This window comes from Bufo bufo, chromosome 8 (genome assembly GCF_905171765.1).
Source record: "Bufo bufo chromosome 8, aBufBuf1.1, whole genome shotgun sequence".
In the NCBI taxonomy this organism is placed as follows: domain Eukaryota; kingdom Metazoa; phylum Chordata; class Amphibia; order Anura; family Bufonidae; genus Bufo; species Bufo bufo.
This window is the reverse complement of record NC_053396.1, coordinates 70,544,009-70,816,577: the sequence shown is the minus strand read 5'-3', so window position 1 is coordinate 70,816,577 and position 272,569 is coordinate 70,544,009. Positions and strand designations below refer to the sequence as shown.

The 272,569-nt window shown below is 45.1% G+C and overlaps 1 protein-coding gene across 1 annotated transcript; it reads left to right on the top strand.

Moving 5' to 3' along the window:
* Window positions 1-33,624: 33,624 nt before the first annotated feature.
* On the top strand, window positions 33,625-268,955 carry EDA2R (ectodysplasin A2 receptor). Its single transcript, XM_040405782.1, has 10 exons — window positions 33,625-33,713; window positions 166,864-166,985; window positions 169,976-170,086; window positions 171,276-171,448; window positions 190,586-190,671; window positions 190,759-190,920; window positions 207,323-207,463; window positions 230,670-231,100; window positions 246,336-246,378; window positions 267,786-268,955. Exons 2-10 carry the CDS (start codon window positions 166,920-166,922, stop codon window positions 268,052-268,054), a joined length of 1,482 nt encoding a protein of 493 aa, XP_040261716.1. The 5' UTR covers window positions 33,625-33,713; window positions 166,864-166,919; the 3' UTR covers window positions 268,055-268,955.
* The last annotated feature ends 3,614 nt before the right edge of the window (window positions 268,956-272,569 follow it).

The following is a 272,569-nucleotide window of genomic DNA, read 5'->3' as shown; positions in this document are numbered from 1 at the left end:
GTTCTGCCTACATATTTGAGTTGGCAGGGACACTCCAATAGGTAAATAACATCTTTTGTGCTGCAATTCAAATGGTGTTTAAAAATAAAGGGTTCCTGTGTGTCAGGGATATTTATTTATTTCCTCCCATGTACAATCATCCTACAACATGTGCACCTAATTCTATTGCATTTGAAGACGCCTAGGGGGTCATCCTTAGCTACCGTGAGTCCCGCCAGGTCTCTATAGATGTTTGTTTGAGCGTGTTTTCCTTTCAATTTAGGGCAAGAAGGAGCTAATATTTTTTTAAAGGTAGGGGCTCGTCTGAATGTTAGAGAAGGAGTAGAAGGAAGGATTTTCCCTAATATAGGGTTTTTCTGTAGGATAGGCCAGTGTTTGGCTAATATCTCCCTAATCTTTTTATGTTCTATATTATATCTGGTAACAAGATTAGATTGAGTATCCATTCTTTTGTTAGTATGCTTTCTCTTTTTACCATTCTTGGGTTTGAGAGACTCTACTTGGTCTAACTGCAATATCCTTTTCTCAGATCCTACTATAAGGGATTTAGGATAGCCTTTCTCTTTAAAACGATTTTTTAGGATTGTTAGTTGTGTCTTAAGAGTCTGATCCTCTGAACAATTCCTTCTCAAGCGTTTCATCTGGCTGAAAGGAATGTTCTTCTTCCATTTCAGGTAATGACAGCTAGTAAAATCTAAAAAAACTATTGGCATCCACTTTTTAAAAAAAAGTTTTTGTCATGATTTTATTTTCAGTGGAATTAAGATTGATGTCTAAAAATATTGCTTCTGTTGGATGATGTTCCAAACTGAAGGTTAGACCCCAGTCGTTAAGTACATTAAAAAGGCTATAAGTTCAATATCAGTGCCCTCCCAGATAAAAATAATGTCGTCAATATAACGACGATAAAATTTAATCTTAGGGTTATGCAGAAGATTATGTGATTCTTTGAAAAGACCCATGAGGAGATTGGCGTACGAAGGCGCAAATTTTGTCCCCATCGCGGTCCCTTTCTGTTGGATATAAAATTTCTCATTAAAAGTGAAATAGTGAAGTATAAAATCGATCCCCTTACAAATAAATTATTTTTGTGTATTATTGGTAATGTCAAGTCTCCTTCCAAAAAATGTTTGATTGCCATTAAGCCTAAGTCATGTTTGATATTGCTGTAGAGGGAGGTTACGTCAAGGGTAACCCAGATGTAATTCTCTTTCCACTGTATATTCTTTAAGAGATTAATCAGATGAGCGGATAAAAAGTAGATTTCATGGAGAGTTTTGATTGTACAGGAGTAGGACTGGTGGAGGGCTGGGTACCTTGTATATCTACTGGTTGGCTGAGAGGGTTAAAAATAGGCAGTAAAACTTCTTCCGTAGTATTAGCAGTCGCCATATTAATAAGTTCTTTGATTCTAAAATGGCGCTTAAGGGTAAGATTACGCATAAATTTGTTGAGATCCACAAAGAGTTCAAAGGGATTGGGTTGATTTGATGGACAAAAGGACAACCCTTTACTCAATAGTTTTATTTCATCTGTTGACAGAGTGTATTTAGAAAGGTTGAAAATACCTTTAGCAATAATAGCTTCATCAGAAAGGGAAGCATCTCCTAGCGTGTCTATCTCAGAGGGGGTGGGGACCTTTAAAGGATGAGATATCCCTATTGTAATGGTGGACTCTTTATTTTTTTTTATTTTTTTTTTCAGGTATTCTTAAGTTTTCCTCCCCGGCATCCTCTAAAACGTTTTGCCTTTTTCTTGATTGGGATAGGGGAGTGAAGAATTGAGTGATCTTGTGGTTCTGTAGATCGGGTGTCACCCTGTATGGTAATGGACCTGTTGGTGTAAGGAATGGGGTAAGATGTTGGACACTGCACAGTGTGGGTCTGGCAGGTGGTGTGGGAAGTAGAGGAGTGGTGTTTGGAGTGATCTTCCCTAAAAAAGGGCTCTCGGACAGGTTTATTGGAAGAGCTAAAAAAAGGTCGTCGTGAATGCTAGATGTGGAATAAGTAGAAAGGTTGAGTTGGGATTCCGCTGGACGTTCCTCTGATGATACTTTAGAGGACTCCCCAATCATAATAGTATGTGGGGATGTAGCAGCTGGCTCGCTACCAATGGGTGATATTAGAATGGGAGTGGGCATGATATGAGTGGACAGTTCATGGGTGTTTTCTAGCGTAGTATTAACATTAGATGTCTGGGGTACCTCATCCTGTATATGATAAGTTAATTGGTTAGCTTTTATTCTACCAGTAAAGGACTTATCTTTATTAAGTTAGGGGCTCTCTTAGTTGTAACTGACCTAATTGGATCTGTTGTGGGATAAAACTGATGAGAATCTATCTTATGGTATTCTCTAGGGGAAACTGTTTTATGATGCCTATGATAGTTCATATTGTAAAAAGTTATTCTCTGATAGGAATATCTAGTAGGACGAATTTGCTCATACTCTAAAGAAGTATGTGGAGGGAGTTTCATATGGTCCATTTCTGTTAGTGTTTTGGGACTGTAAATTCTGTTTATGAGACAATTTACGTTCCCAGTTTCAGATTTTGTCATGTTGATAATCATTGAGGTCCCTCAGGAGTTTACTACATTTCTTGCGCACTTCATTATATTCAAAGGTCCTCCAATTTTTTGGGTTTAACAGACATATTGGGAGGGAAACTAACAAGGGTTCTTATTGATATAGATAACCCTAGATTATCCATAATGTCCCTAAGATCTTGACAGATCCTTTTTCTTTTTTGTACTAATATATTAAGGAATTGGACGTAGCAAAAGTCACTAATTTCCAACCATTTTTTAGAAAACAACACATTATTATCAAAGGTTGGTTTTAACGGAAGTCTGAGACCTCGTGGTATAAAGCCCAAATCGATATAGCAAGAGAGGAAAAAACAGTCAATCTCACTGTGTACAAAGTTTTTGGTGATGTCAATCAAGTGTTGAGCTTCTCTATCCTTCTGAATTGGCCGTTGATGGTCATCGGAAGAAGGTTGAGTTCCCAAGATATTGGCATCCAGTTTATGAAAATCTTCTTTGGATAATGTAGAGCTAAGTTCCCTTTGAATTCTTTTGAAAGGATCAGGTAGATATTTTTCCACATAGGCCCAACCTGAGTCAGCCTCCGCTCCTCTAGTCGGCCTATGGTCTCCCATCGGCCGAATAACGAATCGAGGTTAGGAAATTAAAGGAGAGGGTTAATCCTGTACTCCTGAGAAAGGAGATATAGGATACACACGCAGGGCGCCAGGGGTAAAGGCCAAGGTAGAGGGAAGTGTATGACAGATAGAAAAATATCCTGGGTACAGATAAAAATGACAGGTAGGAAGCTAAGAAAGAGCAGGGCAGCCGTAGGTGATAAACTATAAGCAGAAGTGCTATATAGTGACAATACAGTGTAGGAAAAATAAAAAAAATAAAAAATAAATCACCAAGTGGCGCCTAGCTGCTACCAAAATATGTATATAAGAGATAAGCACTTAGTATAAAATATATATATATATATAAGGGAATATAAAATACGTAAAAGATGCATACAATAAGGTAGGGGGCTTTGTGCACTTATTAATAAGGACTGGGAGTAAATGAGTACCCCTTACCAATAAAAGGAGAACCGTTAGTAATCAATAACCATATGATTAGACCATCTGACATCTGGTAGATAGTATCATATGCGGAAACGCTAAAAAGTATTCAAAAATACGTATAAAAAGGTGATATACACCACACTCACTTCACCAGGGAGGGGTGTGATGGGATAAAGCTCAAGACACCCAAAACAACCACCTCCCTCGCCTGGCTCTCTTGTAGAATTGCTGGAAGATACGGCAGTCAAACACTTTGTACTTCTGGTATATTCCTTTAATAAATCAGTCAGGTAAGCTCAACGCGTTTCGGGGAATAACAGACCCCTTCCTCAGGAGCAGTGAAGGTATTAAACATATAAAGAGTATTTTATGAAACACACATCTAAATATAGCATATGGCACTCATTCAAACAAGAGGCGTTTTTGGCGCCAGAAAAATCGTCACTGTCACTTCCGGGCCCGGAAGTGACGTCGGTAACAGAGTAAAAGAGATAACAAAACCAACAAATGATTGTATGCACAGAATGTATAATACATAATGGATGGTACAAATGTCGGCCCTGTTAGAAAATATTGGGGGAACAGGAAAATGTTACCTATCGGGCCGTGGGCAGGCGGAGACTGTAGTACCGGTATGAGGAACGCATAAGCCGGAGGTGCGTTCCACCTCGGGCTATGTCCGGGTTTCCGGCATATGAGCCGCAGATACCAGGAGGGGCGGAGTAAGCTATAAGTTCCTGTCAATGGACCGCAAATGAAAAAGAGGCTTGGATGCTTCTATACTTCGGAAAGCCGTACAGAGCCGAAGTATCAATATTGGATGGAAAGAAATGATAATAAAGTGCATGAGAACTAAAAATAACTGTCCAACTATTTTTAAACATGTAACTAAAATAGAGTATATACGTCAGTATGAGAAGAATAAGACTAATAAGACTAATGGGTTATAAAACATAATGGAAAAAAACTTATAATAATAAAAATATTTTAAAAAAAATCATACAAGTGCACTTTAACAAATAAATAGTACACTTTAGATAAAAAATGGATGTCAAAGCACTCTAAAAGATATTTAACCCCTTAAGGACCGGGCTCATTTTCACCTTAAGGACCAAGCCATTTTTTGCAAATTTGACCAGTGTCACTTTATGTGGTGATAACTTTAAAACGCTTTGACATATCCAGGCCATTCTGAGAATGTTTTTTCATCACATATTGTACTGCATGACACTGGTAAAATGGAGTTAAAAAAAAATCATTTTTATTTATAAAAGAATACCAAATTTATCAAAAATTAGCAAATTTTTAAGTTTCAATTTCTATACTTCTTTAATACATAGTAATAGCTCCAAAAATAGTTATTACTTTACATTCCCCATAGGTCTACTTTATGTTTGGATCATTTTGGGAATGATATTTTATTTTTTGCGGATGTTACAAGGCTTAGAAGTTTAGAAGTAAATCTTGAAATTTCTCAGAAATTTTCAAAAACCAACTTTTTAAGGACCAGTTCAGGTCTGAAGTCACTTTGTGAAGCTTACATGATAGAAACCACCCAAAAATGACCCCATTCTAGAAACTACACCCCTCAAGGTATTCAAAACAGATTTTACAAACGTTTTTAACCTTATAGGTGTTCCACAAGAATTAATGGAAAATAGAGATACAATTTCAAAATTTAACTTTTTTGGCAGATTTTCCATTTTAATATTTTTTTTTACAGTTAAAAAGCAAGGGTTAAAAGCCAAACAAAACTCAATATTTATGGCCCTGATTCTGTAGTCTACAGAAACACCCCATATGTGGTCGTAAACTGCTGTAAGGGCACACGGCAGGGCGCAGAAGGAAAGGAATGCCATACGGTTTTTGGAAGGCAGATTTTGCTAGACAGTTTTTTTTTTACACCATATCCCATTTGAAGCCCCCCTGATGCACCCCTAGAGTAGAAACTCCATAAAAGTGACCCAATCTAAGAAACTACACCCCTCAAGGTATTCAAAATTGATTTTACAAATGTCCTTAACCCTTTAGGTGTTACACAAGAGTTATTGGCAAATAGAGATGAAATTTCTGAATTTAAATTTTTGGGCAAATTTTCCATTTTAATCCATTTTTTCCAGTAACAAAGCAAGGGTTAACGTTCAAACAAAACTCAATATTTATGGCCCTGATTCTGTAGTTTACAGAAACACCCCATATGTGGTCGTAAACTGCTATACGGGCACACGGCAGGGCGCAGAAGGAAAGAAATGCCATACGGTTTTTGGAAGGCAGATTTTGCTAGACAGTTTTTTTTTACACCATGTCCCATTTGAAGCCCCCCTGATGCACCCCTAGAGTAGAAACTCAAAAAAGTGACCCCATTTTAGAAACTATGGGATAGGGTGGAAGTTTTGTTTGTACTAGTTTAGGGTACATATGATTTTTGGTTGCTCTATATTACACATTTTGTGAGGCAAGGTAACAAGAAATAGCTTTTTTGGCACCGTTTTTTTTTTTGTTATTTACAACATTCATCTGACAGGTTAGATCATGTGGTATTTTTATAGAGCAGGTTGTCACGGATGCGGCGATACCTAATATGTATACAATATTTTTATTTATGTAAGTTTTACACAATGATTTCATTTTTGAAACCAAAAAATCATGTTTTAGTGTCTCCATAGTCTGAGAGCCATAGTTTTTTCAGTTTTTGGGCGATTATCTTAGGTAGGTCTCATTTTTTGTGGGATGAGATGACGGTTTGATGGGCACTATTTTGGGGTGCATATAACTTTTTGATCGCTTGCTATTACACTTTTTGTGATGTAAGATGACAAAAAATAATATCATTTTTGAAACAAAAAAAATCATGTTTTAGTGTTTCCATAGTCTAAGAGCCATAGTTTTTTCAGTTTTTGAGCGATTATCTTCGGTAGGGTATGATTTTTGCGGGATGAGATGACGGGTTTTTTGACACTATTTTGGGGTGCATATGACTTTTTGATCGCTTGATATTACACTTTTTGTGATGTAAGGTGACCAAAAATGGTTTATTTAGCACAGTTTTTGATTTTGATTTTTTACGGTGTTCATCTGAGGGGTTAGGTCATGTGATATTTTTATAGAGCCGGTCGATACAGACGCGGCGATACCTAATATGTATACTTTTTTAAATTTATGTAAGTTTTACACAATAATATCATTTTTGAAACAAAAAAAAAAATCATGTTTTAGTGTCTCCATATTCTGAGAGCCATATTTTTTTCAGTTTTTGAGCGATTATCTTCGGTAGGGTATGATTTTTGTGGGATGAGATGACGGTTTGATTGGCACTATTTTGGGGTGATATGACTTTTTGATCGCTTGCTATTACACTTTTTGTGATGTAAGGTGACAAAAAATTGTTTATTTAGCACAGTTTTTATTTTTTATTTTTTACGGTGTTCACCTGAGGGGTTAGGTCATGTGATATTTTTATAGAGCCGGTCGATACGGACGCGGAGATACCTAATAGGTATACTTTTTTTTATTTATGTAAGTTTTACACAATAACAGCTTTTTTAAAACAAAAAAAATGATGTTTTAGTGTCTCCATATTCTGAGCCATAGTTTTTTAAATTTTTTAGGCGATTGTCTCAAGTAGGGGCTCATTTTTTGTGGGATGAGGTGACGGTTAGATTGGTACTATTTTGGTGGGTGTACGCCTTTTTGATCGCTTGCTGTTGTACTTTTTGTGATGTAGGGTGCCAAAAAAATTGTTTATTTAGCACACTTTTAAAAATAAAAAATTACGGTGTTCATCTAAGGGGTTAGGTCATGTGATATGTTTATAGAGCTTGTCGATACGGATGCAACGATACCTAATATGTCTATATATCTTTTCCCAATTTATTTTTACAATTTTTTTTACTTTATTTTTGGAAAATGACGCTTTATTTTTTTTTTACTTGAAACTTTAAATTTTTTTGTAAAACTTTAATTTTATTAACTTTTTTTTTTCACTTTATTTTTTGTCCCACTATGGGACAGGGTCTGATCCTTGTTTCAATACAGCACAATACATCTGTATTGTGCTGTCTTGAACTGTTAGTGTCTTACACTGTAAGACGCTAACAGTTGCCTAGGAGACCCAGCCTGGGGGCTGGGCCTCTTAGGCTTCCGTAGATAACAGGCCCCAAGCCTCGGAATGGCTTGGGGCTGCCATGGCAACAATCGAGTCCCCGCCACAGCACAGCGGGGACCCGATGCATCAGGTGAGGGAGCGCAATCCTCCCATATGCCGCGGTCAGCGCTGACCACGGCATATGAGGGGTTAATCCACTGGCAATGGCGTTATCGCCGATGCTGGTGATGCAGCAGGGATCCGGCGGTCAGTAACCGCCGGATCTCTGCTGCTGACTGGGGGACCGCACGCAGGGGGAGGAACGACTGCAGGACGAGAGCGCTCGTCCTCGAGCGCTAAGTGCCGGCGTTTGAGGACGAGTATTCTCGTCCTGGGTCGTTAAGGTAACATATATACAGTACAGACCAAAAGTTTAGACACACCTTCTCATTCAAAGAGTTTTCTTTATTTTCATGACTATGAAAATTGTAGATTCACACTGAAGGCATCAAAACGATGAATTAACACATGTGGAATTCTATACATTACAAACAAGTGTGAAACAACTGAAAATATGTCATATTCTAGGTTCTTCAAAGTAGCCACCTTTTGCTTTGATTACTGCTTTGCACACTCTTGGCATTCTCTTGATGAGCTTCAAAAGGTAGTCCCCTGAAATGGTTTTCACTTCACAGGTGTGCCCTGTCAGATTGAATAAGTGGGATTTCTTGCCTTATAAATGGGGTTGGGACCATCAGTTGCATTGAGGAGAAGTCAGGTGGATACACAGCTGATAGTCCTACTGAATAGACTGTTAGAATTTGTATTATGGCAAGAAAAAAGCAGCTAAGTAAAGAAAAACGAGTGGCCATCATTACTTTAAGAAATGAAGGTCAGTCAGTCAGCCGAAAAATTGGGAAAACTTTGAAAGTAAGGGCTATTTGACCATAAAGGAGAGTGATGGGGTGCTGCGCCAGATGACCTGGCCTCCACAGTCACCGGACCTGAACCCAATCGACATGGTTTGGGGTGAGCTGGACCGCAGAGTGAAGGAAAAAGGGCCAACAAGTGCTAAGCATCTCTGGGAACTCCTTCAAGACTGTTGGAAGACCATTTCAGGGGACTACCTCTTGAAGCTCATCAAGAGAATGCCAAGAGTGTGCAAAGCAGTAATCAAAGCAAAAGGTGGCTACTTTGAAGAACCTAGAATATGACATATTTTCAGTTGTTTCACACTTGTTTGTTATGTATATAATTCCACATGTGTTAATTCATAGTTTTGATGCCTTCACAGTCATGAAAATAAAGAAAACTCTTTGAATGAGAAGGTGTGTCCAAACTTTTGGTCTGTATATAAAAAATATAAAAAATATATGTTCAGTAGTATAAATATTGATAGTAATAGGAATACATATATATAAAAAAATAAAAATGTCTTTATATATATATATATATATATATATATATATATATATATACAGTACAGACCAAAAGTTTGGACATACCTTCTCATTCAAAGAGTTCTCTTTATTTTCATGACTATAAAGGCATCAAAACTATGAATTAACACATGTGGAATTATATACATAACAAACAAGTGTGAAACAACTGAATATATGTCATATTCTAGGTTCTTCAAAGTAGCCACCTTTTGCTTTGATTACTGCTTTGCACACTCTTGGCATTCTCTTGATGAGCTTCAAGAGGTAGTCCCCTGAAATGCTCTTCCAACAGTCTTGAAGGAGTTCCCAGAGATGCTTAGCACTTGTTGGCCCTTTTGCCTTCACTCTGTGGTCCAGCTCACCCCAAACCATCTCGATTGGGTTCAGGTCCGGTGACTGTGGAGGCCAGGTCATCTGGCGCAGCACCCCATCACTCTCCTTCATGGTCAAATAGCCCTTACTTTCAAAGTTTTCCCAATTTTTCGGCTGACTGACTGACCTTCATTTCTTAAAGTAATGATGGCCACTCGTTTTTCTTTACTTAGCTGCTTTTTTCTTGCCATAATACAAATTCTAACAGTCTATTCAGTAGGACTATCAGCTGTGTATCCACCTGACTTCTCCTCAACACAACTGATGGTCCCAACCCCATTTATAAGGCAAGAAATCCCACTTATTAAACCTGACAGGGCACACCTGTGAAGTGAAAACCATTTCAGGGGACTACCTCTTGAAGCTCATCAAGAGAATGCCAAGAGCGTGCAAAGCAGTAATCAAAGCAAAAGGTGGCTACTTTGAAGAACCTAGAATATGACATATTTCCAGTTGTTTCACACTTGTTTGTTATGTATATAATTCCACATGTGTTAATTCATAGTTTTGATGCCTTCAGTGTGAATCTACAATTTTCATAGTCATGAAAATAAAGAAAACTCTTTGAATGAGAAGGTGTGTCCAAACTTTTGGTCTGTACTGTATATATATATATATATATATCGATAAATAAAGGGGGCAAAAAACCTACAACAGGGGACATCGTAGAAAGTAGTAGTTTAATATTTCATGTACTCTAAACTTTCATTTAAACCAAAAGGTGTCAGCGTGTTCATGCGGTAAATCCAGAACATTTCTTTTCTGACCAGATTCTGAAACGAGGATGGGACCCATTCAAGTGGGGTGACCTTTAGGAAATGTGGGTTACCTTCATGTATTTCCAAAAAATGTCTAGATACACTGTGGGTCAATACTTTCCTTTTTATATTAGACCGGTGTTCGTTCATGCGTTCTCTGACCATCTGAGTCGTTCTGCCTACATATTTGAGTTGGCAGGGACACTCCTATAGGTAAACAACATCTTTTGTGCTAAAACTCAAATGGTGTTTAAAAATAAAGGGTTCCTGTGTGTCAGGGATATTTATTTCTTTCCTCCCGTGTACAATTATCCTACAACATATGCACCTAATTCTATTGCATTTGAAGACGCCCAGGGGGTCATCCTTAGCTACCCTGAGTCCCGCCAGGTCTCTATAGATGTTTGTTTGAGCGTGTTTTCCTTTCAATTTAGGGCAAGAAGGAGCTAATATATTTTTTAAGCTAGGGGCTCGTCTGAATGTTAGAGAAGGAGTAGAAGGAAGGACGACTCAGACGGTCAGAGAACACATGAACGAACACCGGTCTAATATAAAAAGGAAAGTATTGACCCATAGTGTATCTAGACATTTTTTGGAAATACATGAAGGTAACCCACATTTCCTGAAGGACACTCCACTTGAATGGGTCCCATCCTCGTTTCAGAATCTGGCCCGAAAAGAAATGTTCTGGATTTACCGCATGAACACGCTGACACCTTTTGGTTTAAATGAAAGTTTAGAGTACATGAAATATTAAACTACTACTTTCTACGATGTCCCCTGTTGTGGGTTTCCCCCCCCCCCCTTTATTTATCTATATATATATAAAGAATTATTTTTTTTTTTTTTATATATGTATTCCTATTACTATCAATATTTATAGTACTGAATATATATTTTTTATATTTTATATATATTTTTTTTATATATATATATAGATTTGTTTTTATTATATTATATATGTTTCCTTAAATATCTATTAGAGTGCTTTGACATCTTTTTTTATCTAAAGTGTACTATTTTTTAGTTAAAGTGCACTTGTATGATTTTTTAATTTAATATTTTTTTAAATATTTTTTAATATTTTTATTATTATATATTTTTCCCATTATGTTTATTAACCCATTAGTCTTATTAGTCTTATTCCTCTCATACTGACGTATATACTCTATTTTAGTTACATGTTTAAAAATAGTTGGACAGTTATTTTTAGTTCTCATGCACTTTATTATCATTTCTTTCCATCCAATATTGATACTTCGGCTCTGTACGGCTTTCCGAAGTATAGAAGCATCCAAGCCTCTCTTTCATTTGCGTTCCATTGACAGGAACTTATAGCTTACTCCGCCCCTCCTGGTATCTGCGGCTCATATGCCGGACACCCAGACATAGCCCGAGGTGGAACGCACCTCCGGCTTATGCGTTCCACATACCAGTACTACAGTCTCCGCCTGCCCGCGGCCCGATTGGTAACATTTTCCTTTTCCCCCAATATTTTCTAACAGGGCCGACATATGTACCATCCATTATGTATTATACATTCTGTGCATACAATCATTTGTTGGTTTTGTTATCTCTTTTACTCTGTTACCGACGTCACTTCCGGGACCGAAAGTGACAGTGACGATTTTTCTGGCGCCAAAAACGCCTCTTGTTTAAATGAGTGCCATATGCTATATTTAAATGTGTGTTTCATAAAATACTCTGTATATATTTAATACCTTCACTGCTCCTGAGGAAGGGGTCTGTTATTCCCCGAAACGCGTTGAGCTTACCTGACTGATTTATTAAAGGAATATACCAGAAGTACAAACTGTTGGACTGCCGTATCTTCCAGCAATTCTACAAGAGAGCCAGGCGAGGGAGGTCGTTGTTTTGGGTTTCTTGAGCTTTATCCCATCACACCCCTCCCTGGTTAAGTGAGTGTGGTGTATATCACCTTTTTATACGTATTTTTGAATACTTTTTAGCGTTTCCCCATATGATACTATCTACCAGATGTCAGATGGTCTAATCATATGGTTATTGATTACTAACAGTTCTCCTTTTATTGGTAAGGGGTACTCACTTACTCCCAGTCCTTATTAATAAGTGCACAAAGCCCCCTACCTTATTGTATGCATCTTTTACGTATTTTATATTCCCTTATTTATATATTTTATACTAAGTGCATATCTCTTATATACATATTTTGGTAGCAGCTAGGCGCCACTTGGTGATTTTTTTCTTCTTTTTCCTACACAGAACGGGAGCATTTTTGAACTAGTGCACATTATTATTATTAATATTAAAGGGAACCTGTCACCTGGATTTTAGGTATAGATCTGAGGACATGGGTTGCTAGATGGCCGCTAGCACATCCGCAATACCCAGTCCCCATAGCTCTGTGTGCTTTTATTGTGTATAAAAACCGATTTGATACATATGCAAATTTGAAAATATGACTCTTCTCTGGTCACACAAGTAAGATATGACTCTTTTATGTCAATTTGCATATGTATCAAATAGTTTTTTATACACAATAAAAGCACACAGAGCTATGGGGATTGGGTATTGCAGATGTGCTAGTGGCCAACTAGCAACCCATGTCCTCAGCTCTATACCCAAAATCATAGTGACGGGTTCCCTTTAAAGGTGGCAGGTGAGTTGTTAAAGAAGGTAGAAGGAGGATGAAAAAGTAGGAACCTAAGATGTCTTTTGTCAAACTGCAGAGATGAGCGATGGGTGAAAAATCATCATGGTGGTCTGCTCTCAAAGGAGAAGATGAAGAAAGAGAAGGTCTGCATCACAGGAGAAGTCACTGGATATAAGAGGTATGTGGTGCTATATTCTGGATAGCACAGAATATAATATGTATGCAAATATGTCTTTAGTACTAGGTACAAATATATGTATAAAATAATGTATAAAATGTATATGGTGTAGGTAAATCTACTGTAAGTGTAGCCTATGTGTAATATATATACTGTATGGTGTATATTGTATATGTGATTATGTGAGTGTAGTGTCTATACAGTCTGTTTATGTATGCAACCTCCCAACCATCCCAGATCTGGCATAACTACTGTGTGGGGGGCACAATGGAGACTAAGCAGTGTTGGGACATGTACAGATAGACTTTGGTAGGAGTCAGAGGTGTGGGCCAGCACTGGAAATAAACCTTCACGCAACACTGATAGTTTTACTCCTTAGGCTTTTTAAAAGTTCTGTGGTATGTGTGTGCAGTGTATACATGGTGTATTTATGTATGTGTACCATGTATATGGTGTATTTATGTGTATGTGTGTTGCAAATATATATTGTATGTATATGTAAACATGTGTTGTGACGCCGCATATTTGCCGTTGAGTAGGGAAAATGTTCTTAAAAATTTGAATCCCACCCCTGTATATATATATATATATATATATATATAGTACAGGCCAAAAGTTTGGACACACCTTCTCATTCAAAGAGTTTTCTTTATTTTCATGACTATGAAAATTGTAGATTCACACTGAAGGCATCAAAACTATGAATTAACACATGTGGAATTATATACATAACAAACAAGTGTGAAACAACTGAAAATATGTCATATTCTAGGTTCTTCAAAGTAGCCACCTTTTGCTTTGATTACTGCCTTGCACGCTCTTGGCATTCTCTTGATAAGCTTCAAGAGGTAGTCCCCTGAAATGGTTTTCACTTCACAAGTGTGCCCTGTCAGGTTTAATAAGTGGGATTTCTTGCCTTATAAATGGGGTTGGGACCATCAGTTGTGTTGAGGAGAAGTCAGGTGGATACACAGCTGATAGTCCTACTGAATAGACTGTTAGAATTTGTATTATGGCAAGAAAAAAGCAGCTAAGTAAAGAAAAACGAATGGCCATCATTACTTTAAGAAATGAAGGTCAGTCAGTCAGCCGAAAAATTGGGAAAACTTTGAAAGTAAGTGCTATTGTAACGGGGTTCCGAAGGTGCACTCGGTCCCCCACTATAAATACAGGCAGCCTGCTAGCCACAGGTTGCCTGATAATTTCTAGGTTCCTGGCAATTTGTTGGACTACTGAATACTCACCTGATTCCGTTCCCTGATGATCCTTTGCCTGCTCCTCCTGTACTGCGCCTCCGTCCTGGTATTGTGACCTCGGCTCCCATCTGACTACTCTCTTTGGACTCCTCTTGTACTTCTCTACTCTCCTGGTATTTGACCCCGGCTTCTCCTGACCATTCTTTGCTTAACCCTTTGTACTGCGTAGCTCTCTTGGTTCTGACCCGGTCAGTATTTTGTCTTGTCTGTCTTCCCTGCACGTATCCTAAGTTAGGGACTGTTGTCCAGTTATCCCCTGTCATCAGGACAACTGGACGACAGGGGTGAGGGAGGGCCAGGGGTGAGGGTGGAGCGCAGTGGTCACTATCCTTCCCCTTGTGTGTGTGTGGGAGTGACCGTTACAGATTAACAGGCCCACTAACCACTGTATCATGAATCCTCTTACTACCCTGACTGGCCATTTCTTAATTTGAAACATTAAAAAAGGCATTTAGTAGCGCTCCCATTCTGATCCAGCCTGATCAGGAGAGACCCTTTATTGTGGAGGTGGATGCGTCCGAGGACGGCGCAGGAGCAGTCCTTTCACAAGGTCCTGCTAGCCTCACTAACCTGAGACCGTGTGCCTTCTTCTCTAGGAAATTCTCTCCCACGGAGAGAAACTACGACATAGGGAATAGGGAGCTGCTGGCTATTAAATGGGCATTTGAGGAGTGGAGGCATTTTTTGGAGGGGGCAAGGCATCGAGTAACTGTTGTCACTGATCATAAAAAACTGATGTTTCTCGAGTCTGCTAAGAGGTTGAATCCCCGACAAGCCCGATGGGCTCTGTTTTTTACCCGTTTTGATTTCTCCATTACGTTCAGGCCGGGAAGTAAAAATTTGAAGGCAGACGCATTATCTCGGAGCTTCCATGCTTTTCAACCCACTGAGACGCCGCCTGAATGCATCCTACCAGCAAACATCTTCTTAGCGGCTCTAACCCAGGATATCTCGGCTCGCATTAAGGCTGAACAACATCTGGCACCGGCATCCACCCCAACAGATAAGTTGTTTGTTGACGTACAGTTTCGTCTCCAGCTGTTGGGTGAGTGTCACGATTCTGCCTTTTGTTGACATCCGGGTGTTGAGGGCACTAAGGATCTGGTTTCTAGATCTTATTGGTGCCCCACTCTGACCAGGGATGTCAAGTCCTACGTGTCAGCCTGTGAGGTTTGTGCCAGGTTTAAGACACCTAGGACTCGCCCTGCTGGTAACCTACGACCCCTACCCATTCCCAGTAGACCCTGGTCCCATATCTCGATGGACTTTATAACTGACCTACCGCTGGCGGAGGGTAAGACTGTGGTTTGGGTAGTGGTCGATAGGTTTAGCAAGATGGTTCATTTCATTTTCCTGTCTAAAGTTCCGAATGCTAAAACCCTGGCGTCTATTTTTGTGAGAGAGATTGTTCGTTTACATGGCATCCCGGAAAATATTGTTTCTGACAGGGGTGTGCAGTTTGTGTCCAAATTCTGGAGGGCCTTCTGTCAAAGATGTAAAATTTTGTTGTCTTTTTCTTCCGCCTACCATCCTGAGAGTAATGGGCAGACTGAACGCCTTAATCACTCTGTGGAACAATTCCTGAGGTTGTATGTTGCTGATGACCAGCAATTATGGGTCAAATTCCTTCCGTTGGCTGAATTTGCTTTGAATAACCATGTCAATTCTTCTGCTGGGGTCTCCCCTTTCTTTTGTAACCATGCTTTTCATCCCCGTTTTCATTCTGGGTCGTCCGTCTCCTCCTCTAACCCTGAAGCTGATAAACTCTCCTCCGAACTGTGCACAGTTTTGGCCCGTGTTCAATCGAACCTAGAAAAGGCTCAAAAGTTCTCAAAAACTCAAGGCCGATAGGAGACGTTCAAGGGGGTGAACTTTCAGGTTGGGGATAAAGTATGGTTGTCCTCCAAGAATCTATCTCTCAAGGTATCTTCTAGAAAATTTGCCCGAGTCATTCCACATTCATAATGTGTTCCATAAATCTCTACTTAAAAAATATTTTGAACCGGTAGTACCATCGAAAGCCTCGCCTCCGCCGTTTCTTGTTAATGATGCTGTCGAGTATGTTGTGTCTAAAATAGTGGATGTCAGGAAGGTGCGTAATTCCTTGCAGTACCTGATTCACTGGAAGGGGTATGGACTTGAAGAGAGATTTTGGGTACCTGCCAGGGAGGTTCATGCTCCTAGACTGGTTCGTAAATTTCATTTAGAACACCCTGAAAAGCCATCGCCTGAAGTCTTGGGTCCGGTGAACAGGGTTCCGAAGGTGCACTCGGTCCCCCATTACCCGCAGACCTGTTGCTTAGCTTTAGGAATGAGAATCAGTGTTTGACCTCATTCCCAGGGCGGCTTTACTGCTGGGTGGCTCCCTGCTCCTAAGTCTGCCTTGAGCGCCGAGCTGATCACTCGGTGCTCAACTGGTTGGTCTGTCGGTCATGTGACACTGGCCACGTCACATGACCCTCACTCCCCAATATAAATACAGGCAGCCTGCTAGCCACAGGTTGCCTGTTAATTTCTAGGTTCCTGGCTATTTGTTGGACTACTGAATACTCACCTGATTCCGTTCCCTGATGATCCTTTGCCTGCTCCTCCTGTACTGCGCCTCCGTCCTGGTATTGTGACCTCGGCTCCCACCTGACTACTCTCTTTGGACTCCTCTTGTACTTCTCTACTCTCCTGGTATTTGACCCCGGCTTCTTCTGACCATTCTTTGCTTAACCCTTTGTACTGCGTAGCTCTCTTGGTTCTGACCCGGTTCGTTCATGTTCCGTATTTTGTCTTGTCTGTCTTCCCTGCACGTATCCTAAGTTAGGGACTGTCGTCCAGTTGTCCCCTGTCATCAGTACTTGTGAGGGAAGTAGGCAGGGCCAGGGGTGAGGGTGGAGCGCAGTGGTCACTATCCTTCCCCCGGTGTGTGTGGATGTGACCGTTACAGCTATTTGACCATGAAGGAGAGTGATGGGGTGCTGCGCCAGATGACCTGGCCTCCACAGTCACCGGACCTGAACCCAATCAAGATGGTTTGGAATGAGCTGGACCGCAGAGTATAGGCAAAAGGGCCAACAAGTGCTAAGCATCTCTTGGAACTCCTTCAAGACTGTTGGAAGACCATTTCAGGTGACTACCTCTTGAAGCTCATCAAGAGAATGCTAAGAGTGTGCAAAGCAGTAATCAAAGCAAAAGGTGGCTACTTTGAAGAACCTAGAATATGACATATTTTCAGTTGTTTCACACTTGTTTGTTATGTATATAATTCCACATGTGTTAATTCATAGTTTTGATGCCTTCATAGTCATGAAAATAAAGAAAATTCTTTGAATGAGAAGGTCTGTCCAAACTTTTGGTCTCTACTGTATATATATATATACTTTCCAAATAACGAGGCAGCACTTTGTCATAGCTTGACAAAGACCTCATTGAGTAGGCCGAAACGTTGCTGGGAATAAAGTTTTGGGGTCTTCACCCTGTCACCGAAAGCAGGAAGTGCTGCCTCGTTATTTGGAAAGTACGTATCGTGGAGGAGAAGCCTACCTCTTTGAGGAATTGCACCCAGTGCACCTGGTCTGACTGTGCTGCTGCGGTATTTGTTTATATATGTAGCTTGATAAAGGCCTCATTGAGCAGGCCGAAATGTCGCTTGGAATAAAGTTTGGGGTCCTCACCCGTTCACTCAAAGCTGGAAGTGCTGCCTCATCATTTGCTTGATATATATATAGTATGAAGGAGCAAGGGGCCGTCATCGATGGAAGGTATGTGTCACCGAGATTCCTGGTAAGAGCCGGTAGTTTTAAGTGTCAGCGGCAGCGAGTGCTAAATGACACATTTTTTTGTTAGTATGGCTGTAAAGCCGATCCGGGCCGGCTCTTATTGGGAGTAGCCAAAATGCTGGGTGGGTGGCTTCTCCCCACACTCCAGGCCGGGTCTTTTTGGCCTATATAAAAAACCCAGCCAGCAATCGCAACAGGGTGTGGTTTTTCCTCCATCTGACAGAGAAGCTGGGGAATCTCTTTGTTTTGGGACCTGTGAAGTTGTGCTATGCTAAAGGGCTGAGAGCCACATGCCGGGAAACAGGCACCTAAAGCCTGCTGTGGACTGCGGGTGAAAAACTGCTAACCAGGTGACGATTTTGTTCTATGGACATTGCATGGTGTGAACAAACACTACGACTGTGATCGGTCATTTTTGTTTTTCCTTATGTGTGAATAAACACTGAACTGTGTAAGTTAAAGACTTTGTGATTGCTTCTACACTGAGTCCGCTAGCCTGTTTACCAGAGAAAAACCCCACAATTGGTGGATAATGCGTGTAAACGCAGTGAGGCAGGCCTGAAGGCCGACAAGTTTTTTTTGTTTTTTCTGGGCTCAAGTGCATGTCCTATGTTAAGCCGGCAAGGTTACGACCTGTGTCCCCGGATAAAATGTAGGCGGTCGTTAAAGCCCTCGTGGAGGCTAACTTGCAGCAGTGGGAGACTAACAAGCAGCAGCAGGAAACTAACCAGCTGCTTTTATAACATGTAATTTGCAAGCGGCCGGAGCGTCCCAGAACATCCATGATGCCCGGAAAGCTGTCAGTGCGGCGATCCCTAAGATGTCCCCCTTGGATGACATCAAGACCTATCTGGCGGTATTCTAAAAGGTGGCCGTGAGGGAGAAATTATGCTGAGACCAAGGGGGTGAGGTCGTCGCTCCGTTCTTGGCGTCTGGACCCCAGCAGGTGTTTTTCGACTTACCAGATGGTCAAGCGGGCCCGACTACCCGATCGTAAAGGGTGAGATTCTGGCCAGACTGGGAGTGAATGTATTGGTCCGAGCCCAGTGGGTGCATCAGTGGGAATTTAACCCGGCTGAACCCGCCAGACTGTAGTATTATGATCTGCTACACTAGTTGCAAAAATGGCTGCAGCCTGACGTACTGAGTCCCACAGCTATGCTGGACCGTCTGTTGGTGGATGTGTTTTGGAGGGCTTTGCCATACCCTCTCCAGCACTGGATCGGTCAGGTGTCTCCTGGTAATGCCTTCGAGATGGTTGACCTGGTGGAGCGCTACAAGGCCACCAGAAATCTACAGGGGGGTTCTTTTGGGAGGAGGCCAATCAAACCCCGGAAATCTCCACCCCAGACCCGACGGCCGGTGCCAGCCAAACCCGTTTGGGACGTATCCCCTGCAGACCCAGCCGTGATTGTTTGCTGGCGGTGTCACGAGCCTGGATACATAAGGGCCCCCAACGGGGTGAACTCATGGATACCAACTATGGCTACCAACACTCATTGCATGCCAGGAAGCTGTGTGCCACAGGTACCTTCAAGACTGTAAATAATAGCCACCTGTGCCAGGTGGAAGTGGGGGACACTCTGGCCGTGGCACTGCTGGATTCAGGGAGCCTGGTGTCCCTGGTAAGAGCTACCCTGGTGCGGCCTATTCTGACTCAGATTGTTGTAATAGCTATTTATCCCTAGTGAGACCTCTATGCCTGGCCTGTATAAGCAGATATAATCACTGCGGACAATCCTTATCAGATAGCTTGAACTCACCAACACCTAGTTTATCCGTGTAAGTTGCTTTATTCTGTAAGCCAGATAACATAGTACAGCAGAAACAGATGGATTCTGGTATTGTGCGGTCAAAAGATGATGCTTTTGCAAGCTTACATGAGAATACATGTGTACCTGTTCAATGCCTGGATCAGTATGGAGAAACAGGAAGTGAGGTACACAGAATAAGGGGTGGAGCAATGAAAAGAAATGAGTCACCAATATAACAGAAAAACTAGTGCAATACCAAAAACGACCACTAGATGGGAGCATATGACCAAATATAGAATATATGAATGGTTCAAAGAATTAAACTATATAGATTTTAACTGCGTAGCAGCACACTCCCCGTCGAGTATACTTGCCAAAAGGTCGGCGTTGTGTGCATTCATGGGGACTTAAAGGAATATCCTACCGCCCTGGTCTCTATATGAACAGTGGCCAGCAGGTGGACTCATGAGGTGGCCGTTGCCACAAAATTACCGAATGAACTAATAATTGGGAGAGACTACCCCGGTTTTCCGGCACTATGGCCGGACACGAAAGTTACCGATACCCGTGAGACAGATGTGACCCTAGCAGAGTGGCTCGGCTCAGGGGGGAGACCAGAACCCTGGGAACCTGAGTCCGAAGGGCCAGCGGTAAGGGTGACCGCCACTTCGGTGGAAGAGGGGGAGACAACCCCGCTAAGTGTGATGGTAGGAGACGGTAGGACTTGCCGTCAGGTCCGGAGCTAGCCAACCTCAATGTATCCGGGGATAATTTTGGTACTGCACAACATCGGGACCCAAGCCTATCCCGAGCCTGGGAAAATGTATTATTAATAGATGGGGAACCACAACAACCGGGGGCAGAGTCGGTGTTTCCCTGTTTTGTGGTTCGTCAAGAAATGTATCGAGTAAACGAGCTGCGAGGTGAATCCGTTGAACAGTTGGCGGTGCCCCAGGCTTATCGCAAACTCGTGTTACAGTTAGCCCACCAGCATGTTCTCGGGGGTCATCTGGGAATGCAAAATACGCAGGACCGGATTCTACAGCGGTTTTACTGGACCAGTGTGTTCAGAGAGGTAGAATAATTTTGTAAGTCTTGCCCAACCTGCCAGATAACGAGCCCCCAGACACATTTCCGTAGTCCCCCCTGGTACTTCTCCCAATTATTAAGGTCCTGTTCGAGTGAATCGCTATGGATCTCGTAGGCCCGGTACCAAAGTCTGCTATAGGACACCAACACATCTTGGTTGTTCTCGACTACGCCACTTGGTACCCGGAGGCAGTTCCACTGCATCATACATCAGCCAAACTCATAGCTAAGGAGTTAATGGAGATGTTTTCTCGAGTGGGTCTGCTTAAGGAGGTTCTGACTGACCAAGGGACCCCATTTATGTCCAAGGTCATGAGGGAACTCTGTAAGTTGCTCCACATAAAACAGCTACGGATGTCCGTGTATCATCTGCAAACAGATGGCCTGGTTTAATCAAACATTAAAAAATATGCTAAAACGAGTGGTCTCTAAGGATGGGAGGGACTGGGACCTTCTTCTGCCCTATATCATGTTCGCAGTGCAAGAGGTGCCCCAGGCTTCTACCGGGTTCTCGGCTTCGAACTGCTATACGGCAGACACCCTCGTGGTCTGTTGGACGTGGCCAAAGAGGCGTGGGAACAACAACCCACACTGCACAGAAATGTTGTTGAGTACATCACCCAGATGCAAGGACGGATGGAAACAGTTTTACCTTTGGTTAGGGAGCATATGGAGGCAGCGTAGCGAGCCCAGAGTAGGATCTATAATCAACAGGCTCGGGACCGGACTTTTAACCCAGGTGATCGGGTATTGGTTTTGGTACCAACCGTAGACAGTAAGTTCCTAGCTAGGTGGCAGGGGCCCTATGAGGTGCCTGAAAAAATTGGAGATGTAGATTACAAGGTACACCAGCCAGGGAGGAGAAAGCCAGAGCAGGTGTACCATGTGAATCTGCTCAAACCCTGGAAAGACAGGGAAGCCTATACTGAAGACAGCCCATGACCAGGGTACCTAGGGGAAGTGGTTTTGGCCCCTCGGTCTGAAGAAAAGGAAGCGGCTGCCACAGTGAAAATTGCTGAGAACCTCTCCTCTAAACAGGCTCAGGAAGCCACGGAGTTCATTAGTCAGAACACGGATGTGTTCTCGGACCTCCCTGGACGCACTCCCATAGTCCGACATGACATTATCACTGAGCATCAGGCAAAAGTCCGGCAAAAACCATACCGGGTACCCGAGGGTCGGCGATAGTGTTGATCCCGAATATTCAAATTTTGAATTTTTATCGCGAATATAGGTACTTCGAAAATTTGCGAATATTTCGAATATGGTGATATATATTCAAAATTTCGAATATTCCAATTTTTTTTTTAATCAGTACACATGATCCCTCCCTGCTTCTAGCTTGTGAGCCAATGAGAAGGCTGCAGTATATTTGACTTTAGGAGTAGTGTTGTTTGCGAATTTTCGTAATGCTAATTTTTATTGCGATTTGTTCAACTATTAGACAAAGAAGATTATAGCACTATATTAGCTAAATTGCTCTTTATTCGTTTATTTTTCGAATATTTGCTATATTGCTATAACTTCGTTTTTTCGAATATTCAAAATATTCTAAAACAAGAATATATAGCAATATAGCGAATATTCGAAAAAAAAAAAGAATATAGAGCAATTTAGCTAATATAGTGCTATAATCTTCTTTGTCTAATAGTTGTAAGTTGAAAAAATCGCAATAAAAATTTGCATGACGAAAATTCGCATGACGAAAATTCGCATATTACACGATCATTACCTTGCTGATTTTTCGAGTAAAAAAAAACATTGAATATTCGAATTTGCGAATATTCGACGAATATTCTACAAAATATTCGCGAAATATCGCAAATTCGAATATGACCCCTGCCGCTCATCACTAGTCGGCGACAAGCCATCGCGGGGGAAGTGCAGCTAATGCTCCAGCTAGGTGTCATCGAGAAGTCAAAAAGTGAATGGGCCAGTCTGATAGTCTTAATACCCAAGCCGGACGGGACATTGCGGTTCTGTAACGACTTCTGCAAACTGAATGAGGTGTCCAAGTTTGACGCATATCCCATGCCCCTAGTGGATGAGCTTATTGAGAAGTTGGGCCAGTATTTTTCTATTTTGGACCTCACCAAAGGGTACTGGCAGGTACCCTTGACAGAGGCTACCAAGGAAAAAACGGCTTTCATCACGCCAGAGGGGCTGTATCAGTACAAGGTATTACCCTTTGGTCTACATGGCGCTCCCGCCACGTTTCAAAGGCTAATGGACATTGTACTCCGTCCACATCGTCAGTACGCTTCGGTGTACCTGGATGATATCGCTATCCACAGCACCGACTGGGAAAATCACCAACCTAAAGTACAGGCTGTAGTGGAATCCCTTAGGAAGGCTGGCTTAACCACTAACCCAAAAAATGCACGATAGAGTTAAAAGAGACCAAGTACCTAGGGTATGTAATTGGACGCGGAACTATCAAACCTCAGGTGAACAAAATTGAGGCAATTAGGAATTGGTCCCGACCTGTCACTACTCGGCAAGTAAAGTTGTTCCTGAGTATGGTGGAGTACTATATGAGGTTTGTCCCCAATTTTACTACAGTCGCCGCACCATTGACAGGCTTTTTGAAGGGACGCAAGTCAGTGACGGTTCAGTGAATGAGCAGGCTGAAAAGGCTTTCTCCACTTTGAAGTCTGCCCTGTGTGGGTCTCCGGTATTGGTGACGCCTGACTACAAGTGGGAGTTTGTAATATAGACCGATGCCTCTGAAGTAGGCCTTGGAGCTGTAATCTCTCAGGAGATCAATGGGGAGGAACATCCTGTTGTTTTCCTGAGCTGGAAGCTTACCCCAGCCGAGACTAGGTACAGTATAGTGGAGAGAGAGTGCCTGGCAATCAAGTGGGCACTCAAGTCTCTCCTCTATTATCTGTTAGGGAGAAAGTTCAGTCTGGTGACCGACCACTCCCCTCTCAAGTGGATGAGCTAAAGAGAGGAATGCTCGGGTCAACAGATGGTTCTTATCTTTACAAAACTTCAAGTTTTCCATGGAATATAGGGCAGGCAGGTTACAGGGAAACGCTGATGCGCTGTCCTGGGTACACTGTCTGGCGGGTGTTCACCCCCTCAGGGTTGAACAAAGACAGGAGGTATGTAGGAAGGCGCAAGGGGCCGTCATTGATGGAAGGTATGTGTCACCGAGATTCCTGGCCTGGTGAGGTAAGAGCCGGTAGTTTTAAGTGTCAGGGGTAGCGAGTGCTGACTGACACAGTTTTTTGTTAGTATGGCTCTTACTGGGAGAAGCCAAAGTGCTGGGTGGGTGGCTTCTCCCCACGCTCCAGGCCGGGTCTTTTTGGTCTATATAAAAACCCAGCCAGCAATCGCAACTGGGTGTGGTTTTTCCTCCATCTGACAGAGAAGCTGGGGAATCTCTTTGTTTTGGGACCTGTGAAGTTGTGCCGTGCTAAAGGGCTGAGAGCCGCATGTCGGGAAACAGGCCCCTAAAGCCTGCTGTGGACTGCGGGTGGAAAACTGCTAACCAGGTGACGATTTTGTTCTATGGACATTGCATGGTGTGATCAAACACTTTGAATGTGATCGGTCATTTTTGTTTTTCCTTATGTGTAAATAAACACCGAACTGTGTAGGTTAAGGACTTTGTGATTGCCTCTATACTGCTTCCGCTAGCCTATCTACCAGAGCAAAACCCCACTATATATATATATATATATATATATATATACATACAGTCATACCGTATTTTTCACCCTATAAGAGTTTTAGCTTGTGGGCGAATATTTAGAAGATAATATAATTTTACGTATTCGCCCAGTGGGCATCGGCATCCGAGCGTTTATTGCGCATACGCCGGCCCCAACATCCCGATCTAGCCGGCGGAAGTAGCCGCCGGCTAGATCGGGATGTTGCGGCCGGCGCATGGATGCCGATGCCCATAATGGGTAATGCTGTGCGCAGGCGCTGGGATTCGGATGCACGGCGCAGGCGCGGCATTTCACACTGAAGGGAGGAGGTTATCAGAAGAACCTAGGCGGGCCAAACTGGTGAAAGGGGAGGGGTTTCAGATCAATAGCGACGAGGGGTCTGGGCACCGGCCGCTTGAACGCCGCCCCTGGGTACCTTCAGACCTAATTTGTATAATGGATAAAAGTGTTTTTTTAAGAAAATAAGCGACGGCCATCTAAACAGTAAGTAGCATTCACATATGGGGACTATAATGCTGATAATGGTGTTAGTGTTTTATAACGGTCAGTATAGGTGAGGTGAAAGACTCCCTTTAATGTGTTTTTCAAGCTTCTTCGGGGTGTGTGATATTCCATTTTTCAGGGTAGAAACGTACGTAAATGACTGATTTTATTGTTTTAGGGTACCTGCACACATTGCACATTATGTGCCGTTTTTCCCTGAGGATTCTCTTGCAGAAAAAACACAGCACAATACATTATTAGCAACGTGAACGACAAATCACATGTACACTTTTTTATGCATGGAAATTGACCTGTCATGAGGAATTTAAAATGTTTAAAATCCGCAGCATGTCGATTGTTTGTGCGACTCTGTCCTTAGGGCTCATGTTTTGGGGTCCGCAAATTGTAGATCCACAATACATACTGCCCGTGTGCGTTCCACATTTTGCTGGGCTATAATAGAACAGTCTTATCGTTGTCCCAGGGGTGTAGCTAAAGGCTGATGGGCTCTGGTGCAAGAGTTCAGCTTGGGCCCCCTTCACTTAGTGTTCTGTGGCCAGGGCAGGGAAGCACATAGCCTTAATGCTGTCTGAGGTATTCCCCCTCGCCCCACCATGCCAAATTCTTGACCTAACCCCTTCCCTCCAGCCAGAGGTGTAACTTGACCAGCATGCACTTTCTATAATACTGGTGTCTTCTTATGTGGCACAAGGGTCTTTGGGCCCCCTCAGGCTCCTGGGCCCGGTAGCGACTGCTACCTCTGCACCCCTTATAGCTACGCCCCTGCGTTGTCCGTAAGACAAACTATAATAGGAAATTTTTTTGCTTAATGGACATGAGGACACAGAACACACACTGAGTAGTTTCCATTTTTTGTGGCCATATTGAAGTGAATGGTTCCGTATACGGACCACAAAAAGAACAGATCATACACATACTAAAAATATGTTTGTGTACATGAGCCCATATCTGTATTGCTCTCCCCACAGACTTCAATGGGGTTGGCAATAAAAACATAAAAACTGAACAAAAACCACAATTAAGGGCTCATGCACACAAACGTATTTTCTTTTCTTGTCCGCTCCGTTTTTTTTGCTGATGGTATGCAGAACCATTCATTTCAATAGGTCCTCAAAAAACACGGAAGTTACTCCATTTGCATTCCGTTTCCGTATTTCCGTTCCACAAAAAAATAGAACATATCCTATTATAGTCCCTATTACGGAAAAGGATAAGACTGTTCTATTAAAGGCCAGCTGTTCTTTTCTGCTAAATACGAAATGCACAAGGACATCATCTGTATTTTTTGAGGATCCGTTTTTTGCGGACTGCAAAATACATACTATCGTGTGCATGAGCCCAAATAGTGAGGATTTATGTGCAGTTTTTATTGCGTTTTTTACGCAGATTTTCTGCTTACAAAGCCAGGTTGAGTTTAGCTTTTTATTTTGATACAGTAATTTATGTGAAGAAATGTGTGGCGAAACCAACCTCGCCACTGGGTTTTGGAGAGGCCTGTTTATCAGCCTCTTGCCTCAGGATTATGGCCCATACTAACTTTAAAGGAGCAGACAGACTGGCCGCACAGCTTAAATCTGTCTTTGCAATTGTATTTTGTTATGTGAGGGTACCCAGATAGCTAATTATATTGTATTTGTGTATTCTGAGTGCCATTCACCTAATGATATGCACTCAGACTTGAGCTATCTGGGAATATGTTAAATGTCTGTGTTTGCTGTGGGGGTGTGACATTGTGTGTTTGGGTGGTGATTTCTGTCCGGTTGTCCCCACATGTGTATTGGCGATTTCCCTTTGTCTTGAGAGATAATTGGATTACTCATCGGGTGTCTCCAGGGCAGAGAGGAGGAAACCATGATGCATTGTGGGGATGTGTTGTGTCTGTGTATCCTGAGTTGCTGCATATCTGTCCTGTGTCGCAGTCTTCCTTCTGGTCCACTAGGGGCGTGTCCACCAGATGGGGACCTGCATAAATACGGGCGGGTAGCCCTCAATAAAGGTGTTCCTGTTTTATACCTTCATGAAGTCTTGGCTCATGTTTGGGGGATGGAATAACTACACTCTTGCGGATTGCTATATCACAATACTCCCCTGAGTATAAGCTCTTGTAAGAGCTTGCTCCTGGTTCCTGTCTCTGGATTTAGGAGAGGTTCACCCACTAGAGCCTGGAGCCTTGTCGTAGGTCCAGGGTGGGTAGGAGACGGCGAGACCTCCACCAAGCTTCGGTGGTTCGTGGGGTCTGCAGTGCTGACGGTGTCAAGTGGAGTGCTTGGAGTCCTCTGGAAGCACTAGGAGCATCTATCGACGGAGGTACCCGGTCGGGGTGCGAGGCGTTCCGTTACAAGTCCCTGTTACGGAAAAGGATAGGACTGTTCTATTAAGGGCCAGCTGTTCTTTTCTGCTAAATACGAAATGCACAAGGACATCATCTGTATTTTTTGAGGATCCGTTTTTTGTAGACTGCAAAATACATACTATCGTGTGCATGAGCCCAACTAGTGAGGATTTATGTGCAGTTTTTATTGCGTTTTTTACGCAGATTTTCTGCTTACAAAGCCAGGTTGAGTTTAGCTTTTTATTTTGATACAGTAATTTATGTGAATAAATGAAGTGACACGTGATAGAGGCAAGATGAATTAAAGAGGACCTTTCACCTATTATGACACTGTGAACTACAGTACAGACCAAAAGTTTGGACACACCTTCTCATTCAAAGAGTTTTCTTTATTTTCATGACTATGAAGGCATCAAAACTATGAATTAACACATGTGGAATTATATACATAACAAACAAGTGTGAAACAACTGAAAATATGTCATATTCTAGGTTCTTCAAAGTAGCCACCTTTTGCTTTGATTACTGCTTTGCACACTCTTGGCATTCTCTTGATGAGCTTCAAGAGGTAGTCCCCTGAAATGGTCTTCCAACAGTCTTGAAAGAGTTCCCAGAGATGCGTAGCACTTGTTGGCCCTTTTGCCTTCACTCTGCGGTCCAGCTCACCCCAAACCATCTCGATTGAGTTTAGGTCCGGTGACTGTGGAGGCCAGGTCATCTGGCGCAGCACCCCATCACTCTCCTTCATGGTCAAATAGCCCTTACTTTCAAAGTTTTCCCAATTTTTCGGCTGACTGACTGACCATCATTTCTTAAAGTAATGATGGCCACTCGTTTTTCTTTACTTAGCTGCTTTTTTCTTGCCATAATACCAATTCTAACAGTCTATTCAGTAGGACTATCAGCTGTGTATCCACCTGACTTCTCCTCAACGCAACTGATGGTCCCAACCCCATTTATAAGGCAAGAAATCCCACTTATTAAACCTGACAGGGCACACCTGTGAAGTGAAAACCATTTCAGGGGACTACCTCTTGAAGCTCATCAAGAGAACGCCAAGAGTGTGCAAAACAGTAATCAAAGCAAAAGGTGGCTACTTTGAAGAACCTAGAATAGTTCTTCAAAGTTGTTCACACTTGTTTGTTATGTATATAATTCCACATGTGTTAATTCATAGTTTTGATGCCTTCAGTGTGAATCTACAATTTTCAGTCATAGTCATGAAAATAAAGAAAACTCTTTGAATGAGAAGGTGTGTCCAAACTTTTGGTCTGTACTGTAAGTATACAGACATGGAGAGCGGCGCAGAGCTCACAGCCTCTGAGGTTATTTTCTCCCAGGCTGTGAGCTCTGCAATGCGATTGGCCAGCGCTAGAGCAGAACAAGGGCAGACTCTGCCTACTATAACTTAGTGAGCGGAGATACCGGAGGGCATAGGGGGAGAACGGAGCGGCGCCCAGGGATAATAGTAAGTGCAGTGAGATCCCCGGTTATAAGGGAAAATAATAGCTTTCTGTCACGGAAGGTGTACAGGAAACAAGACAATGCAAAAGAATCTATGACTCACTGGATCCAAAACTAAGGAACAAAAGGGAGACCCCTGCATGAGACCTGGCACTCTCCCTGACTGCTCAGCCTATGCGAACACCCCAAAGGTGGATGATCGCATATCCCCGTACCTCGACTATATAATACCTGAACACCCTACAATAGTGAGGGGACACGACCACCGGCTCCCTACACTAGACACGGAGGGAGTCAGGGTCATCTGGGATCCAGCAAACAGAAAATCACAAATGAATGTACAGCACTTATCTAGTAGAAGACTGGGAAATAGGAACAGCATGCACACACACACTCCAGGAAGTTGTATAAGCCGCACACTAATGCATTATGGGGAGGAATATAAAGGGATGCAATCAGTCCAACTACATGACAGCTGAGAGAGACTAACGAGATGAGGAACTGAAAACCAAAACAAAGAAAACTCAAGGAGGAGGTTCTGAAAGGCTTCTGTCAGAGCTTCTCAGCTGTCTGGTTGTGACACATTCTGAATACAGAATGCATAGTAAAATAGCGCTGGAGGGGTTAAAAAAAAATAAAAATAAATTTAACTCACCTTAGTCCGCTTGATCGCGCAGCCCGGCATCTCCTTCTGTCTCCTTTGCTGAACAGGACCTGTGGTGAGCATTCATTGCAGGAACAGGACCTGTGGTGACGTCACTCCGGTCATCACATGATCCATCACATGATCCATCACCATGGTAAAAGATCATGTGATGGATCATGTGATGACCGGAGTGACGTCACCACAGGTCCTGTTCCTGCAATGAATGCTCACCACATGTCCTGTTCAGCAAAGAAGGAGACAGATGAGATGCCGGCAGCGCGAGCAAGTGGATTAAGGCGAGTTAAATTATTTTTTAACCCCTCCAGCGCTATTTTACTATGCATTCTGTATTCAGAATGCTATTATTTTCCCTTATAACCATGTTATAAGGGGAAATAATAATGAATGGGTCTCCATCCCGATCGTCTCCTAGCAACCGTGCGTGAAAATCGCACCGCATCCACACTTGCTTGCGGATGCTTGCGATTTTCACGCAACACCATTCACTTCTATGGAGCCTGCGTTGCGTGAAAAACGCAGAATATAGAGCATGCTGCAATTTTCACGCAACGCACAAGTGATGCGTGAAAATCACCGCTCATGTGAACAGCCCCATAGAAATGAATGGGTCGGTATTCAGTGCGGGTGCAATGTGTTCAACTCACGCATCGCATCCGCACGGAATACTCACCCGTGTGAAAGGGGCCTTACTCTGATAGGCTGCAGACACTAGGGCAGCAGCCTATCAGAGGCCGGCGCAGGCGGCGTGATGACGTCATCGCGCAGCTTGAGCCGTACAGCGTGGGACACAGGCCGTAAGAGGCCGGTATCGCATTGCTGACATGGAGGTAAGTATAATTTTTTTAATATTTTTTTTTATATGTACAATAGTTTTACAGGCACATTAGGGGGGGCTCTTGTTACTGGCACATTGGGGGGGCTCTAAGCTCTTGTTACTAGGCTGGCACATGATGGGGGGGCTCTTACTGGCACATGGGGGGCTCTTGTTACTGGCACATGGGGGGGCTCTTGTTACTGGCACATTGGGGGGGCTCTTGTTACTGGCACATTGGGGGGCTCTTGTTACTGGCACATGATGGGGGGGCTCTTGTTACTGGGACATGATGGGGTGGCTCTTATTACTGGCACATGATGGGGGGGTGCTTATTACTGGCACATGATGGGGGGGGCTCCTGTTACTGGCACGTGATGGAGGGACTGGGCTCTTGTTACTGGCACATTGGGGAGGCTCTTGTTACTGGCACATGATGGGGGGCTCTTATTACTGGCACATAAGGGGCTCTTATTACTGGCACATGATGGGGGGACTTATTACTGGCACATGATGGGGGGGTGCTTATTACTGGCACATGATGGGGGGCTCCTGTTACTGGCACGTGATGGAGGGGCTGGGCTGTTATTACTGGCACATTGGGGGGCTCTTATTACTGGCACGTGATGGGGGCTCTTGTTACTGGCCCACAATGGGTGGCTCTTATTACTGGCACGTGATGGGGGGCTGGGCTCTTATTACTGGCACATTGGGGGGCTCTTATTACTGGCTCGTGATGAGGGCTCTTTTTACTGGTACGTGATGGGGGGCTTTTGTTACTGGCACATTGGGGGGGCTCTTGGTACTGGCACGTGATGGGGGGCTCTTATTACTGGCACATTGGGGGGCTCTTGTTACTGGCACATTGGGGGGCTCTTGTTACTGGCACTTTGGGGGGCTCTTATTACTGGCACATGATGGGGGGCTTATTACTGGCACGTGATGGGGGATCACATTATAAGGAGAATTATTTCTACTGGGGGGGCATTATGGTGAGCTTTATTACTCCCCCATGGTATGACCCCCTAGTAGCAGCACCAGCCTCTCCCTGCTCTGCTATCCCTATGCCCCTTCTCCAAATCCTTATTATGAAATCTTTCTCATTAGGATAAAACACAACATCAGCTCCACCGAGCCCCCGGCCAAGTGTTGAAGTGGTGTCCGAGATCCCCAAGGGCCAACCCAAGTAATTGTAAGTTTTCATGTGAAATATGTTTATGTTATACACATATAGCCTACACTGTGCCACACAATATACAGTATACCTCTACACTGTGTAGTCTGTTCTATAAGCACCATTGTTTTCTGGCGGCAGACAGAAAATAATCTGGAAAAGTCCCTCCCCAAGACCCGGGTCTGGATCCACCACTGGTCTGGACCGCTCACAGGAGTGTACATTTCTTCTAAACTGTAATCCGTATCCTCTGACATGCAGAATTCAGCGCTCGCTCGGTAACAACTAACAGGCAGTGCCTGTAGGCTGTAGCCTGGCCCTGTTACCGAAGCTAGCTGAGTGGTGTAAGGTTAAGGTACTAGTAGAGATGAGCGGCCGCTTAATCCTGATTTAAAGTTAAAGTTACTGCAGGATATGGATTACAGTTTAGAAATGTCAAATGTACACTCCTGTGAGCGGCGGGGAGGGAGATATGTGGATGACACTGTTATAGGGAGGGGGATCTGTGGATGACACTGGTATGGAGGGGAATCTGTGGATGACACTGTCATGGGGTGGATCTGTGGATGACACATATAGCATAAGATGCTATATACGGTATGTGTCATCCACAGATCTCCCTCCATAACAGTGTCATCCACAGACCCCCCTCCAAAACAGTATCATCCACAGATCCCCCCCATAGCAGTGTCATCCACAGATCCCCCTTCCCTATAACTGTATCATCCAAGGGCAACTAGGACATGTTGAAATCTGAGTGATTGTTTTTCTTTTTTAAACCACAGACAGCAGGACTTTTCTTCCCTGTTGCGGTTTTAGGTATTGGGTAAAGTATCGCAGCATTTCTAAGCATACTTGTGTAAATGTATCGTTGTTATAACTGCCCCCCCTACTTTTGTCCTGGCCCCCAGCGTGCCCCCCAAAATTTGAAAGCTAGAGACGCCACTGTCACCAGGTGGTGAGCGAGATTACGTCATCAAATATCCTTTTGCAGGTCCTGAAAGATGACGATGCCAGTTGCGCGAACAAGAGGATGAGGTGAGTTAATTTATTATTATTTTTTTACCCCTCAAGCCACATTTTAGTAAGCATTCTGCATTAAGAATGCTATTATTTTCCCTTATAACCATGCTATAAGGGAAAATAATAAAATCTACAGAACACCTAACCCAAACCCGAACTTCAGTGAAGAAGTCCGGGTTCAGAAGTCTGACTGAAATTGCGTGCACACTTGCACGGGTTTCCCGCAATGCACACGTGACGCATCTGGAGCAAATCCGGGACGCCCGTGTGAAAGAGGCCTTAGGAAAAATACTCCCATCATCCATTTGCTCGCGGTGAGGCTGTGTCAGCCATCTTGATTGAAGAAACCTCACAAAATCTTGTGCGCAAGATTTTGTGCGGTTTCTTTAATCAAGGTGCTCTCTCTGTGAGCAAATGGATGAGGTATGTTTTTTTTTTTTTACCCTGATTAACCCCTGAAAGGCCTCAATTTTAATGTCAGATGCCGCAATCAGCAATGAATGCTGCATCTGAGGGGTTCAATCTGATGGGGGGATGGGGGGAGTGCGATTGCCGTTCCCCGTCATTTTCTTATGAACTTCGCTGAAGCAGCCCAATCGACTTATAACTTTGCTCATCACTAGCCACATTATGTCTACATTGCTGGCACGGTGCAGTTGAGCCACTTTTCTGAAAATGTGGTGAAACACTGTCATTTTGTTGCAATTGCAGAAAAGCATAGCAAAAAACGCATTGTGGCAAAAAAAATCATCACCACCATAGAAATGAGCGACTGAGGAGGATTACTGTATCTGTTATCTGTGCCTTCACTGTGGGGAGGGAGGCTTGTATGTCTGCCACTAACAAAGCCAGTTTTTAGCTGCCCCTTCATGATATGTATAAAAAAAATGACAATTTGTGGTAATTCTTTCCTGAAAGTTCCGCCGTGAGCCCCTCAGCTGTCACCGTCACCTCTCACTGCACCACGCTTCATTGTTTACACTTCTGCACACCGCATTTACATAACCCCGCCCAACCCCAGGAGAAGGGGCGGGGCTTGTGTCTGTCCAAGCGGGGACGATACGTGCAGATTTCTTGGGATTTCATCAACCTCCTGTGTCCTGTGTCCCCGGAGCCGCAGCGACTTATCCGAAGTAAGTGGCAGCATGGTGTGCCTAGGGCAGTGACGGGGCAGAGCAGTGTGTGCTGCTGGGTATGTGTGGTGTTGTCAGTGCTATGTAGTGTACATGTATGGCACACATTGTGGGGTCTCTGTATGTGCCAGGCTGGGCAGTGTAATGGGCACACGGGTCCATCCTGCAGGCGGTGCTGGTATTTTTAGGATGAGGAGGCGGTGGCGCCGGGACATGTGCTCCTGGACAAGTCAGGGCTTGTAGGCGCGGGTGATGTGTGCCCCATAGGATGGAAGCTCAGCTATGTGCCTGCCCGGTATGCCAGGAGGTGGGCGGTGGGAGATGGGCAGACTGCTGCTAGGAGCTGCTTTCTCTCTCTATACATCTATCTTCGGTCTATAGAAATCTATCATCTCATATCTATCTATATATATATCTATATATATATACCCATGTGTCACCCTGGGGCCAGGTCCACACCTCAGCTACATATATGTGTATATGTCACCCTGGGGCCGGGTCCACACCTCAGCTACCTATATGTATATATGTGTATATGTCACCCTGGGGCCAGGTCCACACCTCAGCTACCTATATGTATATATGTGTATATGTCACCCTGGGGCCGGGTCCACACCTCAGCTACCTATATGTATATATGTGTATATGTCACCCTGGGGCCGGGTCCACACCTCAGCTACCTATATGTATATATGTGTATATGTCACCCTGGGGCCGGGTCCACACCTCAGCTACATATATGTGTATATGTCACCCTGGAGCCGGGTCCACACCTCAGCTACCTATATGTATATATGTGTATATGTCACCCTGGGGCCGGGTCCACACCTCAGCTACATATATGTATATATGTGTATATGTCACCCTGGGGCCGGGTCCACACCTCAGCTACCTATATGTATATATGTGTATATGTCTCCCTGGGGCCGGGTCCACACCTCAGCTACATATATGTATATATGTGTATATGTGTATATGTCACCCTGGGGCCGGGTCCACACCTCAGCTACATATATGTATATATGTGTATATGTCACCCTGGCGCCGGGTCCACACCTCAGCTACCTATATGTATATATGTGTATATGTCACCCTGGGGCCAGGTCCACACCTCAGCTACATATATGTATATATGTGTATATGTCACCCTGGGGCCGGGTCCACACCTCAGCTACATATATGTATATATGTGTATATGTCACCCTGGGGCCGGGTCCACACCTCAGCTACCTATATGTATATATGTGTATATGTCACCCTGGGGCCGGGTCCACACCTCAGCTACATATATGTATATATGTGTATATGTCACCCTGGGGCCGGGTCCACACCTCAGCTACATATATGTATATATGTGTATATGTCACCCTGGGGCCGGGTCCACACCTCAGCTACATATATGTATATATGTGTATATGTCACCCTGGGGCCGGGTCCACACCTCAGCTACATATATGTATATATGTGTATATGTCACCCTGGGGCCGGGTCCACACCTCAGCTACATATATGTGTATATGTCACCCTGGGGCCGGGTCCACACCTCAGCTACATATATGTATATATGTGTATATGTCACCCTGGGGCCGGGTCCACACCTCAGCTACATATATGTATATATGTGTATATGTCACCCTGGGGCCGGGTCCACACCTCAGCTACCTATATGTATATATGTGTATATGTCACCCTGGGGCCGGGTCCACACCTCAGCTACATATATGTGTATATGTCACCCTGGAGCCGGGTCCACACCTCAGCTACCTATATGTATATATGTGTATATGTCACCCTGGGGCCGGGTCCACACCTCAGCTACATATATGTATATATGTGTATATGTCACCCTGGGGCCGGGTCCACACCTCAGCTACCTATATGTATATATGTGTATATGTCTCCCTGGGGCCGGGTCCACACCTCAGCTACATATATGTATATATGTGTATATGTGTATATGTCACCCTGGGGCCGGGTCCACACCTCAGCTACATATATGTATATATGTGTATATGTCACCCTGGGGCCGGGTCCACACCTCAGCTACCTATATGTATATATGTGTATATGTCACCCTGGGGCCAGGTCCACACCTCAGCTACATATATGTATATATGTGTATATGTCACCCTGGGGCCGGGTCCACACCTCAGCTACATATATGTATATATGTGTATATGTCACCCTGGGGCCGGGTCCACACCTCAGCTACCTATATGTATATATGTGTATATGTCACCCTGGGGCCGGGTCCACACCTCAGCTACATATATGTATATATGTGTATATGTCACCCTGGGGCCGGGTCCACACCTCAGCTACATATATGTATATATGTGTATATGTCACCCTGGGGCCGGGTCCACACCTCAGCTACATATATGTATATATGTGTATATGTCACCCTGGGGCCGGGTCCACACCTCAGCTACATATATGTATATATGTGTATATGTCACCCTGGGGCCGGGTCCACACCTCAGCTACATATATGTGTATATGTCACCCTGGGGCCGGGTCCACACCTCAGCTACATATATGTATATATGTGTATATGTCACCCTGGGGCCGGGTCCACACCTCAGCTACATATATGTATATATGTGTATATGTCACCCTGGGGCCGGGTCCACACCTCAGCTACCTATATGTATATATGTGTATATGTCACCCTGGGGCCGGGTCCACACCTCAGCTACATATATGTGTATATGTCACCCTGGAGCCGGGTCCACACCTCAGCTACCTATATGTATATATGTGTATATGTCACCCTGGGGCCGGGTCCACACCTCAGCTACATATATGTATATATGTGTATATGTCACCCTGGGGCCGGGTCCACACCTCAGCTACCTATATGTATATATGTGTATATGTCTCCCTGGGGCCGGGTCCACACCTCAGCTACATATATGTATATATGTGTATATGTGTATATGTCACCCTGGGGCCGGGTCCACACCTCAGCTACATATATGTATATATGTGTATATGTCACCCTGGGGCCGGGTCCACACCTCAGCTACCTATATGTATATATGTGTATATGTCACCCTGGGGCCGGGTCCACACCTCAGCTACCTATATGTATATATGTGTATATGTCACCCTGGGGCCGGGTCCACACCTCAGCTACATATATGTGTATATGTCACCCTGGGGCCGGGTCCACACCTCAGCTACATATATGTATATATGTGTATATGTCACCCTGGGGCCGGGTCCACACCTCAGCTACCTATATGTATATATGTGTATATGTCACCCTGGGGCCAGGTCCACACCTCAGCTACCTATATGTATATATGTGTATATGTCACCCTGGGGCCAGGTCCACACCTCAGCTACCTATATGTATATATGTGTATATGTCACCCTGGGGCCGGGTCCACACCTCAGCTACCTATATGTATATATGTGTATATGTCACCCTGGGGCCGGGTCCACACCTCAGCTACATATATGTATATATGTGTATATGTCACCCTGGGGCCAGGTCCACACCTCAGCTACATATATGTGTATATGTCACCCTGGGGCCGGGTCCACACCTCAGCTACCTATATGTATATATGTGTATATGTCACCCTGGGGCCGGGTCCACACCTCAGCTACCTATATGTATATATGTGTATATGTCACCCTGGGGCCAGGTCCACACCTCAGCTACATATATGTATATATGTGTATATGTCACCCTGGGGCCGGGTCCACACCTCAGCTACATATATGTATATATGTATATATGTCACCCTGGGGCCGGGTCCACACCTCAGCTACCTATATGTATATATGTGTATATGTCACCCTGGGGCCGGGTCCACACCTCAGCTACCTATATGTATATATGTGTATATGTCACCCTGGGGCCAGGTCCACACCTCAGCTACATATATGTATATATGTGTATATGTCACCCTGGGGCCAGGTCCACACCTCAGCTACAAAACTGGGGTCATGATGTAGTTGGAGAAGGGAGAGTAACAGGTCAACGTTGACCCCGCCTAGTCATGAGCGTTTAGCCGTGCGTTGGGAACAGGAGGACTGAGGATGGGCCCTGAAACAGATGGTGCAGATGTGCAAAGCCTTGCATTTATCATAACTGCAAGAACCCAAGTTGAAGTTGTTGCATAGCTGATTCTTCCCTAAGAAGGTGATGGGACGGCCGAGTTTGTCCGTGGTGGGGTTGGGTTTCTGCGCCCCTGAGCTGGACGTTGGCCTGGCAGGAGATGGGTTGGTGACATGGGGGCACCAATCAGAAGAATGGAGGACTGATTGGCAACCGGCACAGGCTGGGGATTTTTGCCCGGCGAAGTGCCTGCAAAAAATCTCCATGTCCAACACTGCCCAGTTGGTGACATGCTGGTGCTGGAGGAAAGCCGCTGCCGCTTTGGCAGAGAAAGACCGGTGGTACTCGTAGAAGGCGGTACCGCCATATCTGTAACCCAGCTCGGTGACCTTGTACATGTATGTGTCCAATTCTACCCTGCGGTGGGGATGAATGGAGCACACTATGTCCCGGTACAGGCTGAAGGTCAGCATAAACTCGGGGATGGACAGCTTCTTGTTGAGGCGGACGTCTCTAGACCTCAGCACCACCGAGACATCACCGCAGGCGATTGTCCGGTTTTCGACCGTATCATGGGTGGAGATTAGGATGGCGGCCAAATTGATATCCTTTCCTGCCAGGATATCCCGCCTGATGTTCTCTGAAACGAAGAACGCTGGGGCGATGTCGGGAGATGCCAGACCTGTACCTGGGACGTTGGCCTGGGAAGTAGAAGGCACGGCTTCGGCCTCTGGCGGAGGAGGAGGCGTAGCCATCTTGCTCTCGACGGCCTGGAGCCTGGAGTCGATGTGTGACATCGAAGATGCCATGTTGTTGATGGTCGCATGGAGTTGGGTCAGGGAGAGCTGGATGGTCGACATGGAGACCAGATCTTCGGAGGCTCCGGGTGGTTCAGAAGCCCTGGGAGATTCAGGGAAGAGCAGATGATACAGTTCTGCCTTCCGTGCCGATGCCGAATGGCGGATCCCTTTTTTCTTCAGTTCCGCGAGCATCCTGGGGATGGTCCAATGCCTGTAAGATGCGCGGCTGGCTGCTTCCGAGACCGCTGACTCAGGGATGGACAGTGAGTCCTCAATATCCGAGACATGCGACATGTTGCCCGAAGAAGACCGGACCCTGTGGAAGGATCTGACGTGAATTGACAACCCCTCGTGCAACCCCAAAACTAAATATTTTTTTTTTTTTTCTCTTACCTGGAGCCTTAGAAAGTTTAGGATGGAAAAAAGTTAGGAAACCTGGAATCGAACAAAAATTCGGAAGCCCGCGGAGAGAGTGAACTTCCCACCCTGCGAATCTGGGATTGGTAAGTGAGGGAAAAATCCAACATCTGCTGACAAGACGAAACTTACGTGATGATGAAACAGGAAAAACGAACCCTGGAGGTGGCAGGCCGAAAACGCAAGAAATCCTGAACGAAATCAGGCGATGGGAGGACAACCTGAAAGAAAACACGAAAAACCGAGCGGCCTGAGCGTGTCAGGTAGTGAGGAAAAGGACCTGACGTGAACAAGTGAACGAATACGCCGGGCCCTGAACAAACCGAGAGCCGAGACGCGACTGGAAACGAGGCCCCAACTGGCTGCCAGCATGGGGTTGACCAGTGTGGCAGGCAGTGAGGAGACATGACCCGTGCGTGCTGGCAAATGGCGAGCAACGGGCCCCAAGCGTGACAGATAAAGAAACCTGAACTGACCGTGATAGGTACACCTGGGGAAGAAGAAGGATGCGACAGGACAGTGAGAGGGAAAGAAAGACGTGGAGTGAGGAGGCGAGCCCAAGAAATGACCCTGAAAAAGATAAAAAAACACCAACAGGACCGACCGGACGGGACATGAACCAAACGTAACAGGAGGGAGGACATGATGAAGGCTTGACCAGCAAGAGGACATGACGAGGGCCTGAACGTAACAGGCAGAAACCAGAAGCAGAAAACCCGAACGTATCAGGCAGACAGACATGAAAAAACGGAAAACCTGAACGTATCAGGCAGACAGTGACGAAGATGGAAACCTGAACGTATCAGGTAGATGGACATGAAAACGGAAACCTGGACGTACTAGGCAAAACAGACACAAGAAAAGAGACCTGAACGTATCAGGTAGACGGACATGAAAACGGAAACCTGGACGTACCAGGCAACCAGACACGAAAAAAGAAGCTTGAACGTATCAGGCAGACAGTGCCGAAGATGGAAACCTGAACGTATCAGGTAGACGGACATGAAAACGGAAACCTGGACGTATCAGGCAAACAGACACGCAAGAAAGAAACCTGAACGTATCAGGCCGAAGACACAGAGAACCTCCAGAACGTATCAGGCAGGAAGACGTGGAGCCAATCTTGGACATATCGGAAAAAAACACTAGAACGGATCAGGAGGGAGTACATGATGAAAGCAAAACCCCGGACGTATGAGGCAACCGGACCTGAAAGTATCAGGTGATTGGACAGGCAGTGAGCCTGGACGTGTCGGGCGAGACCCCGAAAAGGAACCTGACGGTATCAGGCTACAGGATACGGAGAGAACCATATTAGAACAAGACAGGAAGAGAAGACCACCTGGACATCCTTGGAGGAAAACCATGGCGACCAGGTACAATAGAAAACAGGTGAGAGAAAACTGAACATATCTGCACAACCCTTTTTTTTTTTTTTTCTTTTTTTTTTTTTCTCTCCCAGGGGCGAAACCGCTGCGTGCCTAGCAACCGGCCCATGCGGCTGCTCCCGGAACGCCCGGCCGCACCGCAAGACCGAGCCGCCCGGCCATGGCATCCCCGCAACATGTCCGCTCAAGCGTATTCTGGGCTTTTCATGTAACACTTCATTGAAAAAACACATGTGGGGAAAAAAGTGGTCAGGGCACCAGGAGTGGGCGTGGTATGCCTTCCATATTGGAGCCCAGGATTAGGGGTTCCCCCTGGGTGCCCCACGGTGGAGCGCAGGGAGGTTGGGAATATGGGGGGCTTCCTTATGACTGAAGCGACGTGTGGAATGCCGATGCGTTCCACCGTGGAACGCACCGGGGAAGTGGTGGAGCTCCGGGAGATGGGCAGAATGCCGATGCGTTCCACCGTGGAACGCATCGGGGAAGTCGTGGAGTGGCGTCCCCGCGTCCCCGTCTGCCGCCCCCCCAAGGCCTGGACAAGGAGGAGGAATCAGCCCGGGAGGGGGGGGGAGACGCGCGGGACCCCCCGCGATGCGACGGTTGGAGCAATGGCTTGTTGTGGAGGAGACTGGACGCGGGGAACCTGAAGCAGCCAGTTCCGGTGTGCCCCAGCTGAATCTTGCCCCAGCGCTGCCTGAGCGGACCGCACCAAGTGTCCCGTCTCCTGCTGCACCCCTCCCCCGCCGGCCACGCCAGAGATGCGCGCTCCCAACAGACCGGGCGCGATGGCCGCGGCCGCACGGAGTTTTAGATGGCGCGGTCAGAGGAGCGCAGCAGAGGAGACGCGTCGGTGGGGGAAGCGGAGGTGGGCGGCCGGAGATGGAGTGCGGCGGCGAGCCCGGAGTAACTTACCCAGAAGGAGCGCCGCCCGGGAGGAACGTACCGCCGCAGCGTCTGCCTCTTCAGTCTAGCCGGAACCGGAAGTCGCACTCGTATGACGTCGCCGTAACACGAGATGCACTGAGTGATGCCGACACCAGAGGGAGGGCGTGAGCCGGCTAAATACCCTATGCCCCTCCCACAAATGCAGGCTGGAAATCCAGCCTGCTATACATATACATATATACACATGTGTCACCCTGGGGCCAGGTTCACACCTCAGCTACATATATACACATATATACCCATGTGTCACCCTGGGGCCAGGTCCACACCTCAGCTACCTATATATACACATATTATTATTATTTATTATTAAAGCGCCATTCATTCCATAGTGCTGTACATATGATGAGCGGTGCACATAATACAGACAATTGCACTAATCATAAACAAGACAAGTTACAAACTGGTACAGAAGGAGAGAGGGCCCTACCCGTGAGGGCTTACAATCTACATGGTATGGGTGAAGGACACAGTAGGTGCAAGTTAAGTTGGTCATGGCGGTATAGAGGCAGCGGGGTCACTGGTTGTAGTCTTGTCTGAAGAGGTGGGTTTTCAGGTTTCTTTTGAAGGATTCCAATGTAGGTGAGAGTCTGATATGTTGGGGTAGCGAGTTCCAGAGTATGGGGGATGCACGGGAGAAATCTTGGAGTCGATTGTGGGAAGAGGCAATAAGAGGAGAGGAGAGAAGGAGGTCTTGTGAGGATCGAAGAGTGCGTGTGGGGATGTATCTGGAAAGTAGCTCAGAGATGTAGGGAGGGGACAGGTTATGGACGGCCTTGTATGTATTTGTTAGTACTTTGAAGTGAATTCGCTGGGCAATGGGGAGCCAGTGAAGGGATTGGCAGAGGGGAGAGGCAGAGGAGTAATAGGGGGAGAGGTGGATTAGTCGGGCAGCAGAGTTGAGGATAGATTGGAGGGGTGCGAGAGTGCTAGATGGAAGGCCACAGAGGAGAATGTTGCAGTAGTCTAGGCGAGAGATAATGAGGGCATGTACAAGAATTTTCACAGATTCAAAGTTAAGGAAAGCACGAATGCGGGAGATGTTTTTGAGTTGGAGGCGGCAGGTGGTGGAAAGAGCTTGGATTTGCGGTCGGAAGGAAAGTGCAGAATCCAAGGTCACTCCAAGGCAGCGGACTTTGTTGACCGGGGAGAGTGTGCAGCCATTGATCATGATAGATAGGTCTGTTGAGGGGGTTGAACAAGATGGGGGAAAGATTATGAATTCTGTCTTATCCATGTTAAGTTTTAGAAAGCGAGAGGCGAAGAAGGATGATATAGAAGATAGACATTGTGGGATTCTTGATAGTAAGGTGGTGATTTCTGGACCAGAGAGGTAGATTTGTGTGTCGTCAGCGTAGGAGTGATACTGAAAGCCATGGGACTCTATGAGCTGTCCCAGGCCAAAGGTGTAGATAGAGAAGAGCAGGGGTCCTAGGACAGAGCCTTGCGGGACACCAACAGAGAGGGAATGAGACGAGGAGGTGGTGCGAGAGTGGTAGACGCTAAACGTCCGGTCTGTGAGGTATGATGTGATCCAGAAGAGGGCCAGGTCGGTGATGCCGAGAGATGAGAGAGTTTGCAACAGAAGGGAGTGGTCAACAGTGTCGAAGGCAGAGGACAGGTCAAGGAGAAGGAGGACAGAGTATTGTTTCTTGGTTTTGGCTGTCAGTAGGTCATTGGTGACTTTGGTAAGGGCAGTCTCGGTTGAGTGGTGGGGTCGGAAGACAGATTGTAGGCGGTCAAAGGGGGAGCAGGAGGAGAGGTGGGAGGACAGTTCTGAATGGACATGTTGTTCAAGTAGCTTTGAGGCATACGGAAGAAGTGATATGGGGCGATAACTGGACAAGGAAGATGGGTCAAGTGAAGGCTTTTTGAGGATGGGTGTAATCGTAGCATGTTTAAAAGCAGAGGGGAAGACACCAGAGTTTAGTGATAGGTTGAAGAGATGAGTTAGGGCTGGGATAAACACTGTGGTGAGGTTAGGGATGAGGTGGGATGGGATTGGGTCAAGTGCACAGGTGGTCAGATGAGATATGGAGAGTAGAGTGGAGAGTTTTTCTTCTGTAATGGTGGAGAAGCGGGTTTTGGGAGAAGGGGACCGAGCCGTTGTGTAGAGAGTCTGTGGGGACTGTGTGGTGAAGCTTTCTCTGATGTTGACTATCTTTTGTTTGAAATATTTGGCAAAGTCCTCAGCTGAGAAGAGAGGAGAGGGTGGGGGCGCTGGGGGGCGGAGAAGGGAGTTAAAAGTGCTAAAAAGTTGTTTAGGGCTGTGTGACAGGGAAGATATGAGAGATGAGAAGTAGGCCTGTTTTGCATCAGCGAGTGAGGATTTAAATATGAGGAGGGATTGCTTGTATGCGGTGAAATGATCATTTGAATGGGATTTCTTCCATTGCCGCTCAGCAGCCCTGGAAGCTTGTCTGAGTTTTTTGGTCAGGTTGGTGTGCCAGGGTTGTCTGTTGATTTTTCGGGTTTTGTTGTGTGTGAGGGGGGCAACAGTGTCCAGAGCTGTACTTATTGTGGTGTTATATAGGGTGGTAGCAGCTTCTGGGTCTAGGAGGGAACAGATGGTAGAGAGTGGGAGAAGAGAGTCGGAAAGCAAGTGAAAGTCAAGATGTTTAAGGTTCCTGCGGGGGTGTGTTAGTGTGTGGACCGGGGGAGCAGCAGAAGAGACCAGTGAAGAGAAGGTGAGTAGGTTGTGGTCGGATAGGGGGAGAGGCGAATTAGAAAGGTTAGATAGGGAGCAGAGGCGGGTAAAGATCAGATCCAGAGTGTGACCATCTCTGTGGGTGGGAACTGAAGACCACTGTGATAGGCCGAAGGAGGAAGAGAGTGACAGGAGTTTAGAGACGGCCGAGTGGCATGTGTCAATAGGGATGTTGAAGTCACCCATGATGATAGTGGGGATGTCGGCAGAGAGAAAGTGTAGTAGCCAGGTGTTAAAGTGGTCAAGAAAGATGGTGGCTGGGCCTGGAGGGCGGTAAATGACGGCTACTTGAAGGTTGGAGGGAGAGTAGATGCGAACAGAGTGTACTTCAAATGAGGTGAGCGTAATGGAGGGTGGCAGTGGAATTGGGCTGTAGGAGCAGGTGTCTGATAGGAGGAGACCAACTCCTCCACCATGTTTGCAGCCGGGGCGGGGGGTGTGAGTGAATTGAAATCCACTATAAGAGAGTGCAGCAGCGGAGGAGGTGTCTGAGGGTGTCAGCCATGTTTCAGTGAGACCCAGAAAGGAAAGGTTTTGAGAGATGAACAGTTCATGAATGTATGACAGTTTGTTACAGACAGAGCGCGTGTTCCATAATGCTCCTGCAAGAGGAACCAAAGGAGCAGGGGTCAGAGGAATGGTTATTAGGTTTAAGGGGTTGGAGAAATTTGTAGAATGAGATTTGTGGTGGGACATATATGGGACATATATACACATGTGTTACCCTGGGGCCGGGTCCACACCTCAGCTACCTATATACACATATATACATATATACACATGTGTCACCCTGGGGCCAGGTCCACACCTCAGCTACCTATATACACATATATACATATATACCCATGTGTCACCCTTGGGCCAGGTCCACACCTCAGCTACATATGTGTATATATGTGTATTAGGGCTGCACGATATATCGCAAAAGTAATCGAATCGCGATAATCGGCAAATGCGGTTTGGCGATTCGGCCGAGCCGAAAATGCCGCGATTATTATATATGAAGGGGCCCCTATTGATAAAGTCCTCTTTCCTATTGATAACAGGTCGGCCCAGCCTCTGTACTTACTTTCACAATGAATGCACTGCAGCGACGAGCGGGAGCGAGCGAGGCAGCCGGCCGGCGCGTGACTGACGTCACTTAGTCACGCTCCTGCTTCCTGAATTAAGTGGGAGGAGCGTGACAGTGACGTCAGTCACGCGCCGGCCGGCTCGCTCTCTGCCGCTCTCTGCAGTGTGAGTGCATTCATAGTGAAACTGTGAAAGTACAGAGGCTGGCCATTTTATGAATAGGAGAGTTAACACATGAAGGGACACATGGGGCCATGAGGGGGACCAGCATAAGATGCTATATGTGTGTCTTATGCTGGCCCCCCTCGTGGCCCCATGTGTCATAGCACACATCCCCCATAACAGTGCCCTCCGCAGGTCCCCCATAACAGTGCCCTCCGCAGGTCCCCCATAACAGTGCCCTCCGCAGGTCCCCCATAACAGTGCCCTCCGCAGGTCCCCCATAACAGTGCCCTCCGCAGGTCCCCCATAACAGTGCCCTCCGCAGGTCCCCCATAACAGTGCCCTCCGCAGGTCCCCCATAACAGTGCCCTCCACAGGTCCCCCATAACAGTGCCCTCCGCAGGTCCCCCATAACAGTGCCCTCCGCAGGTCCCCCATAACAGTGCCCTCCGCAGGTCCCCCATAACAGTGCCCTCCGCAGGTCCCCCATAACAGTGTCCTCCGCAGGTCCCCCATAACAGTGTCCTCCGCAGATCTCCCACATAACAGCGTCCTCCACAGATATACACCTCCACAGATCCCCCACATAACAGCGCCATCCACAGATCCCCCACATAACAGCGCCATCCACAGATCCCCCACATAACAGCGCCATCCACAGATCCCCCACATAACAGCGCCATCCACAGATCCCCCACATAACGGCGCCATCCACAGATCCCCCACATAACGGCGCCATCCACAGATCCCCCACATAACGGCGCCATCCACAGATCCCCCACATAACGGCGCCATCCACAGATCCCCCACATAACGGCGCCATCCACAGATCCCCCACATAACGGCGCCATCCACAGATCCCCCACATAACGGCGCCATCCACATATCCCCCACATAACGGCGCCATCCACAGATCCCCCACATAACGGCGCCATCCACAGATCCCCCACATAACGGCGCCATCCACAGATCCCCCACATAACGGCGCCATCCACAGATCCCCCACATAACGGCGCCATCCACAGATCCCCCACATAACGGCGCCATCCACAGATCCCCCATAACTATGTCATACCCAGCCGCGTCAGCGGCTCATATGGGAAAATCCAAGCAAATAGACCTCTAGCACAATTCCCTTAAAATATCGCATCGCACATCGTTATCGCAATTTTTAGGGCCCTAATCGCAATCGCACAAAATTCCCATATCGTGCAGCCCTAATGTGTATATATGTAGCTGAGGTGTGGACATGGCCCCAGGGTGACACATGGGTATATATGTGTATATAGGTAGCTGAGGTGTGGACCCGGCCCCAGGGTGACATGTGTATATATGTGTATATGTCACCCTGGGGCCGGATCCACACCTCAGCTACCTATATACACATATATACATATATACCCATGTGTCACCCTGGGGCCAGGTCCACACCTCAGCTACCTATATACACATATATACACATATATACACATATATAGGTAGCTGAGGTGTGGACCTGGCCCCAGGGTGACACATGTGTATATATACACATGTGTCACCCTGGGGCCAGGTCCACACCTCAGCTACCTATATACACATATATACATATATACACATGTGTCACCCTGGGGCCGGGTCCACACCTCAGCTACATATATACACATATATACATATATACACTTGTGTCACCCTGGGGCCAAGTCCACACCTCAGCTACCTATATACACATATATACATATGTGTCACCCTGGGGTCAGGTCCACACCTCAGCTACCTAAATACACATATATACATATATACCCATGTGTCACCCTGGGGCCAGGTCCACACCTCAGCTACCTATATACACATATATACACATGTGTCACCCTGGGGCCGGGTCCACACCTCAGCTACCTATATACACATATATACATATATACACATGTGTCACCATGGGGCCAGGTCCACACCTCAGCTACCTATATACACATATATACACATGTGTCACCCTGGGGCCGGGTCCACACCTCAGCTACCTATATACACATATATACATATATACACATGTGTCAACCTGGGGCCAGGTCCACACCTCAGCTACATACAGTACAGACCAAAAGTTTGGACACACCTTCTCATTCAAAGAGTTTGCTTTATTTTCATGACTATGAAAATTGTAGATTCACACTGAAGGCATCAAAACTATGAATTAACACATGTGGAATTATATACATAACAAACAAGTGTGAAACAACTGAAAATATGTCATATTCTAGGTTCTTCAAAGTAGCCACCTTTTGCTTTGATTACTGCTTTGCACACTCTTGATGAGCTTCAAGAGGTAGTCCCCTGAAATGGTTTTCACTTCACAGGTGTGCCCTGTCAGGTTTAATAAGTGGGATTTCTTGCCTTATAAATGGGGTTGGGACCATCAGTTGCGTTGAGGAGAAGTCAGGTGGATACACAGCTAATAGTCCTACTGAATAGACTGTTAGAATTTGTATTATGGCAAGAAAAAAGCATCTAAGTAAAGAAAAATGAGTGGCCATCATTACTTTAAGAAATGAAGGTCAGTCAGTCTGCCGAAAAATTGGGAAAACTTTGAAAGTAAGGGCTATTTGACCATGAAGGAGAGTGATGGGGTGCTGCGCCAGATAACCTGGCCTCCACAGTCACCGGACCTGAACCCAATCGAGATGGTTTGGGGTGAGCTGGACCGCAGAGTGAAGGCAAAAGGGCCAACAAGTGCTAGCATCTCTGGGAACTCCTTCAAGACTGTTGGAAGACCATTTCAGGGGACTACCTCTTGAAGCTCATCAAGAGAATGCCAAGAGTGTGCAAAGCAGTAATCAAAGCAAAAGGTGGCTACTTTGAAGAACCTAGAATATTACATATTTTCAGTTGTTTCTCACTTGTTTGTTATGTATATAATTCAACATGTGTTAATTCATAGTTTTGATGCCTTCATAGTCATGAAAATAAAGAAAACTCTTTGAATGAGAAGGTGTGTCCAAACTTTTGGTCTGTACTGTATATACACATATATACATATATACACATGTGTCACCCTGGGGCCAGGTCCACACCTCAGCTACATATATACACATATATACCCATGTGTCACCCTGGGGCCAGGTCCACACCTCAGCTACCTATATATACACATATATACATATATACACATGTGTTACCCTGTGGCCGGGTCCACACCTCAGCTACCTATATACACATATATACACATGTGTCACCCTGGGGCCAGGTCCACACCTCAGCTACCTATATACACATATATACATATATACCCATGTGTTACCCTTGGGCCAGGTCCACACCTCAGCTACATATGTGTATATATGTAGCTGAGGTGTGGACATTGCCCCAGGGTGACACATGGGTATATATGTGTATATAGGTAGCTGAGGTGTGGACCCGGCCCCAGGGTGACATGTGTATATATGTGTATATGTCACCCTGGGGCCGGGTCCACACCTCAGCTACCTATATACACATATATACATATATACCCATGTGTCACCCTGGGGCCAGGTCCACACCTCAGCTACCTATATACACATATATACATATATACACATGTGTCACCCTGGGGCCGGGTCCACACCTCAGCTACCTATATACACATATATACACATGTGTCACCCTGGGGCCAGGTCCACACCTCAGCTACCTATATACACATATATACATATATACCCATGTGTCACCCTGGGGCCAGGTCCACACCTCAGCTACCTATATACACATATATACATATATACACATGTGTCACCCTGGGGCCGGGTCCACACCTCAGCTACCTATATACACATATATACACATGGGTATATATGTATATATGTGTATATAGGAAGCTGAGGTGTGGACCCGGCCCCAGGGTGACATGTGTATATATGTGTATATGTCACCCTGGGCCGGGTCCACACCTCAGCTACCTATATACACATATATACACATGTGTCACCCTGGGGCCAGGTCCACACCTCAGCTACCTATATACACATATATACATATATACACATGTGTCACCCTGGGGCCGGGTCCACACCTCAGCTACCTATATACACATATATACATATGTGTCACCCTGGGGTCAGGTCCACACCTCAGCTACCTATATACACATATATACATATGTGTCACCCTGGGGCCGGGTCCACACCTCAGCTACCTATATACACATATATACATATGTGTCACCCTGGGGCCAGGGCCACACCTCAGCTACATATATACACATATATACATTAGGGCTGCACGATAAATCGAAAAAATAATCGAATCGCGATAATCGGCAAATGCGATATGGCGATTTGGCCGACCCGAAAATGCCGCGATTATATATGAAGGGGCCTCGCGCACATAACTGGCTTTGTGTGTAAAGTATTTTACTAGTGTGTGAAACAATCTCTCTCCTATTGATAACAGGTCCAGCCTCTGTACTCACTGTCACTATGAATGCACTGCAGCGAGCGGGACCGGCGGCGCGTGTCTGACGTCACTTAGTAACGCTCCTGCTTACTAAGTGACGTCAGTCACGCGCCGGCCGGCCAGCTCGCTCCCGCTCGCTGTAGTGCATTCATAGTGACAGTGAGTACAGAGGCTGGACCTGTTATCAATAGGAGAGAGATTGTTTTACACACTAGTAAAATACTTTACACACAAAGTCAGTTATGTGCATAGTTTAGGACACATGAGGGGACACATAGGGCCATGAGGGGGACCAGCATAAGATGCTATATGTCTTATGCTGCCCCCCCCCTCATGGCCCTATGTGTCATAGCACACATCCCCTATAACAGCGTCCTCCACAGATCCACCCCATAACAGTGTCCTCCACAGATCCACCCCATAACAGCGTCCTCCACAGATCCACCCCATAACAGCGTCCTCCACAGATCCACCCCATAACAGCGTCCTCCACAGATCCACCCCATAACAGCGTCCTCCACAGATCCACCCCATAACAGCGTCCTCCACAGATCCACCCCATAACAGCGTCCTCCACAGATCCACCCCATAACAGCGTCCTCCACAGATCCACCCCATAACAGCGTCCTCCACAGATCCACCCCATAACAGCGTCCTCCACAGATCCACCCCATAACAGCGTCCTCCACAGATCCACCCCATAACAGCGTCCTCCACAGATCCACCCCATAACAGCGTCCTCCACAGATCCACCCCATAACAGCGTCCTCCACAGATCCGCCCCATAATAGCTCCTCCACAGATCCGCCCCATAATAGCTCCTCCACAGATCCGCCCCATAATAGCTCCTCCACAGATCCACCCCATAACAGCGTCCTCCACAGATCCGCCCCATAACAGCATCCTCCACAGATCCACCCCATAACAGCGTCCTCCACAGATCCACCCCATAACAGCGTCCTCCACAGATCCACCCCATAACAGCGTCCTCCACAGATCCACCCCATAACAGCGTCCTCCACAGATCCACCCCATAACAGCGTCCACCACAGATCCACCCCATAACAGCGTCCTCCACAGATCCACCCCATAACAGCGTCCTCCACAGATCCACCCCATAACAGCGTCCTCCACAGATCCACCCCATAACAGCGTCCTCCACAGATCCACCCCATAACAGCGTCCTCCACAGATCCACCCCATAACAGCGTCCTCCACAGATCCACCCCATAACAGCGTCCTCCACAGATCCCCCACAACACAGCGTCATCCACAGATCCCCCACAACACAGCGTCATCCACAGATCCCCCACAACACAGCTTCATCCACAGATCCCCCACAACACAGCGTCATCCACAGATCCCCCACAACACAGTGTCATCCACAGATCCCCCACAACAGTGTCATCCACAGATCCCCCACAACACAGCGTCATCCACAGATCCCCCACAACAGTGCCATCCACAGATCCCCCACAACACAGCGTCATCCACAGATCCCCCACAACACAGCGTCATCCACAGATCCCCCACAACACAGCGTCATCCACAGATCCCCACAACACAGCGCCATCCACAGATCCCCCACAACAGTGCCATCCACAGATCCCCCACAACAGTGCCATCCACAGATCCCCCACAACAGTGCCATCCACAGATCTCCTCCATAACAGTGCCATCCACAGATCTCCTCCATAACAGTGCCATCCACAGATCCCCCATAACAGTGCATCATCCACAGATCCCCCATAACAGTGCATCATCCACAGATCCCCCATAACAGTGCATCATCCACAGATCCCCCATAACAGTGCCATCCACAGATCCCCCATAACAGTGCCATCCACAGATCCCCCATAACAGTGCCATCCACAGATCCCCCATAACAGTGCCATCCACAGATCCCCTATAACTATGTCATACCCAGCCGCGTCAGCGGCTCATATGAGAAAACCCAAGCAAATAGACCTCTAGCACAATTCCCTTAAAATTTTGCATCGCATATTGTTATCGCAATTTTTAGGGCCCTAATCTCAATCGCACAAAATTCCCATATCGTGCAGCCCTAATATACATATATACACATGTGTCACCCTGGGGCCGGGTCCACACCTCAGCTACCTATATACACATATATACATATATACACATGTGTCATCCTGGGGCCAGGTCCACATCTCAGCTACCTATATACACATATATACATATATACACATGTGTCAACCTGGGGCCGGGTCCACACCTCAGCTACATATATACACATATATACATATATACACATGTGTCACCCTGGGGCCGGGTCCACACCTCATCTACATATATACACATATATACACGTGTCACCCTGGGGCCGGGTCCACACCTCAGCTACCTATATATACATACAGTACAGACCAAAAGTTTAGACACACCTTCTCATTCAAAGAGTTTTCTTTATTTTCATGACTATGAAAATTGTAGATTCACACTGAAGGCATCAAAAACTATGAATTAACACATGTGGAATTATATACATAACAAACAAGTGTGAAACAACAGAAAATATGTCATATTCTAGGTTCTTCAAAGTAGCCACCTTTTGGCTTTGATTACTGCTTTGCACACTCTTGGCATTCTCTTGATGTGCTTCAAGAGGTAGTCCCCTGAAATGGTTTTCACTTCATAGGTGTGCCCTGTCAGGTTTAATAAGTGGGATTTCTTGCCTTATAAATGGGGTTGGGACCATCAGTTGCGTTGAGGAGAAGTCAGGTGGATACACAGCTGATAGTCCTACTGAATAGACTGTTAGAATTTGTATTATGGCAAGAAAAAAGCAGCTAAGTAAAGAAAAACGAGTGGCCATCATTACTTTAAGAAATGAAGGTCAGTCAGTCAGCCGAAAAATTGGGAAAACTTTGAAAGTAAGGGCTATTTGACCATGAAGGAGAGTGATGGGGTGCTGCACCAGATGACCTGGCCTCCACAGTCACCGGACCTGAACCCAATCAAGATGGTTTGGGGTGAGCTGGACCGCAGAGTGAAGGCAAAAGGGCCAACAAGTGCTAAGCATCTCTGGGAACTCCTTCAAGACTGTTGGAAGACCATTTCAGGGGACTGCCTCTTGAAGCTCATCAAGAGAATGCCAAGAGTGTGCAAAGCAGTAATCAAAGCAAAAGGTGGCTACTTTGAAGAACCTAGAATATGACATATTTTCAGTTGTTTCACACTTGTTTGTTATGTATATAATTCCACATGTTTTAATTCATAGTTTTAATGCCTTCATAGTCATGAAAATAAAGAAAACTCTTTGAATGAGAAGGTGTGTCCAAACTTTTGGTCTGTACTGTATATACCCATGTGTCACCCTGGGGCCAGGTCCACACCTCAGCTACCTATATACACATATATACATATATACACATGTGTCACCCTGGGGCCAGGTCCACACCTCAGCTACCTATATACACATATATACATATGTGTCACCCTGGGGCCGGGTCCACACCTCAGCTACCTATATACACATATATACAGGGTGGGCCATTTATATGGATACACCTTAATAAAATAGGAATGGTTGGTGATATTAACTTCCTGTTTGTGGCACATTAGTATATGTGAGGGGGGAACTTTTCAAGATGGGTGGTGACCATGGTGGCCATTTTGAAGTCAGCCATTTTGAATCCAACTTTTGTTTTTTCAATAGGAAAAGGGTCATGTGACACATCAAACTTATTGGGAATTTCACAAGAAAAACAATGGTGTGCTTGGTTTTAACGTAACTTTATTCTTTCATGAGTTATTTACAAGTTTCTGACCACTTATAAAATGTGTACAATGTGCTGCCCATTGTGTTGGATTGTCAATGCAACCCTCCTCTCCCACTCTTCACACACTGATAGCAACACCGCAGGAGAAATGCTAGCACAGGCTTACAGTATCCGTAGTTTCAGGTGCTGCACATCTCTTATCTTCACAGCATAGACAATTGCCTTCAGATGACCCCAAAGATAAAAGTCTAAGGGGGTCAGATCGGGAGAACTTGGGGGCCATTCAACTGGCCCACGACGACCAATCCACTTTCCAGGAAACTGTTCATCTAGGAATGCTCGGACCTGACACCCATAATGTGGTGGTGCACCATCTTGCTGGAAAAACTCAGGGAACGTGCTAGCTTCAGTGCATAAAGAGGGAAACACATCATCATGTAGCAATTTCGCATATCCAGTGGCCTTGAGGTTTCCATTGATGAAGAATGGCCCCACTATCTTTGTAACCCATATACCACACCATACCATCAATTATTTTGTTCCAACAGTCTTGGAGGGATCTATCCAATGTGGGTTAGTGTCAGACCAATAGCGGTGGTTTTGTTTGTTAACTTCACCATTCACATAAAAGTTTGCCTCATCACTGAACAAAATCTTCTGCGTAAACTGAGGGTCCTGTTCCAATTTTTGTTTTGCCCATTCTGCAAATTCAGTCCGCCGATCTGGGTCATCCTCGTTGAGATGCTGCAGTAGCTGGAGTTTGTAAGGGTGCCATTTGTGAGTAGCTAATATCCGCCGAAGGGATGTACGACTAATGCCACTCTCCAGTGACATGCGGCGAGTGCTACGCTGTGGGCTCTTGCTGAATGAAGCTAGGACAGCCACTGATGTTTCTTCATTAGAGACAGATTTCATGCGTCCACATTTTGGCAAATCCAACACTGAACCAGTTTCACGAAACTTAGCAAGCAGTTTGCTAACTGTAGCATGGGAGATGGGTGGTCTCGTAGGGTGTCTTGCATTGAAATCTGCTGCAATGACCCGGTTACTGCGTTCACCAGACATCAACACAATTTCTATCCGCTCCTTACGTGTTAACCTCGGCGACATGTCAATGGCTGTAAACAAAGAGAAACTTGTAAATAACTCATGAAAGAATAAAGTTACGTTAAAACCAAGCACACCATTGTTTTTCGTGTGAAATTCCCAATAAGTTTGATGTGTCACATGACCCTCTTCCTATTGAAAAAACAAAAGTTGGATTCAAAATGGCCAACTTCAAAATGGCCGCCATGGTCACCACCCATCTTGAAAAGTTTCCCCCCTCACATATACTAATGTGCCACAAACAGGAAGTTAATATCACCAACCATTCCCATTTTATTAAGGTGTATCCATATAAATGGCCCACCCTGTACATATGTGTCACCCTGGGGCCAGGTCCACACCTCAGCTACCTATATATACATATATACATATATTCCCATGTGTCACCCTGGGGCCGGGTCCACACCTCACCTACCTATATACACATATATACATATATACACATGTGTCACCCTGGGGCCGGGTCCACACCTCAGCTACCTATATACACATATATACATATATACACATGTGTCACCATGGGGCCAGGTCCACACCTCAGCTACCTATATACACACATATATACCCATGTGTCACCCTGGGGCCAGGTCCACACCTCAGCTACCTATATACACACATATATACCCATGTGTCACCCTGGGGCCAGGTCCACACCTCATCTACCTATATACACATATATACATATATACTCATTTGTCACTCTGGGGCCGGGTCCACACCTCAGCTACCTATATACACATATATGCATATATACACATGTGTCACCCTGGGGCCGGGTCCACACCTCAGCTACCTATATACACATATATACATATATACACATGTGTCACCCTGGGGCCAGGTCCACACCTCAGCTACCTATATACACATATATACATATATACCCATGTGTCACCCTGGGGCCGGGTCCACACCTCAGCTACCTATATACACATATATACACATTTGTCACCCTGGGGCCGGGTCCACACCTCAGCTACCTATATACACATATATACATATATACACATGTGTCACCCTGGGGCCGGGTCCACACCTCAGCTACCTATATACACACATATATACATACTGTATATACCCATGTGTCACCCTGGGGCCAGGTCCTTACCTCAGCTACCTATATACATATATACACATATATACACATGTGTCAACCTGGGGCCGGGTCCATACCTCAGCTACATATTTACACATATATACATATATACACATGTGTCACCCTGGGGCCAGGTCCACACCTCAGCTACCTATATACACACATATATACCCATGTGTCACCCTGGTGCCAGGTCCACACCTCAGCTACCTATATAGATATATATACACGTGTCACCCTGGGGCCAGATCCACACCTCAGCTACCTATATACACATATATACATATATACCCATGTGTCACCCTGGGGCCGGGTCCTCACCTCAGCTACCTATATGCACTTATATACATATATACCCATGTGTCACCCTGGGGCCGGGTCCTCACCTCAGCTACCTATATACACTTATATACATATATACCCATGTGTCACCCTGTGGCCGGGTCGACACCTCAGCTACCTATATACACATATATACACATGTGTCACCCTGGGGCCGGGTCCACACCTCAGCTACCTATATAAACATATATACATATATATACATGTGTCACCCTGGGGCTGGGTCCACACCTCAGCTACCTATATACACATATATACATATATACCCATGTGTCACCCTGGGGCCGGGTACACACCTTAGCTATCTATATACACATATATATATATATATATATATATATATATATAGAAGAAGCTACACAGCGGTCACTAGTTGTAGTACCAGCTGAGGTGTGGACCCGGCCCCAGGGTGACACATGTGTATATGTGTATATATACACTGCTCAAAAAAATAAAGGGAACACAAAAATAACACATCCTAGATCTGAATTAATTAAATATTCTTCTGAAATACTTTGTTCTTTACATAGTTGAATGTGCTGACAACAAAAGCACACAAAAATAAAAAAATGGAAATCAAATTTTTTAACCCATGGAGGTCTGGATTTGGAGTCACACTCAAAATTAAAGTGGAAAAACACACTACAGGCTGATCCAACTTTGATGTAATGTCCTTAAAACAAGTCAAAATGAGGCTCAGTAGTGTGTGTGGCCTCCACGTGCCTGTATGACCTCCCTACAATGCCTGTGCATGCTCCTGATGAGGTGGCGGACGGTCTCCTGAGGGATCTCCTCCCAGACCTGGACTAAAGCATCTGCCAACTCCTGGACAGTCTGTGGTGCAACGTGACGTTGGTGGATAGAGCGAGACATGATGTCCCAGATGTGCTCAATTGGATTCAGGTCTGGGGAACGGGCGGCCCAGTCCATAGCATCAATGCCTTCGTCTTGCAGGAACTGCTGACACACTCCAGCCACATGAGGTCTAGCATTGTCTTGCATTAGGAGGAACCCAGGGCCAACCGCACCAGCATATGGTCTCACAAGGGGTCTGAGGATCTCATCTCGGTACCTAATGGCAGTCAGGCTACCTCTGGCGAGCACATGGAGGGCTGTGCGGCCCTCCAAAGAAATGCCACCCCACACCCTTACTGATCCAATGCCAAACCGGTCATGCTGGAGGATGTTGCAGGCAGCAGAACGTTCTCCACGGCGTCTCAAGACTCTGTCACGTCTGTCACATGTGCTCATTGTGAACCTGCTTTCATCTGTGAAGAGCACAGGGCGCCAGTGGCGAATTTGCCAATCTTGGTGTTCTCTGGCAAATGCCAAACGTCCTGCACGGTGTTGGGCTGTGAGCACAACCCCCACCTGTGGACGTCGGGCCCTCATATCACCGTCATGGAGTCTGTTTCTGACTGTTTGAGCAGACACATGCACATTTGTGGCCTGCTGGAGGTCATTTTGCTGGGTTCTTGCAGTGCTCCTCCTGTTCCTCCTTGCACAAAGGCGGAGGTAGTGGTCCTGCTGCTGGGTTGTTGCCCTCCTACGGCCTCCTCCACGTCTCCTGATGTACTGGCCTGTCTCCTGGTAGCACCTCCATGCTCTGGACACTACGCTGACAGACACAGCAAACCTTCTTGCCACAGCTCGCATTGATGTGCCTGGATAAGCTGCACTATCTGAGCCACTTGTGTGTGTTGTAGACTCCGTCTCATGCTACACTAGAGTGAAAGCACCGCCAGCATTCAAAAGTGACCAAAACATCAGCCAGGAAGCATAGGAACTGAGAAGTGGTCTGTGGTAACCACCTGCAGAACCATTTCTTTATTGAGGGTGTCTTGCTAATTGCCTATAATTTCCACCTGTTGTCTATCCCATTTGCACAACAGCATGTGAAATTGATTGTCACTCAGTGTTGCTTCCTAAGTGGACAGTTTGATTTCACAGAAGAGTGATTGACTTGGAGTTACATTGTGTTGTTTAAGTGTTCCCTTTATTTTTTTGAGCAGTGTATATATATGTGTGTATATATATATATATATTATTTTTTTTTTAAAATAAATATTTATTTTATTTTAGATACCACAAATTAGTACAAAATCGAATATTGATCAAATCAGTATACATAACACAATACTTATAAACATCATTGTGGCAAACTTGTACCGATCAATATAGGTTTACACCCAATATAATAATAGTTATACTAATAATACCCCCCCCCCCAAATTGGCTGCCGTCCAATCCATTCAATTAGCTATGGAACAACATTAAATATACCTAAGTGGTCTTGCGTGACCCCCCCTGCTTTCTTGCGATATCCTCATATACTCTAATTTGTTGGAGGTATAAACTCCACTCGCTTACCGAGGGCGGGGAGACAGAGCCCCAATACTTAACCAACATAGCTTTAGCGACCATCAGACCCCTCATCCAGATCTGTCTGACCCGGTGGGGGGTTTCCATTTCTGAGATATAGTATCCCAAAATCACTGTCAAAATACCCGGGTTGTAATTCGACGCAGACTCCTTTTGTAGGGAAGAGAACACTTGGTCCCAATATTTTTTGATTTTACTACAGCCCCAAAGCAAGTGTATATAGTCCGCATTAACAAATCCACATTTAGGGCAGCAACACTCCCTAGATTTATTTTGACGGAATTTTCCTTGGATTTTTGGGGTATAATATAATCGATGCAAAATCTTAAATTGGATTAATCTATGGGCATTGGAAACCGACGCCTTCTTCACATTCTTATAAATGGAGGACCACTGTAGTGGTGAGCAATTCAACTCTTGCTCCCACTTAGTTGGACTATTAAAAGGAGTAACAGTTGCCAATGCCGTTCGAAGTTTAGCGTACAATGCAGAGATCTTCACCTTCTCGTACTTGTGAGCATCACAATAATCGAAAAATAAATTCTCTTGTGGAAAAATGAAGTCCCTATTCCTAGAGGCTACAAAAGTGTGTTTTAGGCGTGTATACATAAACATGTCTAGTGGTGAACTATAAGTGACACCAAATTCCCAAAGCAATTTAAAATGGCCCGAATAAAAAAGGTGAGACACTTTATTAATACCCTTACGTGACCAATAAGCAAAATCTGTAATTTTGAAGAATTCCGCCAGCCCCCTGTTCTCCCACAGATGAGTAAAGGCAAAGGGACTAGAAACTTTAAGGATATCCTTCAGCTTATTCCATACCCTCTGTAGTGAACAAGGGATCGGCAAGGACTTCTCCAATCCCATATACCCAGTCTCCAAACATGCAAAAATATTCTCTATTGGTTTATCCATCACTTTAGTCAAATAGCGTAGGAGTAAACTCTCTTTCAAAAAGCAACAACGCTGTATCTGTGCACATAAAAAATAACCTTGAAAAAAAGGAAGTGACAACCCACCATCTTCCTCCGACAACCATAAGTATCTCTGCTTTATACGCACCCTCTTCCTTCCCCAAATTAGATCGTTTATCAGAGTCTCCAATCTATGAAAAAATATATCGTCAATCCAGATTGGGGAGGCACATATCGGGAACAAGACGATAGGCAAGATAATCATCTTAAAGCGAACCTTTCACCTCATTTTCACTTGTTAAACTAGCCACAATACCTTATAGATTATATTGAATGTGTTGTTATCCATGTTAGTGCCGCTTTCCTGCGCTTTTTATTCATAAAAAAACCGTCTTATAAAGTTCTGATTTCTGCTCCAACAGTCAGGCAACAAGTCAAGGGGGTAGCCCTTCCCTCTCCTCTGGCCGTACCGCCCCTGCCCTAACGCCGCCTCTATGCTTTGTGATTGACAGCCGGCTCAGTCGCCGGGACGGCGCTTCTGAATCCTGCGCATGCGCCGTCCTCCTCATTCGCCGCGCGATCCCGTCTTTCTGGCAGACAGAAGCGCGACCATGTAACAGGATCGCGCATGCGCCGTACGCGATGCCTGCCTGTCTGCTCTCCCTCCCGTGCGCGCGCTCCACTATCTTCAGGCTCCAAGTGCCCCACGTGATCACTGTAGACTTGCCGCAGATTGCAAGCCAGTGATCATCGTGAGCCCCAGAAAGACGGGATCGCGCGGCGAATGAGGAGGACGGCGCATGCGCAGGATTCAGAAGCGCCGTCCCGGCGACTGAGCCGGCTGTCAATCACAAAGCATAGAGGCGGCGTTAGGGCAGGGGCGGTACGGCCAGAGGAGAGGGAAGGGCTACCCCCTTGACTTGTTGCCTGACTGTTGGAGCAGAAATCAGAACTTTATAAGACGGTTTTTTTATGAATAAAAAGCGCAGGAAAGCGGCACTAACATGGATCACAACACATTCAATATAATCTATAAGGTACTGTGGCTAGTTTAACAAGTGAAAATGAGGTGAAAGGTTCGCTTTAATCAATGCTATTCGATCTGTCTGAGCCAACATCAATTTCTGCCAAGCGCTTATCTTGATCTTAACTTTATTCAATACCGGGGCCAGATTCAGCTCGTAAAACCTATTTATGGGTACCCCAATCTTAACTCCCAAATATTCCAAAGAATCCTTAGGGGCCAGAACACTGATCCCCCTCCCTTCATCTACAGCCTTCCGGTTCAGCGGGAGGAGTGATGACTTTGTCCAGTTAATCATATAACCTGATAATTTACCATATTCCTCTATTACCTCTATCACGTAGGGAAGAATTTTCCATCCCTGGTCCAGGAACAGAATCACGTCGTCGGCATACAGACTTATTTTATCACTTACTCCCGCCACCCCAAAGCCATCTATACGATTATCCGAACGAATCCTGCAGGCCAATGGCTCAATAAAGAGGGCGAAGAGAAGGGGAGACAGAGGACAACCCTGTCTCATCCCTCTCCTCATCATCACAGGAGGAGAACTCAAACCATTAATATTAATAGTTGCGACCGGCTGTTCATATAACATTTGGGTCATTTCCAAAAATGAATTCCCCAGGCCAAACCGAGACATAGTAGCCCACAAAAAAGGCCACTCCATCCTGTCAAACGCCTTTGCGGCATCTAATGACAGGACGGAGTGGTCTATACCACCCCCAACAGAAAGATTCAGATACACCCTATATAGGCTCATCTGTATTTGGCGACCCGGGATAAAACCCGTCTGGTTAGGGTGTACCAAGGAAGCTATAACCCTCTTCAAACGATTAGCCAACATTTTAGCGAGAATCTTATAATCCGTATTAAGGAGCGATATAGGTCTATATGACCCCATATCGGATGGATCCTTCTCCTTTTTTAACACCAGGATAATTACTGCCTCTCTGAATGATGGCGGTAAAGAGCCGAGCCTACAGGATTCATTCAAAACTAACAGCAAGATCGGAAGGAGTGATTTAGCATGATACCTGTACAGTTCAAACGGCAATCCATGTGGACCAGAAGAAGAATTATACTTAAGGAGTGGAAGTATCGCCTGCAATTCCTCAAAAATGATAGGGGAATCCAACAACTCTCTATCTTGTGCCGATAAACTAGGAAGCTCCAATTGTTGAAGGTATTGGTCCATATCGCTGCGACTGAAAATAGAATCAGAATTATAGAGAGTAGAATAAAATTTCACAAATTCATCGCTGATCTCCTCTACGGACCTCACACTATTTCCTAGTGCATTTCTGATTTCCCTTATGCTGGTAGCCTCTCTCTGGTTAGCCACCAATCGTGCCAGGAACCTACCTGTTTTACCAGATTCACAGAAGCGCCTTTGGCCCTGGAATAAAAGCTTATGTTGTGCTTTTCTATATAGCAGTGTCTTAAGCTGTGAATTGGCCTCCTTTAATTGATCAATGTATTGGTCCTTGTGGCAGGCAATTAAGGCAGCGCGTAGACTCCTTATTGAATCAGTCAGTTGTTGTTCCCTTCGCCGCTGTTCAACTCTAAACCTATTGATTTTAGTAAAATATAATCCTCTTATATGGGCCTTCAAAGAGTCCCACACATAATGAATATGTGCAGAGCCTAAATTGAAGCCCCAAAATTCCTGTATATCCTGGTCTATTTGACCTTGTTCCCCGATCACATCAAACCAGTGCGGATTCAATTTAAAGGCTCTACGCGATGGCAGAGCCTCCACAAACCCAATCAAGACTGGGGAATGATCTGATATTCCATGTGGTTCATACTTCATTCTGAGAACACGGCGACACAGATCCTGGCTTGCAAAAGCCAAATCAATACGGGACATCGACCCAAATGACTGGCTAAAGCAAGAAAAGATTTTTCTATTGCCATATAGGTGGCGCCAAATATCAACTAGCGCCAACTCCTGGCAAATAGTAATCAAAGGGGATCGCGTCCGACCGTGCCCTGAGAACGAAGAAAACCGATCTAGCTCAGGGTCAAGTACTGCATTAAAATCGCCTGCCACAAATAGTGGGCATTGGTTTTTTGTAGCTATATATTTAACCAAGTGTGAAAAGACCGTTGATTTAAATGGTGGAGGGATATAAATGAACGCCAAAATAATCTCCTGCCCTTTCCACACCCCGTGAAGGAATACATATCTCCCTTCGTTGTCAATCAAACTATCTAGAGGTTGAAACTCTATCCCACGGTGAATATATACGCTAACACCTCTTGCATATGAAGAATAGCAAGCATGGTACTCAAGTGAAGCCCATTTCCTCTTCATTGTATAGATCCTATCTAATGTTACATGGGTCTCTAATAGGACAACAATTGCAGGAAGATGACGCACCACACAATCAAACACCACCGTTTGCTTCACTCTGTCTCCCAGCCCTCTCACATTCCAAAATAGAATATTACACGGCATGTCCTAAAGATGAAGTAATTCCAAGTCCCCCATCTGCAAGGGGGGGGGGGGCACGCATAACCACGAAGCAAGTGACGGCAGCCAATCCCTCCCCTATCCCCAACCCAAAAGAAAAAAAACCCTACTTGGTTGACAATGAATTTCACAATGCCCATCAACCTCTTTCCTTCCTCCAAACCTCCCCCCCACCATCACCCCTCATTGACCTCCCCCCCACGCCACCTGCCATCTTCTCTCATAAGCCCTTTGAGTCCAGCCATTGCACCACCTCCCCCTGTGTAGAAAAAAACCTGACGGAGTCATTATGCACCACCCTCAGCTTAGCAGGGTATAACATCGAGTACTGAATTTTGGCAACCATCAATCTTTTTTTAACGTCAATAAAGGATCTCCTTCTAAGTTGAGTTTCCCGTGAAAAATCGGGGAATATTGAAATCAGATTGCCTTCCAAGTAGATGTCTGCTACTTCTCTTTTGCGTCTAAGAACCCAATCTCGGTCCCTAGAGCACAAGAGTTTTACCAAAATAGACCTAGGTGGGGCCCCTGGAGGTGGTTTTTTAAAGGGAATTCTATGAGCTCTTTCCACACAAAAAGTGGCTGGATCACATACTGGCCCTAAGTTTTTAAGGAGCCATTTTTCAATAAAATTTGAAGGATTATCCTGCTCTACCCCTTCTGGGACCCCTACCAGTCACAGATTATACCTACGTGACCTATCCTCCATCTCTACCACTTTCTTTTTTAACCCGGAGTTAACCTCGTCTACTTCTTCTAGTCTCTTTTTTAATAGGCCATTCTCTAAGGTAACAGAGTTAACTACCGTTTCCATTTCCTTCACTTTTGATCTCAATTTTGACACTTCGTCTCTTATAATCGTGACATCTGCCTGTACTACTGCAAGGGAGGAGGACAGTTCTGCGACAGAAACACTAGTTAAATTTACCACACCCAGTATATCCTCAAGTTTCTTATTAATATTCTCAAGGCCTTCACTCTGAGGTGAAGTAGACGTTAATGGGCCCTGTTCCAAACGGTCCATAGTATTCGTGCCCAAATCCGCCTGTGCAGCAACCCTCTGTACACCTCCTCTGGTTTTAGGTGGAGGTGACTTCAGAAATTTGTCTAATCGAGCCTGTGGACTCCCCCCCGAGCCACTTTTCGGCGACGACAGTCCACCTGATTTACGGTACTTCGGAGGCATTCCTAAATCTAATCGACTCTGGAACTGGGAGTATAGGCTAGAAGGCAGACCTCCAATAGAAATTCCAGTACTAGTGAAAGGTTATCTTAACCAATAGCACATTTAACTATATAACCCAGGTTTTATCTACCATCCATAGTAGAGCTGCCTAGTAACCCACTCTCCCAGCTACCTGAGTATTCAACAGACAATATTACCCAATATGCTTGGGTTAGGTTAGGTTCCAGAAAGACAGCCGAAGCAGCATGTCGTAGGTCTGCTGCGCTCCTCCTCCGGCCGCTCTCTCCGCTCTCTCCCCACCTCGCCGCCTGGATGAGTTGAACGCTGAGCTCTGCCTTGAGCCCTGCCCAGGCATGATTAGTCGAGCCCGGATGAGCTATTATGATAGTATGTCCTGAGACGCTGGGGCAGGAGCTATGAGACGCCGGGTCATTCTTCTCTCTGGTGCTGTAAGTTGCCGAATCCTCGCTGCCTCGTGTTGAATTCCCGTTGCCTACTGTTGGACGCTAGTTATCTGATTCCTGCCCTCTGGATGCCTGTGTGCCTATGTTCCATGGGAACGGTCGTTTGGACTGCAGAGTGACTATCCGCAATGGGTCCTGAGAGGAAGGGTCGTTGCACTCTCTGGTGAAGCAGGCTGTTGCGTGGGGTGGCTGTGCTGGCTGTGCAGGGGTACCTACCTTTCTATCTACCTTCCTGAAGTTCCTGAAGTTGGAGGCCCTAATTAACTTCAGGCGAGCAGGGCTGTGGGATCCCTTTTTTTTGCGTTCCTCCTTCTCCGGGGTCATCTCTGGTTTATTTCTGAGACTTTCGTGATCGGTCTTGATTTGACTGAAGACCCCGGCATGCTGCAGTGCGGTCGTCTCGAACTAGGAGGTCTCCCACTGTGATAAGCTCCTCCGATAACTTCTTCAGTAAGGTCCCCAGCCTGAGAAGTCCCTCCGTTTTCTCCTTGCAGACGAGACTACCTCCATTGCGGGAACGGTCAGGTGCTAGGGGGCTATATCGTCTGATAACTAGCGGTGCGGCTGGCTAGGCCATAATCGTGTGGACTGATCGTGAGATGCAGGACGGTATGCTCAGCACCTAACTTGTTGGCAGGCCCTACCCCCGCACGCCTGATATCATTGGGGTACATTTGATTCTCCGTTGGATAAACCCCTAGTGTAATTGGACATTTAGATTAAGAGTGGCCCTACTCGTTTGTGGCTTTAGGCCCTAGGTTCCTTTTACGTTTCTTATGTACTGAGCCTGTTGTTAATTCTTTATGTATACAGTTCGTATGTCTCCCCACTCAAGCATATATATATATATATATATATAAAAGAAGCTACACCGCGGTCACTGGTTGTGCTACCAGCTGAGGTGTGGACCCAGCCCCAGGGTGACACATGTATATATATGTATATCTGTTTATATAGGTAGCTGAGGTGTGGACCCGGCCCCAGGGTGACACATGGGTATATATGTGTATATAGGTAGCTGAGGTGTGGACCTGGCCCCAGGGTGACACATGGGTATATATGTATATATGTGTATTTAGGTAGCTGAGGTGTGGACCTGACCCCAGGGTAACACATATGTATATATGTGTATATAGGTAGCTGAGGTGTGGACCCGGCCCCAGGGTGACACATGTGTATATATGTATATATGTGTATATATGTAGCTGAGGTGTGGCCCCGGCCCCAGGGTGACACATGTGTATATATGTATATATGTGTATATAGGTAGCTGAGGTGTGTACCTGGCCCCAGGGTGACACATGTGTATATATGTGTATATAGATAGCTGAGGTGTGGACCCGGCCCCAGAGTGAAACATGTGTATATATGTATATATACACAGGTGAAACTCGAAAAATTAGAATATTGTGCAAAGTTCATTTATTTCAGTAATGCAACTTAAAAGGTGAAACTAATATATGTGATAGACTCTTTACATGCAAAGCGAGATATTTCAAGCCTTTATTTGTTATAATTTGAATCATTATGTCTTATAGCTTATGAAACCCCAAAGTCACAATTTTGAGGTACCCTTTGCTCAGGGGGTATGGACTAATTAGCTGACTAGAGTGTGACACTTTGATCCTAGAATATTGAACCTTTTCACAAAATTCAAATTTTAAGCTGCATTAACCACCTCCGGACCGCCTAACGCACGGATGCGTCCGGAAGGTGGTTGATTCATTCCTCCTGGACGCATCCGTGCGTTATCTCACGAGACGCGAGATTTCGGTCAGAGCCGGCCCACGCATGCGCATCGCGGGCCGGCAAAAGTTAAAGTACAAGTTCGTCACCAGCCTGCCAGCAACGATCATTGGCTGGCATGCTGGCGATTTTCAAAAAAACTAATCACAAGCCGTATAACAGATCATATTAGTAAATATGATCTGTTATATGGCTTGTCTGCTCCTCTGCTGGTCCTTTTCGTCGGTTGGATCCAGCAGAGGAGCAGAGATCACAGTGAGTAGCACCAACAGTACACTTTAGCCCCAGATCACCCCCTGCACCCCAATTAACCCTTTGATCACCCCTGTCAATCACTAGTGAAAGGAAAAAAGTGATCAGTGTAAACTGTCACTTTTTTTTTCCACTGGTATTGACTGTTAGGTTTTAGGGATAGTTTAGGCCCCTTGGTTAGGTAGTTTAGGGATCAGTTAGCGCCCAGCCCACCGCACCGCAGTCACTTATTAGCTGTTTAGCGTATCGCTAATCAGCATTTGTACTTTTATAGTATCTGTAAGTGATCAAAACTGATCACGGTCAGATCTATAATAGTATTAGTGTCACCTTAGCTCGCCCTCCACCCAAAACGCAGTGTTTGCCCGATCAGGCCTGATCGGTCGCCCACACGTGCGTTCACCCACGCCCGCCCCACCGCAGTGACAAAAAATATATATTTTTTGATCACTGCACATTCACTTTACACGTGCTGCGGCGATAAAAAAAATCAGTTTTGATATTTTTTATCAACCGCAGCGGCCTCCGGTACTTCGCTAGCCTCCCATTTGTAAGACAGGCTTGCTTTTTTTCTTGGGTAGTCTCAGGGAATACCCCTAAATTTAGTAGCCCAAATGTCAAACAGGGGGTATTCTTCTGAAGAGGCATACAGGGTTCTGACCCAGTCGGATGAGGAGTGGGAACCCTCATCTGATGAATCTAGCGGGTCAGAATATGAACCTGTAGAAAGCAGTGGCTCTCTGACCCAAAGTTCGGACGAGGAGGCTGAGGTCCCTGATAGCACCAGGCGTACCCGGCCCCGTGTCGCTAGACCACAGGTTGCGCAGGATCCGCTTCAAGAGCAGCAGAGTGGGGCTGGCGCTGCCGGATCACGTGGTGAGGCATACACCAGCAGCGCAGCCCTTCCTGGACCTAGTACCAGCACTGCCGTACAACATGGTGAAGTAGCGAGCACCAGAAGGGCAGTTGAAGCTGGTACGGTGGCACGTGCAGTAGTTACCCCGTCGCAGCCACCGCGCAGACAGGCCCGTAGAGCCCCTAGAATCCCTGAGGTGCTGGCAAACCCTGATTGGCAGTCACCAACTTCAGCCGCACCATTAGTTCCCCCTTTCACCGCCCAGTCTGGAGTTCGGGTTGAGACGGCTCAGATTGGTTCGGCCCTGGGATTTTTTGAGCTGTTCTTGACTGCGGAGCTCTTAGACTTAGTTGTGGCAGAAACAAATCGGTATGCCACACAATTTATAACCGCCAACCCGGGAAGCTTTTATGCCCAGCCTTTCCGGTGGAAACCAGTCCAAGTTTCCGAAATTACAATTTTTCTGGGCCTTCTCCTCAACATGGGTCTAACTAAAAAGCATGAATTGCGGTCATATTGGTCCACGAACCCAATTCATCACATGCCCATGTTCTCTGCTGCTATGTCCAGGACACGATTTGAGACCATCATGCGTTTCCTGCATTTTAGCGACAACACCACCTCCCGTCCCAGAGGCCACCCAGCTTTTGACCGGCTCCACAAAATTCGGCCCCTCATAGACCATTTCAACCAGAAATTTGCAGATTTGTATACCCCAGAGCAAAACATCTGCATAGACGAGTCCCTAATAAATTTTACCGGGCGCCCTGGCTTCAAACAATACATCCCAAGCAAGCGTGCCCGGTATGGGGTCAAATTGTATAAGCTCTGTGAAAGGGCCACAGGCTATACCCACAATTTTCGTGTCTATGAGGGAAAAGATCAGACCCTGGAGCCGGTCGGTTGCCCTGACTACCTGGGGAGCAGTGGGAAGACAGTCTCGGACTTGGTGTCACCCTTATTCCACATCTTTATGTGGACAATTTTTACACAAGTGTGCCCCTCTTTAGGCATTTGTTTCGAGAACAGATTTGCGCCTGTGGCACCGTGCGACCTAGTCGCCGGGGCTTCCCCCAACGGCTCGTTACCATCCGTCTTGCAAGGGGGGAGAGGGCTGCCTTGTGTAACGAAGAACTGCTCGCGGTGAAATGGAGAGACAAGTGTGACGTTTACATGCTCTCCTCCATTCACGCAGACACGACAATCCAAATTGAGCGAGCAACCCGTGTCATTGAAAAGCCCCTCTCAGTCCACGACTATAATGCGCTCATGGGAGGGGTGGACTTCAATGAACAGATGTTGTCTCCGTATTTAGTGTCCCGCAGAACCAGACGCTGGTATAAGAAGGTGTCTGTATATTTGATTCAATTGGCTCTGTATAATAGTTTTGTTCTCTATAGTAAGGCTGGGAGAACACGATCCTTCCTAAAATTCCAGGAAGAGATCATCGAGAACCTCCTGTATCCAGAAGGTTCCGTGGCCCCATCCACCAGTGTAGTTAGCCGTCTACACGAGCAACATTTCCCCAATGTCGTTGCCGGTACCTCAACCCAACCGTCACCCCGAAAAAGATGTCGTGTCTGTAGCAGGAGTGGAATAAGGCGTGACACCCGCTATTTCTGTCCTGACTGTCCTGACCACCCTGCCCTATGCTTAGGGGAGCGTTTCCGGAAGTACCACACACAGGTACACCTAGCATAGGGATCACATCTCACCAGGACAGGCACACAGGGCTATTAGGGCCCGTTCACTCACAGCTCCTTTCACATGGGACAAAGTGCATAACGCACTTCGCCACATCTTTGGGCGATTTGCGCTTTGCACATTGACCCATGGGGAAGGAGAGGTTTGTTCTATAAAGGTAAAAACAAAAAAAAAAAAAAAAACACCAGTAAGCAAAAAGGTTAATGTTCAGTTCAAAAAGTTAAAGTTTATATGTTCTGTTCCAAAGTTAATAAAATTATTGCGTTGCGGCGTGGTTTTTTCTTTTTTTTTTACCTTCCAGGTGGACCAACCAATCGACTAGCTGCAGCACTGATGTGCATTCTGACAGCAGCATTGCGCTGCTGTCAGATTACACGCAAGTCGGTGTATGCGGCGCTGCAAGACGAGATTTCTCCTCTGCAGTAAAAGATACGTTTGCCAAGGCATATGAGCTGAGGAGGTGGCGGTGTTCCTATGCTTTGGCAAACACTTTGTATATAAAAAAAATAAAATAAATCCCGGCAATGATTTATTCATCCACATCGATTGATGTGAATGGAGAAATCTGGTTTGCCAGGGCATACGAGCTAAGTGGGTATGGATGTTGGGCGGAGCTCCTATGTCCTGGCAGACGCCTTTCCCCTCCTTTTTTTTTTTGGCAGAGATTTTTTCATCCACATTGATCGATGCGAATGAAGAAATCTGTGCCGTTCATTTTTTTCTTTCAGCCCAGAGGCTGAACGGAAAAAAAAAATCTCATTACCTGTATGCTCAATATAAGGAGAATAGCAGAAACTCCTAATGCTGGCCATACATGTAATGATTGCGGAGACCCTCAAATGCCAGGGCAGTACAAACACCCCACAACTGACCCCATTTTGGAAAGAAGACACCCCAAGGTATTCGCTGAGGGGCATATTGAGTCCATGAAAGATTTAAATTTTTGTCCCAAGTTAGCGGAAAGTGAGACTTTGTGAGAAAAAAAAATAAAAAAATCAATTTCCGCTAACTTATGTCCCAAAAAAATATGAACTCACTATGCCCATCAGTGAATACCTTAGGGTGTCTACTTTCCGAAATGGGGTCATTTGTGAGGTGTTTGTACTGTCTGGGCATTGTAGAACCTCATGAAACATGACAGGTGCTCAGAAAGTCAGAGCTGCTTCAAAAAGCGGAAATTCACATTTTTGTACCATAGTTTGTAAACGCTATAACTTTTACCCAAACCATTTTTTTTTTACCCAAACATTTTTTTTTTATTAAAGACATGTAGAACAATAAATTTAGAGAAAAATTTATATATGGATGTCGTTTTTTTTGCAAAATTTTACAACTGAAAGTGAAAAATGTCATTTTTTTGCAAAAAAATCGTTAAATTTTGATTAATAACAAAAAAAAGTAAAAATGTCAGCAGCAATGAAATACCACCAAATGAAAGCTCTATTAGTGAGAAGAAAAGGAGGTAAAATTCATTTGGGTGGTAAGTTGCATGACCGAGCAATAAACAGTGAAAGTAGGGTAGGTCAGAAGTGTAAAAAGTGGCCTGGTCATTAAGGGTGCTGAGGGGGCTAAGGGGGCTGAGGTGGTTAATGCAATTCCTTTTAATTTGCATTACTGAAATAAATGGACTTTTGCACGATATTCAAATTTTTTCGAGTTTCACCTGTATATATATATATATATATATATATATATATATATACACACATGCAGGACGCCTCTCTCATCCCATGAAACTCCATATCTGTAATACAGAAAAAATATAATTTTTTGCAAAAAATTCATAACTGGTCTATACATTCAATGTAATAATGTGTCCGGAAATCCTGCAATCAGGAGCCAATACCCTCTATCTCATACCCATTGTAACACAATAATCTATATTTAAACCATGCGGTTTCAATGTACCAAGGCGATGTATCCATTTTAATTCACATTTTTTCAAAAGAGTAGTTCTATCCCCCCCTCTTTTTAACACATTAATTCTTTCTAGGATTGCAAATTTCGGATCTTTTTCCTTATGCTGTTTGTCCGAAAAATGTTTAGCCACAGGCAGATCTTTCCTTTTATCTCTAATAGACTGTCAATGGTTATTTAGTCTCGCCTTGATATCACAGGTAGTCTCCCCTACATAGAGTAAGTGACATGGGCACCATAAAACGTATACTACCCACGACGAATCACAAGTCAAATATTCGTTAATCTCAAAACGTTCCCCAGTCTGCAGATGTGTGAATTCCCTGCCCTTCTGCAGATACTTGCAATTCACACACCGCAGACATGGGTAACAACCTGTCCTCTTGGACTTAAACAAAGTCTGCTGGACCTATTTTTTCTGTCCCTCTATCTCAGTTCTCACCACTCCGTCTTTGATGTTTCTGGAGCGTTTATATGACATCAAAGGTTGTGCAGCGAAGGCCGAAATCACAGGGAATCCGCTCCTCAATGCACCCCAATGTGAACGCACAATCCGCTCCACTGATGGACTTAGCTCATTGAATGCTGTTACAAATGGTATCCTCTCTGTATTAAGTTTCATTTTGCCCTTCGACAAAGTATCACGAGTTTCTTGATCAGCTTTCATCCTATTCTCCTGAATAACCTTTTTAGGATAACCTCTTATTTTAAATGAATTTTCCAATTTTTTTAAGGCGCCTTTCGCGTGCTCTTCATTATCTACAATTCTTTTTACCCGCAGCATCTGGCCGTATGGTAATGACCTGATCGTTTTGCGTGGGTGCCCGCTTGCAAAATGTAAAATCGTATTTTTATCTGTAGCTTTAATGTTTAAATCTGTATGTAGGCTCCCATTATCCACATAAACCTGTGTATCTAAGAATTGCACCCGTTCACTCGAGGCTGTTAACGAAAATTTTATATTGGTATCCATACTATTCAAAAAGTCGTGAAATACATGTAGCGAATCGCTGGTACCATTCCAAATAATGAACACGTCATCTATGAATCTCCACCACCCCAGCACATTGCTGAAGTGGGGAGAGTCATAGATGATGCGTTCTTCCAATGATCGCACAAAGATATTTGCATAGGTGGGCGCGACGTTGGAACCCATCGCCGCGCCCACCCTCTGCACGTAATACCTGTCCTGAAAAGCAAAGTAGTTATGCCGCAACGTGATCTCCAGCATATCAAGCAAAAAACTCCTCGCCTGTTCCGTATATTGGGAATATTGTAACATATTACGTACCGCTTCAAGTCCCTGTTCATGCCCTATTGATGTGTATAACGAGACAATGTCAAAGGACGCCAATATCACACCCTCTGTAACTGAAATCTTTGCAATCTTCTGCAAAAAGTCTCCAGTGTCCCTGATATACGACCTTGCTTCGATCGCAAACTGCTTCAATGCTCTGTCCAAAAAAATTGCAATATTGGACAAGATTGATCCCCTGCCCGAGGTGATCGGGCGGCCCGGGGGATCAATGAGGCTCTTGTGGATTTTTGGAAGGACATATATCAAAGGAGTCACTGGGGACTTCACTACCAGAAACTGTGCCAATTGTGCATCTATTATGCCTTCATTTCAGGCCCCGTTAACTTTCTCCTCAATGATTTTCATGATCTCAAATTTGGGATCCCTTGACAACGCCTCATACGTATCATTGGCAGACAGTTGTCTGTTGATCTTCTGGATGTACTTGGGGGTGTCCATCACCACGACCGCACCCCCCTTGTCAGCGGGTTTAATGGTGAGGTTGTGGTTTCTGGACAACCGTTTCAATGCATCCATTTCAACTTTAGAAACATTAGGTTGTGTCAAATTTTGACCACATACGTTATCTTTGAGCTGTACAATATCCCTTTTCACTGACTCCATAAATGTCTCGAGAGCATGTGAATTAATTACAGGTGTAAAATCGCTCTTTATAAACAAATCAAATTGCTTCAAGGTCAAATTTGACTGTACGTTATTATCTACATCATGGGGTCCCATGGGTCTGGAGTCACACCACACCCTCAGCTTCAATGTTCTGAAGAGGTGGTGTAAGTCCAGATCCAACTGGAACCAATCCATCTTTGCCTGTGGACAAAATGTCAAACCTCTATTAAAAATTTTGAGTTCATGTTCATCAAGTATATGTGAAAATATACACTGCTCAAAAAAATAAAGGGAACACTTAAACAACACAATGTAACTCCAAGTCAATCACACTTCTGTGAAATCAAACTGTCCACTTAGGAAGCAACACTGAGTGACAATCAATTTCACATGCTGTTGTGCAAATGGGATAGACAACAGGTGGAAATTATAGGCAATTAGCAAGACACCCCCAATAAAGGAGTGGTTCTGTCGTGGTAACCACAGACCACTTCTCAGTTCCTATGCTTCCTGGCTGATGTTTTGGTCACTTTTGAATGCTGGCGGTGCTTTCACTCTAGTGGTAGCATGAGACGGAGTCTACAACCCACACAAGTGGCTCAGGTAGTGCAGCTTATCCAGGATGGCACATCAATGCGAGCTGTGGCAAGAAGGTTTGCTGTGTCTGTCAGCGTAGTGTCCAGAGCATGTAGGCGATACCAGGAGATAGGCCAGTACATCAGGAGACGTGGAGGAGGCCGTAGGAGGGCAACAACCCAGCAGCAGGACCGCTACCTCCGCCTTTGTGCAAGGAGGAACAGGAGGAGCACTGCCAGAGCCCTGAAAAATGACCTCCAGCAGGCCACAAATGTGCATGTGTCTGCTCAAACGGTCAGAAACAGACTCCATGAGGGTGATATGAGGGCCCGACGTCCACAGGTGGAGGTTGTGCTTACAGCCCAACACCGTGCAGGACGTTTGGCATTTGCCAGAGAACACCAAGATTGGCAAATTCGCCACTGGCGCCCTGTGCTCTTCACAGATGAAAGCAGGTTCACACTGAGCACATGTGACAGAGTCTGGAGATGCCGTGGAGAACGTTCTGCTGCCTGCAACATCCTCCAGCATGACCGGTTTGGCATTGGATCAGTAATGGTGTGGGGTGGCATTTCTTTGGAGGGACGCACAGCCCTCCATGTGCTCGCCAGAGGTAGCCTGACTGCCATTAGGTACCGAGATGAGATCCTCAGACCCCTTGTGAGACCATATGCTGGTGCGGTTGGCCCTGGGTTCCTCCTAATGCAAGACAATGCTAGACCTCATGTGGCTGGAGTGTGTCAGCAGTTCCTGCAAGACGAAGGCATTGATGCTATGGACTGGCCCGCCCGTTCCCCAGACCTGAATCCAATTGAGCACATCTGGGACATCATGTCTTGCTCTATCCACCAACGTGACGTTGCACCACAACGTCCAGGAGTTGGCAGATGCTTTAGTCCAGGTCTGGGAGGAGATTCCTCAGGAGACCGTCCGCCACCTCATCAGGAGCATGCACAGGCGTTATAGGGAGGTCATACAGGCACGTGGAGGCCACACACACTACTGAGCCTCATTTTGACTTGTTTTAAGGACATTACATCAAAGTTGGATCAGCCTGTAGTGTGTTTTTCCACTTTAATTTTGAGTTTGACTCCAAATCCAGACCTCTATGGGTTAAAAATTTGATTTCCATTTTTTAATTTTTGTGTGATTTTGTTGTCAGCACATTCAACTATGTAAAGAACAAAGTATTTCAGAAGAATTTTTAATTAACTCAGATCTAGGATGTGTTATTTTTGTGTTCCCTTTATTTTTTTGAGCAGTGTATTTACCACTATATTGTTCATTTCTTTCTCGAGACCTTGGACGTCGTATTGCGAGAAGTCCTCTGTGGCTTGCTGCTTTCTGGATCTTCCATGTCGGTGCCCACCTCTTCTTGTGTTTTTGAACTGAGGGGAAGCGCAATAGCGCCTCCTAAAAAAGGCTGGTTATTATCCACCTCACACTTCGTTTTTTCTTTTTCGGTTTTATTCCTACTTGGATCCTGATTCTTTCTGTTGTTAAATTTTTTAGTAGTGGTTCTCCCATTCACATTCTCCATGTTCCAATTATACGTATGTCCAATAGTGTAATCTTGCTGGTCACGATACCATTTACTTCTTTTCGTTTTCTTCCAGTTCACCCCTCATTCTTTTCAGAAAGACATTCTGTTTCTCAAGAAAAGCACTACAATCTTCCATTAACATTGTGGTTTTCAAGGATTCCTCTACATGTATCATTTTAATTTTCAGTAATCGCAGATCCTTTTGCAAATGTTCGATATTCAGAAGAATGAGATCAAGTGCATATTTATTAGAGATCGCCTCAAAGCGTGCTCTATATTCGCCATCTTGAGAATATGTAGTCGGTTTTAAGCGCGTTCTCATCCCTCTTGGTATGCGATTTTCTTTATGGTATTGTACCAATGTCAGGAGATGCAATTCGAGAGATAAACATTTTTTTGAAACGTTCTCATAGTCTCTCTTAAAGTTCGTTACTGAGGGTATACTGAGAAACGAGGCATCGCCCTCCACAGTTGCCATGATCCTTTAAACATCATTATCATTGTATGAAAACACATGTGTGCCGTGCTCCATGCTCATATAGGATTTACCTTGTAACATTCAATTCCACGGTGCGGTGCAACGCCTTTTAAGTCGATATCCAGTATGTGAATTCCGGCAGCACTCACTTTAGAGATTATCCGGTGCAAGCGTCTCACCTTTGACAACAGGCTTGTATATTCATAGAAAATCAATGCAGCACTCTTCTTGTAAAAAACGCAGTGTCTTTATTCACACATGTGACACAAAATAGGCAACGTTTCAATCCCCTTCCGGGATCCTTCTCAAGCCAAGTGCACAGACCAACAACATGCTGGCATCTAAATAAATATCCAGCTTTTCAATACATGTGTACAACATCATTTAATCAAGTGATTACAATTAGTGACAGCTGATACAAAATCAAGTGTTCTTTTTTTAAAAAAATCGATTCATTCCATTCCACTATTTCCAGTGTCTTCTTGTATTGTGATCTTGGTATATATTCTCATACATCTATATATATAAAGTGCTTGTGCCGATAAGGTGTAGCTTCACATTGAAGTATACATAAACAATCACATATTATAAAAAGTGCAAGTGCATTTTAAAATCACAATAAAATCACTTTGGCTATAATAAATTCATCAATTCATCAGGATAGAGAGACGCGTGCTGCAATTGAATGCAATTCATCCAACTTATTATTTTTTGGAAAAAACGCATGGTGTACCCAACTGCAGGGTACAAAAAAAAAATAATAATAATAATTTTGTGTCACATGTGTGAATAAAGACACTGCGTTTTTTACAAGAAGAGTGCTGCGTTGATTTTCTATGAATATATATATATATATATATATATACAGTACAGACCAAAAGTTTGGACACACCTTCTCATTCAAAGAGTTTTCTTTATTTTCATGACTATGAAAATTGTAGATTCACACTGAAGGCATCAAAACTATGAATTAACACATGTGGAATTATATACATAACAAACAAGTGTGAAACAACTAAAAATATGTCATATTCTAGGTTCTTCAAAGTAGCCACCTTTTGCTTTGATTACTGCTTTGCACACTCTTGGCATTCTCTTGATGAGCTTCAAGAGGTAGTCCCCTGAAATGGTTTTCACTTCACAGGTGTTCCCTGTCAGGTTTAATAAGTGGGATTTCTTGCCTTATAAATGGAGTTGGGACCATCAGTGGCGTTAAGGAGAAGTCAGGTGGATACACAGCTGATAGTCGTACTGAATAGACTGTTAGAATTTGTATTATGGCAAGAAAAAAGCAGCTAAGTAAAGAAAAACTAGTGGCCATCATTACTTTAAGAAATGAAGGTCAGTCAGTCAGCCGAAAAATTGTGAAAACTTTGAAAGTAAGGGCTATTTAACCATGAAGGAGAGTGATGGGGTGCTGTGCCAGATGACCTGGCCTCCACAGTCACCGGACCTGAACCCAATCGAGATGGTTTGGGGTGAGCTGGACCGCAGAGTGAAGGCAAAAGGGTCAACAAGTGCTAAGCATCTCTGGGAACTCCTTCAAGACTGTTGGAAGACCATTTCAGGGGACTACCTCTTGAAGCTCATCAAGAGAATGCCAAGAGTGTGCAAAGCAGTAATCAAAGCAAAAGGTGGCTACTTTGAAGAACCTAGAATATGACATATTTTCAGTTGTTTCACACTTGTTTGTTATGTATATAATTCCACATGTGTTAATTCATAGTTTTGATGCCTTCATAGTCATGAAAATAAAGAAAACTCTTTGAATGAGAAGGTGTGTCCAAACTTTTGGTCTGTACTGTATATATATATACAGTGGGATGCGAAAGTTTGGGCAACCTTGTTAATCGTCATGATTTTCCTGTATAAATCGTTGGTTGTTACGATAAAAAATGTCAGTTAAATATATCATATAGGAGACACACACAGTGATATTTGAGAAGTGTAATGAAGTTTATTGGATTTACAGAAAGTGTGCTATAACCGCACAGACAGGCCCGTAGAGCCCCTAGAGTCCCTGAGCTGCTGGCAAACCCTGATTGGCAGTCCCCAACTTCAGCCGCACCTGTAGTTCCCCCTTTCACCGCCCAGTCTGGAGTTCGGGTTGAGACGGCTCAGATTGGTTCGGCACTGGGATTTTTTGAGCTGTTCTTGACTGCGGAGCTCTTGGACTTAGTCGTGGCAGAAACAAATCGGTATGCCACTCAATTTATAGCCGCCAACCCGGGAAGCTTTTATGCCCAGCCTTTCCGGTGGAAACCAGTCCAAGTTTCCGAAATTAAAATTTTTCTGGGCCTTCTCCTCAACATGGGTCTAACCAAAAAGCATGAATTGCGGTCATATTGGTCCACGAACCCAATTCATCACATGCCCATGTTCTCTGCTGCTATGTCCAGGACACGATTTGAGACCATCCTGTGTTTCCTGCACTTTAGCGACAACAGCACCTCTCGTCCCAGAGGCCACCCAGCTTTTGACCGGCTCCACAAAATTCGGCCCCTCATAGACCACTTCAACAACAAATTTGCAGATTTGTATACCCCAGAGCAAAACATCTGCGTAGACGAGTCCCTTATACATTTTACCGGGTACCTTGGCTTCAAACAATACATCCCAAGCAAGCGCGCCCGGTATGGGGTCAAATTGTATAACCTCTGTAAAAGGGCTACAGGTTATACCCACAAATTTCGTATCTTTGAGGGTAAAGATCAGACCCTGGAGCCGGTCGGTTGCCCTGACTACCTGGGGAGCAGTGGGAAGACAGTCTGGGACTTGGTGTCACCCTTATTTGGCAAGGGGTACCACCTTTATGTGGACAATTTTTACACAAGTGTGCCCCTCTTCAGGCATTTGTTCCTAGAACAGATTGGCTGCTGTGGCACCGCGCGACCTAGTCGCCGGGGCTTCCCCCAATGGCTCGTTACCACTTGTCTTGCAAGGGGGGAGAGGGCTGCCTTGTGTAACGAAGAACTGCTCGCGGTGAAATGGAGAGACAAGCGTGACGTTTACATGCTCTCCTCCATTCACGCAGACACGACGATACAAATAGAACAGGCAACCAGTGTCATTGAAAAGCCCCTCTCAGTCCACGACTATAACCTTCACATGGGAGCACCTTCAATGACCAGGTGACAAAAAATAAAAACTTCCATGAACTCACTAAGCCCATCACGAAATACCTTGGGGTGTCTTCTTTCCAAAATGGTGTCACTTGTGGGGTAGTTATACTGCCCTGGCATTTTAGGGGCCCTAATGTGTGAGAAGTAGTTTGAAATCAAAATGTGTAAAAAATGCCCTGTGAAATCTGAAAGGTGCTCTTTGGAATGTGGGCCCATTTGCCCACCTAGGCTGCAAAAAAGTGTCACACATCTGGTATCGCCGTACTCAGAAGAAGTAGGGCAATGTGTTTTGGGGTGTCTTTTTACATATACCCATGCTGGGTGAGAGAAATATCTAGGCAAAAGACAACTTTTCCCATTTTTTTTATACAAAGTTGGCATTTGACCGAGATATTTATAAAAAAAAAATCATAATTTCCCGATAACTTGTGACAAAAAATAAAAAGTTCTATGAACTCACTATGCCCATCAGCGAATACCTTAGGGTGTCTACTTTCCGAAATGGGGTTATTTGTGGGGGTTTTCTACTGTCTGAGCATTGTAGAACCTCAGGAAACATGACAGGTGCTCAGAAAGTCAGAGCTGCTTCAAAAAGCGGAAATTCACATTTTTGTACTATAGTTTGTAAACGCTATAACTTTTACCCAAACATTTTTTTTTTTACCCAAACATTTTTTTTTTATCAAAGACATGTAGAACAATAAATTTAGAAAAAAATTTATATATGGATGTTGTTTTCTTTTTAAAATTTTACAACTGAAAGTGAAAAATGTCATTTTTTGGCAAAAATTTTGTAAAATTTCGATTAATAACAAAAAAAGTAAAAATGTCAGCAGCAATGAAATACCACCAAATGAAAGCTCTATTAGTGAGAAGTAAAGGAGGTAAAATTCATTTGGGTGGTAAGTTGTATGACCGAGCAATAAACCGTGAAAGTAGTGTAGTGCAGAAGTGTAAATAGTGGCCTGGTCATTAAGGGTGTTTAAGCTAGGGGAGCTGAGGTGGTTAAGTCACACCACAGATTTTCAATTATATTCAGGTCTGGGTACTGAGATGGCAATTCCAGAATGTTGTACTTGTTCCTCTGCATAAATGCCTTAGTGGATTTTGAGCAGTGTTTAGGGTCGTTGTCTTGTTGAAAGATCCAGCCCCGGCGCAGCTTCAGCTTTGTCACTGATTCCTGGACATTGGTATCCAGAATCTGCTGATACTGAGTGGAATCCATGCGTCCCTCAACTTTGACAAGATTCCCAGTCCCTGCACTGGCCACACAGCCACACAGCATGATGGAACCACCACCATATTTTACTGTAGGTAGCATGTATTTTTCTTGGAATGCTGTGTTCTTTTTCCTCCATGCATAACGCCCCTTGTTATGGCCAAATAACTCAATTTTAGTTTCATCAGTCCACAGCACCTTATTCCAAAATGAAGCCTGCTTGTCCAAATGTGCTTTAGCCCACCTCAAGCGGCACTTTTTGTGCTGTGGGCGGAGAAAAGGCTTCCTCTGCATCACTCTCGCATACAGCATCTCCTTGTGTAAAGTGCGCCGAATGGTTGAACGATGCACAGTGACTCCATCTGCAGCAAGATGATGTTGTAGGTCTTTGGTGCTGGTCTGTGGGTTGACTCTGGCTGTTCTCACCATTCGTCGCTTCTGTCTATCTGAGATTTTTCTTGGTCTGCCACTTCGAGCCTTAACTTGAACTGAGCCTGTGGACTTCCATTTCCTCAATATGTTCCTAACTGTGGAAATAGACAGCTGAAATCTCTGAGACAGCTTTCTGTATCCTTCCCCTAAACCATGATGGTGAACAATCTTTGTCTTCAGGTCATTTGAGAGTTGTTTTGAGACCCCCATGTTGCTACTCTTCAGAGAAAATTAAAAGAGGAGGGAAACTTACAATTGACCCCCTTAAATACTCTTTCTCATAATTGGATTCACCTGTGTATGTAGGTCAGGGGTCACTGAGCTTACCAAGCCAATTTGAGTTCCAATAATTAGTTCTAAAGGTTTTGGAATCAATAAAATGACAACAGTGCCCAAATGTATGCACCTGCCTAATTTTGTTTAAACAATTATAGCACACTTTCTGTAAATCCAATAAACTTCATTTCACTTCTCAAATATCACTGTGTGTGTCTCCTATATGATATATTTAACTGACATTTTTTATCATAACAACCAACGATTTATAGAGGAAAATCATGACGATTAACAAGGTTGCCCAAACTTTCGCATCCCACTGTGTATCCATATATATATATATATATAAACGTGTCACCCTGGGGCCGGGTCCACACCTCAGCTGGTACTACAAACAGTGACCGCTGTGTAGCTTCGTCTATATACACGCATATATATATATATATATATATATATATATATACAGTACAGACCAAAAGTTTGGACACACCTTCTCATTCAAAGAGTTTTCTTTATTTTCATGACTATGAAAATTGTAGATTCACACTGAAGGCATCAAAACTATGAATTAACACATGTGGAATTATATACATAACAAACAAGTGTGAAACAACTGAAAATATGTCATATTCTAGGTTCTTCAAAGTAGCCACCTTTTGCTTTGATTACTGCTTTGCACACTCTTGGCATTCTCTTGATGAGCTTCAAGAGGTAGTCCCCTGAAATGGTTTTCACTTCACAGGTATTCCCTGTCAGGTTTAATAAGTGGGATTTCTTGCCTTAGAAATGGGGTTGGGACCATCAGTTGCATTGGGGAGAAGTCAGGTGGATACACAGCTGATAGTCCTACTGAATAGACTGTTAGAATTTGTATTATGGCAAGAAAAAAGCAGCTAAGTAAAGAAAAACGAGTGGCCATCATTACTTTAAGAAATGAAGGTCAGTCAGTCAGCCGAAAAATTGGGAAAACTTTGAAAGTAAGGGCTATTTGACCATGAAGGAGAGTGATGGGGTGCTGCGCCAGATGACCTGGCCTCCACAGTCACCGGACCTGAACCCAATCAAAATGGTTTGGGGTGAGCTGGACCGCAGAGTGAAGGCAAAAGGGCCAACAAGTGCTAAGCATCTCTGGGAACTCCTTCAAGACTGTTGGAAGACCATTTCAGGGGACTACCTCTTGAAGCTCATCAAGAGAATACCAAGAGTGTGCAAAGCAGTAATCAAAGCAAAAGGTGGCTACTTTGAAGAACCTAGAATATGACATATTTTCAGTTGTTTCACACTTGTTTGTTATGTATATAATTCCACATGTGTTAATTCATAGTTTTGATGCCTTCATAGTCATGAAAATAAAGAAAAGTCTTTGAATGAGAATGTCAGAAACCACCCTGATATAGTTTACTTTGCCCTCAAGCTTGCCCTCAGTCAAGATGGTGGATTTTGTGTTTCCTGGTTGCCATCTCACTTCCTGTTCCTGTTCCTTTTTAAACTGGCCAGACCTCATGTCTTTGCTAGAGTATTGTGTTTGGCTTTTAGTCTGCAATCCTCTTGCTGGAACTCACTCCTCCGTGTGTTCTGTGCCCTAGTGGTTCTCCCTGCTACCTCCTGTTGCCTACCCGGACTGTCCTTGGACCTTCGTACCTGCTTGCCGCCTGACCTGAACTTCTGCTCGTCTACCTTTCCTGCCAGCTTGCCGCCTGCCCTGACTTCTGCTAATCCTGACCTCGGTTCTCGTCTACAGTCTCTGCCTCATCTGTGCGGGTCACAACAACGTGGGTTCTGCTACATCCGTACTATATATACTCTGCTCCCAAGTCCTGGCCATCGGATTCCAGTTCTGTTACACCAGTATTGTGACAGAGAAGGTGTGTCTAAACTTTTGGTCTGTACTGTATATATATCCAACAAAGGAAAAACAGCAGCACTATGTGATGAATCCTGGTGCAAATTCCTCAGACCATGGGCAAAATGGTCATCAATGGTAGTAGTTCTCCAAAAAAGAGGCAGCACTCCAATGTAAAAAGTGAAATGACCCGCTTTATTCCCCTCTGCAACGTTTGAACTGCTCATTGCAGTCTTTATCAAGCATACAAACTGGTGCCAAAACATCCACATTTATACCCACAATACCTTGTGAGTCAATTAGTGCTAATTACATAATCAGATATACAACATGATATAAAATACATAATCCAGTGTAAAAAGATGATAAAAAATATACAAAACATGTAATAAATCAGTGACATATACATCTCGTGAAACCATGATTATTGATCTTCAAAAGTCACATACTTCATTGTATATTCCCATAAAGTGCCATGTGCATTAATCAAAGTGATCACCTGTGCGTGTTTAAATAAACAGTCAATCGGCCACATAAATTATGTGAGAAACAACTTACACAGCAGTGTACTTGGATGGCGCCCATCTCAGCATCCCCGGTCTGTCGATGTGCATGCCTGGTAGCCAGGATACCAGTACACACTAGGTCACGTGACCCGTCACCTGACCACACGTGATCAGTGACGTCAGTCGCGAGGAGTGAACCGGCAACCCGACTCCACCATAGGTGCACGTGACGAGCCAGAAAGAGGCGCTCCAGCTACCGAGTCACAGGGTCACATGAGTGCATCACATGAGCCGTAACCCGGCAACCGGAAATCGTCCCAAAAGCCAGCAAACCACAACCACCCAGGGCGGACAGGGCACCGCTAAAGCCAGACTTGGAAGGGGATTAAAAAGTCATATATGGGGCATGATAAGGTTGTGTGGTACTGTTCAAGAAGCTTTGATTGATACTAACAAAATGGGATATCAAGCCGTCTGTATAGGAAGAAATAGAGTCATAAGTTCCCATATGGAAACAGTGTCTCTGTAAAATAAAACATAATAAGAGAGAGGGTGTGGTTTATGTGGTTATGTCACTTTAGTGATCATCGTCACACACCAATTATGGCACCAAGGTGTCAAGTGCAGTCAGCACCCAACATCCTCAGAACCAAGGTCCACCCATTTTCCCTCATCTAGAACAGTAGGTAACAATCTTCCATTCACGACTTATCCACAATATATTTATCTTTGTGGTCAGGACCTAAACGAGTGGAAGCCGGATTCAATCCTACACTGGTCAACAGGATGCGAATATGTTTGATGAACTGTCAGTGGATCAACAGGGAATGGAAGTAATGGGTCGGTGGGGCTGTGAAGACTAAGGGCCAGCAAGAGGTTGTCCAAGACTGTCACTGGACACCATGCGTTTGTGGTCTGGAAGAACTTAACTACATGGCCGAGACCTACCTGCCTTGTTTTGTTGTGAGGCAACTGCAAATGAAAGTTGCTGCCCATCCTGACTAATCTCCCTTGCGGAGAGCCACCGCCCCTTGTCTGGCCTGTGTCACTTCACCTGGTCTTAAAAACCCGTAAAATGCCAAGTGCATCGCCGCCTTGATCACCAGGCTGGGAAGGACTCCGAATGGTGACAATGTGAGAACTTCCGACAGGCTACAAAACGTGTCCCCCGTAATAGATCGACGGACCGACTTGACCGAGACCTGGCTTTTTTGAATGCCTCTGAGGATGGCCTTGATCGGGTGAGCTGAAAATATAGAGGGTCTGTCTGGCTCTTGAAGTGCCAAAAAATGCTGCACCCCAGCCAAATATAGCCTAATGGTGTTGTAGGATAAAGCCAATGCCGAATGACAATAAGACACGAAAGCCACCATATACTTGACCTGACCTGTGTCACCTCTAGGATATGCCAACTGAAAGTTCAAAAAAACCACCCACGCTCGGCGGTACGACCGCAACGTACTGGCCGACAAAGACTTGGTAATGAGTGAACTGGCGACCACCATCAGAGAGTCTAATCCAAGACCAGCAGCCGCCAGTCCGGTACCGGGGTGCCCACTGAGTCTGCTTCTGGGTTCTGTAAGAAAAAGCGAGAAAAATCAAAACGAGATAAAGCATCAGCTGCAACGTCCAAAAACAGGGCATGAAAATTAAACCCCTGTTCCAGAGCTATCCAGGTCAGTCTACACATGAAAGACATGATGAGTAACGATTTAGATCTGCCCTTGTTAATGATCTCTGCGGTCGCCATGTTGTCAGTGTGGAAAACCACCGTGTGACCCGACCACCTATGCCCCCAGACTATAGCAGCTGCTACGATAGGATAGATCTCGAACAATGCCGACGTCTGAGAAAACCCCGGCAACTGTAGCACGTGTGTGGGCCATGAGCCGGCGAACCAATGTGAGCCAAATATGGCTGCGAAACCTACCGAGGCAGCCGCGTCTGAAAATACGTGTGGAGAATCAGAAGTGGCCCTCGGAATAAACATGGAAATGCCGTTCCACCCGCTGAGAAATCTGTCCCACATGAACAGATCTGCTCGGGCGTTCGCATTAAGATGCACTGATGCATCCAAATCACTGGTCTGTTGTAATAAGACTAGCAATCTTGAGATGAATGATCTACCCTGAGGAATGATCCTCATGGCAAAGTTTAACATGCCCAACAGAGACTGCAATTCTCTCTTGGTGCAAACCTGAGACATGAGCAAGGAACGGACACCTGATTTGATTCTGTCGAGTTTGTCTTGTGGCAGACTAGCTGACATGGCGCGTGAATCCAGAGAGATCCCCAAGAACGTGACAACCTGCGCAGGCCCTTCTGTTTTGTGTTCGGCCACTGGAATGTTTAACTCCTTGAAGACCTGCAAGTCAACAGGCGCCTGTGAGGGTTCTTCGATCAACAGAAAATCATCCAGGTAGTGAATGACATTCTGGCAACCCTGTTCCAACAAAATCCATTCCAGTGCCTGCGCTAACTTGTCAAACAGACTGGGGCTGCTCTTGGAACCAAACGTCAACTTGGTGGCGAAATAGTACGCATCTCTCCATTTGATGCCATGCCACTGCCAGAGAGATGGGCTAATAGGGAGCAATTTGAACGCATCAGAGACATCTGCTTTGGACAGCCAAGCCCCCATGCCTGTCTGAAGAATGACCTGGATAGCCTGGTCTACGGAAGTATACTTCAAGGAAAATTCCTCGGACGGAATCAACGAGTTGAGACTTGGAACGTGGGAAGAATGTGGAGCAGACAAATCATAAATCAAACGAAATTTATTGGAATATTTTCCCTGCACCACCCCCACCGGGCTCGCCCTCCAAGTGCAGAAAGGAGGGGACTGGAAAGGACCAATGATGAAACCCTTGTCCAGCTCAACTGCCAAGAGTGAATCCACCAGACCAGCATGTTTAGAAGCCGACTGCAAGTTGGGGCATTCATGAGTCTGCTGGGGCAAGGTGATGAGCCCAGTGTGAAACCCCCGTGAAAACCCTTCCACCAGGAATGTACGGAACGGCTGAACCGGATGAAGCCGCAGCAGCTGGTCTAGTGCCTCCACATTCACCCGGCTCAGTCACGCCGGCTTCAATGTGCAGACCGTGACCGGATGTGCCCTAAAACTTGTGGCACAGACATGCAGGAGCCTGCACTGGCTGAAGTTGCAGATGGCGTAATTAAAGTTATTGCAGAGCTGGGCTTTGCCTAGATAATGAATGGGTCTCCCTAGCTTGTCAAACTGGGTTGACTGCTGGCTAGGACCCGGGTTGATCCCACCTCTGGAGGTACTGGGGGCGGCTGAGAGGTCAGCCAATGGGCACCAAGCGGTAGTATGAGCAGGAGATTGACATGTAGCGCACACCGGGGACTTCAAACTGGCGAAGTGCCTGCAAAATAGTTCCATGTCTATATTGCTCCAGTCTGTGACTACCTGGAACTGGGCCCAAATGGCTGCCGCTTTGGCCGAGAAGGACCTATGATAATCATAGAACGCCGAACCCCCGTACTTGTGCGCCAAATCTACCACCCTGTAGAGATAAATGTCCAACTCTTCTCTCCTGTTAGGGCTGGCAGAACACAAAATGTCTCTGAACAGGCTGAAGGCCAGGACGAACTCGGCCAGAGACAGTTTGCGACTGAGCCTGGGGTCCTTGGACTTAAGTACCACCGACAACTCGCTACAGCCAAAGGACTTATTCTCTGTAACGTGGGACGTAATTAACAAGGATGCCAAGTTGACATCCTTGCCCTCCAGGATGTCCTTCTTTATGCTAGGCCTTACAAAATACACTGGTGCCACTGAAGGTACTCCCACGCCCTGTGACAGGTTAGCTGTAGACAGTAGAGTAGGCCCAGTACCTGCTACAACAGCCGGAGGTGCCGCGCCACTGGCTGGCCCAACTACTAGGGGGGGTCGCGACGCTGTTCCATCACCTCCATCCGGGCTTGTAAATCCTGGATGGAACTCGTGAGTGTGTTCAGCACCGTGTGAATCTGCACCAGCGAATTAGTGATGGTGGTATTGTCGCTGGTAGCAGCAGGCCTGGCCTGTGGAGTAGCGGGGAACAGAAGCCTGAAGAGTTCCGCCTTTCTGGCTGTAGCCGCGAACGGAATTCCTCTCCTGAGCAGTTCGGCCGTCAGTTTAGGCACTGTCCAAGACCTAAGGGATGGAGTACTGCCGTGTTCGGACCCTCTTGGAGACGGAGGCAAGGACACAAATTCCTCAATGTCTGAAGGCTGAGACATGACCACTGCAAACAACACAACAAACACCACAAAGCAACAACAATAAAAAATAAAAAAACGAAGAAAGAAAAAGAGAAGAGAAAAAAAACAAAAAACAACCTGTTAACCCTACGACCTGCTGCCCGTAAGCTGACAGACAAGATGATTGAATCTAAGCCCCTCCCCTTTCCCCTCCCCAGTAGCGTGAAACGATTGAACGAAAAGCCTTCGAAGCTGACAGGGAGTATGATAGTCGTTTCCACTGACGTATGAAGCGAGCCCGAGTTTGTGTGAATTTGTGACGTGGCAGATTAATTAAAAACGAATACTGCGGGCTAACGAACCTACAGACGTGGTAGGTGATGTATGTAAGTATAGGATTTGTGGAAAACAGACCGTATGACGTATGACACTAGTCTACGAGATGAAACGGGGTGTGTATGTCGTGCGAGCGTGTAGCTGTATTGGCGGATGTACCTATGCTAGAGGTGTATGGATGAAGCTTGGTGGATAAAATTCTCTTTTTTTTTTTTTTTTTTAACAACCCACTCTTTTTTTTATTTTTTACTTTATTTAACAATCCACTTGTACCCTTTTTTTATTTATTTTTTATTCGTCAAACTGCCTGATGTGCGAACTATGTGTCTAAAGTATGTATGTAGTGTATGTGATGAGTGTCAAACATGTGCACAAGCAGCAACCTTGTAAGTAATCAACTCAGTAATGGCACCAGGACCCAGCTGCCAGAGTTTAACCTGCTGAGCCCAGATGACTCGCAGCCCCTGTATGAACTTAGATACAGGTTATGCTGAGAGTGCTGAACAGGCAATGAGCTCCAACTATGTGACAATGCTGCCCCCTGGTGCCAAAACTTGAATTGCATGTGCCTGAACGCAGTGAGGAGAAGCGATCCTGCGGCACACTTCCCCCTCTCTACACACCCTCCTACCCTCCTCCACGTTGCCACACTCCCCAAACAAACCAGTTATCTTGGAAAACGATCTGAACAGCTTGCAGACTGAAGGGAAAGGTACACCTGGCTTCTCTGAGATTCACTCGTGCAGGACGCTTGCTGATGACGTCACACCCGGAAGTAGCAGACGTCCAATGCTGCCTGGGAGAGCCGGACTGCTTAAGACAGGTAACGGCCCCTCCCACAAATCCAGGCTAGCCTGCGGACAGCCTTAGCACTTGTGAATTGTAATTCCGACCCTATTCCCTAACATGGGACTAGAAACTAGGGGTGCACCGAAATGAAAATTCTGGTCCGAAACCGAAAATTCAGGATGCCCTTGACCGAAACCGAAACTGCCTTTTTGCCCAAATACTTTTAAAATACTTTTTTTTAAATGATTTTATTAATAATTCTTTTTCATGAATTTAATAAATCATATTATATAACATGGTGCTTCCTCATACACAAGTGATTGTACAAAACAACTGTTATGGGGGGACACTGTTATGGGGGAATCTGTGGATGACGGACACTGTTATGGGGGGGATCTGTGGATGACGGACACTGTTATGGGGGGGATCTGTGGATGACGGACACTGTTATGTGGGGATCTGTGGATGACGGACACTGTTATGGGGGGGATCTGTGGATGACGGACACTGTTACAGGGGGATCTGTGGCTGGCACTGTTACAGGGGGGGGGGGATCTGTGGCTGGCACTGTTACATGAGGGGATCTGCGGATGGCACTGTTATGGGCTGGGGGGATCTGTGGGTGGCACTGTTATATATGTGCCATCCACAGACCCCCCAGCCCATAACAGTGCCATCCACAGACCCCCCCCAGCCCATAACAGTGACATCCACAGACCCCCCCCAGCCCATAACAGTGACATCCACAGACCCCCCCAGCCCATAACTGTGCCATCCACAGATCGCCCCCGCCTCCCCCCCCCCGCCCCGCTGCCGACAGTATACAAATATAAGATGTTATATTCATTTATTGGTTATTAAACATGCCCCCTCAGTCCTATTACTACCTTACATCCTAATCGCTTCTGTAGAATTCAGGCCGCCCAAGCCGGGCGGCCGGCGCGTCTCTCACTGACGTCACTTGCCTGCGCCGCCGGCTTCATTCAGGCACATGACAAGAGTTACGCTGCCGCCCGCCTGGCCTGCCTGAATTCTACAGATGCGATTAGGATGTAAGGTAGTAATAGGACTGAGGGGGCATGTTTAATAACCAATAAATGAATATGACATCTTATATTAGTATGGCGGGGCGGGGCTATCATATTTTCTGCCGATATGTACCAATATCGGCCGAAATGGATTAGGCCCATTTTCGGCCGCCGGAATTTCGGTGCACCCCTACTAGAAACACCGTAGATGACCGCCATCGTTTTCCACTGTTGTGATGATGAACTTGAAAAAATCTATCAGATCCGATAAAATCTGAAATAAAAAGAAAACATGATAAGTAAAATATTTGACACCATAGGTGATCACAATACCAGAGTACCAAATAAATAAGACAAATCCACAGGATGAAAGGATCCCGAAAGCACATTAGGCTACTTTCACACTTGCGTTGTTCTTTTCCGGCATAGAGTTCCGTCACAGGGGCTCTATACCAGAAAATAACTGATCAGGTATGTCCCCATGCATTCTGAATGGAGAGTAATCCGTTCAGTTTGCATCAGGATGTCTTCAGTTCAGTCGTTTTGACTGATCAGGCAAAAGAGAAAACCGTAGCATGCTACGGTTTTATCTCCGGCTAAAAAAACTGAAGACTTGCCTGAATGCCGGATCAGGCATTTTTTCCCATAGGAATGTATTAGTGCCGGATCCGGCATTCAGAATGCCGGATCCGTCCTTCCGGTATGCGCATGCGCAGACTGAAAAAAAGGTGAAAAAATAAATGCCGGATCCGTTTTTGCCGGATGACACCGGAAAGACGGATCCGGCATTTCAATGCATTTTTTCGACTGATCAGGCATTTTTAAGACTGATCAGGATCCTGATCAGTCTTACTAATGCCATCAGTTAGCATACATTTTGCCTGATCCGGCAGGCAGTTCCGGCGACGGAACTGCTTGCCGGATCTCTCTGCCGCAAGTGTGAAAGTAGCCTAACATTATATTCCATTTGAACTCGACATTCAGGCCCTGTCGTTTAAGGGTCTGAAGACTATGTATCCAACGCAGTTCCCTTTGTTTAAGGGTCAAGGTGCGATCACCACCTCGTCTGGCCCTTGGAACTTGGTCAATATTCATGCATTTTAGTTCTCTTTCAGTGTGACCATACTCAACAAAGTGTTTTGGAACCGTTCTTTTGCGCCTGATGGAAAAGTGATGATTATTCAATCGGGTTTTCATGTTACATGTGGTCTCCCCCACATAGAGGAGACCACATGGACATTGCAGTACATATATGACAAATGAGCTGTCACATGTCAAAAAATGCCGAATATCATATTGTGATCCCGTACCTGGGTGTGTGAAAAAACTTCCCTTCACCATATAGGGGCAATTTACACATGTCAGACACGGGGAATAGCCCATTTTTCTCGGACCTAAGAAAGTTTGTACCTTTCTTTTAACAGAGACATCCGCCCTTACTAGATTGTCAAGTTAGTAGGACGCCTGTATGACAGAAGTGGGGGAGAAGAGAAGGTCTCAACCAAGGGAAAATTGCTCTTTAAGATGGGCCAATGCTTCCTCAAAATAATGGCCACATACTCTGTTCTGAATATGTTGTGACAAATGGGATCTGTCTAGGTTTGAGTTTCCTCTCTCTAGCCTCCATTCCCTGAGGATTTTGTATCTTTCTCAGATGTTTATAAATATTCCCTCATGGGTATCCTCTCTGTCTGAACTTGTTAATCATTTGTTCATATCAAACAGGTAAACGTTCAGGGTCCTGTACAATCCTCTTAACACGTAGCAGTTGGCTACCCGGTAGGGATTCAATGGTAGGTCTGGGATGGCAGCTTTCATAGCGTAACAAAGTGTTACAGTCAGTCGGCTTGGTGAAAATGTCTGTAGACAATTTATCACCAATAATGGACACCATCGTGTCCAGGAACTGTACCTGTTTGTCAGAATGTGTGAGTGTAAAGGCAATTTCACTGTCCAATTCATTCAGGAAACCATGAAATTGCTCTAAAGACTCTAGATCTCCTTGCCAAATGAGGAAGACGTCGTCTGTGTATCGCCACCACCCCAGCACTTTGCTGAAGTGGTGGGACACATAGACAAGATCCTCCTCAAGAGCCGCCATGACGACATTTGCATACGTGGGCGCCACATTTGACCCCATGGCGGTCCCACGTAATTGCAAAAAGAACTGGTCCCCGAACATAAAATAATTATGTCTCAGGACCAGATTCAGTAGTTCAATAATAACGTCACAACATTCTGTTGAAAAATCACTATATTCCAAACATCTCATGACCGCATTTACTCCCCGTGCATGATCTATCGAAGTATAGAGGCTTGTGACATGAAACGATGCCACCAGACATTTATCAGGCAATTTCACAGTGGAGATTCTTTGCAAAAAATCCTCTGTATCCCTGATATAGGATTTAGTGTTAGTAGCATACGTGCGAAGGAAGATGGAAATATGCGAACAAAGAGAGTCAATACCCGACACGATGGGTCGCCCAGGAGGATTCGTCAAAGACTTATGTATTTTAGGTAACACATAAATAATTGGCGTACGTGGACATTCTATCAATAAAAAGGAGTGTAGTCCTTCATTGATAATGCCCTGATCATGTGCCAAATCCAATACATTTTTGATTTTCTTGATATATTCAAATTTGGGGGTCACCAGACAATTCCCTGTATACATTTTGGTCACTCAGCTGCCTCCTTATTTCACCCATATACCATGATGTGTCCATGACAACAACCGCCCCGCCCTTATCGGCCGGCTTAATGTCGAGGCTGTTGTCATGGCACTGTCATGCCCTGCTTGGACGGTGTGCGGAGGTCTGTCAGATTGGCAGCACGTGTCTAACCTTTTGTTTGTTTTGGAATCATGCTGGATCCGCCTTCCTTCAGGTGCTCTGGGTGGGGTCATTGGCTTAAATTGCCTTCACTCCCAGAGGGCCGTGCGGGTTATAGAATTCAGTCTGGCCTTGGATTCAAGGAAGGAAGGATTGTCTGTTCCAGCTCAGATAAGTTTGGTTTTTGTTTGTGTTGTTTGCGGTCTAGGCTATTTGTGTGTCTTCTGCCCCTTCTCCCCTTTCACCATCTCAGGGATTCTAGGGTGTTTGCAGTCCAGGCACGAGGACACATCATTCCTACCATCAAGGTCTAAATGTGGGCTTAGCAGCATAGGGAGAGAAGTCAGGGATGTGCTAGGAGGTGACCTTTCCCCAGCATTTAGCCTAGACACTTGTGTATTTGGTTGTCTGTGTATCTGAGATCCTGTCCGCCGTGACATTATAACCCGCCATACTGTGACTGCCATTACTCAGCGGTTTTGTGATGGCGTCAATTGATGCACTGGTTGACCGCATGCAGGGACTATCCCTAGAGGTTGCGGATCTGCGTAGTTTGGTCACACGGTGTCAGAGTGTTCTGGCATCAGGTGCAGGTCAAATTGGTGGGGAGCCTAAAGTCGCTCTTCCCGAGAAATTTACATTGGGTGCGGATGATTTTATCCCCTTTAAAGAGTCATGCAAATTGTATTTTCGACTGCGTCCATTTCTTCAGGTGATGAAAGTCAGAGGGTTGGTATAATCATGTCTCTGCTTAAAGCGGACGCTCAATCCTGGGCTTTTTCTCTGCCGCCCGGTTCTCTGGCCCTCCGGTCGGTGGAGGAATTTTTCAAAGCCCTGGGATTGATTTACGATGACCCAGATCGGGTCTCGATGGCAGAATCTAAATTGCGTAACTTTTTACAGGGTGAACATACTGCATAGGTTTACTGCGTAGAGTTTAGGAGATGGGCTACTGAGTCAGGGTGGAACGACCCTGCGTTATGTAGTCAGTTTTGTCAGGGGTTATCGGAGAGGTTGAAAGATGCCCTGGCTTTTCATGAGTACCCGGATACTTTAGAGAATGCTATGTCTTTGGCTATACGGTTGGATAGACGTATCAGAGAGAGGTGCAAGGGTCCCTCCGTGCAAGGGATCCCTTCTGCGTGTGGTTTCGTCTCACCTGCTGCCCAGGGTGATATTACTTATAGCTCTGGGGTAGGGGAGGAACCCATGCAGTTGGATCAGATATCTTTTCGTTCTGGTATGAAAAACTTGAGGAGATTACATAAACTATGTTACTACTGTGGAAAAAGTGACCATTTTGTTTTTGCTTGTCCTTTTGTTAAACCGCATGATGATATGAAAGAAAAAAAAAACGTCCTGACTCTTGGTAGCGTGAATGGAGTAGTGGAACAAGCAGGTATGCAAGCTCCCTGTAATTCTCATTTTCATTGACTATGGTATTCATTGACTGTGGTGCTGGGTTAAACCTTATTGACTTTCTTTTTCTTCAAAATCTGGGTCTAAGTACGTGCACTTTAGAAAGGGAGATTCCGGTGTTTGCAATAGATTCTTCACCTCTTTCTCAAAGGAGTCTCACTCATATTGCACATGGTATTCAGTTGAGGGTGGGTGATTCACATGTAGAGTTTATATCTTGTTTTGTCATGAGGGATTTGCCTGCTCCTATAGTCCTAGGTTTACCGTTGTTGACAAAACATAATCCAATTATTGATTGGCAGGCAAGACAAATTATTGGTTGGGGAGAATTTTGTTCGGAGAATTGTCTTGGCACATCTATCTCTGGGGTGTCCACTGCGGTTCTACCTCAATATCTCTCAGACTTTGCGGATGTCTTTTCGGAGGGTGGGACCCAGGAATTGCCCCCTCATCGTGACTATGATTGTCCAGTTAATCTCATCTCAGGAGCTAAGTTGCCAAAGTCTCGCCTTTACAATCTTTCCCAACCTGAAAGAGAGGTCATGCGAAAGTATATCGCCGAGAGTTTGGCAAAAGGTCATATTAGGCCATCTAAGTCTCCATTGGCAGTAGGTTTTTTCTTTGTCAAGAAAAAGGATGGATCACTGAGACCATGTTTGGATTTTCGGGAATTGAACCGTATTACGGTCCGGGATCCGTATCCCCTTCCTTTGATCTCCGACCTTTTTGATCAGATTGTTGGTGCCAGGGTGTTCTCCAAGTTGGATTTGAGAGGGGCCTAAAATCTGATCAGAATCAAGGAAGGGGATGAGTGGAAGACAGCCTTCAATACGCACGAGGGTCATTTTGAGAATCTGGTTATGCCTTTTGGGTTGACGAACGCGCCAGCGGTATTTCAGCGATTCGTCAATGACATTTTTCATCACTTGGTGGGGAGGTTCGTGGTAGTTTACTTAGATTACATTTTAATTTACTCTTCTGATCTGAAGACCCATCAGGATCATGTGAGACAGGTTTTGACGATCCTTCAGGAGAATAAGTTATATGCCAAATTGGAAAAATGTCTGTTCTGTGCAGGAGCTTCCGTTTTTGGGATATCTGCTTTCCGACTCTGGTTTTTGTATGGACCCCGAAAAGGTCCGGGCGGTTCTGGAATGGGACCGACCAGAGAATCAGAAAGCTTTGATGTGGTTTTTGGGGTTTACTAACTATTATAGAAAATGTATTCTAAACTATTCCACCATTGTTAAACCTCTGACTGATATGACAAAGAAGGGCACTGACGTCTCTGTTTGGTCGGAGGAGGCATTGCAGGCCTTTTCAACTATTAAGGAGTGTTTTGCGTCTGCTCCCATTCTGGTGCAGCCCGATGTGTGAAGAAAAAAGGGGGTGGTCCCTAAGGGGAGATGATGCACGGGCACTCTCCCGGGATATACTGCTCTGTGACAGAAAATGTGAAAAGAATAAGGGGCAGTAACGTTTTAAAACCTAGAGTTTATTAGGATTATTAAGATCCCTAATGGGGAAAGAAAGCCCCTACCAGACAAACTAAACAGACAACAATATGGGACCCGCGTGGGTGAGTCACCAAAGGTCAGGTCCACTAGCGTACCAAATAGGGAAGCGGAACTGACCAACAAATAAACACTAAATTAAATCTTTGGCAGCGTGCTATAGACCTAAGGTTATGCCATAAGGCAGAAAAAAGGGTAGATCTTACCGGTGGTGCCAGTCAGGACAAGTTAGTCCAATACACAGGAGGTGGAGGAGCTTCTCCTGTCTGAAAAACTTCCTCTGATGAGTTGTACCTTGGTTCCAAGGGGCTGCAGGGAAAAACTGTCCCTGTTAATGCCCTACTTGGCCTGTGAGTCCCTAAGGTAACCTCCTAACACGGGGTCCTTTCCCCGCAAGGGGTGGCCACGTCCGGAACCTGGCCCTAATAAATGAACCCTAAATAGCCCTATAGGGACAAGGAGATTGGCCCTATTGGTGATAAAGGCTACCAGGGTAAAGGAAAGCTAGTATGATGGATATATTCAAGGTCCCTACACGTTTCGTTTTTTTGGGAATATATCAAACTATGAGGGATACCTCCACTTCACAAAAGGGGACCCCCTAACTCTTCAGGGGACAGGGGTCATAAGTGGAGGAAAATATCTCCACTCCTAACACAATATGATAATTATCTAGGTTAGAGGGAGGGATGGAAAGGGAAAGCCCTGAGGGTTGCGCAGACCTGACTAGACCAGTGTGGTCCAAATCAGCCCAGATAGCAAAATGACAGAAAGAAATCCGTTCAGATACCGAGCCTAACAGCAACCTTTATAAATATAGCATATAGTTAGTTGGTTTACTTACTATTACGATCATTGAGCGCGTGTGGCATATACCATGAGAAGCGGCACTCCCAACACAATATGATAATTATCTAGGTTAGAGGGAGGGATGGAAAGGGAAAGCCCTGAGGGTTGCGCAGACCTGACTAGACCAATGTGGTCCAAATCAGCCCAGATACCTGTAGATAGCAAAATGACAGAAAGAAATCCGTTCAGATACCGTGCCTAACCGCAACCTTTACAGATATGGCATATAGCTAGTTGGTTTACTTACTATTTTGATCATGGAGCGCGTGTGGCATATACCATGCGAAGCGGCAGTGCGGTTTAGCTTACCGCCTATGTATCGGCGTCTGTCAGCGCTGCTGTGGGCGCCAATCAGTTTAAATGGATGGAGCAAGCTGACGGTGCGCCTGCGTGAGGAGTGCGGCCACCGTCATGTGACTACGCATATGTCAGCTGACGCGGCGGTCCGCCTCCTTCCCGACGCATGCGCAATCGTCCAGTGTGCAGCCCAACTACCGCGTGGCTTCAGTGACGTGATAGGCGTCATAGCTTGGAAACATAATCCAAAACGGGGCGCGGCGTCGGCTGTGTAGTGAGGATAGCGGCGGTGGGAGGAGTCGCTGAGAAAGTACAGGCAACTCCTACTACTTCACCTATGCTTATGTTGGCGGCGATAGGGAATATCACCCACAACATGGTACCTCAAGGAAGGGGCATTAAATGGCAGGCAGCCCCCTTGGACCCAGACAGGGTGTAGTGGCCACAAAGAGGCATTTAGACAATATAAAACTTTAAATAATTTGGACCATTAAAGGATGTTATCATCTAGATGGTACGGTCATACAGTCAACATATGAATAGTACGGTCGTAAGGCCAGGTGGCCCCTGCTACTAAGAGACAGGAGCAGAGCCCTAAGACCGGGTAGACCACTAACAAATGCAAGGACGACAAAGCAAAACGCAGATGACAAAAGGCAAAAGACAGAGGCAGCCATAAGGGCTAAAATTAGTGGCCCGTGGCGGTACTAGATGAACAAATATATATGTGTTGGAGACTAGACTCAGTCACAAGAAGCAGCCAAATTGTAACTGGTCGTTCAAACCATGGGGGTTGGTGGTTTTCAGCCTGAATATCCACCAACACTCCCTCTGGAGAATCCTCTTGTCCCAGTCCCCTCCACGTGGTGGCTTCCTAATCACCTCTAGTCCTACAAACTTGATCCCTGACGACCGCCCATCATGGGCAGAGTGAATGTGTCTCGCTACTGGAGTATCCCTATTGCGGATGTCACCCAAATGCTCACCTATGCGTACCGGTAGCTCCCTACGGGTCTTACCAACATACCTAATGCTGCACTCACAGGTGAGGAGGTAAACCACTCCTGCGGTGCGGCAATTGATGAAATCCCGTATACGGTGGTCGGGATCCGCAGGGCCAACTACAACCACTTTGCCTTGGGTGACATACTTGCAAAAACTACACCTGCCACATTTGAAGCATCCATTTACCGGTTTATCCAGCCACGTCCTCCTTTTGGGAGGATTGTAGTGGCTGTGTACAAATTGATCCCTCAAATTGGTCCCTCTCCTAAAGGTCACTGATGGGTAGGGGCTTACAACAGCAGTCAGATCCGGATCCATCAGGAGAGTATCCCAGTTGCGTGCTAGGATCTCCTTAATTTGTCTAGCCGCCGAATCAAATGTGCCGATGATGCGTAACTTTTTTTCTTGTGGATCGGTTTTGGGATCCCCCGTGGGATGTAGGAGTGTAGTACGTGTCTCCTGTCGAGCCCTTTGGTAGGCCTTTCTCAGCGTATTGTCCGGATAGCCACGTGCACGGAAACGCTGTCTTAGCTCGTTTGCCTGTCGTGTAAATTCTCGTGGTTCCGAGCAGTTACGCATGAGTCTCAAATATTGGCCAACCGGAATCCCACGTTTCAACGGGACAGGATGACAACTGTCCCACCGAAGGAGTGAGTTTGTGGATGTCTCCTTGCGAAAAATAGTGATCTGTAGGCCCCCCTTGGTGTCTCTCGAGATGCAGATGTCTAGGAAGGGCAAGTTGTTATGTACGATTACTAACGTAAATCTGAGAGTAATGGTATTGATGTTAAGTTCATCCACCAACCTTATGGCATAACCTTAGGTTTATGGCATGCTGCCAAAGACTTAATTTAGTGTTTATTTGTTGGTCAGTTCCGCTTCCCTATTTGGTACGCTAGTGGACCTGACCTTTGGTGACTCACCCACGCGGGTCCCATATTGTTGCCTGTTTAGTTTGTCTGGTAGGGGCTTTCTTTCCCCATTAGGGATCTTAATAATCCTAATAAACTCTAGGTTTTAAAACGTTACTGCCCCTTATTCTTTTCGCAGCCCGATGTGTCTCAACCATTCGTGGTGGAGGTGGATGCATCAGAAGTGGGGGTGGGATCGGTGCTGTTGCAGGGTTCTTCTCCTGGCAAATGGGTCCCGTGTGCTTTCTTTTCCAAGAAGCTCTCAGTCGCCGAGAGGAACTATGATGTGGGAGATAGAGAGTTGCTGGCTATAAAGTTGGCCTTTGAGGAATGGCGTCACTGGTTGGAGGGGGCTTCTCACCCCGTTACTGTTTATACGGTATAATAAGAATTTGGCTTAACTGCAATCTGCCAAGCATCTGAACCCTAGACAGGCCAGATGGTCACTTTTTTTTACCAGGTTCAATTTTGTTGTTACTTTTCGTCCGGGGGTCAAAAACATCAAGGCAGATGCGTTGTCTCGCAGTTTTCCTGGGGGAGGTGATTCAGAGGATCCTGCTCCGATTTTGGCTGACGGGGTTGTGGTTTCCGCTCTGTATCCCAAATTGGAGATGGAGGTGTTGGGAGCCCAGGAGGGGGCTCCTAGTTCCTGTCCCCCAGGGAGGTTGTTTGTTCCAGAAGAACTGCGATACAAGGTTTTCAAGGAACATCACGATACTGTCCTTGCCGGACATCCTGGTGATAAGTCCACCTGTGACCTTGTGTCCCGGAGGTTCTGGTGGCCCGGGTTACGTAGGAGCATTGAGGAGTACGTGGCAGCTTGTGAGACCTGTGCACGATCTAAGGTTGCTCATACTCGACCGGCTGGTTCACTCCTTCCTTTATCTATTCCGTCTCGTCCTTGGACGCACTTGTCCATGGACTTTATTACGGATCTGCCGAGTTCCTCGGGGAAAACAGTAATTTTGGTGGTAGTTGATCGTTTTAGCAAGATGACTCATTTTATATCGTTAACTAGTCTGCCTAATGCCAAGACTCTTGTGCAAATTTTTGTTGACAATATCGTGAGATTGCATGGTATTCCTTCGGATGTGGTTTCTGATAGGGGCACGCAGTTTGTCTCCAGGTTCTGGAGGGCGTTCTTTTCTCGGCTTGGCATTCAACTTTCGTTCTCTTCGGCTTTCCATCCGCAGTCGAATGGACAGACTAAGTGTACTAATCAGAACCTGGAGACCTACTTGAGGTGCTTTGTGGCGGAGAATCAGGAGGACTGGTCCTCATTCCTGCCCTTAGCGGAGTTTGCTTTGAATAACCGTAGGCAGGAATCCACGGGTAAGTCGCCATTTTTTGGCGCATATGGTTTTCATCCTCAGTTTGGTACCTTTTCTGGGACTAGTTCCTCTGGGATGCCAGAGGAGGAAAGGTTTTCTTCTACCTTATCCTCTATCTGGCGGAGGATACAAGTGAATTTGGAGACGATGGGTGAGAGATATAAGCGAATGGCTGACAGGAGACGTGTGACTGGTCCGGACCTGTGTGTGGGTGATCTGGTGTGGTTGTCCACTAAAAATATTAAATTGAGAGTGCCATCTTGGAAACTGGGTACAAGATTTATCGGCCCGTACAAAATATCTGCGCTGATCAATCCAGTAGCGTTTCGGCTGGATCTTCCGCAGACTTGGAGGATCCATGATGTGTTCCATAGATCTTTATTGAAAAAATATGTGAGACCAGTGGAACCATCGCCATTGCCCCTCCTCCTGTTCTGGTCGATGAAATTTAGAGTTCGAGATCTCCAGGATTCTTGACTCTAGAGTTCTTCGGGGTTCACTTCAGTACCTGGTACACTGGAGGGGATACGGCCCCAAGGAGAGTATGTGGGTTCCGGCACTGGAGGTCAACGCCAGCCGACTGGTTAGGGCTTTTCACAGAGCCCACCCGGATAAGGTTGGTCCGGGGTGCCCGGAGGTCACCTGTAGAAGGGGGGGTACTGTCATGCCCTGCTCGGACGGTGTGCGGAGGTCTGTCAGATTGGCAGCACGTGTCTAACCTTTTGTTTGTTTTGGAATCATGCTGGATCCGCCTTCCTTCAGGTGCTCTGGGTGGGGTCAATGGCTTAAATTGCCTTCACTCCCAGAGGGCCGTGCGGGTTATAGAATTCAGTCTGGCCTTGGATTCAAGGAAGGAAGGATTGTCTGTTCCAGCTCAGATAAGTTTGGTTTTTGTTTGTGTTGTTTGCGGTCTAGGCTATTTGTGTGTCTTCTGCCCCTTCTCCCCTTTCACCATCTCAGGGATTCTAGGGTGTTTGCAGTCCAGGCATGAGGACACATCATTCCTACCATCAAGGTCTGAATGTGGGCTTAGCAGCATAGGGAGAGAAGTCAGGGATGTGCTAGGAGGTGACCTTTCCCCAGCATTTAGCCTAGACACTTGTGTATTTGGTTGTCTGTGTATCTGAGATCCTGTCCGCCGTGACAGGCACAACTCCTCCAAAGCCCCAATGTCAGCAGAAGTCATATTGGGGTGTTGTAATGGTGTGTCAAGGACCCTAGATTTAAGTCTGTCAATATCAAATGCCACAGCTTTAGTAAAAGTGTCCAAGGTGTGAGAACTAATTTGTGGTATGAAATCACTCCTGGACATCAGATTAAAGTCCAAGAGTGAGTTCAGACTTTCCTATAGTTGATGATTGTCAGCTGGAGGTGGATGCTCAGAGAACCAGATCTGCAACTTAATGTTCCTGAAGAGCCGCTGCATATCCACCTCCAGCTGAAACCAATCAATCTTAGTAGACGGACAAAATGACAGCCCTTTAGATAATAAACATATTTGTGCATCAGACAAAGAAACAGAGGACATATTTACCACAGTAGGCTTTTGTACAGAAAACTCTCCCACCCTTACTGATTGCCCATCTTGCGAAGTGCCATTTGTTTCAGAGGTCTCTGATTTTTGGGATTTCCTCCACTTGTGTTGCCTTCTACCTCCCCGTCTGGTTCTTTTAATACTGGCCCCTGTCCCAAAAAAAGGCGATAAAGATGAAGAGGTATCAGCTCTTGACGTAGTACCAGTGTTATCTTGTTGTTGTTGATGATGTGATTGTTAATGTTGTTTTTTCATAGCTGGTCGATAAGAAGATGTCTGTCTCCTCTGTGATTCATCTTGCCAGGTATATACTTTCCCTTTAGAATAATCGTCAGAATCCCGGAGCCATTTTCTCCTTTTTGTGATTGCTTGTTCCTTCACAAACTTGTCAAGAAACAAAGTACAGTTGGTGTCGTACTGATTCCATTCATCTGTGCTGAGTGCTGACAAGAGTGAAGTTTTCGTTTTCAAGTGTCTCTCTTTAACTTCCACCAATTCCTGTTGCAGATATTCCAAATTAAGTAAAATAATATCAAAAGCATATTTGTTTGATATTTGTACAAACTTGTGTGCAAAGGCCGAGCCACTAGGAAATAAATTGGGTTTTAATTGTGAACGAATCCCCCTGGGAATTCTATGTTCCTTATAATACTATCCCAGCGTCATAAGGTGTAAGTCCATAGATACAATCTTTTTGGCATCAGCTTCATATTGTCTCTTCAAATCAACAGTGGTGGGAGTTGATAAAAAAACGGGATCACTCACCAAACCCTGTAAAATTCTCTCCTCATCGGCTCTGGTATATGTGTAATGACCGGCGTCACGCACAGGGAGGAAAAAGGGAAAGCCCTGCCCAAGGGAGAGGGAAAGGTGGTGACCCCTAACTCACCTTGCGGCTGGCACCTGACTGCCCTGACGTCCCTAGACGGGTTCCTCACCCGTGCGGCGATCACGTGCCTAAACCCTGGCTTTCCCTAAAATGAGCCCTAGATAGTGAACGGGCCGGTGGGATCGCTAGTCCGCACCACTGTCACTAAGAGGGAAACACCAGGGAGAGGACAGACAAAACAGACAAACACATACACCCAGGTGGGCGACCACAATAGACCACAATGGTCCAACAGGGATCCGGAGGGTAGCGTTCTGGATCAACTACCAGAGAACGCAGCAACACAGCTCCAGAGGGTCAGAATAGATGTCCAGGCAGGAAGCTCTATATCTGGCAACCAGAGAAGTGTGAAAGGGGAATATAAGGAGGTTCGGGAGTGCTGGACAAGGAACAGCTGAGGAGAAGGAGCTACGGATCCCTGAGTGAGCCAAAAGGGTTTGCAAAGCAAACCCAGAAAGCTACCATAAGAAAACAGCCCTATCTTACATAGAGCGTGCAGCCAACCGCTGCGACTTCCTGACCCCGGGTATAACGGAGTCAGGCGTGGTTCTTGACACCCTCGTGACAGTACCCCCCTCTCTACGAGGGGCCTCCGGACACTCAGGACCAGGTCTCTCAGGATGAGAGGCATGAAAAACCCGAACTAGCCTGTCGGCGTTTACCTCAGACGCAGGAACCCACATTCTTTCCTCGGGACCGTAACCTCTCCAATGCACCAGATATTGAAGAGAGCGGCGGACCCGACGAGAATTAACAATTTTGGATATCTGAAATTCTAGATTACCATCCACGACAACAGGAGGGGGTGGCAGCGGTGACGGTTCTAGAGGTGGAACATATTTTTTGAGTAACGACTTATGAAAAACATTATGGATTTTAAAAGTCTGAGGTAACTCCAGGAGAAAAGCCACGGGGTTGATGATGGCTACAATTTTGTAAGGGCCAATAAACCTAGGACCCAGTTTCCAAGAGGGAACCTACAATTTAATATTCCTAGTAGACAACCACACATAGTCATTCACTCCTAGGTCCGGACCTGGCGACCGTCTCTTATAAGCCATGCATTTGTATTTACCTCCCATATTTTTCAAGTTAGCTTGCACCTTCTGCCATACCGATGAAAGAGATGACGAAAACCGTTCCTCTTCGGGAACCCCAGAAGACCCCCCCTCTTTGAAAGTACAGAATTGGGGATGAAAACCATATGCACCAAGAAATGGTGACTTGGCAATGGATTCCTGACGACGATTATTTATGGCAAACTCAGCTAACGGTAAATATGATGACCACAACTCTTGGTTTTCAGACACAAAACATCTTAGATATGTCTCAAGGTTTTGGTTGGTACGCTCAGTCTGTCCATTCGACTGAGGATGGAAAGCTGAGGAAAAGGACAAGTGTACCCCCAAACGGGAACAAAAAGCTTTCCAAAATTTAGAAATAAACTGGGTTCCCCGATCCGAAACAACATCGGAGGGGACCCCGTGAAGCTTCACGATTTCACTGACGAATACCTGAGCAAGAGTCTTAGCATTAGGTAGTGCGGGTAACGCAATGAAGTGTACCATTTTGCTAAACCTGTCCACTAATACCAAAATAACTGTTTTACCCGCAGACAAAGGTAAGTCAGTGATAAAATCCATTGACAGATGTGTCCACGGTCTATTGGGAATGACGAGTGGTAATAGAGACCCTGCAGGACGTGTATGTGAAACTATTGCGCGCGCACAGGTAGAACAAGAAGACACAAAATCCAATACATCCTGACGCAAGCTTGGCCACCAAAAACGACGAGACAATAGCTCCAAGGTTGCTTTACTACCCGGGTGCCCAGCAAGTGCCGAATTATGATGTTCCTTTAATAATTCGAAACGTAGGTTCAACGGTACAAACAATTTCTCTGAGGGGCAAGAGACCGGGGCATCCCCCTGGGCCTCTAACACCTTCCCCTCCAGAACAGAGTGTACCGCAGAAACAACCACTCCTCTTTGAAGAATGGGCACCGGATCACTCACATTACCCCCTCCAGGGAAACAACGAGATAGTGCATCAGCCTTGGTATTCTTTGCCCCAGGACGATAGGTAATCACAAAGTTAAACCTGGTAAAAAATAGCGACCACCTAGCCTGTCTAGGGGTGAGACGCTTAGCTGATTCGAGGTACAGAAGATTTTTGTGGTCCGTAATCACAGTGACGGGGTGGACCGCCCCCTCTAAGAAGTGACGCCACTCCTCAAACGCAAGTTTAATAGCTAATAGTTCCCTATTGCCAATATCGTAGTTCTTTTCTGCTGCAGATAGTTTTTTAGAAAAGAAAGCACAAGGACGCCATTTGCCAGGAGACTGACCCTGAGACAGCACCGCCCCCACTCCCACCTCTGACGCATCGACTTCAACAATAAAAGGCTGAGAGACATCAGGTTGGACTAGTACAGGTGCTGAGGTAAACCTCTCTTTTAGAGAGGAAAAAGCAACTTTAGCGGCGTCAGACCATTTAGAAAAATCAGTCCCCTTCCTAGTCATGTCAGTAAGGGGTTTTACAATAAGTGAATAATTTTTAATGAATTTCCTATAGAAATTCGCGAAGCCCAAGAACCGTTGTAGTGCTTTGAGGTTCTCAGGAAGATCCCAATCTAAAATTGCCTGGACCTTCCTAGGATCCATAGGGAAACCTGAAGCAGATAAAAAATAACCTAAGAATTGTATCTCCTGAACAGCGAAGACACATTTTTCAATTTTAGCATATCATTTATTCGTCCGTAGGACCTGCAGTACTTGTCTGACATGCACCTCATGTGTTCTCAGATCAGACGAATAAATTTAAATATCATCTAGGTATATTACCACAAACCTGCTGATTAGATGACTATAAATGTAATTAACGAAATGTTGGAAGACAGCAGTAGCATTGGTCAGACCGAAAGGCATAACTAGATTTTCATAATGCCCCTCAGGGGTGTTAAAAGCTGTCTTCCACTCATCCCCCTCCTTGATACGAATAAGATTGTAGGCCCCCCTAAGATCAAGTTTGGAGAACCACCTAGCACCCGCAATCTGGTTAAACAGGTCAGGAATGAGAGGAAGAGGGTATGGGTCTCGGATGGTTATCCGATTTAATTCGCTAAAATCTAGGCAAGGACGCAGGCCCTCATCTTTCTTTTTAACAAAGAAAAACCCTGCAGCCACGGGTGAAGAAGAGGGTCTGATGTGTCCCTTAGCCAAGCTCTCGGAGATATAATCTTTCATGGCTTGTCTCTCTGGACCCGAAAGATTATATAACCTGGTCTTGGGTAATTTTGCGCCGGGAATAAGGTTAACCGGGCAATCATAAGGACGATGAGGTGGTAACTTCTGACAACCCTTTTCAGAAAAAAACATCCTCAAAATCCGAAATAAATGTAGGTAGGGTAGTTATGGAGGCGACTAAGCAATTGCTATTTAAGCAATTTTCTCTGCACTGCTCACTCCACTCCAATATTTCCCTGGCCTGCCAATCCACCACTGGATTGTGCGCTACCAACCAGGGAAGACCCAGCACTACCGGAGTGGGAAGCCCCTCCAGAACATAACATGAAAGCATCTCGTTATGGTGGTCCCCTACCCGTAAATTATGAACAATGTAAGTGAGGTTTCTCTGAGACAGAGGAGCAGAATCAATAGCGAATATGGGAATAGGTCTCTGTAGCGTACAGAGAGACAAACTCGTAGTGCGGGCAAAATGGGCATCTATCAAATTTACCCCTGCTCCACTGTCTAGAAAGAAAGAAATTGTCTCCGTCTTATCACCAAAAACAATAACCACTGGCAACACAAATTGCGATGTACGTATGGAGGAAACGTATACCCCCGGCTGACATCCTCCATACAGCCTGGGGTTAGTAGTTTTCCGACGGTCTTTTGTTTCTGAGGAAAGAAGGACAGACATTAATGAAATGACCCCTCTCCCCACAAAAAAAACAAACCCCACGCCTACGGCGAGCCTCAGGAGGACGGACCTGACGAGTAGTTCCTCCTAGCTGCATAGGCTCGTCTAAGTCCGTACAGACTAACTGCTGCTTGGGAGGGGTTACCAATTGCTCTGTTTTTTTCAACCTGTCCCTAAGGCGTCTATCTATTCGGATAGAAAGGGACATAACCGCATCAAGGGAAAAGGGGGTCTCATATAATGCAAGCGCATCCTTAACCCTTTCCGATAACCCAGAGCAGAACTGACTCCTGAGAGCTGGGTCGTTCCATTGGGTATCCGTAGCCCACCTACTGAATTCAGAGCAATACTCCTCTACCAGCCGCTCTCCTTGTAAGAGTCTCCGTAATCTTGATTCAGCCAGTGCGACTCGGTTAGGGTCCTCATGTATGAGACCTAAGGCCCCGAAAAACTCATCCACTGACCGAAGAGCCTGGGAATCAGTAGGTAAAGAGAACGCCCAGGACTGCGGGTCCCCCTGCAGCAGGGAAATAACAACCCCCACCCGCTGTTCTTCATTACCAGAGGAGTAAGGGTGCAGTTTAAAATATAATTTACAGGCCTCACGGAATGTCAAAAACTTGTCCCTTCCCCCAGAAAATCTGTCAGGGAGAGGGACCTTGGGTTCCACAACAACCTGGTTACCAGTAGCAACTGCTGGGCTTGCGGTCAGTTGTAATTGCTGCTGTTGCTGGAGGACCGACGCCTTCAATCCTGCCTCCTCCAAAGACAGGCCATGAAATTGTTTGGACAGAGCAGCAATTTGATCCATACTGGATTCTAAGTTTTTTTTTTTTTTTTACCTTCACAAAATAAGGGCCAGATATAATGTAATGACCGGCGTCACGCACAGGGAGGAAAAAGGGAAAGCCCTGCCCAAGGGAGAGGGAAAGGTGGTGACCCCTAACTCACCTTGCGGCTGGCACCTGACTGCCCTGACGTCCCTAGACGGGTTCCTCACCCGTGCGGCGATCACGTGCCTAAACCCTGGCTTTCCCTAAAATGAGCCCTAGATAGTGAACGGGCGGGTGGGATCGCTAGTCCGCACCACTATCACTAAGAGGGAAACACCAGGGAGAGGACAGACAAACACATACACCCAGGTGGGCGACCACAATAGACCTACAAAGGTCCAACAGGGATCCGGAGGGTAGCGTTCTGGATCAACTACCAGAGAACGCAGCAACACAGCTCCAGAGGGTCAGAATAGATGTCCAGGCAGGAAGCTCTATATCTGGCAACCAGAGAAGTGTGAGAGGGGAATATAAGGAGGTTCGGGAGTGCTGGACAAGGAACAGCTGAGGAGAAGGAGCTACGGATCCCTGAGTGAGCCAAAAGGGTTTGCTAAGGAAACACAGAAAGCTACCATAAGGAAACAGCCCTATCTTACATAGAGCGTGCAGCCAATCGCTGCGACTTCCTGACCCCGGGTATAACGGAGTCAGGCGTGGTTCTTGACACCCTCGTGACAATATGTGAACACATCGGGGGGGGGGAAGGGGGTCCATGATTCAATAAGCAGGGTGGAAAAGATAGCAGTGCAAAGCTGTACAAGTCCCACTATATCCAACAAAGAAAAAACAGCAGCACTATGTGATGAATCCTGGTGCAAATTCCTCAGACCATGGGCAAAATGGTCATCAATGGTAGTAGTTCTTCAAAAAAGAGGCAGCACTCCAATGTAAAAAATTTAATGACCCGCTTTATTCCCCTCTGCAACGTTTCAACTGCTCATTGCAGTCTTTATTAAGCATACAATCTGGTGCCAAAACATCCACATTTATACCCACAATACCTTGTGAGTCAATTAGTGATAATTACATAATCAGATATACAACATGATATAAAATACATAATCCAGTGTAAAATGATGATAAAAAAGATACAAAACATGTAATGAATCAGTGACATATACAGTACAGACCAAAAGTTTGGACACACCTTCTCATTCAAAGAGTTTTCTTTATTTTCATGACTATGAAAATTGTAGATTCACACTGAAGGCATCACAACTATTATTTAACACATGTGGAATTATATACATAACAAACAAGTGTGAAACAACTGGAAATATGTCATATTCTAGGTTCTTCAAAGTAGCCACCTTTTGCTTTAATTACTGCTTTGCACACTTTTGGCATTCTCTTGATGAGCTTCAAGTGGTAGTCCCCTGAAATGGTTTTCACTTCACAGGTGTGCCCTGTCAGGTTTAATAAGTTGGATTTCTTGCATTATAAATGGGTTGGGACCATCATTTGCGTTGAGGAGAAGTCAGGTGGATACACAGCTGATAGTCCTACTGAATAGACTGTTAGAATTTGTATTATGGCAAGAAAAAAGCAGCTAAGTAAAGAAAAACGAGTGGCCATCATTACTTTAAGAAATGAAGGTCAGTCAGTCAGCTGAAAAATTGGCAAAACTTTGAAAGTAAGGGCTATTTGACCATGAAGGAGAGTGATGGGGTGCTGCGCCAGATGACCTGGCCTCCACAGTCACCGGACATGAAACCAGTCGAGATGGTTTGGGGTGAGATGGACCGCAGAGTTAAGGCAAAAGGGCCAACAAGTGCTAAGCATCTCTGGGAACTCCATCAAGACTGTTGGAAGACCATTTCAGGGGACTACCTCTTGAAGCTCATCAAGAGAATGCCAAGAGTGTGCAAAGCAGTAATCAAAGCAAAAGGTGGCTACTTTGAAGAACCTAGAATATGACATATTTTCAGTTGTTTCACACTTGTTTGTTATGTATATAATTCCACATGTGTTAATTCATAGTTTTAATGCCTTCAGTGTGAATCTACAATTTTCATAGTCATGAAAATAAAGAAAACTCTTTGAATGAGAAGGTGTGTTCAAACTTTTGGTCTGTACTTTACATCTCGTGAAACCATGATTATTCATCTTCAAAAGTCACATACTTAATTGTATATTCCCATAAAGTGCCATGTGCATTAATCAAAGTGATCACCTGTGCGTGTTTAAATAAACAGTCAATCGGCCGCATAAATTATGTGAGAAACAACTTACACAGCAGTGTACTTGGATGGCGCCCATGTCAGCGTCCCCGGTCTGTCGATGCGCATGCCCGGTAGCCAGGATACCAGTACACACTAGGTCACGTGACCCGTCACCTGACCACACGTGATCAGTGACGTCAGTCGCGAGGCATGAATCGGCAACCCGACTCCACCATAGGTGCACGTGATGAGCCAGAAAGAGGCGCTCCAGCTACCGAGTCACAGGGTCACATGAGCGCATCACATGAGCCGTAACCCGGCAACCGGAAAGCGTCCCAAAAGCCGGCAAACCACAACCACCCAGGACGGACAGGGCACCGCTAAAGCCAGACTTGGAAGGGAATTAAAAAGTCACATATGGGGCATGATAAGGTTGTGTGGTACTGTTCAAGAAGCTTTGATTGATACTAACAAAATGGGATATAAAGCCGTCTGTATAGGAAGAAATAGAGTCATAAGTTCCCATATGGAAACATATGGAGTCATAAACATATGGAGTCATAAAATCTGAAATAAAAAGAAAATATAAGTAAAATATTTGACATCATAGGTGATCACAATACCAGAGTACTAAATAAATGAGACAAATCCACAGGATGAAAGGATCCCTTTTTATTTCAGATTTTATCGGATCTGATTTTTTCAAGTTCATCATCACAACTGTGGAAAACGATGGTGGCCATCTACGGTGTTTCTAGTCCCATGTTAGGGAATAGGGTTGGAATTACAATTCACAAAGATAAATATATTGTGGATAAGTTGTGAATGGAAGATTGTTACCTAAAGTTCTAGATGAGGGAAAATGGGTGGACCTTGGTTCTGAGGATGTTGGGTGCTGACAGCACTTGACACCTTTGTGCCATAATTGGTGTGTGGCGATGATCACTAAAGTGACATAACCACATAAACCACACCCTCTCTCTTATTATGTTTTATTTTACAGAGACACTGTTTTATATATGGGAACTTATGACTCTATTTCTTCCTATACAGACGACTTGATATCCCATTTTGTTACTATCAATCAAAGCTTCTTGAACAGTACCACACAACCTTATCATGCCCCATATGTGACTTTTTAATCCCCTTCCAAGTCTGGCTTTAGCGGTGCTCTGTCCGTTCTGGGTGGTTGTGGTTTGCCGGTTTTTGGGACGCTTTCCGGTTGCCGGGTTACGGCTCATGTGATGCGCTCATGTGACCCTGTGACTCGGTAGCTGGAGCGCCTCTTTCTGGCTCGTCACGTGCACCTATGGTGGAGTCGGGTTGCCGGTTCACGCCTCGCGACTGACGTCACTGATCACGTGTGGTCAGGTGACGGGTCACGTGACCTAGTGTGTACTGGTATCCTGGCTACCGGGCATGCGCATCGACAGACCGGGGACGCTGAGATGGGCGCCATCCAAGTACACTGCTGTGTAAGTTGTTTCTCACATAATTTATACGGCCGATTGACTGTTTATTTAAACACGCACAGGTGATCACTTTGATTAATGCACATGGCACTTTATGGGAATATACAATGAAGTATGTGACTTTTGAAGATCAATAATCATGGTTTCACGAGATGTATATGTCACTGATTTATTACATGTTTTGTGTCTTTTTTATCATCTTTTTACACTGGATTATGTATTTTATATCATGTATATCTGATTATGTAATTATCACTAATTGACTCACAAGGTATTGTGGGTATAAATGTGGATGTTTTGGCACCAGTTTGTATGCTTGATAAAGACTGCAATGAGCAGTTGAAACGTTGCAGAGGGGAATAAAGCGGGTCATTTCACTTTTTACATTGGAGTGCTGCCTCTTTTTTGGAGAACTATATATATATATATATATATATATATATATACACTGCTCAAAAAAATAAAGGGAACACTTAAACAACACAATGTAACTCCAAGTCAATCACACTTCTGTGAAATCAAACTGTCCACTTAGGAAGTAACACTGAGTGACAATCAATTTCACATGCTGTTGTGCAAATGGGATAGACAACAGGTGGAAATTATAGGCAATTAGCAAGACACCCCCAATAAAGGTTTGGTTCTGCAGGTGGTGACCACAGACCAATTCTCAGTTCCTATGCTTCCTGGCTGATGTTTTGGTCACTTTTGAATGCTGGCGGTCCTTTCACTCTAGTGGTAGCATGAGACGAAGTCTACAACCCACACAAGTGGCTCAGGTAGTGCAGCTTATCCAGGATGGCACATCAATGCGAGCTGTGGCAAGAAGGTTTGCTGTGTCTGTCAGCGTAGTGTCCAGAGCATGGAGGCGCTACCAGGAGACAGGCCAGTACATCAGGAGACTCGGAGGAGGCCGTAGGAGGGCAACAACCCAGCAGCAGGACCGCTACCTCCGCCTTTGTGCAAGGAGGAACAGGAGGAGCACTGCCAGAGCCCTGCAAAATGACCTCCAGCAGGCCACAAATGTGCATGTGTCTGCTCAAACGGTCAGAAACAGACTCCATGAGGGTGATATGAGGGCCCGACGTCCACAGGTGGGGGTTGTGCTTTCAGCCCAACACCGTGCAGGACGTTTGGCATTGGCCAGAGAACACCAAGATTGGCAAATTCGCCACTGGCGCCCTGTGCTCTTCACAGATGAAAGCAGGTTCACACTGAGCACATGTGACAGACGTGACAGAGTCTTGAGACGCCGTGGAGAACATTCTGCTGCCTGCAACATCCTCCAGCATGACCGGTATGGCATTGGGTCAGTAATGGTGTGGGGTGGCATTTCTTTGGAGGGCTGCACAGCCCTCCATGTGCTCGCCAGAGGTAGCCTGACTGCCATTAGGTACTGAGATGAGATCCTCAGACCCCTTGTGAGACCATATGCTGGTGCGGTTGGCCCTGGGTTCCTCCTAATGCAAGACAATGCTAGACCTCATGTGGCTGGAGTGTGTCAGCAGTCCCTGCAAGACGAAGGCATTGATGCTATGGACTGGCCCGCCCGTTCCCCAGACCTGAATCCAATTGAGCACATCTGGGACATCATGTCTCGCTCTATCCACCAACGTCACGTTGCACCACAGACTGTCCAGGAGTTGGCAGATGCTTTAGTCCAGGTCTGGGAGGAGTTCCCTCAGGAGACCGTCTGCCACCTCATCAGGAGCATGCACAGGCGTTGTAGGGAGGTCCTACAGGCACGTGGAGGCCACACACACTACTGAGCCTCATTTTGACTTGTTTTAAGGACATTACATCAAAGTTGGATCAGCCTGTAGTGTGTTTTTCCACTTTAATTTTGAGTGTGACTCCAAATCCAGACCTCCATGGGTTGAAAAATTTGATTTCCATTTTTTTATTTTTGTGTGATTTTGTTGTCAGCACATTCAACTATGTAAAGAACAAAGTATTTCAGAAGAATATTTTATTAATTCAGATCTAGGATGTGTAATCTATATACACGTGTCACCCTGAGGCCAGGTCCACGCCTCAGCTGGTAGCACAACCAGTGACAGCAGTGTAGCTTCTTCTATATATATGTAACGGTCACGTACACACACACACACACACACAGGGGGGAGGATAGTGACCACTGCGCTCCACCCTCACCCCTGGCCCTGCCTACTTGCCTCACGAGTCCTGATGACAGGGGACAACTGGACCGCAGTCCCTAACTTAGTATACGTGCGCAAAGGACAGATAAGACAAATAACGGATAGTGAATGGACCGGGTCAAAACCAAGAGGACAGCGCAGTACAGAGGGATAAGCAAAGAAAGGTCAGGAGAAGCCGGGGTCATAAATACTAGGAGAGTCGAGAAGTACCAAAGGAGTCCGCAAAGAATAGTCAGGTGGAAGCCGAGGTCAATATACCAGGAAGGATGCGCAGTACAGGAGGAGCAGGCAAAGGATCGTCAGGGAACAGGATCAGGTAAGTACACAGGTTATCCAACAACTGCCAGGAACCTAAATTAACAGGCAACCTGTGGCCAGCAGGCTGCCTATATTTATAGTGGGGAGTGAGGCTCATGTGACGTGGCCAGCGTCACATGACTGACAGACCAACCAGTCGAGCACCGAGTGATCAGCTTGGCGCTCAAAGCAGACCTAGGAGCAGGGAGCCTCCCAGCTAGCAAAGCCGCTCTGGGAACATGGTCAAACACAGATCCTCGCTCCCGAAGCTAAGCAGCAGGTCTGCGGCTGATGGGAGACCAAGTGTGCCTTACGGCACCCCGCTACAATATATATACACTGAACAAAAATGTAAATGAAAGACTGTTGATTTTGCTCCCATTTTGCATGACTTTAACTCAACGATCTGAAACATTTTCTCCAAACACAAAAGACCTATTAGTCTCAAATATTGTTCACAAATCTGTCTAAATCTGTGTTAGTGAGCACTTCTCCTTTGCCAAGATAATCCATCCCACCTCACAGGTGTGGCATATCAAGGTGCTGATTAGACAGCATGAATATTGCACAGATGTGTCTTAGACTGGCCACAATAAAATGACACTCTGAAATGTGCACAGTTTTGCCTTCCAGGAATTGTGTACACATCCTTGCAATATGGGGACATGCATTATCATGCTGCAACATGAGGTGATGGTCATGGGTGAATGGCACAACAATGGGCCTCAGGATCTCATCACTGTATTTCTGTGCATTCAAAATGCCATCAATAAAATGCACCTGTGTTCGTTGGGCCACTCGATCCAAAAAGTTGACGTCAGCAAACCGCTCACACACGATGCCACACACGCCGTCTGCCATCTGCCCTGAACAGTGATAACCGGGACTCATCCATGAACAGAACGCCTCTCCAACGTGCCAAACGCCATCAAATGTGAGCATTTGCCCACTCAAGTTGTTTACGACGACAAAGTTCAGTCAGGTCCAGACCCTGATGAAGACGATGAGCATGCAGATGAGCTTCCCTGAGATGGTTTCCGACAGTTTGTTCAGAAATTCTTTGACTATGCAAACCGATTGTTGCTGCAGCTGTCCGGGTGCCTGGGCTCAGACAATCACGGAGATGAACATGCTGGATGTGGAGGTCCTGGGCTGGTGTGGTTATACGTGGTCTGTGGTTGTGAGGCCGGTTGGATGTACTGCCAAATTCTCTGAAACACCTTTGGAGATGGCTTATGGTAGAGAAATGAACATGCATTGCACGGGCAACAACTCTGGTAGACATTCCTGCAGTCAGCATGCCAATTGCACGCTCCCTCAAACGTTGCGACATCTGTGGCATTGTGCTGTGTGATCAAACTGCACATTTTAGAGTGAACTTTTATTGTGGGCAGTCTAAGGCAATATTCTATTCTATGCAATATTCATGCTGTCTAATCAGCACCTTGATATGCCACACCTGGAGGTGTGATGGATTATTTCGGCAAAGGAGAAGTGCTCACTAACACAGATTTAAAACAGGTGATCAAAAAGACCGATGGAGAGCCAGAGAGCAAATGGTAATAATGAAAAGGATGCTGGAAATATTTAAAGATCCACGGAGTGCTAATCTCAGTTGGAGTGAGGTGCTATTACCGCAGAATTATTGTGAGTGCATACCAGAAAATGAATAGTAAAATAGATACATACATACAAAACAACATATCAAATTGTATATTGCTAACACACTATCGTGCTTCAATTAAAATCATATATTCACATGAGTTTATACTCACTTCACCAGGAGGGGTGGCGCAAGATAAAACTCAAGAGACTTGACCCCATTAAACTCCCCCTCGCCGAGATCGCCTGTAGAGTGTTAGATCTCCTTGTGGTCTCGTATATAGATGACCCGGTGGACTTCAATTGCTGATCAAGGTATCCTTTAATAGATGAATTAGCTTTACGCGTTTCGGGGTGTACAAAGACCCCTTCCTCAGGAGCATATAAAATCAGACAAACAGTGACCCATTTATATATGTAAATAAAACACTTAAGGGCATTCTACTGGTTCTGAACACTTCCTCCCAATCACATAACCCGGAACCAGAAGTGCGTTCCACTCTTGGATCGCATAGCTTCCGGTTTGAATTGGCTTAAATATAAACTAAACAATGACTACAATGAAGAACAAACAAACAAAAAAATACATAGGCTGATGTAGATATAGATAGGTGGTATATATCAAGTGTAGAAGGAACCAGTAGGTCATCGGGTACGCAACTCACAGCTCGGTGCCGGGGATGTACTTCCGGTCACGTGATTATGCGCATCCGGTATGCGTTCCAGCGGTGGAACGCAAGCTACTAGCGGCGCTACTCGGGTGAACTGGAGGTGTTGCCCCTTCATCTATCATGTGACACTAAGTGTCGGAATTAAGTCATGTGGCATAAAGTATTGGAGGTGCGTTCCAATAGTGGAAAGCCTCCCCTTCACATTATTGGACCATACTATATAAGATAAAACTACAAGGCAAAGGGGGAGTGGAGAAAAGGGGAAAGAGGGGGAGGGTTAGATATAGTGGTAATCGTGGCAGTATTAATTATATAGAAATAAAATTAACAGTAATAAAACAATAATTATGCAAAAATATATATCACATAGCTCCCTGTATAACCACAGGCTTATATTTTTGTTCAGTGTATATATATATATATACACTCACCTAAAGAATTAATAGGAACACCTGTTCTATTTCTCATTAATGCAATTATCTAGTCAACCAATCACATAGCAGTTGCTTCAATGCATTTAGAGGTGTGGTCCTGGTCAAGACAAACTCCTGAACTCCAAACTGAATGTCAGAATGGGAAAGAAAGGTGATTTAAGCAATTTTGAGCGTGGCATGGTTGTTGGTGCCAGACGGGCCGGTCTGAGTATTTCACAATCTGCTCAGTTACTGGGATTTTCACGCACAACCATTTCTAGGGTTTACAAAGAATGGTGTGAAAAGGGAAAAACATCCAGTATGCGGCAGTCCTGTGGGCGAAAATGCCTTGTGGATGCTAGAGGTCAGAGGAGAATGGGCCGACTGATTCAAGCTAATAGAAGAGCAACGTTGACTGAAATAACCACTCGTTACAACCGGGGTATGCAGCAAAGCATTTGTGAAGCCACAACACGCACAACCTTGAGGCGGATGGGCTACAACAGGAGAAGACCCCACCGGGAACCACTCATCTCCACTACAAATAGGAAAAAGAGGCTACAATTTGCATGAGCTCACCAAAATTGGACTGTTGAAGACTGGAAAAATGTTGCCTGGTCTGATGAGCCTCGATTTCTGTTGAGACATTCAAATGGTAGAGTCCGAATGTGGCGTAAACAGAATGAGAACATGTATCCATCCTCTGATGGCTACTTCCAGCAGGATAATGCACCATGTCACAAAGATCGAATCATTTCAAATTGGTTTCTTGAACATGACAATGAGTTCACTGTACTAAAATGGCCCCCACAGTCACCAGATCTCAACCCAATAGAGCATCTTTGGGATGTGGTGGAACGGGAGCTTTGTGCCCTAGATGTGCATCTCTCAAATCTCCATCAACTGCAAGATGCTATCCTATCAATATGGGCCAACATTTCTAAAGAATGCTATCAGCACCTTGTTGAATCAATGCCACGTAGAATTAAGGCAGTTCTGAAGGCAAAAGGGGGTCCAACACCGTATTAGTATGGTGTTCCTAATAATTCTTTAGGTGAGTGTATATACACTGCTCAAAAAAATAAAGGAAACACTTAAACAACACAATGTAACTCCAAGTCAATCACACTTCTGTGAAATCAAACTGTCCACTTAGGAAGCAACACTGAGTGACAATCAAATTCACATGCTGTTGTGCAAATGGTATAGACAACAGGTGGAAATTATAGGCAATTAGCAAGACACCCCCAATAAAGGAGTGGTTCTGCAGGTGGTAACCACAGACCACTTCTCAATTCCTATGCTTCCTGGCTGATGTTTTGGTCACTTTTGACTGCTGGCGGTGCTTTCACTCTAGTGGTAGCATGAGACAGAGTCTACAACCCACACAAGTGGCTCAGGTAGTGCAGCTTATCCAGGATGGCACATCAATGCGAGCTGTGGCAAGAAGGTTTGCTTTGTCTGTCAGCGTAGTGTCCAGAGCATGGAGGCGCTACCAGGAGACAGGCCAGTACATCAGGAGATGTGGAGGACGCCATAGGAGGGCAACAACCCAGCAGCAGGACCGCTACCTCCACCAACGTCACGTTGCACCACAGACTTCCAGGAGTTGGCAGATGCTTTAGTCTAGGTCTGGGAGGAGATCCCTCAGGAGACCGACCGCCACCTCATCAGGAGCATGCACAGGCATTGTAGGGAGGTCATACAGGCTTGTGGAGGCCACACACACTACTGAGCCTCATTTTGACTTGTTTTAAGGACATTACATCAAAGTTGGATCAGCCTGTAGTGTGTTTTTCCACTTTAATTTTGAGTGTGACTCCAAATCCAGACCTCCATGGGTTAAAAAATTTGATTTCCATTTTTTTATTTTTGTGTGATTTTGTTGTCAGCACATTCAACTATGTAAAGAAGAATATTTAATTAATTCAGATCTAGAATGTGTTATTTTTGTGTTCCCTTTATTTTTTTGAGCAGTGTATATATATATATATCCAAAATAACGGAACAGCACCTCCTGGCTGTCCCTTTAACGGTGACCGCTCCTTTAACAGCAACTTTCACAATGGCCGCCCCTTTGATGGTTAACGCCCCTTTAACAGTGACTTTCACAGTGGTCGCCCCTTTAACGGTGACCGCTCCTTTAACAGAGACTTTCACAGTGGCCGCCCCTTTAACGGTGACCGCCCCTTTAACAGAGACTTTCACAGTGGCCGCCCCTTTAACGGTGACCACCCCTTTAACAGTGACTTTTACAATGGCCGCCCCTTTAACGGTGACTGCCCCTTTAACAGTGACTTTCACAGTGGCCTCCCCTTTAACGGTGGCCTCCCCTTTAACAGTGGGCACCCCTTTAACGGTGACCTGGGTTGTGTAGCTTCTGTTATATATATATATATATATATATACACTGCTCAAAAAAATAAAGGGAACACAAAAATAACACATCCTAGATCTGAATTCATTAAATATTTTTCTGAAATACTTTGTTCTTTACATAGTTGAATGTGCTGACAACAAAATCACACAAAAATAAAATAATGGAAATCAAATTTTTTAACCCATGGAGGTCTGGATTTGGAGTCACACTCAAAATTAAAGTGGAAAAACACACTACAGGCTGATCCAAATTTGATGTAATGTCCTTAAAACAAGTCAAAATGAGGCTCAGTATTGTGTGTGGCCTCCACGTGCCTGTATGACCTCCCTACAACGCCTGTGCATGCTCCTGATGAGGTGGCGGATGGTCTCCTGAGGTATCTCCTCCCAGACCTGGACTAAAGCATCTGCCAACTCCTGGACAGTCTGTGGTGCAACGTGACGTTGGTGGATAGAGCGAGACATGATGTCCCAGATGTGCTCAATTGGATTCAGGTCTGGGGAACGGGCGGGCCAGTCCATAGCATCAATGCCTTCATCTTGCAGGAACTGCTGACACACTCCAGCCACATGAGGTCTAGCATTGTCTTGCATTAGGAGGAACCCAGGGCCAACCGCACCAGCATATGGTCTCACAAGGGGTCTGAGGATCTCATCTCGGTACCTAATTGCAGTCAGGCTACCTCTGGCGAGCACATGGAGGGCTGTGCGGCCCTCCAAAGAAATGCCACCCCACACCATTACTGACCCAATGCCAAACTGGTCATGCTGGAGGATGTTGCAGGCAGCAGAACGTTCTCCACGGCGTCTCCAGACTCTGTCACGTCTGTCACATGTGCTCAGTGTGAACCTGCTTTCATCTGTGAAGAGCACAGGGCGCCAGTGGCGAATTTGCCAATCTTGGTGTTCTCTGGCAAATGCCAAACGTCCGGCACGGTGTTGGGCTGTAAGCACAACCCCCACCTGTGGACGTCGGACCCTCATAACACCCTCATGGAGTCTGTTTCTGACCGTTTGAGCAGACACATGCACATTTGTGGCCTGCTGGAGGTCATTTTTCAGGGCTCTGGCAGTGCTCCTCCTGTTCCTCCTTGCACAAAGGCGGAGGTAGCGGTCCTGCTGCTGGGTTGTTGCCCTCCTACGGCCTCCTCCACGTCTCCTGATGTACTGGCCTGTCTCCTGGTAGCGCCTCCATGCTCTGGACACTACGCTGACAGACACAGCAAACCTTCTTGCCACAGCTCGCATTGATGTGCCATCCTGGATAAGCTGCACTACCTGAGCCACTTGTGTGGGTTGTAGACTCCGTCTCATGCTACCACTAGAGTGAAAGCACCGCTAGCATTCAAAAGTGACCAAAACATCAGCCAGGAAGCATAGGAACTGAGAAGTGTCTGTGGTCACCACCTGCAGAACCACTCCTTTATTGGGGGTGTCTTGCTAATTGCCTATAATTTCCACCTGTTGTCTATACCATTTGCACAACAGCATGTGAAATTGATTGTCACTCAGTGTTGCTTCCTAAGTGGACAGTTTGATTTCACAGAAGTGTGATTGACTTGGAGTTACATTGTGTTGTTTAAGTGTTCCCTTTATTTTTTTGAGCAGTGTATATATATATATATATACAGTTGCAAGAAAAAGTATGTGAACCCTTTGGAATGATATGGATTTTTGCACAAATTGGTCATAAAATGTGATCTGATCTTCATCTAAATCACATTAGACAATCAGTCTGCTTAAATTAAGATCACACAAATAATTGTTACCATGTTTTTATTGAACACACCATGTAAACATTCACAGTGCAGGTGGAATAAGTATGTGATCCCTTGGATTTAATAACTGGTTGAACCTCGTTTGGCAGCAATAACTTCACCCAAATGTTTCCTGTAGTTGCAGATCAGACGTGCAAAACGGTCAGAAGTAATTCTTGACCATTCCTCTTTACAGAACTGTTTCAGTTCAGCAATATTCTTGGGATGTCTGGTGTGAATCGCTTTCTTGAGGTCATGCCACAGCATCTTAATCGAGTTCAGGTCAGGACTCTGACTGGGCCACTCCAGAAGGCGTATTTTCTTCTGTTTAAGCCATTCTGTTGTTAATTTACTTTTATGCTTTGGGTAGTTGTCCTGTTGCAACACCCATCTTCTGTTGAGCTTCATCTGGTGGACAGATGGCCTTAAGTTCTCCTGCAAAATGTCTTGATAAACTTGTGAATTTGTTTTTCCTTCGATGATAGCAATCTGTCCAGGCCCTGACGCACCATACTTCACAGTTGGGATGAAGTTTTGATGTTGGTGTGCTGTGCCTTTTTTTTCCACACATAGTGTTGTGTGTTTCTTCCAAACAACTCAACTTTGGTATTATCTGTCCACAGAATATTTTGCCAGTACTGCTGTGGAACATCCAGGTGCTCTTGTGCAAACTGTAAACGTGCATCAGTGTTTTTTTTGGACAGCAGTGGCTTCCTCAGAGACTTTTGTAAGTCTTTAGCTGACACTCTAGGATTCTTCTTCACCTCATTGAGCAGTCTGCGCTGTGCTCTTGTAGTCATCTTTACAGACGGCCACTCCTAGGGATGGTAGCAGCAGTGCTGAACTTTCTCCATTTATGGACAATTTGTCTTACCGTGGACTGATGAACAGCAAGGCTTTTGGAGATATTTTTATAACCCTTTCCAGCTTTATGCAAGTCAACAATTCTTAATCGTAGGTCTTCTGAGAGCTCTTTTGTGCGAGACATCATTCACATCAGGCAATGCTTCTTGTGAAAAGCAAACCCAGAACTGGTGTGTGTTTTTTATAGTGCAGGGCAGCTGTAACCAACACCTCCAATCTCATTGATTGGACTCCAGTTGGCTGACACCTCACTCCAATTAGCTCTTGGAGATGTCATTAGTCTAGGGGTTCACATACTCTTTCCACCTGCACTGTGAATGTTTACATGGTGTGTTCAATAAAAACATGGTAACATTTAATTCTTTGTGTGTTATTAGTTTAAGCAGACTGTGATTGTCTATTGTTGTGACTTAGATGAAGATCAGATCACATTTTATGACCAATTTGTGCAGAAATCCATATCATTCCAGAGGGTTCACATATTTTTTCTTGCAACTGTGTGTATATATATATATATATATATATATATATATATATACATACACTAGGGCTGCAGTAAACATTATTTTAGAAATCGAGTATTTTATCGATTATTTTTTTACGATTAATCAAGTAATCTAATAAGAAAAAATGAATTAATAGACTGTTTTCCTTTATAAAAACTCATCAGACCCCTACCATCTGTCCCCAACACCCTTCTTTCCCCCCTGTGCGATCAGCCCAAGTGCATCAGTTCCCCCTGGTGCCATCAGCTAGACTATCCCCCAGTGCCATCAGCTCCGTTCCCCCAGTACCATCAGCTCCCTTCCCCCAGTACCATCAGCTCCGTTCCCCCAATGCCATCAGCTCTCCCCACCCCAGTGCCATCAGCTCTCCCCCACCCCAGTGCCATCAGCTCCACTCCCCCAGTGCCTTCAGCTCTCTCCACCCAGTGCCATCAGTTCTCCCCCACCTTAGTGCCATCAGTTCTCCTCCATCTCAGTGCCTTCAGCTCTCCCCCTTGTGCCATCTGCTCTCCCCCCTTGTGCCATCTGCTCTCCCCCCTTGTGCCATCAGCTCTCCCCCCTTGTGCCAGCAGCTCTCCCCCTTGTGCCAGCAGCTCTTCCCCCCTACTCCACCTGACACCCCGAGTGCACAGCGTCATTGGTTGCTATGACGCTGTGCACTCCGGACGCCCTGCCTTAGGGTACTTTCACACTTGTGTTGTTAGGATCCGGCAGGCAGTTCCGTCGCCGGAACTGCCTGCCGGATCCGGAAATCCATATGCAAACGGATATCATTTGTAGACGGATACGCTGACAAATGCATTGAAATTCCGGATCCGTCTTTCTGGTGTCATCCGAAAAAAATTATTCGTTATTAATTTTTTTTGCTTTTTTAAAGCTGTGCGCATGGTTTTCTGGAACACTTGTTACCGGATCCGGCATTAATACATTTTAATGGGAATGAATGACGGATTGAGCATTCCGGAATTTTGTCTAAAGAAAATACTGTAGCATGCTGCGGTATTTTCTCAGGCCAAATGCCGTAAAGGGATTGAACTGAAGACATCCTGATGCATACTGAATGGAATGCTTTCCATTCACAATGCATTAGGATAAAATTGAAGCATTTTTTCCCGGTATTGAGCCCCTTTGACGGAACTCAATACCAGAAAAGAATAATGCTAGTGTGAAAGTACCCTTAGTCGCACCAACTTACCTTTCCAGCAGGGGTGCCGCCGAACTCCATCGTTCCGCGCTGCTCTACGCCTGACGTCACACAGCGCGCCAGGTCACGGCGTGCATATGTCAGGAGGTCAGTGCAGAGTGGGACCATGGACGTGTTGTGGAGTGTCCGTAGGCCCCCTGCTGGAAAGGTGAGTATTCCGAGCGCAGTGGAAGAAATAGCAAGCCCTTCACTCCCGCTCCGTGGTTACATGACGCAAACGAATCCTCAATGAAAAAATTTGCATCGAGGATTTTTTCTTGTCGAATAACTCGATTTAGTTGAGTACTCGTTGCAGCCCTAATATACACACATGTGTCACCCTGGGGCCAGGCCCACACCTCAACCTGTACCACAACCATTGACCGCTGTGTAGCTTCCTCTCTATATACATATACATGTGTCACCCTGGGGCCGGGTCAACACCTCAGCTGGTACTACAACCAGTGACCGCTATGTAGCTTCCTCTCTCTACACATATACATGTGTCACCCTGTGGCCGGGTCCACACCTTAGCTTGTAGAACAACCAGTGACCGCTGTGTAGCTTCCTCTCTATATACATATATACATGTGTCATCCTGAGGCCGGGTCCACACCTCAGCTGGTAGTACAACCAGTGACTGTTGTGTAGCTTCCTCTCTATATACTTATGCTAGCAGAAGGACTTGGCTTCACACTAATATACACTGCTCAAAAAAATAAAGGGAACACAAAAATAACACATCCTAGATCTGAATTAATTAAATATTCTTCTGAAATACTTTGTTCTTTACATAGTTGAATGTGCTGACAACAAAATCACACAAAAATAAAAAAAATGGAAATCAAATTTTTCAACCCATGGAGGTCTGGATTTGGAGTCACACTCAAAATTAAAGTGGAAAAACACACTACAGGCTGATCCAACTTTGATGTAATGTCCTTAAAACAAGTCAAAATGAGGCTCAGTAGTGTGTGGCCTCCACGTGCCTGTATGACTTCCCTACAACGCCTGTGCATGCTCCTGATGAGGTGGCGGACGGTCTCCTGAGGGATCTCCTCCCAGACCTGGACTAAAGCATCTGCCAACTCCTGGACAGTCTGTGGTGCAACGTGACGTTGGTGGATAGAGCGAGACATGATGTCCCAGATGTGCTCAATTGGATTCAGGTCTGGGGAACGGGCGGGCCAGTCCATAGCATCAATGCCTTCGTCTTGCAGGAACTGCTGACACACTCCAGCCACATGAGGTCTAGCATTGTCTTGCATTAGGAGGAACCCAGGGCCAACCGCACCAGCATATGGTCTCACAAGGGGTCTGAGGATCTCATCTCGGTACCTAATGGCAGTCAGGCTACCTCTGGCGAGCACATGGAGGGCTGTGCGGCCCTCCAAAGAAATGACACCCCACACCATTACTGACCCAATGCCAAACCGATCATGCTGGAGGATGTTGCAGGCAGCAGAACGTTCTCCACGGCGTCTCAAGACTCTGTCACGTCTGTCACATGTGCTCAATGTGAACCTGCTTTCATCTGTGAAGAGCACAGGGCGCCAGTGGCGAATTTTCCAATCTTGGTGTTCTCTGGCAAATGCCAAACGTCCGGCACGGTGTTGGGCTGTAAGCACAACCCCCACCTGTGGACGTCGGGCCCTCATATCACCCTCATGGAGTCTGTTTCTGACCGTTTGAGCAGACACATGCACATTTGTGGCCTGCTGGAGTTCATTTTTCAGGGCTCTGGCAGTGCTCCTCCTGTTCCTCCTTGCAAAAAGGCGGAGGTAGCGGTCCTGCTGCTGGGTTGTTGCCCTCCTATGGCCTCCTCCACGTCTCCTGATGTACTGGCCTGTCTCCTGGTAGCGTCTCCATGCTCTGGACACTACGCTGACAGACACAGCAAACCTTCTTGCCACAGCTCGCATTGATGTGCCATCCTGGATAAGCTGCACTACCTAAGCCACTTGTGTGGGTTGTAGACTCCGTCTCATTCTACAACTAGAGTGAAAGCACCGCCAGCATTCAAAAGTGACCAAAACATCAGCCAGGAAGCATAGGAACTGAGAAGTGGTCTGTGGTCACCACCTGCAGAACCACTCCTTTATTGGGGGTGTCTTGCTAATTGCCTATAATTTCCACCTGTTGTCTATCCCATTTGCACAACAGCATGTGAAATTGATTGTCACTCAGTGTTGCTTCCTAAGTGGACAGTTTGATTTCACAGAAGTGTGATTGACTTGGAGTTACATTGTGTTGTTTAAGTGTTCCCTTTATTTTTTTGAGCAGTGTATTTCATCTATTTAATTTAATGTTTGGGTGTGTCGTTATAAGAAATCCACAGTATCCCCTATAACAGTGACCTCCACAGCACCCCGCCACCTTAACAGTGACCTCCACATCCCTCCACCCCTTAACACTGACCCCCCCCCACAGTGCCCCGCCTCCTTAAAATGGGACCGCCACAGCAGCCCACCCTCTTATCATTGACCTGGACAGCAGCCTGCCCCTTTAACAGTGAGTTCCACAGCACCCCACCCCCTTGACAGTGACCTCCACAGGGGCCCGTCTCCTTGACAGTGACCTCCACAGGAGCATGCCACCTTAACAGTGACCTCTACAGCACCCGCTCCTTAACACTGACAGGTTATAGTCCCCCTTAACTATGACCTCCACTATTCCCTGCCCCCTTAACAGAGATCTCCACAGCAACTGCCCCTTTACAGTGACTGCCACAGTACCCCGCTCCCTTAACAATGACCTCACAGTACCCCACTCCCTTAACAATAACTTACAGTAGCCCTTTGCCTTAACAGTGACCTCACAGTACCCCGCTGCCCTTTTAATAGTAGCCTCTACAGTGCCCACCCCTTTAACAGTGGCCTCCACAACAGCTGCCCCTCTAATAGTGACCTCCACAGTCCCCACCCCCTTAACAGTAATCTCCAAAGAGCCTGCCCCTTTAACAGTGACCTCCACAGCAGCCAGCCCTTTATTTTTGACCTCCACAGTACCCCGTCTCTTTAACAGTGATTTCCACAATAACATACCCCCTTAGCAGTGACTTCCACAGAGCTCCATGCCCTTAAAATGTGACCTTCACAACACCCCACCCTTTGCACTGACCTCCATAGCGGGCCGTCCCCTTAACAGAGACATCTACAGCACCCTCCCCTTTAACAGTGACCTTCACAGCATCTCGACCCCTTAACAGCGACCTACACAGCGGCCGCCCCTTTATTAGTGACCTCCACAGTACCCCATATCCTTAACAGTGATTTCCACAACACACCACCCACTTAACAGTGTCATCCACAGCCCCTCTGACCCTTTAAAGCTGACCTACAGCAGTGAACAAAAATTGCTGGGTTGTTATGGAAACCTGGCGTTAAACTGTGTGTATGTGGAGACTGAGTACTAGAGATGAGCGAATTTTTCAAAAATTCGATTCGCCGGTTCGCCTAATTTTTTGGTTCGATCCAAATATATTTGCGGCAAATTATGTTAAAAACGGCTATTTCCTGGCTGCTGAGAGCCTTTATAGTAGTGTAGAACACTGTGCCTTGCAGTAACACGCATAGGGAGTCTGCTATGGTAAGGAAATAATGCTGTGAGTCCGTATGACATGCAGATGACAGGCGTCGCTCTTAGAATCACTGCACACTTCACTTATTTGGGCAGTCACGGGGCCAAAACTGACTCAAGTATGAACTCAGCCTTACAGTTCGATGTTAGCACCAAGAAAAAGCACACTCCTTTTACACAGTCGCCAGCTGATTCCACATAGATGTCTACAGAACCTGTTCTATTAAACGCTTATACAAGTAGAGCCCCCCCGACAGAGTGGAGGGGGTTTCAGCAGTAAGTTTGTGTTTACGTCACTGATTGATTTTCCCTTCCTCTGGTCCGTCAGAACAATAACCCACAAAAAAACTGATCCTGTCTGTGGAGCATACACCTTCACTCGGTCAGCAGTTGCTCAATAATCCATCAGTATTTCTAATGCCCAAAAAAAACAGGAGTGGATCTAAAACAGAGATGACATGTGAATATAATATTTGCATGTCTTCTGTGTTTTGTACCCACTCCTGCTTTTGGCTACCAAATAATAAGCCAATTCTGATGGGCCCATACAGGCCTTAAAGCTGCTACACAGACAGGATCTGTTGTGTGTCTCATTTTTCCTTACTTTTGACAGATCAGAAGAAAAGTCAAATAAATGATGATGTCAGCCAGGCCGAAAGCCAAAATAGTGAAGTGGGGAGGGTGGGAACAGCATGAGAAGTCCACAGAGTGGACCCATGACATATTGATGAGGTGTAAGCAGCATGAGGAGACCATAGAGTGTGGAGGTGGCAGCAGCAGCATCAGAAGGAGGCCACAGAGTGGCACAATGACAGAGTCTGGAGTTGGCAGCAGCATGGAGGGGTCCGCAGAGTGTACCAATGACAGAGTGTGGAGGTGGTGGCAGCAGCATCAGGAGGAGGCCACAGAGTGGCACAATGACATAGTGTGGAGATAGCAGCAGGATACCACAGAGTGGCAAGGTGACATAGTGTGGAGACGGCAGTAGCAACAGCAGCATCAGGATACCACAGAGTGCAAAGGTGACAAAGTGTGGAAATGGTGGAAGCATCATCAGAGTGGCAAGGTGACAAAGTGTGGAGATGGCAATAGCAGCAGCAGCATCAGGATACCACAGAGTGGCAAGGTGACATAGTGTGGAGATGGTAGCAGCCTCAGGAGGATACCACAGAGTGGCAAGGTGGCATATTGTAAAGATGGCAGAAGCAGCATCAAGATACCACAGAGTGGCGAGGTGAAATAGTGTGGAGATGGCAGTAGCATCAGGAGGATACCACAGAGTGGCAAGGTGACATAGTGTGGAGATGGCAGCAATAGGAGGATACCACAGAGTGGCAAGGTGACATAGTGTGGATATGGTAGTAGCAGCAGCATCAGGAGGATACCACAGAGTGGCAAGGTAGCATAGTGTGGAGATGGCAGCAGGAGGAGACCACAGAGTGGCAAGGTGACATAGTGTGGAGATGGCAGCAGCAGGAGGATACCACAGAGTGGCAAGGTGACATAGTGTGGATATGGTAGTAGCAGCAGCATCAGGAGGATACCACAGAGTGACAAGGTGACATAGTCTAGAGATGGCAGCATCAGAATACCACAGAGTGGCAAGGTGACATAGTGTGTAGTTGGCAGCAGCATCAGGACACCACAGAGTGGCAAGGTGACATAGTGTGGAGATGGCAGCAGAATCAGGATACCACAGAGTGGCAAGGTGACATAGTGTGGAGATGGTAGTAGCAGAAGCATCAGGAGTATACCACAGAGAGGCAAGGTGACATAGTGTGGAGATGGCAGCAGCAGCATCAGGATACCTTAGAGTGGCAAGGTGACATTGTGTGGAAATGGCAGTAGCAGCAGGAGGATACCACAGAGTGGCAAGGTAACATAATGTGGAGATGGTAGAGGCAGCAGGAGGATACCACAGAGTGGCAAGGTGACAGTGTGGAGATGGAAGCAGCAGGAGGATACCACATAGTGGCAAGTTGACAGTGTGAAGATGGCAGCCGCAGCTTCAAGAAACTACAGAGTGGCAAGGTGACCTAGTGTGGAGATGGCAGCAGCATCAGGATACCACAGAATGGCAAGATGACATAGTGTGGAGATGGCAGTGTAGCAGCAGCGTCAGGATACCACAGAGAGGCAAGGTGACATAGTGTGGAGATGGCAGTAGCAGCAGCATAAGGATACCACAGTGTGGCAGGTTGATATAGTGTGGAGATGGCAGCAGCAGCATCAGGATACCACAGAGTGGCAAGGTGACATAGTGTGGATATGGTAGTAGCAGCAGCATCAGGAGGATACCACAGAGTGGCAAGGTGACATAGTGTGAAGATGGCAGCAGCATCAGGATACCATAGAGTGGCAAGGTGACATAGTCTAGAGATGGCAGCATCAGAATACCACAGAGTGGCAAGGTGACATAGTGTGTAGTTGGCAGCAGCATCAGGACACCACAGAGTGGCAAGGTGACATAGTGTGGAGATGGCAGCAGAATCAGGATACCACAGAGTGGCAAGGTGACATAGTGTGGAGATGGTAGTAGCAGAAGCATCAGGAGTATACCACAGAGAGGCAAGGTGACATAGTGTGGAGATGGCAGCAGCAGCATCAGGATACCTTAGAGTGGCAAGGTGACATTGTGTGGAAATGACAGTAGCAGCAGGAGGATACCACAGAGTGGCAAGGTAACATAATGTGGAGATGGTAGAGACAGCAGGAGGATACCACAGAGTGGCAAGGTGACAGTGTGGAGATGGAAGCAGCAGGAGGATACCACATAGTGGCAAGTTGACAGTGTGAAGATGGCAGCCGCAGCTTCAAGAAACTACAGAGTGGCAAGGTGACCTAGTGTGGAGATGGCAGCAGCATCAGGATACCACAGAATGGCAAGATGACATAGTGTGGAGATGGCAGTGTAGCAGCAGCGTCAGGATACCACAGAGAGGCAAGGTGACATAGTGTGGAGATGGCAGTAGCAGCAGCATAAGGATACCACAGTGTGGCAGGTTGATATAGTGTGGAGATGGCAGCAGCAGCATCAGGATACCACAGAGTGGCATGGTGGCATAGTGTGGATATGGTAGTAGCAGCAGCATCAGGAGGATACCACAGAGTGGCAAGGTGACATAGTGTGAAGATGGCAGCAGCATCAGGACTCCATAGAGTGGCAAGGTGACATAGTGTGGAGAAGGCAGCAGAATCAAAGCACCACAGAGTTTGGAGATGGCAGCATAGTGTGGAGATGGCAGCAGCAGGAGGATACCACAGAGTGGAAGGTGACATAGTGTGGATATGGTAGTAGCAGCAGCATCAGGAGGATACCACAAAGTAGCAAGATAACATAGTGTGGAGATGGCAGCAGCAGTAGGAGGATACCACAGAGTGGAAGGTGACATAGTGTGGATATGGTAGTAGCAGCAGCATCAGGAGGAAACCACAGAGTGGCAAGGTGACATAGTGTGAAGATGGCAGCAGCATCAGGATACCACAGAGTGACAAGGTGACATAGTGTGGAGATGGTAGTAGCAGAAGCATCAGAAGTATACCACAGAGTGACAAGGTGACATAGTGTGGAGATGGCAGCAGCAGCATCAAGATACCTTAGAGTGGCAAGGTGGCATTGTGTGGAAATGGCAGTAGCAGCAGGAGGATACCACAGAGTGGCAAGGTAACATAGTGTGGAGATGGCAGAGGCAGCAGGAGGATACCACAGAGTGGCAAGGTGACAGTGTGGAGATGGCAGTAGCAGCAGCAGGAGGATACCACAGAGTGACAAGGTGACATAGTGTGAAGATGGCAGCAGCAGCTTCAAGATACTACAGAGTGGCAAGGTGACAGTGTGGAGATGGAAGCAGCAGGAGGATACCACATAGTGCAAGTTGACAGTGTGAAGATGGCAGCCGCAGCTTCAAGAAACTACAGAGTGGCAAGGTGACCTAGTGTGGAGATGGCAGCAGCATCAGGATACCACAGAATGGCAAGATGACATAGTGTGGAGATGGCAGTGTAGCAGCAGCGTCAGGATACCACAGAGTGGCAAGGTGACATAGTGTGGAGATGGCAGTAGCAGCAGCAGCATCAGGATACCACAGAGTGGCAGGTTGATATAGTGTGGAGATGGCAGCAGCAGCATCAGGATACCACAGAGTGGCAAGGTGACATAGTGTGGATATGGTAGTAGCAGCAGCATCAGGAGGACACCACAGAGTGGCAAGGTGACATAGTGTGAAAATGGCAGCAGCATCAGGATACCATAGAGTGGCAAGGTGACATAGTGTGGAGAAGGCAGCAGAATCAGGACACCACAGAGTTGCAAGGTGACATAGTGTGGAGATGGTAGTAGCAGAAGCATCAGGAGGATACTACAGAGTAGCAAGGCAACATAGTGTGGAGATGGCAGCAGCAGCAGGAGGATACCACAGAGTGGAAGGTGACATAGTGTGGATATGGTAGCAGCAGCATCAGGAGGATACCACAGAGTGGCAAGGTGACATAGTGTGAAGATGGCAGCAGCATCAGGATACCACAGAGTGGCAAGGTGACATAGTGTGGAGATGGCAGCAGAATCAGGATACCACAGAGTGGCAAGGTGACATAGTGTGGAGATGGTAGTAGCAGAAGCATCAGAAGTATACCACAGAGTGGCAAGGTGACATAGTGTGGAGATGGCAGCAGCAGCATCAGGATACCTTAGAGTGGCAAGGTGACATTGTGTGGAAATGGCAGTAGCAGCAGGAGGATACCACAGAGTGGCAAGGTAACATAGTGTGGAGATGGCAGAGGCAGCAGGAGGATACCACAGAGTGGCAAGGTGACAGTGTGGAGATGGCAGTAGCAGCAGCAGGAGGATACCACAGAGTGACAAGGTGACATAGTGGGAAGATGGCAGCAGCAGCTTCAAGATACTACAGAGTGGCAAGGTGACCTAGTGTGGAAATGGCAGCAGCATCAGGATAGCACAAAATGGCAAGATGACATAGTGTGGAGATGGCAGTAGCAGCAGCGTCAGGATACCACAGAGTGGCAAGGTGACATAGTGTGGAGATGGCAGTAGCAGCAGCAGCATCAAGATACCACATAGTGGTAAGTTGATCTAGTGTGGAGATGTCAGCAGCATCAGGATACCACAGAGTGGCAAGGTGACATAGTGTGGAGATGGCAGCAGCAGGAGGATACCACAGAGTGGCAAGCTGACATAGTGTAGAGATAGCAGTAGCAGCAGCAGCAACAGGATACCACAGAGTGGAAAGGTGACATAGTGTGGAGATGGCAGCAGCATCATCAGAGTGGCAAGGTGACATAGTGTGGAGATGCCAGTAGCAGCAGCAGCATCAGAATACCACAGAGTGGCAAGGTGACATAGTGTGGAGATGGTAGCAGCATCAGGAGGATACCACAGAGCGGCAAGGTGACATAGTGTAAAGATGGCAGCACCAGTAGCATCAGGTTACCACAGAGTGGCAAGGTGATATAGTGTGGAGATGGCAGTAGCAGTAGCATCAGGAGGATACCAGAGTGGCAAGGTGGCATAGTGTATAGATGGCAGCAGGAGACCACAGAGTGGCAAGGTGACATAGTGTGGAGACGGCAGCAGCAGGAGGACACCACAGAGTGGCAAGTTGACATAGTGTGGATATAGCAGCAGCATCAGGAGGATACCACAGAGTGTTAAGGTGACATAGTCTAGAGATGGCAGCATCAGAATACCACAGAGTGGCAAGGTGACATAGTGTGTAGATGGCAGCAGCATCAGGACACCACAGAGTGGCAAGGTGACATAGTGTGGAGATGGCAGCAGAATCAGGATACCACAGAGTGGCAAGGTGACATAGTGTGGAGATGGTAGTAGCAGAAGCATCAGGAGGATACCACAGAGTGGCAAGGTGACATTGTGTGGAGATAGCAGTAGCAGCAGGAGGATACCACAGAGTGGCAAGGTAACATAGTGTGAAGATGGCAGCAGCAGGAGGATACCACAGAGTGACAATGTGCCATAATGTGGAGATGGAAGCAGCAGGAGGATACCACATAGTGGCAAGTTGACATAGTGTGAAGATGGCAGCCGCAGCTTCAAGAAACTACAGAGTGGCAAGGTGACCTATTGTGGAGATGGCAGCAGCATCAGGATACCACAGAATGGCAAGATGACATAGTGTGGAGATGGCAGTGTCAGGATACCACAGAGTGGCAAGGTGACATAGTGTGGAGATGGCAGTAGCAGCAGCAGCATTAGGATACCACAGAGTGGCAGGTTGATATAGTGTGGAGATGGCAGCAGCAGCATCAGGAGGATACCACAGAGTGGCAAGGTGACATAGTGTGAAGATGGCAGCAGCATCAGGATACCATAGAGTGGCAAGGTGACATAGTGTGGAGATGGCAGCAGAATCAGGACACCACAGAGTTGCAAGGTGACATAGTGTGGAGATGGTAGTAGCAGAAGCATCAGGAGGATACCACAGAGTAGCAAGGTAACATAGTGTGGAGATGGCAGCAGCAGCAGGAGGATACCACAGAGTCGAAGGTGACATAGTGTGAAGATGGCAGCAGAATCAGGATACCACAGAGTGGCAAGGTGACATAGTGTGGATATGGTAGTAGCAGCAGCATCAGGAGGATACCACAGAGTGGCAAGGTGACATAGTGTGAAGATGGCAGCAGAATCAGGATACCACAGAGTGGCAAGGTGACATAGTGTGGAGATGGTAGTAGCAGAAGCATCAGGAGTATACCACAGAGTGGCAAGGTGACATAGTGTGGAGATAGCAGCAGCATCAGGATACCTTATAGTGGCAAGTTGACATTGTGTGGAAATGGCAGTAGCAGCAGGAGGATACCACAGAGTGGCAAGGTAACAGTGTGGAGATGGCAGAGGCAGCAGGAGGATACCACAGAGTGGCAAGGTGACATAGTGTGGAGATGGCAGTAGCAGCAGCAGGAGGATACCACAGAGTGACAAGGTGACACAGTGTGGAGATGGGAGCAGCAAGAGGATACCACATAGTGGCAAGGTGACATAGTGTTAAGATGGCAGCCGCAGCTTCAAGATACTACAGAGTGGCAAGGTGACCTAATGTGGAAATGGCAGCAGCATCGGGATACCACAGAATGGCAAGATGACATAGTGTGGAGATGGCAGTAGCAGCAGCGCCAGGATACCACATAGTGGCAAGGTGACATAGTGTGGAGATGGCAGTAGCAGCAGCAGCAGCAGGATACAACATAGTGGCAAGTTGATCTAGTGTGGAGATGGCAGCAGCAGGAGGATACCACAGAGTGACAATGTGCCATAATGTGGAGATGGCAGCAGCAGGAGGATACCCCATAGTGGCAAGTTGACATAGTGTGAAGATGGCAGCCGCAGCTTCAAGAAACTACAGAGTGGCAAGTTGACCTAGTGTGGAGATGGCAGCAGCATCAGGATACCACAGAATGGCAAGATGACATAGTGTGGAGATGGCAGTAGCAGCAGCGTCAGGATACCACAGAGTGGCAAGGTGACATAGTGTGGAGATGGCAGTAGCAGCATCAGAATACCACAGAGTGGCAGGTTGATATAGTGTGGAGATGGCAGCATCAGGATACCACAGAGTGGCAAGGTGACATAGTGTGGATATGGTAGTAGCAGCAGCATCAGGAGGATACCATAGAGTGGCAAGGTGACATAGCGTGGAGATGGCAGCAGAATCAGGAGACCACAGATTTGCAAGGTGACATAGTGTGGAGATGGTAGTAGCAGAAGCATCAGGAGGATACCACAGAGTAGCAAGGTAACATAGTGTGGAGATGGCAGCAGGAGGATACCACAGAGTGGCAAGATGACCAAGTGTGAAGATTGCAGCAGCATCAGGATACCACAGAGTGGCAATGTGATATAGTGTGGAGATGGCAGCAGAATCAGGATACCACAGAGTGGCAAGGTGACATAGTGTGGAGATGGTAGTAGCAGCAGCAGCAGCATCAGGATACCACAGCGTGGAAAAGTGACATAGTGTGGAGATGGCAGCAGCATCATCAAAGTGGCAAGGTGGCATAGTGTGGAGATGCCAGTAGCAGCAGCAGCATCAGAATACCACAGAGTGGCAAGGTGACATAGTATGGAGATGGTAGCAGCATCAGGAGGATACCACAGAGCGGCAATGTGACATAGTGTAAAGATGGCAGCAGCAGTAGCATCAGGATACCACAGAGTGGCAAGGTGACATAGTGTGGAGATGGCAGTAGCATCAGGAGGATACCAGAGTGGCAAGGTGGCATAGTGTATAGATGGCAGCAGGAGGAGACCACAGAGTGGCAAGGTGACATAGTGTGGAGACGGCAGCAGCAGCAGGAGGACACCACAGAGTGGCAAGTTGACATAGTGTGGATATAGCAGCAGCATCAGGAGGATACCACAGAGTGGTAAGGTAACATAGTGTGGAGATGGCAGAGGCAGCAGGAGGATACCACAGAGTGGCAAGGTGACATAGCCGAAGCAGGAATCCAAGTTTTTCTCACTAAACGCTTTCCAGACATATAACCGCCGCCGACGTGAACTGAGAATATATTTTTCTTTTTGTACTGAAATAGGCCACTAAATGCTTTCAACACATATAACCTCTGACGTGAACTGAGAATATATTTTTCTTTCTGTACTGAAATAGGCCACTAAGCGCTTTTTCCACAAATAAGTGCACCAGTGAAGTGTGTATATTTTTTTCTTTCTGTAGACTTTCAACACATATAACTGCAGAAGTGAACTGAGAATATGTTTCTTTTTGTACTGTACTTTTTGTACAGTAAACGCTTTCAGCAGAAATAAATGCACCAGTAAAGTGCGTATATATTTTTCTTTCTGTACTGAAATAGGCCACTAAACGCTTTTGCCACAAATAAGTGCATCAGTGAAGTGTGTATATTTTTTTTCTTTCTATAATGAAATAGGCCACTAAGTGCTTTTGCCACAAATAAGTGCACCAGTGAAGTGCGTATATTTGTTTCTTTCTGTACTGAAATAGGCCACTAAATGCTTTTGCCACAAATAAGTGCACCAATGAAGTGCATATATTTTTTTCTTTCTGTACTGAAATAGGCCACTAAACGCTTTTGCCACAAATAAGTGCACCAGTGAAGGGATTATATTTTTTTTCTTTCTGTTCACTTTCAACCCATATAACTGCAGAAGTGAACTGAGAATATATATATATATATTTTTTTTGTACTGAAATAGGCCAGTAAATGCTTTTAGCAGAAATAAATGCAGCAGGTAAGTGCATATATATTTTTCTTTCTGTGCTGAAATAGGTCACTATACCCTTTTGCCACAAATAACTGCACCAGTGAAGTGCGTATATTTTTTCTTTCTATACTGAAATACGCCACTAAACGCTTTTGCCACAAATAACTGCACCAGTGAAGTGCGTATATTTTTTTCTTTCTGTACTGAAATAGGCCACTAAATGCTTTTGCCACAAATAAGTGCACCAATGAAGTGCATATATTTTTTTCTTTCTGTACTGAAATAGGCCACTAAACGCTTTTGCCACAAATAAGTGCACCAGTGAAGGGATTATATATTTTTTCTTTATGTTCACTTTCAACCCATATAACTGCAGAAGTGAACTGAGAATATATATATTTTTTTGTACTGAAATAGGCCAGTAAATGCTTTCAGCAGAAATAAATGCAGCAGGTAAGTGCATATATATTTTTCTTTCTGTGCTGAAATAGGTCACTATACCCTTTTGCCACAAATAACTGCACCAGTGAAGTGCGTATATGTTTTTCTTTCTATAATGAAATAGGCCACTAAATGCTTTTGCCCCAAATAACTGCACCAGTGAAGTGCGTATATTTTTTTCTTTCTGTACGCTTTCAACACATATAACTGCAGAAGTGAACTGAGAATATATTTTTCTTTTTGTACTGAAATAGGCCAGTAAATGCTTTTAGCAGAAATAAATGCACCAGTGAAGTGCGTATATTTTTCGCCCTATAAGACGCACCGGCCCATAAGACGCACCTAGGTTTTTGGGGAGGAAAATTAGAAAAAAAATATTTTTAACCAAAAGGTGTGCTTTTGGTGGGTTTGGACCTAATGGTGGTCTGTGAATGCCACTATTACTGGGGATCTGTGGATGACGGACACTGTTATGGGGGGATCTGTGGATGACGGACACTTATGGGGGGATCTGTGGATGACGGACACTGTTATGGGGGGATCTGTGGATGACGGACACTGTTATGGGGGGGGATCTGTGACGGACACTGTTATGGGGGATCTGTGGCTTGCATTGTTACAGGGGGATCTGTGGCTGGCACTGTTACAGGGGGGCACAAAGAAAGTTTCTGTGCAATATCAGGAGCGGTTGAAGCAGCAGTCCCAAAAAAGACAACCAGAAAGACAACCAAAGTACATGTAGATGGGTCCGCGCTAGGTTTCCACAGGCAGGAGTTTCACTCACAGGAAGATTCTATGGAGATTCCACGATATCACCAGTGCATCTCCAATATCAATCCCGATACCGACCAGCAAAATTTTTTCTCTCCTTCAGGAGAAACAGAACATAGTGCAATACCCAGGGTGTTTAATATTCAGTAAGATTTATTGTACTTACAAACATCCATTGGTAAAAAGCGTATATAGATGCCCGACCCGGGTTTCGCCTTAGCTTCATCTGGGGCGTTACAAACTAATCAGCCGAAGCTGTGTTTTTTTCCCTCCCAACTCTGATGTCATATCCGGTTTCCCGAATCAGGATTTATATATAATCGTATAAATTCATATCGATAAAACATTTGATTATTTAAAAATATCGATAAAACATTTGATTATTTAAAATCACAGTTTTTTTTTATATCGACGATTTTTTAAAACAACTCCTTTTTTTGGGACTGCTGCTTTAACCGCTCCTGATATTGCACAGAAACTTTCTTTGTGTCTTATATTTGTTTTAGTCCCACTGTGTGTATCAGGTATTTACAATATGGATATTTTTGAGTTTAGAGAGAATCTACATCTGAATATAGATGAAGTGTTCAACACAAAAAAAGAGATTCATCAGTCTAATGACATTGATGTTGTGTTTATTGAATTGCAACACCTGATTTGCAAAGAAATTAGGACCATATGGGATGTTATCTCACTGGAAAAATTCCTTGTGGAAGAAAAAATCCCAGATGGTCTCAGGTGGCAACTCCCATTTAACTCTGATGATGAGGATTTAAATGATTGGGAGAAATTTGTCAATAGCAGTGGTTTAAATGCAATCAGGTTTATTATTGAAAAAAGAAAGACCAAACTCACAGTATTATGCAACAAAATAGGTAGCATTAAAACCAAGCTCTTGCCATTTAAAGATATGGAAGAATAAAGGTTGAACAAGATGTAATAAAGAAAAAACAGAAAAAATATGTGAAAGTAAATGAAGATTACAATAACAATAAGGTTTACAAATGGCGGGATAAAAAAATAGAAGGAGGAGAGGAGAAACACAAACAGGAGGATATCTTAGATACCTCTGCCAATTTTGGAAAAACTAGCAAACAGGTGTATGAAAATAGAAGAACACAACGGGATATACCAGATCATATAATGATGCAGCCATTGCCACCCCAACATGACACAGGGAGAGGCAGGTTTAGACATCAACATTATGGATCCAGATCCCCGTATGCACCTAAATATGGATATAACTACCATCAATATTATCCGCGACGTAATGCATATACCCAACAATACGATCATGGTTATGGTAATTATAGGGGACCACAGGAATATGGAGGAGGAGGTAGAGGAGGGAGGAGATATGGGAGAGGGCAATATAGGGAGACCAGAGAGGGACCATTTAAGATTAATAATGAACAAAAGGTTCTACAATCGAAAGGAGAGGAAGGCAAAGAGCAGATTGGAAATATTGTAAGACCCGAACCACTGAGGGCAAAGGGAGAGAGTAGACCGGAGGACATATGTCTGGAAAATTTTCCCCACCAATCAATCAAAGGCCAATCAATAGACAACACACAAAAGGAGGAGATTTGGGAAAACACTCCGGGGAAGAAAAAAAGACCCATAGAGGAAAGAGAGGAGGAAAAAGAAAATGCAAGTCCACAGGCCAAGAAAGGGAGAGAGAGCAAATAGGGATATATAATCTGAGTTCCTATGTTTTAAAAGAAAAAGAAAAAAGCGTTCTCAATAAAGGCCTAAAATTTGCCCCTACACATAAGGGTAACAAATTTAAAATTTATTTGGACATACATTGTTATATAAGGAAACTCAACATCTTTAAATACATGATGTCCAAACCAATAATAGAAGTTGGGCTAAGGCTACTTTCACACTTGCGGCAGTGTGATCTGGCGGGCAGTTCCGATGATCCGCCAATCTGCCGCTGACTGAAAGCATTTGTGAGATGGATCCGGGTGCGGATCCGTCTCACAAATGCATTGCAAGGACGGATCCGTCTCTCCGCTTGTCATGCGGACCGACGGATCCGTCTTGTACATTTTTTCACATTTTTACCGATCTGCGCATGCGCATGCCGGAACGACGGATCCGGCATTCCGGTATTCTGAATGCCGGATCCGGCGCTAATTCATTCCTATGGGAAAAAAAGACGGATCCGGCGTTCAGGCAAGTCTTAATTTTTTTTTGCCGGAGAGAAAACCGTAGCATGCTGCGGTTTTTTCTTTTGCCTGATCAGTCAAAACGACTGAACTGAAGACATCCTGATGCAAACTGAACGGATTACTCTCCATTCAGAATGCATGGGGATAAAACTGATCAGTTCTTTTCCGGTATAGAGCCCCTGTGACGGAACTCTATGCCGGAAAAGAAAAACAAAAGTGTGAAAGTAGCCTAACAGATCAACAACCGCATACCTCCCTAAAAAATAAATCTAAATTCTACCCAAATAATAAGGACAACGAATGTATTAGTAACATAGTAACATAGTAACATAGTACATAAGGCCGAAAAAAGACATTTGTCCATCCAGTTCGGCCTGTTATCCTGCAAGTTGATCCAGAGGAAGGCAAAAAACCCTGTGAGGTAGAAGCCAATTTTCTCCACTTTAGGGGAATAAAAAATTCCTTCCCGACTCCAATCATGCAATCAGAATAACTCCCTGGATCAACGACCCCTCTCTAGTAGCTATAGCCTGTAATATTATTACGCTCTAGAAACACATCCAGGCCCCTCTTGAATTCCTTTATTGTACTCACCATCACCACCTCCTCAGGCAGAGAGTTCCATAGTCTCACTGCTCTTACCGTAAAGAATCCTTTTCTATGTTTGTGTACAAACCTTCTTTCCTCCAGACGCAGAGGATGTCCCCTCGTCACAGTCACAGTCCTGGGGAAAGGAGTAATAAAAGGAGTAGAAGGGATCAAAGACAATAAAAATATAAAAAACAACCTCAGTCGGAAAGAGAAAAATGCTTTAAGGGATTTAGAGAATAACACCAGTATAATAATAAAACCTGCGGATAAGGGGGGGGGGGGATAGTTGTTCTTAATAAGGAGTGTTATCAAAAAGAAATGGCACGAATTCTAGGTGACAAGGTAACTTATAAAGTTTTAAAAAAGGACCCAATCAACGAATATAAAAAAGAACTAAAAATATTACTTGATAGAGGTCTAAAAAAAGGAGTCTTGAACAAAAAAGAATTCTCCATAATACTCATCCAATTACACCCTTCATTTACTACAGTCATGTGAAAAAATTCGGACACCCTTTGAAAGCATGTGGTTTTTTGTAACATTTTTAATAAAAGGTTATTTCATCTCCGTTTCAACAATACAGAGAGATTAAAGTAATCCAACTAAACAAAGAAAACTGAAGAAAAGTCTTTTCAAGATCTTCTGTAAATGTCATTCTACAAAAATGCCTATTCTAACTGAGGAAAAAGATAGGACACCCTCACATGTATTCCCTCTTAAATTGGCTCAGATCTCACACAGGTATATCACACCAGGTGCACATAATTAGTAGATCGTTACTCTGCATGTTGAATGAGGCTTGCCCTATTTAAACCTCAGACATTTAGTTTGGTGTGCTCCTGACTGTTGAAGTGAGAGTGAGCACCATGGTGAGAGCAAAAGAGCTGTCAGAGGACTTCAGAAAAAAGATTGTAGCAGCCTATGAGTCTGGGAAGGGATTTAAAAAGATCTCAAAAGATTTTGAAATCAGCCATTCCACTGTCCGGAAGATAGTCTACAAGTGGAGGGCTTTCAAAACAACTGCCAACATGCCCAGGACTGGTCGCCCCAGCAAGTTCACCCCAAGAGCAGACCGCAAGATGCTAAAAGAGGTCTCCAAAAACCCTAAAGTGTCATCTCGAGAACTACAGCAGGCTCTGGCTACTGTTGATGTAGAAGTACATGCCTCTACAATCAGAAAGAGACTGTACAAGTTTAACTTGCATGGGAGGTGTGCAAGGAGGAAACCTTTGCTTTCCAAGAGAAACATCGAGGCCAGACTGATATTTGCCAGAGATAAAGTTGACAAAGACCAGGACTTCTGGAATAATGTTCTTTGGACAGATGAGTCCAAAATTGAATTATTTGGACACAACAGCAGAGGACATGTTTGGCGTAAACCAAACACAGCATTCCAAGAAAAGAACCTCATACCAACTGTGAAGCATGGAGGTGGAAATGTCATGGTTTGGGGCTGCTTTGCTGCAGCAGGACCTGGTCAGCTCACCATCATAGAATCCACGATGAATTCTACTGTGTATCAGAAGGTGCTTGAAGAACATGTGAGACCATCAGTTAGAAAATTAAAGCTGAAGCGGAACTGGACCATGCAACATGACAATGACCCAAAACATACTAGTAAATCAACCAAAGATTGGCTGAAAAAGAAGAAATGGAGAGTCCTGGAATGGCCAAGTCAAAGTCCAGATTTGAATCCCATTGAGATGCTGTGGGGTGACTTGAAAAGGGCTGTACGTGCAAGAAACCCCTCAAACATCTCACAGCTGAAAAAGTTCTGCATTGAGGAGTGGGGTAAAATTTCCTCAGACCGATGTCGAAGACTGGTAGATGGCTACAAGAACCGTCTCACTGCAGTTATTTCAGCCAAAGGAGGTAACACTCGCTATTAGGGGCAAGGGTGTCCTATCTTTTTCCTCAGTTAGAATAGGCATTTTTGTAGAATGACATTTACAGAAGATCTTGAAAAGACTTTTCTTCAGTTTTCTTTGTTTAGTTGGATTACTTTAATCTCTCTGTATTGTTGAAACGGAGATGAAATAACCTTTTATTAAAAATGTTACAAAAAACCACATGCTTTCAAAGGGTGTCCTAATTTTTTCACATGACTGTATTTGCCTAAAGTCCACAAGGATCCAGTAAATCCACCAGGGAGACCCATTGTCTCTGGGATCGGATCTATTACCAGCAGGATCTCAGAGTATGTGGACATATTTCTTCAGAAGTACGTGCCAACTGCGCCATCCTACCTCAAAGACACAGGTCATGTCCTGCAGATCCTAAATGAGGTTGATACGGTGACAGAGGATGTACATCTGATGACAGCGGATGTTTCATCACTCTGCACCATAATTCCTAACGATAAGGGATTGGAGGCAGTAAGATATTTCATGGACAATGATAAGGGTATGGCAATTGAACAAAAAGAATTTATTTTAAATTGTATTGAATATTGTTTAACCCATAATTATTTTTGGTATAGTGACTCATTTTATTTACAGACGTCTGGTGTGGCGATGGGTGCGAAATTCTCACCCAGTTTCGCCAATCTTTTTATGTCTTATTGGGGGAAAAAAATTATTACCCCAATTATACAAAAAATAGGAGCAGGAGGGATGTTGATTCTTTGGAGAAGATACATCGATGATTGTCTGTGTATCTGGAAAGGTGACGAGTCCTCTCTAATGGTGTTTATCCAGTACATCAACAATAATCAATGGAACATCAAATTTACGGAAGAGAGTAGTAAAATCAGGGTTAATTTCCTCGATTTGGAAATATCCATCACCAACCAACGTCTGACAACCAAAACCTTCTTCAAACGCACAGACAGGAATGGCTATATTGATGCTGCCAGCTGTCATTATAGCCCATGGTTACAGGGGGTCCCCAAGAGTCAGTTCCAACGCATAAAAAGGAATTGCTCCCATCAGGCTGACTATGAGACACAGAGTAATATCATTCTTGAAAGGTTTAAAGAAAAGGGTTACAATGAGGAGGTACTTCAAGATCAAAGAAGAGAAATTGGCGAAAATAATATCGGAATAAAAACAGCTATAGAGAAAAACACTGAAAGATTCAAGTGGGCATTTAAAACTATGTATACAGCTTCATGTCCTGAGATTAAGCAGGTAATTAGGAAGAACTGGAGAATATTGAAGAATTACGAGGTTATTGGTCCTTTGATCCCAAATAAACCACCTTTCATTTTTAAAAGGGCACCTACTGTACGGAATAAAATAGTACGAGGATGTCTAAAAGAAAAAACCAAGAAGTCCACTAAAAATAACTTTGTGTGGTGCGGCTTCTGTTCGGCCTGTAAAAACAGATCCATGATGGATAAAAAACGCAGCACTCAAAATACCATATCCTCCTCCTCAAATCAAAAATAATTACGCATGAGAGGACAACTATCATGTGAGTATGCAGGGGTCATCTATGTTTTAGAGTGCCCCTGCAGGCTACAATATGTGGGCAGAACCTTAAGAAAATTAAAAACTAGGATTAGTGAGCACATAGGTAATATAAAAAGAGGCCTTGAGACACACAGTGTATCTGCTCACTTTAAACGAGTCCACCAAATGAATCCTGCAGGTTTAAGATTTGTTGGAGTCGAACTTGTACAAAAAAATTGGAGAGGTGGAGATGCGGCACAACAGATTAATAAAATCGAAGCAAAATGGATATATGAACTAAACACCCTACAACCTAACGGTCTCAACATAGAATGGGACATGAAGGCAGTTAGCATGAATTGAATGTAATCACCAGCTTAGATAGATTTCAGTGTCCATTAGTTGCTTCTGTATGGTATGTGTAGGAAAATAGGTGGTTTGGGTGTGGGGTGGGTTGACAGAGGATCCAGCATATTGGGGTTTTATGTGGTCTTTAGTAGATTAATAGTATCCTTACCATAGGCATGTTTATATATATGTAGGTATTTGGGTAATAAGTACAATCTTCTGATCTGATACAATATGTACAAATGATAATGAAAAGTGACGCCTTATCACATGTGCGGCCCATGTTCATCTCAGAACACGCACATTTGTATTGGCATTGAAGTCAGACACTATTTTATGAATATAGCAATGTGTTGGCGATTTTATGTGTGCAATGTCTACATACGATTATATAATTGTTAAAAGAAATTGTCGATTTTATAAAAAAAATAAAAAAACGGTGATTTTAAATAATCGAATGTTTCATCGATATAAATAATCAAATGTTTTATCGATATGAATTTTATACGATTATATATGAATCCTGATTATAGAATTGTTTTAAAAAATCGTCAATTTAAAAAAAACTGTGATTTTAAATCGAATGTTTTATCGATATTTTTAAATAATCGAATGTTTTATCAATATGAATTTATACGATTATATATGAATCCTGATTCGGGAAACCGGATATGACATCAGAGTTGGGAGGGATAAAAACACAGCTTCGGCTGATTAGTTTGTAACGCCCCAGATGAAGCTAAGGCGAAACCCGGGTCGGGCATCTATATACGCTTTTTACCAATGGATGTTTGTAAGTACAATAAATCTTACTGAATATTAAACACCCTGGGTATTGCACTATGTTCTGTTTCTCCTGAAGGAGAGAAAAAAATTTGCTGGTCGGTATCAGGATTGATATTGGAGATGCACTGGTGATATCGTGGAATCTCCATAGAATCTTCCTGTGAGTGAAACTCCTGCCTGTGGAAACCTAGCGCAGACCCATCTACATGTACTTTGACTGTTACAGGGGGGATCTGTGGGTGGCACTGTTATATATGTGCCATCCACAGACCCCCCACCCCATAACAGTGCCATCCAAAGACCCCCCAGCCCATAACAGTGCCATCCACAGACCCCCCCAGCCCATAACAGTGCCATCCACAGACCCCCCAGCCCATAACTGTGCCATCCACAGATGACCCCCATAAAAATATCATCCACAGATCCCCCCGCCGCTCCAGTATACAAATATAAAATGTCTTATTCAATTAAAAGTTATTAAACATGCCCCCTCACTCCTAATAGTACCGTACATCCTAACCGCTTCAGTACAACGCAGGCCGGGCGGGCGGCGCGTCACTCACTGACTTCACTTGCCTGCGCCGCCTGCTTCATTCATAAAGTAGGCGGCGCAGGCACGTGACATCAGGGAGTTACGCTGCCGCCCGGCCTGCCTGCCGGCATTCTACTGAAGCGGTTAGGATGTACGGTACTATTAGGAGTGAGGGGGCATGTTTAATAACTATAAATTGAATAAGACATTTTATATTTCTATACTGGAGCAGCGGGGCTATAGTACACTGACTGCACTGCCCCGCCACTATTGCCGGCCCCCAGCTCCTCCTCCCAGTCCCTCCCCGCTCGCTCGTACATCGCAGCTTGCAATGTAAAACTGCATTTTGGGGGGAGAAAAAGTGCGTCTTATGGGGCGAAAAATACGGTACATCCGCATATTCAGTCATCATATCGTGCAGGATTTAATAAATATAGGTAATGTCGCACTAAAATGAGATGGGGATCCAGCAGAGGTGCACCCACTAACAGACAACACCCAGTCTGATATGAATAAATGTATAAAAGAATGGAAGTGGGGCACTCTCTAAAAGTATAGGGATCTTTTATTACACATATCACAATAAAATAGTAAAACAAACACAATATGATATCGGCAATAAATAAAGAACAGAAGATAAAATGTTAATACTAACAATAAAACGAAGGGATAATAAAAATGTATTAAATTAGACAATAAATCGATATAGATAAGATCCCAATATAAATATGAATTTTTGAGGATAGGATGTTATATTCAGATATTCAATGATAGTAATGTTCACTGATCATACTCTGATGTATAGTGCCATACACGGTAATCCACTCCTATAACCAGTCCTTTTAATAGGTATTGATATATAATATATAATAGTCAAAGTCCCAAGCGTATGCGGCTTTAAAGGTTTGTTTGAACAGTAATTTAGCTGCTTATACGCACAGCGGCGTCCCGCTGTATTGGTAGAAGGCGATCGCTTTAGGTGGGATATGCAAGGTCTTACCCGAGGATCTTTTGTGCTGGATGATAGTCCCTCGACTCGGCGTGTTGCTCCTAACTCCGGTCTCAAGGGTTGGTATTCAGATTCGAATTTGGCACCAGTAGAGTTGTTTGCTACACGTGGTTGGGTTGTCTTGCGTGTAGTAACGTTTGTATACTCCGGCAATTCGCTGACCATAAAATAATCTCCAGGCTTCCTCGGACTTGCAGTCCCTCTCCTCTTAGTGGGGGGGGGATACCAGACGCGTTTCGGGGATTTACAAGAAAGACCCCTTCCTCAGTGTGCCAGTAGAAAAATCCCCCTAATGTGTACCAGTACAAAAATACTCCCTTATAATGTGTGCCAATACAAATAATATCCCCTTAAAATATGTGCCAATATAAAAAATACTCCCTTTTAATGTGTGCCAATACAAATAATACCTTCTTATAATATGCACCAGCTCAAAAAATACACCTGTCACGGTGGTGAGTGGGAAAAAACCCCCACCGTATAAGGAAGGGAATAAAGGAAGTAACCAGGCCTGTAAGCAAGGATAGGGAAGATTAAAACCTCCAATACAACCCTCATCTTAGCCCTGATCTCCTGACCGTATGACCGCCCCCTAATGGAGGGAGGACTCATACACTGGAACCTTGGCCCTACTGACCCTAACAATCTCTAGCATAGGGGTCAGGAATAGGAGACTACCGGTTCCTCAAGGACACAGACTCTGTCATTGTGCCACTCAGTGGCTTCTCCTGATGCTGCTACTGCTGCAGCCGCCACCTCCAGACTCTATCTTTGTGCCACTCGGTGGCCTCTTCATACTGCTTTCACCTCTACTCTCTGTCATTGTGCCACTCGGTGGCCTCCTCATACTGCTGCTACCTCCAGAGTCCAGACTCTGTCATTGTGCCACTCAGTGGCTTCCTCATACTGCTGCCACCTCCACACTCTGTCATTGTGCCACTCTGTGGCCTCCTCCTGATGCTGCCGCTGGCACCACCTCCAGACTCTGTCATTGTGCCGCTCTTTGGTCTCCTCATGCTGCCGCCACCCCTAGACTCGGTCATTGTGCCACTCTGTGACCTGCTCATGCTTCTGCCACCTCCACACTCTGTCATTGTGCCACTCTTTGGCTTCCTCATGCTGCTACCACCTCCACACCCTGTCATTGTGCAGCTCTGTGGTCTCCTCATGCTGCTGTCACCACCACACTCTGTCAGTGTGCCACTCTGTGGTCTCCTCATGCTGCTGCCACTTCCAGACTCTGTCATTGGGCCACTCTGTGGTCTCCTCCTGATGGTGCTGCTGCTGCCGCCACCTCCACACTCTTGTCATTGTGCCACTCTATGGCTTCCTCATGCTGCTGCCACATCCAGACTCTGTCTTTGTGCCTCTCTGTGGTCTCCTCATGCTGCCGCCCCCTCCATACTCGGTCATTGTGCCACTCTGTGGCCTACTCATGCTGTTGCCACCTCTACACTCTGTCATTGTGCCACTTTGTGGCCTCCTGATTCTGCTGCAGCTACTCGGTGGCCTCCTCATACATACGCCACCGGCAGACTCTGTCATTGTGCCACTCGATGGCCTCCTCATACTGCTGCCACCTCAAGAGTCTGTCATTGTGCCACTCGGTGGCCTCCTCATACTGCTGCCAACTCCAGACTCTGTCATTGTGCCACTTGGTGGCTTTCTGATGATGCTGCTGCCGCCACCTCCAGACTGTCATTGTGCCACTTGGTGGCCTCCTCATACTGCTGCCACCTCAAAACTCTGTCATTGTGCCACTCGGTGGCCTCCTCATACTGCTGCCAACTGCAGACTCTGTCATTGTGCCACTTGGTGGCCTCCTCATACTGCTGCCAACTGCAGACTCTGTCATTGTGCCACTCGGTGGCTTTCTCCTTAAGCTGCTGCCGCCACATCCAGACTCTGTCATTGTGCCACTCGGTGGCTTTCTCCTGATGCTGCTGCTGCCTCCACCTCCAGACTCTGTCATTGTGTCACTCGGTGGCCTTCTCATACCGCTGTCACCTCTAGACCTTTTTATTGGGCCACTCGGTGGCCTCCTCATACTGCTGCTACCTCCAGAGTCCAGACTCTGTCATTGTGCCACTCAGTGGCTTCCTCATACTGCTGCCACCTCCACACTCTGTCATTGTGCCACTCTGTGGCCTCCTCCTGATGCTGCCGCTGGCGCCACCTCCAGACTCTGTCATTGTGCCGCTCTTTGGTCTCCTCATGCTGCCGCCACCCCTAGACTCGGTCATTGTGCCACTCTGTGACCTGCTCATGCTTCTGCCACCTCCACACTCTGTCATTGTGCCACTCTTTGGCTTCCTCATGCTGCTGCCACCTCCACACCCTGTCATTGTGCAGCTCTGTGGTCTCCTCATGCTGCTGTCACCACCACACTCTGTCAGTGTGCCACTCTGTGGTCTCCTCATGCTGCTGCCACTTCCAGACTCTGTCATTGGGCCACTCTGTGGTCTCCTCCTGATGGTGCTGCTGCTGCCGCCACCTCCACACTCTTGTCATTGTGCCACTCTATGGCTTCCTCATGCTGCTGCCACATCCAGACTCTGTCTTTGTGCCTCTCTGTGGTCTCCTCATGCTGCCGCCCCCTCCATACTCGGTCATTGTGCCACTCTGTGGCCTACTCATGCTGTTGCCACCTCTACACTCTGTCATTGTGCCACTTTGTGGCCTCCTGATTCTGCTGCAGCTACTCGGTGGCCTCCTCATACATACGCCACCGGCAGACTCTGTCATTGTGCCACTCGATGGCCTCCTCATACTGCTGCCACCTCAAGAGTCTGTCATTGTGCCACTCGGTGGCCTCCTCATACTGCTGCCAACTCCAGACTCTGTCATTGTGCCACTTGGTGGCTTTCTGATGATGCTGCTGCCGCCACCTCCAGACTGTCATTGTGCCACTTGGTGGCCTCCTCATACTGCTGCCACCTCAAAACTCTGTCATTGTGCCACTCGGTGGCCTCCTCATACTGCTGCCAACTGCAGACTCTGTCATTGTGCCACTTGGTGGCCTCCTCATACTGCTGCCAACTGCAGACTCTGTCATTGTGCCACTCGGTGGCTTTCTCCTTAAGCTGCTGCCGCCACATCCAGACTCTGTCATTGTGCCACTCGGTGGCTTTCTCCTGATGCTGCTGCTGCCTCCACCTCCAGACTCTGTCATTGTGTCACTCGGTGGCCTTCTCATACCGCTGTCACCTCTAGACCTTTTTATTGGGCCACTCGGTGGCCTCCTCATACTGCTGCTACCTCCAGAGTCCAGACTCTGTCATTGTGCCACTCAGTGGCTTCCTCATACTGCTGCCACCTCCACACTCTGTCATTGTGCCACTCTGTGGCCTCCTCCTGATGCTGCCGCTGGCGCCACCTCCAGACTCTGTCATTGTGCCGCTCTTTGGTCTCCTCATGCTGCCGCCACCCCTAGACTCGGTCATTGTGCCACTCTGTGACCTGCTCATGCTTCTGCCACCTCCACACTCTGTCATTGTGCCACTCTTTGGCTTCCTCATGCTGCTGCCACCTCCACACCCTGTCATTGTGCAGCTCTGTGGTCTCCTCATGCTGCTGTCACCACCACACTCTGTCAGTGTGCCACTCTGTGGTCTCCTCATGCTGCTGCCACTTCCAGACTCTGTCATTGGGCCACTCTGTGGTCTCCTCCTGATGGTGCTGCTGCTGCCGCCACCTCCACACTCTTGTCATTGTGCCACTCTATGGCTTCCTCATGCTGCTGCCACATCCAGACTCTGTCTTTGTGCCTCTCTGTGGTCTCCTCATGCTGCCGCCCCCTCCATACTCGGTCATTGTGCCACTCTGTGGCCTACTCATGCTGTTGCCACCTCTACACTCTGTCATTGTGCCACTTTGTGGCCTCCTGATTCTGCTGCAGCTACTCGGTGGCCTCCTCATACATACGCCACCGGCAGACTCTGTCATTGTGCCACTCGATGGCCTCCTCATACTGCTGCCACCTCAAGAGTCTGTCATTGTGCCACTCGGTGGCCTCCTCATACTGCTGCCAACTCCAGACTCTGTCATTGTGCCACTTGGTGGCTTTCTGATGATGCTGCTGCCGCCACCTCCAGACTGTCATTGTGCCACTTGGTGGCCTCCTCATACTGCTGCCACCTCAAAACTCTGTCATTGTGCCACTCGGTGGCCTCCTCATACTGCTGCCAACTGCAGACTCTGTCATTGTGCCACTTGGTGGCCTCCTCATACTGCTGCCAAATGCAGACTCTGTCATTGTGCCACTCGGTGGCTTTCTCCTTAAGCTGCTGCCGCCACATCCAGACTCTGTCATTGTGCCACTCGGTGGCTTTCTCCTGATGCTGCTGCTGCCTCCACCTCCAGACTCTGTCATTGTGTCACTCGGTGGCCTTCTCATACCGCTGTCACCTCTAGACCTTTTTATTGGGCCACTCTGTGGTCTCCTCATGCTGCTTCAACCTCACCACTATGTCATAGGTCCACTCTTTGGACTTCTCATGCTGTTCCCACCCTCACCACTTCATGACTGGTCCACTATTTTGGCTTTCGGCCTAGCTGACATCATCATTTATTTGACCTTCCTTCTGATCTGTCAGAAGGAAGGAAAAATAAGACGCACAACGGATACTGTCTGTGTAGCAGTTGTAAGGCCTGTATGGTCCAATCAGAATTGGCTTATGATTTGGTAGCCAAAAGCAGGAGTGGGTACAAAACACAGAAGATGTGCAAAATTTCCATTCACGTGTCATCTCTGTTTTAGATCCATTCCTGTTTTTTTGGCATTAGCAATACTGATGGATTGTTGAGCAAATACTGACCGAGTAAGGCCTCCTGCACACGAACGTATTTTTTTGCGGTCCGCAAAAACGGGTCCCGTTTTTCCGTGATCCGTGACCGTTTTTTCGTCCATGGGTCTTCCTTGATTTTTGGAGGATCTACGGACATGAAAAAAAAGTCGTTTTGGTGTCCGCCTGGCCGTGCGGAGCCAAACGGATCCGTCCTGAATTACAATGCAAGTCAATGGGGACGGATCCGTTTGACGTTGACACAATATGGTGCCATTTCATACGAATCCGTCCCCATTGACTTTCAATGTAAAGTCTGGAGTCCCTTTTATACCATCGGATCGGAGTTTTCTCCAATCCGATGGTATATTTTAACTTGAAGCGTCCCCATCACCATGGGAACGCCTCTATGTTAGAATATACTGTCGGATATGAGTTAGATCGTGAAACCTCATTTCCGACAGTATATTCTAACACAGAGGCGTTCCCATGGTGATGGGGACGCTTCTAGTTAGAATATACTACAAACTGTGTACATGACTGCCCCCTGCTGCCTAGCAGCATCCGATCTCTTACAGAGGGCCGTGATCAGCACAATTAACCCCTCAGGTGCCGCACCTGAAGGGGTTAATTGTACTATCATATCCCCCTGTAAGAGATCAGGGCTGCCAGGCAGCAGGGGGCAGACCCCCCCCTCCCCAGTTTGAATATCATTGGTGGCCAGTGCGTCCCCCCCCCTTCCTCCCTCTATTGTAATAATTTGTTGGTGGCACAGTGTGCCCCCCCGCCCCCCCTTCCTCCCTCTATTGTAATAATTCGTTGGTGGCACAGTGTGCGCCCCCCCCCTTCCTCCCTCTATTGTAATAAATCTACCCCCCCCCCCCCGATCATTGGTGGCAGCGGGTTACTAGCAATAGTACAATAGTAAAAGATTCATACTTACCTGGGAGCTGCGATGTTCGTGTCCGGCCGGGAGCTCCTCCTACTGGTAAGTGACAGTTCATTTAGCAATGCGCCGCATAGACCTGTCACTTACCAGTAGGTGGAGCTCCCGGCCGGACACGAACATCGCAGCAGCCGGTAAGTATGAATCTTCTACTATTGTACTATTGCTAAGTAACCATGGCAACCAGGACTGTAGTAGCGTCCTGGTTGCCATGGTTACCGATCGGCGCCCCAGCGGGGGGGAGATGGGAGGCCGCACACTGGCCACCAATGTTGTTCATGCTATAGAGGGAGGGAGGGCCGATGGGGGGCGCACACTGTGCCACCAACGAATTATTACAATAGAGGGAGGGAGGGGGGGGGGCACACACTGTGCCACCAACAAATTTTTACAATAGAGGGAGGGGGGGGGGCCGCACTGGCCACCAACCTATTATTACAATAGAGGGGGGGGGGGGCCGCACTGGCCACCAATGATATTCAAACTGGGGAGGGGGGGGAGGGTCTGCCCCCTGCTGCCTGGCAGCCCTGATCTCTTACAGGGGGCCGTGATCAGCACAATTAACCCCTTCAGGTGCCGCACCTAAAGGGGTTAATTGTGCTGATCACGGCCCCCTGTAAGAGATCGGGTGCTGCCAGGCAGCAGGGGGCAGTCTTGTACACAGTTTGTAGTGTATTCTAACTAGAAGCGTCCCCATCACCATGGGAACGCTTCTGTGTTAGAATATACTGTCGGTTCTGAGTTTTCACGAAGTGAAAACTCAGCTTTGAAAAAGCTTTTATGCAGACGGATCTTCGGATCCGTCTGTATAAAAACTAACCTACGGCCACGGATCACCGACACGCATGCCAATCTTGTGTGCATCCGTGTTCTTTCACAGACCCATTGACTTGAATGGGTCCATGAACCGTTGGCCGTGAAAAAAATAGGACAGGTCATATTTTTTTCACGGCCAGGAAACACGGATCACGGATGCGGCTGCAAAACGGTGCATTTTCCGTTTTTTCCACGGACCCATTGAAAGTCAATGGGTCCGCGAAAAAAAACGGAAAACGGCACAACGGCCACGGGTGCACACAACGGTCGTGTGCAGGAGGCCTAAAGGTGTATGCTCCACAGAGAGGATCCGTTTTTTGTGGGTTATTGTTCTGACGGATCAGAGGAAGGGCAAATTAATCAGTGACGTAAACACAAACTTACTGCTGACACCCTCTCCACTCTGTCAGGGGGGCTCTACTTGTATAAGCGTTTAATAGAACAGGTTCTGTAGACATTTATGTGGAATCAGCTGACGAGGGTGTAAAGGGAGTGTGCTTTTTCTTGGCGCTAACATTATACATGAGATATTTGGTCAGTTTTGGCCGCGTGACTGCCCAAATAAGTGAAGTGTGCAGTGATTCTAAGAGTGACTCCTGTGATCTGCATGTCATACTGACTCACAGTATTATTTCACTACCACAGCAGACTCCCTATGCGTGTTACTGCAAGGCACAGTGTTCTACACCCCTATAAAGGCTCTCTGCAGCCCGGAAATAGCAGTTTTTTTTAATGTAATTTGCCGCAAATAAATTTGGATCAAAGCAAATCTTTTCGAAAAATTTGGCGAATCGGCCACATCGAATTTTTGAGAAATTCGCTCCTCTCTAATTGTACATCTCTAAGGGCCCTTTCACACTTGCGTTGTCCGGATCCGGCGTGTACTCCATTTGCCGGAATTACACGCCGGATCCGGAAAAACGCAAGTGAACTGAAAGCATTTGAAGACGGATCCGTCTTCAAAATGCGTTCAGTGTTACTATGGCACCCAGGACGCTATTAAAGTCCTGGCTGCCATAGTAGTAGTGGGGAGCGGGGGAGCAGTATACTTACAGTCCGTGCGGCTCCCGGGGCGCTCCAGAATGACGTCAGAGCGCCCCATGCGCATGGATGACGTGATTCATGCGACCAGGGCCGGTGCAAGGATTTTTGCCGCTTATCAGATGATCTGCCCATATCATGTTCCACCCCTTTCTCAGTTTTTAAATTAAAAGAACTGCTATGTTTCCCTTAGGGTTAATCCAGCTTCTTGTAGCTGTCTCTTTTTGCGGAACGGAATTGCGGGCCCATACAACGTGCGGCCCCCAACCGGAACTGCGGACCCGGATCCGCAATTCCGATCCTGAAAAAAATAGAACGTCCTATTCTTGTCCGCAATAGTGCCGGCAAAGTGCGGAACGCACATTGCCGCTGTCCGTGTTTTGTGGATCCGCAAAACACACACGGATGTGTGAATGGACCCTAAATGTGAGGTAAATTAGTTTCCAATGTAGTATTAATAACAATTACATAATAAACATATTGCATTGTCTACTTACCACCAGGACAATAAGATGATCTGGTCTCTGGCTGCAGTCTGGCTCTGCGGACTCCCTTGTCACTCTCATTATCCCCCCCCCTCCCTTGTCACTCATTATTTCCACCCCCTTGTCACTGATTATTTCCCCCCCCCTTGTCACTCATTATTCTCCCCCCCCTTGTCACTCTCATTATCCCCCCCTCCCTTGTCACTCATTATTTCCACCCCCTTGCCACTCATTATTTCCCCCCCCTTGTCACTCATTATTCTTCCCCCCCCCTTGTCACTCATTATTCTCCCCCCCTTGTCACTCATTATTCTCCCCCCCCTTGTCACTCATTATTCTCCCCCCTTGTCACTCATTATTCTCCCCCCCCTTGTCACTCATTATTCTCCCCCCCCCCTTGTCACTCATTATTCCCCCCCCCCTTGTCACTCATTATTCTCCCCCCCCCCCCTTGTCACTCATTTTACCCCCACCTCTAGTGTAGCGTGGCCGAGCTCTGTTCGATCCGCGATACAGGAGCATTTGTTTCCTGTACCCGGCCGGACTGAAAGGAAGTGCACACTAAGTGAGCACTTCCTGTCAGTCCGGCCGGGTACAGGAAACAAAAGCTCCTGTACCACGGACCGAACAGAGCTCGGCCACGCTACATTAACAACAACACAGAGCAGGATTCTTTAGAGCGGCAAGCGCTCAGCCTCAGCCGCTCAGGCGGCGCCGCATGAGGGGCGCCGCCGGCCGCCCCAAAATTATATAAGCAATTTTTATTTTTATTTTTACCGCAACGGGCGCCCCCTGCTGCATGGCGCCCTAGGCGACTGCCTAATTCGCCTTACTGGTGGCGCCGGCCCTGCATGCGACACGTAATCCATGAGCGTGGGGCGCCCTGACGTCACTCTGGAGCGCCCGGGGAGCCGCACGGACGGTAAGTATACTGCTCCCCCGCTCCCCACTACACTTTACAATGGCTGCCAGGACTTTAGCGTCTTGGCAGCCATGGTAACCATTCAGAAAAAGCTAAACGTCGGATCCGGCAATGCGCCGAAACGACGTTTAGCTTAAGGCCGGATCTGGATTAATGCCTTTCAATGGGCATTAATTCCGGATCCGGCCTTGCGGCAAGTGTTCAGGATTTTTGGCCGGAGCAAAAAGCGCAGCATGCTGCGGTATTTTCTCCGGACAAAAAACGTTCCGGTCCGGAACTCAAGACATCCTGATGCATCCTGAACGGATTTCTCTCCATTCAGAATGCATTAGGATAAAACTGATCAGGATTCTTCCGGCATAGAGCCCCGACGACGGAACTCTATGCCGGAAGAAAAGAACGCAAGTGTGAAAGAGCCCTAATGCTACACAGTGAGTGCTGTGAAGAAAAAATGCTGTTTAATGTTCATTCTTCAACCCATAAAGAGGAATAAAAAGTGATCAAAAAGATTTACAGTGGATATAAAAAGTCTACACACCCCTATTAAAATGTCACGTTTCTGTGATTTTAAAGAATGTGACAAAGAAAAATCATTTCTGAACTTTTTCCACCTTTAATGTGACCTATAAACTGTACCACTCAATTGAAATCTTTTAGGTGGAGGGAAGAAAAAAAATAAAAAATAAAATAATGTGGTTGCTTAAGTGTGCACACCCTCTTATAACTGGGGATGTAGCTGTGTTCAGAATTAAACAATCACATTTAAAATCATGTTAAATAGGAGTCAGCATACACCTGCCATCATTTAAAATGCCTCTGATGAACCCCAAATAAAGTTCAGCTGCTCTAGTTGGTCTTTCCTGAAATTTTCCTAGTCGCATCCCACAGCAAAAGCCATGGTCCACAGAGAGCTTCCGAAGCATCAGAGGGATCTCATTGTTAAAAGGTATCAGTCAGGAGAAGGGTACAAAAGAATTTCCAAGGCATTAGATATACCATGGAACACAGTCATCATCAAGTGGAGAAAATATGGCACAACAGTGACATTACCAAGAACTGGACGTCCCTCCAAAATTGATGAAAAGACGAGAAAAAAACTGGTCTGGGAGGCTACCAAGAGGCCTACAGCAACATTAAAGGAGCTGCAGGAATATCTGGCAAGTACTGGCTGTGTGGTACATGTGTCAACAATCTCCCGTATTCTTCATATGTCTGGGCTATGGGGTAGAGTGGCAAAACGAAACCCTTTTCTTACGAAGAAAAACATCCAAGCCAGGCTACATTTTGCAATAACACATCTGAAGTCTCCCAAAAGCATGTGGGAAAAGGTGTTATGGTCTGATGAAACCAAGGTTGAACTTTTTGGCCATAATTCCAAAAGATATGTTTGGCACAAAAACAAAACTGCACATCACCAAAAGAACACCATACCCACAGTGAAGCATGGTGGTGGCAGCATCATGCTTTGGGGCTGTTTTTTTCTTCAGCTGGAACTGGTGCCTTAGTTAAGCTAGAGGGAATTATGAACAGTTCCAAATACCAGTCAATATTGGCACAAAACCTTCAGGCTTCTGCTAGAAAGCTGAACATGAAGAAAAAGAATGAGTGATGTAATAAAATCAAAAAATGCTTCAACAAAGTATTACCGTATTTTTCGCCCTATAAGACGCACTGGCCCATAATACGCACCTAGGTTTTTGAGGAGGAAAATAAGAAAAAAAATATTTTTAACCAAAAGGTGTGCTTTTGGTGGGTTTTGAACTAATGGTGGTCTGTGCATGACACTACTATGGGGGATCTGTGGATGGCATTGTTATGGGGGGGATCTATGGGTGGCACTGTTATGGCGGGATCTGTGGATAGCACTGTTATGGGGGGATCTGTAGATGGCACTGTTATGGGGGATCTGTGGTTGGCACTGTTATGGGGGGGATCTGAGGGGGGCACTGTTATGGGGGGATCTGTGGATGGCACTGTTATGGGGGGGTGATCTGTGGATGGCACTGTTATGGAGGGGGATCTGTGGATGGCACTGTTATGGGGTGGATCTGTGGATGGCACTATATGTGTCACCCACAGATACCCCACCCCATAACAGTGCCATCCACATATCCCCCACCCCTTAATAGTGGCATCCACAGATGCCCTAATATACCGGAGCTAAACCTGTGGGAGGGAGGAGGGGCCGGTGTCATGCAAATGCAGCGGGGCCGGTGCGGTCACTGTACTCCGGCCCTGCCGCTCACTCACTGCTTTATTGACTAAACCTTTTATATTAATAACCTTAATTTAAGTTCCCCAGCCCCATCTGTACTACTTACTAAATGTACAGTGACTGCACCGGCCCCGCTGCATTTGCATGACACCGACCCCTCCTCCCTCCCCCCTCCAGCCGATACTTTGCAGTCTGCAATGCTGCAGCATTGCAGACTGCGATATAAAATGGCAGCATTCGCCCCATAAGACGCATGGGAAAAAAGTGCGTCTTAGGCCTCATGCACACGGCCATTGTTTGGGACCGCATCCGAGCCGATGTTTTGGCGGCTCGGATGCCGACCCATTCACTTCAATGGGGCCGCAAAAGATGCGGACAGCACTCCATTGCTCCATTCCGCGGCCCCGCAAAAAAAATATAGCATGTCCTATTCTTGTCCGCAAAACGGACAAGAATATGTAGTTATATCAAAGGCCGCCCGTTCCGCAAATTGCTTCCGTTTTTTGCGGACCTACAAAAAACGGCACGGTCGTGTGCATGTAGCCTAAGGCTACATGCACACAACCGTTGTGTGTTTTGCGGTCGGCAAATTGCGGATCCGCAAAACACGGATGGCGTCCGTGTGTGTTCCGCAATTTGCGGAACGGCACGGACAGCCATTGATATAACTGCCTATTCTTGTCCGTTTTGCGGACAAGAATAGGACAGGTTATATTTTTTATGCGGACCACGGAACAGAGCAACGGATGCTGTCCGCATCTTTTGCGGCCCCATTGAAGTGAATGGGTCCGCATCCAAGCCACAAAAAACTGCGGCTCTGATGCGGACCAAAACAACGGTTGTGTGCATGAGGCCTTATGGGGTGAAAAATACGGCAGTTTAAGGGTTGCACACTTATGCAACCTTATTATTTAATTTTTATATTTATTCTTCCCTCTACCTAAAAGATTTCAGTTTGTTTTTCAATTGAGTTGTACAGTTTATGGCCTCATGCACACGGCCGTTGTTTGGGTCCGTATCCGAGCTGCCCACTTCAATGGGGCCGCAAAAGATGCGGACAGCACACGGAGTCTCCGTTCCGCGGCCCCTCAAAAAAAATATAACATGTCCTATTCTTGTCCGCAAAACGGACAAGAATAGGCAGTTATATCAATGGCCGCCCGTTCTGTTCCGCAAATTGCGGAAGGCACACCGGCGGCTTCCGTTTTTTGCGGATCCGCGGTTTGCGGACCGCAGAAAACAGCACGGTCGTGTGCATGTAGCCTATAAGTCACATTAAGGCCCCATTCACACATCCGCAATTTCGTTCAGCATTTTGCGGAACGGAATTGCAGACCCATTCATTTCTATGGGGCCGCACGATGTGCAGCCCGGATACAGAATTGTGGACCCACACTTCCGGGTCCGCAATTCCGTTTCCGAAAAAAATAGAACATGTCCTATTCTTGTCCGCAATTGCGAACAAGAATAGGCATATTCTATTAGTGCCGGCGATGTGCGGTCTGCAAAATGCGGAGCGCACATTGCCGCTGTCCGTGTTTTGCAAATCCGTGGATCCACAAAACATGCTACGGACGTGTGAATGGTGGAAAAAGTTCTGAAATTATTTATCTTTGTCTTATTTTTTTACATCATAGAAGCCTGACATTTTAACAGGGGTGTGTAGACTTTTTATATCCACTGTATGTGCTCCAAAATGATAACAATGAAAACTGCAGCTTGTCCTGTAGAAAACAAGCCACGAAACAACTCTATTTACAGAAAAATTTAAATGTCATAACTCTCCTAATATGTTGACACAAAACAAGTCATTTTTTATTGTACTTATTGTGCTAAAGTAGTAAAACACAAAACAACTATATACATTTGGTATCAGAGTAATCATATTGGCCCACAGAAAAAATGACGTTATTTATGCAACACAGTGGACACAGAAAAGTTTTGAAGGCAAAAAACAACGGTTGAATTGATTGCAGTTTTTTTTCCATTCCCACAAAAAGAATAAATAAATAGGCAGCAAGTACCCCAAAATGGTGCAAAAATAGATGTCTTCCAGCAAAAAAAAATTAAAAAAGCTGTTGATAAATGATGATAAAAAAATAAATGTGTTACAGCTTTTGGAATAGGTTTATGGAAAAAATATATATATATAGTTTCATCGGAAAAAACAGTACTCAGCAGAAGTGGCCAAAATCATTAAAAACAAAAAGATAGCATTTAGTAATTATAATTTTTTTTTTATAATAAACGAGGATGACAGGCAAATTTATAAGATTAGGCAGAGAGAGGCCAAGCAAGTTGTAAGAACTTCTAAAGCACAGGCAGAAGAAAAATTAGCTCAGTCAGTGAAAAAAGGCGATAAGACATTCTTCAGATACATAAATGAAAAAAGGAAACTAAAACAAGGAATTAACAAATTAAAAACAAAAGAAGAAAGGTATATGAAAGAAGATGAAGAACTAGCTGACTGCCTCAATGAATACTTCTGTTCAGTTTTTACAAAGGAAAATGAAGGAAAAGGACCTCAGTTAGGAAGGAAGACTAATGAATCTTTTGATGCATGTGTCTTTACAGAGGAAGAGATTCTAAGTCAGCTGTCTAAAATTAATATAAATAAGTTACAGGGGCCTGATGGGATACACCCAAAGCTATTAAAAGAGCGTAGCGGTGAACTAGCAAAACTATTAACAGATTTATTTAACCAATCACTGGTAACAGGAGTCGTCCCAAAAGATTGGAAATTAGCAAATGTTGTGCCCATTCACAAAAAAGGTAGTAGGGAGAAAATCGGGCAACTATAGGCCAGTAAGCCTGACATCAATAGTGGGGAAATTAATGGAAACAATAGTTAAGGAGAGGATTGTGGAACATCTAAAATTCCATGGATTGAAAGATGAAAAACAGCATGGGTTTACTTCAGGGAGATCATGTCAAACTAATCTTATTGATTTTTTTTATTGCGTGACTAAAATAATAGATGGAGGAGGTGCAGTAGACATCGCTTATCTAGACTTTCGTAAGGCTTTTGATACTGTCCCACAATAAAGGCTTATCAATAAATTGCAGTCTTTGTGCTTGGACTCCCATATTGTTGAATGGATTAGACAGTGGCTGAGGGACAGACAGAGGGTTGTAGTCAATGGAGTATATTCAGACCATGGTCTTGTTACCAGTGGGGTACCTCAGGGAACTGTTCTGGGACCCATATTGTTTAATATCTTTATCAGCAAAATTGCAGAACGCCTCGATGGTAAGGTGTGTCTTTGCTGATGACACAAAGATTTGTAACAGGGTTGATGTTCCTGGAGGGATACACCAAATGGAAAAGGATTTAGGAAAACTAGAGGAATGGTCAAAAATCTGGCAACTAAAATTTAATGTTGATAAGTGCAACATAATGCACCTGGGGCGTAAAAACCCAAGAGCAGAATATAAAATCAGTGATACAGTCCTAACCTCAGTATGTGAGGAAAGGGATTTATGGGTCATTATTTCAGAAGACTTAAAGGTAGGCAGACAATGTCATAGAGCAGCAGGAAATGCTAGCAGAATGCTTGGGTGTATAGGGAGAGGCATTACCAGTAGAAAGAGGGAGGTGCTCATGCCGCTCTACAGAGCACTAGTGAGACCTCATTTGGAGTATTGTGCTCAGTACTGGAGACCATATCTCCAGAAGGATATTGATACTTTGGAGAGAGTTCAGAGAAGAGCTACTAAACTGGTACATGGATTGCAAGATAAAACTTACCAGGAAGGATTACAGGACCTTAACATGTATAGCTTGGAAGAAAGACAAGACAGAGGGGATATGATAGAAACTTTTAAATACATAAAGGGAATCAACAAGGTAAAAGAGGAGAGAATATTTAAAAGAAGAAAAACTGCTACAAGAGGACATAGTTTTAAATTAGAGGGGCAAAGGTTTAAAAGTAATATCAGGAAGTATTACTTTACTGAGAGAGTAGTGGATGCATGGAATAGCCTTCCTGCAGAAGTGGCAGCTGCAAATACAGTGGAGGAGTTTAAGCATGCATGGGATAGGCATAAGGCCATCCTTCATATAAGATAGGGCCAGTGGCTATTCATAGTATTCAGTATATTGGGCAGACTAGATCGGCCAAATGGTTCTTATCTGCCGACACATTCTATGTGTGCAATAAGCCAAAGCCATACGGTCGCGTGCTAGAGGCCTAATCCAAAGTGGCAGTTAGTCCAAGAAATTTGCAAAAACAGTAGATTGTGTAGAGTATATCCTCAAGGTCCTCCCATACTGTTCATAAACTGGTGCCAATAAAAACCAGCAGTTGCAGTAAGGAATCATGCACACGACTGTAGCCTGTTTGCGGTCCGCAAATTGCGGATCCACAAAACGCTGATACCAGTGTGTGTTACGCATTTTGCGTAACAGAACATCCGGCCCTTAATAAAACAGTTCTATCTTTTCCGTAATGCGGAAAAGAATAGGACATGTTCTATATTTTTGTGGTTGCCCCGAAACGGACAGCACTGTGTTGCTGTCTGCATCTTTTGCTGCCCCATTGAAGTGAATGGGTGCACATCCATACTGCAAAAAATTAACAAAAAATATGTTTGTGTGCATAAGCCCTAAGACTGAAGACAGTGGCTGGCAGCTGGATCTAGAAGCAACTTGGGCACGACTTCTGTACTATACCCCCACACCAGCAGACTGACTAGGACAGATGTCTGCACTTTAGACAGGCATTGACGCTCCCTTTATTGTCTGTTGGTAGTATACCCTTTTTGCCATGAGTTCCAGTAGTAACATCACTATAAGAGTAGTACTATATGTTGTTATTTTATCCTAAGTTCTTGTGCCTTACATGCTCTAGAATGAAAAAATAGCATTTAGTATGATTTTAGATGATTTGTTTAGCACTAGTTTTAGGTGTCCTTGGATGCCCAGATAGACTGTTAGACCGTATCTACTATTAATATTCTAAAGCTTTTGGCAGTGAAGGGTTAATGTCTGTCCAGCCTGTGTCCGCCCACACAATCCCTTAAATCATATCCATTGCAACCCTTTCACCTCTGTCTACTCCGGTCATGTTGTGAAGCCAGAACATTGAGACCTAGCATCGAGTGTGCACAGGATTAGGGTATGTTACAGGTACAATCCCAGGGTTGGTTTAAAATAGAATATTTTGTGAAGCCTTTCTAGGCCTTCAAATATCACTACCCTTCTGTACAGAGCAGTCACCATCTACTCTAAGGCCACACAGTCAGTATTGGGTCAGTGTTAGATAAGTGATTTCCATCATTGATTATGAGCCACAATCAGGAGTGGAGGCTACTCAGAGATAAGGTGTAATGGAAAGCTTTGCACCTCTTCTGTGTTTTTGACCCGCATCTGGTTTTGGCTCAGAGTTAGGCTTCATGCACACGACCGTTGTTTTGGTCCGCATCCGAGCCGCAGTTTCTGCAGCTTGGATGTGGACCCATTCACTTCAACGGGGCTGCAAAAGATGCAGATAGCACTCCGTGTGCTGTCTGCATCCGTTGCTCCGTTCCGTGGTCCGCAAAAAAAATAAAACCTGTCCTATTCTTGTCCGTTTTGCGTACAAGAATAGGCAGTTATATTAATGGCTGTCCTTGCCATTCCACAAATTGTGGAACGCACACGGACGCCATCCGGGTTTCGCGGATCCGCAATTTGCTGACCGCAAAACACACAGCGGTCGTGTGCATGTGACCTTAGGCCTCTTGCACACGACCATATGGCTTTTTCTGTGTTTTCCGGTCCGTTTTAAACGGATCAATTTTTCAGTTTTTTGTTTCAGTAGTGTTTTCTATAGCATGGCTTGTACAGTACACAGTAATTATGTAGAAAAATTGAGCTGGCCATAACATTTTCAATAGATGGATCCGCAAAAACAGGACGGATTCGGAAGGCATACGGATGCGGTCCGCAATGCACGGGCACCGTCCGTGGGGCAGCCGCATGGGGATCGTGGACCCATTCACTTGAATGGGTCCGCGATCCCTTCATTCCGTAAAAAGATAGAGTGCTTCCGTAGTGTTCCGTTCCTTGCTTCCGTTCCGCATCTCCGGATTTGCGGACCCATTGAAGTGAATGGGTCCACATCCGTAATGCGGAATGCACATGGAACGGTGCCCGTGTATTGCGGATCCGCAAATGCGGTCCGCAATACGGCAACGGGCAGCACAAGTTCGTGTGAACGAGCCCTTACAGACAAGGATAGTCTATTAGGGGCCAGCTGTTCTGTTTTTGCGGATCCATTTTTTGCTGACCGCAAAATACATTCGTTCGTGTGCATGAGGCCTAAGAGCTGTAATACACTGGCTGATAATCATCGCTAACAAGCGTTCGTAGAAATTCTAGTTCGTCGGATAATCACATCATTCATGTGGTCACAAAAATCATTGTTTGCAGGCAGCAGATCTTACCATCTAGTCATGCTCTGCTGCTGGCAAATAATGATCCTGTATTGCGATGGCATTAGGAATTGCTCCTGCTCATACTGTGGAGGAGATCTCTGCATGTAATAATGTAATAGCAGCAGTCTCCTTTACTGACGACCAGGCCAATGCCAGGAAGGAATGCTTCCCTTCCGAAAATCGTCTGCTAAAAGCTGGTTTACACCACAGAATGTAACAGTCGGCTGGTCGCTCAGTGGAGGAGACCGCACATTTACATGCAGCGATCTCCTTCACAGTATGATGATGAGAGATCGCCATTGTGATCCCTCGTCCTCATATAGAATCATTGTTTCTGGGCAGTAGATCGCTGTTTAGACGTCACGATCTGCCGCCCAGAAACAATTATTGGAGTGCCTGCACAAACAGGATCACCCAATGAATTACCCACATATAGATGGGCTAGGGTTGTCACAATACCAAAATTTGGATTTGATTTCGATACCACGCAAAAAAAAAAAAAAAGCTGCGTGCATTCCGCATTTTATGGAACATCCGAACCATAATTGAACAGTCCTATCCTATTTTTTTGGGGGGACAAGGTGACAAAAAAAATGGCAAATTGCGTCTTTTTTTTTTCCTGTTATGGCGTTCACCACATAGGAGATTTTTTTAATATTTTAATAGTTTGGACTTTTCAGACATGGCAATACAGTCATGTGAAAAAATTAGGACACCCTTTGAAAGCATGTGGTTTTTTGTAACATTTTTAATAAATGGTTATTTCATCTCCGTTTCAACAATACAGAGAGATTAAAGTAATCCAACTAAACAAAGAAAACTGAAGAAAAGTCTTTTCAAGATCTTCTGTAAATGTCATTCTACAAAAATGCCTATTCTAACTGAGGAAAAAGATAGGACACCCTTGCCCCTAATAGCGAGTGTTACCTCCTTTGGCTGAAATAACTGCAGTGAGACGGTTCTTGTAGCCATCTACCAGTCTTCGACATCGGTCTGAGGAAATTTTACCCCACTCCTCAATGCAGAACTTTTTCAGCTGTGAGATGTTTGAGGGGTTTCTTGCACGTACAGCCCTTTTCACGTCACCCCACAGCATCTCAATGGGATTCAAATCTGGACTTTGACTTGGCCATTCCAGGACTCTCCATTTCTTCTTTTTCAGCCAATCTTTGGTTGATTTACTAGTATGTTTTGGGTCATTGTCATGTTGCATGGTCCAGTTCCGCTTCAGCTTTAATTTTCTAACTGATGGTCTCACATGTTCTTCAAGCACCTTCTGATACACAGTAGAATTCATCGTGGATTCTATGATGGTGAGCTGACCAGGTCCTGCTGCAGCAAAGCAGCCCCAAACCATGACACTTCCACCTCCATGCTTCACAGTTGGTATGAGGTTCTTTTCTTGGAATGCTGTGTTTGGTTTACGCCAAACATGTCCTCTGCTGTTGTGTCCAAATAATTCAATTTTGGACTCATCTGTCCAAAGAACATTATTCCAGAAGTCCTGGTCTTTGTCAACTTTATCTCTGGCAAATGTCAGTCTGGCCTCGATGTTTCTCTTGGAAAGCAAAGGTTTCCTCCTTGCACACCGCCCATGCAAGTTAAACTTGTACAGTCTCTTTCTGATTGTAGAGGCATGTACTTCTACATCAACAGTAGCCAGAGCCTGCTGTAGTTCTCGAGATGACACTTTAGGGTTTTTGGAGACCTCTTTTAGCATCTTGCGGTCTGCTCTTGGGGTGAACTTGCTGGGGCGACCAGTCCTGGGCATGTTGGCAGTTGTTTTGAAAGCCCTCCACTTGTAGACTATCTTCCGGACAGTGGAATGGCTGATTTCAAAATCTTTTGAGATCTTTTTAAATCCCTTCCCAGACTCATAGGCTGCTACAATCTTTTTTCTGAAGTCCTCTGACAGCTCTTTTGCTCTCACCATGGTGCTCACTCTCACTTCAACAGTCAGGAGCACACCAAACTAAATGTCTGAGGTTTAAATAGGGCAAGCCTCATTCAACATGCAGAGTAACGATCTACTAATTATGTGCACCTGGTGTGAGATCTGAGCCAATTTAAGAGGGAATACATGTGAGGGTGTCCTATCTTTTTCCTCAGTTAGAATAGGCATTTTTGTAGAATGACATTTACAGAAGATCTTGAAAAGACTTTTCTTCAGTTTTCTTTGTTTAGTTGGATTACTTTAATCTCTCTGTATTGTTGAAACGGAGATGAAATAACCATTTATTAAAAATGTTACAAAAAACCACATGCTTTCAAAGGGTGTCCTAATTTTTTCACATGACTGTATGTAATATGTAATATGTTTATTTATTTATTGTTTATATGTAAAATTGGGAAAGGGTGTAACTTTTATTTATTTTTTTACTTTTTATTTAATAACTATTTCCCCCCTTAGGGGATAGAACCTGGGATCTTTTAATCCCTTGTCCTATTCACCCTAATAGAGCTCTATGAGGGTGAATAGGACTACACACTCTCCCTGTGCTCTGCATACAGCAGCAGGGAGCTTACCATGGCAGCCAGGGCTTCAGTAGCGTCCTGGCTGCCATGGTAACCATCGGAGATCCGCGATTGCGGGGCTTCAATCGAAAGTTGCCACTGTACCACCAATGAAGAGGGCAGAGGGGACCCTGTGGCCACTGCCACCAATGATTTTAATACTGGGGGGATGGGGCGGGTGCACTGCGCCACCAATGATAATTAATGTTTAATACATATACAGGAGGTGGGTGGCGGCGGCAGAATCACATAGCACCTGAGGGCTTAACTGCCACTGATCGCAGCTCCCTGTCATAGAGGCCGGGTGCCGGCTATGTGTTTCGGCCGCCGGCACCCGCCTCCTGTATCTGTATTAAACGTTAATTATCATTGGTGGCACAGTGGCCACAGTCCCGCCCCTCTTTCTCCTCATTGGCGGCAGCACAGGGGGGGAGGGAGATAGAGCTTCCTTTTCCCCTGTGCTGCTGAGAGAACACGCTCCATGTTCTATGATACTAACCTAGTATTGGTAAAAGGCAAATCCCGGTATCAAATAGATATCGGTACAAAAGTATTGATTGGGTATCAATATTTTGATACCCGGTGCGACCTTAAGATGAGCAGATTGTTGTTCCCGATAATCTGCCCAAAAAGCAGGCAGTCTAAATCTTCCTTAAATCTAGCAGTGTACAGCAATACAGCCCTTACTGACGGAAATCACTGATCATGCAGTGAGGCTGCTTTCACACAGTCAGTGTTTGATCAGTGATTTCCATCAGTGATTGTGAGCCAAATCCTGGAGCAGAGCCTCCACAGACATAAGGTATAAGGGAAAGATCTGCACCTGTTCTGTGTTTAGAGCCGCACCTGGTTTTGGCTCAAAATCACTGATGAAAAACACTGACTGTGTGAAAGCAGCTTAACAATGCCCTATGTTAACAGTGTACCAGCTGTAGTAATACCAAGCATTGTGTATCAGCATCTATTCTGATATAACCCACAAAGGTTGCTCATAGCAAAGCTAGCCATAAACATCAAAGATAGCTGAAACTGCTGATCTCGTCATGAATGGGCATTAATCAAATATGTATGCAGGCAGCCCAACAGTCCCCCAATGGGCAGATATTGAAGGATACTAGTGAAGGACTGGACGGGTTGTTTCTTAAACATATTCTCGTCTCCTTAAAATAAACATGCTGAGTATGGGAGATCGATCCGCATTGCTCGCTCTGTTCACACTTGTACTATTTCCTATCAGGTTTCCATTGCTTTACATGATCAGAATAAGGCCGAGTTTACATCACTGTTTAGCTTTCCGTTCTGATATGGATTCATTATTTTAAGCATCAGTTGTGCTCAGTTTGCATCCGTTTGTTTCACTTCCATCACAGATCGGTTATTTTTGATGGAAGCTCTGACGGAAGTGACACTGATCATAACTGATGCTCAAAATAATGGATCAGAGGAATGGAAAGCTAAGTGGCGATGTGAACCCGGCTTAAGTATAGCCAGGTTCACATCACCAGGTTGTTTTCTGTTCTTCTGATCAGTCAGAAAAAAACAAAAAAGGATCCTTTGGTGTGAGCATCCATTGTTCTCATTTCGCTTTTATTTTTGTCAGTTCTGTCAAAGATACGTTTTTGTTTTTTTCCAGAAGACTAGAAGAACTTGAAACAAAACCGTGATGTGAACTTGGCCTTAGTTAGTAGCAAAGGCAGAAACCAGGAAAAAATTATTTTATGTCTCTGTCATAGTGAGTTCTGCAAAAATGAGGATCTAAACACCAGTCTGGAAAATATTTCCCCTTTTTGTGGTGTCCCTCTCATCGTCTCCTGCTGCATCAGTGAGGAGTCTGGGTTTGGTAAATGGGACTTGAATCACTGTCTTTCTTAATAATGATGTCCTCTGATATTTACAGGTTTATAAAGATATCAATGCAGATTTTCCTTACCAAGTTTCAGACCGGCTGTTCAAATGGTTATATCTCCTGGGATGATGGCCCATTTCTATCATCTGATCTGTATTCTTCTCATTGTTAAGGTAGGACTGAGTATTGATGTAAGTGAATGTTTGTGAATGAGGCAGCCGAATAAAGAATTAAGGCTAGTTTCACACAAGCGGCAAAGAACTCTTGCCGGCTGTTCCGGCGGGTACATGTCGTAGTTTTATTCCTCTCAATAGGGCCGGAGCGGTAGTCAGGGGGCACGCGTGCACTAGCGGCAGCACGGATCCGACAGGCTGTTCACCCGCGGGAACAGCCGGCCGGAGTTCCTTGCCGCTAGTGTGAAAGTACCCTAAGTGCTAACTTTTCCTAAAACAGTTTGGCTATTAACCAACAAGTTAGCACTTACTTAGTGGACACAACTCTGAGATTAAAACCTGACCATATTACAGACTTGAAAATTCTAATGTGGCTCCATTGTCCCACCACTCTCATCTTGTACTCCCACACAGGCTTGGACTGGCCCACAGGTGTACAGGTGAATCCCCCGGTGGGACCCTGAGCAAGGTGGGCCCCTAGTCTTCCACCCCCTGCACATGTGACACATAACACAGTAGACTTACAGCACTACATACATATATTCAATGTACAGCACCTTAACCAGCCTATGTTCCTATTAAAAACCTGATAGATTATTAAAGAAACTCCCCAGTTTATTATTATAGACACGATCGGAGCTGAGATGACTTCTAGGTATAGAGGAACGCTGCCAGTATCCTCTTTTCCCCAGGACCTACCTTCTCAGAGTTTCTGCAGGGACCCCCATATTCAATCATCTGGTAGCATCTTGCTGCTGTGTAAGCAGGTCATATTTGAATGTATCCGTACAGTGGGTCCCAAAATTTAATTTTACTGGTGGACTCTAGGCACCCCAGTCTTACACTGCTCACACAGATCCAAAAAGCTAATGAGTAATTGGTGAGGTCCTTCCATTGAAGGACTACTTGAGTTGTTCATGTGCTTGTGTGTGACATGGAGGGAACAGAGTGGTACTAGGGATATCTGACAAGAATTGTGGATCTGCTTGGTGTCCTAATGAATGTTTTCTAAGGCTACTTTCACACTTGTGTTCGGTGCGGATCCGTCTGGTATCTGCACAGACGGATCCGCACCTAAAATGCAAACGTTTGCATCCGTTCAGAACGGATCCGTCTGCATAACAGCTTTTTCAGATCTGAGTTTTCACATCGTGAAAACTCAGATCCGACAGTATATTCTAACACAGAGGCGTTCCCATAGTGATGGGGACGCTTCAAGTTAGAATATACTAAGAACTGTGTACATGACTGCCCCCTGCTGCCTGGCAGCACCCGATCTCTTACAGGGGGCTGTGATCCGCACTATTAACCCCTCAGGTGCCGCATCTGAGGGGTTAATTGTGCGTATCATAGCCCCCTGTAAGAGATCAGGTGCTGCCAGGCAGCAGGGGCCAGACCCCCCTCCCTCCCCAGTTTTACATTCATTGGTGGCCAGTGCGGCCCCCCCTCTCCCCCCCCCCTAATTAAAATCACCCGTCCAGTCCCCCCAATCATTGGTGGCAGCGGAGAGTTCCGATCTGAGTCCAAGTTTAATCGCTGGGGCTCCGATCGGTTACCATGGCAACCAGGATGCTACTGCAGTCCTGGCTGCCATGATTACTTAGCAATTTTAGAAGCATTATACTTACCTGCGCTGTCTGTGACCGGCCGGTCGCTCCTCCTACTGGTAAGTGACAGGTCTGTGCGGCACATTGCTTATAGCACAGACCTGTCACTTACCAGTAGGAGGAGCGCCCGGCCGGCCACAGACAGCGCAGGTAAGTATAATGCTTCTAAAATTGCAGTAGCGTCCTGGTTGCCATGGGAACCGATCGGAGCCCCACCGATTAAACTGGGACTCCGATCGGAACTCTCCGCTGCCACCAATGATGGGGGGGGGGGGGGGATTTGAATTAGGGGGGAAGAGGGGAGGCCGCACTGGCCACCAATGAATTTAATACTGGGGAGGCAGGGAAGGGGGGCACCTGAGGGGTTAATTGTGCGGATCACAGCCCCCTGTAAGAGATCGGGTGCTGCCAGGCAGCCAGGGGCAGTTATGTACACAGTTCTTAGTATATTCTAACTTGAAGCGTCCCCATCACTATGGGAACGCCTCTGTGTTAGAATATACTGTCGGATCTGAGTTTCACGATCTAACTCAAATCCGATGGTATATTCTAACATAGAGGCGTTCCCATGGTGATGGGGACGCTTCAAGATAAAATATACCATCGGATTGGAGAAAACTCCGATCCGATGGTATATTAATAGGGACTCCTGACTTTACATTGAAAGTCAATGGGGGACGGATCCGTTTGCAATTGCACCATATTGTGTCAACGTCAAACGGATCCGTCCCCATTGACTTGCATTGTAAGTCAGGATGGATCCGTTTGGCTCCGCACGACCAGGCGGACACCAAAATGCTGCAAGCTGCGTTTTGGTGTCCGCCTCCAGAGCGGAATGGAGGCGGAACGGAGCCAAACTGATGCATTCTGAACGGATCCTTATCCATTCAGAATGCATTAGGGATGAACGGATCAGTTCGGGGCCGCTTGTGAGAGCCCTCAAACGGATCTCACAAGCGGAACCCCAAACGCAAGTGTGAAAGTAGCCTAAGCCTGTTCACATCTGCATTGTACTTTTCATTTATATTGGTAGCCATGACACAGTTCTGGATCTAGCAAATGACAGACACCATTAGCACACAATGGACCCCATTGACTTATAATAGGATCTGTTGGTTTCTGACACATAAGTTCTCAGGTTTGACAGACAAAAATGGTTTGTCAAGCAGCATTGTTTTCCGTTCAAATCTGATGGACTTTGCGACAGAGCCTATAACACAGTTGTGATTACAATTTTAACCCTGCAAAGTTGCTATTTTTGAAACACAAATTCTAAGCCTGTTGAAAAAAATATATATTGGCAGGCAACTTCTTATAAATTTGCCATGCTTGAATTGTCAGATCAGACTCTAAAGTTTCAACCTGCTTCTTGTGTCATTACAGCTAGACTTTGTCAGTTCAGCGGCTGCAGACTGTTTGGAAAGTGAATTTGCGGATGAACAAGGAAATTGCGTCCCATGCAAACAATGTGGACCAGGTTACGAGCTTTCTGAGGTAAAGCTTCTATAGGCCATGTGCATGAGCACTAGAGATTCGTAAAATAAAAGTCAAGGCTGTTCAAAGCTGACTGTAGATGAGAGAGTACCTGAAGACTAGTATATCCTGTATTCAAAGTATAGAAGACTGCCCCTATACGTATTAGATAGGCCACCACTGGAATAGCTGACAATTCATTCTCCAGCCTGCTGTGGTGACATAAAAGCAGATAAAAAGGGCATTCATGCTTATTGATGTAAGTCAGCTATACAATCTAATAACGTGTGCCGAACCCAGCTAACTGTTATATCTGCTGAACCTCTAGGCTCCCCTACTGCAGTGTATTATAATCATCTCTAAGAAGCCATGCTGCTTTCATAGTTGCCTTAGTATCTTGCTTTATGAGACCTATTGACTCAAATAGTGTATATCAAATAGTGTAATTCTTCCATGCGTACGGTGTTCATTGTGCCCCCTGCTGGAGCATTCCCGTTCAATGCCACTGTAATACTGTTAGGGACATTCCCGTATCTCTAGAACCAGTGTTCATTTGCAGTTGATGATAGAAAGTGTTCCTGCGTAAACAGATGGCTGAGCAACATAAAAAACTATTTTGAAACAATAGGTTTGTAATCTTAATACTTTTGCAAACAATGAAAGGATAGTTATGACAAAGGTATGGAAGTTCAGAAATTATTGAGATAGGACCAAACACAGCATGTTCATTCAGTTTGCCCAATTAAACATATGTGCTAAGAAATCTGAAACCGTAAGTATTGCTTGTCTATTTTAAGTAGTTATGTAAAGGGGTTACCAAGACCGTTGGTTTTATATAAATTATATAAAAGACGAGCAATACTCAACTTACCGATCCCCAACGCTGCTGTACCGCTGCTTCCCAGGTTCCCTGCCGGCCTCTGCATTTTATCCTCCAGCGATGACTTTTAACACAAACATTCAATCACTGGCTGCAGCGGTGACCTCAACACTTACAGTGTTGAAATGTCATTGTTAATGGTCTGGGTCACAAGACCGACAGGGGACCTGGAGATTGGCAAGGGACTGGTAAGTTGAGCATTTCTCAAATTGTTATTGTTTATATGGTGAAAAAAATCTAGGGGCTAGATAACTCCTTTTAATTCAATTTTACAAGTTACCTTTTTGTTTGCATTTCTGCATTGTCTTATGTATTACTGTCTACTTGTAGGACTGTGGCAGTGGGAGAGAAAGTCAGTGCCTGCCTTGTAGAACTGGGAGATACAAAGAAGACCGAGGACATCATCACTGCCTTCGCTGTCTCAATTGTGCAGTTATAAACCGCAGTCTGAAATCTAACTGCTCTTTAACTTCTAATTCCATTTGTGGGGATTGTCTGCCAGGGTGAGGACTGAAATGGTTTTAAAGTGGTTGTCCACTTTTTTATATTGATGACCTATCCTCAGGATACGTCAACAGTATCATATCAGATGGGGCCGACTGCCGGCACCCCTGCCGATCAACTGTATGGCTAGAAGGCCGCGCTATTTAAATAAATAGCACTTACTGATTATATACTATTTTATAATCTGAGAGAAAAAAGGTTGAACAGAAATCAGAAAGATAACAAAAATATATTAAAGGGGTTGTCCACTTTTTCTCTCAGGATAGGCCATCAATACCATATTGGTGGGGGGCTGACTGCCAGCACCCCCGCTGATCAGCTATTTAAGTAGAATGCAGCCCTCACAGGAGAGTTGGGTTATTTTCTTTTTTTACCTGGTTGCCATTGACAACTGCAGCAGCAAGCAGGTGTAATTATAACTCCACCATCCCCATTCACTTCAATTGAATGGCTTTATCCTATTCACTTGAATAGGAAGGATACCTCAGATTGAAGTGAATGGGGTAGTGGAGTTGTTTTTTTAAATCAGACATTTTTATTGGATTTTCAAGACAAAGAAAAAAAAGAGGAAACAGCACAAAACAAATAATGCAACCACAATATAACCCCCCTCCCCTTCCCTCACCCCACTTCCCCTCCATGCAGTCATCCAACAGGTCACCTGAACCCTAGTAATCTGTCCTCAACACAGTGACAATAATCTTGCACTTAACAAAGCCACAGAAGCCAATCCTGGTTTAATTATCCAGGAATTCTATTGTTTCTCAAATTTCTTAGGAGCACCGTCTTCTAATATACTTTTCACTCCATTAGAATCATGTTGCAATATTAAGCATTTCTGCCATAGTTGGAGATGTGGGCTGCAACCGATGTTTGGCAATGAGTTTCGTTGTGAAATAAAAAATCTTAGCAATGGCCAGTTGGGCCATGCCATCAGTGGGTATATCTGCCACATGACCTAAAACTCCTACCCTAGGGACTCTTGACAACTGAACTGCATAGACTCCTTCCAGAAGAGTAAACACATCAGACCATAGGTCTCCCAAAATCGGGCAAGACCAAAGCATATGCACAATGTTGGCCTGTAAGTGTAGGAGATTTAGCATCAGTTCTTATACCCATTTTGAAGAGTAGATGAGGAGTTCTATATGCCCAATGTAGAAGGAATAACTGTGACCTAGTCTGCGCCACACATAATGAAAGTGACGGAGTGTAGGCCAAAATATCCTCCCATTGAGTATCAGAAATAGGACCCACGTCTGCCTTCCATGTATCCTTAAGACCTTTCAAAGGATTACCCAGACACTCATGCAAGAGAACGCTATAGGAGGACAAAATCTTTAGATGTAGAAGCCACAACTTGATCAAGAGCGCTTGTAGCAGAAACAGTCATAGCCACAGTATGTCCCGGACATTGAATTGCATGTCGTAGTTGCAGGTATTGACTAAAAAAATGAAAACAGAGTTTGACACCCCAGACTCGACCTGCATGAAGAGCATGAAATGATTTGTGAGTTCTGTTATCGTACAGCTGATAGACAGACATATTTAATCCCTTTCTGTTCCCAGCTATCAAAGCTCTCTAAAGTACATAGCTCCCATAGATAAGGGTTATGCCAAACTGGGGTATATTTAGTACAACCTATGAGCTCCAATAAATATTTGATTTTCCACCAGATCTTATGTATTAATAAAAGAGTGGGCATTAGATGTTCACTATTAGTGTTGATCGACCACCATCGGGCCGAACACATCGGGATGCTCGGGTGCTTTACCGAGCACAATGGAAGTCAAAGGGAGAACCCGAGCATTAAACCAAGCACCCCCTGCTCTGAAGAGGCTAGGGTGCCTGGTTCATAGGAAAAGGTCAGAAATTGATGGAAATACCACTGAAATGGTACGGGAACAGAATGGGGAGGATGTCTGGATGCATCTTGGATTCCCAGGTCGCTGCTGGGAATGATGTTGTTCGAGTAGTATACCACTTTTACAGACTGACAATAATACGCAAAAAAACTAAGAAAAAAAATCAATTTTAGAGGAAAAATTGTTAGGAAACATTCTTTCCTGTATATTTACTTGTATATAAAGTGCAAGTGCTGCCAAAAATTACACGGAAGAGGCTCTCCGATACAACCTGTATATCACATAAAGAAGGGCCTCATTCAAAGCCTATGTACTAAGTGAAAGGGCTGCCAAAAATTACTGTACAAGGAACCGGCACTACAATACACCCTTTGTTACACATAAAGGAGGGCATCATACACCCTTGAAAAATTATGATTGATGGCCTGCTGGTGACCCTCAAAAACATTTTGAGCAAGGGCCTGCTGATCTGACCATCTAAAACATTATGGGCGAGGGCCTGCTGCCACTTTGGTGACTCTAAATAACCTGGGCCCGATCGCACGTCCCCGTGATAGCGACGATCCATTCGGATGTCTGCCCTATCAACTTGCGATGTTATTTTCAGCGCCAACCACGGTGACAACGGGAAATCAGTGTTTGATTCCAGAGAGGGATCCTGAGAAACAGTTACAGCTACCACTTCCAAGCAAGGCAGCATGCGCGCAAATTACCTATTAGGTATAATTAAGTGAGGGCCTGCAGGTGAGCTGACCCTCAAAAGGATTTTAGGTGAGGGCCTGCTGGAGAGCTGACCCTGTAAAAGATTGTAGGTGAGGGCCTGCTGGTGAGCTAACCCCCTAAAAAATTATATGCGAGGGCCTGCTGCTGAGCTGACCCTCTAAAACATTATGGGAGAGTGCCTGCTGCTTAGCTGACCATTGAAAAAATTTACAGTGTTCAAAGCAGGCCTGGTCGCCTAAATACTTCAGCTAGGAATAATGGAATAGGACTCAGGTTCTATTTTGTTGGTTTTTGGAACTGGGGCCATGATTAAGAGGGACGGCTGGGGGCATCCGTATTGCGCCGCTAGAGGTGAAATTCTTGGACCGGCGCAAGATGAACAAAAGTGAAAACATTTGCCAATAATGTTTTCTTTAATAAAAAAATGAAATTCGGAGGTTCGAAGACGATCAGATACCGTAGTAATTCCGACCATAAATGATGACGACCGGCGATCCGGTGGCGTTATTCCCATGACCTGCCGAGGAGCTTCCGGGAAACCAAAGTCTTTGGGTTCCGGGGGGAGTATGGTTGCAAATCTGAAACTTAAAGGAATTGATGGAAGGGCACCACCAGGAGTGGAGCCTGCGGCATAATTTGACTCAACACTGGAAACCTCACCCGGCCCGGACACGGAAAGGATTGACAGATTGATAGCTCTTTCTCGATTCTGTCGGTGGTGGTGCATGGACGTTCTTAGTTGGTGGAGCGATTTGTCTGGTTAATTTCAATAACGAACTAGACTCCTCCGTGATAACTTGTTATGCGATAACTTGTTATGCGAGGGCCTGCTTGTGAGCTGACCCTCTAAAACAAGCATGTCAAACTCAAAGGCTAACATGGGCCAAAAAAACAAAATTTAAGTTTATGTGGGCCGCATCAAAAAAAAAATAAAAAATCGTACATTTTCATAGAACAACATTGTTGTTTCATGACTGCTGACCCCCAACATCCCGTTGCCCAATAACACAAGTGAGACCTATATATATATACAAATATTAAACTTCACTATAAGACGCACCTAGGTTTTTGAGGAGGAAAATAAGAAAAAAATATTTTTAACCAAAAGTTGTGCTTTTGGTGGGCTTTGAATTAATGGTGGTCTGTGCATGACACTATTATGGGGGATCTGTGGATGACGCACTGTCATGTGGGGGATCTGTGGATGGCACTGTTATGGGGGATCTGTGGATGGCACTGTTATGGGGGATCTGTGGATGGCACTGTTATGGGGGATCTGTGGATGGCACTGTTATGGGGGATCTGTGGATGGCGCTGTTATGGGGGATCTGTGGATGGTGCTGTTATGGGGGATCTGTGGATGGCACTGTTATGGGGATCTGTGGATGGCACTGTTATGGGGGATCTGTGGATGGCACTGTTATGGGGGATCTCTGGATGGCACTGTTATGGGGATCTGTGGATGGTACTGCTATGGGGTGGGATATCTGTGGATGACATTGTTATGGGGTGGGGGGATCTGTGGATGGCATTGTTATGGGGTGGGGGATCTGTGGATGGTGCTGTTATGGGGGATCTGTGGATGGCATTGTTATGAGGTGGGGGATCTGTGGATGGAACTGTTATGGGGTGGGATATCTGTGGATGGTACTGCTATGGGGTGGGATATCTGTGGATGGCATTGTTATGAGGTGGGGGGATCTGTGGATGGAACTGTTATGGGGGGGATCTGTGGATGACACTGCTATATGTCATCCACAGATCCCCCTCATAACAGTGTCCCCCAATACACCGGCCCTCTGCTCACCGAAGTATTTATAAACGTGAATCCTTATCCTGTTATTAAGTTGAACTAACGCTGCGCTCTCCCATGTTCCCATGTTCCCCTGTATCCCCACAGCACTTACAAACACGCTTCCATAGCAGGCAGAGCGGACGGCACCAGTAACGTCACTCACTGACGTCACGCGTCTGCTCCGCCTGCTTCATTCATAAAGTGGGCGGAGCAGGCGCTCGACTTCAGTGAGTGACGTTACTGCTGCCGTCCGCTCTGCCTGCTATTGAAGCTTAAGTAAGTGCTATGGGGATACAGGGGAACATGGGAACATGGGAGAGGGCAGCGTTAGTTCAACTTAATAACAGGATAAGGATTCACGTTTATAAATACTTTGGTGAGCGGCGGGGCCCGGTGTAAGAGTACAGTGACTGCACCGGGCCCCGCCCCTAGTTACGGACTACAGCCCCTCCTCTCTCCCGGCTCATACATAGCAGTCTGCGATGCTGCATCTTTGCCGGGCCGCAAAGATATTCATTGCGGGCCGCATGCCGCATGTTTGACACCCATGCTCTAAAACATTATATGCAAGGGCCTCCTGGTGAGCTAACCCTTTAAAACATTATATACGAGGGCCTGCTGGTGAGCTGACCCTGTAAATGTAAAAGATTTTAGGTGCGGGCTTGCTGGTGAGCTGACCTTCTAAAAAATTATATGCAAGGGCCTGCTTGTGAGCTGACCCTGTAAAACATTATATGCGAGAGCCTGCTTGTAAACTGACCTTGTAAAACATTGTAGGTGAGGGTCTGCTGGTGAGCTGACCCTCTAAAAAATTATATGCGAGGGCCGAATGCACTTGTTCATGTGTCCGTGGTTAAGTGGACCTTCCCAGTAACTGCGTTGGTCAGGGCACGTGTGATGTTACGGGACACATTTTGGTGTAAGGCGGGCATGGCACACCTTGAAAAATAGTGGCGGCTGGGGACTGCGTAACGCGGGACGGCCGCCGACATGAGGCTGCGGAAGGCCTCAGTGTCCACAAGCCTAAATGGCAACATTTCCAGGGCCAGTCATTTGGAAAGCTGTGCATTTAGTGCTATGGCCTGTGGGTGGGTGGCTGGGTATTTGCACTTGTGTTCAAATGCCTGGGGTAAGGACATTTGTACGCTGCGCTGGGACAGTGGATGTGGTTGCTGTTGGTGCTTGCGAAATTCCAGGTGCAGGGCGGGAGGCATCCGGGCCTGTGCCTTCGACAGGGGATTGGCCAGCACAGGGGAAGAGGAGGCAGTGGTGTGACCCGCAGACACAGATTGTGGACCCAGGCATTCGGCCCACCTATTACGGTGCTTTGATGCCATGTGGCTATATGACTTTTTGATCGCTTGCTATTACATTATTTATTTTTTTATTTTATTTTTTTACCGAAATCTGGGGGGTTAGGGGTATATTTACAGAGGAGATTATTACCAACGCGGTGCTACCTAGTAAGTCAACTTTTTATTTTTTTTAGTTCTACAAAATTATTTTTTTGGGTGTCTCAAGTCTGAGAACCATAGTTTTTTTGAATAGTCAGTGGCTAAGTAGGAGAATGAGATTATAAATTTAGAACTCCATGGTGTGGTACTCCCTGAAGCAACCAGTAACGCAGAGGCCCGGATGATCGGGGCACGTGTCACACTGAGAGGTGGTGTCCTTCCATATCCGCCTCCTGCGACACACTCTGCATTTTTTTGGGGTTCGGCCCTTCTTTCCAGTATGGGGGACCACACCTGGAAAGTGTTGGCCAGGGACGATCTGGGCGCCTCCAATTCCCGAGGTACTCCCACCTGCTCTTTCCCGGTCAGAAAATATCAGGGTCTTGAGGACTGCCTCATAGAACTGGAGGAATGTCCCTGTGTTGCCAGTGCACTGGAACAGTACAAAAGAGTTGTACAGTACATGGCAACCTGCACCAAGTAGACTGCAACTTTTTTGTACCATGCCTTGGTTTTGCGCATGGCGTTATATGGCTTGTGGACTTGATCAGAGAGATCAACTCCTCCCATATACCGATTGTAGTCGACGATACAATCGGGCTTGAGGACTGTTGCCGCGATACCTCGCACAGGGACAGGGGTGATGCCGTTACCGTGAATTGTAGACAGTACAAGGACATCCCTCTTGTCCTTATATCTGACCAGCAGCAGGTTTCCACTGGTAAGGGCACGGGTCTCATCCCTGGGAATAGGTACCTGGAGGGGGTAGGTAGGGAGGCCGCGCTGATTTTTCTGCACCGTCCCACAAGCGAACGTGGATCTGGCGGCGAGGGACTGGAACAAGGGGATACTAGTATAAAAGTTATTTACGTATAGGTGGTAACCCTTATCTAGCAGTGGGTGCATAAGGTCCCACACAAGTTTCCCGCTAACACCCAGAGTGGGGGGACATTCTGGGGGTTGAATACAGGAATCTCGCCCCTCGTACACATGAAACTTGTAAGTGTACCCTGAGGTACTCTCACAAAGTTTGTACAACTTCACGCCATACCTCGCTCGCTTAGAGGCAACATACTGGCAGAAAAGGAGTCTCCCCTTGAACGCAATGAGAGACTCATCAACCTGCTACCTCCCTTCCAGGTACATAGGCCTCCATGAATTTTGCCCCGAAGTGATCAATGACCGGCCTGATTTTGTACAGGCGGTCATAGGCAGGATCACCTTAGGGGAGACATGCTGCATTATCTGCATAATGCAGGCATTTCCGGATGGCCTCAAATCGGGAACGTGTCATGGCCATACTGTAGAGTGGGGTCTGGTAGAGTACGTCCCCACTCCAGTACAGCCTGACACTGGGCTTTTCTGACTAGGCCCATATGCAGCACGAGGCCCCAAAACGTCCTCATCTCGGCTGCACTGACCGGGGTCCAGCCACCGGGCCTAGCCAAAAACGAACCGGGGTGTTGAGCGATGAACTGTTGGGCGTACAGGTTCGTCTGCTCCACCATCAGATTTACCAGTTCCTCACTGAAAATAAGACTGAAAAAGTCGTATTCAGTGAAGCCCACTGTGTAAATCTGGATTCCTGATTCACCAACAAAATTAGGAATCGCGGGCTCAAAGTTCTCTGGGGTACACCAGACAAGTCCACCTGCAGGGGGCTCAGGTGGACTGACCTGGTGGGCCGGAAAACTAGTGCAAGCCACAGAGCTGCTCGTACTAGGCTGGGCCACAGGGTCCCTAGCATGAGCGGTCCCCTTGATCCGCCTGGCGGCGTCTCCTCCGCCTTGGGGGCTCATCATCGCTTGATGATGAGGAGGATGCGGATGACAACGTCTGGCGGGCCATCGGGGAAAGTGTGTCTGCTTTTGTGTGTGCGTGCGTGGAAAACTTTATTAGGTGTGTGTGTGTGTGGGGCACGGGTGTTCACACACTTACCTTATAGCTATAAAAAAAAAAAAGATCCCTAACTAAAAAAAGGTTAAAAAAAAGTGTAATAAAGAGAAAAAAAATACAAATGCGCTGTGGGGCGGGGTGGGCGATGCGCTAACAGTGGTCGGACGCAAAGAGTGCCGGCCACCGTTAGGGCATGCAAAGAAAAAAGAAAAAAAAAACTTGCACCCCCAAAAAGTGTGGGTGGGGGGGGGGGGCAAGGGTCACACAGCTAACTGCTGTGGACCCCAGACACCTAATCAGGGGGCTCACAGGCCAAAAAAGATATATATATATTTTTTTACCTAATCTAACCCTAAACTTGCCCTAGCTACCCCTGCCTACACCTCCCACTACCTGCCTGCCCCTGTCTGTCCCTGCCTCCTAAGGTGCCTGATGGCACCAAAAACTCATAATGTCGGTGGGCAGCGCAATCTCCTGCTGCTCTCCCCGCTCCACGGACCGAAATGAGCGAGGAAAGCAGCAGCGGAGATTCAAACTTGCCGCGCTCCGCCCACATGCCGCATGGGGACCAATCGCAGGCGATCCTGAGAGGTGCGTGATCACCACCTCACAGGATCGCAGGACGGTGATTGGTGGTGTATAATCACACCACCGATCACCGTCCTTTCCGAGTTATCGGGTCATCAAAGACCCGAATAACCCGGAACCGCAGAAAACCGAAGGTCTGAATTGACCTGTGGTTTTCTGCGATCGCCGACATCGGGGGGGTCACAAGACCCCCCTGGGCATTGGTACAGAGTACCTGCCAAATGATTTCGGCAGGCATTTTGTTCCGATCACCTCAGGCGGCGCTGCGGTGATCGGAAATTCTCAGGACGTACCGGTACGCCCTGTGTCCTTAAGTACCAGGACATCAGGGCGTACCGGTACGCCCTCTGTCCTGAAGAGGTTAAACAGTAATTGCCGTTCCCCACCGTCATCTTCTTGTGATTGTGGATGCTCAAGAGTTTGCTAATCAGGGCACAAGATCTGTCCCTCTTCAAGCGTGCTTGGCAAGAGGGACAAATCAAGGAATGGCGCTGAGAAGAGTTCCTCGGAATATCCGAGTGTGGGATCACTTCTTTGCCCAGACTCTCCATGGTGGGAGGAAGGAGGATCAGGGAGAGGATTGGGTTGAGCAGACTGTTGGCTACTGAGACTGGACTTGGTGGAAGACAGGGTGGTGCTTAACCGACTGGAAGTATTATCTGCTGCAATCCAACCGACCGCCTGGTCGCACTGGTCTGACTTCAAGAGTGGTGTCCTGCGCCAGCCTGCAAACTGGGACATGAAGCTAGGTATCGTGGATGATTGTTTTTCTTGTGCTCTGGCAGCAGGCACAGTTTCACTGCGCCCAGGGCCACGGCCTCTGCATGCACCATCAGCATCACGGCCACTGCCCCGTCCCTTACTGCTCACCTTCTTCATATTAAATGTTATATATGATTGAAAGTATGTTACACGTACAGTAGTGTAGGATTTGGAAGTGTATGCGCAAAAAAATTTAAAAAGGTATTTGGGATGTTGAAACACTGTAAAAGGAAAAAGTACACTGTATGTCACAGCTACATTTTAGAAGCGCACACGTTACACTGCAGATGTGGCTCTGGTAATGTCACTGTCCACAGCAGACACTGTCTGTTGAAAAAGTACACTGTATGTCACAGATATTTTTGGGATGTGCACACTTTGCACAGGAGATGTGGCGCTGCTAATGTCACTGAAAAGTACACTGGATGTCAGATATTTTTTGGATGCACACACTTTACACTGGAGATGTGGCACAGCTAATGTTACTGTCCGCAGCGGACACCGTCTACAGAAAAAGTACACTGTATGTCAGATATTTTTTGGATGCGCACACGTTACACAGGAGATGTGGCGCAGCTAATGTCGCTGTCTACAGCGGCCTAACTATTGTACGCTATTTATCACAGGATGAGCTAAAAATAGATATTGCTGCCACACACAATAGTCCCTAGAAGGACTTTTGGGTCTGTAAAGTTCTAGCTATTTAGCGCAGGTGCGCTAAAAATGTAGATTGCTGCTGCCACACACAATAGTCATTAACCACCTCAGCCGCCCTAGCTTAAACACCCTTAATGAACAGGCCACTTTTTACACTTCTGCACTACTCTACTTTCTCCGTTTATTGCTCGGTCATGCAACTTACCACCCAAATGAATTTTACCTCCTTTTCTTCTCACTAATAGAGCTTTCATTTGGTGGTATTTCATTGCTGCTGACATTTTTACATTTTTTGTTATTAATCAAAATTTAACGACATTTTTGCAGAAAAATGACATTTTACACTTTCAGTTGTAAAATTTTTCAAAAAAACAACATCCATATATAAATTTTTCTCTAAATTTATTGTTCTACATGTCTTTGATAAAAAAAATGTTTGAGTAAAAAAAAAAATGGTTTGGGTAAAAGTTATAGTGTTTACAAACTATGGTACAAAAATGTGAATTTCCGCTTTTTGAAGCAGCTCTGACTTTCTGAGCACCTGTCATGTTTCCTGAGGTTCTACAATGGCCAAACAGTACAAACACCCCACAAATGACCCCATTTCGGAAAGTAGACACCCTAAGGTATTCGCTGATGGGCATAGTGAGTTCATAGAACTTTTTATTTTTTGTCACAAGTTAGCGGAAAATGCTGATTTTTTTTTTTTCCTTACATATTCCACTAACTTGTGACAAAAAATAAAAACTTCCATGAACTCACTATGCCCATCACAAAATACCTTGTGGTGTCTTCTTTCCAAAATGGGTTCACTTGTGGGGTAGTTATACTGCCCTGGCATTCTAGGGGCCCTAATGTGTGGTAAGTAGTTTGAAATCAAAATGTGTAAAAAATGACCTGTGAAATCCTAAAGGTGCTCTTTGGAATGTGGGCCCCTTTGCCCACCTAGGCTGCAAAAAAGTGTCACACATCTGGTATCGCCGTACTAAGGAGAAGTTGGGCAATCTGTTTTGGAGTGTCATTTTACATATACCCATGCTGGGTGAGATAAATATCTCGGTCAAATGCCAACTTTGTATAAAAAAATTGGAAAAGTTGTCTTTTGCCGAGATATTTCTCTCACCCAGCATGGGTATATGTAAAATGACACCCCAAAACACATTGCCCAACTTCTCCTGAGTGTGGCGATACCATATGTGTGACACTTTTTTGCAGCCTAGGTGGGCAAAGGGGCCCACATTCCAAAGAGCACCTTTAGGATTTCACAGGTAATTTTTTACACATTTTGATCTCAAACTACTTACCACACATTAGGGCCCCTAGAATGCCAGGGCAGTATAATTACCTCACAAGTGACCCCATTTTGGAAAGAAGACACCCCAAGGTATTTTGTGATGGGCATAGTGAGTTCATGGAAGTTTTTATTTTTTGTCACAAGTTAGTGGAATATGAGACTTTGTAAGAAAAAATAAATAAATCATTTTCCAGTAACTTGTGACAAAAAATACAAAAATTCTAGGAACTCGCCATGCCCCTCACGGAATACCTTGGGGTGTCTTCTTTCCAAAATGGGGTCACTTGTGGGGTAGTTATACTGCCCTGGCATTTTAGGGGCCCTAATGCGTGAGAAGTAGTTTGAAATCAAAATCTGGAAAAAATGCCCTGTGAAATCCTAAAGGTGCTCTTTGGAATGTGGGCCCCTTTGCCCACCTAGGCTGCAAAAAAGTGTCACACATCTGGTATCACCGTACTCAGAAGAAGTAGGGCAATGTGTTTTGGGGTGTCTTTTTACATATACCCATGCTGGGTGAGAGAAATATCTCGGCAAAAGACAACTTTTCCCATTTTTTTATGCAAAGTTGGCATTTGACCAAGATATTTATCTCACCCAGCATGGGTATATGTAAAATGACACCCCAAAACACATTGCCCAACTTCTCCTGAGTACGACGATACCAGATGTGTGACACTTTTTTGCAGCCTAGATGAGGGCATTTTTAGACATTTGGATCCCAGACTTCTTCTCACGCTTTAGGGCCCCTAAAATGCCAGGACAGTATAAATACCGCACATGTGACCCCATTTTGGAAAGAAGACACCCCAAGGTATTCAATGAGGGGCATGGCGAGTTCATAGAATTTTTTTTTTTTTTTACACAAGTTAGCGGAAATTGATTTTTTTTAGTTTTTTCTCACAAAGTCTCCCTTTCCGCTAACTTGGGACAAAAATTTTAATCTTTCATGGACTCTATATGCCCCTCACAGAATACCTTGGGGTGTCTTCTTTCCGAAATGGGGTCACATGTGGGGTATTTATACTGCCCTGGCACTTTAGGGGCCCTAAAGCGTGAGAAGAAGTCTGGAATATAAATGTCTAAAAAATTTTACGCATTTGGATTCCGTGAGGGGTATGGTGAGTTCATGTGAGATTTTATTTTTTGACACAAGTTAGTGGAATATGAGACTTTGTAAGAAAAAAGAAAAAAAAGAAAAAATTTCCGCTAACTTGAGCCAAAAAATGTCTGAATGGAGCCTTACAGGGGGGTGATCAATGACAGGGGGGTGATCAGGGAATGTATATGGGGTTATCACTCCCCTGTCATTGATCACCCCCCTGTAAGGATCCATTCAGATGTCCGTATGTGTTTTGCGGATCCGCGGTGTCCGTGTTTTGCGGATCCACCGATCCGCAAAACACATACGGACGTCTGAATGGAGCCTTACAGGGGGGTGATCAATGACAGGGGGGTGATCAATGGGGGTGATCAATGACAGGGGGGTGATCAGGGAGTCTATATGGGGTGATCACCCCCCTGTCATTGATCACTCCCCTGTAAGGCTCCATTCAGATGTCCGTATGTGTTTTGCGGATCCGATCCATGTATCCGTGGATCCTTAAAAAACATTTGGACGTCTGAATGGAGCCTTACAGGGGGGTGATCAATGACAGGGAGGTGATCAGGGAGTCTATATGGGGTGATCACCCCCCTGTAAGGCTCCATTCAGACGTCTGTATGTGTTTTGCGGATCAGATCCATGTACCCGTGGATCCGTAAAAAACATACGGACGTCTGAATGGAGCCTTACAGGGGGGTGATCAATGACAGGGGGGTGATCAGGGAGTCTATATGGGGTGATCACCCCCCTGTCATTGATCACCCGCCTGTAAGGCTCCATTCAGATGTCCGTATGTGTTTTGCGGATCCGATCCATGTATCCGTGGATCCGTAAAAAACATACAGACGTCTGAATGGAGCCTTATAGGGGGGTGATCAATGACAGGGGGGTGATCAGGGAGTCTATATGGGGTGATCACCCCCCTGTCATTGATAACCCCCCTTTAAGGCTCCATTCAGACGTCGGTATGTTTTTTACGGATCCACGGATACATGGATTGGATCCGCAAAACACATACGGACGTCTGAATGGAGCCTTACAGGGGGGTGATCAATGACAGGGGGGTGATCAATGACAGGGGGGTGATCAGGGAGTCTATATGGGGTGATCACCCCTGTCATTGATCACCCCCCTGTAAGGCTCCATTCAGACGTCCGTATGTGTTTTGCGGATCCGATCCATGTATCCGTGGATCCGTAAAAACATACGGACGTCTGAATGGAGCCTTACAGGGGGGTGATCAATGACAGGGGGGTGATCAGGGAGTCTATATTGGGTGATCACCCCCCTGTAAGGCTCCATTCAGACGTCTGTATGTGTTTTGCGGATCCGATCCATGTATCCGTGGATCCGTAAAAAACATACGGACGTCTGAATGGAGCCTTACAGGGGGGTGATCAATGACAGGGGGGTGATCAGGGAGTCTATATGGGGTGATCACCCCCCTGTCATTGATCACCCGCCTGTAAGGCTCCATTCAGACATCCATATGTGTTTTGCGGATCCGATCCATGTATCCGTGGATCCGTAAAAAACATATGGACGTCTGAATGGAGCCTTACAAGGGGGTGATCAATGACAGGGGGGTGATCAATCACAGGGGGGTGATCAGGGAGTCTATATGGGGTGATCAGGGGTTAATAAGGGGTTAATAAGTTATAGGGGGGTGTAGTGTAGTGGTGTTTGGTGCTACTTATTACTGAGCTGCCTGTGTCCTCTGGTGGTCGATCCAAGCAAAAGGGACCACCAGAGGACCAGGTAGCAGGTATATTAGACGCTGTTATCAAAACAGCGTCTAATATACCTGTTAGGGGTTAAAAAAATTGCATCTCCAGCCTGCCAGCGAACGATCGCCGCTGGCAGGCTGGAGATCCACTCGCTTACCTTCCGATCCTGTGAACGCGCGCGCCTGTGTGTGCGCGTTCACAGGAAATCTTGCGTCTCGCGAGATGACGCGTATATGCGTGACTCTTCCTGCAGCTGCCGCCTCCGGAACGTGATCCTGCGTTAGACGGTCCGGAGGCGGTTAAAAGGACTTTTGGGTCTCTAAAAAGTTTTGGTGGTAATAATATTCTTAAATCACTCTCTACACTGTCTGTCCCTTCCTCAGCATAGCTCTCCCTTACTAAGAATGAGCCGAACAATATAGCACCCGCCAATCACTGTAATGCCAACAAGGCTATGGCATTACAGTGAGGGCAGTACTTACCTGTACGTTTATTGGCTGCGGAGCCCAAAAGATGTTCGGCCGAGCATGCTCGATCATCACTATTCATTATTCAAAACATGTCTCGATATCCATTGTGTACAGTCCCATCCAACAGCTAAGCCCCATCCCTGTAAATGCTGCAGCTGTGAAACCAAAAGATAACTCCCCAGATGGGGCAGTACGACCTCTCCCTTTTCATTAGCCAATTGTAACTTTTCCAATTTATTTCCTGGGGTGCCCTTTTTCCAAAGAAAAATGCTATTAATGCGCTTAAATAAATGAGGGAAGCCAAAGTTATCCCAATGGTATCAGGATCATTTTAATTAAATTAGCTCGCCTCATCACTGACAAAGGCAATTTGACCCATGGGTCAAATTCCATTCTATCAAACAGAGGTAGTAGGTTTAATTTAACATAATGCTGAATATAAGAGGAAACCCATACACCCAAATATTTGAACTTATCCACCAATGGAATCGCCATATTATCAGGAAGTGGTATATTATCAGCTGGCATCAGGGGCAACAGAGCTGAGTTTGACCAGTTAATAGTAAGGCCCGAGTATTTACCACAGCCATCTATGATATCCATTATGGTAGGAAGTGAGCAATAAAAGTCATCTACAGATAATAATTTCATCTGCATAAAGCAATACACGCTCCTTTCTAACTCCATATTTAAATCCTACTATATCCGGAGATGACCTTAAAATGGCCACCAAGGGCTCAAATGCCAAAGCGAATAGCAATGGCCAAAGAGGGGATCCCTGATGGGTACCTCCCCCTAATGAAAATGAGGATGATAAAGCATTGTTCACCCTAATTCTAGTCACAGGAGTTACATGCAGTCCACTGGAGCTTCCTATCCGCCAGCATCTTAGAGTACTTCCACACTTGCGTCAAAGTTTTCCGGTATTGAGTTCCGTCCTAGGGGCTCAATACCGGAAACAAAACTGATCAGTTTTACCCTAATGCATTCTTAATGGAAAGCAATCCGTTCAGTATACATCAGGATGTCTTCAGTTCAGTCCTTTTACGGTAAAACTCAGGAACACTTGCCGGAATGCCGGACTTACCGGCCCATAGTTTCCAGGCTCTGTTTTTGGACCCTTTTTGAATATTGGCACCACATTTGCCATGCGCCAATCCTGTGGGACATTCCCTGTCAGTATAGAGTCCACAAATATCAGAAATAAGGGTCTGGCTATGACATTACTTAATTCTTTTAGGATACGGGGGTGTATGCCATCTGGTCCTGGCGATTTGTCTATTTTAATCTTTTTAAGTCCCTGTTGTACTTCTTCCTTGGTCAGACAGGACACTTTTAATGGGGAATTTATTTTTACATTCTACATGTCATCTGACGGTTTATTTTCCTCAGTGAATACATTGGAGAAAAAAATATTTAACAGCTTTGCTTTCTCCTCGTCGCTCTCTGCGACTCCCCCTTCATTACTCTTTAAAGGGCCGGCACCTTCAGATTTATACTTTTTAACATTTATATAATTGAAGAACATTTTAGGGTTAGTTTTACTCTCTTTGGCAATTAATCTCTCGGTCTCTAATTTGGCCGCTTTTATTTGTTTTTTACATGTTCTATTTTTTTCATTATAATTTTTCAGTGGTTCCGTGCTACACTCCTGTTTTAGTGATTTATATGCTTTCTTTTTGTCATTTATTGCTTTCTTTACAGTTCTATTTATCCACATTGGTTTCTTTTTGTTCCTTAAACTTTTATTCCCATATGGTATGTACCTCTCACAATGAGATTTTAGGATGTTTTTAAAGATATCCCATTTTGTGGCTGTATTTTTATTTTTGAGGACTTTGTCCCAGTTAGTTAGGCCTATGGCCTCTCTTAGTTAGCTAAATTTAGCTCTTTTGAAGTTTGGTATTTTTGTTCCTCCCCGTAGAAACGCTCTTTTGAATGATAATTGCAAGGTTATTACTTTATGGTCACTATTTCCCAGTTGTCCCCCAACCTGCACATTTGTTGTTCTGTCAGGCTTATTGGTTAATACTAAGTCCAGTATGGCCGTCCCTCTAGTCGGGTCCTGAACTAGTTGGGAGAGGTAATTGTCTTTGGTTATTGCCAAGAACTTGTTTCCTTTATGAGATATACAAGTTTCAGTTTCCCAGTCTATATCTGGGTAGTTGAAGTCCCCCATAATAACCACCTCATTATGATTTATTGTTGTTTTTAGCTCCATGTATCTCTACCCACAGTGACTCCACATGTTTATGTTCCTTTACTTATATCTTCACGGATTGTGGGCTTTAGACAGGACTTTACATAAAGGCAGACCCCTCCCCATCTCCGGTTTTGACGATCCTTTCTAAACAGACTGTAACCTTGTACATTAACTGCCCAGTCATAGCTATCATCCAGCCATGTCTCAGTTATTCCCACTATGTCATAGTTCTCCTCACACATCACTAATTCCAGCTCCCCAGTTTTATTAGTCAGGCTTCTGGCATTAATATACATACATTTGCATCTGAATGGTTATTTACCTGGAGTGAGGCACTCACCATGACTGAATGGAACCCCCCACCCACAAAGAGATTACAGGAGATGTTCGATTGCAATGGCAGCATGGGGCTTTCTGAATGCTCTGAGGCCTGCCTTAGTAAAGTTACGCTTGGCTTAATAGGAGCAGAGTGATTTCCCTGTAGACTGCAATGGTTTATGTTAATTCCCCTACTGGAGAAAAAAAAAAAGTTATAAAAGGGTTTTCTGACATTTTAATACTGATGACCTAAAATTGCCCAAAAAATTGTTTGCCTAAAAAATTGAATGAAAAGTGAACAGAAACTTGACCCGCAAAAAATGAGTTCCTACACATCTCCATAGAATTACGGTAAATATGAATGATACATATTTTTTTTAAGTATTAAAACATAAAAAAAATACAAAAATTTGGTATTGCTGTAATCATACTGACCCACAGACTTAATTTTACTTAATTGGGAATGGCTTAAAAGCAAAGTTCATAACACTATTTAGAATTGTTTTCCAGCTTCCTATTACATCATATGAAATATTAAGTACAACTTGTCCCACAAAAAACAAGCCCTGATTTGGCTATGTGAACAAAAAAGAAAAATGTTATGGCCCCCGGAATCCAAGTAAAAATGTTATGGCCCCTGAAACAGAGGCCATGATGTATTTGTCTGTCATCCACAAATGCATTAAAGGGCATCTGTCAGCATGATCAGCCCTTTCCGCATCTCCGGATTTGCGGACCCATTGAAATGAATAGGTCCGCATCCGTGATGCAGAATGCCCACGGAACGGCGCCCGTGTATTGCGGATCCGCAAATGTGGTCCGCATTACGGCCACGGAGCGCACACGTTCATGTGAAAGAGACCTTACTGTAATTTACTCCAGAAACTGATGTTAATTACAGTTCAAATTTACATCAGCTCATTACTTACTTTGAATTGAGTATCTGGTGCATGGACTGCCAGAACATGCACCACATTTATTAAGAGGCTATGTCTCTTAATACATTTTCAGCAATGTGCACCATAGGACTTTTCAGACTTCAAGACTGGTGTATGTAACACCTCAATGTGTTAAAGGAAATGCAATGTTATAGAGCAGGAGGAGCTGAGCAGATTGACATATAGTTTTGCAGAAAAAGATTAATTGTAACTTGTAAGTGTACTTTCACACTTGCCGCAGAGGATTCCGGCAGGCAGTTTCGTCCAGCAATCCGCACGCAAACGGATGCATTTGTGAGATGGATCCGTCTTACAAATGCATTGCAATACCGGATCCATCTTTCCGGTGGTCATCTGGAAAAACGGATCCGGTATTTATTTATTTCTTATTTTTAAAGGTCTGCGCATGCGCAGACCGCAAAACCTGGTCAGTTTTTCCGAAACACTTGGGGCTGGATCCGGCATTAATGCATTTCAATAAAAATTAATGCCGGATCCGGCATTCTGGCAAGTGTTCAGGATTTTGGGCCGGAGAGTAAACTGCAGCATGCTGCAGTATTTTCTCAGGCCAAAAAACATAAGAGGGACTGAACTGAAGACATCCTGATGCATACTGAACGGAATGCTCTCCATTCAAAATGCATTAGGATAAAACTGATCAGTTTTTTTCCGGTATTGAGCCCCTAGGACGGAACTCAATACCGGAAAAGAAAAACACTAGTGTGAAAGTACCCTTATTTATTCCTTTTAATCCCTGCTCATTCTGGGCTTTGAAGTCAAGGAATCGCTCCTATCAGTGATTGTCAGTCTTCCCTCTATGACTTTGTATACGGAGATAGCTGTCAATCACTGATAGGACCACCTCTTTGTCTTCAAAGCCTAAAATGAGCAGAAAATTAAGTTAATAAATTATACTGAATCTTTTCCCATAAAACTATATATCAATCTGTTCAGCTTCTTCTGCTCCATAACATGCTACTTGCAGCTCAGACACCATGTTCAAACATGTCCAGTGGTGAACATAGAGGAACCCTAGCAAACATCTAAATTGGCTCTTCATTATGGTGCTACATCTCATGACAGAGTGTTTGTTAACCCCTGTGCACATTTGGGCCAGTTTCTCCTTCCCTTGTTTGCTAACAATGCAAGAGGCGAATTTTGAACAGATTCTTGAAAACCATTAGCAAAAGGGCGTCCTTTCTGCAAGGGTCTGACTCTGTGGTATGTACACCATTGAATATGGCACTTGTGATGTTCTAAGTATGACATTTGGGTATGTATTTGAATGTTGCAGACAGTGGAAGATTTATCTAGTCTTAACTTTAACTTATTACCTTTTTCAGATTTTACAGTAAAACCCGGATAGGAGGATTTCGTGAGCTTGAGTGCTTCCCATGTACAGCTTACACACCTCGTTCAGAGAGTCAGTGTAAGTTCTTTAACCATGTACAATAGAATAAAAATGTAATTATGCTAAAAGGCTAATTAATGTCTACTTATTCTCATAATATTGCAGGTTACCCTAGGCCTGGGCCTGTGCAGCCTACTAGTACTACCCCTCGGGATCCTGTACTTCTAGTGGCTATTATATTGGTGGCCCTGTCATTAATTTTGGTTACCTTGGTGACCTTCTCAGTCATTTGTTGCGGACGTTTTTTGAAAAGCCAATTCCAGCGAGGTGAGTTAAAAAAACTGAAATTTGCAAACTTATAGCAGGGCATGCCAAATGTATTGCTTGCCAGTAACTGTTCTGATTAGACACTGGGTCTTACCAGAAGAGGGCGTGAAAGTGCTTCCCCTGATTCCCTATAAAAAGGCTGTCCGATGCTACTTTTGGGTAGTGTGCCTCTTGATGAGAGATGGAGAGATCCTTGACTGCTAGACATGCCTCTGTTGCACTCTTGAAGACATGTTGCTCAATTGACACACTTTGAGAGGGGGCGCATTACTGAACTGAAAGAAGTAGAATGGTTGTTTCAATGAATTGTCAGCTATCTATGCCTTTCTGACCTAGTTGTTAGAAGATTTTGGGATTGAGGTTATATGAGGGCAGGCACACATGGTGAACACGCTCTGCTTGGCCTACACCAGTGGAGTGGATCACTTGATCTGCTGAACAGCACGAGCAGCTACTACAGTTGTCCACCATCCACTCACAGGTGGCACCTTCATTACACAACCCTGTCTCTGCCTGGAGCATCTCCAGGCGCTTAGAAGAAGGACATTTGGTGTTATGGTGCATTACATTAGGTGTCCTGTCATTGAATCCCAGCCACTGTTGCCTTCATATGCTGTGAGAAGCCTGGGCTGCTATGGACTGGAACTGTATAGACTTTAGTCATGAATCCAGATTCTGTTTGGGATACCACAATGGTCGGGTTTGAGCATGGAGGGCTTGTGGTAAGCTCTTCAATCCTGCCTTTACCATGGAGTGACACACTGTCTCAAATGTTGGTGTGATGATCTGGGTAGTCATCACATACGGCAGTCAGTAACCCCAAGTACAGTAGTGATACAAGGAACACTAACACATTAGCGATATATGCAGGACTTATATGTTTCCTCTCATGGCAGGGCTTCCAACTAGCATTTTTCAGCTCCTTACAGCAAAGGTTTCCCAGGAATGTCTCCACCAGATTGCAACACTTCCTTAGCCTGCCGGTTTACCAGATTTATTGCCAATCAATCTTTTATGGGACCAGTTGGGACACCAGCTTTGGCAGCCTAAGAACATCCAGGATCTACAGTCCCAGCTGAAACAGCTGTGGGCAGATGTGCCGCAGACTACCATAACTGTATGCTTTCATGCCCAACCATAGTTCATCTTGTATCCATACTAGAGGTGGCTGTCACGGACGTTCCCGCAACAGGTGTCAGGAGATCTGTGAGACTGGCAACACGTGGTTTTATCTGACATGTTTTCCTTTTGGATCAATTTATGTCTATGTTGTTTCTGGTGCTTGCCACACCTTCTATCCCCAGGTGGTGCTATTGTGGTCATTTAGCCTTCTCTATTTATTGTTGTTTCTCCCACTATGCTATGCGGTTTATAGCTTCTGTTGGACTTGGGGACTGGGGTTAGCTTGTGTTTGGTTCTCGGCTGAGTTCCTGGTGCTACCAAAGCTTCATTGAAGATAAGTGTTTCCATTCCCTTTTGTATTTTGTTTTGATATATGTGTGTGTTGCCTTTCCCTGTTGTTTGTCATTTGGCCCGAGGGAGACTACTGTTCATCCTTCCCTTTGGAGGAACAGGTAGACTCAGTCCTGACATTAGTTCCAGGGTCCTATAGGGTGAGATAGAATTCTAGGTATCCAATGTATGAACTTGCCTAACTTCTGGGCCTGTTCATACTGGCAGTTTGTCAGGACTGGAGTTAGGGTTACCTCTGGGAGGTGTCCATCTTCCTTCCCTAGTTTTCAGGCCTTATTCCGGTATCCCCTTTCCCTCCTATGTTCAGTGTGGTGTTTTCCTCCCACACACGAGCATGACAGTGGCCCAATGAGGTACTAGCACCTCCTTTCAGTTGTAAAGTTTTCCCCAATAAACTTATTCTTTCTCTCCAATATAGTTATCACTTACATATGCCATCATTATAGTCACCCATACCATATTTTTCACTTAATAAGACGCACCTATGTTTTAGTGGAAGAAAATAAGAAGAAATATTTTAAACTGAAAGTTTTGCTAAATTATTTAGTAACACAACAAAATAATATTTCACACTGTTAGTTGGGGGATCTATGGATGACTGTTATGTTGTTACTAGAACTCCTCTCATCCTTAACCCTTTCAGGCCCGGAGTTTTTTTTTTTTTTGCGTTCTCGTTTTGCGCTCCCTGCCCTCCCAGAGCCAAAACTTTTTTATTTGTCTGTTCACATAGCAATATGAGGGCTTGTTTTTTTGCGGGACAAGTTTTAATTTTCAACGCCACCATTTAATATTGCATATGATGTAGTGGGAAGCGGGAAAAAAATTCCAAATGGGGTGAAATTGCAAAAAAAAAAGCAATTCCACCACAGTTTTACAGGTTTTTTATTTACAACATTCGATGTGCGATAAAACTGACTGGTTAATTTTATTCTACAGGTCAGTACGAATCCGGCGATATCTTATATGTATAGTTTTTCTTGCGTTTTTAGAAATAAATTAAAAAGTGGGAAAAAATCAGTTTTATTTTTTTTGTCGCCATATTTTGACCCCTATAACTTTTTTGTAATTATGTGTACAGAGCTGTATGGGGGCTCATTTTTTGCGGGGCGATCTGAACTTTTCATTGATACCACTCTGGAGTGTGTATGACTTTTTATTTAGTTTTTTTGTAGAAACTGCGAATCGTCCATTTGGATGCTTTTTTCCGTTTTGCTTTTTGCCTTATGGGGAGTATATTTATATGTTATACTGTACTATGTTATACTATACTATGGGCGTTTTCACCCATCGCGACACCCATGATGTTTATTTTTTTATACTATGGGCATTTTTGCCCATCGCGACACCCATGATGTTTATTTTTTTATTTCTTTTATATTTATTTTGGGAAAAGGGGGGTGATTAGAATTTTAATGTTTTCTTTATTTATTTAGTTTTTTAAACATTAGATTGCTATTCTCATAGATCCCAATGTACTAGCATTGGAGTCTATGAGAAAATTGCTTGTTTCCTATGGAGCCCTATTACAGGCAAGGGCTCCATAGAAAATACTATTCAGCAGCCTCCTGTCATTCCTAAAGGCAAGGGCTGCTGCATACATGCTCAGACTCCTCCGATCGCCGCACGGGGGAGCCGGAGCACCACCGAAAGTGCGCACTTTCGGTTTCAGTGCGCTCAGATGCCGTGGTCAGGATTGACCTCGGCATCTGAGGGGTTAAATGTCCGCGATCGGCATTGCTGCCGGTTGCGGACATGAGCCGCGGGTGTATGCTAAAAGAAGCAGGTGGCCACCCACGGCTATGGCGCCCGCAGCGGAGAGGAGCAGGTGCCATCTTTAAATGCCCGCCCAGCGACGTACATGTACGGCACTAGGAGTGAAGGGGTTAAGATAGTATCCAGGCCCTGCAGTACATGAGTGCATTCCTGAGGGTGTTCTAGTCACATTATAGTCACACATGCCAATTACAGAACAGTCCCTGGACACTGTTTATATTAAATATGACTATAACCCCCATCATTCATAGGAATGTGGCGCATCCCTATGGATGAGGGGGGTTATAGTCATATGTAACACAGTTTATTTTTATGCTGGCCTCTGAGCTGTCACTCACCCAGAGATTTTAGATAACAGTCCAGGGGAAAGCACAGGGCGATAGAGGACAACTAAAACTCCTTTCCTTTCTTCTAACAGCAAGAGCAGTGGAGCTTTGTGGCTGGTGAGCGGTTCTCCCAGTAGGAAGGGAGGGAGTAAGCTGATTGGGGGAGGCAGCAGGGACAGCCGTTTCCGCTGGTACTTACCACCAATCAGCTGGTGGCAGTTCAGGGGAGAAGGCTCTCCTCTCTCCTCATCCTCTGCTATGGAGAGGATTCGGCTGGCAGGTGCACAGTAAAGATGTGCTGGATGGTGGCATTCAGCTCAACTGAATGCTTAAAGGGGTTATCCAATATCATAAACAGCCCACCCATGTGCCAGGCCCCTCACAAGGAATATACTTACCCTGCTCCCTGCTCCTAGCACTAGTCCTGGTCCCCGCACTTCCGCTGCTTCTTCTCCTCGTGTGTGGATAAAAAGATCCAGTGTCTGGGGGAGCAGCCAATGGCAGACTGGGACGAGCCTCCCTAGCATCACCCACGATGCTAGGGAGGCTCGTCCCCTTCCCTGCCTGCCATTGGCGGCTCCCCCCCGACACCGGATGTTTTCATCCGTGTACAGGCAGTGCGGGGACCAGGAGCAGCACAGGGAGCGGGGTAAGTATATTCCCTGTGAGGGGACTGGCACATGGGGGAAAGCTGTTTATGATATTGGATAACCCCTTTAACTGCCGCTTCCCACTCAACCCACACTTAAGTTGCAGGCTCAGGATCGATCCTGCAATAGGGCCGGCCAGCTTCATTGCTGGAACTTTAGCTCTAAGATGCACTGACTTTTAATGCTTATAAAGTTTAAATTCCAAGGACTGTTCCTTGGTGCCTTATTTTTCCAAACGCCCCCCCAGCGGCACGACAGGAGGATACCCCGCCTCCCCAGGGACAGGAAACAACGTGGAGATCTTTAAATATTCCCCTCCCCTTACCTGCTCCAGTTGTTTCCTGTCCCTCTGGGAGCAAACGTGGAGTTTCGCTGGTGGGAGTTCGTTAATTTTTCCCATCAGTAAGGTCGCCGGCAGGTCGAATAGGGGAGCAGGATCGCGGGACTGCGGTGCGGTTCTCCCTGTCTCCCAGGCACAAGTCCTCCGGTGGAGGCAGCCCCGGGCAGCGCTTCCTTGCTGATTATCGCGAGAGGAAGCCACAGGATCGCGGGTCACGTGAGCGCAAGCTCACAGGCGCCGAAGTAAGACGTCATTTCCCCTGAAGATTCAAAAAAGCGGCAGGAATCGGCGGCGTCCTGAGAGCAGCCTGCATCATGTCGGCATCAGGAGAGGACGCAATGCGCAGACCCTCGGATCCATCCAAGACCGGCAGCCCGGTAAGCTACCCTCCTCTGGAGGGAAATGATAAATGCCTATGTTAGCCTGTGTTCACTGAGGGGTTAAAATTCTTACCTTCTTTTACACTGGATAAGGGACTGTACCTCTCCCTTTCTTAACAGACTAGGCAGCCCCCTTTTTTTATTTAAACAAATTTTCTGACTTATATCTATAGGTCAGGGAAGCTCAGAAGTCCACAGAGTCTCAGCGAGTCAAAAAGTGTTCCATTTGTAAAAAAGCCTTACCGTCAGGTTATAAGAAAGCCCTTTGTTCAAAATGTTTGGAAAAAATTGTGTCAGAAGAGTCCCCCTCCTTATTGGGCAATATTAGAAATATTATTAAGGATGAAGTAAGCAGCGCTGTGGATCAAAGACTAGCTGCCACGTCCCAGAAGCCTTCTACTTCTATGACTGAAATGCCTGCAACTTTAGAGTCGGAATATCAGGAAGAGGATTTTGATGAAGGGAAGCTCTCGGAGTCTGAACCTCTTTCCTCTGAAGACGAGTCCGGGAAGCCTCTTTTTTCCATTGAGGACACCAAAGCATTATTAAAGATCATTAGAGCAACCCTAAACCTAGAGGAGTCTAAACAATCCAAAACTATACAGGATTTAATGTTTAAGGGCTTAGGAGAAAAAAGGAAGAGGGTGTTCCCCCTCCACTCTAATATTATAAAATTAATTAATAAGGAATGGACCGATTTGGAAAAGAGACCGAGCGTATCTAGGGTCCTAAAAAGAAAATATCCCTTTGCTGAGGAAGATACGTCCTCTTGGGACAAATGTCCTAAGGTAGATGCCCCCGTAGCAAAAATTACAAAGAAGTCAGCTTTACCCTTTGAGGATTTAGGTCTCCTAAAGGACCCAATGGATAAGAGAAGCGAGGCCCTACTAAAAAAGTCATGGGAGGCTTCCATGTCCATCCTTAGACCTAGCGTAGCCTCAACCTATACAGCAAGGTCCATGTCTATCTGGTTAAACCAGCTAGAGGAACACCTAGTATCAGGAACCCCTAGAGAGGATATTTTAGCATATCTGCCAGTTCTTAAACAGGCGGCAAAATTTTTGGCCGACGCTTCGGTCGACTCTATTAAACTAGCAGCCAGATCTGCGGCCCTCTCAAACTCCACCAGAAGGGCGGTGTGGCTTAGGTCCTGGTCAGGTGATGCGGCATCCAAAAACAAGCTCTGCGGCATCCCCTGCAAAGGTGATAGGGTGTTCGGGTCAGTCCTGGACGACATCCTAGAAAAAGCCACAGACAGAAAGAAGGGGTTTCCCTCGGAACAAAGGAATTTTCGTCAGAGACGGTTTTTTCCTACATTTAGGGGCAGACAAGACCAAAAAGAAAAGATTTTTCTCCCCAGTGGCGTTCGGGAAGAGGAAGAGATCGAGGTTTTTTATTCAACACCTCTGACTCCTCCCAAAAGTCATCAAAACAATGACGCCAGATGCAGGGTAGGAGGAAGGCTGAAGTACTTCCTTCCAGCCTGGGAGAATATCTCCAATTCCCCCTGGGTGTTGGATGTAGTCTCATCAGGCCTAAAGTTGGAGTTTTCCACTCTTCCCCAGGAGGTGTTCCACATCACCAAAAAAGCCGATCCAGTCCAAGCATTAATACTAGATCAGATAAAAATCCTTTTACAAAAAGAAGCTATAGTGTCAGTTCCCCTAGCAGAACAGGGAACAGGTTATTATTCCCCTATTTTTCTAGTCAAAAAACCAAACGGCTGATACAGAGCCATTATAAACTTAAAGGGACTGAACCAACATCTACTCTACAAACGATTCAAGATGGAGAGCATAAAATCCACTATAAGTCTGTTACAGAGAAACACCTTTATGGCAACCCCAGACCTTACCGACGCGTACTACCATATTCCAATCTGCAGAGAGCATCAGAAATTCCTCAGATTTTCAGTACAACAAGGTTCGGTGGTACTCCATTATCAATTCCAGGTCCTTCCTTTCGGCATTACGTCAGCACCAAGAGTCTTCTCCAAAGTGATGGCAGAGGTGATAGCAGATCTTCATCTAAAAGGCATATTAGTTGTGCCTAACTTAGACGACTTCCTTATAGCAGCTGCATCAGAGAGTCTTCTATTAGAACAAATAGAATTAGTGAAGCAAAGCCTAACATATCTGGGGTGGCTAATAAATATAGAAAAGTCAGACCTCCGGCCCGAAAGAAGAAAGATCTTTTTAGGAATGCTGCTGGACTCAGGTCTCATGAGGACCTTCCTCCCACGGGAAAAAATTCAGACTATCAAGCAGGAATTTACTCTATTCCGCAGCAAATCAAGAGTGACAATCAGGTCAATAATGAAGATCTTGGGCCTGATGTCCTCAACTATCCCAGCAGTAAAGTGGGCTCAGGCTCACTCACGAACCCTTCAGTCTTTCATGCTCAGAGAATGGGACAAGAGCATAGCTTCCCTAGAGCGGAGAGTAAGAGTCCCTCAATATGTAAGAGATTCCGTAAATTGGTGGTTGATCAACCAGAACCTAAACGAAGGCGTTCCGTGGCAACAAACAGATGTAGTCACTATTACTACAGATGCCAGCAAGAACGGTTGGGGGGCCTTTTCAGACAGGTCCGTAGTGCAGGGGGGCTGGCAAGGAAATCAAATCCTAGCCTCTTCCAACCTGAAGGAGTTAAGTGCAGTCTGGGAGGCCTTGAAGGCCCTTCACTCAGAGATCCGCAGGAAAGAAGTGAGAATACTCTCAGACAACACCACAGTGGTGGCCTATCTAAACAGGCAGGGAGGCACAAGAAGCCCATCCTTGGCGAGGGTCTCAAGAGAAATTTTCCAGTGGGCAGAAAGGAACATACTGTCAATATCGGCAGTTCACATAAGGGGAGAAGACAATACAATCGCGGATTTTCTCAGCAGAGATGTCTTAAAGGAAGGGGAATGGTCCTTAAACCCAAGGATATTCCATCAGATAGCGCAAACATGGTTCCTTCCAGAAATAGATCTGTTCGCCACGCATCAAAACAGACAAGTAGAGAAGTTCGGCTCTCTAGCCTATACAGATCACCCACTCACCACTCATAGTGGACTCTCTCTCCCACCCATGGCCAAAAGTAAACTTGTATGCCTTCCCTCCCTTTGCGTTAATCCCCAAAGTGCTGCAAAAGGTACTACAGGAGAACCACAAGCTGATCCTGATTGCTCCTTACTGGCCCAAGAGGTCATGGTTCCCTCTCCTAGTGAGGATGTCAGCAGGAGACGTGTGGCGACTACCAAACATCCCGGATCTCCTTCACCAGGGCCCAGTATGGCATCCCAGGACAACACAACTTCAGTTGGCAGCATGGAGACTGAGCGGGAGATATTAAAAGGAAAGGGCCTCTCGGACGTGGTAATTTCCACAATTCTTTATAGTCGCAAGAAGGTGACTTCTAAGATTTATGACAGGATCTGGCAGTCTTTCAGAAGATTTACAGGCGGGGATACCAGAGGTCCCCTTGTAATCACTAAGGTCCTAGAGTTCCTCCAGTCAGGTCTTCAGAAGGGGCTAAGGGTAAGCACTATAAAGGTCCACATATCAGCTTTGAGTGCCTTACTTGATATAAAATTAGCAGAGGTAGACCTTGTTAAGAGATTTGTGAAAGGAGCTCGGAGAAAACAACCAATAGTGAGGTCCACTGTCCCCCCTTGGGACTTGAATCTAGTCTTAGCAGCCTTATCAGACAGTCCTTTTGAACCCTTATCTGAAATATCTCTAAAATTGCTTACCTTTAAAACAGTTTTCTTAATAGCCATCACCTCGGCTAGGAGGGTGGGGGAGATCCAGGCCTTCTTGTGCAGGCCCCCGTACCTGTCCATCAAGGATGATAGGATAGTACTGAGACATTCTCCCTCTTTTTTACCCAAGGTGGTCTCTAAGTTCCACTGTCTTCAGGAGGTGTCCCTCCCTTCCTTTGGATCCCCATCAGGCAGTCAGGAGCAAAGACGGTTCCATAACCTGGATGTAAGAAGAGCAGTTCTTGCCTACCTAAAGGCTACGGAAGATCTCAGGAAGACGGACAGACTGTTTATTCAGTTTACAGGCCCAAATAAGGGAAACGCTGCAAGCAAAGCATCTGTTAGTCGATGGATCAGATCGACAATCTTGACTTGTTATGACTTAAGGGAGGTTCCTCCCCCGGCAGGCTTGAAAGCCCATTCAACCCGATCTGTAGCAGCCTCTTGGGCTGAATCAGCGGAGGTTCCGTTAGAACAAATTTGCCAGGCAGCCACCTGGTCGTCACCTTCTACTTTCTTTAGACATTATCAGTTAGACGTGTTGAAGAACAGGGAGTTATCATTTGCTCGCAGAGTGTTATCTGCTGTTGTCCCCCCCTGATATGGGATTCCTATGTTATTCCTCCTGTCGTGCCGCTGGGGGGGCGTTTGGAAAGATTTCAATTACTTACCGGTAATAGGTTTTTCCTCTAGCCCCCACAGCGGCACGGGGAATTTCCCTCCCAATAATTATTCTAACTTTTATAAAAATTAAAAAAAAAAGGGAAAGAAGGAAAAAGTTTTTTGTCTTTCTTGGAGAGTATCCTTGTCTAATTTTCAATAACACATAAAGATTAATTTTGTTGCATCCATTCCAGAGTTTCTCGGTTATTTATTGGAGCAGGTAAGGGGAGGGGAGTATTTAAAGATCTCCACGTTGTTTCCTGTCCCTGGGGAGGCGGGGTATCCTCCTGTCGTGCCTCTGTGGGGGCTAGAGGAAAAACCAATTACCGGTAAGTAATTGAAATCTTTTTGTCAGCGAGTGTAGTAAAAAGGTACTGTGCCTATACCCATTGAGCCCTACATCGTTATGACGCTCTCATGGGCACCATAGTGTTTAACGCTAGAATAGTGCTATTATTCACATGCAGCAGATTTTGTTACAGAAATTTCTACAACTGAAAATTAGTAATTAGTCAACTGGCGTAGAAGATGCTAAATGTGGCAGGCTGCTGGCCCCATTCTTGCCACGTCCCCTTTTTGGGAAAGTGGCAAGGCCAGTGGAGTAACATCACTTGCTTTTGCACAAGTGCAGTTGGAAAAAGTTGCAAACATGCAGTTTGAGGCTTTTTCACAGCAGAAAACTGCCATATTCAAATGATAAATCTGCCCCCATGTGTTTTCTACCAAAACAGCCCCATTGCAATGAATGGAACTGATCTTCTGTTGCAGAAATTTCTGCAACAAAATCTGCCACATGTGAATGCAACGTTATACTCTGCTTTAACTCTAAGACATGATTATTAACTATGTGCTAATCAAAGAAAGCATCCTGTAACCCCCCCCCCCCCCAAAAAAAAAAAAAAAAAAATAGGCCTTAACCCTTTTTTTCGTTTTTGTGTTTTAATTTTTCTTCACTATTTTCCTTGAGCCATAACTTTTTTAGATTTCCGTTCACATAGCTCTATGAGGGCTTATTTTTTGCGCGACAAGTTGTACTTTCTAATGCCACCATTAATTGTGGCATACAATGTAATGGGAAGCAGTAAAAAAAATCCCAAATGGGGTGGAATTGGAAATGCAATTCCTCCACTGGTTTACGGGTTTTGTTTGCACAGCGTTCCGTTTGCGGCAAAACTGACCCATGCTTTTCATTCTCTGGATCAGTATCATTACAATGATACCCCATATGTCTAGTGTTTTATGTCTAAATAGTGTATAAAAAAAAAATGTAACTTTGAAAACAACATTTTTTTACATCACCATATTCTGACCTACATAACTTTTTTTTATAGTTAGATTTACTGAGCTGTTTGGGAGCTCATTTTTTGCGGGACTGTCTTTAGTTTTTCCTGATACCATTTTGGAGTGTCTGTGACTTTTCGTTCACATTTTAATACACTTTTTTGGGTAAGAGAAGCAATGAAAAAATGGCAAATTGGCCATTTTGATCCTTTTTTCAATTACGCCATTCGCCGTATTTGAAAAATATTTTTAGATTTTAATAGTATGGGCATTTTCGGTTGCGGTAATGTCCATGATGTTGATATTTTTTGTTATTTAGTTTTTTTTATTTTTATTAGATTTAAACTTTCATATTTCTTAATTTTTCTATTTTTTTTTACCATTTTTTTTTTTTTAAATTATGATTTTGAAGCTCATATATAAGCATATGCATTATTTATATATTTTTTTAACAATCATGGATTTTTAAACTGAACTTATCATTGAGAATTGCTCATTTCTTATGTTGTCCACCTTGTGGCCAAAATAAGAAATGCTGTTTAAATGTTCTCAGCCTTTTTCAGAAAGGCTGAGCGCATTTAAACCAATGACCGGCATCCAAATTGGCCGCAGGGGATGTCGGTAACACTCCCGGAAGCGCAAGCTTCCAGGTTCTCGCGCATTTTGATGCCGTGATCTCATTTGATCACATCATCTAAAGGCTTTAATTGCCGGTCATGGTAGTTAGCCGCAGGTCTCTGCTGTTTGAAACAGCAGAGAACTGCTGGCCATGACGTCCGCTGAATGTGCGAGCGGGCTCCAAGTTTGCCTATCGCTATAGCGTCATACATGTACGGTGCTGTTAGCAAAAGGGTTAAAGGCTATGTACACCTTTGGAGGCAAATTTTGTTTATGATTGCATATTACTCATTTCTGGCTAAAAATCCTATTTTCAATTGGCCTTTATTAAAAATATTGAAATGTTCTGTCACAAAGGGTTAACTGTTTCTAACTGTGTGACTGGTACTTTCACTTTGTTGTCTAATAAACCTTATCTCTAAACTACAAAGGACATAAACACTAATTTAAACCACATTCTTATCAGATAAGATAACTGAGCTTTAACCCCTTAGTGACCACCCATACGTGTTTTTACGGCGGTCACTAAGGGGCCTTAGTCTCTTCATGTAATCCCAGACAGACTCAATGATGTGGAGATCAGTGCTTTGTGGGGGCCATATTATCACTTCTAGGACTCCTTCTATATGTTTAATGACATTGATTGTATGTTTGGGGTCGTGGTTCTGTACCAGAATAAATTTGGAGCCAATCAGCCCTGCCAAGTTCCTTCAAAAACTTTGTGCAAGTGTACCTTGAAGAATTGATGCGGTTTCGAGAAAAGGTTGGTCACACTAAATAGTGATTTGATTTAGATTTCTCTTTTGTTCATTCACTTTGCATTTTGTTAACTGATAAAAATAAATTATCCACACTTGAATTGAACAGTACTTTATGCCCAGTGATCCAGCTCAGTTTTCCTCTAGAGTGGTGCAGAAACACTGGAGGGAAATTGCCTATATCCCCCATGCAAAGTTAAAACTTCTTACTTTATTTCTATTGAAAAGGTTAACTCATACTGTTTAATAATGTGTACCTGCATTTTATATGTTGTGATATATATCCTGTTTATTATCACTGTATTTACATGGCTCTGTGGAAAGAGTTAATGAATACTGAGAGACTGTTAGGGCTTTGATTGAGACGCTGGTCATTTTCCACAGCTGACGTAGGGTTTAACCCCTTAAGGACCCTGGGATTTTCCATGTTTGCGTTTACATAGCCTTATGAGGGCTTATTTTTTGCAGGACAAGTTGTAATTTCTAATGGCACCATTTACGGTTGCATACCATGTAGTAGGGATCGGGAAAAAAATTCCAAATGGGGTAGAATTGGAAAAAATGCAATTCTGATAAAGGTATTTTATTTATTTTTTTACACTGTGGCCAAAATAATGCGGTAAAATTGACCTGTTATCTTCATTCTCCAGGTCAGTACGGTTCCAACGATACCACACTTGAATAATTTTTCTTGCGTTTTAATGGAGGAGGAAAAATTTTATTTTTTCATAACCATATTCTGACCCCTATAACCTTTTTGTATCTATGTGTACAAGGCTGTGTGAGGGCTCATTTTTTTTGCAGGACGATCTGTTCTTTTCAGTGATACCAATTTTAAGTGTGTACGACTTTTTGATCACTTTTTATTTAAAAATTATTGGTTAGTTGAAGTGACAAAGAATGGCAAATTGGCTGTTTTTATTTTTTTCCCCGCTACGCCATTTGCCGTATGCCATTAATATTGTTATATTTTAATAGTATGGGCATTTTCGTACGCGGCGATGCCCATGATGTTTATTTTTTTTATTGGTTAAGTATTTTTATTTTGAGGAAAGGGGGGTGATTTGAACTTTTAGGTCTTTGAATTTTTTTTATGTTTGTAAAAACTTTTTTTCCTTTTTTTATTTATTTTAAGTCACCTTGGGTGACAATAACTGGCAATCATTTGATCGCCCATAGTATTCAGTGATGGCTAAATAGCCATCATTGAAGACTTCAATTGCACTATATCAATACAAGGCTGCCACCTAGTGTCCTGTATTGATATATACATCTAATTCACTCTGAAGCCAGCTCGGGGTTTCGGTTCGGCTAATTAGATCGAGGTAACAGGTCCCCCGATCTCAGACGGGGAACGCTGTTACCGTACCGGAAGCGCGCGACTTCCAGTTCCTGTCTGTGCAGATGCCGTGGTCACATTTGACCACGGCATCTGAAAAGTAAGATATATGGGATCAGCCTTATGGCTGATCGCATACATGTACCGCGGGTCTCTGTTATTTAAAGCACCTGCAGTCCGCGCGAGCGGGCGCCATGTTTAGGGATCGGACCCATGACGTACAGCTACGTCATGGGTCCTTAAGGGGTTAAAAAAGACCATGTTTTGGAGGTAAAAAAACCCAGACTTTTACCACCATGTTTTGGAGAGAAAAACCGAGACTTTTGTAGGGAAAAACCCAGGCTCGTTTACCACCAAAAAGCAGACAGCCTGACCTTTTAAATGTCTGGTTTTAGCTACGTTGTTATGTCTGGAAACTTGTTTTTGTCTGGAAGACCTGATGTGTCATTGCCATTGAGTATCATTGAAGCTTTAAAGGGCTTCTGTCACCCCACAAAAGTCATTTTTGTTTTTGGGATAGTTACATTCCTTATAGCGCGATATAGGAGAATATAATCTTATCACTTACTTTCATGCGGCCGTTTCTTTAGAAAACGAAGTTTTATAATATGTAAATCTGGTCTCTACCAGCAAGTAGGGCGTCTACTTGCTGGTAGCCGCAGCAGAAAACCGCCCCCTCGCCGTGTTGATTGACAGGGCCAGCCGTGATCATCTCCTCCGGCCGGCCCTGTCAGTATTTCAAAAATCGCGCGCCTCTGTTCATTCGGCGCAGGCGCTCTGAGATGAGGAGGCTCGTCTTCTCAGAACTCCCTCAGTGCGCCTGCGCCGATGACGTCTTCTCTTTAGGTGATGTCATCGGCGCAGGCGCACTGAGGGAGTTCTGAGGAGACGAGCCTCCTCATCTCAGAGCGCCTGCGCCGAATGAACAGAGGCGCGCGATTTTTGAAATACTGACAGGGCCGGCCGGAGGAGATGATCACGGCTGGCCCTGTCAATCAACACGGCGAGGGGGCGGTTTTCTGCTGCGGCTACCAGCAAGTAGACGCCCTACTTGCTGGTAGAGACCGGATTTACATATTATAAAACTTCGTTTTCTAAAGAAACGGCCGCATGAAAGTAAGTGATAAGATTATATTCTCCTATATCGCGCTATAAGGAATGTAACTATCCAAAAAAAAAAAAAAGACTTTTGTGGGGTGACAGAAGCCCTTTAAGGGTACTTTCACACTTGCGTTTTTCTTTTCCGGCATAGAGTTCCATCACAAAGGCTCTATACCGGAAAAGAACTGATCAGTTTTATCCCCATGCATTCTGAATGGAGAGTAATCCGTTCAGGATGCATCAGGATGTCTTCAGTTCAGTCGTTTTGACTGATCAGGCAAAAGAGAAAACCGCAGTATGCTACGGTTTAATCTCAGGCGAAAAAAACTGAAGACTTGCCTGAATGCCGGATCCGCCATTTTTTCCCATAGGAATGTATTAGTGCCAGATCCGGCATTCAGAATACCGGAATGCCGGATCCGTCCTTCCGGTCTGCGCATGCGCAGACTGAAAAAAAGGTGAAAAAAATAAATGCCGGATCCGTTTTTGCCGGATGACACCGGAAAGACGGATCCGGCATTTCAATGCATTTTTTCGACTGATCAGGCATTTTTAAGACTGATCAGGATCCTGATCAGTCTTACTAATGCCATCAGTTGGCATACGTTTTGCCTGATCCGGCAGGTAGTTCCGGCGACGGAACTGCTTGCCGGATCTCTCTGCCGCAAGTGTGAAAGTATCCTAATGTAAGTCTATACCAGACGGGAGCTGTAACAATGTATCTGTTTGTGCTGAGTTTCTCCACTCCACCCCTCCCATTAGAAGGTTCTAGGCTAGCAAAAACTGTATATAAGGAGAGCAGTCAGAGCCCCTATTGTGCTGCAGTTAGGGACCAGTGCTTGGAGGGGAGACTGATGCCAGCCTGCATGAGTGACCAGAAGAAGATACTGAGATGGGGACGCTGAGGCACAGACCATGGGTCACTAGCCCTGTGACCAAGGAGCCACCCAGACTACTGAGCTACAGACCGTGGGCCCTTGACCAGGATGCCAGCCTTCTGAGAGAGGGACAACTAGCTCAGGCCTTTCCTCAGCATCAAACCCTTCTTCTGCCAGAGAGGAGACTCTGCCAGACTACTGAGTGACCAGAAGAAGCCGTTGAGAAGGGGGTATGCTGCCACAGACCCTGGATCACCAGCCTTGGACCAGGGTACCAGCCTTCTGAAGAGAAAGAGGGACAGCTAGCTCAGGCCTTTCCTCAGCATCAACCCCTTCTTCTGCCAGGGAGGAGACTGGAGAGGCCAGCCCAATGCCTCGCCTGTATTGTTTTGTACTTGAATTCTTCCAATATAGAAGCACCCTGGTTAACTGCAGACCCTGACTCTCTGAACCTATTTCCCATTGGGGTGCACCACTCCTTACCATCCCTCCCGGAGAGCAGCAATACGTGGTGACACCTCGACAGTGTCCGGGGGACCCAGCGTAGCGTTGGGGCCATCCCAAACCGGCCACTGCACTGATCCTATAAATATCTCATATTCATCCAGCGCATCAGTTGTGATGCCAGAGGTCAAAGAGTGATGAACACTGGCACTATAAGTTTAACTCTTAGACGACTGCTGTCGTACATGTACAGCGGAAGAAAAACTTGGTTTCAGCAGTTTTTTATGTAATGCTTGTGCAAGAAAATTTATTTTAATTTTTTTTTTTTTTGAGGGGGGGTTGTATTTTTTATTACACTATTTTCATACGTTTGGTCATACATTAGGTAGTGTTCAGCTGTGGATTATGTTTATGAGACATACACTTACTTGAAGGCGTTTGTTACTTCATTGGACTTGGGAATGATTGGTCTGCAGCCATAAAAATCAGAGCTAAGGTATACTGTATATGCTTCCAGAACGACCTCTATTATTTTTGCAAATATATTTTCTTTTTGGTATTATTTATTTTGCTGAATAAATTTGTGTTTCATGAATTGAATAAACTTAGACTCTTCATCATATTATTTTGCAGCTTTCCGTAGGTCACAAGATTTAGCAGGACAACCTCATAGAATAAATGAAGGACAAAGGGAGTCTGCGCATAGCCCCCATGGGGAGCATCAAGGCCCTCCATTGTGTTTTGGCTCCACGGGCATTTCTGGACAAATGCAAGGTGAGACTTTCCTTATATTGCTTAGTACAAGAATTTCTGAGCTTTTCACATCTGTACTACAGCAGTAAACATCAGAAAAGCAGGACTCATGTCTGCAATGTTTTGGCCAGAGCCTTTTTTAGGCCTGTCTAAGGCTACTTTCACACTAGCGTTCGGGGCTCCGCTTGTGAGTTCCGTTTGAAGGGGCTCACAAGCGGCCCCGAAAGGATCCGTCCAGCCCTAATGCATTCTGAATGGATGCGGATCCGCTCAGAATGCATCAGTCTGGCTCCGTTTGTCCTCCGCTCCGCTCAGCAGGCGGACACCTGAACGCAGCTTGCAGCATTCAGGTGTCCGCCTGGCCGTGCGGAGGCAAACGGATCCGTCCAGACTTACAATGTAAGTCAATGGGGACGGATCCGTTTGAAGTTGACACAGTATGGCTCAATTTTCAAACGGATCCGTCTCCCATTGACTTTCAATGTAAAGTCAAAACGGATCCGTTTGCATTATCATGAACAAAAAAAAAAAAAAAAAAAAAATTTTTTTTTTTGTTCATGGTAATGCAAACGGATCCGTTCTGAACGGATCTAAGCGTTTGCATTATAGGTGCGGATCCGTCTGGGCACATACCAGACGGATCCGACCTAAACGCAGGTGTGAAAGTAGCCTAATACAGTGATAGCTGTCACATCTGTGTTAAAGTAGTGGATCCCTTACATCTATAAGTCTTTTTTATTATTATTATTATTATTATTATTATTATTAATAATAATAATAATAATAATGATAATCTTTACTTACAAAGCGCCAACAGATTCTGCAGCAACCAACTAGTAAAAAATGAATAATTCAAACAAGCATGAGTGCGCTCTTCGCAAGAGAGAAATAGAGATGACACATCAGGTAAGATGTAGGCATGTGTTGTTGAAACAGTAATGATGACCATGCTGTGTGAGAAGGGTGAGTGCCCAAGAAAGATCTGTAATTGTTTTTGTGGGTTAATTCTTAGACGACTGCCGCAGTACATATGGCAGAAGTTGTCTCATGAGCGCAGCAGATGCCGTAGCCGCCTGGTGTCTGCTATTTTAAACAGCAGAGGCCCAGGGCTGATGTCTATGATCGCAATAACGCCAATCACAGACAGTTAACCTTTCAGAGGTTGTGTATTTGACCACATCATCTGAAGGCCTGGAATGGCTCCCCCAGGTGGTGATCGGAGGAGCTCCTTAAGAGGGCGCTAAAAAAAAGTACAAAAATAATAATAAAAAAGTTTTAAAAAATATTAAAATTTAAATTACCTCCTTTACCCAGTATTAAAAAAATAATAAAAAACATAAACATAATAGACCGCCATTTCCCAAAATTCCTGAACTATTAAAATATAAATGTATTTATCCTGTTTGCTTCTAGAAGACATCTCTACTTAATCTCGTCCATTTCTACTTTCATCCCCTGTGCCATTGCACATTGAAACCCTCATGTAACTGCGCGCTCTGGAACCCATGGTTGGCGTGCAACAAACTCCCCTACATTCATACATTTTTTCTTACTAATTCTCTTGAAGGGGTTATCCAAGTCCTGGCACCCCCTCCAATCAATTGTTTCATGGAGCCACCATGGTCACCATACATTGTATAGTGGCTGTGTTTGGTATTGCACCTCAGTCTTATTGACTTCAATGCGGCTGAGCTGAAACTAGGCCATGTGACTGATGTACAGTGACATCACATGGCCTTCCCCTGCTGCTTTATTTATGGTGGCTTACATTTTTCTCATAACCCCAGGTCAGCATACTTCTTCCAGGTTGTTCCCCCAGTTCCATCACTTAAACTCCCATATTTTGAGGTCCATCTTCTCTCTGAGAGTGGTGGCTGTATACCACCCCCCTGGATCACCCACCCAATTCCTGGATCATTTTTTGTACCTTGATTGCACACTTCCTGTCCTCAGAATGATCAACTCTCATTTTGGGCAACTTTTAACATCTCCATTGACAGCCCAAACTCTCCATCTGATTTCCAGTTTTTTTTCTCTTGTCTCTTCTCTTGGCCCTTCACAACTTTGTAAAGGCCCCTTTACAATGCCCGATATAGCTAACGATTGTTGGTAAGGAGGCACAATTGCTTGATCAATTGCTTGATCATCAGTGGAAGAGATCATCGCTCGTCCCATATAGAATCATTGTTTGCAAATGATGATTTAAGTGACTGCACAAATCATCTATTAGCCAATGAACAAGCATTTCACTCGTTCATCAGGTAATTGGCAGCACCTTTACACGGATAGTTTATCACTAACAAGCATCCGTATGAACGCTTGTGTTACGCTGAGCGCTCCGGGTCCCCTGCTGGCCTCGGAGCGCTCACAGCGTATGCCCCCAGGCAGCACTACAGCGTCTCGGCGTGTGCGTCCTCGCTCTCTAGGGCGCGCGCGCGTCGGGACTCTTATATTCAAAGGACCAGTGCACCAGTGATTGGTGCCTGGTCCAAAGGGGTTATTAAGGGTTAAGGTTGTGAGAGGCAGTGCTGGCTTAATTAGGCTGCACCTGTGCACTGCCCATTTATACCTTCTCCTCCCACAGCTTTCTGCCGGATCTTTGTGCCTTGTGCCTCAGAGAAAGCGTTCCCTACTATGTTAGTTTGCCTTACCTGTTGCCGTACCCGTTGCTACCGTCCACTCGCCTTTGAACCTTTGCCGCCTGCCCTGACCGCTGCTACGTCCGACTACGCTCTTACCTTCTCTCTGTGTACCACACCTTATCAGCTGCCAGAGAGGTCGAGTTGTTACTAGGGGACATGACCTGGTAGTTACCGCCGCGGCAAATCCACCCCGCCTTGCGGCGGGCTCTGGTGAAGACCAGTAACTGCTTAGAACCGGTCCTCTAGTACTACCCGTGCCATCGCCTCTCTGGTCCAGAGGATTCACTACCTGTCCTGCCGGTTCGTGACAGTAAGATCCGGCCATGAATCTTGCTGATGTTCCCCTGCCAAGCCTGGAGGACCTCACCACCATTGTGGCCCAGCAGGGTCAACAGCTGGCCCAGTTGACCGCTATGTTGCAGCAGCTCCTGCCTTCTCTGCAACAGCCAGCTCCTCCATCTGCTCCTGCTGCATCACCTCCGCCTGCAGTTACCACCGGTTCCAGAATCCGTTTGTCCTTACCAGACAAATATGACGGAGATCCTAAGCAGTGCCGTGGGTTATTGTCGCAGTGCTCTCTCCACCTCGAGCTTCTGTCCGACCAGTTTCCTTCTGAGCGAGCCAAGGTAGCCTTTATACTCAGTTTACTGTCCGGGAAGGCCCTGGCCTGGGCTACACCACTATGGGACCGCACAGATCCTGCCACCGCTTCCGTCCAGAGCTTCTGCCTAGAGTTCCGGAATGTTTTTGAGGAGCCTGCCCGGGTTACCGCCGCAGAGACTGCCTTACTAAATTTGACCCAAGGAGGTTCTTCCGTGGGTGACTATGCCATTCAGTTCCGCACCCTGGCCTCTGAGCTGAACTGGAACAATGAAGCCCTTTGCGCCACCTTCAAGAAAGGACTTAACAGTGACGTAAAGGACGTTCTGGCTGCACGTGAGCTTCCTTCCACTCTTAGTGACCTCATTTTGCTGGCCACTAGGATAGACAAACGTTTCGCCGAAAGACAAGAGGAACTCCTCCTTGAAAAGGAAAAAGCTCGTCCTAGACGCTTTCCTCGTCTGGCTCCCGTTTTTCTGCATCCACCTCAACCCGCTACTGGGTTTTCCGCCATGGAAGCCATGCAGGTGGATCGGTCACGCTTGACTCCGCAAGAACGAAGCCGCCGCAGAAACGAGAACCTGTGTCTGTACTGTGCCAGTACCAAGCACTTCCTTAGAGATTGTCCTCTCCGTCCACCGCGTTCGGGAAACGCTCGCACTTAGTAAGCGTGGGAGAGGCGTTGCTAGGTGTGGATTCTTCCTCTCCACGTCTCATCATACCCGTGCAGTTGATCATCTCTTCCAAGTTCTCTTTTTCCGCAGCCGCCTTCTTGGATTCCGGTTCAGCTGGCAACTTCATTCACGCCTCCTTGGTTGACAAGTACCGTATTCCAGTAATCCATCTACCCAAGCCGTTTTTCATCTCTACTGTTAACGGTGAGAGACTCTCAGCCACCGTGCAGTTCCGTACCCAGCCTCTGCAGATGGACATCGGAATATTTCATACCGAGACTTTAGAGTTCTTTGTCCTTCCCTTCTGTTCCTCCGAACTCCTCCTGGGTCTGACGTGGCTTCAACGTCATAGCCCTGTCCTGAATTGGTCCACCGGTGAGATCCTGCGTTGGGGCTCCTCCTGTTCAGACCGCTGTCTCAAGCCTGCTCTGGTCAAACATAACCCGCAAGTTTCTCCGCCTTCTGGGCTGCCCAAGCCATACCATTCCTTCACGGATGTCTTCTGCAAGAAACAAGCTGAGGATCTTCCTCCTCACCGATCCTATGATTGCCCGATCGACCTGATACTTGGTACTACTCCACCTCGGGGCAGAATTTATCCTCTCTCACCTACTGAGACTCTTGCCATGTCCGACTATATACGTGAGAACCTACAGAGAGGATTCATAAGAAAATCTTCTTCTCCTGCTGGGGCCGGTTTTTTCTTCGTGACTAAAAAAGATGGCTCCCTCCGCCCCTGCATTGACTACAGAGGTCTTAATAAAATTACCATCAAGAACCGTTACCCTCTGCCTCTAATCTCTGAGCTATTTGATCGTCTCCGAGGGGCTAAGATCTTCACTAAATTGGACCTTCGAGGGGCCTATAATCTGATCCGTATCCGTGAGGGAGACGAATGGAAGACCGCCTTTAACACAAGGGACGGCCATTTCGAGTATTTGGTGATGCCCTTCGGCCTCTGCAACTCACCTGCTGTCTTCCAGGAATTCGTCAATGATATTTTCAGGGACTTACTTTACACCTGCGTGGTCGTATACCTGGATGATATCCTCATCTTTTCCTCCAATTTGGATCAACACCGGGTCCATGTGCAACAAGTTCTTACTCGTCTTAGGAGAAATCGCCTGTACGCTAAACTTGAAAAATGTCTTTTTGAACGGACCTCCCTGCCTTTCCTGGGATACATTATCTCAGCCCAAGGACTTCAAATGGACCCAGCCAAACTCTCGGCGGTTCTGGATTGGCCACGTCCCTCTCGTCTCCGAGCCATACAAAGATTTCTGGGCTTTGCGAATTACTACAGGCAATTCATCCCTCACTATTCCACTCTGGTAGCTCCTATCGTGGCCCTCACTAGAAAAGGAGCTAACCCCAAATCCTGGCCTTCCCAAGCCGAGGAAGCCTTCCAGTCCCTGAAATCCGCCTTTGCCTCTGCACCCGTTCTCTCTAGACCAGATTCCACCAAGCCCTTGTCTCTTGAAGTGTATGCCTCCTCGGTGGGAGCCGGAGCTGTCCTCACCCAGAAGTCTTCCCGGGGCAAGACTTCAACTTGTGGCTTCTTTTCTAAAACATTCTCTTCCGCAGAGAGAAATTACTCCATTGGGGACAGGGAACTGCTGGCTATTAAATTGGCACTGGAGGAATGGAGACATTTACTCGTGGGCGCCACACATCCTGTGTACATCTTCATGGACCACAAGAACCTGGCTTATCTCCAGTCTGCTCAGAGATTAAATCCCCGTCAGGCTCGTTGGTCTCTGTTCTTCGCCCGCTTTAACTTTGAGATCCATTTCCGTCCGGCTTGTAAGAACATTAGGGCAGATGCTCTGTCTCGCTCCTCTGATGTGGTGGGCGACGAGTTAACACCTCGATATATTATCCCTCCAGAACGCCTTATTACAGTCGCTCCCGTGGACCTGCGCCTTCTTCCTCCTGGCAAATCCTACGTACCTCCACGTCAGCGGCTGCGAATTCTCAAGTGGGGCCACACCTCCCCTTTTGCCGGTCACCCAGGGGTGCTAAAGTCTCTCCAACTAATCTCCCAAAGGTACTGGTGGTCTCCTCTGGAGAAAGATGTCTCAGACTTCGTCCAGGCCTCTACGATTTGCGCCCGGGATAAATCGCCTCGCCAGAAACCAGCGGGTCTCCTCTTGCCTCTACCTGTTCCTGAAGTTCCCTGGTCTCACATCGCCATGGACTTTATTACAGATCTTCCCTCCTCCCATGGCAAGTCCGTTATTTGGGTCGTGGTGGATCGCTTCTCCAAGATGGCTCACTTTGTACCCCTGCCCGGTCTACCCTCTGCACCCATGTTGGCCAAACAATTTTTCCAACACATCTTCCTTCTCCATGGCCTTCCCAAACATATTGTCTCGGATCGTGGGGTACAATTCGTCTCCAAATTCTGGAAGGCTCTATGTGCTCAGCTCGGGATCAAATTGGACTTTTCTTCTTCGTACCATCCTCAGTCTAACGGCCAAGTAGAACGGGTGAACCAGATTTTGGTTGACTATCTGCGTCACTTTGTATCCTCACGCCATGACGACTGGGTTGATCTACTTCCCTGGGCGGAGTTCTCCTACAACTACAAACAATCCTCTGCCTCTAACAAGTCTCCTTTCCTTGTAGTTTTTGGCCGTCATCCTCTTCCACCTCTGCCGCAGTCTCCCACGCCTTCTTCTGTACCTGCCGTTGACAGTCTTGTACAGGATTTTTCCTCCATCTGGCGAGAAATCCACGCTGCTCTCCTCAGGGCTTCCGCCCGTATGAAGGTTCAAGCTGACAAGAGACGCAGATCTCCACCGAAATTTCGTCCGGGTGACAAGGTGTGGCTCTCCTCTAGGTACATCCGATTTAGGGTCCCAAGTAACAAGTTGGGCCCTCGTTTCTTGGGACCCTATAAAATCAAGAGTTGTATCAATCAAGTTTCTTATCAGCTCCATCTTCCTCCCTCCCTCCGAATCCATAACTCCTTCCATGTCTCCCTTCTTAAACCTGCTGTCTTTAACCGTTTTTCTCCCAAGCTTGTTTCTCCCACCCCTGTCGCCGGTACCTCCGATATATTCTCTGTCAAGGAGATCTTGGCGACCAAGATCTCCCGGGGGAAAAGATTTTTTTGGGTCGACTGGGAGGGCTGCGGTCCTGAGGAGAGGTCATGGGAGCCGGAGGAGAACATCCTGGACCGCAGTGTCATCCGCAAGTTCTTTTATACCAAAAAGGGAGGGAGACCAAAGGGGGGGGTACTGTTACGCTGAGCGCTCAGGGTCCCCTGCTGGCCTCAGAGCGCTCACAGCGTATGCCCCCAGGCAGCACTCCAGCGTCTCGGCGTGTGCGTCCTCGCTCTCTAGGGCGCGCGCGCGCCGGGACTCTTAGATTCAAAGGACCAGTGCACCAGTGATTGGTGCCTGGTCCAAAGGGGTTATTAAGGGTTAAGGTTGTGAGAGGCAGTGCTGACTTAATTAGGCTGCACCTGTGCACTGCCCATTTATACCTTCTACTCCCACAGCTTTCTGCCGGATCTTTGTGCCTTGTGCCTCAGAGAAAGCGTTCCCTACTATGTTAGTTTGCCTTACCTGTTGCCGTACCCGTTGCTACCGTCCACTCGCCTTTGAACCTGTGCCGCCTGCCCTGACCGCTGCTACGTCCGACTACGCTCTTACCTTCTCCCTGTGTACCACGACTTATCAGTTGCCAGAGAGGTTGAGTTGTTACTAGGGGACTCAACCTGGTAGTTACCGCCGCGGCAAATCCACCCCGCCTTGCGGCGGGCTCTGGTGAAGACCAGTAACTGCTTAGAACCGGTCCTCTAGTACTACCCGTGCCATCGCCTCTCTGGTCCAGAGGATTCACTACCTGTCCTGCCAGTTCGTGACAGCTTGTTAGCATTAGTCAGCTGAAACATTGGTCAGTGTAAAAGACCCTTAGCTCTCAGACACATAAAGACGGCAACACACTTGACCTGGATTTCTTCTTGCTGTGCTCGGTTTCTGACTTTACTAACTCTCCTACCTTTCCCTCTGATCACAACCTTCTCTCCTTCTCTATCGCAAATTCTCATCCATCTCAGCACACTCCTACTTATCACACATTCTTAAATCTACATGCCATCAACCCTCATACACCTATAGACACTCTACAGTCATCATTGTCTCCGGTCTTTTACCTCTCCTGTCCAGAACTGGCTGCAAAACACTATAATGACATCCTCAGGTGATGCTACAGGTATGCTGAATGCCTAAGGAGAAAAATCATACCCTAGAGAATTTATACTGAGTACTTAGAACTTGGCCCTTCACCTCACCCTTCAACATAATTCTTCTGAATCTGACCAATCATCAAACACTTTCCACCACACCCCATGCAGTTACTGTAGAAGCTCTACAAATTTATACTGAAAACGTATAACTCTGCCCTTCACCTTACCAAACATGTTTCATGTCCTTTCCACCACGTCCTTGATTCCTCACTATCCAATAATCCAAAAAATACCTAAGAGCCTTTTCACTCCCTCCTCAGTCCAAAAGTGCAGGCATCTATTACAGATCTCTGTGCTGATCTGGCCACATATTTCAAAGAGAAAATTGAAAACATCCAGCAGAAAATCAGCTCCCCGCCTCTAAATGCCGGATCCTTTTCTCTACCGAACCATCCATCTACATTCGACCCAGTCACAGAAGAAGTCTCCAGGATTCTCTCTTCTTCTTATCCTACCACATGCACTACTGACCCTGTTCCTTCACATCTCTTCGAGCTGTCTCTACTCACCTAACCAAAATGTTCAACTCTCTCTCTTCTGGTATGTTCCCTTCCTCTTTCAAACATTTTCATAACCTGTCTCTAATCTTCCCCTCATCTCTAAACACCTGGAGTGCTTGGTCATCCACTGCCTATCTGTTAACTCTCCTTGATCCATTACAATCTATCTGGTTACCACACTCTACGCGCTAAAGAAACTGCCCTCACCAAAGGGCAGTTGGCCTTAAGTAGATTGCTCTCTCTTTTCTATCTCTGAAGTCTCTGTTTCAGCCTATGATTTGCTAGTTCTCCTTCTTCTCTTATTCCTTTTGCTGTTAGTGTTCCCCAGGAATCAGTCATAGGTAGAGTTGAGCAAACACCTGGATGTTCGGGTTCGAGAAGTTCGGCCGAACTTCCCGGAAATGTTCGGGTTCGGGATCCGAACCCGACCCGAACTTCGTCCCGAACCCCGTTGAAGTCAATGGGGACCCAAACTTTTTGGCACTAAAAAGGCTGTAAAACAGCCCAGGAAAGGGCTAGAGGGCTGCAAAAGGCAGCAAAATGTAGTTAAATCCCCTGCAAACAAATGTGGATAGGGAAATGAATAAAAATAAAAATAAAATAAATAAAATTTAACCAATATCAATTGGAGAGAGGTCCCATAGCAGAGAATCAGGCTTCATGTCAGCAGAGAATCAGTCTTCATGTCATAGCAGAGAATCAGGCTTCACGTCAGCCAAAACTGGAACAGTCCATTGTCAGATATTTAGGCCCCGGCACCCAGAAAGAGGAGAGAGGTCCCATAGCAGAGATTCAGGCTTCATGTCATAGCAGAGAATCATGCTTCACATCACCCAAAACTGGAACAGTCCATTGTCAGATATTTAGGACCTGGCACCCAGACAGAGTAGAGAGGTCCCATAGCAGAGATTCAGGCTTCATGTCATAGCAGAGAATCATGCTTCACGTCACCCAAAACTGGAACAGTCCATTGTCAGATATTTAGGCCCTGGCACCCAGACAGAGGAGAGAGGTCCCATAGCAGAGATTCAGGCTTCATGTCATAGCAGAGAATCAGGCTTCATGTCACCCAACACTGGAACAGGCCACTGTCAGATATTTTTAGGCCCCGGCACCCAGACAGAGGAGAGGTTTATTCAACTTTGGGTTGCCCCGCAATATAATGGTAAAATGAAAATAAAAATAGGATTGAATGAGGAAGTGCCCTGGAGTACAATAATATATGGTTAAGGGGAGGTAGTTAATGTCTAATATGCACAAGGGATGGACAGGTCCTGTGGGATCCATGCCTGGTTCATTTTTATGAACGTATTGGCACATTGGCTGTAGACAGGCGGCTGCATTTGTCTGTAATGACGCCCCCTGCCGTGCTGAATACACGTTCAGACAAAACGCTGGCCGCCGGGCAGGCCAGCACCTCCAAGGCATAAAAGGCTAGCTCTGGCCACGTGGACAATTTGGAGACCCATAAGTTGAATGGGGTCGAACCATCAGTCAGTACGTGGAGCGGTGTGCACACGTACTGTTCCACCATGTTAGTGAAATATTGCCTCCTGCTAACACGTTCCGTATCAGGTGGTGGTGCAGTTAGCTGTGGCGTGTTGACAAAACTTTTCCACATCTCTGCCATGCTAACCCTGCCCTCAGCGGAGCTGGCCGTGACACAGCTGCGTTGGCGACCTCTTGCTCCTCCTCTGCCTTCGCCTTGGGCTTCCACTTGTTCCCCTGTGACATTTGGGAATGCTCTCAGTAGCGCGTCTACCAATGTGCGCTTGTAGTCGCGCATCTTCCTATCACTCTCCAGTGCAGGAAGTAAGGTGGGCACATTGTCTTTGTACCGGGAATCCAGCAGGGTGGCAACCCAGTAGTCTGCACACGTTAAAATGTGGGCAACTCTGCTGTCGTTGCGCAGGCACTGCAGCATGTCATCGCTCATGTGTGCCAGGCTGCCCAGAGGTAAGGACAAGCTGTCCTCTGTGGGAGGCGTATCATCATCGTCCTGCGTTTCCCCCCAGCCACGCACCAGTGATGGGCCCGAGCTGCGTTGGGTGCCACCCCGCTGTGAACATGCTTCATCCTCATCCTCCTCCACCTCCTCCTCATCCTCGTCCTCCAGTAGTGGGCCCTGGCTGGCCACATTTGTACCTGGCCTCTGCTGTTGCAAAAAACCTCCCTCTGAATCACTTCGAAGAGACTGGCCTGAAAGTGCTAAAAATGACCCCTCTTCCTCCTCCTCCTCCTCCTGGGCCACCTCCTCTTCCATCATCGCCCTAAGTGTTTTCTCAAGGAGACATAGAAGTGGTATTGTAACGCTGATAACGGCGTCATCGCCACTGGCCATGTTGGTGGAGTACTCGAAACAGCGCAACAGGGCACACAGGTCTCGCATGGAGGCCCAGTCATTGGTGGTGAAGTGGTGCTGTTCCGCAGTGCGACTGACCTGCAGCTGAAACTCCACTATGGCCTGCTGCTTCTCGCACAGTCTGTCCAGCATGTGCAAGGTGGAGTTCCACCTGGTGGGCACATCGCATATGAGGCGGTGAGCGGGAAGGCCGAAGTTACGCTGTAGCACAGACAGGCGAGCAGCGGCAGGATGTGAACGCCGGAAGCGCGCACAGACGGCCCGCACTTTATGCAGCAGCTCTGACATGTCGGGGTAGTTGTGAATGAACTTCTGCACCACCAAATTCAGCACATGCGCCAGGCAAGGGATGTGCGTCAAACCGGCTAGTCCCAGAGCTGCAACGAGATGTCGCCCATTATCGCACACCACCAGGCCAGGCTTGAGGCTCACCGGCAGCAACTACTCGTCGGTCTGTTGTTCTATACCCCGCCACAACTCCTGTGCGGTGTGGGGCCTGTCCCCCAAACATATGAGTTTCAGAATGGCCTGCTGACGTTTACCCTGGGCTGTGCTGAAGTTGGTGGTGAAGGTGTGTGGCTGACTGGATGAGCAGGTGGAAGAAGAGGAGGAGGAAGCAGAGTAGGAGGAGGAGGCAACAGGAGGCAAAGAATGTTGCCCTGCGATCCTTGGCGGCGGAAGGACGTGCGCCAAACAGCTCTTCGCCTGGGGCCCAGCCGCCACTACATTTACCCAGTGTGCAGTTAGAGAGATATAGCGTCCCTGGCCGTGCTTACTGGTCCACGTATCTGTGGTTAGGTGGACCTTGCCACAGATAGCGTTGCGCAGTGCACACTTGATTTTATCGGATACTTGGTTGTGCAGGGAAGGCACGGCTCTCTTCCAGAAGTAGTGGCGGCTGGGAACAACATACTGTGGGACAGCAAGCGACATGAGCTGTTTGAAGCTGTCTGTGTCCACCAGCCTGAATGACAGCATTGCATAGGCCAGTAGTTTAGAAATGCTGGCATTCAGGGCCAGGGATCGAGGGTGGCTAGGTGGGAATTTACGCTTTCTCTCAAATGTTTGTGAGATGGAGAGCTGAACGCTGCCGTGTGACATGGTTGAGATGCTTGGTGACGGAGGTGGTGGTGGTGTTGGTGGTACATCCTCTGTTTGCTGGGCGGCAGGTGCCAACGTTCCTCCAGAGGCGGAGGAAGAGGCAGAGGCGGCAGCAGCAGAAGAGGTAGCAGGGGGAGCCTGAGTGAGTTCCTTGTTTTTAAGGTGTTTACTCCACTGCAGTTCATGCTTTGCATGCAGGTGCCTGGTCATGCAGGTTGTGCTAAGGTTCAGAACGTTAATGCCTCGCTTCAGGCTCTGTTGGCACAGCGTGCAAACCACTCGGGTCTTGTCGTCAGCACATTGTTTGAAGAACTGCCACACCAGGGAACTCCTTTAAGCTGCCTTTGGGGTGCTGGGTCCCAGATGGCGGTGGCCAATAGCAGACGGACTCTCTTGGCGGCGGGTGTTCTGCTTTTGCCCACTGCTCCCTCTTTTGCTACGCTGTTGGCTCAGTCTCACCACTGCCTCTTCCTCCGAATTCTGAAAATCAGTGGCACGACCTTCATTCCATGTGGGGTCTAGGACCTCATTGTCCCCTGCATCGTCTTCCACTGAGTCTTCCTCCCTGACCTCCTGTTCAGTCTGCACACTGCAGAAAGACGCAGCAGTTGGCACCTGTGTTTCGTCATCATCAGAGACGTGCTGATGTGGTATTCCCATGTCCTCATCATTAGGAAACATAAGTGGTTGTGCGTTAGTGCATTCTATCTCTTCCACCCCTGGGGAAGGGCTAGGTGGATGCCCTTGGGAAACCCTGCCAGCAGAGTCTTCAAACAGCATAAGAGACTGCTGCATAACTTGAGGCTCAGACAGTTTCCCTGATATGCATGGGGGTGATGTGACAGACTGATGGGCTTGGTTTTCATGCGCCATCTGTGCGCTTTCTGCAGAAGACTGGGTGGGAGATAATGTGAACGTGCTAGATCCACTGTCAGCCACCCAATTGACTAATGCCTGTACCTGCTCAGGCCTTACCATCCTTAGAACGGCATTGGGCCCCACCAAATATCGCTGTAAATTCTGGCTGCTACTGGGCCCTGAGGTAGTTGGTTCACTAGGACGTGTGGCTGTGGCAGAACGGCCACGTCCTCTCCCAGCACCAGAGGGTCCACTAACACCACCACGACCATGTCCGCGTCCCTTACTAGATGTTTTCCTCATTGTTACCGTTCACCACAATAAGAAAAAAATTATTTGGCCCAATGTATTGAATTCAAATTCAGGCCTTTTTTTTCCACAGGCACCTAACACTATCTGGCTATCTATTTAGGTACCGTATTACACTAATACAGGCACAGCAGTAACGACAGATTTAGCTGAATATAAATTGTAGGCCTAGTATTTAGGTGCTGGATGACAGGTATCCCTTTTACGGACAGAATTAGACTTGAAAATGCACGGTAGCGTGTGAAGTTATTGAGGATGACCCTATCCGCACCTTGAATCTAATATACCCTTTTATGGATAGATTTAAAGTTGGCCTGATACAGCAGAAACAACTGATTTAGGGAATTGCTAAGTTGGGAATTGTATTCAACCCAGAACAAAAACTGTGCTTTGGCGGACACTAAATGAATTGACCAGCCTAAGCAATAAACACAGATTTAGCTGAATATAAATTTTAGGCCTATTATTTAGGCGCTGGGTGACAGGTATACGTTTACGGACAGAATTAAACTTGGAAATGCACGGTAGCGTGTGAAGTTATTGAGGATGACACTATCCGCACCTTAAATCTAATATACCCTTTTATGGATCAATTTAAACTTGGCCTGATACAGCAGAAAAAAATTATTTAGGGAATTGCTAAGTTGGGAATTGTATTCAACCCAGAACAAAAACTGTGCTTTGGCGGACACTAAATGAATTGACCAGCCTCAGCAATAAACACAGATTTAGCTGAATATAAATTTTAGGCCTATTATTTAGGCGCTGGGTGACAGGTATACGTTTACGGACAGAATTAAACTTGAAAATGCACGGTAGCGTGTGAAGTTATTGAGGATGACACTATCCGCACCTTAAATCTACTATACCCTTTTATGGATCGATTTAAACTTGGCCTGATACAACAGAAAAAAAATATTTAGGGAATTGCCAAGTTGGGAATTGTATTCAACCCAGAACAAAAACTGTGCTTTGGCGGACACTAAATTAATTGACCAGCCTCAGCAATAAACACAGATTTAGCTGAATATAAATTTTAGGCCTATTATTTAGGCGCTGGGTGACAGGTATACATTTACGGACAGAATTAAACTTGGAAATGCACGGTAGCGTGTGAAGTTATTGAGGATGACACTATCCGCACCTTAAATCTAATATACCCTTTTATGGATCGATTTAAACTTGGCCTGATACAGCAGAAAAAAATTATTTAGGGAATTGCTAAGTTGGGAATTGTATTCAACCCAGAACAAAAACTGTGCTTTGGCGGACACTAAATGAATTGACCAGCCTCAGCAATAAACACAGATTTAGCTGAATATAAATTTTAGGCCTATTATTTAGGCGCTGGGTGACAGGTATACGTTTACGGACAGAATTAAACTTGGAAATGCACGGTAGCGTGTGAAGTTATTGAGGATGACACTATCCGCACCTTAAATCTAATATACCCTTTTATGGATCGATTTAAACTTGGCCTGATACAGCAGAAAAAAATTATTTAGGGAATTGCTAAGTTGGGAATTGTATTCAACCCAGAACAAAAACTGTTCTTTGGCGGACACTAAATGAATTGACCAGCCTCAGCAATAAACACAGATTTAGCTGAATATAAATTTTAGGCCTATTATTTAGGCGCTGGGTGACAGGTATACGTTTAGGGACAGAATTAAACTTGGAAATGCACGGTAGCGTGTGAAGTTATTGAGGATGACACTATCCGCACCTTAAATCTAATATACCCTTTTATGGATCAATTTAAACTTGGCCTGATACAGCAGAAAAAAATTATTTAGGGAATTGCTAAGTTGGGAATTGTATTCAACCCAGAACAAAAAATGTGCTTCGGCAGACAGCAGACAGTATTACAATTGGCTACCCACAGCTGAAACACCAGATTTAGGGTACTGCTATTTTGGCAATTGTATTTTACCCCTCAATAAAATTGCAAGCACAGCCAAGCCCCTGATGTAGGATATAGCAAAGAAATAACCACACTATTGATGGTTAAATGGACTTGGTGGCAGCTTGTGCTGGCGCACCACAAGACACAAAATGGCCGCCGATCACTCAAGAAAAAAGTGACATAAAAACGCTCTGGGCAGCCTAAAAACAGTGAGCAATTAAATAGCAGCTTTTCAATGATCCACAGCTGTAGATCGATCACTGAATTAAGTGTTTTTGCAGAGTTAATCACTGTCTAATCTGGCCCTAACAGCAGCTGCAACCTCTCCCTACACTGATCAGAGCAGAGTGACGTGCGGCGTTACGTGACTCCAGCTTAAATAGAGGCTGGGTCACATGCTGCACTGGCCAATCACAGCCATGCCAATAGTAGGCATGGCTGTGATGGCCTCTTGGGCCAAGTAGTATGACACTTGTTGATTGGCTGCTTTGCAGCCTTTCAAAAAGCGCCAAGAAAGCGCCGAACACCGAACCCGAACCCAGACTTTTAGAAAAATGTGCGAGTTCGGGTCCGTGTCACGGACACCCCAAAATTCGGTACGGACCCGAACTATACAGTTCGGGTTCACTCATCCTTAGTCTTAGGTCCTTTCCTCTTTTCTTTCTACATAGAACTTATTGGACACACTATAAGTAGATTTGGTTTTCAGTACCATTTCTATACTGATAACACCAAACTATATACTTCATTCTGTCACCTCACCCATGTATTTCAGAACACCAATGACTTTCTGCTGTCTCTATCAACATGTCCTCTATTTATTTGAAAATTTATCTATCAGAAACTGAACTACTTGTGTTTTCTCCATCTGCTAACCTTCCTAAACCTGATATCTTCATCTCAGTGTGTGGCACAACCATCACACCTAGGCAGCATGCCCGGTGTTGTATTTGATCTTTTCTTCACCCCTATATTCAGTCGCTTGCCTGCTTTTGCCTTGTGCAGCTTAGAAGCATCTCTATAATCTGCCCCTCTTACTTTGAAAACAAGTAAAACTCTCATGTATCCTGAATGCAGCAGCTAATTTATCTAACCGCTACTCTATGGTTCCACTCTGTGCCAGTCATTGCACTGTTTACCCATACTGTATAGGATTCAATTTAAACAGCTCATTCTTATGCACACAGCTCTCCTTAGTGCTGCACCCTCCTACATCTCTGTCTATCACCCTACCCGTGCTGTACACTCTGCAAATGATTTACGACTTCAAGACTTCTCCTGAGCTGCACCAGTTCTCTGGAATGCCCTACCCCAAGTAATTAGGTTTATTTACAACATCCACAGTTTTTGGCACTCCCAAAAACACATCTTTGTAGGGTGGTGTATCACATACCCTAATCTAACTTCTCCATTCATCCCCATCCCCCACTTCAACATCATTATTCTGAATCTGACCCATCATCAGACACTTTCCACCAGACCCCATGTAGTGAGAAGCACTACAAATATTGGCTGGTGACTGGCTCATGAAACTTTACATATACTCCCCTATTTTTGTTAAGATAGCTGGACCATTGTGCAAAACAAGCACTTTTTACCTTTTGTGTTAGGCTACTTTCACATTAGTGGCAGCGTTCTCCGGCAGGCTGTGCCGGCGGGTGAACAGCCTGCCGGATCCTGCTGTTGCTAGTGCACTCGTGCCGCCGGAGGAGGCTGCCACTAATATGAAAGTAGCCTTACCCCTATTTCCTCATAAAATATAAGTTCTTGTGAGCTGGGCCCTCATTCCTCATGTTTTAACCCCTCCCCGACCAGCGCCGTAATAGTACGGCACGCTGATCGGGCGGGTGCAGGACCCCTGCTGTATGCGCTGGCATCGGTGAAAACACAGATGCCGGCGCATTAACCCCTTCTATGCCGCGGTCAGCGCTGACTGTGACATTGAAGGGGTTTGCTGTGGTTGAGGGAGCCCATTGGGTCCCCGCGCTGCTGTGGCGGGGACCCAATGGGTGAGAAGGCAGGCCGATGCCGTGCAGAGGCTGCCCAATGCCTTGTACGGCATCGGGACCTGCCTTCTACGGGTGCCCAGGAGATCTAGCCTCAGGATGGTTCTCCTAGGCAACCTGTTACTGTATTAGGCTTATTGCACACAACAGTATATTTTCACGGTCCGCAAAACGGGGTCCCGTTTTTCCGTGATCCGTGACCGTTTTTTTGTCCGTGGGTCTTCCTTGATTTTTGGAGGATCCACGGACATGAAAAAAAAGTCGTTTTGGTGTCCGCCTGGCCGTGCGGAGCCAAACGGATCCGTCCTGAATTACAATGCAAGTCAATGGGGACGGATCCGTTTGACGTTGACACAATATGGTGCCATTTCAAACGGATCCGTCCCTATTGACTTTCAATGTAAAGTCTGGAGTCCCTTTTATACCATCGGATCAGAGTTTTCTCCAATCCGATGGTATATTTTAACTTGAAGCGTCCCCATCACCATGGGAACGCCTCTATGTTAGAATATACTGTCGGATATGAGTTAGATCGTGAAACCTCATTTCCGACAGTATATTCTAACACAGAGGCGTTCCCATGGTGATGGGGACGCTTCTAGTTAGAATATACTACAAACTGTGTACATGACTGCACCCTGCTGCCTAGCAGCATCCGATCTCTTACAGGGGGCCGTGATCAGCACAATTAACCCCTCAGGTGCCGCACCTGAAGGGGTTAATTGTACTATCATATCCCCCTGTAAGAGATCAGGGCTGCCCCCTCCCCAGTTTGAATATCATTGGTGGCCAGTGCGGCCCCCCCCCCTCCTCCCTCTATTGTAATAATTCGTTGGTGGCACAGTGTGCGCCCCCCCCCCCTTCCTCCCTCTATTGTAATAATTCGTTGGTGGCACAGTGTGCGCCCCCCCCCCTTCCTCCCTCTATTGTAATAAATCGTTGGTGGCACAGTGTGCGCCCCCCATCGGCCCCCCCTCCCTCTATAGCATTAACAACATTGGTGGCCAGTGCGTGCGGCCTCCCATCTTCCCCCTCCCCCCCCCCGATCATTGGTGGCAGCGGGTTACTAGCAATAGTACAATAGTAAAAGATTCATACTTACCTGGGAGCTGCGATGTCTGTGTCCGGCCGGGAGCTCCTCCTACTGGTAAGTGACAGTTCATTTAGCAATGCGCCGCACAGACCTGTCACTTACCAGTAGGTGGAGCTCCCGGCCGGACACGAACATCGCAGCAGCCACCAGCAGGTAAGTATGAATCTTCTACTATTGTACTATTGCTAAGTAACCATGGCAACCAGGACTGTAGTAGCGTCCTGGTTGCCATGGTTACCGATCGGAGCCCCAGCGATTAAACTGGGACTCCGATCGGAACTCCGCTGCCACCAATGATGGGGGGGGGAGGAGATGGGAGGCCGCACACTGGCCACCAATGTTGTTAATGCTATAGAGGGAGGGGGGGCCGATGGGGGGCGCACACTGTGCCACCAACGAATTATTACAATAGAGGGAGGGGGGGGCGCACACTGTGCCAGCAACGAATAATTACAATAGAGGGAGGGGGGGGCTGCACTGGCCACCAACCTATTATTACAATAGAGGGGGGGGGCCGCACTGGCCACCAATGATATTCAAACTGGGGAGGGGGGGAGGGTCTGCCCCCTGCTGCCTGGCAGCCCTGATCTCTTACAGGGGGATATGATAGTACAATTAACCCCTTCAGGTGCCGCACCTGAAGGGGTTAATTGTGCTGATCACGGCCCCCTGTAAGAGATCGGGTGCTGCCAGGCAGCAGGGGGCAGTCTTGTACACAGTTTGTAGTGTATTCTAACTAGAAGCGTCCCCATCACCATGGGGACGCCTCTGTGTTAGAATATACTGTCGGTTCTGAGTTTTCACAAAGTGAAAACTCAGCTATGAAAAAGCTTTTATGCAGACGGATCTTCGTATCCGTCTGTATAAAAAGTAACCTACGGCCACGGATCACGGACACGGATGCCAATCTTGTGTGCATGCGTGTTCTTTCACGGACCCATTGACTTGAATGGGTCCGTGAACCGTTGGCCGTGAAAAAAATAGGACAGGTATTTTTTTCACGGCCAGGAAACACGGATCTCGGATGCGGCTGCAAAACGGTGCATTTTCCGTTTTTTCCACGGACCCATTGAAAGTCAATGGGTCCGCGAAAAAAAACTGAAAACGGCACAACGGCCACGGGTGCACACAACGGTCGTGTGAAAGAGGCCTTACTCTGTGTAATATAACAGCCAATGCATTACAATGCAGATGTATTGTAATGCATTGCAGAGGTGATCAGACCCCCAATACTTAGTCAGAAATAAAGTTAAAAAAAAGTATCTTTAATAAAAAATAAAGTTTCAAGTAAAAAAAGAAAAAAACACCCCTTTTCCCTGATTTTATAATAAAAAATAAAAAAACACACATATTAGGTATCGCCGCGTCCGTAACGACCGGCTCTATAAATATGTCACATGATCCACCCCGTCCAATAAACACCATAATTATTTTTTTTTAAACTGTAAAAAAAAAGCCATTTTTGTCACCTTACATTACAAAAAGTGCAACACCAAGCTATCAAAATGGCGTATGTCCCAGAAAATGATACTAATAAAACCGTCACCTCATCCCGCAAAAAATGAGCCCCTACATAAGAAAATCGCTCAAAAAATAAAAAAGCTATGGTTCTCAGACTATGGAGACACTAAAACATCATTTTTTATATTTTTTTTAAATGCTATTATTGTCTAAAACTTAAATAAATAAGAAAAAGTATACATATTAGGTATTGCCACATCTGTAACGATCTGCTCTATAAAAATATGACATGACCTATCCCCTCAGGTAAACGCTGTAAAAATAAATAAATAAAAACTGTGCCAAAACCCAATTTTTTGGTCATCTTGCCCCATAAAGTGTAATAATGAATGATTAAAAAATCTTATACACCCAAAAATGGTACCAATAAAAACATCAACTCTTCCTGCAAAAAAACGAGCCCCTGCTCAAGACGATCGGCAGAAAAAATAAATAAAATAAGGCGTTCAGAAAATGGAGACACAAAAACATAATTAAAAAAAATGATTTATTATGTAAAACTGAAACAAACAAAAAAAGAAAGTAGACATATTTGATATCATTGTGTCCGTAACAACCAGCTCTATAAAAATAGCACATGATCTACCCTGTCAGATGAATGTTGTAAAAAAAAAAAAGGTGCCAAAACAGAAATTTTTTGTTTACCTTGCCTCACAAAAAACGTAATATAGAGCAATTAAAAATCATATGTACCCCAAAATAGCTCCCATAAAACTGTTACCTTATCCTCTGGTTTCCAAAATGGGGCCACTTTCGGGAGTTTCTGTTGTAGGGGTGCATCTAGGGTGCTTCAAATGGGACATGGTGTCTAAAAACCAGTCCAGCAAAATCTGCCTTCCAAAAACCATATGGCGTTACTTTCCTTCTGCACCCTGCCGTGTGCCCATACAGCAGTTTATGACCACATGTGTGGTGTTTCTGTAAACCGCAGAATCAGGGTAATAAATATTGTGTTTTGTTTGGCTGTTAACCCTCGATGTGTTAAATAAAAAAAATGGATTCAAATGGAAAATCTGTCAAAAATCTCCATTCTCCTTTAATTCTTGTGGAACACCTAAAGGGTTAACAAAGTTTTTAAAATCAGTTTTGAGTAGCTTGAGGGGTGTAGTTTCTACAACGGGGTCATTTATGGGGGGTTTCCACTATGTAAGCTCCACAAAGTGACTTCAGACCTGAACTGGTCCCTAAAAAGTGGGTTTGGAAATTTTCTTAAGAATTGCATCTAAAATTCTAAGCCTTCTAACGTCCTAAAAAAATAAAGTGACATTTACAAAATGATGCCAAGATAAAGTAGACATATGGGGAATGTTAAGTAATAAATATTTTATGAGGTATCACTTTTTTGTTTTAAAAGTAGAGAAATTGAAGTTTTGAAAATTGCTAATTTTTAAAAGAAAATTTTAAATTTGGGATTTTTTCATAAATAAAGGTGAAATATATTGACTCAAATTTATGATTATCATGAAGTACAATGTGTCACGAGAAAACAGTCTCAGAATGGTTTGGATAAATAAAAGTGTTCCAAAGTTATTACCACATAAAGTGACACATTTCAGATTTACAAAAAATGGCCTGGGCAGGAAGGTGAAAACTGGCCCGGGGTAGAAAGGGTTAAATGTTGACTTGTTTGTTGCTGTGTAATGTGTGATTTTGTTTGTATATGAACCCTATGATTGTAAAGCGCTGCGGAATTTGTTGGCACTAAATACACTGAACAAAAATATAAACGCAATACTTTCGGTTTTGATCCCATTTTGCATGACCTGAACTCAAAGATCTGAAATATTTTCTACATACACAAAAGACCCATTACTCTCAAATATTGTTCACAAATCTGTCTAAATCTGTGTTAGTGAGCACTTCTCCTTTGCCGAGATAATCCATCTAACCTCACAGGTGTGGCATATCAAGGTGCTGATTAGACAGCATGAATATTGCATATAATAGAATATTGCCTTAGACTGCCCACAATAAAAGTTCACTCTAAAATGTGCAGTTTGATCACACAGCACAATGCCACAGATGTTTGAGGGAGCGTGCAATTGGCATGCTGACTGCAGATATGTCTACCAGAGCTGTTGCCCGTGCAATGCATGTTCATTTCTCTACCAACTCATGCAAAATGGGATCAAAACCGAAAGTGTTTATATTTTTGGTCAGTGTAAATAAAGTGCATGACAACTCCACTTGGTGCAAAGTATAACAATACCTTAAAGGGTTTCTGTCATGAGAAATAACGTTATGTAGCTGCCTGACATTTACAATGTTCTAATGTCAGCAGTACATAACAGTGGGCTTTATAACTCCCTGCCTGCCGCCATTCTCTTAAAATAAAGACTTTTGAAATATGCTAATGAGCCTCTAGGTGCTGCTGGGTCGTTGCTTCATCACCTAGAGGCTCAGTCTACTCACCCTTTGGCACACCCGGGTCCAGTTGATTGACTTTCGAGTTCTCCTCATCGTCCTGTAAATCCCACGCCTGCGCCCTCCTGTTCAGGATTCGGCGCAGGCGCAGTGAGTGAAGGACACGCTTCTGCTGCCGTCTTCCTCATTGCGCCTGCGCCGAAGGAAGGAAGCCAGCAGCAGGAGCGCGTCCTTCACTCACTGCGCCTTCGGCTAATACTAAACTGGACGGCGCAGGTGCGGGATTTACGGGACACTGAGGAGAACGCGAAAGTCAATGAACTGGACCTGGGCGTGCCAAAGGGTGCGTAGACCGAGCCTCTAGGTGATGAAGCAAAGCCCTAATAGCACCTAGAGGCTCATTAGCATATTTTGATAGTCTTTATTTTAAGAGAACGGCGGCAGGCAGGGAGTTATAAAGCACATCACTAATGTCAGTCAGCTACATAACGTTATTGTTCTGTTTTTGAAGAGAGATTATTGCAGGGTATGAGAGAACTTTGCATAGACGTATATTAACACTTAGTGGTATAAAGATTGCTCAATATTATTTATTGGACTAGAATTTCGGCCACAGTAGAAACAGCAAGGGGCACTACCAGAGAAGAAAATACAGTATAATGTGCATTAAAACCTAACAATATTTTTATTGCATGTACGGTATATATATATTTCATATACCTTGTTGATTGCACTATAATACTTTTACGTTGCATAAGCCCTTTTATTTTTTACATGGAATGTAGTGAATTACAGTGAATTCGGCCGTGTTGATGTACTGTACACATCCTATGGACAATAAAAGGGTTTTTATCTGGGGGAAAAAAGGCAGATCAACTGGAAAATCTCTTTGTGTTTGTATACACTTCATCTGACTGCTCAGCATATAGAGTCATTTTAGTTGGCTGAGAAATAAGCCCATATACCAGTAGTGTAAGAGCTATAACGAAAGGCAAAATTGTGAAAACATTTTCATTTTGAATTTGCTCAATACCAGGACCGCTGGAGGAAGGACAAGTGATTTCAAAGAGCATTACCTCAAATTCCTGCACAGTTTCCACTGCATTATGTTCTCTGCCACCATCTGTGGAGCTCTGTGCTATACCCCCTCACTATTCCCGTAGTGTATCAGAGACTCAACCATTGATCCGAAATTCAGGTTGCAGTGACTGCTTCTCTGGTTGTGGACCTTCCCCGGATCCCAACCAGGGTGTGGTAGAACCACTCTCAACACAGACTCATTCCTGTGCATCAGAGAAGCAGCACTGGTTTCATGCACCTGTTGAATGCACTGAACTGGATTTAGAGAACTTCTCCTCAGAAGATGCCAGCCAGGCTCATCCAAGAATTGACAAGAATTCACATAAAGAAAGGGGGCTGCATATCTGTTCCTGCACCACGTCTGGCGAATCCACCACTAAGGATGAGGTAAGGTACCTATGTCAGTTTGAGGTAATATCTGTCTCTTCCTTATTGGTAATCTGAGCCATTTTGCAAACTAAGTAAAATTCCTTTAAATCTTGCAACAATGAGAACTGATAAGTACTGAATTGTTAAATGTTCCAACTTATTGGACTGTCATGGAAAAATATTGCAGTTTTTCTGCAATATGTTTTAACCAAAGTGTACGATTATCTGATGCTGGATTACCACACTTGGGAATAATCAGGCTGGTTCCCCTTACATTTACAGGTTACCTTTGGTAGGACTGCTTAATATATTCCCCAGATGTATGCATTTTTATCTAAAAAAATTGCTCCTAGAAAAGCTTTCAAGTTTATTCCATTCTTAACCCCTTAATGATCTCCCATATGACTTTTCACGCAGACATTAAAGGGGTTGTCCGAGTTATTTTTTTGTTCTTTCTATGTTCCTAACTAGGCAAATGTAACACTTTCCAATTAACTTACTTAATCTCCAGTGCCTGGTTTCTCAGATTTCACTGAGGGTCACATGACCTGTGATGTCAGCTTCTCTCCCTGCTCTAAAAAAGGTCGTTTACAAGCCTGTAAACGAGACGTCACTGTGCTGGCCATGCCCCCCCCCCCCCCCCCCCCCCTTCACTGCCGTCTACTCTCTGTTAGGATTATTAACCCCTTCAGCTGCACAGCTCTGCAGGCAGTGAGGAGACAATGCTGGGCACTGGAGCTGACATACTAGAGAGAGCATTGCACAAGAAGGTAGGGGGAAGATCCTGTGTGTATTAGCAGTGTCATTATACAGGTGGGACATGTAGTTCTACACTTACAAGTTGCTGTTGATTCTCCCAGCACTCAGGGCAGCTCTTGTATCCACTCCCTTAGCAGTGTCATTATACAGCTGGGACTTGTAGTCCTACACATACAACATGCTGCAGAGTCTCCCAGCAGGCAGACATGTCACTCAGGGCAGCTCTTGTATTCACTCCCTTAGCAGTGCAGGGGGAGGGGCAGAGATTGTTTTTATTGCATGTAAACAAAGGGCCAGAAAAGAACCAGGGAAATGAGGAAATATATTTTATTTTTTTGCATAAAACTTGCTTAGCTCAGTTATATATCAGATTTTCAGTGCTATATTATTTTCTTTCATAACTCGGACAACCCCTTTAAGGGGCCATATTCTAGGCCACTGCCTTTTTACAGCAACCTAGAATAATCTCTGCATGAATCTCATATGACTGTGCTGATTGGAACTGTTTTAATGGCCAGGATGTATATAAGTGCTGATCCTGATTAGGATTGCAGGGTCTGTAAACGGCAGCCAGGGTTCCAATGAAGGACCCCAGGTCTGCCCTGTGTATATTGCGTATTAGAAAGATTACCGGTAGGTAGATAGTTTGCCTTTCAGTTTCTACTGACAGCATAGTACACTGTACTATATACAATACAGTGTATGATGGAAGTAATCAAAAGATTGCAAGTCAGAGTCCCCCTGTGGTAAGTGGTGAGGTTTTGTTAAAAAAAACCTCACAGTTTTTTTAGAATATTGAAAAAAAAATGCTTTTCAATAGGAAAAAATTAAATCCTCTTCACATATTTGGCATCTAGTAATTTATCCTGCACAGTGAACGCAGTAAAAAATAAAATAATAATAATGCTGGAATAACTATTTTTACATATTTACCACCTCTGTAGAAAGAAAAATAAAGTTTTGGGTATTTGGATGCAGTAACGCAAAAACTTTTTTATTTATTTATTGTACAAAAGTAGTAAAACTTAGAAAAAACTATATGTATTTGGTATTGCTATAATTGTACTGATCCAACGAGTTATCATGTTATTTATGACGCAAAGTGAACGTTGCAAAGTTTGCAACTTAAAAAGTCATTGCAGTAATACTTTGTGTCCTCCCTTACTTATGAGGAGGAAACCAGCGGATCACCAAACGCACTGCTCCCTTAGCATCTATGGAAGAAAAAAGAGGTACAGTGGACCCCCAAATCTGCGGTTTTCCACGTCCCTTGGGGTTACCTAAAATACTGAGACCCAAATTTCCAGTGTAACTACTCTCTCCAACTGAAAGGGTGTAACCTTGCTAGATCTGGGGTATCATCACAGCGGCGGACAGGTAAGTATACTCACCACCAGACCCTCTCCAGCTTCTGCTCAAGGCAGACACAGCATCCTTTTCTGACTGAAAGCATAGGAATCTAGAGTCCTTTTCCAAATCATCCTTTGAAGTCATTGGGTCAGCTATTTACCCTGTCTTTGATTCCATGTAAGTCAGCAAAGCTATGGCAGAATGGGCCTCATACCTCCACACAGGTATCCTCATGGAAGAACCCAAAGAAGAACTGGCAGATAATGCCCTTCAGATTTTCCAAGCAAGCTCCTACATCTGTGAAGTGCCCCTGGATACAGATTAATTGATAGCACACTTGCACACTGTGACTTTCTTGTTGGGCTGCAGGTAACGCTTCCAAAAAAAGCAGTCACGGCCTTCCTTTTCTGGTTCCCCATCTGTTTGATAAGAAACCAGACAAGATAATTTTTGATGCCACTGGGGGTAAAAGTACCCACCTGCTGCAAAATTAGGCAGCCTGTGCTAATGGCTCTAAAGGACTAGGCCTTATTTTTGCTCCTTTCGCTGCTTTCTAAGCTTGCAAGCTTCGGACTCTAAATATCCTCTGGACCAAAGAAGGAAACTGTCCTATAAGCCATGCTTCTTATAGAGGCCTCATACCATTTTCTACCAAGTCCAGGTCTGTATGCCCTCATCTGAGCCTGCTTGTGTGGGGACTGGTTACATCTAGTGTTGATCGAGCACCAAAGTGCTTGGGTACTCCAGTCGAACACCTCTACCGAGCACTCGATCACAATGGAAGTCAGTGGGAGAACCCGAGCATTAAACCGGCACCCCCTGTTCTGAAGAGGGGAGGGTGTCTGGTTCACAGGAAAAGGTCAGAAATTGATGGAAACACCACTGAAATGGTTCGGGAACAGCATGGGGAGGATGTCTGGATGCATCTTGGACTCCCAGATCGCTGCTGGGAACGATGTTGTCTGAGTAGTACCCACTTTTACAGACTGACAATAATACGCACAAAACCGAAGATAAAATCGATTTTAGAGGAAAAATTGTTAGGAAACATTCTTTCCTGTATATTTACTTGTATATAAAGTGTAAGTGCTGCCAAAAATTACACGGAAGAGGCACTCCGATACAACCTGTATATCACATAAAGGAGGGCCTCATTTACATTGTGGTACAATTGTTCAGGTAGTGGGACTCCTACACTCATAAAGCTTATGCACTAAGTGAAAGGGCTACCAAAAATTACAAGGAACCGGCACTCCAATACACCCTTTATTACACATAAAGGATGGCATCATACACACCCTTGAAATATTATGATTGGTGGCCTGCTGCTGACCCTCTAAAACATTAGGAGAAAGGGTCTGCTGATGACCCTCTAAAACATTAGGGCCAGGGCCTGCTGCTGATCTGACCTTCTAAAACATTAGGGGTTAGGGTCTGCTGCTGAGCTGACCATCTAAAACATTAGGGGTGAGGGTCTGCTGCTGATCTGACCATCTAAAACATTAGGGGTGAGGGTCTGCTGCTGCGCTGACTATCTAAAACATTAGGGGTGAGGGTCTGCTGCTGATCTGACCATCTAAAACATTAGGGGTGAGGGTCTGCTGCTGATCTGACCATGGAAAATATTATGGGCGAGGGCCTGCTGCTGAGCTGACCATCTAAAACATTAGGGGTGATGGTCTGCTGCCAAGCTGACTCTCTAAAACATTAGGGGCTAATGCCTGCTGCTGAGATGACCATCGAAAAAATTATGGTTGAGGGTCTGCTGCTGAGCTGACTCTCTAAAACATTAGGAGTGTGTGCCTGCTGCTGAGCTGACTCTCTAAAACTTTAGGGGCGAGTGCCTGCTGCTGAGCTGACCATCGAAAAAATTATGGTTGAGGGTCTGCTGCTGAGCTGACCATCTAAAACATTAGGGGTGAGGGTCTGCTGCTGATCTGACCATCTAAAACATTAGGGGTGAGGGTCTGCTGCTGATCTGACCATGGAAAAAATTATGGTTGAGGGTCTGCTGCTGAGCTGACCATCTAAAACTTTAGGGGCGAGTGCCAGCTGCTGAGCTGACCATCGAAAAAATTATGGTTGAGGGTCTGCTGCTGAGCTGACTCTCTAAAACATTAGGGGCGAGTGCCTGCTGCTGATCTGACCATGGAAAAAAATATGGGCAAGGGCCTGCTGCTGAGCTGACCATCGAAAAAATTATGGTTGATGGCCTGCTGCTGAGCTGACCCTCTAAAATATTAGGAGCGAGGGCAGCCTAATAAGAATATTGATATGATGGAGGAGGAGGAGGACGACGAGAAAATGAAGATTGAACCATATGACCTTTTTTGTGGTGGAAGGGGTGCATGGGAATACAGTGTATTCAATACACCATAAAAGCCACATTTAAATTGCCTTTATGTTCAGCCGCTTTCCTCTGGTGGAGTAGAGAAGTCAGGGGCAATCCAGGCCTTGTTCATTTTAATAACAGTCAACCGGTCAGCATTTCCAGTTGACAGGTGGATGCGCTTATCAGTTATTACGCCCCCAGTAGCACTAAATACTTACTCTGACAAAACGCTGGCGGCAAGGCAGGGCAGCACCTCCAAGTCGTAGAGTGCCAGTTCGTGCCATGTGTCCAGCTTGGACACCCAGTAGTTGTAAGGCAGAGAGGGATCATTGATGACACATACACAGTCTGCTACGTACTCCTTCACCATCTTCCAAAATTTTTCCCTCTTTGTGACAGTAGGCCGCGCATCAGGTTGAGGGTGCTGGCGGGGTGTCATGAAACTGTCCCAGGCCTTGCAGAGTGTTGCCCTGCCTCTGTTGGAACAGCTGTGTGTTCCCCTCGTCTCCTCTCCTTGGTTCCTTGGTTGACCAAGGAAGTACATACTCTGCCGCCAGCGTTGTCAGCTGGAAATTTTGGGAGCAATTTTTCCACAAGGGCCTTCTGGTATTGTGCCATTTTGCTAGTCCTCTCCACCACAGGAATGAGAGATGAGAAGTTCTCTTTGTAGCGGGGGCCGAGAAGGGTGAACAACCAGTATTCGGTGTTGGCCAAAATGCTTACAATGTGAGGGTCACGGGAAAGGCAGCATAACATAAAGTCAGCCATGTGTGCCAGAGTCCTAACAGACAAGATTTCGCTGTCCTCATCAGGAGAATGACTCTCAATCTCCTCATCCTCTTCGGCCCATCCACGCTGAGCCGATGGAATAAACCTGCTATGGGTACTACCCTTTGTAGCGGAGACAACCGTCTCCTGCTCCTCCTCATCCAATTCGCGCTAAGACGAAATCAGGGTGGTCTGGCTATCCAATCACAGAAAATAATGCACTATAATAATGGATGCAAGCATAACATATGGACTAAGCCCTCACTCTATTGATAAAATCTGAGACACTTGGTCAATATGTTTTGATCAAAACACATCTAAGCCCACCTACCAAGCAAAAAGGTGGTCTCAGTTCAGGCGGGTCCTACTCTAAACCTGCCTATGCCGTTATGCATTTATGTTCAGGAGCGCAGACTCCGCACATATAGTTACCTCCATGTGCAACAGCAACTGGTGAGAAGAGGAGCACACACAACTATATGTACCACCTTCATCAAGGTCGCCTATTAGATAGGTGGGGCAAAAGTGCACATTAGTACTACTCCCAAAATAGGAGCGTATTCAGAAATGAAGGTGCCACTCCTTCAAGACAAGTTAAAAAAAATCACTGAAAAAATTTATAGAACATCCTGCACGATATGATAATAAATGTCGCAGGTGTACATGGCTACATATATATAATCACAGAAAATAATGGACTATAATAATAGATGCAAGCATAACATATGGACTAAGCCCTCACTCTCTTGATAAAATCTGAGACACTTGGTCAATACGTTTTGCTCCTAGTTTGACCCACCTATCTAATAGGCGACCTTGATTATGGTGGTACATATAGGTGTGTGTGCTCTTCCTCCCACAGGTTGCTATTGCACATGGAGGTAACTAGGAGCAACACACTATATGTGCGGGGTCTGCGCTCCTGAACATAAATGCATAACGGCATAGGCAGGTTTAGCGTAGGACCCGCCTGAACTGAGACCACCTTGTCGCTTGGTAGGTGGGCTTAGATGTGTTTTGATCAAAATGTATTGACCAAGTGTCTCAGATTTTATCAAGAGAGTGAGGGCTTACTCCATATGTTATGCTTGCATCTATTATTATAGTGCATTATTTTCTGTGATTATACACTGCTCAAAAAAATAAAGGGAACACTTAAACAACACAAAGTAACTCCAAGTCAATCACACTTCTGTGAAATCAAACTGTCCACTTAGGAAGCAACACTGAGTGACAATCAATTTCACATGCTGTTGTGCAAATGGGATAGACAACAGGTGGAAATTATAGGCAATTAGCAAGACACCCCCAATAAAGGAGTGGTTCTGCAGGTTTTGGTCACTTTTGAATGCTGGCGGTGCTTTCACTCTAGTGGTAGCATGAGACGGAGTCTACAACCCACACAAGTGGCTCAGGTAGTGCAGCTTATCCAAGATGGCACATCAATGCGAGCTGTGGCAAGAAGGTTTGCTGTGTCTGTCAGCGTAGTGTCCAAAGCATGGAGGCGCTACCAGGAGACAGGCCAGTACATCAGGAGACGTGGAGGAGGCCGTAGGAGGGCAACAACCCAGCAGCAGGACCGCTACCTCCGCCTTTGTGCAAGGAGGAACAGGAGGAGCATTGCCAGAGCCCTGCAAAATGACCTCCAGCAGGCCACAACTGTGCATGTGTCTGCTCAAACGGTCAGAAACAGACTCCATGAGGGTGATATGAGGGCCCGACGTCCACAGGTGGGGGTTGTGCTTACAGCCCAACACCGTGCCGGACGTTTGGCATTTGCCAGAGAACACCAAGATTGGCAAATTTGCCACTGGCGCCCTGTGCTCTTCACAGATGAAAGCAGGTTCACACTGAGCACATGTGACAGACGTGACAGAGTCTGGAGACACCGTGGAGAATGTTCTGCTGCCTGCAACATCCTCCAGCATGACCGGTTTGGCATTGGGTCAGTAATGGTGTGGGGTGGCATTTCTTTGGAGGGCCGGACAGCCCTCCATGTGCTCGCCAGAGGTAGCCTGACTGCTATTAGGTACCGAGATGAGATCCTCAGACCCCTTGTGAGACCATATGCTGGTGCGGTTGGCCCTGGGTTCCTCCTAATGCAAGACAATGCTAGACCTCATGTGGCTGGAGTGTGTCAGCAATTCCTGCAAGACGAAGGCATTGATGCTATGGACTGGCCCGCCCGTTCCCCAGACCTGAATCCAATTGAGCACATCTGGGACATCATGTCTCGCTCTATCCACCAACGTCACGTTGCACAACAGACTGTCCAGGAGTTGGAAGATGCTTTAGTCCAGGTCTGGGAGGAGATCCCTCAGGAGACCGTCCGTCACCTCATCAGGAGCATGCACAGGCGTTGTAGGGAGGTCATACAGGCACGTGGAGGCCACACACACTACTGAGCCTCATTTTGACTTGTTTTAAGGACATTACATCAAAGTTGGATCAGCCTGTAGTGTGTTTTTCCACTTTAATTTTGAGTGTGACTCCAAATCCAGACCTCCATGGGTTAAAAAATTTGATTTCCATTTTTTTAATTTTTGTGTGATTTTGTTGTCAGCACATTCAACTATGTAAAGAACAAAGTATTTCAGAAAAATATTTAATTAATTCAGATCTAGGATGTGTTATTTTTGTGTTCCCTTTATTTTTTTGAGCAGTGTATATATATATAATTGTGTCAATACATATCCTAAACATAAATAAACCATAAAAACGGAAAAAACGCATATGCGATTTCGTCGCGTTTTCGGTGCGTTTTTTCAAAAATACAAAAAATGCTAAAATCGGAGACTAGAGATTGCATATTGGAGTCTGAATTAGATATTCATCCATATACAGTGTAGAAATAGGATGTGTTTACCTCTATTCTTATAAGATATATATATATAATTGTTTCGATTCCAAAAAGTCAGTAAGAGCTGTCATTGTATCCTGCCATATGAACACAATGTCGTCTATGTAGCGCCGCCATAGTACCAGACCAAATCTAAATGACCAGAACTTGAGATTCACCTCCACTATTGATGATATTAACATACAATTTTTAGATCTCGACATCAAGGTAGAGGAGAATAGACTGGTATGTAGCACCTATCATAATCCGGTGACCAAATATAGTTATATACTGTACACGAGTTGCCACTTGCCTAGGTGGCTCATTAACGTTCCAAAGAGCCAGTTTAGAAGGCTAAAGCGCAACTGTACTCAGGACCAACAATTTGAAACAGAAGACAACAGTTCATTGATAAACAATATCCTGTTCATCTGTTGGAAAAATCACTGGGGGAAGTTAGGATAATGAAAAGGGAGGACTTTTTTGTCCCCAGGCAGAAACAAATAGCTGAGGAAACATTGAGAATGATCTTGCCATTCCATGCGCACTATAAAAGCATGGAACGAATCATTGGGAGACTTTGGCACCACCTGCTTGGGGACAAGATAGTCGGACCAATGCTTATGAGCACGCCACAGATTACCTACACTAGGGTTCCTAATCTGGGTTAAAAAGTTGCCCCTTAAGTAAAAAATAAAAATCAAAGTATACAAAATAAACTGAGTTGGCTATCATCCAATGGTTTCCATAGATGTGGGCGGTGCTCTAATTGTAGAATCACTACATTCCCCAAGAAAATCCTAAAGGCAGTTTCGACTCAAAATTTATTTACATTAGACATTAAAGACGGTTTAACATGCGATTCGACCAATGTGATATATCTGATTGAATGTCCGTGTCGAAAACAATATATAGGACGGACAAAACGAACCCTAAAAAAGAGGATATCAGAACATATCACTAACATAAAAAAGGGATATGAATTGCACTCTCTGTCCAAGCATTATAGAGATTACCATAAAAGTGATCCATCTACTCTCAAATATATGGCACTTGAAAAGGTTAGATACCCATGGAAAGGGGGGAACCATATCCTTCAAATGTCCAGAACTGAGTCAAAAAGGATATTCGAGTTTGATTCCTTACTCCCAAGAGGTCTGAATGCTGATATGGAGCTTTTCTGGTTTCTCTAAAGGGACGTTGGCCTATCATGAATGGGACATCTGTGTCAGGCTGTTTTCCAGCACCCAGATCTCCCCTTCCTGGTAGGCTCGCGCCCGTCTACATCTTATCTCTACACTTCACAATACGTATACTATATATGGATGGATGAATATCTAATTCAGACCCCAACATGCAATTCCCAGTCTCCGATTTTAGTATTTTTAATATTTTTGAAAAAAATGCACCGAAAATGCGAAGAAATCACATATGCGTTTCTTCTGTTTTTATGGTCTATTTATGTTTAGGATATATATCGACACAATTATATATACACTGCTCAAAAAAATAAAGGGAACACAAAAAAAACACATCCTAGATCTGAATTAATTAAATATTCTTCTGAAATACTTTGTTCTTTACATAGTTGAATGTGCTGACAACAAAATCACACAAAAATAAGAAAGTGGAAATCACATTTTTTAACCCATGGAGGTCTGGATTTGGAGTCACACTCAAAATTAAAGTGGAAAAACACACTACAGGCTGATCCAACTTTGATGTAATGTGCTTAAAACAAGTCAAAATGAGGCTCAGTAGTGTTCGTGGCCTCCACGTGCCTGTATAACCTCCCTATAACGCCTGTGCATGCTCCTGATGAGGTGGCGGACGGTCTCCTGAGGGATCTCCTCCCAGACCTGGACTAAAGCATCTGCCAACTCCTGGACAGTCTGTGGTGCAACGTGACGTTGGTGGATAGAGCGAGACATGATGTCCCAGATGTGCTCAATTGGATTCAGGTCTGGGGAACGGGCGGGTCAGTCCATACCATCAATGCCTTCGTCTTGCAGGAACTGCTGACACACTCCAGCCACATGAGGTCTAGCATTGTCTTGCATTAGGAGGAACCCAGGGCCAACCGCACCAGCATATGGTCTCCCAAGGGGTCTGAGGATCTCATCTCGGTACCTAATAGCAGTCAGGCGACCTCTGGCGAGCACATGGAGGGCTGTGCGGCCCTCCAAAGAAATGCCGGCCCACACCATTACTGACCCAATGCCAAACCGGTCATGCTGGAGGATGTTGCAGGCAGCAGAACGTTCTCCACGGCGTCTCCAGACTCTGTCACGTCTGTCACATGTGCTCAGTGTGAACCTGCTTTCATCTGTAAAGAGCACAGGGCGCCAGTGGCGAATTTGCCAATCTTGGTGTTCTCTGGCAAATGCCAAACGTCCTGCACGGTGTTGGGCTGTAAGCACAACCCCCACCTGTGGACGTTGGGCCCTCATATCACCCTCATGGAGTCTGTTTCTGACCGTTTGAGCAGACACATGCACATTTGTGGCCTGCTGGAGGTCATTTTGCAGGGCTCTGGCAGTGCTCCTCCTGTTCCTCCTTGCACAAAGGCAGAGGTAGCAGTCCTGCTGCTGGGTTGTTGTCCTCCTACTGCCTCCTCCACGTCTCCTGATGTATTGGCCTGTCTCCTGGTAGCGCCTCCATGCTCTGGACACAACGCTGACAGACACAGCAAACCTTCTTGCCACAGCTCGCATTGATGTGCCATCCTGGATAAGCTGCACTACCTGAGCCACTTGTGTGGGTTGTAGACTCCGTCTCATGTTACCACTAGAGTGAAAGCACCGCCAGCATTCAAAAGTGACCAAAACATCAGCCAGGAAGCATAGGAACTGAGAATTGGTCTGTGGTCACCAACTGCAGAACCACTCCTTTATTGGGGGTGTCTTGCTAATTGCCTATAATTTCCACCTGTTGTCTATCCCATTTGCACAACAGCATGTGAAATTGATTGTCACTCAGTGTTGCTTCCTAAGTGGACAGTTTGATTTCACAGAAGTGTGATTGACTTGGAGTTACATTGTGTTGTTTAAGTGTTCCCTTTATTTTTTTGAGCAGTGTATATATATATCTTATAAGAATAAAGGTAAACACATTTTATTTCTACTCTGTATATGGATGAATATCTAATTCAGACTCCAATATGCAATCTGCAGTCTCCGATTTTAGCATTTTTTGTATTTTTGAAAAAAATGCACCGAAAACGCGAAGAAATCGCATATGCGTTTTTTCCGTTTTTATGGTTTATTTATGTTTAGGATATGTATCGACACAATTATATATACACTGCTCAAAAAAATAAAGGGAACACAAAAAAAACACATCCTAGATCTGAATTAATTAAATATTCTTCTGAAATACTTTGTTCTTTACATAGTTGAATGTGCTGACAACAAAATCACACAATTATATATATATATATTTTGTAAGAATGATATAGGCACAATTTCAAACAGTATGAGTCCTATAAAAAGTGGAAGTATATGCAACCCTGTCTTATATCAATTATGTCCTGGATGTGAATTAGAGATTATTTCCTAAAATGGTCATTCAATGGGAACATTCATCCAGATATATATATCCCAGAATGAGAAAACTGGGATCCACATCCATGTTTTTGAGAATCCCTCACTGTCCCAACATGCATTGTTCCAATTAAGGATAACATATAAAAGAGGACATTTGGCCAACACTGTTTACACTACTGAAGAAGGGGTCGTTTTACTCCGAAATGCGTCTGGTAATAATAGTAAGGGACCATCAAGACAGAAGCGCTGACATTTGCATATTTCCTCAATCGGAATAATGGCAACTTTGAAGTAAAACCACCTTCGTCAAAAGAGATTTGAAATCCCCGCCTGAAGTTATAAGTCACATGACCGTGCAGTGAACCACGTGGGACGCCACACAGGTCCTGGCAGGTCACAGCGGTGAAACAACGCCATACCGCTGCAACAAACATCTAAGAGCGGGAAAACTTCACCTACAGGTCCTTGCAGATAATAACAGAGGAACACACTACAGCTCCGGTGTGCAAGTGGACCGACAACAATAAAAGATGCAGGAGTGGTAAAGTACCATGTTAATATGAGCACAGTTGTTTTTGCTCACACATTTTAATACATGATCCTGATGCCAAGCTCATTGTGATATATACCCTTATCCGACTTGACTTTTTGGGCTATATAATTCAAGACATCATTTAAAGCCACGGCGAACAGCCTCTCTTTAGTACAATTGACTTTCCAGTGCAATTAACTTTTAGCATAAGGTTTTTAATACAGATTGTGTTTTTTAATGTAGATTGTTTTTTATGCAACATGTTGTACATATTATGTGCTTATTATTTACTATAAATTTTATTCTGATACAATCCAGCTTGAACATATGTTTGCCTGATATTGAGTGACGCCCAATCCAACTTATTCCTTTTATGCCTACAATGGGCCAACTAGCTGGCCGGCCACCCACTCCGCATGCAGACAGACAATTCTACAGCAGTGGAGTACCTCATCCTTCAGGGAAGAACGTGTAGTCAGGCAGCTATGGCGGGGACCTCCCTGTTTTTCAAATGGGTGGAGAGTCATGTATCAGGTGTTCACATTCCCAGCATGGACAACTGGCTCACGGATTTCCCAGAGAATACACAGACCTAGGAGAATGGGTGCTTTATCTGCAAGTCTTTCAGGCGATTTGCAATTGTTGGGATCTACCAGGCCTCATAGCATCCCACATCAACCGTCAAGTTCACCGCTGTTCTATTCTGCAAGATTCGGGCCAAGGGTCTTCCCATCGTCCTGATTTCTCCAGATTGGCCTTATTGGGTCTGGTATGCATCCCCAATCACCCTTCTAGTGGATCATTCCTCTGCAGCAGGATCTTCTCTCCCAATGTCCTTTTCTTCACCAAAATTTACCTTTGCTGTGTTTAATGCCATGGCTGTTGAACCTGCCATTCTCAGATCCCCTTATTCAGACCATGATCAAAGCCAGGAAACCAGTTTCCTCTCAGATCTACAGTTGTGTTCAAAATAATAGTTTTTGGTAGAAATTATATTTCTACATGGCAAGGTTGCTTTCCTAGTTGCAGTCACCTCTGTCCGTAGAGTTTTGGAACTGGTGGCTTTGTCTTGTAAATCCCCCTTCTTGGTGCTCCATCATGATATGGTCATCCTCCATCTTGTGCGTTTCTTTCTACAGAAGCTGGTGTTCCCCTATCATGTTATAAAGGGTATTGATTTGCCCTCATTTTATTAATCTCCAACTAAACCCAAGGGACAGGCTCTCCACACTCTAGATGTGGTGCGAGCAGTCTGCACCTGTCTTTCGGTTATGTTCACCTTTAGGAGGTCAGACTCTCTTTTTATTGTCCATGATGATCCTAGGAAGGGTATGGCAGCATCTAAATCCACCGTCTGCTGTTTGATTTGTCTTGCTATTTCTAGTACTTTCTTCTCTAAAGACCTCTCATTCCACCCGCTCATGGGGGCCTCTTGTGCGGTCATCACTAAGCTTCTGCTCTTTAGGTGTGTAAGGCTGCTACCTGAGAGCCCAGTACCTCCCCTGTGCACTGCTAAATGTCTGTGACATGCCTTGGCCAGCTCATCACAGTATATAGTAAGGGCATTGACTTCACTATACTATCAGCAAATGCGCTACGCCGCTAGCTCAGTCACTGCGAGATCATGGCGCGCCACAGTGATGATACCAGCTGCAGAGACATAGGTGGAGATCTCACCCACCTTATAGTTTGTGGATGTGACAAGGTATGTAAGCCTTAAATGGGTGGGAATTGGCAATAAAAATGTTTGCTGGAGAGGCCTTGTGGATATTCCAAAGGGCTTAAATTTGCCCACAGATGTCTCCTATTTTTATTAATATGTTATGTTATCCAGGTCTTTGAGACATGGATGCAATACACTTGCCATGGTGTTTTCTTTTAGGCTACTTTCACACTGGTGTTTTGGCTTTCCGTTTGTGAGATCCATTCAGGGCTCTCACAAGCGGTCCAAAACAGATCAGTTTTGCCTGCAGCGTTTTGCTGTCCGCTTAATGAAACTGAGCCAAATGGATCTTTTCTGGCACACAGTGTAAGTCAATGGGGACGGATACGTTTTCTCTGACACAATCTGGCACAATAGAAAACGCATCCGTCTCCCATTGACTTTCAATGGAGTTTATGACGGATCCTTCTTGGCTATGTTACAGATAATACAAATGGATCCATTTATGACGAATGCATGCGGTTGTATTATTGTAACAGATCCGTTTTTGCACATCCATGACAGATCCGCCCAAAACGCAAGTGTGGAGTAGCCTAAGAGTAACATGACCCCACCCTGAGCTTGATGCCAGGGGCAGGTCTTTTTCTTTTAATTTGTGTTTTTTACTTTGTATGCAGTAAGCTACGACTAATGATGTAAATTTAGCCACATGAAACACGTCGGCTGCTACATTTTTTGTCATGTTTTTGGTTGTCTTACGCTTTTTAAGAATGGAATAGGATTATTTTATGTTGACTTTCATCCATTACTGAACTGGATTTGACCACTCACCACTCCTATCTCATCTGAGGATTGCTGGTAATCAGTTACACAAGGTCTGGTGAGCGGAACAAGTCAATATTGTTGTTTCAGTATGCAGCTTTATGCCTACACAGTTGCATACAGTCCCGTTAAAAAAAACAAGAAAAAAAAAACAAGAGTACTTTTTTAAAATAAACAGTTGTGTTTTGGTTGTGTGAAGGAAACAACAATCAGGATATGACTGTAGTATTGTGTATTCTGTAGGGGTGAAGCTGCTTTGATGAAGGGTCTTGGTAACATCCAGGTTTCCATCAGAAGTATTTATAGTATGCATGTAAAATGCAAGCTTGGTGTAACTGAATCACAAAGAGATTGGTAAAAGCAATCCAAATGATCAAAGTATTAGAACATTTTATGATCTCAATAGTAACAGTACATTTTGTGGTATAAACCTCTTCCTCAGGTACAATATGACACATATATCAAATTTCATGATCTCATTTACCAGAGGGAAGAGGTTTGTACCTCGAAACAGGACATTCTTTTGCACAAGTTTGGCAAACCGATACATCAGATATATACATCGGGAGTTTTTCTTTGCATATAAATGGAGCACTGGTGGACATTTATTGAAAATTGATATTCAAATCATTTATTTTCATAGATATGTGATGATCTTTTGTCTGGCTTGGATAGTGCGACTCTAGGTAAGTGTCAAAATTCATAATTAAAATGTGAAACCCAGAAATATGTATTACTGGGTTTGTATATGCTTGGCCTCGACTGTTAGCTCTGCCTTAAAGTGTACCTATATATAGAGGCTTTACAGGCAGGTACTGACCTGTAAGGACATGTATATAGCATATTGGCTGAGATAGAAACTTCCTGTTTATCTGCACATATCTCTTTGTCTGTGTGTGTCTCTACTTTCTCAGTCAGCACTTGCTTACTCATCCCTCCTTCCCCTGTCCATTGACTTGTATTGACATGTGTAAACTGATGCTGATGCTTCAGTGAGCATTTAGTAAGTGGGGGAGGCAAACATCTGACAACAGAATAACTAGACATTTCTCACTGGTAAGATATATTTCAACATTTCTTATGGTAGCTTGTAATATTGATTTATGCCAGTTGTATGAAAACCTAATCACCATGTAAGGTCCTCTTCACAAACATACACTTTTATGTCTGTGTTTTAAAATATATGTAAAAAAATGTTTTAAGCATTTTTAATGTTTTGTGTTCTCATTTTGTAAAGATGTTTTTCCTGATATTTTGTTCTTTATAGAAACCTATGGAGAAAATTGCTAGTAAAAATTCCATACACAGAACATACTATTTATCATCTGGAAAGAAAAATAGCAAAAACTTCCCTGTATAAACATTTGTGAATATTACACAGTGAATATTAAAGCAGTTTTTTTAGGCCAGAAATGGAAGCAAAATGAAGGAAGGGGGTATGAAGGAGAGACTGGTAATTTTTTATTTTGCATCCATTACTCGCTTTGACTTAAAAAAAAAAAATTGCTGTATAGAATAGAATGTGAATCTAGCCTTAGGGTATAGTCACACACAGCAGGTTAGTTGCAGAAACTTCTGTGATAGTCCCATATATCTAAATTTAGTTCGTAGAAATACATGCACATCTTATAGAAACAACCTAATTGCTGTAATGGTGGCTCTTGCCCACCACAGTCCCGCACCTCTGGGCGGACACGGGGGGCCTTGTGACTCAAAACAACAGTATTTCCAACACTCTTCTGCTTAAAAAGTACAATTTTTATTCAGGGCAATGTTAAAAATTTCATAACCGCATCAGTGATAAATAAAACCTATGTGTTTCATATGACTTTGCTTACGCCCCGAGTCTCAGTGATGTAAAAGATATATATGCCAAATTTCAAGAAGCTTGGATAATATTTAGGGGTTGCACACATTGATCACTTTTATTACTACTCTCACTCCTGTACCTAGGAGGTTGGTCTAAAAACGAGTTCAGTTTCAGTATTCCAGGGGCTCTGCATTAAGCAAGGTTGATGGCAAAGGCAATATATGCACTTAAAATTGTCTTCTTCACTAAAAAGTTTATTATTCCTCAACGAGAATTGAAAGGGATGAAGCGGGTTGCACATTTTGTCAGCCTCATGTGGCAGGCGCAGCACTATGAAGTGCCTTTTGCGCTGTGGCATTAGAAGAATTTTGGTATCTCTGACTTTTAGTCTAACCAGACTGTCTATTACTCTGTAATTCCTCTAGTGCCGTTCTATGGAAACAGTAGGTTTAAAGAGCACACCAAATGCTTGAAATAACTTTTTTATTAACTTCAACTTTTCTTCATATAACACTGCCGCCTCCGCAGCAGATAGTCCATGTACATAACACGTGTTGAAAAGATATCACAAAATGGTGGTATGATTAAGATGGTGGTTCAACTGTTCAATCTTGTCATTCAACATAAAATGGTGGATATATTTCTCTCTTGAGTATCTGTACTCTCACTTTAAGTTATTTAAGCACTTTATAATCTCTCTGAGAGGTATATCTGAGGTCTAACTAATAGTTCTGCTTGCAGTATGCAGTTTGTATTTGCAATTATAGTTTGCAATTGAAGTTTGTTGGAACTGTAAGTAAACACACATAACCAGTTCAGTATACAGCTCTAGTCACACTATTAACATCATAACTGTATTAAATACCTATTTTGGCCTCTTTGCTTCCATAAAACTGAACTCTGGCTGGATCTGTGTGTGTTCAGCTCCTGTCTCTGGTGACTAATGATTCTAGCAGCTCCTGTTAGGGGAATTCCCAGACAGGCTGTGTGTGAGGCTAGCTGTGATTGGTGAAAACTCTTGCTGGCTGTGATTGGTCCAGACTTTTGCCCAGTAACAACAGATTAACACTATGCTTTCTGTTGTTTTTGCTGTGTCACTGAGCTTACCTTACACTATAAAATGAATCTTAAAGGCATATTATCTTTTTCTGCTTTTGTTAAAACACAAAATATAAAAGTTATATGACATCCAAAACATGATGTCACAGTAAATAACTCTGCTTTTGTCTTTAACACATAAACATAGGAACTGTATTAAGGTTATTAGCAGGTTTAGCTATATACACATATAAGTTATACTAGCAATCTAGGACAGGTCTTAGCTGGCCAGTTATACCTCATATATGTTTGCTTTTTGCACGAGGCAATTGTAAGTCGATGGGCTCCAAAGAATGATTTGTATATGCTACAGCTTCTGAGCACTTACCCAGATGCAGACGTCAAAAAAGTGCTCTCACAGTTGCTAAGAGACACCTTTGGTATCTGTCAGAAACAAACGTAGGATTGGCTTTTTTGGACGAATGTATTACTCAGGCTGTTAAGGAAAATATGACAAAAAATTTTGAAACCAAACCTGCAAAGAAAAAGGAAATGAAACGATTAAAGGGTAAAAACCTAGTTTTTGAAGGAAAAGACCTGAGCCATTTAGTTACTAATAAAACAAAGACGTTCTTTGAATTTTTGAGATCCACAACGTGACAGAATACTGCAGTGATTCTCTAAGAAGCCATGTGAACGCTTTTAAGGTGGTCAATGTTACAGCAGAAAGAGGAATTGCTCTGATAAAAAAGTTTATCAAATCGGTCAGGGACAAACAACAAAAACAATTCTTGTTGAGGGTAGTCGAGCATCACAGAAAAGTCATCACCAAGCTAACAAAAGAAGGGATTGCATTGTTCAAAGTTGATTAATATAACTGTTAAGGGAAATATGGCTTTCAGCCAGAACCTCATCCTGATGACCACACAAATATGCCTAATAATTGGACCCAGTGGTATTCACCCATTCAGTATGGCCAGTAGCAGTGTGTCCCTTGTTAGCATATCTAAGGCAGGAAGGGCACATTGTGAAAGCAGTTGAACAACATCCTCTTGACCAAGAGATGGGGGAAGATATTTGGGTGTTCACAGGGTGGAGTCTATGGTGGGGGGGCTGGGACACAGGTCATATAGGTGAAAGTTGGGAGTGGGGCTGGGGCTTCTCTTCCTGGACACCGATGGAGTCTCTGTATGTACATGTACTAATGGTCAGGTACTGGATGTGAGTTGGTTAGAAGAGTAGATCCAGTAGACTGTATATTAGTGGACTCTGGATATACTGTATATACATACACATTATTAGCCACATTTGCTTAGCATCCAGGGTGGACAGGAACTGAGGTGGCTGTGTGTGTGGTGTCCTCTATATATTGTGTTATCTGTATCTTTATGTATAATGTCCATTGCTTTGTCATCTATATGTTATCAGTAAACTACTTTTATATATAAGTATCTGCGAAGGTTGTGTGTTGTTCCTGGGGTATATGAAGGACTGGAAGAGGTGTAATTATACACAGAATAATCGGGGCAACATGCTAGGAATAGAATAGAAGGGATGGAAAACGGAGATATACATAAATCTCCATTTTCCAAGAGGCAAAAACTCCCTCTTCAATGGCGAGCTAGGCCCAAATGTTTTAATTGATCTCTTTTAGGATATACTGTTGAAATTGCTGTTATACTGTGAATTTAGGTTTTTAAACCTGGGAGATTCGGACAGGTAACACAGTTTCATTGAGTCCTAGTGTGAGTTCAATTAACCGGCGCATGCGCAATATGAAAGGCTGTTCCTCTGCCCATAATGGGAAGAGCAATGCGCCAGTTCCCAGCCCGCCGTCCTCTGGTGCCGCTCGTGACATCCGCCGGCTGGAGGTGTGTTTTTCTGGGCACATCGCCCAGTACCGCCCCTGGGCACCTTCAGAAGATCATTTGCATAAGTTTAAAAAGTGTTATTTTCATGATCTGGATGAGGGACACAGATCATGAGGGTCAATTGTAATGAGGGTCAAAGAGTCTATAACCTGATCTGAGCGGTCTAAAATGCTCAGATTAGGTGAAAGACTCCCTTTAAACCCCCTTAATGACCAGACCACTTTTTACAATTCTGCACTACACTACTTTCACGGTTTATTGCTCTGTCATACAACTTACCACCCAAATGAATTTTACCTCTTTTTCTTCTCACAAATACAGCTTTCTTTTGGTGGTATTTGATTGCTGCTAAGATTTTTCGTTTTTCCGATATTAATCAAAATAGGCCGCAATTTTCTCAAAAAAAGTGTATTTTTAACTTTCTCTGGTTAAATTGTTCAAATATAATGACATTTCTATACAAGTTTGTGTCAGAATTTATTGTGCTACATGTCTTTGATAAAAAAAAAATCCAATAAGTGTATATTTATTGGTTTGCGCAAAAGTTATAGCATTTACAAACTATGGTACAAAAATGTGAATTTCCTCATTTTGAAGCAGCTCTGACTTTCTGAGCACCTGTCATGTTTCTTGAGGTGCTAGAATGCCCAGACAGTAGAAACACCCCACAAATGACCCCATTTCGGAAAGTAGACACCCTAAGGTATTCGCTGATGGGCATAGTGAGTTCATGGAAGTTTTTATTTTTTGTCACAAGTTAGCGGAAAATGATTTATTTTTTTATTTTTTTATTTTTCTTACAAAGTTTCATGTTCCACTAACTTGTGACAAAAAATAAAATTTTACATGAACTCGCCATGCCTCTCACAAAATACCTTGGGGTGTCTTCTTTCCAAAATGGGGTCACTTGTGGGGTATTTATACTGCCCTGGCATTTTAGGGGACCTAAAGCGTGAGAAGTAGTTTGGAATCCAAATGCGTAAAAAATGCCCTATAAAATCGTAAAGGTACTCATTGGAATTTGGGCCCCTTTGCGCACCTAGGCTGCAAAAAAGTGTCACACATGTGGTATCCCCGTACTCAGGAGAAGTAGGGCAATGTGTTTTGGGGTGTATTTTTACATATACCCATGCTGGGTGAGATAAATATCTGTGTAAATCACAACTTTTCCCATTTTTTTATACAAAGTTGTCATTTTACAGAGATATTTCTCTTACCCAGCATGGGTATATGTAAAAATACACCCCAAAACACATTGCCTTACTTCTCCTGAGTACGGCGATACCACATGTGTGACACTTTTTTGCAGCCTAGGAGCGCAAAGGGGCCCAAATTCCAATGAGTACCTTTTAGGAGGACATTTTTATACATTTGGATTCCAGACTTCTTCTCACGCTTTAGGGCCCCTAAAATGCCAGGGCAGTATAAATACCCCACATGTGACCCCATTTTGGAAAGAAGACACCCCAAGGTATTCCGTGAGGGGCATGGCGAGTTCATAGAAGATTTTGTTTTTTGGCACAAGTTAGCGGAAATGGAATTTTTTTTGTTTTTTCTCACAAAGTCTCCCTTTCCGCTAACTTGGGACAAAAAGTTCAATCTTTCATGGACTCAATATGCCCCTCAGCGAATACCTTGCGGTGTCTTCTTTCCAAAATGGGGTCATTTGTGGGGTGTTTGTACTGCCCTGGCATTTGAGGGTCTCCACAATCATTACATGTATGGCCAGCATTAGGAGTTTCTGCTATTCTCCTTATAATGAGCATATGGGTAATGAGATTTTTTTTTCCGTTCAGCCTCTGGGCTGAAAGAAAAAATGAACGGCACAGATTTCTTCATTCGCATCGATCAATGTGGATGAAAAAATCTCTGCCAAAAAATGTGCAAAAAAAAAAAAGGAGGGGAAAGGCGTCTGCCAGGATATAGGAGCTCCGCCCAACATCCATACCCACTCAGCTCGTATGCCCTGGCAAACCCGATTTCTCCATTCACATCAATCGATGTGGATGGATAAATCATTGCCAGAATTATTAATTTTTTTTATATAAAATGTTTGCCAAAGCATATGAACACCGCCCCTCAGCTCATAAGCCTCGGCAAACGTATCTTTTTTACTGCAGAGGAGAAATCTCGTCTTGCAGCGCCGCATACACCGACTTTGTGTAATCTGACAGCAGCGCAATGCTTCTGTCAGAATGCACATCAGTGCTGCAGCTGGTTGATCGCTTGGTCCACCTAGAAGGTAAAAAAAAACAAAAAAAACAGGCCGCAACACAATAAATTTATTAACATTAACTTTATATAACATTTGAACAGAACATTAACTTTTATAAACTTTATTGATCTTTTGGAACATTAACTTTTTTGCTTACCTGTGATTTTTTTTTTGTTTTTTTGTTTTTGCCTTTAGAGGTCAAACCTCTCCTACCCCATGGGACAATGTGCATAGCGCAAATCGCCCAGAGATGTGACGAAGTACATTATGCACTTTGTCCCAGGTGAAAGGAGAGGTTTGCAGCAGCTCTGTGTGAAAGGGCCCTAAGACCCCTGTGTGCCTGTCCTGTTTCACGCAATCCCTAAACTAAGTGTACCTGTGTGTGGTACTTCCGGAAACACTCCCCTAAGCATAAGGCAGGGTGGTCAGGGTAGTCAGGACAGAAATAGCGGGTGTCACGCCTTATTCCACTCCTGCTACAGACACAACATCTTTTTCGGGGTGACGCTTGGTTTGAGGTACCAGCAACGACATTGGGGAAATTTCGCTCGTGTAGATGGCTCACTACACTGGTGGTTGGGGCCACGGAACCTCCTGGATACAGGAGGTTCTCGATGATCTCTTCCTGAAATTTGAGGAAGGATCTTGTTCTCCCAGCCTTACTGTAGAGAACAAAACTATTGTACATAGCCAATTGAATTAGGTATACAGACACCTTCTTATACCAGCGTCTGATCCTGCGGGAGAGTAAATAAGGAGCCAACATCTGGTCATTGAAGTCCACCCCTCCCATGAGCAAATTATAGTCGTGGACTGAGAGGGGCTTTTCAATGACACTGGTTGCCCGTTCAATTTGGATTGTCGTGTCTGCGTGAATGGAGGAGAGCATGTAAACGTCACGCTTGTCTCTCCATTTCACCGCGAGAAGTTCTTCGTTACACAAAGCCCTCTCCCCCCTTGCAAGATGGGTGGTAACGAGCCGTTGGGGGAAGCCCCGGCGACTAGGTCGCGCGGTGCCACAGCAGCCAATCTTTTCTAGAAACAAATGCCTGAAGAGGGGCACACTTGTGTAGAAATTGTCCACATAAAGGTGGTACCCCTTGCCAAATAAGGGTGACACCAAGTCTCAGACTGTCTTCCCACTGCTCCCCAGGTAGTCAGAGCAACCGACCAGCTCCAGGGTCTGATCTTTACCCTCATAGACACGAAATTTGTGCGTATAGCCTGTGGCCCTTTCACAGAGCTTATACAATTTGACCCCATACCGGGCACGCTTGCTTGGGATGTATTGTTTGAAGCCAAGGCACCCGGTAAAATATATCAGGGACTCGTCTATGCAGATGTTTTGCTCAGGGTTATACAAATATGCAAATTTGTTGCTGAAGTGGTCTATGAGGGGCCAAATTTTGTGGAGCCGGTCAAAAGCTGGGTGGCCTCTGGGACGAGAGGTGCTGTTATCACTAAAGTGCAGGAAACGCAGGATGGTCTCAAATCATGTCCTGGACATGGCAGCAGAGAACATGGGCATGTGATGAATTGGGTTCGTGGACCAATATGACCGCAATTCATGCTTTCTTGTCAGCCCCATGTTGAGGAGAAGGCCCAGAAAAGTCGTAAGTTCGGAAACTTGGACGGGTTTCAACCGGAAAGACTGGGCATAAAAGCTTCCCGGGTTGGCGGCTATAAATTGAGTGGCATACCGGTTTGTTTCTGCCACGACTAAGTCAAAGAGCTCCGCAGTGAAGAGCATCTAAAAAAAAAAAACTGTGCAGATCCGATCTGAGCTGTCTCAACCCGAACTCCAGACTGGGCGGTGAAAGGGGGAACTACTGGTGCAGCTGAAGATGGGGGCTGCCAATCAGGGTTTGCCAGCACCTCAGGGACTCTAGGGGCTCTACGGGCCTGTCTGTGCGGTGGCTGCGACGGGGGAACTACTGCACGTGCCACCGTACCAGCTTCAACTGCCCTTCTGGTGCTCGCCACTTCACCATGTTCTACGGCAGTGCTGGTACTAGGTCCAGGATGGGCTGCGCTGCTGGTGTATGCCTCACCACGTAATCCGACAGCGCCAGCCCAACTCTGCTGCCCTTGAAGCGGATCCTGCGCAACCTGTGGTCTAGCAACACGGGGCCGGGTACGCCTGGTGATATCAGGGACCTCAACCTCATCGTCCGAACTTTGGGTCAGACTGCCACTGCTTTCTACAGGTTCATATTCTGACCTGCTGGATTCGTCAGATGAGGGTTCCCATTCCTCATCCGACTGGGTCAGAATCCTGTAGGCCTCTTCAGAAGAATACCCCCTGTTTGACATTTTGGACTACTAAATTTAGGGGGTATTCTCTGAGACTACCCAAGAAAAAAAGCAAGCCTGTCTTACAAATTGGAGGCTAGCGAAGTACAGGAAGCCGCTGCGATTGATAAAAAATATCAAAACTGATTTTTTTATTGCCGCAGCGCTTGTGTAGTGATTGTGCACTGATAAAAAAATAATAATAATTTTTGTCACTGCGGCGGGGCGGGCGTGGGTGAATGCACGTGTGGGTGACCGATCAGGCCTGATCGGGCAAACACTGCGTTTTGGGTGGAGGGCGAGCTAAGGTGACACTAATACTATTATAGATCTAACTGTGATCAGTTCTGATCACTTACAGATACTATAAAGTACCAATGCTGATTAGCGATACGCTAATCAGCGAATCAGTGGCTGCGATGCGGTGGGCTGGGTGCTAACTGAAGCTACCTACCTACCAAAGGGGCCTAAACTAATCTAAACCTAACAGTCAATACTGGTGGAGAAAAAAAAGTGACAGTTTACACTGATCACTTTTTTCCCTTTCACTAGTGATTGACAGGGGTGATCAAGGGGTTAATTGGGGTGATGGGCGGGTGATCTGGGGCTAAATATGTAGTGTTTGGTGTACTCACTGTGATCTGTGCTCTCTGCTGGGAGCAACCGACAAAAAGGACCCAGCAGAGAGCACAGAAGCCATATAACACATTATATTTATAAATATAATGTGTTATATGGCTTTTGGTTCGTTTATTTAAAAGTCACCAACCTGCCAGCGCTGATCATTGGCTGGCAGGCTGATGACCAGCTCCTTCTGAAACTTTTGCCGACCCGCACTGCGCATGTGCGGGCCGAATATGCGCGTAATCTCGCGTCTCTCGAGATGACGCGCCAATGCGTCAAGGAGGAATAACCCGGCCGCCCGCAGGACGCATCCCTGCGTTAGGCGGTCGGGAGGTGGTTAATTACAGAGAACCTATTTAAGTGACGTTCCTAGGTTACTGACTGTTTCCCATTATAACCTGTGAGGTACTTGTTTATGTTTTGTATTTTTGGGTTTTTTATTTTATTTTTTCTCCAGTCCTTCAGTAGAATCTGCTGGTTGGTAAAAGATTCTTTCAGGAGTAACATACAGATCGCAGGGATAACTATGAGTGACAAAGCAGGACATGGGACTTTTGAAAAGTTAAGTAGATACAGTACGTTTAACCCTGTATTGCCTAGATCAAATGAATCTGTGCAAATGTTATGGGAATCTCTGGTAGATCAAGCTGATTCCTATGACAAATTGCACATTGCTAAGCGTGGTGTACTCAAACAAACATCCAAGCGCCTTCACATGCTGGCTAAGCTGATGTGCATATTTGATGATGCCATTAGAAAGCTGGAGAAGGTGGAATCCTTTGAAGAGACAAAGGCCCCTGTAAATTTGCATTGTTATTGTTGTGCAGAAGCGGTTAAACAGGTTTCTAGTCTAGAAACACAACACAAAGAAAAAGACAGTCAGATCAGCCTGCTGCAGTCTCAGTTAGCTGAGAAAAAAAAATATTATGCAGATGTTGATAAAGTTTTTATACAGCTGTATATGGAGATAACGGGCTATAAGGAAAAAGCAGCCTCTACAGAGGTGATAACTGCTGACCTGAGGACCGAGTTAACAAAGAGGGATGAGACAATTAGTAACATGCAGAAGACCATAACTGAGCTCTCACATCACTTCCAACTCACAGACGTGTCACAAAAATGCGGCAGAATTGCATTCGTTCCATAACATGGAGAGGATGCAATTTCTGCTAAAGATATGTAAACTGATTCCTACATATGATCCAGACGCAGATCCTTTCACTTCCTGTGATATTTTTGAGGGACATTGCCAGAAATTTTCTGTCCTTCGAGAATATCACATGGAACTGTTCAAGCTTTGGTTGCCTACACATCTTTTTCAAAGATATGAGGTCATAGAGAAAATTTCCCCCAGGAATGGCCTATTTCATGATGAGGAAGACAGGCTTTCCATCCTCATGAAATTGGTAACAGGGCAAACGGACGTCAGCCAAGAGGTCCTAAGTAACTTCAGGCCTACCATCCATGATGAGCCCCTGTCGCTTTGTGGAAGGTTTGAAGCTATGTATAGGAAGGTGACAAAGGATCATGGTGTAGGAGCCCCACAAGGTATGATACGTATGTTTGTGGAGAAGTTTCCATACCTTGATACTATAATTCGTTTAAATGCAGCTAAGGCTACTTTCACACTTGCGTTTGGGGCTCCGCTTGTGAATTCCGTTTGAAGGGGCTCACAAGCGGCCCCGAACGCATCCGTACTGCCCTAATGCATTCTGAGTGGATGCGGATCCGCTCAGAATGCATCAGTCTGGCAGCGTTCAGCCTCCGCTCCGCTCAGCAGGCGGACACCTGAACGCTGCTTGCAGCGTTCGGGTGTCCGCCTGGCCGTGCGGAGGCAAACGGATCCGTCCAGACTTACAATGTAAGTCAATGGGGACGGATCCGTTTGAAGTTGACACCATATGGCTCAATTTTCAAACGGATCCGTCCCCCATTGACTTTCAATGTAAAGTCTGGACGGATCCGTCTGAAGCTACTTTCACACTTAGAATTTTTTCTACAATATAATGCAGACGGATCCGTTCTGAACGGATCCCAAGTCTGCATTATATGAGCGGATCCGTCTGGGCAGACCCCAGACGGATCCGCTCTGAGCGCTAGTGTGAAAGTAGCCTTAGGAGACATCACTGATTGAAGCAGCAATGGTAATAGAGCAGGTCAGGCAGGATTTGCTAAAGAGTCACAAATCTATAAAAATCAGGAAGAAGGTAGCATTTAATAAAAAAAATGCAAGATGGCTGCATGTTAAAGGGGATGGCAGCTAACAAAATATCTGTGTATTCTAGTGCTCTTCAAAGAAGAAAGTGGGAGAATATACAGTGTTTCCATTGTCTGCAATCTGGACAGATAAAACGACTCTGTCCGCACAGAGATGTAAGGCGGGGTGGCTTTCAACCACACATACAATTGCAAAGACAGAGACCTGTTCCATTTGTGAGCCAACAGGCTACACATGAAACAGGGCTGCAAGACACCATTACAACAGATATCCCTACTGGGAATCTGTTATAATAGATTTGTGGTGGGGATCCCTAAAGATCTGGCCATAATATGTAACTCAGGGGTCCCCCATATACTGGCCAGAGCCTGCAACCAAAGTAAACCTATAATAGCCCCCAGTGCATGGTCACCAACACAGGGGGAGGGATTAGGTTTACTGTTGCAGAACCTTTTGTTTGTTTGTCCTCAGTGTGTAATGCAAATGTGATAGAGTTCTTATCTTTAATCTCTACACCCAGGTGTCTGTTGGGGGAGCGGTTAGGAATTTATGACTCTCTTTATTGTAGGGGTAAGACCATACAGCTCACAAACAGATGGTATTGTCCCTCAACCATGAGGAGACAATGGATTTTAGATGAGCTCTTTTGCTTGCATCAATTGGCAATACAGTTGGTTCATAAAAGATAACTTCTTGTACAATAGGACAGTTCAGTCTGGGAGTGCTCTTTTCATGTTGGGCAGGTACCTTAAAAAAAAATAATAATAATAATTTTTGGTGCCAAGGTCTGTTGCTCCCTTAACTTGGCTCAGAGTGTCATCATAAGGTCATGTAATTGCATATCTCCAGTGTGTCTTACTCAAGTAAACCCTGTGCTGTCAGCTTCTGAATTGGGTCACTAAAGAGTATGGAGAAATGGCAGTCTATCTCCCTGTCTGTCATTGGCACTTATAAGTAGGCGTTCAGTCAGGCCAAAACTGACTGGGCCCATTAACGGTAGTAACTAACTACCATGGATACATGGCGTGTAATTTGGGTGTGAGCCCACAAAGTCTGCGGCGCAGCCAGTAGGTTGTGGGGCATAGCTCTCCCTATTGGGGATTCTGCGAGGGAGTGGGTTGACCCCACAGTCATCCGCAGAGGCGCTTTGTATAAATTGCGACTGTCCAGTCAGACGCGGAACTTGGGCGCAGCCGTTGCAAGTGGGAGCTTCCACTGGGTTGTGATATATAGCCTCAATTTGTGATGTACCTACTAAGAGTGCCAAGTGTTATCTACAGATACTGTCAACAGGGGGAGGCCATGATATCTCCTGATGGATTTTCAGAACTGCAGCTGTTGAGGTGTGCTCCCCTGAGAAGCAGACTGTTGTGTTTTAATATGAGTTCAGGTGGAGAAATGCCCAGAGACACAATGATTTTCCTTGATCTAAGAAGATGACCAGACATCTGTACCCATCATGAAGCCACCAGATGATCCCAGATGAAATCCCAGATGAACATCTGAACCATCTATACACAAGAAGATGAATCAACCGATTGGCCAAAAATGCAACATAAATGAGCTTATAATGTATTGTGTTTATTCTAATTGTAAACGCTTCCACACACAGACCAGGCGTCCAACATAGTGTGCCGGTATACCGACAACAGGGGGCTATGTTAAAGGAAATATGACTTTCAGCCATAACTCATCCGGATGACCACACAAATATGCCTAATAATTGGACCCAGTGGTATTCACCCATTCAGTATGGCCAGTAGCAGTGTGTCCCTTGTTAGCATATCTAAGGCAGGAAGGGCACATTGTGAAAGCAGTTGAACAACATCCTCTTGACCAAGAGATGGGGGAAGATATTTGGGTGGTCCAAATGTTTTATCATCAATGCTGCTTGATTGTACACAGCCATCCAGAAATACAAAGATGTTAACCTATTATCTTTATTGGTGGGGGGGCTGGGACACAGGTCATATAGGTGAAAGTTGGGAGTGGGGCTGGGGCTTCTCTTCCTGGACACCGATGGATGCAGGAGCAAGCTAAGTTATATGTGTGCTTATGTGGGTATGTATATAAGTATAATATCCCATTAGACTTTATATGTGTACATATAGATATTTGCAGTATGCATGAGTCTCTATATGTACATGTACTAATGGTCAGGTACTGGATGTGAGTTAGTTAGAAGAGTAGATCCAGTAGACTGTATATTAGTGGACTCTGGATATACTGTATATGCATACACATTATTAGCCACATTTGCTTAGCATCCAGGGTGGGCAGGAACTGAGGTGGCTGTGTGTGGTGGTGTCCTCTATGTATTGTGTTATCTGTATCTTTATGTATAATGTCCATTGCTTTGTCATCTCTATGTTATCAGTAAACTACTCTTATACTGTATATAAGTATCTGTGAGGGTTGTGTGTTGCGCCTGGGGTATATGAAGGACTGGAAGAGGTGTAATTATACACAGAATAATCGGGTTGTATGGGAAACAAGGGCAACATGCTAGGAATAGAATAGAAGGGATGGAAAACGGAGATATACATAAATCTCCAATTTCCAAGAGGCAAAAACCACCTCTTCAATAACACATGTTTTGCCTATCATACTACCTATTAATCTTAGTGTCTAGTTTTAATATTATTTTAAGTTTGGGATTTCTAGTTTTCCCAATTTAAGTAATTAACATTGAAAAATCTTATTTTTTGCCTACTTTTACAAAACAGATCAAAGTGTGCAACCTCTAAATATCCAATCTTTTGGATCACTGAGACTCAGGGCGTAAGCAAATTCTGTTTACATTTTTTTTTTTTTCCATTACAAAATGAAACAACCTACTACACATGTATCGTAGTAACATCGTTTTATAAGGCTGAAAAAAGACATTTGTCCATCCAGTTCATCCTGTTATCCATCAAGTTGATCCAGCAATTATGGCAAGAGAGAGAATAGGGAGAGGCGCTCATAGGGTAGTAATCAACGATAATAAGCTTAGCAAAGTCGATGAAGTATGCTCACCTTTTGGTATTGTGCGTGTGTGGGCACAACGTCCGTAAGGGCAGACACACGCAGGGGGGTGGGGGGGGGGGGGGCCGTGCTGCCGGTACCCGTTCAATCCTTTTGGATGGAGTTGCCAAACCTCCTGAGGACTGTTGAGGAAGTGAAGAATGGTTTGTGTGCTAACACACGGTGTGGGTACCTCTTTGACGCACAAAGACGACCTCGATTCAGAGACTTTTGGTATAGATGCTATTTATTATTTTCAGTGGACAACGCGTTTCAGAGTTTATAACTCCTTTCTCAAGTCTGAAAAGATACAACAAGAAGGCCGAAGCCAAATGGATCCCCACACAGTTGGAGGGAAATAAATATACACAAAAAGAGGACTGTGATCAATAGAAGAGAATAAAATGGAAATAAAATAAATAATTCAATTAAAATAAAGTCAATGGATGTTAAATATTACACGTCATGGGCAGCTAGTAAACCTAGTAATAGCCCAAAAATAAATTCTCAGTAAAACAAGTATTCTAATAAATCCTAGTGGCATAAAATGAACGTACTCCAATATGTCCTAGTTGCATAAAATTAGCGAACAGCGTATCATAAAGTATATATGTGGCATAAAAGAAGTCCAATTACTGGACCATGATATGCATTAAAATCATCCTGATATCCCTGATATGGTTAGACATGGTGCTTATGTAATATAATATAGTATATTATAGCAACGTATAGTAGATTATGGGGGGGTGAATACGGGTATTAATAGAGTAAATTGGTGGTGCTTCTAAGATTCATTAGACCAGTCTGTGCCTTTAATTATTCATTGAACCGGTCTGTGCCTTTAAATGTTAGTTTGTACTGGAAAAAAGGGAAATATGGGGTTTACCTTGGGGACGCCAGCAGCAAGAGTGGCCAGATGGCTGCAGGAGGAAATATATAAATAATTAAATAACTGATGGCTGGCAGCAGAAAGCAACGTTAATAATTGTGGCAGTGATGTATACTGTAAACTTGGGTGTAGTGCAAGGCTGGCAGTGATGTATACTGTAAACTTGGGTATAGTACAAGGCTGGTGGACGGCTTACCTGGAGACTCCCTCTGGTGCGTGCTGCTGTGTGTGGCACCGCTCACCACGTGTGAAGGGATCCTCTCTGCATCGCTGTCAAGCTGGTGCGCTGGGAATCTCAGGCTGATACGCTGAGACAGCGCAGCTGGGCATGACAGGCTGACAGGATCTGATCGGGCTGTGTATCTGCAGCACTAAGGCCTCTTTCACACGAGCGTGTCCGGATAAGGTCCAGATGCGTTGCGGCAAACCCGCGCGAGTAGGTACACAAGGTACGTTTCGTTGTTCAGTTTTTATCGCGCGGGTGCAATGCGTTTTGCACGCGCGTGATAAAAAACTGAATGTGGTACCCAGACCCAAACATCTTTACAGAAGTTCAGGTTTGGGTTCAAGGTTGTGTAGATTGTATTATTTTCCCTTATAACATGGTTATGCATAGTACAATAAGGCTCGAGGGGTTAAAAAAATATCAAATATATTTTTACTCACCTTAATCCACTTGTTCGCGCAGCCGGCATCTCTTCTGTCTTGTTCTGTGAGGAATAGGACCTTCGATAACGTCACTCCGCTCATCACATGGTCCGTCACATGATCCAAATGTTTTTTAGTTTTTTTTTTATGTATTCCTTACTTTTTTTTAACATGTGAAACCTTTTATTTTTTATTTTTTTTAACACTTTATTTTTTTATTTTACACTTTTCGTCCCCCATAAGGTCATACAAGACCTTTTTTTTGCTTCACTTTTTTTTTTTTTTTACTGTTGATTTCTCCTGTAACTGGGGCTGACATAGTAGTCCCAGTTACAGAAGAAATACACCCCCCAGAGAGGCTGTACAGCGCAATACAGCGCAATACAGACCATTCAAGGCCGTGTGCATGAGGCCTTTAACTGTGAAAGGAAGCACAGGATTTGGAGCTTTGCTTTCTAAGGCTTCATGCACATGGCCGTATCATTTTTGCAGTCTGCAAAACATACTGTAGATTCCGACATGCCACCATTTTGTTAAACTCCTGTATAAATGTCCTGTCCTTGTCCACATCTTTTTTTACGAGGCTGCAGAATAGACTTAAAGAGGACCTTTCATCAGCATCAAGTATGTAAACTGAATATACATACATGGAGAGCGGCGCCCAGGGATCCCCCTGCACTTACTATTATCCCCGGGCGCCGCTCCGTTCTCCGGTTACAGGCTCCGGTAAAGTCATAGTTAGGCTCCACCCATTTGAGCCTGCCGGCGTCTCTTTCTCCTATGTTGTAGCGCTGGCCAATCGCAGCGCTCAGCTCTTAGCCATGCTATGAGCTGAGCGCTGCGATTGGCCAGCGCTACAACATAGGAGAAAGAGACGCCGGCAGGCTCAAATGGGTGGAGCCTAACTATGACTTTACCGGAGCCTGTAACCGGAGAACGGAGCGGCGCCCGGGGATAATAGTAAGTGCAGGGGGATCCCTGGGCGCCGCTCTCCATGTATGTATATTCAGTTTACATACTTGATGCTGATGAAAGGTCCTCTTTAAGGATGCGGCCCCATTGAAACAAATGAGTCCACATCTGATCAGCAGAAAATGCGGATCGGATGCAGACCAAAAATACAGTTATGTGCAAGGGGCCTAATACAGTATCAGTACAATGTATCTATAGAATAAAAGTAGGGTGAGCACTCAACAAATGGCGTTTGGAAATTAAAAGTTTAATTAAACACTAAAATAATGTTAAAATACTAAAATACATACAAAATGAAGGATGAATGTGTATATACGATTTCATGCATTCAACACACAACAATTCGCATGGATAGGCAATTGTCCCACTAAGTATGGGCAGTCTCTCTATAGGACAATATAATATAAAGTGCGTAGTTGTTAAATGTAATATAGATGTCCTGTATAGGTTTGGTGTTCCCCTACTAAAGCGTCTCTCTCAACACTCATGTGCTGGTTGATGATAGATGGTATGTCTTCAGTGATGTCACCCAATATCGTATTATATATATTTTTTATATTTGTTCGGCTTTACACTCGCTGATTCAAATCTTGTGGTGCCGGTCATGCCGGTGTTTGGGCAGATTATGGAGGCAACTGTGTCTTACCTTCCTCGTGTCTGTCCCAAGTCTTCCTCTAGTTTCGCGAGGGCAACGCAGGACACAGTTGATGTGGTTCTGCACGCTCCTTCGCTGACTCACCGACTTCTTGCGGGAGTTGAGGCTCTCTTCCGGTTTAGTCCGTCCACGTGACTTGTATCCAGCGCAACAGGCACAACAAAGAGTCTGTTTTTTCCAGGTATTTCTTGTGGTTATTAGATTTCTCGCATGGCCATGCAAGTTACTGCGGAGATATTTTCTTCTTTACTAAAGCGATCCAGTCCAGACGCGTTTCGGGAACTCTCCTTCCCTTCATCAGTGGTATCGCATCTGTAGCAGTCTCTGCCTTTTATACCCACAGTCTAAATCAAAACTGTGGATTCCTGGATTTTACTGGACCATAAATGCCCTGTTGCGTTTTATATGCGTTTTTTGTGCGTTTTTTTCGCACTTATGCGTTTTTTGCAATATGGATTCCTTTTCTCATTCTAAAGCCCTTGTGTAGAGGAAAATATTGTCCAAAATTGCATGGGTGAGTTATTCGCAATCCAAACTTTGCTTTTTCAATTTTCGATAGAAATAAGAGGAATTGTATGGATGGGTATAAAATCACCTAATTATTACACACTATAACCCTTAGTGTATTATTGTACACACTAAAAATCATAAAAACTGTAAAAATTCATAAAAACTTATTAGAATAAAATGAACATTCATATTATTACGGATTTTAGCAGAAATGCACATTAGGTTCTGTTGCTTAACAATTCATATTATAAATGATGCAAGACAGTTCTCTATTAAATATAGAATATAAAATATAAAGTATTTCTATAAAATATTTCTATAAAATCTTTTTATAAAATATTTTTTTCATAAGGGTCTTTTTTCATAAAAGTCTTCCATAAAAATCCTTCATAGGGAATTTCTCCTGGAAATTTTTTCTTTAATGAATTGTTTTTTTCATAGAGGTATTTTATAAAATACTTAATTTTCCATATTGATTGTTAAGTTTAGTTGGGGCTGATAGGTCCTACATAAAAGACACAACACATATTATCCAAATATTAGAGGACTTGGAGGTAGAGTCGGGGTGGATTATGGGTACACTAGATGTACAATCGTTATATACGGCAATTAGTCATAACCAAGGAATGTCAGCGGTGAAGAATGAATTAATTAGGGAAGGAATCTTGGAACAACCTCATATAGAATTTATAATAGAGAGTATTGAATATATTCTTACCCATAATTATTTTTATTTTGAGGGAGATTATTATTTACAGAAATGTGGGACCGCCATGGGGACCAGATTCGCCCCGAGCTATGCTAATCTATTTCTGGCAGAATGGGAACACAATAACATTGTGCCAAGGTTAGGGGCGGATCTGGCCTTATGGCGTCGTTTCATTGACGACATTATCTTTATTTGGAAAGGAGGGAGTGAAGAATTACAGTTATTCCTTAGAGAAATTAATCAGAATATACTGAACTTAAAATTCACCTCAAATATGTCAGATGAAACAGAATTCTTGGATTTAAAAATAAGAAAAGAAGGGACAAAATATATCTGCAATACTTTCTTTAAACCGGTATCCAAGAACAGTTTCATACAATTCTCAAGTTGTCATGAAAATGTGCAGCATGCAAAATCAATTCTACACCAAGGAAAACAACATCAGTTTCCTCTACTCAAAACTCTTATAGGTGGAATATCAAAGATTGTCTAACATGCAATACCGCCAGAGTTATCTACCTCATCCAATGTCCATGCAATAGACAGTATATAGGCAGAACTAAACGCCCATTAAAAACTAGACTGTCTGAACACATAGCCAATATAAAGAAAGGCTGTGAAAAACACTGTCTATCAAAACATTTTAGGGAAGTGCATAATAAAGATCCAACCAATTTAATATTTATGGCATTGGAGAGGGGTAGATAAACACTGGCGAGGGGGCAACTACATCAAGCAGATGTCAAAAATTGAGTCGCGCCGTATTTATGAATTTGGATCCATGTTACCTGCTGGCTTGAATGCCAAGTTGGAACTATTTGGATTTCTGTAGGGTGGTGGCCCGATATCCGACTCTCATGCCACAGTTAGGCCGCATTCGGCACTGTGTCATGGACTCGGATCCGGATCCCCATACCTTTCAGGTCCAACCAATCTATCAGCCCCAACTAAACTTAACAATCAATATGGAAAATTAAGTATTTTATAAAAGACCTCTATGAAAAAAACAATTCATTAAAGAAAAAATTTCCATGAGAAATTCCCTATGAAGGATTTTTATGGCAGACTTTTATGAAAAAAGACCCTTATGAAAAAAATATTTTATAAAAAGATTTTATAGAAATATTTTATAAAAATACTTTATATTTTATATTCTATATTTTATAGAGAACTGTGTTGCATCATTTATAATATGAATTGTTAAGCAACAGAACCTAATGTGCATTTCTGCTAAAATCCGTAATAATATGAATGTTCATTTTATTCTAATAAGTTTTTATGAATTTTCACAGTTTTTATGATTTTTAGTGTGTACAATAATACACTAAGGGTTATAGTGTGTAATAATTAGGTGATTTTATACCATACAATCCCTCTTATTTCTATCGAAAATTGAAAAAGCTAAGTTTGGATTGCGAATAAATCACCCATGCAATCTTGGACAATATTTTCCTCTACACAAGGGCTTTTAGAATGAGAAAAGGAATCCATATTGCAAAAAACGCATAAGTGCGAAAAAAACGCACAAAAAAAGCATATAAAACGCAACAGGGCATTTATGGTCCAGTAAAATCCAGGAATCCACAGTTTTGATTTAGACTGTGGGTATCAAAGGCGGAGACTGCTACAGATGCGATACCACTGATGAAGGGAAGGAGAGTTCCCGAAACTCGTCTGGGCTGGATCGCTTTAGTAAAGAAGAAAATATCTCCACAGTAACTTGCATGGCCATGCGAGAAATCTAATAACCACAAGAAATACCTGGAAAAAACAGACTCTTTGTTGTGCCTGTTGCGCTGGATACAAGTCACGTGGACGGACTAAACCGGAAGAGAGCCTCAACTCCCGCAAGAAGTCGGTGAGTCAGCGAAGGAGCGTGCAGAGCCACATCAACTGTGTCCTGCGTTGCCCTCGCGAAACTAGAGGAAGACTTGGGACAGACACGAGGAAGGTAAGACACAGTTGCCTCCGTAATCTGCCCAAACACCGGCATGACCGGCACCACAAAATTTGAATCAGAGAGTGTAAAGTCGAACAAATATAAAAAATATATATAATACAATATTGGGTGACATCACTGAAGACATACCATCTATCATCAACCAGCACATGAGTGTTGAGAGAGACGCTTTAGTAGGGGAACACCAAACCTATACAGGACATCTATATTACATTTAACAACTACGCACTTTATATTATATTGTCCTATAGAGAGACTGCCCATACTTAGTGGGACAATTGCCTATCCATGCGAATTGTTGTGTGTTGAATGTATGAAATCGTATATACACATTTATCCTTCATTTTGTATGTATTTTAGTATTTTAACATTATTTTAGTGTTTAATTAAACTTTTAATTTCCAAACGCCATTTGTTGAGTGCTCACCCTACTTTTATTTTATAGATACTGATTTTTGACCAGAGGGTGGGTGTCCCTCTTGCGGGTTAGCAGCACCAATTCAATAATTTCATCCTGAGTGAGCCACCATCTTTGAACATCAGTACAATGTAGTATTATGAAATGAGCAAGGACAAACATTTCGGATCTATAAATAAAATGATGCTAAATGTTGGATTTTCTAAAGCATTCTTGCTTGTCTGTAACAAAAAAAAATTTGTTTGTTTTTTCTGCCAGGTCTTCCCATCTCTCAAATTTCTGGTTCCCTGCTTGTGGTACTTGCACATAAACTAGACACGATGACCCCTGGAGTGAAAGATTTCCGGGATATAGGAATTGATTTAGGGGTTCAGCCACATCATGTGGATCGCATGACAGGATTTACGGCATTGCACGATCACCTGTCCTCCAACATCTCGTGTACACTACAGCACTTGGTGCACACTCTTCAGAGACTACAGCGCAGAGACGCCTTGGCCTTGATTTGCTCACATTTCAGCCAGTAGTGATCTGCTGATGGTTGATTAATCTTTCGAAAAGCTGCTTCACTCTACTTGTGGTATCATTTTACTACACCCACTGGAATTACGGTAAGCCTACGACGGATTGCAAAGGATCCAAGGCTGCAGTAGGAATAGTTGAAGAGCAATTGCTGATACCTTGGTCAGCTTCTTGGATGACCTTGATTCCACAAGAACTTCTGTTTCAAAGCGATAGTCCATGTGCTGGGTCAAGAAGAATGCTGAACCACTTTCTTTGGAATCAGTTCTGTGTTTTGACTGAAGAGTAATACTCCCAACTCCTAATGTTGCTGCATGGAATAAAGTCACAGTGAACAAGTATAAAATGATACAAATGAATGTTATTCCCTTGGGTGTTGCATCTGATCAGTGGTATGATCATTATCATATATTATAATATCACAATGGCACAAATGCATATTGGGGCAGACTTAATTAATCCTGTCCAGTGTAATTTTAGACCAGTCTAAAAATGTGCCAGATTAATCAATCTATTTAGTGGTTAACTTTTCCCCATAATAGTGGCGCACAATGGTGCGTCTTAAAGAACACCTGTCACCCCTCCGGACACGTCAGTTTTAGTTATTATTTGCATTCCCCATGTAATATCATTTCTGGAGCATCTAAGCTTATAACTCTACATTGGGTCATTCCTCTGTTATCTCTACTATGAATGAATTGAAAGCAGCTTGCCGTAAAGGTACAGTTGGGTGCTACCAGTTGGGGGGGTGTCCTTGCACAGTCTGACACTGACAGCACTGATTGGACAGAGTCAAATATACCCGCTACTGGTAACACCCAGCAGTATCTTTACTGCACACTGCTCGCAATGTATCTGTAAACTTCTAGCAGGAATAATAAAGGAATGGCACAATGTATAATACTCCAGGATTGGTATTACATGGCGAATGCAAGTAGTTACTAAAAGAGACATGTCAGGAGGGGTGACAGGTCCTCTTTAAGCTACTCCCATTCATGCTATGAAGAAAATGCTAGTTATAATAATAAGTGTATTATGATTGGTTGCCAGTTTCTAAGTTCCCCATTTCTCTGCAGTTGTATTAAAGAATTGCTGATTTTATTGATATTTTAGGTTCATACATAGCTTTGTGCAGACAATTTGGTGTGGATTCTGCACCAAAAAGCTGGCTGGCGGCTGCAGGTGTGCTTCTTGCTGGCTAGGCCTCACTTGATCTGCCCATAGGCTTGTGCCCACCCAAATCTTCACCAGCCTATGGCTGGCCACTTTGAGGTACTTATAGCACCTTCAAAGGTGCATGAGCATTAGGTTCCAGTTCGCTAGTTCCTGCCTGTGATGTTTACATTTATTTACCTGTGTAGTGACTCTAGCCTGTTTCCTGGATTTTGACCAGTCACTGCTTGTCCTGACTTCTGCCTGACCTCCTTACTGAACCTGATCTGCCTGCCTTGACCTCAGCCTGTCCTTGACTACAGTTTTGCCTGATCCCTTGGTGCTCCACACTGGTGTCTCTTGGCCCCCATTGGTTAGCAGTCCCTTGAACAGAGACTACTTTGAATGATAGCAGCCTAGTGGTCCAGATCCCTGTATAGGCATTAAAGGATGATTAACAGGAGGACCACTTAGATAATGCCCTTGGGAGTAGACCCATGCCAAATCTGTTTAAGTGACACAGTGGGTCCACACCTGCCAAATAACAAAAGGAAATGTCCTTTCTTGGCATAGTCGCAGCCATAACCCCTAAACCATTAAATACATTATGAGGCGGATTCCGCATGGCCACCTGGATGCATTTTGGCGCAGAATCCATGCAAAATTCTGCCTGCACAAAATGCTGTGTGAGAGGCCTATTATGCAAATGACAAAAATGTTTATTACAGCATGGAATATGTGCAGTTAGTATTTTCTCATGCCTTCCATTGTCCATGAGATGGCAGTCTATTCCTGCACACAGTATTGTATTATACCTGAAGTAAGTGTCAGGCATGCTATTATTCTCCTTTACTACACACTATATTAAATGCAACTTGTAATAATTTGACATAAGCAGCATGTGGCATTTTATAACCTTTTTATAGCTGTGGTCTAAAAATGTACTTGTCCTTTCATTGCCTTTTTTCAGATGTGGAGATAAATGCACTGTGATGAAGTATTATTTCTTGGTACATGAATAAATTGACATTTAAAATTTCTATTTAAATGACATTTCTATTATTTCTATGATAAGTTACTTTTTGACCAAATTGAATTTAACAGAGCAATAGAGTATGTCTAGCTGTTTTGTACATCATATTCTGTGTGTGGTGTAACAGGGACGAGTTTGTTGTCTGTTCATATCAGTGTTTTATTGGTGACTGTCCATAGCATTGCAGATACACTTTGTCTTAATTCAGTGACTATGGTGCACAAAATTAAACTATTGACAAATTCAGCTTTGCCCGTAGAATACCACCACACTCATAATATGTTCTTGGATGTAGAGTGAATCATGCATAACTAGGCTACTTTCACATTTGCGTTTACATTTTCCGGTATTGAAATCCGTCATAGGATCTCAATACCGGAGAAAAACGCTTCCGTTTTGTCCCCATTCATTGTCAATGGGGACAAAATGTAACTGAACAGAATGGAATGCTCCAAAAAGCATTCCGTTACGTCTGGTTGCGTTCCCATGCCGGAGAGTAGGGATGAGCGAACCCGAACTGTATAGTGTTCGTGACATGAACCCGAACATTTACGTAAAAATTCGGGTTCGTTGTTCGGCAATTTCTATGGCGCATTTTGAAAGCCTGCGAAGCAGCCAATCAACAAGCGTCATACTACTTGCCCCAAGAGGCCATCACAGCCATGCCTACTATTAGCATGGCTGTGATTGGCCAGTGCAGCATGTGACCCAGCCTCTATTTAAGCTGGAGTCACGTAGCGCCGCACGTCACTCTGCTCTGATCAGTGTAGGGAGAGGATGCAGCTGCTGTTAGGGCAAGATTAGGCAGGGATTAACTCAGCAAAAACACTTAATGAAGTGATTGATCTACAGCTGTGAATCATTCAACTTCTGCTAGTTAATTGCTCACTGTTTTTAGGCTGCCAAGAGCGTTTTTCTGTCACTTTTTTCTGGGGTGATCGGCGGCCATTTTGTGTCTTGTGGTGCGCCTGCACAAGCTGCCACCAAGTCCATTTAACCATCAATAGTATTTTTATTTTTTTTTGCTATATCCTACATCAGGGGCTTGGCTGTGCTTATTGTCACCCCTAGAAACTCAGGATAGAATTTTCTATATTTTATTGAGGGGTGAAATTCACTTGCAAAAATAGCAATCCCCTAAATCTGGTGTTCCAGCTGTGGCTAGCAAAGTGTAATACTGTCTGCTGTCTGGCAAAGGATATATTTTTTTCTGGGGTGAAATTCAATTGCCAAAATAGCAATACCCTAAATCTGGTGTTCCAGCTGTGGCAGAACAAGTTTCATAGTGTGCGTAAAAGAATAGCTTTTGTTCTGGGTTGAAATTCAATAGCCAAAATAGCAATACCCTAAATCTGGTGTTCTAGCTGTGGCAGGACAAGTTTTATAGTGTCTGTCAAAGCATAGCTTTTTTTCTGGGGTTAAATTCAATTGCCAAAATAGCAATACCCTAAATCAGTGGTTCCAGCTGTGGCAGGACAAGTTATATAGTGTCCGTCAAAGCATAGCTTTTGTTCTAGGGTGAAATTCAATTGCCAAAATAGCAATACCCTAAATCAGTGGTTTCTGCTGTTGCAGGCCAAGTGTAAATCTGTCCGTAAGAGGGTATTTTACACTCAGCGTGCATCTCCAAGTGTATTTCTTTCCGTAAAAGGGTAAATTACACAAAAGTGTTAAATTATAATTGCTGAAAGCATAATCCTTTAAATTTGCACGCACTATTGTGCATCTCATAGTGCATTTCTGTCCGTAAAAGGGTATATTACACTCAAGGTGTAAATACAAGTGTTGATAGGGTCATCCTCAATAACTTCACACGCTGCATCTCCAAGTGTATTTCTTTCCGTTAAAGGGTATATTACAATAAGTGTTAAAATACAAGTGCTCAAAGCATAATCCTATATATTTTTTCACACGCTACTGTGAATCTCCAAGTGTAATTCTGTCCGTAAAAGGATACCTTTCATCCAGGGCCTAAATACTAGGCCTACAATTGATATTCCCCTAAATCTGTGGTTACTGCTATGCCTGTATTAGTGTAATACGGTACATAAAATAGATAGCCAGATAGTGTTAGGTGCCTGTAAAAAAAGGCCTGATTTTGAATTCAATACATTGAGCCAAATAATTTTTTTCTTATTGTGGTGAACGGTAACAATGAGGAAAACATCTAGTAAGGGACGCGGGCACGGACAGGGTCGTGGTGGTGTTAGTGGACCCTCTGGTGTTGGGAGAGGACGTGGCCGTTCTGCCACAGCCACACGTCCTAGTGAACCAACTACCTCAGGTCCCAGTACCCGCCAGAATTTACTGCGATATTTGGTGGGGCCCAATGCCG

What these genes read in the sequence shown, in the direction of transcription:
- EDA2R (XM_040405782.1), top strand. Translation starts at nt 166,920, where the DNA reads ATGGTTATATCTCCTGGGATGATGGCCCATTTCTATCATCTGATCTGT. An exon ending in CAGGTTACGAGCTTTCTGAG is followed by an intron (nt 170,087 to 171,275) that starts GTAAAGCTTCTA and finishes GTCTACTTGTAG; the next exon opens with GACTGTGGCAGTGGGAGAGA. An exon ending in TGTGGGGATTGTCTGCCAGG is followed by an intron (nt 171,449 to 190,585) that starts GTGAGGACTGAA and finishes TACCTTTTTCAG; the next exon opens with ATTTTACAGTAAAACCCGGA.